General features: G+C 38.4%; 12 protein-coding genes across 22 annotated transcripts; 8 read left to right on the plus strand and 4 right to left on the minus strand.

Moving 5' to 3' along the window:
• Positions 1–37,885: 37,885 nt before the first annotated feature.
• On the plus strand, positions 37,886–80,727 carry erfl1 (Ets2 repressor factor like 1). 2 transcript variants are annotated; one of them, XM_067449647.1, is made up of 7 exons: positions 37,886–38,236; positions 48,862–49,015; positions 71,277–71,353; positions 72,997–73,231; positions 74,856–75,042; positions 77,314–77,443; positions 79,257–80,727. In XM_067449647.1, exons 3-7 carry the CDS (start codon positions 71,290–71,292, stop codon positions 80,081–80,083), a joined length of 1,443 nt encoding a protein of 480 aa, XP_067305748.1. In that variant the 5' UTR covers positions 37,886–38,236; positions 48,862–49,015; positions 71,277–71,289; the 3' UTR covers positions 80,084–80,727. The 2 variants fall into 2 exon arrangements, with proteins under 2 accessions (XP_067305748.1, XP_067305746.1); XM_067449645.1 differs by lacking the exon at positions 37,886–38,236 and adding an exon at positions 44,821–45,183.
• A 1,451-nt stretch (positions 80,728–82,178) lies between these two features.
• arhgef1 (Rho guanine nucleotide exchange factor (GEF) 1) lies at positions 82,179–129,273 on the plus strand. 7 transcript variants are annotated; one of them, XM_067448624.1, is made up of 33 exons: positions 82,179–82,477; positions 99,427–99,491; positions 101,463–101,549; positions 101,971–102,084; positions 102,772–102,870; positions 104,485–104,527; positions 104,647–104,752; positions 104,922–105,062; positions 108,136–108,165; positions 109,396–109,513; positions 109,624–109,678; positions 109,981–110,013; positions 110,567–110,743; positions 112,795–112,933; positions 113,971–113,982; positions 115,437–115,592; positions 115,787–115,977; positions 116,091–116,237; positions 116,353–116,435; positions 116,562–116,687; positions 116,791–116,905; positions 121,552–121,652; positions 121,860–121,934; positions 122,029–122,104; positions 122,181–122,348; positions 124,520–124,607; positions 124,752–124,865; positions 124,996–125,054; positions 125,148–125,294; positions 125,393–125,512; positions 125,816–125,988; positions 126,139–126,239; positions 126,489–129,273. In XM_067448624.1, the coding sequence occupies exons 2-32, from the start codon at positions 99,465–99,467 to the stop codon at positions 126,211–126,213; spliced, it is 3,195 nt and encodes a 1,064-aa protein (XP_067304725.1). In that variant the 5' UTR covers positions 82,179–82,477; positions 99,427–99,464; the 3' UTR covers positions 126,214–126,239; positions 126,489–129,273. The 7 variants fall into 7 exon arrangements, with proteins under 7 accessions (XP_067304725.1, XP_067304727.1, XP_067304728.1 ...); XM_067448626.1 differs by lacking the exon at positions 113,971–113,982 and having other exon boundaries at positions 82,180–82,477; XM_067448627.1 differs by lacking the exon at positions 109,981–110,013 and having other exon boundaries at positions 82,180–82,477.
• Positions 129,274–129,617: 344 nt separating this feature from the next.
• Positions 129,618–132,887, plus strand: cd79a (CD79a molecule, immunoglobulin-associated alpha). The gene is made up of 5 exons (XM_067449648.1): positions 129,618–129,752; positions 130,466–130,807; positions 132,166–132,281; positions 132,406–132,465; positions 132,542–132,887. The coding sequence occupies exons 1-5, from the start codon at positions 129,713–129,715 to the stop codon at positions 132,656–132,658; spliced, it is 675 nt and encodes a 224-aa protein (XP_067305749.1). The 5' UTR covers positions 129,618–129,712; the 3' UTR covers positions 132,659–132,887.
• A 351-nt stretch (positions 132,888–133,238) lies between these two features.
• On the plus strand, positions 133,239–175,802 carry lipeb (lipase, hormone-sensitive b). 3 transcript variants are annotated; one of them, XM_067448634.1, is made up of 14 exons: positions 133,295–133,397; positions 137,345–137,386; positions 156,483–156,724; positions 158,067–158,351; positions 161,306–161,396; positions 162,498–162,643; positions 163,784–163,969; positions 164,640–164,792; positions 166,921–167,065; positions 168,465–168,692; positions 169,337–169,477; positions 172,176–172,420; positions 173,859–174,119; positions 174,274–175,802. In XM_067448634.1, the coding sequence occupies exons 1-14, from the start codon at positions 133,310–133,312 to the stop codon at positions 174,679–174,681; spliced, it is 2,661 nt and encodes an 886-aa protein (XP_067304735.1). In that variant the 5' UTR covers positions 133,295–133,309; the 3' UTR covers positions 174,682–175,802. The 3 variants fall into 3 exon arrangements, with proteins under 3 accessions (XP_067304733.1, XP_067304735.1, XP_067304734.1); XM_067448633.1 differs by having other exon boundaries at positions 133,299–133,397; positions 137,352–137,386; XM_067448632.1 differs by lacking the exon at positions 137,345–137,386 and having other exon boundaries at positions 133,239–133,397.
• A 4,124-nt stretch (positions 175,803–179,926) lies between these two features.
• Positions 179,927–202,077, plus strand: tmem145 (transmembrane protein 145). Its single transcript, XM_067448642.1, has 15 exons — positions 179,927–180,323; positions 186,200–186,274; positions 186,565–186,642; positions 187,076–187,162; positions 187,463–187,564; positions 190,346–190,430; positions 191,335–191,406; positions 191,606–191,674; positions 191,904–191,984; positions 192,720–192,798; positions 193,073–193,166; positions 196,380–196,552; positions 198,173–198,293; positions 198,389–198,577; positions 201,563–202,077. Exons 1-15 carry the CDS (start codon positions 180,228–180,230, stop codon positions 201,794–201,796), a joined length of 1,635 nt encoding a protein of 544 aa, XP_067304743.1. The 5' UTR covers positions 179,927–180,227; the 3' UTR covers positions 201,797–202,077.
• Positions 202,078–204,274: 2,197 nt separating this feature from the next.
• mrpl17 (mitochondrial ribosomal protein L17) lies at positions 204,275–206,389 on the minus strand. The gene is made up of 3 exons (XM_067449649.1): positions 205,984–206,389; positions 204,847–204,915; positions 204,275–204,732 (listed from the first exon to the last, which is right to left on the minus strand). Exons 1-3 carry the CDS (start codon positions 206,155–206,157, stop codon positions 204,472–204,474), a joined length of 504 nt encoding a protein of 167 aa, XP_067305750.1. The 5' UTR covers positions 206,158–206,389; the 3' UTR covers positions 204,275–204,471.
• Positions 206,390–209,866: 3,477 nt separating this feature from the next.
• Positions 209,867–211,194, minus strand: LOC137083006 (trypsin-2-like). Its single transcript, XM_067448644.1, has 6 exons — positions 211,087–211,194; positions 210,853–211,003; positions 210,523–210,773; positions 210,287–210,423; positions 210,100–210,201; positions 209,867–210,013 (listed from the first exon to the last, which is right to left on the minus strand). Exons 1-6 carry the CDS (start codon positions 211,124–211,126, stop codon positions 209,966–209,968), a joined length of 729 nt encoding a protein of 242 aa, XP_067304745.1. The 5' UTR covers positions 211,127–211,194; the 3' UTR covers positions 209,867–209,965.
• A 9,298-nt stretch (positions 211,195–220,492) lies between these two features.
• Positions 220,493–221,825, minus strand: LOC137083005 (trypsin-2-like). The gene is made up of 6 exons (XM_067448643.1): positions 221,724–221,825; positions 221,490–221,640; positions 221,159–221,409; positions 220,923–221,059; positions 220,728–220,829; positions 220,493–220,639 (listed from the first exon to the last, which is right to left on the minus strand). The coding sequence occupies exons 1-6, from the start codon at positions 221,761–221,763 to the stop codon at positions 220,592–220,594; spliced, it is 729 nt and encodes a 242-aa protein (XP_067304744.1). The 5' UTR covers positions 221,764–221,825; the 3' UTR covers positions 220,493–220,591.
• A 17,101-nt stretch (positions 221,826–238,926) lies between these two features.
• Positions 238,927–242,480, plus strand: LOC137083706 (interferon-inducible GTPase 5). The gene is given in 3 exon segments (XM_067449650.1): positions 238,927–239,029; positions 239,453–241,057; positions 241,059–242,480. Coding segments are annotated over 2 exon segments (1,368 nt in total). The 5' UTR covers positions 238,927–239,029; positions 239,453–239,864; the 3' UTR covers positions 241,234–242,480.
• Positions 242,481–251,613: 9,133 nt separating this feature from the next.
• Positions 251,614–258,304, plus strand: LOC137083707 (interferon-gamma-inducible GTPase 10-like). Its single transcript, XM_067449651.1, has 3 exons — positions 251,614–251,682; positions 255,907–256,035; positions 256,194–258,304. Exons 2-3 carry the CDS (start codon positions 255,974–255,976, stop codon positions 257,662–257,664), a joined length of 1,533 nt encoding a protein of 510 aa, XP_067305752.1. The 5' UTR covers positions 251,614–251,682; positions 255,907–255,973; the 3' UTR covers positions 257,665–258,304.
• A 4,415-nt stretch (positions 258,305–262,719) lies between these two features.
• irge4 (immunity-related GTPase family, e4) lies at positions 262,720–268,601 on the plus strand. 2 transcript variants are annotated; one of them, XM_067449653.1, is made up of 3 exons: positions 262,720–262,853; positions 264,869–264,922; positions 267,665–268,601. In XM_067449653.1, exons 2-3 carry the CDS (start codon positions 264,877–264,879, stop codon positions 268,489–268,491), a joined length of 873 nt encoding a protein of 290 aa, XP_067305754.1. In that variant the 5' UTR covers positions 262,720–262,853; positions 264,869–264,876; the 3' UTR covers positions 268,492–268,601. The 2 variants fall into 2 exon arrangements, with proteins under 2 accessions (XP_067305754.1, XP_067305753.1); XM_067449652.1 differs by lacking the exon at positions 267,665–268,601 and having other exon boundaries at positions 264,869–267,148.
• Positions 268,602–270,481: 1,880 nt separating this feature from the next.
• On the minus strand, positions 270,482–276,678 carry irgq1 (immunity-related GTPase family, q1). Its single transcript, XM_067449654.1, has 3 exons — positions 276,480–276,678; positions 274,556–275,290; positions 270,482–273,246 (listed from the first exon to the last, which is right to left on the minus strand). The coding sequence occupies exons 1-3, from the start codon at positions 276,488–276,490 to the stop codon at positions 272,532–272,534; spliced, it is 1,461 nt and encodes a 486-aa protein (XP_067305755.1). The 5' UTR covers positions 276,491–276,678; the 3' UTR covers positions 270,482–272,531.
• Between the last annotated feature and the right edge of the window lie 11,526 nt (positions 276,679–288,204).

The raw sequence follows: 288,204 nt of genomic DNA on the forward strand, positions 1-288,204 counted from the left end.
ACAGCAGCGTGACTGGTGCACCGACACAGATAACAAAGATGTATTTAGGGCTAAATAATATTGAGTCTACCTTTGTTTAAAGCTGGAATCAATACTTCTTAAAGCATGTCCATTTTTCATTTAGCAAGCCTCTTGTCTGAGAGGAGGGTCAGGGAGATGTACCGAAGGAGTGCGTTTTAATTCTCTCTGTTGCTATAGTGTAATAATAATTGTCAGAACACGCATGGCTCCTAAAGATCGGGTGATAGGAAGGTTTGCCACGCACAAAATTAATAGATTTTGAAAATTGAGACAGATTATGTGACAGAATCTCCCCCCCTCACATGATTTTCTCGTCTTACAGGGTACGGAAAGAAATGACCATTGGAGACAAAGTAACATGGGTAAAATTTGGGTGTTTTTGAATATACTCCAAATACTGCTTTTGTATTTTACTGGCTATGTCAGTCACTCTATAGAAACTGTAATTTTTTATAAATTGCAACAAACGTTTCTGGTAGTAGTTCCTCCTTTGGGGCACCAGGGGGAAACAGATATCTGTCAGTGTTTGCTTTTGGGAATTAGGATGTGCTTTGGTGCCATCTGTCTCTCTCCTGTGCTTCTCTCACTCTTCTCATAGTGAGACAGCATGCTGGGTTACTTCACACAAACAAGTGAAAAAGCATAACGGCATCTACTGCGTAACATGTAATCCTGTTTGCGCGACTCCCTCATCTCTGTCAAATTATGATTATAAAATCAAACTTTTTCCACACAGAACGCATTTGTGTTCCACTGCGTTGCTTTTACATTGTCTTTGTAAGCATATGCTAGACGGACCTCTTTTGCTGTTGGGACTCACAGATTTTGCGAGACGGTTATAGCTGCTGGTCGGAGTAATAACTTTCGTCACATCCATTTTGAGGGCTCCCCAACGAGGTCTGCGGTTTAAAGACGCCGACTTTTCTCGCTTTTAAAAGCAAGACTGCTGTTTGAGTGAATGGCCTCTTAGTGGTTTTTTTTTAAATTATAAATGATTTACCCATGCACCAATATATATATTTTTAATTCACGTTTCCTCATAATCTTTAGGCGAAATACTGGTTTACTGATGTGAGGGTGGGACCTGTCACTCACATGAGACACCCCCTCCATATATGTCACAATAGGAAATAAAATACTATTTCTATTTCAAACTTCCATTTCATACCAACTTTAAGGCTTGAATACACTACACAATCTTAACGGCATCATACTTCACTTGCCCACTGAATGGTTACAGAAAAACTGAACATCATACACTAAATGAATGAGGTTACACACCTCATTCTTTGGTCTTTCGAATAATTCCATATACAAAAATCACACACAAGGAAACAGATTAAAAAGAGTGGTCTAAAATCAGCTCAATATTTAAAAAAAAATGTTTTAGGTCCTCCAACATAGTCTGAAGCTAAATAATCTGTGCCCATGTGCTGACTTTTGGCAGCTAGACAAATCATGGTGAAAATCTGTCATTTAGTTTATTCCAGCCTTTAGTTCTCTACTTTTCATGCTAACAAATGTGTTGACTTATTTTCTGAGATCATAGTTTGATCTTTAACCTCTCATATGTATGACCTGTGTTCCTTTGTAAAATGCTCCATCAACGGTCAGTGCTGAAACTCTAATGGCCTTATTTACAGGCTGTTTTCTGACTGACCATCTCTAGAATACTCTGAAATTGAATTACTTCAATGTCGAATTAAATAAGAGCCCTCTTGCACATTTTTTTTTCCTATCTCCAATTTTTTATATGTAATTCCAACAATCCAATTTTCTTCATATTTTCTCTCAATACTCTTGTCAATTTGCTGAAGGAACACATTGTGGGCTTTGGTGTGCTGGTGTCACAGTGTCGTCTCGCTGCAGTGGTTTTGGCGCTTGTTGGCCTCAGAGGTCAGTGTGTGGGAAGAGCCGCCGGCTTTCGGGGTCTTCAGGGGGCTTTAGGGCGGCTGCGTCTGTGTCCCATTGGGCTCAGCCAAGCCCAAATCCACTTCTCTCATTCATGAAAGGGTTACGACAGAGGTCAAATCACCACTTTCCACTCCCTGCGAATAAAACAAGCCGTACGTGAGGGATGGTTTATGTAGGCGTAGATGAAACTGTGTATTTTAGGTGGTGTTTTTTTTTTCGGTCATGGTACTTTCTTGGCACGTATTAAGTGCGCAAAATGTGCCTGAAAGCTCAGGCGCACAAAAGACTGAGAAATGATGCTGTGGGTTTTGCTTAGAGGAGGCTGGTTAGCACAGAAAACGAGTAAGGTCGGTGCTGTCAAACTCAAAATGAGGAGCTTCTCGTTTTCGATTAGCATCACTGCGCACATTTAATCTGTGTGGCTCCTAGCACTAGCTCTCCTTGTATCCCCAGATCTACAATCCACAACTGCTGCTTTCTTCTACTTCTCCCCAGTCCACCCTCTTGTCCTAACCTTTGGCTCTGGGTGTCTGTTTAGCACAGGGATAGAGATGTGGAGGGTGAGGGAGACTGACAGTGTGCGCTCCCCTACTCAGTAAATATGAACTGCACCCAACAGACAGCCTCATTTATCACAAGGGAAAGCGCGGGAGGGAAGGAAGGAGAGAGAGCGGGAAAAGGGATAACCGGCTGGGACGATGTGGCCTCAGCGAGCAGGAAGAGAGCGCGGGGATGAGAGACATGAGAGTAAGGAGGGGAAGACAAGAATAACACAACAACTCGAGCGAGTGCGGGAGGAGAAAGAAGACAAGCAGACGTGATAGTGGGATCAAAAGAATGTAGTTGGAAGAGAAGGGGTGTGGAGAAAAGATGCAGGCCTTTTGTGATACTGTGAGTGAAAGCGAGAGCAGAGACCTGACAGTGAGACCAGACGAAGTGCTTAAAATCAAAAAGCGTTTGTGATAATTCTGTAGGTCTGAGCAGATCGTAAGAGAATGGGGCAAAGTAAATGTAAGCGAGACGGAAAGCTTGGGGTTGGTGTAATGAATAAATCTCATTTTGATCTGCAGTGAATGAACTTATTAACGGATCACAACCTGTAATCTGGCAGTGAGTGTGGATCTTGACAACTCTGCTCCAGTTGATAAGGCTTTAATCCTCAGTGCTGAACACAGGTACTGACCACAGAGACCAAAGGTGACTGAGCTTAAGATGCTGACTTCAGAGTCATTATCGCCTGTGACACTACCTCTCGCTACCGTCCGCTATCTTAATAAAAGCACTAAAGGTAAAAGTACAAGGTAGTTTATGATCATTCCTCTGTGTGTTTTCGTATGAGTGTCAGCTGCGTACGGAAGTTTGCGCAATTTGTTTTTATAATTTATAGTTTAGCATTTGACAATTTCATGTTCTTAGTCACCCTGGTGTGCTAAAAAATATTAATGGATATACTTCTTTACTCTTAAACCAATGTGTTTTAGAGGAAAGCTTCTATTATTATTATTATTATTATTATTATTATAATTTGATTTACCCCCCACTTTTAATTATTTTACTTCAATGAAAGGTTACATTTTTGCTTTAAAAAAAGAAAGATCAAAAGAAACAATGCAGATTTATTTTTTTACAGCCATTTTTGATCACCTATCCATCCATGGTTACGTTTTATGCTATATAGCTAGATTATTAAATATTGCACAAGCATATGTATTTACTGTACTTAATATTGTAGTGATTTCAGCTTGAACAACATGCATATTTTTTTATGAAGGAACAAACTTCAGGTCTGTATTTAAATTGTTTAAAATAATTCTGTGATATTCTAAACCATTTCTTTGTGCATATGACATAATAATCACAGCCTATATCATAGTTAATATCTTTTTCAATAGCACCGTTTAAAAGGGTTGGAATACTTGTAATTGTGGGCTCCTGTAATGAACTAGGCCTGAGTAGACTAATATCCCATAATTGCACTAATAGCTGCTAACTCAAAGCCAATTGTCTGCCAATAAGAACCATGTACATTGCCCTTTAGTCTTCGTTATGGTCAGTATCTGACCTCTGCATTCCCTTAGACCGAAGGACAGATTGACCGATTGTATTCATATCTGTGTTTAGCTTTTTTCCCCATTTGCTCTCAAGACTAATTAAAAACACAGAGCGTTTATGCAATTCTGCAACAAATTGAACATTGTACAATTATTTAAAATACGTTATTATGCTGCTATATTCATGTTGTTAGACCAGTAGTTTATACGATATGCAATGGGGGTCTCTGCTCCATTTCTATCCACCAAGAAGTACTAGGCCTGAAAAAGGTTGAAGACTCTTGACTTAGATGGGATAAGAAATAGGAATGATACTGTAGGCTGTTCGTAGTTGCAGAGTTTCTGTTGACTTATGCCACTGCTTGCTACACATTGTCATGAGCTGAATGGCTTCAAGCAGGTCTATAAATTAAATCAAGGCCACGATAAGGAAATTGACAGAGAGAGTAGTGCCCCAATGAAAGCAATTGGATGCTCATAAAATGATCCCTGGTGGGCCCTCTATATCTTATTCCTCTTGTCATTCCTTCTTACCCCCTTTTTTTTCCCCTCCAACACCTCACTTAACTCTTATACTCTCTATCTTGTTACATTTCCCAGTGCTGTTCTTTTTGCTGTGTTAATTTCCCTCTTATTTTAAAACCTCTTTTTCCTTTTACTCTCTGTGTTGAATGGCTTTCCTCTCTTTTTCATGTTTCTTATCTTTCTCGCTTTTTCTCTCAAACTCTTTCTCTGCCTGAACCCCCACTCCATGGAGAGACAGGAGAGAGGAAAGATGATGTGTGACAGTTGCTATATTTCGATCTTCTGTCAGTGAGATTAATATTGACACAGTGTGTATCTTACCAGAGGCCTGTTGACTGTGTACGTTGTGTATTTATTCATTATTCTGGGTTGGGGCATTTTTCTCAAGAATCAGACAATAACTGATGTGTGGACTTGGATAGAGAGAGTATATTGGTGGCCTGTAACGAGTCGATATGGTCACATCTGGGTTTGTCTTAACCATCGTCTTTGTCTCCATGGGGTGGCTGCAAAGTCAAGCCTTGTTGTAGTTTCATGGGGTTTGAAACACCTCATGTTTCACTGACAAGCCCTTAGATACGGTCAAAGTTTGTCAGGGAAGATGTACCAGATAATTCAACATTTTGGCTACTTTGTGTGTTTAAATGATCCAGCTGTGAAGGGATTTGGTGTTTCTAGTTATAGGATCAACCGATTGATTTTTTTGCAGCGCAATTATATGTTGCATGTACTTTGGCTTTTGAAGAAAACTTGACCAAATGTCCCTTCATTTTTTTATTTTAATTTGTTTCTGACGTTTTTATTTTTAATGTAACTATTCATACATATTTGTTTTTAATGTAATTTTTACCAATTGGTCTGTAAGAGTTCAAAGAAATTGTAGCAAGGTTTTCTGGCGATAAACAAATAGAAACAAAATAGTAAAAGAAAGAGTACCAGAAGTGAAAGAGCCCAAGGGGGGAAACAGTTGTCGCTGAAGACTTTTATTGACTTTCCCCCCCTCTTCACTCGCACGTGACTGGAGCTCGCGCGGGGGCCAACAGATAAATTCACAGAGAGGGGCTGAGGAAGAGAGAGAAATGGGAAAATAAATTACTCTGGAAAGATATGACGATGGGCTACATGCGGCTTTAAATCTAAAAGGGAATTCGCGACACACTCCACCAATTTGTCACTGCGCTTTTTACCTTTCTCTCCATTTCTTTTGGCTACTTTTTCATTATTAGCCTATTTCTTCCATGTGTTTACATGTAGCCTACTATACGCGTTTTTCCTCTCTGATTTGTGTTATACTAATGAGTAATTACTTGTTATTTAAATTACTAATAGGCAACTCTAAATTAGACATCGAGGCTTTTAATTTGTAGCCTATATAGGTCCAAATAGCGCGTGCATAGTGCTCACGAATTGAAATCCCGTGCGACCGAGGACGTAACCATAGCAACCGTTTACCGCTCATTTTGCAAAAATACTTTATCTTTATTTTTACCTAAATGTGCAATTTTATATGCCTAAGTATTCCTTTTTGGAGTTTTGTAAATGTGTTCCAATATTTATTTATTTATTTGTATTATGTTTTGTCTTGTTTGATATGCCAGTTTAAGTTTCTGGGAAAATCCATATATCTATCACCCTATTCCAATTGTCTCGATCTCGGATTATGTGTAATACACCGTCATGCCCCACCCCCTATAATATCTATAACAGCCAAAGAGGAGAAGGGAATGAGATGCAACAAGGGAAAAAGAATGAGATGGACTAAAGTGAAGGATAGGCTGGAAAAGGGGGAGAGAAAGAATGGAAAGAGAAAAGAAAGAAAACCGGTCTTAAAGTATACCCCCCTCTTTTATTTAATTTAGACGCCAGGCGAAAATCGATCCTGCCATTCGATACGCAATCCGAATCAAGGCGAATTAAGCGGGCGGAAATTAACTCTGAAAATATTTTTGATGGAGTGGCTTGTAGTCTCTCGGCCAAATGGACTGCAAAGTGGAACAAATGACAGGGGCCTAGTGGTGGAGACAGCGGGCGCTCCATCTTCCATTAGGGCGTAATGGGATAGGTCCAGCCCCCTAGCTCGACTCGGCTGCATTAATCAAAACAGCCTCTATATGAAGATTTATGGTTCTCCCAGCGTCGCCGCTTCACTTCAGCGCCGCTGAAGCCGGAGCCAGTTCTTGTCTCTCTCTCTCTCTCTCTCTCTCTCTCTCTCTCTCTCTCTCTCTCTCTCTCTCTCTCTCTCTCTCTCTCTCTCTCTCTCTCTCTCTCTCTCTCTCTCTCTCTCTCTCTCTCTCTCTCTCTCTCTCTCTCTCTCTCTCTCTCTCTCTCTCTCTCTCTCTCTCTCTCTCTCTCTCTCTCTCTCTCTCTCTCTCTTCCCTCTCCCTCTCCCTCTCCCTCTCCCTCCCTGTCGCTCTGTTTTACGTGGTGTGTAGGTGTTAGAAAGACCCTTCTCCCTCCTTATCTCCTCCTTTTTTGTTAGACATACCCGTACTTAAACAGAAATGCGTTTCTCGCCTCGGTATTCGTATCGTGTCATCATCAGCGCGAGTATGCGCGGTGTAGGCTATTCCTCATCCCATTACAATGACGTGGGTCAAAATCCTGAATTCCAGTCTACGTTTCTAGACATTTTGAGAGCTATTTAGAATTGTGTCTAACATCCTTTTTCCGATTATCCCTTTATATACGCAGACTAGCATAAACATAAATAGACCTACAGACTTAAACTAAGACAAGTCTCTTAAAATTTCTACACAACGTATTATGAATTAGGCCTATATGCTTTCAAGGAGTCATTCAGTATAAAAATTCAGTATATCATAAATTAATTCTTCATGGTGAAGTTATTGATTTAAATCTGTTGTCTATTTATATATTTAAAAATATATATATTAGCCTATTGTTATTTACCTATTTACTGATTCTGTTTGTGCTGTGGAAGCTTCTGTCACCAGAACTAATTCCTTGGCAATAAAGCGCTTTCTGATTCTGATTTATAGGTTCTATAGATCAGCATGTAAGTATCTGGAGAGGAAAAGTTTGGCATTGGGCTGTAAAACATTTTTTGTATCTAACAGGAACCTTTATTTTCAAGAGAGCACTTGTGTGAGAGGTAGAAAGGAGTGGACTGACTTTTGACCAATAGGGAAATGCTTGGATCCGGTCATTTTTTTTAAACCACGTAGTTTGTTTCACTTTTTGTCTCCTCGCATCCTGCCCTTTTGGTCTTAGAAAGTCCCAGCTCAAGGTTTTGTTTGCTTCGATGTGGTCCAATCTCTTTCCCTCACCTAGCTCTGTTGTTCTCCCACATCTCTTTCTCATTCCACCCCCTACCAGCCCAAATTCTCATACTCCTGGAACCAAATGCACGTGAGACATCTCTATATCCCCATCTATCTCTCCTTTCCTCCTGCCCTGCCTCCTTTCCATTTCTTTGGCTTTGCTTTGCTTTCTTTTCCTGTGCACAGAGGGGAAGCCCGGCTGCCAGTTTTAGTCTGCCGAAGGGTTTATTCAAATTAGAAACGCTTCAATCTCCTTTTCCCCTTTTCTCTCTCTCATGCAAGCACTCACTCTCTCACCTGCTTTCCACGGCTCCCGTCATCCCTCAGAAGTCCCCAGAGCCCAGCTAGTTTAGGGGGACGATGCTTTGTGGAGAACTGGGAGATGAGGGGAAGGAGAGGTTAGGAGGAAATCAGGAGGGAGCAGCGCGGAGGGCGTTCGGATTTGTCTAGGGGGACCTGTTAGCCCTTTGGTTTCTTGTCTCTCTCATGTTTGCCACTGATTTAGAAGCTGTTATGAGTGTTTACATATTTCCTTTCAGCATGTATCCCCTTTGTCAGATTTTCTCAACTTGTGCACGGTTTAGTTTTCTTTTCTTTCCATTGTCTAGCTCCTTTCACTGTTGTATCCATCTTTATGCTCTTTTTTTGTTTCTCTTTGACAGGCTGTCAGTCAAAAAGATGAGGCTCAGAGGTCAGTCAACCCTGATGATCATCACTGTAAATCGTTATAAACTTTTTGTCTCTAGTATCCCGCTTGGTTCTCTTCTCTTCGCTCTTTTCATCTTTTATACTTCTCTTGTTATAAGCATAGAAATGTTTCATATTGTGGGGATCATACTTAAAAAAAAAATTTTTAGACCCACTTTTTTTTAGACTCACTTTTTTTTTTAAAGGAAAGCTAAGCCTGCATCATTGTAAAAGTGTTCATACAAGAAAGAAAGTCATACAGGTTTGGAAAGAATAAATGATGCCAATTAAACTACTAAATCCAAGAGCGCTTTCTGTTAAATAAGTATAACCAAGCTGCTACTAAAATCTGTTTTGATTCTTTAATACTGACAACCACCATAATAACACAGGCGGGTTATTATGGTGAGACCCACGTGACAAATCAAAGTTCATCATTAGTACTTTTAAACAACATAATATTTGACTTAAAACTCTAATGTAACATAACAAAAACTAAGAATTTTTTTTAATTAAATACCATCAAATAAATGTCTCACAGGGAAATAATGTCAATTTGTATTTTGCCACTAAACTATCCAATTTTTTTTTTACATGATAGCAGGTGTTGTCATTTGTGAATTTAGTGTGCCTAGCTTTCCGGTGTAATCTGCTTCCAGTTTTTAGAAAACAACTCGTTATGCTGCTTTATATTGCAAACTGGTATTTCTTATCATATTATTTTAATGTTTTTTTTTTTTCAAAATTGTAAACACACTTTTGTAGCACTAATGTGTTTACTGTAGCCTACTTTGTTATTCTAGTCATTTAATATAACAGCTAATTAATCGGATGTCTCGCATATTCACAGAAAATGGCTAAATATGAATATGACATGTTCATTTTACTTCCAAAAACTGCATTTAATACGATTTTACAGTAAAATAACATGAAATGTCCTGATCGAGCTATTACAGTTTTTAACTGTATATACTAAGAGAACCAACTAACAGAACCAAGCATTTTACTGTTAAAATTACATTTTTTTTGTTTGTTTTTCAATAAATGTACTTTTGCATCATTTGTATATTATACTACTAATGTGAATTATAGCAAAAGGTCTGAAATATAGCATCCCTAATAAAGGTTAAAGATATCCAAGTATATACACGAACAAAGCGAAATTAGACTAAATGTAATGGATTAGCATACTTATTAATAAGGCTTATTCAACTCTGGGAACATGTTGGACATGCTGCTTTGATTCCATTATATGACCAGTGGGAATGGATATTTTTGTACTGCTTAAAATAACTGAAAGATTAACCCCATTGAAGTCATTATACAAATGAGCCAAAGCCTCAGCTGGGCCCCTATAGGCCTGTCATATGCAAAGCAGGAGATCGTTTCTGTTTGTCATATTGAGACATGATATCACATTAATGCACACAGAGTAAGTGCTTCTAATCATCCAATTGCGTTTGCATATATAATTTAACTTTAAATGATGGATTCTGAAGCTGGTTTTTAAATGACATCCATGTTTGAAAATGTTCATATGACAATGCAACAAAACAAAAAAAGCATTATTATATTGACATTAAGACCTTGGTGCTTCATATAGTCTAGTATATGTGGTTCATTGTTTTCCAATGTAACATGGCATTTGTCATTTATAGCCCCTTAACCCCACAAGGATTAGCCTTTGCTAGTCTTTACATAATAGTTAATTGATAAAACAAGCCACAAATTCCACCCAGACACAGAACTTCAAAACTTAAAGCTGGCATTGATTTGCCTAGGCATCCTAATCACTCAGAATAGACTTCTATAGTCATTAGAGCACTTGTGGAGAATTGTAATTGTGATGTACATTGTAATTAAGAAGCATGAGACGGTCGTCTTAATCACAATTCAGGTTCAATGACATGTGGCCATGTAGTCATATAGTTTCCCCACACAAGGCTACAGTAGGCCACATTGTAGTCTATCAGAAGAACAAATTTGCAATAGGCTACATCAAATGCTAGGTAATAAAATAATATATTCATGTTAAATAGGCCTACAATAATGTTTGATGTGTGTTTTATTTGCCTAGAGTTTATTCCCCCACTCTGCTAAGTCAACGAACTTGGTTCTAATATTTTTCTCCATGTGAAATCAACGCCTTTTGCAGAAATAATTAAATAAATTTCTTAAAGAATTATACGTTGTCTTGAGCTGCTTGCTTTTGATTGATGTCTGTTTATGATTCGTTCCGCTTAGAAATTCCTACAACATTGCTTTCCTGATAATATATCAATTTATCAGGAGAGGTTTTATGTTAATTTCCGCCCTCCCCCATACAAATACCCATCATAGTCCAATACCATCTCGAGCTAATTAACCAAGTGTTAATTAAAATGCTGGAGAGTATGAACGCGAAGAATTGTTATGGAAACGTTGAAGTTAATCAAGCTTTCAAATTATTGATAACATCCTGAGAACGGTGATCGATCAGGAAGACATTAAGAGGCGAAATAAAGCAGATATTTGTGTGCGTGTGAGAGAAAGAGAGAGAGGAGCGCGTGCGAGAGTTTGTGTGAATGTCGCTGTATTTTATGCCTTGTGTGTTTTTGTCAGATCTAATTTTCTTACTCTGCCATCCATTTTTTGTAACCTATTAACGGAAAGTTTCTCATTGAGTGTTAAAATCACTTACATATTTTGTCTCTGACCTGCACCGACTGAAAGTGAACATAACGCTCGAGATGGAATCTGCTGCCTGCAATGGACAAATCACGCGCTAACAGCTATGCAAAGGCCACTCGGTTAAGTCTGTGGAAATTAATATTTCCTCGACCCCTGTAAATGCTCTCATTCAATCCAGCGTGAGGTAGTTTATAGTGCTTATACGTTTTCACCCATTTGTGTGTGTGTTGTAGTATGTCCTGTACTTACAGGCCCGCTTCATCATTCAGCCAGCGATAGGAGCAATTCACCCATAAAGTGGGGCTTTCGGCCATAAATAATATTCAAGTCGGTCTATTGTTAAGTGAAAAGTTGACTGGTGTTTGATATTTTTTTCTTTTTTCCTCCTTCTTCTTTTCCACGGCGACCTCGGGTTAGGACTCATACATCACGGGATGACAGCTATAGAAAGGCCCTAAATTAGCAACTAAATCGAATATTGATCAGCTATGTGCGGCCCTTCGCGTCGCGGTTCCTTGCCGTTTCTCCAGTGGAGAGAGTGAGAGGTAGCGGTGGAGGTGTACGGGAGGAGGGGGTAAAGCGGGGGTAAGTCTCCGCCGTTTCGTTCTTGTTTTTGTGTATTGACATTGTGCGAATTATACAATGATTCCAGGGGGATCAAAAATTAGAAGTACAATCTGCCTTCAAAACGGGTTTATCATTGTTTTGTGGTAGGCTATGTAGCTATCTCTAATCAGTTAATAAATCGGTTTTTATAATGCAAAATGTTGCTATAATTATCCAAAAAGTGCTTAAGTTCCATAGGCGTATACGGTTGCCTCTACCTCTTCATATAAAGAATTCCTGTTCATAGCGTCTTTTTACCACCAGGTGAAAAGAGGCGCTCTGGGTTAACTTTTATTCTAACTTTTGTGATCACTGAAATATTTGAATCTCCAGCTGAAGTGTCTATAAAGTTTCACATGAAAGTGTATATTTTTAAGCTGCCTTGGGGTTCAAGTTATTATTTGCACGCTCTGTACCTGTATTCGCTAAATCAGAAGCTTTTCATCTCCCTTGTACAAACTATACATCGTTACTCATATACCATAATTTTATTCAATGTATGCAAAAATAATTATGCACACCCAGTATCTCAATTAAGAGCAGCTTAATTTGCCTGCAGTTATTAATGACTGAATGACAGCGAGCGTAGCCGGTTCTCAGCACTCCCTTTCTTTTAGAATGCAAACTTTATATTATCCAATTATCTATTCATCCATGCAGACAAATCCACTCATCCATTTATCTGTCCGTTCACACATCGACATGGGCTTTCCTTTATCTCCATTTCATGTGAATGCTTCCCTAATATCTCTGTGAAATATGAAGTTCTTGCTCAGTGAATGCTGATTGGCAGTGTTTGTAAATGATCTTTGTATCCTATTGATGTTCTCGTGCTTGCTGTTAGGAGTGGGAGGTCCGTTAGTTAGCGTGTGCTGGACAGCGTTTGATGAAACGATCCAGAGATCTCTCGCGGGAAACCTCTGTGTCCGGGGCATGGCCGCCCAAACCCAAGGCCGCAGTGTAGGTGGTCAAGGTCATGCAGGGTCACTCAGATGAGCCCACTCATGCTCTTTTTTTTTTTTTTTTTTTACCAAAGGGCCGGATCATCATGGTTGCTGAGTCCAGATCAAAGTATCGAGTGTTGGCATCATGGAAGAACAAGCAGAGCACAGAACCGCGAAGTGCTGGAGATTACAACTGTCTAATTGAAATAGATGCTCCTAAAGCTGAGTGCTAAATGAGGCCTCAAATACTTCTGTTGTTCACTCGAGAGATGTGTCCGGGCCATACACTGTCCCGTGCATCATCTCCCAAATCAAATATTGACCTTTGACATCGGACGCATTTATTTAAAACTGTCAAAATGTGTCATTAATTTGAATATGCACATAAATCAGATAGAAAAAAACTTCAGAGGGTGTAAATGCTTTTCAGTGGCCCTGGCACAACCTGTACATTTTAGCACCACGGACAGCGCCCAGCACCCATTTCGCCTACAACATCTCACTTTTATTTTTCATAAAATATTTTGTCATTTGCGTTAATCTGACTTTTGGTGAAAATGCTCTGTTTACATTTTTTACAGCACTGTATGCTCTTTGCAGAGCACAAGCTTACATTCTACATGCACATGCACATTTTTGAATATTTCTCAAAAGGATTTTTATTTTTATTTTGCTATTCTGTTTCCATCAGAAAATGTATAGCGTGCTACTAGATGCCCTCGCTGCTCATCAGCGACGTTCTTGGCAAACACTTTTAGAAACTTGCTTGAGGACAATTCCGGCAGCCATCTGTTTCTGGCAGAGCTATGTGCACGGGGCAGGAAGCTGAATTCACAAATTTTTAGAGGGAAAGGTGTTTGTCAACCAGTAAGGTCGTTACCGTGGATGTGAACCACTTTATTTATTTTCATTCTCACTCCCACTTTTCTTGAGAGGGAACAGAAGGTAAGAAAAGACATGTTATTTTCCTGTTCCTTTTTTTCATTCCTGGCAAAGTGCCGTGATCCTTCCTTAAGCAATTCCGAGTCTTAACATGACACTTTTTTCTTTTTTTTTGTATCAATCTTTGAAACAAAATCCACCTTATTTTATTAACATGCCTTAGCACTATTTACTCTGTAATTATCTAGACTGGACATATTTACACCCCTTTCATTATTGCTAAAGTCATTAATGCAAAATCTTTCCATGCAAAATAAATTACTCTACATGGCAAATTCAAACACGATTTTATCTATTTGTCTAAAGAGAAGTGAATGCATTTTAATCATTCAGTGTGAGTTTGACAGGAAGAAATAATTTGGATGGATAGATCTACCATTTGTCATGCAGACATACCACCTCAAGTTGAGCAACTAAAGTCAGTTTTATCTATCTATCTATCTATCTATCTATCTATCTATCTATCTATCTATCTATCTATCTATCTATCTATCTATCTATCTATCTATCTATCTATCTGTATGTCTGTCTGTCTGTCTGTCTGTCTGTCTGTCTGTCTGTCTGTCTGTCTCTGTCCGTCCGTCTGTCCGTCTCAGTCTTCACATGTGTTCTAACATATTTTTAAAACATTTGTATGCAATAGAATAATTCTATGTCAATAATAGATTAATGAGTATCTCATTCATTTGTGTTTTCAAGGCCTTGTGGTGCAGGTGGAGATAAAGTTGAGTAAAGTGTGAAGAGGGATCTTGAGGGATACAAAGACGTTCACACACAGCATAATTTCAGCGGTGCCTGTCACAAAATAAGAAGTGAATCAGAGAGAATCACTGCAGAGTAAGTAAAGGAAACCAATACCCCATAGGGTGAAGTAATACAAACAGAGAGCCAGATTATAAGGAGGGGGATGAAGTGACTGAGAATGAGAGAGAGAGAGAAGGAGAAGGAAGAGATGAATGAAAGGTAATTGCATTAGAAAGAAAAGAAGGCCAGAAGGAAGGAAATGATTAGAGGAAAAGAGACTGATAGCCGATAGAGAGGGAGTGGGAGAGATGGACAGACAGAGAGAGAGAGAGGGGGGGGGTGTTCATTTACTCCTTTCATTCAATACACACTGACACTCCCTCAGTCTCAATACAAAGTGTGTGTCTCCTTTAAGCTCACTATCTAGGTAACTTGTCTCTATTAATTGTTGAACCATATGTTTGAGTCCTATATACTGCATGCATATAAACAGGTCCTTCTCAAACAATTAGCATATTGTGATAAAGTTCATTATTTTCCATAATGTAATGATAAAAATTAAACTTTCATATATTTCAGATTCATTGCACACCAACTGAATATTTCAGGTCTTTTATTGTTTTAATACTGATGATTTTGGCATACAGCTCAAGAAAACCCAAAAATCTAAAAAAAATTGCATATTTCATACGACCAATAAAAGAAAAGTGTTTTTAATACAAAAAAGGTCAACCTTCAAATAATTATGTTCAGTTATGCACTCAATACTTGGTCGGGAATCCTTTTGCAGAAATGACTGCTTTAATGCGACGTGGCATGGAGGCGATCAGCCTGTGGCACTGCTGAGGTGTTATGGAGGCCCAGGATGCTTCAATAGCGGCCTTAAGCTCATCCAGAGTGTTGGGTCTTGCGTCTCTCAACTTTCTCTTCACAATATCCCACAGATTCTCTATGGGGTTCAGGTCAGGAGAGTTGGCAGGCCAATATTAAGCACAGTAATACCATGGTCAGTAAACCATTTACCAGTGGTTTTGGCACTGTGAGCAGGTGCCAGGTCGTGCTGAAAAACGAAAGCTTTTCAGCAGATGGAAGCATGAAGTGCTCCAAAATCTCCTGATAGCTAGCTGCATTGACCCTTGATAAAACACAGTGGACCAACACCAGCAGCTGACATGGCACCCCAGACCATCACTGACTATGGGTACTTGACACTGGACTTCAGGCATTTTGGCATTTGCTTCTCCCCAGTCTTCCTCCAGACTCTGACACCTTGATTTCCGAATGACATGCAAAATTTGAGCAACAGTCCAGTGCTGCTTCTCTGTAGCCCAGGTCAGGCGCTTCTGCCGCTGTTTCTGGTTCAAAAGTGTCTTGACCTGGGGAATGCGGCACCTGTAGCCCATTTCCTGCACACGCCTGTGCACGGTGGCTCTGGATGTTTCTACTCCAGACTCAGTCCATTGCTTCTGCAGGTCCCCCAAGGTCTGGAATCGGTCCTTCTCCACAATCTTCCTCAGGGTCCGGTCACCTCTTCTCGTTGTGCAGCGTTTTTTTGCCACTCTTTTTCCTTCCCACAGACTTTCCACTGAGGTGCCTTGATACAGCACTCTGGGAACAGCCTATTCATTCAGAAATTTCTTTCTGTGTCTTACCTTCTCGCTTGAGGGTGTCAATGATGGCCTTCTAGACAGGGTCGGGTCGGCAGTCTTACCCATGATTGCGGTTTTGAGTAATGAACCAGGCTGGGAGTTTTTAAAAGCCTCAGGAATCTTTTGCAGGTGTTTAGAGTTAATTAGTTTATTCAGATGATTAGGTTAATAGCTCGTTTAGAGAACCTTTTCATGATATGCTAATTTTTTGAGATAGGAATTTTGGGTTTTCATGAGCTGTATGTATGTATATGTGTGTGTGTGTATGTGTATGTATATATATGTATATATATATATATATATATATATATATATATATATATAATATATATATATAGTGCTGTCAAATCAAAAAATTACAAAAGTAACTAGCAGTTTGTTTGTACAATGTGTTTATATATACTCTCAGACACGCATACACATATGTACAGGGATATTATATATATATATATATATAAACACAAACTTTTGATGCTATTAATCATGATTAATCGATTTGATTTAAAGTTTAGTGAAATTTTTGCTCATTCTTCTAGAAGGGCATGTGTGAGGTCAGGCAATGATGTTGGACGAGAAGGCCTGGCGTGCAGTCACCACTCTTAATTCATACCAAAGATGTTCTCTCAGGTTGAGGTCAGGTCTCTGTGCAGGCCAGTCAAGTTCCTCCACACCAAACTCGCTCATCTATGTCTTTATGGACTTTGCTTTGTGCACTGGTGTGCAGTCATGTTGGAACAGGAAGGGGCCACCCCCAAAGTGTTCCCACAAAGTTGGGAGAATGAAATTGTCCAAAATGTCTTGGTATGCTGAAGCATTAAGAGTTATTTTCACTGGAACTAAGGGGCCAAGCCAAACCCCCTGAAAAACAACCATATACCATAACCCCCCCTCCACCAAACATTACACTTGGCACAATGTAGTCAGGCAAGTACTTTTCTCCTGGCAACTGCCAAACCCAAACTAGTCCATCAGTTTGCCAGACAGAGAAGCATGATTCGTCACTCCAGAGAACACATATCCAATGCTTTAGAGTCTTTTGGCAGTGTGCTTTACGCCACAGCATCCGACACTTTGCATTGCACTTGGTGATGTAAGGCTTGGATGCAGTTGCTCGGCCATGGAAACCCATTCCATGAAGCTCTCTACGCACTGTTCTTGAACTTATCTGAAGGCCACACGAAGTTTGGAGGTCGGTTTCTATTGACTCTCCAGAAAGTTAGCAACTTCTGCGCACTGTGCGACTGACCCCACTCTGTGATTTTTACAACCAGCGAGTTGCTGTTGCTCCTAATTGCTTCCATTTAGTTATAAACACAATCTTTTATGTTAAGTTCTATTATTCGTGCTATTAATATAAATATTTTATGGTCACTTACAGTTGACCATAAAATATTTCGTAATGAGGAAATTTCACAAATGGTACCACACTTGAATTCACTGAACTCCTGAGAGCCACCCATTCTTTGTAACCCATTTTTTTAAAATTATATTTGTTATATATTGCCCAGTAAAACTAATTTGGTGCATTTATAAAATTATATACATTTATATCTAATAACACTCAAATTTCTTATTTGACTTGTTTATTCAGTGTTAACACGATCAATGTACAATGTGGAGGGAAAAAGAAAGAGGGAAATTTAACAGAAAATGTTCGACATATTGTGACATGAGTTGTGTTTCAAATAAACTACAGAACCAACTCTAAAGCAAAAAGAATAGTGTATAAATTATAACAAGCATGCATAAACATACTTAAAATAAATACTACATAAGTAGATAAAGGGACTAGAGTAGCAATAATAAACGTTAGAATAATACCATTTATAAATAATAATATTGATGAAGTTGATGCATATTTCTAAATAACACCATGTATATGAATCCCCCAAACCATGTTGTAAAAGCATGCGATGAAAATCTTAAGAAAGACTACTGGCCTCTGACTACCTCACCTCCATCTAAATTAGCATGTTAGGCAATTCCTTCATTTTGGCAACGGTTTAGTATGAAATAACAGTAATCACACCAAATGTGGAATGTCTTTTCTCTCTGTCTCTCTGCCTCCTCGTTCTCCCTTTGTCATTGACCTTTGGACTCTGTCTCTGTCTGCATATTGACTGTTGGACTGCGAGTCACTTGAGCTAGCTGTCAATACTTACCTGGTTTAGACACCCTGAGAGCTGCGGTCATCAAGCAGACACACTGAGAGTGGGGGGAAAAAGACATGCTGGATGAGAATGAAAAGTGAGAGAGGATTTTATGTGATTAATTTTATTATATTTTTAGAATAATTTTTAATCAAAGGATATAAATGGATCTAACCCAAGCAAGGTTTAATAATATTATGTTAGTTCACAGACATATTTGCACTGACCTTTGCAATGTGTGCTTATATACGTCACTTCTACGGCGCACGACTCTATCTGCGCCTGCTTTACAGTCCACTCCACCTTCTCCACGCTCTACCTCTCATTCCTTCTCTCCCTCTTTCCTTTTTACTCTTTTCATTTCCTTTAATCTCTCACTCCCTCCACTTTCTCCCTCCCTGTCACTTTGATTTCCCTATCCACTGGCCTGTGCTCTCTGTGTGCGTGTCTGTGCGAGTCAGTAAGTGAGAGCAGGAGAGACAGACTGTTAAAATATGTTTGTATTCACAAACGGCTGTTGTTGTGGCCTATACATACGGCAAAAAAGTATGCGCAACATACAACATGCAGAAATTGCAGGCTGCATCTCAGTAAACCTGAATGTGACTGATTTTATGAATTTCTTATTATTTGCTACCACATAATGTCACCTTTATAAACCAGATTCTCCATTTTCAGTCATGCTTTATCTAGTTCTCTTTTATATTAATATGAATGTAAGAATAACTGAGCGAGAGCCATGCATGTCTTGCTGAATGTGTGTATTTATATTAGAGTAGACAGTGTCTGCATGGGCCACAGAAATTCTGGGAGTAAGAAGGTCAGAGCATCAGCGTGCGGGTGTTGGGGTGTATGTGTGTGTGTGCGTGTGTGTATGCATTTGGATGGGGGGAGAGGCAAAGGGTCCCCCTCTTGTAGACAGTTTGACTGATGACATGCATTAAACAGTTAATCTGTCTGATTGAATGTTTGCTTCCTCCAAATTGAAACATTAAACAACAAGGCGAGAAGCGAGAGGGAGGGAGAGACCAAGAAGGAGAGCGGGATATGGCTTCATCTACTCCCCAAATCATGCAAAGAACAGACTGGAATATATAATATCATCCTGCGAGTGAGGGAGCGCAAGAGCGAGCGGAAGAGGGAGATTGGAAGGGACAGTGTGTGTGTGTGTGTGTGAGAGATGCAGGGAGGGACAGGGAATAAGTGAAAGGGAAAGTGGCTGGACAGGAACAAGCAATGAGAATGAAGGGATGGTGAAAGATGAGAAGGATGGTAGTGAAGATGAAGGAAAACTGGAAAAGGAGGGATTGATAGGAAAGCGTGTGTTGTTGTAACCAGAAGATATTAAAATAAAACTGAGACAGAGACAAAAAAACGTGACCTTTATAATTATTGAATATAATTATTGAAATCTGACCTTTAATTTTATTGTTTATGTAACCCAGAAGTCTCCCTTCTGTTCTTGTCATACCATTTAAATCTGTGAAAGGAGGTGATTGCTTCCCGATGAACCTCTTCAGATGTCAAAACTCAAACAAACTTAAGAGGAGTTACATTATTGTTAGAGTTCCATGTTTTGTCGAGTCGGTCTGTGGCTACATGAAGAAACAAAAAACTGAGGCAGACTAAACCCAGAAGAACTGTGGAAACGCTTTCAATATGTTTGAAGAAACCACTTGTACATTCAAAACTATGAGCAATTGTGCCTAGAACAAAAGCTGTTTTAAACACAAAGGTTGGTGACAAAATATTGATTTGATTTAGTTGATAGAAGTTAATTGATAAATAGAATCTAACTGCCTAAACTTTATCAGTACTGTAGCTTTGTAGGAAGATTTCTTCAAGCATCTAAGAGATGTTGCCAGATCTTCTGGATGTAGTCAGTTTTTCTAAATGTAATCAAAGACAGACTTAATAATGGTGAGATCAGATCTCAGTGTGGATCATACCGGCTGTTGTAAGACTCAACGTGCATAGAAAAATCTCACGCGATTATTACAACTAAATTGTAAATTTATTGAATTCGTCCCCCCTCACCATTTGCTTAGTGTAGGAGGACAAGACTAACCCTGAGCCCACCTCAGACTTAGAGCCAAACCAGCCCACTATCAAGCCCATTATGGATTATTAACCAGAGCCCACCAGAAAGCCAGAGCCCGAGGTAATGCCGGAAGTAATTTGTCTATATGGGAATCTGTGGAGTCTGATCAGGTGCGTGAGCCGGCACCAACATCCTTGCTTGAGGTTATTTTAGTAGAGTTTAATGGAATGGACTGGAGAAAAGCCAATGTACTCCCACCACAGTATATGATGAGCTGGCTTATGCATGTTCCCAAAATATCCAATCTCCACCGGTCCCATCCAGTCTCCTGTCTCCTATGTGGGCTATTGGTTCCGTCCAAGACTCCTTCGTCACTGATGATCTTGCCCAGTCTCAAGACTCCTTCGTCGCTTTGCTGCCTTAGTGTAAAAATCCCCTAGCTCCACCTCAGGCCTCCAAGCCCTGGACTTCACCATGAGCTGTTGACACATCGTCTCATAGCTCCCTTGGCTCCACCATGGTCTGTCATCCCTCAGGTTCGCCAGTCTCCCTTGTCCTTCCGGCTTTACCCTGGTCAGTCATCATCCTAGTTGTTCCACAGACTTCTACCCCTTTGGTAAGCCTTATCCCTCCACCCCTCTGGCTCCACTTAGCTGCTCCTCCCACCGGTTTCACCCTGGTCTATCAAGTCCTGGTCTCCATCTTAGTCCCACAAGCCACCACCCTGGCTACTCCCTCCATTGGTTCTGTTGTGGTCCTTTGTCTTGGCACTGCTGTGGGTTGCACTCCTTCCTCTTCATCTCATCCCTGGCTTCTCTCTTCCTCGTCTCCTCCATGGTGATCCTCCTCTGCCGGCCCCTTTAATTTTGTTTCTATTACTGGGTCTTCACCCACGTCATGAACACTCTCCCTCCATCCTCTTTTGGACAAGCGGTGTGAGGATGCACCTTCTCGGAGGGAGAACTTAATTTGGTTTTACCGTGTTTTCTGATCATGTTGTCGGAGTTCTCGTTTCTAGTTTGTTGCCATTGTTTCCGATTTAGTTGCGCACCTGGTTCTTGTTCTGTTAACTACAACTATATACAACAACACCATCCATTCTTTCTGTTCCTTGTTCTGTCAACAGTGTGAAGGTGGAGTGTGTATTTTGAGTTTTCTCATGTGTATACTCCATGTTCATAAAAGAATATTTCACTCTACGTGTGCATCTTGGATTGTGGATCAGACTACACAGAAATTTAGACTAAATTCTGTACAGAATTTTTGGTATGACCATTCTTCCCTTGTTTTAAAGTAGTTTTGCAGATTTTGTAATTTCACAAATTGCATTCAAAAAGTGAAACTTGTAGATTATAATCATTCATTACACAAAGACTGGTATATTTCAAATGTTTATTTTTCATATATTTATTTTTATGATTATAACTGACAACTAAGCAAAATCCCAAATTCAGTATCTTAGAAAATTTGAATATTTTAAAAAGGTTCAGTTTTGAAGACACCTGGTGCCACTCTCTAATCAACTCAAAACACCTGTAAAGGCCTTTAAATGGTCTCTCAGTCTAGTTCTGTAGGCTACACAATCGTGGGGAAGACTGCTGATTAGACAGAAGACGACCATGACACCTTGTACAAAGAGGGCAAGACACATAAGGTCATTTCAAAAGAGGCTGGTCGTTCACAGAGCTCTATGTCCAAGCACATTAATAGAGAGGCGAAGGGAAGGAAAAGGGATAATGCACCCTGGAGAGGATTGTGAAACAAAACCTATTCAAAAATGTGGGGGAGATTCACAAAGAGTGTACTGCAGCTGGAGTCAGTGCTTCAAGAACCACTACGCAGAGACGTATGCAAGAGATGGGTTTCCGCATTCCGCATTGTGTCAAGCCACTCTTGAACAGCAGACAGTGTCAGAAGCGTGTCGCCTGAAATAAAGACAAAAAGGACTACTGAGTGGTCCAAAGTTATGTTGTCTGATAAAAGTAAATTTTGCATTTCCTTTGAAAATCAGGGTAAAGCAACCAGTACCTGGTTTAAGGACCAGGGTATCCCTGTTCTTAATTGGCCAGCAAACTTGCCTGACCTTAAGATTTTCTATGGGGTATTGTGAAGAGGAAGATGCAATATGGTAGCCTGACAAGCCAGACCCACATCAAGATGTTTGGTCTGGAAACTCACCATAGACAGGGCTCAATCCGAGGGGCGGGATAAACGGTTGTCTTTTAAACTCCCTCTGCACACGATAGGATAGCGCTACACCAACCAGAGCAACGAAGGTGAAACAGAGCTTGTTGATAGATTAAACATTCGCCGTATCCGGTCGGCTAAACTCCGAACACATCTTCCCTTTTTAAGAATGACTTCAGTGCCGTTCTTTTCTCAGAGAAAAGCTTAACTCCAAGTCTTCCAGAATCGCAGTCAAAGCTGATTCGAAAGACCGCCGCCGTTCGCCAGTTTCTGTGTTTACTAGACAACAGAAGCACGCAAACGCAACTCGGCCGTCGTCATTATGGCCCCGCCCGCCGACACTATACACGATGTGATTGGCCCGTCCAGATTGAGAGGAATACAGCTCAGAAGGGTATTGAGACGACACTTGCGGGCAGATTAAATTTGCTGCCGCTAGGGTGCGTCTAGATTTCTAGGCTAGCAATATGCCAGACTCAACAATGCAGAAGAGCTGAAGGCCACTATCAGAGCAACCTGGGCTCTCACCTGAGCAGTGAGATGATCGACTCCATACCAAGCCGCATTGCTGCAGTAATTCAGGCAAAAGGAGCCCCAACTAAGTACTGAGTGCTGTACATGCTCATACTTTTCATGTTCAAACTTTTCAGTTGGCCAAGATTTTTAAAAATCCTTTCTTTGTATTGGTCTTTTTTGATTTTCTGAGATACTGAATAGGGGATTTTTCTTAGTTGTCAGTTATAATCATCAAAATTAAAAAGAAATAAACATTTGAAATATATCAGTCTATAGCAATGTCACATGAAGGATGTTTTTATCTTGAATAGCTCGGGTGCAAATGTGGTATTGATTTTATACAACAATTCAATAAATAAGAATTTAATATTGTGTTATATTTTAGACAATAATATTGTCTGCTTTTGCTCAATTTTGCCAGTACAAATATAAAGTAAGAGTGTGCACAGCGGTGTTTATTTTTTTAATGAATCTGCGTTCTGAGCGAATGAATCAGGTGAACCAATGATTCAATGACCCATTAATAAAGAGAGTCCTTTACTTCACTTTGAACAAACAGAATGAATGAAGGACTATATATAATATGTATAAATGTCTTAACTTGTGTGTGTAAAAACTGTTATGTTATTCATGTTGGACCAATTAACTCAAGAGACAGATGAACCAATGAAATCAAGATCTGGAATTCAGGTAGGATATGTTTTCCCCTAAACCTTGTGAGGAGTCTATATGTGACTTTTATATACAGTGTATGAATCCATTCTTCTGTAGGCTATGCATTTGGCCAAACAACAGCCTCTTTTTTTCCTTTTCCGCCATCAACTGATTTTTCTTTTTCTTATATTGTAGCTAGATAATTGCAGAATGCCACACAAGATGACGGATTGACGACCAGATGAGCCTATGGATGCTCTCACATCAACGAACACGAAAAAGCAGAGCGATCACAACATAAATAGACAGATTGCAGGATGGATGAATTGATAGATCTTTTAGAGAAGGTCAAACTTCTGTGCGCACACTCTCAAACCATCATGAAAAGAAGAGAAATTGATTGTCGCTCACAAAAGGGTTGAAATGACCAAGAAATTATTTTTCTGGGCAATGAACATTGTGAGTGAGTGGGAGAGAGGGAGAGAAAGGGGAAAAAAATGCCCCAGCCTCTTTGTATGAATTGTCTCAAAAGTAACTATAGTCATCTTCAAGTGTTGCCAGTGTTCTGGTCAAATGGCCACTCTACCAGTCCAGACCAACTGAGAGCAGTTTTGAGTTGCAGTACATCTACCTCATCTGAAGTTTGGCCTCGACCGTAGCCTTCACGTTTCGCCAAAGGAGATGGTCATGATGTCATCATTTCACCTGTCAAGAGTCTGTCGAGGCTGCCTTGGAGACAACTGGCACCCGTGGAACCCTACGCCCCATGGCACAAGCTTTCGATTGTGGATATCACAGTTCCTCGATTGATGGACGCCTCCGATCCACACTATATTACCCTGCTGGGGTGACAAAGAAGACATCTAACACTCACACCCCTTCCCACAGTGCAAATAAAGACATCTAGGGGGGGAAACGAATGCTTCTTTAATCATATGACGTCTGTGTGCACCAAGCCGTTCAAACGGCGCACCACTAATGGCCTGCTGATGAATAGACAAAGGGAACAACCATCCACAGTGAGCAGAACAAATAGGCCTCCAGCACAAATGGAGATGTAAGTGAACCCACTCACTCACGTTTGGATATGTAGATTGGGGTTCAGATGATCACACCCACAGACAGAGATGAATATACGGGCTCATGAGCGAATAAACACGTCGAGGTTTTCTGTGAGCTCACTGAGAGACCATTACCACGATTCCGTGTGCTAATCATAATTAATCACTTACTTATTAAGCATTAATTGCGCTGCACAAATGTATCCTTGTCCAGAAATGCCCCGTTATTGAAGCTGCCATGGGCCTAGACAAGACAGTATTAATTTATTCGTACTTATTAATTTCCCTAATTAAAACAACAAGACCTAGATATATAAGTGTATTCTTTGTGTAATAAATGAGGGTTTTTGAAAAGCAATGCAGAGTCAAGCGTGTCGCTGTTCAAACCGTAAATCATCTTCTCCAGGGTTGATTCATACTCTTCATCATTTCTAACCCAAAAGAACATGTTAAGAAGATTGCACCCAAGTCTTGTAATTACGCACATCCTTTAAAAAAAAAGCATAAATTAATTTAGATAAACGGTTTTACTTCTAATAGAACTTGCTGATCTCTTTCCACTAAAGCTTAATCATCTATCTAATAGGATCAGGATGCGTTACTGCTTTGCAGGCCTCTCTGAAACAAACAATGCCACTTTCAGGGAGTTTAGCACTCATTGGACCCCCCTCTAATAGTTTAATTTAGGTCCAAACTGTTGGCATGTTTCAGATATTTTAGTCTACTTCTCAGTTGTGGGATAACTTAATGAGTACCCCTTGTTTCCCCCGTCTCGCTCTCCTCCATGCATTTTTATCGGTTTCCTCATTTCTTTTTCTCCATTTCCAAAATGGTCCACCTGAGCGGGCTAAGCGAGGGCGGGGTGCCGTAATAGCGCTAATGCCCAGTAATACGGGCCAGATATTATAATCTAAGCGCTGTCACAACGCGTTAGCCGTCGCAGACTGACGTGTCAATGCTGCTGAACGCAGGTGATATGGCGGGGCAGGAAGCGCGGCCCGGTAATCGTCTAACACAGACACGTTTATTTTGAGTCTCGCTCCGTCTCTCTCTTCCTCCTTCTTTCCTCCTTCTCTCTCGCGCACCGTCTTCCTTTAGGTTTTGAGCGCGTGAAGGCTAACGACCCGTGCGCGCTCCTGCGGTCACGGCGCGGTGCGCGCTTCGTTGGTGATTTATGCGTGTGTGTAATTGAGTGTTAATAAAAGGTTGTCCGTAGCGCGTGTAATTGTGTGTTCAAGACTTTCTGTGTGCGAGCGTGGATGTAATTGGCTGTTATCGATGTTGCGCGCGCGTTTGTGTGGGTAAGTGTAACTTCAGGCTGGACGCGAGAGTATACATGCATTTTCTGCAGGTTTGTTCTCGTCTCGTGCTCATGTTCCATATAACAGACCGTAGACAGCGTACACTAGAGGGCATTCTACACGTGTATGGCTCAGTCTCTCTGTGCTGCCTATCTTTAGTCCTGAACACTGACCTGATTATTAACAATTTTGTTAACGGATTTTTGTTTTATTTTTATTTATTTTATTTAAGACTGAACATCTGCACTGCTGTTATTTGGCTGCAGGCATGAGGCCACAGGTAACCGTGCTAACTCAAAAGGCCTCGACTGCAGCATTATTGTGAGTGTGATATTGCTTTTGTACATCAGTTCTACAAAAAAAAAAAAAAGATTCTATCAGTTCAGTAACTATTATTATCTGCATTTTTTGAATGGTCAGTTATATATTTGTTCTCTGCAAACAAAATTACTTCCAAATGAAGCCAAAGTGTAAAGCAATGCACAGACTTAAGGGTTAGTTTACCCAAAAATGAAATTTATCTCATTAATGACTCACCCTAATGTCGTTCCTCACGTAAGACCTCTGTTCATCATCGGAACACAGTTTAAGATATTTTATATTTTAGTCCCAGAGCATATGCAGTCTATGCACACTATACTGTTCATGTCCAGAAAGGGAATAAAAACATCATCAAAGTAGTCCCTATGTGACATCAGTTGGCTGATTATAAGCTCTTGAAGCATCGAAAATACATTTTGGTCCAAAAATATCAAAAACTATGACTTTATTCAGCATTGTCGCCAATGTCACGTGATTTCAGCAGTTCAGATCGCGTCAAACCGGCAAACTGCTGAAATCATGTGACATTGGCGACCCGAATCATTGATCTTTTCACTGATTCATGAACCATTTGAATCTTTTTGGAGGAACACGGAAGAGAAGACAATGCTGAATAAAATCATAGTTTTTGATATTTTTGGACCAAAATGTATTTTCGATGCTTCTAAGATGTTCTAATCAACTAACTGATATCACATATGGACTACTTTGATGATATTTTTATTAGCTTTTTTTTTTGGACATGGACAGTAAAGTGTTCATAGACAGCATATGCTCAGGGACTAAAATATATAATATCTTAAACTGTGTTCCGATGATGAACAGAGGTCTTACATGAGGAACGACATTAGGGTGAGTCATTAATGACATAAATTTTATTTTTGGGTGAACTAACCCTTTGAAGTTAGTCTGCCAGTGGAGCGATGTGACACATATCCACTAAACTGCTTCTTTAATAATAAGTATTAATAATAATAAGTATTCTCCGGTCCACTCCGGGATTTCCATTTCCTGACATGAGAGAGAAAACTCAGAGTGATCCTGGACAAACTCTGCTCACCCCCCAAAAGGAAAAACTTCTGTTATCATTTATTCATCCCCATTTCACACACATATACTTAGTGTAACATTTTCAAACAAAACCCATATCAGATTGAATTGTTGCATTTTCTGAAGTCTGCAGTACGGATCTAAACATGAAACATGTTAAAAACAGCTGAACACACTACTGTACATTCTTATCAGTAGTGGAAAGCAGTGTAAAATGAGCCCCAATATGTAATAAACAAACATGCAAGGGGCTGTAAATACACAGTGAACGATGGGTGTATCCATGTGCAAAACTTACAGAGTCTGTGAGAGAGAGTGAAAAAGACCTCTCAACACAATGGGGGGTGTTTGTGGGATGCAGAGGTAAATGTGTGGCATTTATGTGTCAAGAGTTTATGGCATTGTACTAAAAAGAGAGTTTACAGAGAAAGATATGCTTTATTTATTTGGGGTTTCAAGTGTGATTTCACAATAGTATTTATCCTAAGTGTCATGAAATGTATGATAAAGTGCACATCTAAAGTAGAACAGAATAGAACGTACAGGTGCAGGATAGTTGTGAGTGTGTGTGTTAAAGAGTGTGCATGGTTTGGGGCCTGTTTAATTGATGTGGGCTGAGCATCGATCCCCCCCGCCTGGCCTAATGAAGGCCTGATTGGTTTGTGAGGGCTGGCTGGTTCTGCTCAGCTGCCCGGGCGGCCCGTACTAATCCACAGCACAGCGCATTAACACACACTCAATCCACCATCACTCTCTTTTGCCCCCTCCCCATCTTCCCTTCTTAAATTCTTTTCTTTCTGTCTTTCCATTCTCTTTCTCCCTCTATCTATCTTTTTGCCTCCATTATTTTTTAAAGTTTAACTTATGAAAATGTTACTTTATATATATATATATATATATATATATATATATATATATAAAATTAAGCTACATTTTTTAAATATCTTTTAAAGCACAACTTGGTATGTAATATCTTATTTGTCCAGTGCTATACTGTTTATTTATGGGAAGTTATATTCCCCCTCGCTGTTGATATCATAATTTGTTATTACACATAATGCTTTTTGTCAGGTACACATCTGTTCTCATAAATCTCACAGTGGATTCACACTGTTAAAGAAGGTGACAGCCCAGTTACAGAAGCTGGTGGCAGATCTTGGGGATTGGTAGCCGTGATATGGTTTCCACATCACAGTGACTCGCAAAATTTGTCAAAGCAATCTCCCTGGTGCTTTCCTCTCCAGAGGTGTCTCAGTTTTGCCACTTCACTGGTCAGTAAATTTTGATTCTCCAGCTTTTGCGATGGGTTTTTGCTTTTATCCAGCCTTTCCATTTGTATCAGTTCTTTATTTTTGACACTATCTTTCACCAGTTGTCACTTGTTGATAACAGGGCACATATTTGACCTTTCAAAATGTTATCAACCCTTAAAAATCCCCTCAATTGAAAATCAGAACTCAGAATTCTTAGAGAACGCTGATGCTTTTAAAGCCGACTATATGACCCTTGTCAGTTTGACTGTAACACTTGTTTTTTTATCTCTCAAAACACGTTATTTGTTCATTCGTTTACTCTAAATGTAAAGCTCATTTAGTTGCTTTGGTACATTTCTCGAATCAAACTCACAATTTGCAAAACGGTAAAGTGCATTTCTCAAAACAATTAGTACAAACAGCAAAACACCATGGATAAGCTGCAAAAGCCACTCTCTTACTCAAAATCCTTAGTTCATCTCTTAAAAGTAAATATCTGTGTCAATGAACATGACAGTGCCATCAGAATGACAAGTCCTTGTGTCAATGTGCACGGATAAGACAGTCAAATTGTTTAGTCATGTTGTCAATATAACGGTTTACTCTGAAGGGATGTTCTGATGGAAACTATGGCTAAAGTTTTGATGACAATTATTGTCAATTGTAAGTTACATCTTAGTGTATGTGTGAGTGTAATTGCAAGAGAATGCAAAATATTCTCTTACTGTTTGTACTGTATTTTATTGACAGAACATGTCATTGAGATACATGAAAAGACAGCACTGAATAGCACAAAAAAAAACCTAAAGAAGAAATGTGAACATAGGAAAAACTGTACATGCGGTGCTGTAGAAATATATGCAGGTCCTTCTAAAAAAATTAGCATATGTGATAAAAGTTCATTATTTTCCATAATGTAATGATAAAAATTTAACTTTCATATATTTTAGATTCATTGAACACCAACTGAAATATTTCAGGTCTTCTATTGTTTATCTAAAAAAAAAATTAGCATATTTCATCCGACCAATAAAAGAAAAGTGTTTTTGATACAAAAAAAGTCAACCTTCAAATAATTATGTTCAGTTAGCATATTTTTGCAAAATTATAGTGCACACATGAGGAGTTTATGTAATGGACAAAAATTGTAAAAGGGTCCAGACTAATATAAGTTGAAGTAATCGTTGTGTGAAGTCATGTATTCATTCTAACTATTGCAGTTGTAAGTGTTGAAATGTTATATTGTACACCAGCAATTCTGATAGGATTGTGGTTATTGAGTGCAAGAGATTTAACTGTTGGGCTATCTATCTATCTATCTATCTATCTATCTATCTATCTATCTATCTATCTATCTATCTATCTATCTATCTATCTATGTCGGTCGGTCGGTCGGTCGGTCGGTCGGTCGGTCGGTCGGTCGGTCGGTCGGTCGGTCGGTCGGTCGGTCTGTCTGTCTGTCTGTCTGTCTGTCTGTCTGTCTGTCTGTCTGTCTGTCTGTCTGTCTGTCTGTCTGTCTGTCTGTCTGTCTGTCTGTCTGTCTGTCTGTCTGTCTGTCTGTCTGTCTGTCTGTCTGTCTGTCTGTCTGTTGGCTCATCAAAACAATTAGCATACATTTTTTTATAGTTCTGACAACTTTGAGTGAATTCACGTTCAACCAACAAGCCAAATTGAGTTAGAGGTGTTATATTTTTGTCCTGCACCAATGAATCTGATCTATTTCAGTTCAAATCAACAACTATCATAGCACATACTAACATAACTTATTTAAACAATGAACAAGTCAAATATAACTTGTCACTGGCATTAGCGCTAGCATTGCTTACAGTAGTATAAAATGAATAAAATATAAGTATAATATGTTTTATTCTATAGCAATTCCTATTATTAACCTATATTATTATTATTATTCATAGCCTAAAATAAAATGTAATATAGTTAATGTGTTTAAATTCATGTCTACTCTTCAGCACAAAAACTCTGTCTGTCTTTCTGTCTGTCGATCATGTGTTCGGCACTCATTGAGCTTGTATCATTCAGACAGATAACGTGTTAGTGGTTGAGTATGTAGACTCGAATGTGTGTGTCATTGTGACTGAGTGACACTTTACTACAAAGGCATGCCACCCACGTATCCATCCGGCCTTGTAACTGTGAGTCCACAGCATATCAACCAAGCTCTGCAATGGCCACCTTTGTTATCTGTCACTCTCTGTCAGTTAACAGGCTGGCCAGAAATGCTCTAAATGCTGTACCTGGATCAGCTTTCCCGCTAGGGTTGTGATATTAACAGTGTTTCTCAGTCGCTTTGGTTCATTTCTCAGATCACAACTGAAATTTTCAAAACTACTTGTTAAACCTCCACATCATCTGGTCACTTGTGCAAATCATAAAAGCTATTTTTCATTGTTTTGAACAAATTGCAAATGCTATTGATTATGTACAATTGTATATGGTTTCCTATATTTTCAATCGCTTATGTCATGTTGATCAAAATGTATTATACTCGTATAATACTCAGAGGTGCATCTCATGAACCTTCATTTGGCGAGCATATAGCACAACACAGTTTTCTGATGATGGTAGAACAACAAGAGAAAAAAACAGGGTAAATACTTAGAAAGAAGAAGAATAAGCATCTATGGTTGAGGGGTATGGAGGCAGAACAGTGGAAGAGAAGAGTCCAATTCTGAAGAACTAAGAGCCACTAATGTCAATGTTCTCAGAGATGACCTTATGGTTGAAAGTTACAGCCAAATGTTGGGAGAACAACTGTGTTACAACGCTTAACAGGTCTGTAATCATCAGACAATGTTCACTATACTGTAATACTGTATAGTTACTGTAATGTAATATTACATTAGTCAACTTGCATTTTACATTATACAATAAATATACTTTATAGAGACACATACACATGTATTCAGTATTGTGTGTGTACACTCTAAAATATGCTGGGTAAAAAAACAACCCAAGTTGGGTTGAAAATGGACAAACCCAGCAATTGGGTAGTTTTATCCCAGTGGTTAGGTAATCCAAATTTACTGGGTAATTTAAATCAACTATTGTTTAAAAATTACTGTATTGCTGGCTTAAAATAAACCCAAAGCACTGGAAGTGTTGGAAATTAACATTTAACATTTAATTGAAAACTCAGGGTACTCTGAGTTCAGGCCAAATTCCGAGCTCGAAACCCTTCCCCAGACAACACGCCAAATAAGCATTTAAATATACTTTTTAAAAATGATATTTACATTTATATTTATGCATTTAGCAGACGGTTTTATCCAAAGCGACTTACAACTGAGGAGTAAAGGAAGCGACCTGTCATGAAGAGGCGAAGAAACGCAAAAAGTTCCCTAAATACAAAGATTTGGATATTACTCAGAGTAGCAAAAGCTAGAATAGGGAGGGAAAAGAGAAAACTAGAGGAGGAAGAGGAAGTTTTTTTTTATTTCTTTTTAATGTTAAGATTAAGTGCTCATGGAAGAGATGAGTTTTTACCTGTCTTTTGAATGAAGCGAGTGATTCTGCCATGTGTATGGAGGTCAAAAGATTGTTTCACCAACTGGGAACGGTGAATGAAAAAGTTCTGGAGAGGGATTTCATGCCTCTTTGTGATGGTGCCACCAGCCTCCGCTCATTAGCTGAGCGAAGGCTTCTGGTGGGGGTGTAGACTCATAGGAGCGATTCAAAGTATGGGGGTGCTGAGCTTGTGGTGGAACCATAAGCAAGAGATATGTAAATGTGAACTCATTAAAGTCTGTAAGAGTGAGAATTAGCCACAAGACTCACTTCAAGATCAACATGTGGAAACTCCATAGACTCTGATGTGGGATGTTCATAGAAGGCCTGGGAAACTTAAAGTTGGCATGAAAATAATGTATATGAGTTTCGGTATATGTGTCTCATTCTGAACGATTAATCCATTTTGTACTCTTTGTCAAAAATGTCATAATGAAGTCCTGCCCTACATTAATAAAAACTACAATACATACATTGAGTACAACTTCTATTTCATTCATCTTCTACTTTAAAGGATAGATCAAAATATTTTTTTTTAATTCTGAAAATACTGTTTAGTGAATCCTTTCTTCAGCACTATCTGTTATGCTTTTTTTTTTTTGGGGGGGGGGGGGGGGGTCACAAGCCTTATACAATCACCACACAATAACTGTGTGCCATTTTCTTTCTGTCAGTGATGACATGAAAAGCTCTCAGTCGTTTTTAATGTTGTTACAATGTCCAGTTTCCCCCTCAGACGGCACAATAGCAGCTTTAGCCTTAGCTCGGTTTTGGTTGTTCAACTGTTTAGCTTCTCATTGCTGTCAATGAATGAGCATATTTGTACATACGGTATAGATATAGACTCGACATCACCTCACCCGTGTTTATCATGGCAATATGCTGCAGTACAATGCTTAAAATAAGCGCTGATGTTCTGCTTAAACAACAAGGAAACAGTCACTGATCAGAGGTGAGGGTCATCACAGCTGTCAGTCACTGAGCAGTCAGGTTTGTCATCTTAGTCGGTACTTGTCTTCACAAAACTCTTTGCACACACACAAACACACTGACAGATACACACTCACACACATGGTGCTAAGTGGTGTGTGTTTACAGCTTGTTCATTTCCACTCTGCAACTGTTGGCTAAGGGAGTAGGGGCAAAAGAGGGAGAGAAAAAGAGGGTGATCGGAAGAGAGAGGGAGGGCTGGCGGGCAGTGTTTTTGTCCTGAAGAGAAATAGCCCTCTAGCTTGTAATTGGAGGCAGAGAACGAGAGAAAGAAGAGGGAGGGAGCGACAGCAGAAATTGCTTGGCTGGGGCTGTGTGGGATGATAGTGTTTTTGACAGGTAAATAAGGCTGTGATTGTCGACAGTTACACTGCACCTTTCTGACCCCCACACACACTGGCCTCCTCCATCTATATTTCACTCTGACACGCGTGCTGACTGCCCCTCTCTCTTTCTCCTTCTCTCTGCCCTCCTCTATTCCTTTCTGCCTTTTAATCCCTCAATCCTCTTTCTTGTTCTTCCTTTTCTTGTGTCTGTTTTTTTGTGTGTTCTCTATACACAAACCTAGCATACAGTAAATGAATGCTCTCACCTTAAATTTGGAACTGGCTCCCCAAACAAATTCACTTGGACATCATCACAAAAAGTGCAGAAATAGCTATTTTATTATAGGTCTAGAAACCACCTCATGAAAATATCAAATGCATGTCTATAACCAGAGCTTTATCAATCAAATTCTGCAAAACTCATCCTGTTATGTTTCTGGAGCTGTAATTGTATATATATAGATAGACAGACAGACAGACAGACAGACAGACAGACAGACAGACCGATAGATCGATAGATAGATAGATAGACAGACAGACAGACAGACAGACAGACAGACAGACAGACAGACAGATAGATAGATAGATAGATAGATAGATAGATAGATAGATAGATAGATAGATAGATAGATAGATAGATAGATAGATAGATAGATAGATAGATAGATAGATAGATAGATAGAGAGGACAAACATAGATAGATAGATAGATAGATAGATAGATAGATAGATAGATAGATAGACAGACAGACAGACAGACAGACAGACAGACAGACAGACAGACAGACAGATAGATAGATAGATAGATAGATAGATAGATAGATAGATAGATAGATAGATAGATAGATAGATAGATAGATAGATAGATAGATAGATAGATAGATAGATAGAGAGGAGATAGATAGATAGATAGATAGATAGATAGATAGATAGATAGATAGATAGATAGATAGATAGATAGATAGATAGATAGATAGATAGATAGATAGATAGATAGAGAGGACAAACATAGATAGATAGATAGATAGATAGATAGATAGATAGATAGATAGATAGATAGATAGATAGATAGATAGATAGATAGAGAGGACAAACATAGATAGAGAGGACAAAGATAGATAGATAGATAGATAGATAGATAGATAGATAGATAGATAGATAGATAGATAGATAGATAGATAGATAGATAGATAGATAGATAGATAGATAGAGAGGACAAACATAGATAGATAGATAGATAGATAGATAGATAGATAGATAGATAGATAGATAGATAGATAGATAGATAGATAGATAGATAGATAGATAGAGAGGACAAACATAGATAGAGAGGACAAAGATAGATAGATAGATAGATAGATAGATAGATAGATAGATAGATAGATAGATAGATAGATAGATAGATAGATAGATAGATAGATAGATAGATAGATAGATAGATAGATAGATAGATAGATAGATAGATTTTCTATCCTTTGCCATCCCTGGTATCTCTTCTTCCACCTTTCCCTTCTTCCATCCCTTCCCATCCTCTTTTATCAAGTCAACAACCGTCTCTCCCCCTCCCGCTCTGTTCTGCCCTCTCCTCCCTCCCTCTCTCTACCTCTCTCACTTCAATCTCAAGTGTTTTCAATTTTATTCTAGAGTGGAATTAACTACCCCCGATGTCAAATTGCCGACGAAATCGATAATAATATCTTTACAAAAGAGGATATTCCAGTCTCTCGCGTCGGCTTTTGAAAAATGGAAAATTTAGCCGAGATTGATTCATTAGTTGACACGTTATAGGACGGTATAAGTATTGATCGCGGCCTGTCATGTCCCATCTCGGCTAATCGAAGCTGAGGCGCTCTGTCGATGGGCGCATTTTTCATAATTCCAACGCCGGGGAGAGAGACTAGCCGACGGAGGCGACTGCAAGGCACTGAGAAAAGCAGAGAGTGTATGGGGCGAAGGGGGGCAAAAAGAAAGATAGACGGAGAAGAGATGGCTGTGGGGAAATAGGTAGGGGGCAAAGAGGGGAAGAACGAGAAATGGAGTGAAAAAGAGGTATGGGGTAAAAGGGAAAAAAACTAGAGCCGCGTAACGGCTTTTTTCAGCGTTTACGGAAACAGCCCCACAGCTGACAGGGTGAGCTGGGGGGGATTAGGGGGAAAGGGTATGTTAATAGTGCAGGTATTGGGGCGTAAATAATTAATGCATTAACTAATTAAATACAAAACGATGAGAAAACGAGATGGGATGGAGAACACGACAGGAAAGAGAGTGACGGCCACTCGGGCACCGCTCGCGAAGAATGGGTTTAATAGCTGGAGTTGAGGCTTGGAGGTGTGAAAATGGTAAGATCGGATGAGAAGGCTGATAGAACGAACGGTGGGGGGAAATAAATAGAAATCGAATGGTTTGAGTTTGGGAAAGAAGTTCTGAGGCGGAAAAAAATATATAAGGGAGAGCGAAAGGCAATGACGTTGATTGAGAAACTTTTGATAGTTGTTCGGCCTGAAAAGTTGTTTTAAGGGCGCCAGTCTCACCTCTTACGTGTTGGCTCACTCAGATTACCACAGATGGGCCATTTCAGATCCAATCACTGCAATGCGTTTGCTTTTAAGTTTTTTTCTCTCTCCCCCAGTTAGAAAGTAGGCCTAGGCTACAAATGTATTTTTGCAAGTTTTAAGACAACGATCTCTTAGGCTATCTAAGAGAACAAACTAGATTTCATCAATTTGACGTGATTAAAGGTCATTTTTCTAGATTTAAAAAGTTTTACACTAAGAAATGATTAACATTTATTAAATTCGGCTTTAAAATTAGCATGTAGCGTATTCTCAACTTAAAGAGACATAAAGTCACCTCATGGGGGCAACATTAGGCCTATCTTGGCAATCCCCCTGTTACCATTTCTTTTGCTAGCAGGACATATAAATCATGGTAAAAAAAAAAAAAGTTTTGTCTTTCATAATGCTATCCACACCGCTATCATACTGGCAGATGCAAACGAGTATGGATGCATATTTAGGTTTAAATCACACATTAAACAGATATTTAATGTTGGCTTGCACCTCTCATCGCATGTTGTCAAGGATCTTAGGTCATTTCTATGCTTATACCACCAGACAGAGAGGGGAAACCTTTCAATTGATCATGTATGTCCACTCTATCCTATTACAGTCCTCCATTATTCAATTAAGCTTGTGATCTGTGGCCAAACTCTGGAGTGGAGCAGATGTTAAATGTGGAATGAACTCCTTCATCAAAAGCAGGCCCACTAAACATTTAGATTTAATGTCGTTAACACTTTACACTGTTAGAGATGTTGGGGGTGCTAATATAACAGATGACATTTAATTCAACATTTATTAAACTGACAACCGTTTGGAAACAGTTCATGTAAATAAATTAAAAAACGACTGTGAGATAAATATTAATATTAGCCTAAGCAAAAATAATAAGTGGATGAGTTAAGGCAGATAGAAGGGATGGATTCGGATTCAAGAAAGAGATGGAGAAAGAAGAGAGTGTAGATGTGTGCGGTAGATGGAGAAATAGAGGGAGGGGTGAGCGGGGTCTTGGTACTTGGCAGTCTCTGAGTATCTCAGGTTCTCTCCGGCCGAGGAAAGCGGTCGATATTTAATTGTTATTGCTAGCATGGAACGTACGGAAGCGGTGCCTGTACGAAAATTTCTCATTTATTTGGTATTCTTGTTTTCTCTTTTTCACTCTCTCCCCCTCGCCCCCTTGTAGAGAGTTGGAGATGTAGTTTGCGGTGGTGTGTGTGTGTGTGTGTGTGTGGGGGGGGGGGGGGTGCAAAAGATTTGTGGTGCAAAAGAAAGTAGGCACAGGGGGTAAAAGCGGAAAAAAGACCTCCATTTAGCTTAGCAAGTTTAGTTTTCTTTGCCTACTGCAGCATCATATTCCAAGCAAGCAACACGTTTTTGACTTGAGCTCACCCCTCAGCCCAGTTCTCTTTCACCCCCACCTGTCCAAAATGAAAAATCAGTCATTTTCCATCAAACGTCCAACCAAATATTATCTACACTCTATATCGAGAGATCGAAACTTATTTGGGGCGACGGGATTCGCCGTATGTTTTCAAATTTCATTCCTCCATGAACTTTATTTTCTCCGACTTTGGACAAAATTATAACCCGATCGATCTTCTATCTGCCCACTGTCTACATATATTTTCTGCGGCGGTCTCCGTTTTTGCTCTCATTCGCCGGTCAATTTTCTGACCCTTTAGTGCGAGACCAGGTGCAGACTAGCGAACGCTCCCGAGCCGCGATTAGCTTAGCTTTAGGGGATATACCCCGTACTCTTTACCTCCTCCATCCCCCCTTGACCTATCTTCTTGGTCCTCTCTGACATGTCCCCCTCTCTCCTCCTCCGTTCACCGGCGCGCGCTCCACTTGCGACTCGTAGGCTGCACTAGCGCGCGACTCGTCATGTGCAGTTCAGTTTGAGCTCACTCTTTTCAACACATCCTGCACAGTTTGCAGGCGGGCTTGAGAGGGACTACAGAAACCTATGGGGTGGGCGTCATTTTATTTCAATACCAAATTCGTGATCCTAAAGGAAAGACTTTTTTTTTCTTTTCCTTTTCAGTTTTGTTTACATTTGTCTCGTGCTCACTCGTCGTGCTGTTGCTTTATCAGCATGGTCACAATATTTTTGCCTCACTGTGAACGGTAATTCGGAGATAAATAGGCTACCAACTTAATGTACAAGTTGATTTTCTGTGGTTTCCAGTCGCTGTTGTGGGTGCTAGATATTGCTATCCACGGGACCCCGGAAAACCAAGTGTTAAGTCCATGTGAATGCGCAGTGGCAGGTGAGTAAAGATCTCTACTTTTTTGACAGTAGACACTATGTCTAAGTGCAGATCCTGTTTCAAAACAAAGAATGTTCATTTACAGGAAAATAACTTGTCCGTAGTGAGTGACTGAGGGAGCTTGATTGGATGCTGCCACCTTGGGTGTCTGTGAATTTGCCCCTGTTGCAGACAGCATTTTACTTTTCATGACAATGATTAGAAAAACGTGTCACCTTACGCCGTGTGGTGTTTTATAGCTGCGGGCTGCGTAACGGCGCTATGGGAAAGGGTGAGAACGGAAGGGGAATTGAAAGGTGATGCGCGGTACGCCTGCTCAAGCGAAGCGATTGCTTTAGTGGTGATGAATCCTTGCGCGCTTATTGGTCGGTCCCATGCTTTGTTTTGAAGTTTGAAGTTTGTGTTGGATTCGTCTTAATTCACGTTTTAAGAGTAAAACTACATCATATACTTATTAAAACACTGCAAACTACTGCAATCTATAAAAAGATAGTATGTGGTGAAGATTTTGCACCTTCATTTCATATCCTTTATTTATGTATCTTGATACTTTGTGCTTTGGGTTGATATTGCATATCAGCATTAGCAGGTAAGCAATACACTTGAACCATGTAGGCTACTTGTATAGCGGCCAGAATGCTGTTTTTAAACACTTTTTCTCTCACTCTTGGATCACTTGGTCTGGTACAGGCCTTCAACAATGTGAAAAGTCAACAGAGTATATGGCCTTTTTTCTTCTTTCTGAATGGCAAGATAGGCATATCTTAAGAAGTAGAATATTAAAATTGCCTGTAAGGATGTCATTAAGTGTTTTGTAATGAATGAGATGTTGTTCTGTTTGCAGCTCTGGTTAGGCATGATGGGAAATGTAGTTTAAGTTCTTTAGGAGTTCAGCTCAGACACACAAGCATGTCTGCTAAGCTTATAAGCCAGAATTTATGGGGGGTATAACAGACTCATTACTGCTCCAGCGAGAATAAAACACTCATAACGCTTTACTTGAATATGCCCTTCTCCCCCATTCATTGCAGTGATGACAGCACACTGCTCTACAGTCAATGACCACATCATTCCTCATTCCCTTTATGGCTCTGAGACATTTATGGGCTTCCAGAGGTTTAAGACTTAACTCAAATCAGGATGGTTTTATTTAGCTGGGTGCTGTAAGTGATATCTGTGCAGTAGGCTTAACACTGTGATGCTCTGATTTGGCTCTTTAATTGATCTGATGGCAGATTACATTTATTTTCTAATAATGACTAAATCTTATCATACTGTGTTAGGTTTAACAGCTACAAAACTTTATATTCAATGTTAAAGTTCAGTAATAGCACAACACTTTCATTGCAGTCCACTCCACCTCCCTTCTTTTACTCCCACTTAACCCCATATTTCACAGCTGAACTGAAGCTAATTTAACCCAAGTTAGCCACACACAGCTCTATCCACTCGAGAAGCATGCCTAATTACCCTCAATTAAATCACTTAGCAAACGAGAAAATTACTTTGATATGAAATAGTGCACATGGAAGCGTGACGAGGACTCTGGTGGGCTGCTGGACCGGACAAATAAGCTGTGCTGAGTTATGAGGTCTGAAAGAAAGATTTGTACGTTTATAGGGGATGTAGTTGCCATGCCTCGGGACTATAAAATCAAACAAATTTCGAATAATGCAATGTTTGAAAGAGTGTTGTTTTGACATATAGCAAGATTGATTTTTCCCCCTATGATTTTGTTGTAGATTTTATTACCAGTCCAAACTTCCATCAAGTAATAGAAGATACAAAATGCAAAACTGAGAAAAAACTACTCCCAGTTAGTTTTGGGGCTGTTTTAACATGATTATTAACATGATTTATTAGTGAGCGATGATGAATATGGATTGATGTACAGTATTTAATATGGGTTATGCATTTCAGAGTTTTGGTGGAGCGAGTCAAATGACCTCTAGACTCTGCATAATTTGTATGATATATTCCTTATTACCAAGATCAGGCCATTGAACCTTGAGTGTCTTTCTCAACAAAATCTGTTACTTAAGAAAATGGTTAAAAGCTGTGAAGGAAAATAAAGTGTTTTTGAATGAGGTAATGAAGGTCTCTCTTTTCGCAAGAAGGTGAATGACTCGAAATGAAGGCGAAATATAAACCAATATGTTGCCAATATGTAAATAAAATAAAATAAATTTAACTACGCTAGATATTCTGTCTGCCCATTTGTTTTGGCATTTGTTTTAAAACACTGCCAAGTGTTTTAAAGGACATCAGTACACATTCAATTATAGTATCTTTTATCAGTTTGGAAGAAAAAAAATGTGAATGAAAAAGGGCGAGATGTTTTTTGTTGCACTTTGTGCTCACGTATTCACATAGTAAAATGTGTTTGCAAAAGGACATTTCCATTTGCATGCACTTTCCTCAGCTACTCCTGTGGAAAAACAAGGCCTGATTAACAAAACAACTATTTTTACTGTATACGAGTCGATGACATTATACGATCAAAATGCACACTAAAATGGGTGTAGTGAACATCGCAAAACAAATGTGATGTATTGACTTCTGATGCTTCATACACACAATCTGGTTGCACTAATCTTACTTTTTGGGATATTGCTATTTTACCAGTGCTAGAGCATCCATTGGAAACAATTATTATAATCACCACCAGCCTAATACTTTCATAGCCCTTATAAATGTCCAGTTTACCTCATGCTCTGTTGCTGGAGAGAGAGGCAGCCCAGAAAAGACGATGCAGTTAGAGATAATTGTAAACAGTAGTAGTAATAACACCAGGCCCAACAGTGATAACAATTAGATTTGATTTCATTTGAGGATGCCTCCACAGCTGCTACCCCTGCCCCCCATAGTCCTCCAACCCCTCGAACAGACCAGTCTGAACCCCAGCACCTAACAACAACCCCACCCCCAACCCATGGGGCCCGTCTCCCCCTCAGATTAAAGTGGGTGTGTTAATTCGGTGGTGTAGCGATCGAAGAGCTCTGGCAACAATGGGAAATGGGCTATTGATCAGACCTGCTCAGATTAAGACTGGGGACTGGAGCTCTTTCTTGCTCTCTTTCCCTCTCCTTTTCTCTTCGTTTTCCCATCCCTCTCTTCAGTTCTCCTATATACAGCCTGTCTTGTTCTTCCTCCTTTCTTTCCTTTTATTTCTGCCTCTCTTTCTATTTGTTGTTCCTTGCTCTATTCATTTGTGTCTAAAGATGTACAGAGGCCTCTCCGTTTCTCTGTCTACTGCAAATAAACTGTTTCTTTTATTTATTTTTTTAGGTGGTGGTGTGTGTGTGTGTGTGGGGGGGGTGACATCATAGTTATCGTTAGAAAATAATGACTATGAAATGTCTTTATTTAAATGTTCATTTAAAAGCAAATTATTTTAGCTGACATTTAAATTCTGAAAATCCCAAGAGAACAAAATTGCAGCACAATAAAGCAGCAGCACAATACGTCCTTTGCCAACACGATGTGGTTGTGAATCGGATCCGCATTGTAAAGTAATAAACTATACAGTAAGGAAGTCGACAGTAAATCCATATGGTGCAAAGTGAGCTTTAAAAATCTCTGCTCTACCTATACGAATAACCTCAATCACTGATAATGGGATAGGTCAGTCTTCCCCCTCCCACCTAATAGATGTACCATCAGTTGTCACCACAGTCACTGACATTAGAGCAAACCACGCACCTTGCATTCATAATGCCATCAGAGAGGACTGTAATACACAGAACATTAAGGTCTATTACATGTGTCTGGGGTCGTATGCGCATCCTCTCATTGAACATTTGGCAGATGCGACTTGCAGTTCATTCCAAGTAACCAGTTTGTTTGTTACCTGGGAATCAAATCCGCAAAGTTGGCATTGTTAGTGTGTGTGTGTGTGTGTGTGTGTGTGTGTGTGTGTGTGTGTGTGTGTGTGTGTGTGTGTGTGTGTGTGTGTGTGTGTGTGTGTGTTCGTGTTGGCCTTTGGCTTGACTTGCTCAGTTGAGGACACTCAAATTTAAATCTAAGTTTTCAACTAAATATCCAAATCAAATTAATTACTAAATTAACTGTATAAACTACTGATCTGCCCACATTGTCGCTATATGATAAATTGAAATAAGCTGATAACATCTCCAATTCTCCAAAACGACCGTACAGCCGAATCAAATTTTGTTGCAATATTTTCCTGTTTATCACTGTGAAGCTGCTTTAAAACAATCATCATTGTAAAAGCGCTATATAAATAAAGTTGACTTGACTTCATGTTTTTCTATATCAGTGGGGACCTCAACCTGAATGCACTCTGCATGAGTCATGGGGACTCGTGTCACTGTGGGGACCTAAATTGAGGTCCACATGAGGAAACATGCTTATTACTCACACAGAATCAGGTTTTGTTTTTTGAAAATGCAGAAAATTTGGTTTAATGAGTAGGTTTAGGGGTGGGGTTACTGTAAGGGGAGAGGATATACAGTTTGTACAGTATAAAAAACATCACGTCTAAGAGAGTCCCCACAAAGGTTAACCAGATCTGTGTGTGTGTGTGTGTGTTTGTGGGCATGTTTTTGTGACATATGAGGACACAAATGTGTATAATGACATAGGTATGACACAGGTATTACAAAGAGAGGGTGTAGTATGAGGACATTGGCCATGTCCCCACTTTTCAAAATGCTTTTAATTCATACAGGATGATTTTTTTTTTAGAAAGTTAAAATGCAGAACGTTTCCTGTGATGGGTAGGTTTAGGGGCAGGCCAGTGTAAGGGGATAGATATATGGTTTGTACAGTATAAAAACTATCCGCCTATGGAATGTCCCCATATGTAAAAAAAACAAACGTGTGTGTGTGTGTTTGTGTGTGTGTGTGTGTGTGTGTGTAAGAGAGAGAGAGAGAGAGAGAGAGAGAGAGAGAGAGAGAGAGAGAGAGAGAGAGAGAGAAAGAGAGAGAGAGAGAGAGAGAGAGAGAGAGAGAGAAAGAGAGAGAGAGAGAGAGAGAGAGAGAGAGAGAGAGAGAGAGAGAGAGAGAGAGAGAGAGAGAGAGAGAGAGAGAGAGAGAGAGATTTAGACTTTACTCCCCACAATACCAGAAATCTGTGACCTTATAAATTGTATCTTCTTTGAAAAGGCAAGTTTTCTGTAATGGGTATAGGTTAGGGGGTAGAATATGCAGTTTAAAGTATAAAAATCCTGGTAAAAAAGTATAAAAATCCACATAAAAGTTCCCATAAAACATGAAAACCCAACACACACACACACACACACACACACACACACACACACACACACACACACACACACACACACACACACACACACACACACACACGTCTGGTTCACTATCTTTATGGGGACTCTCCATAGACATAATGGTTTTTATACCGTACAAACTGTACATTCAATCCCCTACACTGCCCCTAAACATACCCATCACAGGAAACATTTTGCATTTTTACTTTCTCAAAAAAAGGTATGATTTATAAGCCTTTTGAAAAGTGGGGACCGCTGGCTGGTCCCCACAATGTAGGTGATCTCAGGCTTTACTATCCTTATGGGGCATGTAATATAAACAAGAACACACACACACACACACACACACACACACACACACACACAAACACACACACATTTCCTCTAACACAGGCTGCGCGTAATTACTATGAAATATTTTTTATAAGCAATATTTTATTTCTGAGCTTGAGACGGATTCACATGAGAATGGACCCGAGACCCTCTGTAGTCATTTTGTTCACAAGGGGGCGATAAAGAGGTGCATGATGGCATTGTATACACGTCAGTTTAATATTGTTTGAGTGTATAATTGGCAGTACCTTTGTTTACTTTAGCTACCCAATGAAACTTTCTTAGCTCATTCTCTTTACGCATTCGCTTTAAGTCTCATCATATGCCTCCTTCCACGCCCCAGTGGGTTCCATAGGTTTACCTAATGGATTATTACGTAGTCGATCAATTAAGTCATTTAAGTTTGTTAGGTGCAGTCAATGGCTTGGGAAAGACCGTGAAGACTTAAAGTGATGTTTACTTCTGTTCGAAATCCAGAATCTGAATCCATGCCAGTGAGATCAACTTCAGTTTTCCAGTGTTGAGATTTGTATCCATTTGATAGTTGAATTAGGCTAAGATCACGTCCTGAAAATGCTCTAAAATGTTAAGCAAACTTTAGCTGTCATTTCATGCACCTCCAGGCAAAGGTTTTAAGATGAAATAGCAGTGCAGGTTCACCAAATGTAGCGCCTCGACATGAATTGAGGAGTTGATGAAATAATCTTTTTTGCTGTTGTTGTTTTAAATAGGCTCCATGTTACGTACTAAGTAAATAACTCTCTTTTAATGGTGGTGATGGGAGTGGGGAGTGTGATAGTTTAGTGCATGTGGCTGAGAGTGTTAACCTGAAAGTTAGCCTGGGCATTGGACATTGAGTCCTGAAGCAAAACGGACACTATCTGGAGAATCGCGAAAGGAGCAATTGTGTATGCGAGCATGTTAGGAGAGTAAAAGGGATTTTCTGGCAAAAAGAATGAGAGAGAGAGAGAAAGAGAGCGAGAGAGAGGGAAGAAGGCAGGGTGGGGAGGGAGGACAACACACACACATACACACGCACTTCATATACGAGACAGAGGAGCGGAAACGGGTCGAATCCTACTTCAAATTCTCTTTCCTCTCGGCTTGTCGACCGGGGAAAACAAACCGACCCGAGGCACAGCGAATGGGGATTTACTAATTAACTACTTACCGAGAGATGCACACCTCCTCAGCGCCCTCCCTCCCTCTCATTCAGTTCCCTCGGTCGTGGTTATTAGTGTAGAGGTGCTTCCACGGATCCCGGCTCCGCGCGCCCCCGGATCACACACCAGGAGAGTGAAAGCGCACACGGGTTAGATAGTTTCTACCTTGGACGGTTGGAGAACACGATCAGGAAAGGCTGAGGTATGTCATCCGCACTGTGTTATAAAAAATATTTACGACGACGGGATGATTTCACAAGGTGGAATTAATTTAGGAACTTTTTTTGTTGAACTTTTTGGCATCAAAAATACTCATTTTATGGATGCAATTAAAAAAAAGTTTTTTTTAAAATGACTAGGCTATTGTAAGGCTTAATAAATATTTTAACTTAGGCTACGAAACGTCTCTTGATTATGCTATTTGTGTGTATTTAGCCCAAATATGTGTTTTCGTACAATCTTATAAAATGTTATTATGAGGAAAAAACTTGTCCTACAGTATGATAAACCATTTGAGCTTTGTGTAATTTTGAAAAGCGCTGACATTCGCGTGCACACTCGCAAACAGCCTTCGCGAGCCGTGCGGTCCGTGCCACGTCGGATTAGCTGTTAAGTGTCTCTATTTGTTAACGCTGTTCGTTGAGCCCTCACCTACACGCCACACTATCAATCAGTCAATTAAACAGTCACTCTCACGGCAACTAGAGACGTTTAATGTGGACTAAGCGCCGGGTGTGTGTGTATCCCTTCGATCTGCCAAATGACCAAGCTCAATTTACTCTCACAAGTGCATAACGTGCACTCATTCATCCATTCATTCATTCATCCTTGTCATGTTGGCCACTGGTCAAATGTGAGCGAGAGGACAACATTCACGTTCTACTCATATTTATTAAGATACTTTTTCCGTTTCTTAGTTGCCGGTTTTAATTTCTTATGTTTTGGGACATTTCAAAGGTTTGGAAAAGTAGGCCTATATTAGCCTAATTATATATTAAAATATAGCCTATATATAGGCCTATAGCCTATATTAATTGAAGAGTGATTCAGAATGAGTGTTATATTTGATTAACAGCCTAATATTTTGCGTTTAATGTTGAGTGTCCTGCGAAATGTATGTTTAGGCCTAACGTTGTAGTCTGGGACTTGGAAAACTTTTTTTTTTCTTTTTTTTTTTTCTTTTTTTTTGCATTTGCGCAAAATTTCATGTCACGATGGAACTGCTTCTGTAGAAAAACTTTAAAGAATTCTGTTTAATATGTAGGCTATCCGTTATCTTGAGTTCGAATAGACATAGTTGATCCATAATTCGGTTAGTTGCATCAAAATGTAGGCTATACCACGGCTGATCTTTGATGCATACGTTATCACAGAGTATTGCCTATATGTATCTCATCCATTATTACTTACATGATGTTTTTTTGATACGTTGTGTTTTTAAATCAATAAACAGATATTTAGCGTTAACAATTTCAGATGTAGGTACTGATCTATCCTAAGATATTTGTTTTAAAATCAACCGTAATATTTTGTTTGGATTTGGTAAATTATTCACTAAAACAGGCGTGCTCTAAAAACTCGGGTTTTGTCTCTTTTGCACTTACTTTATAGCTCTGACTCGGCTCATCTCTAAAGTTCGTTGGTGATCATTTGAAGCTGTTCCAGCACTGTACTTAACCTTGAGAGTGTTTAAGAAAAGCACAGAAATGAATATGACTGGTAAAATATTAACCTGTAAAAATGTTGATTGATGGTTCCAAGAATTGGGCTATAATTTTTTTAATCGTTGGTTTTGAAAATGTAAGTTTTGTTAGAACTAGCATAATTGTAAACATCGTTTTTTATATGCCTATGTTATTTTATTAAATGCAAATTGTTAAAACTAAGCTTTCGTTGATAACAATATTTAGCATTTTCTCTAATGATTTTAGAAATTTGTTAAATTTAAAGTTAACTTAAAATAGCCTAATAACTTTGAAAGTGCATGGCTATTATGGCAGAGTAATCTTTTAATTTTGATAGGCTGTGTCATTTTTGTGTGCATTTTTTGTGAACTTGAAATAATTATACCTACACGTAGGCCTAATAAGCAATAGCTTATACTACCTTATATACGGGACTTCGTATTGTAATAATAATAATAATAATAATAATAATAATAATAATAATAATAATAATAGGCTAGTAATAATAATAATAATAATAATAATAATAATAATAATAATAATAATAATAATAATAATAATATGCTACTATTAGGCTACTAATTAGGGCCTATTATTAGTCCGCAAAAATAAAGTGACGATTATAAAGACCCGACTGAGTATCACGGGGAATTTTCCACAGGAGTGATTTTGTTTGTCATTTGTAAATATCCCTAATTATGATTTTTGAGGCCGTACTCCTCCCTCAGTTCTTGAACATGTAGGGCCTATTGCGTCTTCCGAGTTCACTGCATTCTTTACGTGTTTTCACATTATTTGATTTCAATCAAAGTAATTAACCGCAAGATGTCAGTCCACGAATTTGGACAATATCCAGAACATCCATTAATTCAATCACTTGTCCGCCTGAGCCGTTCCTCTGCGTCTCCCTGCTGCGTCTATCTCTCTGTCAATATTTGTAGGAAATATTTCCGACATTAAATGGCATTTGGGGATATCTCTGCTCTCCACATCACTCAGTTACTCCCCCTCCCTCCACCCCTTTGCTTAGTCCGCGGTACCGAAACTGCTCACCTGGCCAACTTTGTTTGGAGTCATATGCTCCATTACATGAAAGAAGCCATAATGATAATAGGATACATTTAATAACGTGGCTGACATGACTGTGTTAATAGCAGGCATAATAATGATAATCATATAAAATAATTAGCTGCATACAATTAAGCTATTTTATAGTATTTTGCATTTTGTAAACATTTATAGGCTATAAAAATTTATATTTTATTACGCTGTAAAATATTTGTCCGTCATTTTTTATTTGTAAGCTTCACTCTTTGTAGAAAAGTCACGATTGAAACTTGTTTTTTTTTAAAAAAAGATTCTTTTGTTTGGAATTCAAATTCAACTAATTTTATAGGCTTCCATTTTTTACGTTATATCTTTTGATTCAACATGTTATAATTGCATTTTTAAAAAGGACATGAGCGCTGCTGTTAACGCGCTGATTCGCTGACTCAATGAGTTTTATCATTGTTTTTTAGCTATGTAAAGCGAATAATTTTTTTTCTTTTATTCTTGTCTAACTTTAAATTACTTATTTAAATTACATTAATTAATGTGTAATTTTTGCTTTTATAGACCTCTTTTAGCTGAATGCGGTTACTGCAACTGACTTCAGACCCTGTCGCTGTTTAGAATTAGACTAAGCTGTAGCCTAGCCTATGGGATAATTAAAATACAATTAATTCGGAAACTTGTGAGTGTGAGTAGGCTAATTCATGTAAATAGTTGGCCTAAATATAACATGTAATCACTTTTTAGCTACTTGTGTTCAAAATGTTACACTGCATATTACCCCACAGCTTTTTTTTTTTTTTTTATCCGGCATGTTCGATAATCTGTGATTTAAGGTGTAATGAAATGTAGGCTATACAAATAAAATAAAACATGCATAACAAAATTACACAGAAATCTTACTCCGTCGTAGACAGTTCTCGACGGGAAAGCTTTCTAACTCTTTGCTGTCACAGACCAGATGAAGTGATTAGCCTAATGTTAGGGTATGAGGTAACGCAGCTTAACAGCCTACTGCTCTTACTTTTACAATTTTAGCTACCCACAGGGACCTATGTTTGTTAAAGAAGAATATTGATCATTTATCAATAAAAGAAGAGTAAAAACTCTTTTTTTATCAATAATTTATTTTTCCGTTCCAGCGCATCAATAATACTGCACGGAACGGCACAATCTTTGCTCTTCGAATTGGATCAGATAAAGCCCAGAGATTCTCGGTCCATCCTACAGCCAGCAGCCACGGTGCCGGCTCCGGCCCTTAGGTTCCGTCTGAGGCGAGGCCACTTGGGAGTTCCGGTAAGATCATATCTGAAAACAAACACACGCGGGTCTTCATCATTTTGCATCCCGCACCTATTTGCTTTGTAAATATTGCTCGAGGGACGCGCTGTACAGCCAATTCTTCATTCATATTGACTCGCATCGCGAATTTGTTCTCAACAGGTTGCCAAACATAAGGCTTTGGTAAGCAAGCTTACTTCGAAGCATCTGTTATTCCGTTTAAGCACCGAATAATATTGTCACCTGAAGTGAAAATCATTTTTAAAAATAGTTTCAACTATGTAGCCTATCTCAAAATTTAAATGCTGAAATGGTTATGCAGCATTTTTAGATATTTAATATGCTTCATCTTGTGTTTGTAACTATTAACATATTGTAAAGACAAATATTATCCATCAATTCAGACACACATTTTGTGTTATTTGGTCAAACTTTTTTTAATCTTTTTTTTTTTTTAGTTTTTATAGCTACTTCAAAAAGCAAAGGCATTCTCTCCTTTTCTTCCAGTTCCAGCCTTGTCCATTCTCCCTCCCCACTGTGTTCTTTTCTCCTATCTCATCCACCTCCCATGCACTCCCATTGAAGCTACAAACTTGTACACAATAATAACACCAATATATATATATATATAAATATATATCCATCTAACTCTCTATCTGGCTTGTTGATGGTGTGGAGACTGCCTGGGAGCCTGAGAGTAAGGAAAGGTCAGTTAATCGATGGTGCCCAATTTGACAAATCCAAGTGAGTCTTATCATCCGCAGTATTTAGGGGCGATAGAGGGCCTCCGAGATAACTGTTTAATCCTGACGGCAACTGCAAGTGGAGAGGAGGAGATAGAAATGTCCGCGGGAGAGAAAGAGACAGTAGGCTTGAGAGAAAGTTACGGAGACTAATATAGACGAGAGGGTGTAGGTTAAATAAAAGAGTTCAGGCGTTAGACGTATTAGGCTTTTAGAACAGACAGAAGAGTGTAGAGAGAGAAAGAATGCCAAACGTTCACCTAAATAGGCCTATATTTTACCAGTGCATTCAATGAAAGCCTTGCATGGTTATTTAAAGAGATAATTCACCCTAAAATGAAAATTCTGTCTTCATTTACTCACCTTGTATCGTTCTAACCCTGCATGACTTTCGTTGTTCGGTGAAACACAAAAGGAGATGTAAAATGTTTTTGATCCATATAATGATAGTCACTGGGGTCCAAAGTTGTTTTGAATCCCTTTGACTTTTATTTTAAGGACAAAAAACATTGAAACATTCTTTAATATATCTTCTGTTGTGTTCTGCAGAAGAAAGTATAAAATGGGGTTGAAATGACAAATGCGTGAGAAACTTACAATTTAAAATAAACCTCACTTTAACAAAGAGAAAAAGAAAAAGTAGCCTTTTATGATTTTTGATATCAAGGACTGTTACAAACAAACCCTTAACACTTGTTGGCCACGAGAAGTGCTTAGTCAAGTACACAGCCTCGCACTCTTGTCCCCTCTCACCATCTCAATACCAGCTCAATGTAATTCGATTGAGATTAGTTGCACTGGCATGACAGCAGATCCCGTATTGCCAAAACACTTAGGAGGCAATGACAGTCTGCCATCGACATGTGCTAATACAAGACTCCTCGACTGGCCATGCATCACGACTACGGCGTATGCACACACACACAGCGGAGAGGTTTGAGTGTGTGTGCACTTATGAGTAAGTGAGCTCATAACTCGGACAGAGCTAGAGATGAAAGTTAAATATACGAATACATCAGCAACGAGCAGAAGAGAGACCGAGAGACAAATGGCATAACAGGATTGAGTTATAATGTGCAGAAGAAGCGGAAACCGTGCTTGGGAAAGACGGAGCAACAGACGGACAGGGAGACTGATGTTGACTGAGGGAAAGTGCGGGAGAGGGAGACGAAGAGTAAGTAGGTTGAGAGGATGGATGAGGACAGGAAAGGGAGAAGGCACAGCTGAGACACAGCAGCTTTACAAGAGCGGAGATTAAGGCAACATGTCCCCGGTCAGTCATTAATCCGGTTTAAAAGCAATTAAGCTAAGACTCTCTGAGAGAGAGAGAGACTGAGAAAGCGAGAGCGAGATAAAAAGAAAAAGAGAAAATGTGATTATTTTGGGTTTATTTGGCTCTTAAGCACATACAACCTGTGTAAGGAGTCAGGATTGAGACACAGAGCAACCTTGATTATTGTCCCCAACGCTTCAGTTTTCTGTCCGGCATCATCTCATTCCTCATTCTCAGTGTGCATCATTGTCATTGATGTTCCAGATGTGTATCACGGGCTGCAGGTCGACACAGGGCCTCACCACATGTGTAATGTTTCTGCGTCCATGGGGAGATTGTGGTACAGATAGCGCTACCACCTGACAGATACACAACAGAACATAAATCACACCTGGAAGCTCTTGCATGCACTCAGAGAGACAGTTTTATCACACAGTCTGTTCTACAAAGTAATTAACAACAATACAAGTAGGGAAAGGTCAAAGCAGAGAGATGCTGATGGAGAGTGAAATTCAGATTCAGAGTCCTGTGATTTAAAAAAAAAAGTCTTAAAATTGACCAATCATAGTTGGGGAAAACGATAGTTAAAGTTTTCAGTGATTTTGAGCCTCGTTTACATATGTCAGGATTGTGCAACATTCAGAATTGAATTGAGAATGCTTTTTCAATTCCAATTCAGTTGTTGGATTTGAGTTGAGGCAGCAAACAGGATACAGAATTGCCATTCCAGCGTAAGGAAGCAGAATTAAAATGAACTAATATTCAAAGAAACTTATAACTCATTTTGTACCCGAAAATCAAGTCTTATTAACGCAAACTTTAAATGTTGACTTAAAAAGGCCTCATTTGAAAGCTTTGAAAAAAGCTTGGAAGTTTGAATGGATGGAAAGATAGATAGATAGATAGACAGATAGATAGATAGATAGATAGATAGATAGATAGATAGATAGATAGATAGATAGATAGATAGATAGATAGATAGATAGATAGATAGATAGATAGATAGATAGATAGATAGATAGATAGATAGATAGATTGTAGTAGTGGAAACTGTGGCTAGCTTTAAGTTAATTCACTAAATGTTTTGATAGCATTAGGGTAGAATAGCACATGCAGAATAAGTACAGCAATATAGAACTTTTATCATATTGTATATCTGTTCTCAAACTAAGCTCATGATCCACTCGTCATAATGATGGTAACCTCCCCATAAAAAACCCCAACATAAAATAAAATCTTCTAAACTAACATAGAAAAACATGAAACTACTAAATATTAATCTTACACAAAAACATTATATAACACTTAATTTTAGCCTTTAGTTATCCTTTTGAGTGTTAATGCAAATCATGCTAGGAAATATAAATCCCAGCCCAGTTTCGTTTGAGTTTAATTTCGTGTAAATTAAAAGAAACAAGTTCATCAAACTCAAAACAATGCAACAATTCAGATTGCTTAAAATGTGTCAGTTGTGTGAACTCAAAAGAAGAAGAAAGTTCTAAATACTCATAAAAGCTCATTTGATTGAACTCATTTGTTAAAGTTGGCTTTACTCAAACCAATTAATTCTTTTTACATATAGATTAATGAAAGGGAGCCAGTTAAACAGTTCTGAATGTTTCCAACTGAATTTTTGGTTGCACCATAGTTTTATTTCATTGTTTTACTTCATGCACAACACAGATGTTGTACCAGAGTTACCAATATAACTTGCATCTGTGACCCAAGTATAACATTAAAAAGAAAGAGACAAAAAAAGAGAGATAGATCTTTAAAATGTGACGGAAGAAGTCCGTCACATTTTCCACTTTACTCGAAGTGAAAATACAAAAGTGTTGACATAGATTTTGTCGAGCGTTGTTCATTGTTGACCAGGATGGAGTGCTATCGACTGGCTCTTCCTGCTGAGGGATCGCTGTGCAGCCCCGAGGCCAACCCACAGTGGCATTTAATACACTGAACTGGTGACCATACTGCCACTCTGCTCACGGTGTGTCCATTTGTGTGTGTGTGTGTGTGTGTGTGTGGGTGTGTGTGTGTGTATGGTCTCAGATTTACTCAATCACACATCACTCAAGTTTAAATGCATTCAAAGTCTACATATGCAATTCTTCAAAAAGACGAACTGAAAATAGAGAAAAGCGACAAGAGGTTCTCTTTAAAGGGTCTCTTTTCAAATGAGAAAAAAAAACAAGGAACTGGGTTAGATTTCTCCAAAGTGTAAAGATATAAAAGGGGACAAAGAAGAAGAAGGGGGACAACATGAGAGAAAAAGATGCCACAAAGACAGCCTCTGGGTAGGATCTAATTTGCAAAAAGGGAGGAAGCACAGAAGAAGTTGTTCACTAGGGAGACAGAAAAAAAGGAAGACAAGGGAAAGACAGAGATACACAGATGGGAAGGAGAAAAGGGGAGGGGGGTAAAATTTCCATCAGGTTTTCAATTGGGGTGGATCAATAGTGTATTAGAGCTCACCTTGACCCCGCGTCTCCCCCCTCTCCTTACAGGCCAAGTCACTTGCACACACAGCAGGGGGCTGCAGAGGGACAGTGACTGCATTACTGCCTCCCTCACAGCAGCCGAAGTGGCAGAAAATGGCACAATAAAAAAGGGAGAGAGTGAACGAAAGACTGAGACTGGTGCCCGAGTGCTCTGGAAGGCAGAGCGGCCTACTGAGCGGTGGCTGAAATTATGAAACAAGCTGATTTACTAGATATTTCTGCATTTATCGGCCTTTACTGATTTCTAAATCTCAGTGTGCTTGTTCACACACAAATGCATACACGCGAGAACGCTGCAGACTGCGTGTGCGAAGAGACAGTGAACTTCAATCCACTTCGGAGGCGGAGGCAGGGGGCAGCGGGCACAAAGGGATGGGGGGAGAGGTTGAATGAAAAAAATTGATCTGGGAATTTAGCATTTAGACACAGTTTACAAAGCGATATGGAGGGAAGGCAAAAGAGCACAGGGGACCGGAGGGGCCAGACACTTAACTTTAGAATTGGTCAGCATCACCCAGGCGACTCGACTCCAAAATATGGAAATCTCCAGTGGAAAAGCTCCTTTATTTTTGAAGTTTTGTTATTTAATACTCATCTGTCTGTAGCACAAGTGAATGGCTTTCCTTTGCCTTTTCATGAACTGTTTTGACGATCAGGTGATCACTTTGAAATGTATGTTCCTTAGACGACACCACAAAGACATTATTAAGACTTCACGTCTGCTATCGTTTTGTCGAGACGCTGAGATTGTGCCGCTCAGATGAGAAGTTTTCTCCAGGCGTTTCCTCAACTATTGTTGGCTTCACACTGTTTCGCTCAGTCACACTTGCACACACAGCGACTAACAACAAAACAGAGGTGCGCATGCAGTGTCCCTACTGCTGAAGGGAAAAAAGAAAAAGAAAAAAGGGAGAGAGAAAAAGAAATCGATCGCCGGGGATAGCGGTGCGCGTCGGAGGATCGTATCTTGTCAAAATAATATATTACCCTCATCCCCGGCTGATCGATGCGGCGGATTAGGGACGGAGGGCTCGCTCTCCCCTCCTCTAGCTCTCCCTTTCTCTCCCTCTCTCTGCCTGCCGTTCCTTGCAGTTTAATATTTACCTCCGTGAAGGAACGGGCGCGACGGCGCTCACTCTTAATTGATTCCGACACTTGGGGCTCTGTGCTCGGGCTGCGGAAGAAGGCGGGAGGGGTGGCTGGAATGTAGAGAGTGTGAAAGGGAAGTGGTGAGGAACAAGCAAAAGAAATGAGGGTGAATAAAATAAGGCATAAAGGTACGAGTTGATTCTTATGCATTTAATATGCTTTTGAAGTTGGTATATCTAAATCATTTGTTGCTTATTATGTATTTCATATCAAGTGTTACACAGGTGAGAACTGGCCTACAGAAAATATGAAGAGATCTGAACATACAAGTTAGCCTACAAGATGGCAGATAAAACAGAATTTCCACTGACAAGAAGATAAGAAAAGAGAGAAAAGTAACAGGGATGCAGAACAAATAAAAGAAATGGCAGAGAGAAAAAGATAGACAATGATGAGAGAAAAATTAGCATCAAAAAGGTTGAAAAGAAAAGCAGCAAAATAATCTGCAGGCAATATATATATATATATATATATATATATATATATATATATATATATATATATATATATATATATATTAAGATGCATTTTAAGATTCTTTTTTAGTTTAAACTTTTGGGGTCAGTGATACATGTTTCTATTCAGTAAGGATGCATTAAATTGATCAAAATAGTTCGATTTAATGAATAATCCTGGGGGAAAAAATGATCCGTTTCCACAAAAATATTAAGCAGCACAACTGTTTTCAACATTGATAATAATAAGACATGTTTCTTGAGCCTATAATCACCAAATCAGAATATTAGTATGATTTTTGAAGGATTGTGTGACACTGAATACTGGAGAATATTTCACATTATTACCTTTTTTACTGTATTTTGATCAAATAAATGCAGTCTTGGTAAGCATTAGAGACTTCTTATTAAATCTTATCAACTCCAAACTTTTGAATGGGAGTAAATATATTTCATATTACATAAATGTCCAGTGACAGGAGAGATTAATGAGACGAAAGTAAAACAGAGGAACCTGTAGAACAAACAGAGGAAATGGCAGAGAGCAAAAACAGACACATTGAGATAAATAGAAAGAAGAATGAGCATCAATACGGATGATGACGATAAGAAGAAAAAAGAAACGTATGGCAAGAGAACAGGGGACAACCATAAAGAGAAAGCAAAAAACAGGGAGGAGGGGGAGAGAAGAAATTTGTGAAGTGACAGAGTAATATAAAGAGGGATAGACAGAAAGCAGGAACGATGAAGGGAGACGGAGAAAACAAGAGAGGCACCATATTTTCCGTTGAAGGAACTCAGCTGTCATCTTGTTCCGCCAGCACAGAGCGTAGCTATAAAATACAAGAACCAGGCAGGCCACACGCAATGACTTATGTGTATATCTAGGCTTTGTCAATATTTCTTTCTGGCTCCCCACTCTCTCTGTTTCTTTCTCTCTCTCACACACATTCTCATAGATGTTGTGGGTCTCACATTGCCCTAAACCTGTAGAAGCGAAATTCTGTTGTGATTTTTGACGCATGACAGTGACAGATATTTGGATTATAAAAATGTACACCAATCCAAGGATTTTTAAATGTAGGCTATATATCTTACAACATCTATTTTTTTCTGATATAGCATTAGAGGGACAATTCACCCAATAAAGAAAATGATGTCATTATTATTTATAATGTTGCTTTCTTCTGTGAAATACTAAAGAAGATATTTGGATAAATGTGTTACTGTTTTTTTCTCTGTGCAATGAAAGTCAATGGGGTTCAGTGTTGTTTTGGACCCCTTTGACTTCCATGACCAAAACTTTTATCAAAATATCTTCTTTTATGTTCCACAGATATTTTCCCTTCATTTTTGGGGAACTATCCATTCAATAATATAAATATATTCCTTGAAGATAATTTCTTTCACACCTAAGCAAGTTCAGGCCAAGGTCTCGGTGCACTCGCTATAGGTCAGGCCACACTAACATCACATGCAACTCAAGTTGTGTTGACGCTAACAGAACCTAAAGTCTAGCCAATACACAGCATCTCCTTCCGTGGGTTTATTGGTTTTGAAAACAGGGGGACGCCATTGTGAACTATTGTGAAACAAAGCAGATTGCAAACAGAAATGCCCTCGTACATCCATCTAGCTGACTTGTTGAGTTTCTTTTTCTCTTTGTCTTCGGTTTCCCTTCCATCTCTCTTTGAATATAGGCCTACGCACCTCCATTTGCTCTCTCCATTCATCTCCCTGCCTCTCCCCCTCCTTGTTCATCTCTCTCTGTATTTCCTCATCTCTGCTCTTTATTTACCGGCGCTGTGGCGCTGGCTGTGGCAGCTCAGGGAGCGGTAACAGAAGTGTCAGGTGTCATTATTCGTCTAATTCAGTAATCCGTCATCGCACACTCCCTGTGTGTATGACGTATTATACATGGACACAGCGGGTGTAGTAGGCGCTGTGGTGGAGATTCGATTTGACACGCGCAGAGGTGGGCTGTTTGGTTGAGGGGGAGGAGAGGGGGGGATACAAGAGTGGAAATAAGGTCCCGAGTTTGACTGAAGACAAAGGGTAGTAAGAGTTACTTGTGAAAGAGGTTGTGAGTGGGCCTATTGTTTAAAAATGTGTTTTTTTTATTTTATGACAGAATTTTAACTTAAAGGGATGGTTCACCCACACATGAAAATCCTGTCAGCATTTACTGTCACCCTCATGCCCTTCCAAATAAGGGGCGCATTTGCCATACTACAACATAACTTGCTGCTTAACTACCTAATACGATGCATCATTGGAGATATTAACTAGTTAGTCTAGTAGTTTCCCCAGCCCATAATGCATGGTTGCACCTCTGTCGTCTGAACCATGTCGGTTCAACACTTTAGTTAATGACTTCACATGCAGGTGGTTGAGTAACATCATTAATCCATTCAAGATCGCAATTAATGTCAGATTATTATACTCAAGCATGGCATATGAGGCCCACTTTACTTTTTTGTTCTAGTCTTTTTGTTTTATTTGATGTTTGATTGATCATGGGTTCCCTGTACGTCTTGCTCAGTGGTTACTTTATGTGCACATGCTCACTCTTCAAAACATAAATAGAAAATATATAGATTGAAATGTATCAATCAATCAATCAATCAACTTTATTTATTTAGCGCTTTTACAATGACGATTGTTTTAAAGCAGCTTCACAGTGTTAAACAGGACAATATTGCAACAAATTTGATTTGGCTTTACAGTCGTTCTGGAGAAAACAGTGATGCTTTCCTGTAGCTCAACCAGTAGAGTGTGGCCCTTACAATGCCAAGGTCATGGGTTCAATTCCCAGGGAAAGCAAGAATTGAGAATTGAGAAAAATGTAAAATGTGTACTTTAAAAAAAACGTAATGTAAGTTGCTTTGGATAAAAGTGTCTGCCAAATGCATAAATGTGAATAAATGTAAATGTTATCAGCTTATTTCAGTTTATCATATAGCGGCAAATGGGATGAAAGATATAGAATGTACTGATTGTTAGCTTGCTTATTGTGCCCAAGAGCATGTTCATATTAAGAAACTATCGTTCTAACTACAGGCCGAGAGCTCAATGGTGTGACGCTATTTGCGAATGTTCGTTGGAACTACTATGGTTTCGGTAATCGAAACCAAATCTTTGAACTATAGTAATGAAAGTCAATGGGACCCAAAACAACATAACTCCCAAAAAGAGTTAAAACATGTTGACAAAATGTTATTTTTTTAGTGCTCAGTGCTCCTGTAATCCCAAAACAATTCTTTAAACATGTTAAAACTAGGCGAATAAGACTCTCTTTCTGAAAGGATTTAGGATAGATTCCTGCTTTGTGGTTATTGCAATAATTTGCTATAATCAAATGTAAACATATAATTCACATTAAACAGGCTCAAGATAACAGAACTTAAAATCACACTCTCCATGTCTGTTCACACTCCCCATGTTTTGGTTTATGTTTAGTTTGCTTTATTGATCCTCAGATTTATAAAATGCTGGGTTGTTTCAATCCATGTTTGGGTCAAATATAGACGAACCTAACTTTTGGTTTAAATTAACCATTCTAGCTTCATTTAAACCAATGGTTGAGTTTGTCCATATTTTCTGCAAAAGTAGAAAAAGTTTTTTAATTAATATAAAAATAGTGCCTCCAAAATGTTTAAAAAAATTGTTTTACTTTCCTTATAACGCCACTTCAAAACTTACAACTCTTGGTTCCATGGAATACAAAAAGTTCATTTAAAATTTTGACATTTAAGTTTCAAGCCTGCTGTGTGAAGATCTAAAAAGCCCTTATACCAGAGTAAAAGTTATAGCAACTTATCAATTGATTAAGCCAAATGAAATCAACATTACAATTTTTCCAATATTATCTCATTTCATTAGAGCTGCAGCTGCTCACCAAGGCTTTTTAAATGTAAAATGGACACACTCCAACCCTGACAATCACTATGTAATGAGTCTTGGAATTTGCAGCAATGTTCTTTAAAACGAATGAAAACTACTGACCAATTGTTATAACTTTTACATCTACTCATGGTCTTAAGGACTTATGATCTTCACACTGTGAAACCTTTAAAGAATTCAGAATTCACTTTTTGTGATATCAGGAAAAACTAAATGTAAAACATATTAGGTGCGCTATTTTACACTTTTTAAACTTTTGCACAAACTACGGACAAACCTAATGGTTGGTTTCCTTAATTTAAATCAACGGTTGGGTTTGTCCATATTTGACCCAAACAAACAACTCTCTAAGTACAGTCCTGCTAAAATTTCCTCAGTGCAGGTGAAATATGTTCATAGGGACACATAAAACATTTGATGATTAAAAAAAAGTTTTCAGTCTTCCAATGATTTAGATGGCAAATAAGATGCTGTGATGTCTAAAGTCATGTTAAGAGCACCTTCTCCATCCTGGAGTCTCGTTAGAGGGTTAGTTGCAGTTAGTGGTGATTTATTTCCTTTGCCTCCTTTGCTTTATCATCAGCAAATTTAGGAAAAGTCACATCTGCCAGCTCCTTTTGGGATCCACAGATTTGTCATACACAAGCCTTCAAAATACCAGCTAACTCCAAGTGCAAGGTTACACAAGCAAAGATTTTGATCCTTGGTAAGACCTGACAAAAAGTAACATTGCAGAAGTTCTCTACACAAGTCATGGGAGGTTGCAGAGGTTGTCTACACAAGTCATGTGGATTTGTACCTTCAACCTCCTTGCCAATCATCTTAGGCTGTAATGATGTTTCATTAACTGCCGCTGGCCATGGTACCGAAAAGCATCATAAGCCTACAAGTAGACTACAAACTATTAGAGCCAGCTAGATGTCAGTGATGATTGTTGCTCACATAACAAGTTTCAATGAAAATGAAAACGAATGATCTCTAATTTGTAAACGCAAAATGCTCAATACGTGAACAGCCCATTACGTGCATCTTTGGGGAATCTTTTTCATTAACATTTATTAGTGACAAAATGGAGACTTAATACATATCTTTTTAACACATATTGTTTGCTGAGTCATTACACTATATATGGCATTTTATTCTTTTTAGTGTAAGACAACCTTTTGAACATATTGGAGTAAGTTTTGACCCATTCAACAGATTATAACCTAAAATGCACTACAATTGCAGTTAAGAGTGATCTATGTGCTGGATTGCAAAACAATCAGTTAACCATCACACTGATGTTCAATATCTTCCCAGAGTAAATGACATCATCTCAAAAGACACCAAAATTTTACCTACTTAATTATTCATTTTTCATTGAATTATTTCTTTAGGACTCTAATTTGCGAAATGTTCAGGAAACCATGCTGAATTCCCAATAAACATAAATAAGAGTTTATAATAAGCCTCAACATTGCACACATACTTCCTCTATGTTGGAAAGTGTTCTGTTAAGGAGATCTAAGGTTTTCAAAATATGCTCCTTATTATTTCTATCAGGGTTCGGTTTCCCAAGCCAGTGATATTAACAAATGAAGAAAAAAAATGCATCTGGAGCTGTATGTATAACACGTAAAAACGTCCGCGGTAAATGAAAGACAGTCACGGATAACTCATAAATCTATTACTTGCACAGAGCTTTTTCGTTTCTTCACAAGTCTATAAGAAAGAGAAATTGGGGGGGGGGGGGGTGGGGGGGGAGACAAAAGAACTGTCAGAACATAAACGACATTAATACATTTTGATTATTGGAGTCTTTGTACAAAATTATATTATAAAAAATTATACGAATAATAAAACTGTAATAAAGTCGCCTTGAAAAAGATAAATGCATATCACCTTCATGTGACCGACAGTGATGTCTTTTTTTAATTTACAAATATACTTTATTTATACTTATTTATAGTTATTCTTAATTAAGATACTTTTATCAGAATTATGTGACCCTTGAATATATTCTCTTGCGTTACGCGTGTCTTCTTCCTCTTCATTCTCTTCATTGTGGAAAAGTTCGGATCTGCTCCAGTCAGTCACAGATGTCACAATTGTCGAGCCTCTTATGATCATCTCGTTTAATCACGCTCACGTTGTGTATAGTAAAATGTATTGATCAATATGCAGTTCAACATGAACATTCCTGAAACTTACCAACAGGCATCATTTATTTTGTGTTCACTAAAACCTCGACAGATTACATGCGATTTTTATCTTTAGTAGCCTAGCCTATTTTCGTAACACTATTGAGATAAACTCCCTGAGATACAGTATCGGGTTTGTTCAGCCCATTTGACAGCTCCGGTAACAATTTACTTCAACATGCTATGGGAAAACCTGAACCTGAACTATAGTTCAGACCGCGTCCTAAATGACACACGCACGGCCACGCGCGTCTGATTGACCTTCTCATCAGAGACATGACTGCTAGAATTGCGTTGCAGTTACATCATGATTTATGTGCTGATTAATTTAAGGTGTTCAGGAGGAAAGAAATGTTCAGTATCAGCTTGACGCAACCGTGATAAACCAACAACAATAGCATAATAATAATAATAATAATAATAATAATAATAATAATAATAATAATAATAATAATAATGTGTTTGTGGGCGTGCTATGCAGAAACAACACCTGGAAGGATTAAAACCTGCCTATAAGATGCGCTTCCTTTATTGAGAGATTCAAGCTTGTCGGTAATGAGACGTGCCGAGAACTTCAAACAAACGGAAAAAAGAAATCCTAACGGATCCCTGATACAAGTGAGGGAGAGAACAAATCAATGTGTTTACTGCGTGCATCTGCCTTTTTTGCTGTTCAAAAAAGTGACTTCATAATCGACTTGACACATGCTACAAAAAAAACCTTAAGCCTAAAAAACGAATTATAAATTACTTCCAAACACTATTAGCCTTACACTAGGCTACTGCACATTAGAATAAAGAGTTGTGTGAATGAAAGTAGGATAAGGGCGATAGATAAAACCCGCAAAAGTGCAGAGACAGAAGTAGGACTCCGTAGCACACGGGGAGATTGATAGTGCGCGCTGAGTTCGGGGCAGGGCAGTCACTGTTTTAGCCCTCTGACTAATCCTACACTTTATCACCATAATGACGGAGAGCGCCAAAGAGGGAGGAGAGCACAAAGGAGAGAAGGGTTAAGTAGGTGTGTATTCACCCGAGTTATTAGCATATGCTTGAGGGGAGAGCGAGGAGAAAGGAGCGAGATGGAGAGGAATAGGCTAGGGAGGGAGAGACGTATACGAAGACGTAAAGGAAGGAGATGTGGGAAAAGCGTCGTGAATACGCGCGCGTCAAAGACAGGCGTGTAGGCCTGATGATGAAAGCTTGATTAAAGTAAACGAGCTACCTGAGCCCCGGACTAACCTATGTGACGCACACTGTCAAGAAGGGAAGAGACGGATGAGGGGGATGGAGGGAGGGAGAGAGAGCATAGAGTAAAGTTCAGAGTGAGAAGTTCAAAGTGACGTATCCTGAGTGATGTCGAAACGAGAGAAAGAACAGAGTTTATTTTTCTTTCTTTTTTATGTTTAAACTAATTGTTTAGCATTAGAACAGAAAATGTGTTAAACAGGACGATGCTCATGCTAAATAAAATCCTTTAATTTCATAGAGGCACATGCACAAGTTCGAAGTTAGCCTATACTGTAAGAATGCAAAGGAAAGGCCGTTGTTTTACACTGCTCTCTTGTTTTTGTACTTCTCTTATTAATTCAGTTAATCACGAGACCTTTTTATTTATTTATTTATTCTTGCTACCCTCTTCCCTTTTTCATCTCTCTCTCTCCAACGATTATCCTGCCGTCTAATTAGAAATCGATACTGTGAAGCCGGCGGGTATTTGCGATGTGTTTGTGAATGTTGAGAACAATTCCCTGGACAGAGGTAGATAGAATAGGAAGAAAAGAAAGCGCGCGCGGGCACTCACACATACACGCACACACCACCACTGCCGAACCGAGACACACTTACGGCTTCGAGCTATTCGTTTTTTAAAAAGCTGGAAAAGCACACACTAAACAAGAACAGAAAAGAAGAGCTTTCCTTTTCTGCGCAAGGGACCGAGGCATGGGATTTTTATGCAAATAAAGACGGGGCTTGACGGTGCATGTGCGGATAATGAGAAGTTGCGTCATAGAGGCTATACATGTCATCTGTACCAATTACTGCACACAGATAGACAAAAGGGACAGTGGAAATTATCTTTTAATAATCCATTACATTTAAAGAACTTTCTATAACTTGTTTGAACTTATGTCCTCGTAATTTTAGTCCCGTTTCCTTAGCCTAAATATGAGTAGACTATTTAATAATTAGCCTATGTAGGCTATATAATTGATTTAAGTGATTGTACAATTTAAGTGTATTATTTCGTTTTGTATATATTATAGTCATCATCAGTGATGGGGTCTTCTTCCCCTTCCAATGAGATGTGATCTGAAGTCTCTGCAATCCAGGAGACGGAGGCGACGGGTTAGCGCTATTATTGCGCTGGCAATCGAAGTTAAACGAATTACCAGCTCACGACGCCGATGTGGAGAAAAGAAACAGAGAAAAGAATAGGACCGCGCACATTTATTAGTTTAGCTCGCACCGAATCCGTTTTTCGCCAAGGTTTTCTCTTTATTTGCTCCCACCGTAATGTGTTTGTGTCTGTCCTTGCTTGTGATTGCTATGTCCCTTTTGTAAAATTGTTCTCTCTCTCTCTCTTTCTCCGTGGGGAAATGTCGATTTAGATACTATGTAGCACTTTTCACCCGAGTTGTTTGTTTAAAAGCAGAGCCAGCCATCCACTATTACATTATATTTCATCAACCTATCCGGTGGGGAAGGCTGATTTCTCTACATTTCTCGTGTTCAAGTTTGAATCCGTCCGTGTGCCTTTCCACTTGAGCCTCTCATTAAACGTCTCTCTCTCTCTCTCTCTCTCTCTCTCTCTCTCTCTCTCTCTCTCTCTCTCTCTCTCTCTCTCTCTCTCTCTCTCTCTCTCTCTCTCTCTCTCTCTCTCTCTCCCTCATTTATACGCGCCTTGCCCATGGCTATATGATCGCAAAAATGTGTTTACAAAACTCGCTCTAGCACAGATCAAACCGCTCCATCGAATCAAAGAGTTTGAAACAGAGACAGAGGGGCTGGAAAGAGCGGCTGGAGCACAGGGAATATGAGCAGGGGCCCGTTCGTCTGTAATCTTTAAATTCTCTATGTGTGAGCCTGTTTGTGTGCGTGTGTGTTGGTTTCTGTGTTTTCATATTTTTGAATATGAGGAGATCAGCAGGGGCTAAAAAGAGAGTGAATGTCCAGCTTGGACTTGCTTTGGCAAAAACAAACGAATCGTATAGGTATCGAAACAAACTTTGTATTTTATATATTCTGATTGCCATATTAACACACTAACTGCGTTCCAAAAAGTCAAATTGTTCCTTTAATTATGTTTTCCAACCTTAATTGTGTGTGTGTGTGTGTGTGTGTGTGTGTGTGTGTGTGTGTGTGTGTGTGTGTGTGTGTGTGTGTGTGTGTGTGTGTGTACACATGATTTTCTATCCCGGTGGGGAATTCATCCTGAATGCACAGACTTCTGGGGACGTGTCACCGTTTTGTGAAAATGCTGAAAAACACAGAAAGTTTTGTGTTAGATTTAGTGTAAGTTTGATAGAGTTTGTACAGTATATAGGCCTATATATATATATATATATATATATATATATATATATATATATATATATATATATATATATATATATATATATATATATATATCGTCAGGTTGATTTATATCAAATAATATTTGTAACTTGAATACCATTTGATTTATTTTACCACATAAAGCAGATTTTGTATATGAAATGTTGAAAAAACAATCCAACAGTTGTGCTGCAGAAGTAAGACATTCTTTTTGTAAAACTGAATATCATTCATGTACTAATATAGGCTAAACATGTTGATAGAAATAGCTGTTCAAGGAAGATGTGAGTCTGTCACAGATGACACTGTGGCCATATCAGACTGATTCTAAATTAGGTAGGCTATCATACATTTTCTGATGCATAGCAACACAATGATTAGATTAATCACAGATTTAGCATGGTGCCTGGGTGAAAAGTAAGCAGTTATTAGAGGACTGCAACAAGAAAGTTAGTAATTAGTAGTAGTTTGTCAAGCCAACATAAATTGAAGGTAAGGGGACAGACGAAATGTGTGTGTGTGTGTGTGTGTGTGTGTGTGTGTGACAGAGAGAGAGAGAGAGAGAGAGAGAGAGAGAGAGAGAGAGAGAGAGAGAGAGAGAGAGAGAGAGAGAGAATGAAGGGGTAACGAGGGATGAGGGGGCAGACAGACAGGCATGTGGAGCGATTATAGCAGGGTTTATGTATGAGCTATTGATTGAGTCGGTGGTGACTTCTTGAGTGGTTAATTCGGGAAGTGAGAGCGATAGAGAGAGTAACTCACTGACCAGAGGGAGGAGGGCTAAAGAGAGGGGGATAGCAAGTAGGAAGAAATGCGCAATAGTTGTAGCTTTCTGTCCTGTTGAGTAGGCTACGCGTATCTAAGATAGCCTATATGAAAGGCACATAAAAGAGCAGGATTCTGTTTTTTTTTCTTTTAGAGTGATTTAATGGAGAATCATCTGGTGTTCAAATGCACACTTACATTGCTGTGATCTCAAGACCTTGAGCAGTCTGCACTTCACTTCTTTACCACTTTCTCGTTCCCCAAATAAGTAGCTTTCCACGCATTTTAAATTAACATGAAGAAGAGCCAAAAAGTTCCCCGGTGCACCATTTAAACAATAATATGAATCAGAATGAATGTGTCTTGGATTTCCGCGTTTAATTGATTTTTAAAAAGTGCACAAAGGTAGGGCCTGTAACAAAACATGAAGATTTCAATTATGGCGCGAGTGAAACAAACTTGTGTAACTTCTAGGTCTTTTCTGGGGGAAAATAGTGAAGACTGAGAAATAATAATAATCACTAATAATAATCTAGCCTACTGTAAATGACTAGGTCCTTTTCAAATATTCGATTTTGTTTGGGAGTTTCATATAGCTAGGCTACATATAGACTGACTTGCAGTAAAAAACACGTCATATGCTGACATCAGTAAATTAGCCCATCTTTGTCTTGCTTATGCATGACAGCAGGGCGTAATAATACCTGCTCATTGAAGGAAAGTGAACAACCGTTGACTATATGTTATGATGTCACATCACAAGACGATGGCAGATGTAATAAAGTACGAGCGGCGCGCGTGTTTGTGTGAAGTTTAAGGTCCGCTCGCTCTCCCGCGCATTTTCCTCTTTCTCTTCCCTCTCGCGCAGGTTTTGATCTCTCAGCCGCGAGATCAAAGGCGCTCTCTGGCTATTAGTCAGCGAGAGCCATTGATCCCACATCGATCCACGCGAGACACAGCCGCCCCGTGAACACCGTACGAGGCTCCCCAAAGCTCTCCCGCGCGTCGGGAGGGAAAGCGAGCGAGGAGAGAAAAAGAGCTTTAAGGGGGGCGATGTGTGTGTATATTTCACTGGCGCGGGCAGAACCAAGCTCGAGCTTTTTCTTTGCCGCGGGACATGAAACAATGAGGCTCGAGCCGGTTTTAATAAAGCGCGCTTTCCCTCCTTTCAACTCTGGCGCGAGGCGGACGAGTCGGCAACGGAGAGCGATCGATAATTAATGACGATGAATAATTTAACCCTATCGATTGATACTTTTTCTCCGTCTTTTCCCCCTTCTTTTCCTTGTATCTTAAGTCCGATGCTCTATAAGAGATATCATATCGCACGCTCGCCCCTATCATCGCTCCTAAAGTTGAGCAAGTTCTGTTCCATTCCTCTCTTCTTCTTTTTTCCCACCAACTTTCCCCAGTTTTCTCATCCGCAAGTGCTAAAAGCACCGCCAATACTTCACTTTCACGGTCTCCTTACCGTATTATCACAATTATTGGGTTTCGTGTGTAAACTTTGCTAGTGTTGAGAAAGATGGTCGCAGGTGAGTGGTGAGTCTGACACGGGGGTGTTACGTCTCACCCACGTCATCTAACCCAGGGGTTTTCAAACTTTATGATGCCAAGGACCCCCAATGAGCCTTTTATGAGGGACCCCCTTCCTAAAATCCATCAGTTTTTTTATGTATGAAAAAATAATATTTAGTAAGCATGACATCATAAATACAACATATTGTTTCCAAACTTGAATCAGCTATACTTAATGTTGGATGTACAAACCTGAAGGATAACATTTTCAATCAAAATGATTTGTAAAAGCAACTTTCACAATAAATGTATGTAAACAGCTTATGTAGGCTACTGCATTAAGAACCCCAGTGAGCAAGATGGGGGCTATAGTAAGAAAAACACACTAGAAAAACACAAAGCAAACATATACAATTCTGGAAAGTACGGCAAGAAAGGGAAACGGGAAATGAAACAGGTAGAATGTTTGGTAGACTTTATCCATTTTGCTTTGTCTTTTTATTCTTTGAAATTTTCAGAACCTTCTGGAGGACCCCTGGGGGTCCCCGGACCCCAGTTTGAAAACTCCTGACCTAACCAACTAGTTACTGGGGTGAAATCACGCATGATCACCCTCCTGAGGTGACAGTAGAAACAGTGGGTAAAAAAAATATAAAGCATTCACAGGACAAAACGATTTGATGTAAGAAAGTGTAATTTCATATCCAGTTTGATTTGTGCTTAACAATGTTAAAAGACAGAACCATTTGAATCACATCTTTTTAACAACATGCTGCAAAATAGGGGAAAGAAGGCTGACATTTTCTTCCACAGCTGTGACAGTGACACCCCATCCCCTAATCCTATAGCACAATCTTAAATATCCAAATTTTGTGAGCCACCTGAAAATATTTCATTTCCATGTGTTTACATAGGAACTGTCAGTTTTGTCTCGTTGTGTGCACAATTTGTCAGATGCGTGCGTCCCATCTCGAGCTCTCCATCTTGACCATCTTTCCCCTTACCCCTCTCTTCCCCTGCTCTCCCTTTTTCCTTCTTCATAACAAACACACAAGCCAGTCCTTCTGTTCTTTGACCCTGAGGCTGTGCAGACTGTCAGAGCAGAGTCAAGAGAAATCGAGAGATCGAGAAAAAGTAAAAGAGGGAAAGAGGAAGGAACAGTGGGGGGAGAAAGAGAGAGCGAGGGGCGAGGGTGCTCACTAAGTCCCTTTTCTGTGGCAGCCCGAAACAGAAAGATGACACAGATGCGGAGGGTTCGTTTCATGTCCTGGGAGCAGAGAGGGACGAGACTCGTCACATTCCCTCATCTCTGTTTCAGAACCTTGCTGTCCATCTTTTTCACAACTAGAAACAATGTCTACCATCTGTTACTCAGTTCTTTCTCTTTCCCCTTACTTTTTAGTCCACTTCTGAACCTCATCTTTTTACCATTTTATTTTGTGGTCCACCCGCAACACGAAATTGTTTCCAGCAGGCCTGTTTTGTCGAAACATTAATGTGCAATCAGCAGAGCTTTTTCACAAAATGTAATTAGTCACAGGGGTAAACATGTTAAATCTGTAGGGCACGGCTATTCCATAATGAATGAGTAATCAATGCCTGTGTTTAAATGCAATAATCTTTATAAAAGCACACTTATTACTTCATACGTAGTGTTTTTGTGCTATAAGATTAGCACAAATCATTTTTCCATGGCATTAAGCTAGAATTATATGAATCCCTTCACCATTACAAAACATAGATTTACTTAATGATTAAAATTATTTAACATATGGACAAAATATTTAAATATTAAACCATGAAATCTGCTTTACATAAATATTAACAATAAATAATCCAAATGGACAAACTAAATGTATGTATGTATATATATATATATATATATATATATATATATATATATATATATATATATATATATATAATATATATATATATATATATATATATATATATATATTAATACAACCCAATACATGCCATGCATATACATATATATGAATATATGAATATTTTTTTAAGTAAAATGTATCACTTAAATAATTTCAAGTTATATAAATAAATCAAGTTAAATAACTTTTTCTAATCCATACAGGATGTATATTTATATATATTTGCATGTATATAATGTCTATAAAAACATATAAATAAAATAAATAAATAAAATAAAATATATGTATTATATTCATTTTCTTCCACTTGTATTTACTCTGATCATCATATTTTGTGTTCATATGCTCACAGATGATATAATTGTGAGTTTATGTTAGTTTGTGACTTTCATGAGATTATTTGTACCTGTCACAGAAGAGTTTGACTTCCCCAAGAGTGCATTTGAGCATGTTGTCTTGGGGAAAGGTGTAACTTTGTGTTGCCCTGTCCATGTGCATCTTTTTCCCCCTTTTTTTTCCCTGAGTTTTTTTGTTTGGTGTGTGTGGTTGTGCACTCCCTGAATCAGTGTCTTCATATCTAGGAGATTGTGAGAAGATGTATTCCCTTGGCTGCTAGTTATAATGTTTCTGGGGGTGATGGGGAGAACTTGAAAGCCCTGTGCTGCCCAAATCAAAACTAACAAGGAAATGATGGGGGCTCCTTTATCTCTTCACTGGCCTGGAGGGGAAGAGCAGGGCAAAAGAAAGAGATCGAGGGAAAGGGAGGGTGGGGGGGCGTCCTGGCTTCCTCTTTGATTTGTAAAAAATGCATTACCTCCGAAATCAAACGGAAAATTACTGAGCGGGAGCAAAACATACAGAGGAGAGAAAGAGAGAGGGAGAGTGCAGTTAGGTGCACAGGCAGGTACGGCTGGGTTTCCTTTGATCGGATAGGCTGGCTGATAGGCACTGAATACAGATTTCACAAATTAATTCATTTACAGGTGTGATCTGGACTGCAGTTGCACTGTGCTCAATTGGATTTAATAGTGTTAAAGTAATATCTATTTTTAAGTTCATAGCCTCATATAGGTCTGTCCACTATAAGACAAATCTTAATGAGCACAAAGTCTGAATCTAAATGTCTATGCCCTTCCAAAGCTATCGAAACAGGTAAGTAAAAATACAGATAAGTGAACTGATAGCTTTCTGTACTTAAGAAATAACAACAGATAAATTTTACAAAAAAAGAGTGAGATGAGAAGTAGAGGTTTCGAGTGTGGGGGAAAGCAAGTGGACAGTCCAAAGAGTAAAAGCAACAAAGGGTGTGTGTGCGTGTGTGTGTGTGTGTGTGTGTGTGTGTGTGTGTGTGTGTGTGTGTGTGTGTGTGTGTGTGTGTGTGTGTACTTGTGTGCGAGAGAGAAGTGCCTGGAGTTAGCAATAATAATTTATACAAACACACCTCAATAATTCACGTTCCATTTCAATGCTGGAGGGAAGATCCAAAATTCACAGAGCATAATTAAATAGAGTGAGAGAGGAGAGGGAGAGAGGGAGAGGCCAGCATTAAAGATACCCTTGTACCGGCTCCTTTTTCTTCCCGAGCTTTGTAAAACAACCTTTATGAAATTGTGATGGCTGAGGAGAGATTGAACTCCTCTAGCCATGTATACTGAATTGCTGCATGGAGAGATGGATCTTTACTGATGCTCCCAGTTGATCTGATAGCAGATGCAATCTTCAATGATTTTTGATATCCTGCTTTGAAGTTATTTGTATGAACACATGCTCACTGTGGTGTATTTATTTCCTTTTGCTGCAACGTGAACATTTGATGCTGGAAATGAAGTTCAACTGTAGTGTATAACGTGTGGAAACTGAAGAATGCTCAAATTATTCTTATGAAAGTTATCTTATCATGTCATATTCGTATTTTGATCATTATTACAAAACGCAATGCTTTAAAGTGCAAACAGGTACCTGTGAAAACCTATGAACTAATTGCTTGAGGGCCTCACACACTGTCATAGATGTTCAACATGAGATGGGGTCTTTTGAACGTTACTCTTTGTGAAAAAATGCTCAGTGATCTTCTGCATGGCTGAAGGTACAGCCTTCGGCAACCATATTTAAAGAAACCCTTCAAATAAAAAGGCATTGATTGATTTTAGAGGCCACTGGAATGGCATACCCTCTTGGTTTACAACAGCATGTTCTGACACACTGTGTAGTGGTTGAAGTCCACAAGAACGTGACACATATTTGTGGAGTCAAAGTGTTATGCTTTAGCCTTATGTTCTGTGATCTAACCTAAAATGGTTCACGCTCAGATTTTGTTGGTTTGTGTGTGAATGCAGGTGTAGTGGAGGTATGGACTGTAACTGTGTTAGTGACCTGCTGCTCACGCCACCCGTCCCAACCCTCTGGACACCAGGTGAGACACCGGAAGAGGATTTTTTCCCCCATCTAACTTAAATGTCTTTTTCTCCACCATGGTTTTGTATGACAGGGCATACAGAAACAAATGCATAGATGTTACATTGATCTTACAAGCAAGACAGATACATTTAAGCAAATTATCACATGAACCAGAGTTCCAACCAACAGAATAACATGATATGCTATTATACATAGTTTATATTTATCAACTTACATTTTAGACACAATATTTCCAGTTTCATTGGTCCGAATCATTCCAAACTAAGCCAAGGCAGAATCGACCGCTGCATCTCTTAACCCACAGTAGTTGTGTTTTGTTCCTGAATAAATCAGTGTTTTGAACAAATCGGTTAAGTAAATTATTCACTGACTCACTTTAATAGGCTGGGTCCGAAACCTTAGGCAGCTGACTTGTTGCTTCGCTGCCTTATCAGGCAATGACTTCAGGCAGTGTTTGTGCAGGTATATCAGTACACAGGATCAAAGATTCTCAGTGGACAGAATATGACACAATCTTTAGATTCGGACGTGCCTTGTTGCTTTCCTACCTCTGTATGTTACCAGTGGAGGCATCATTTTTCATTTTTCATTTTTCAGACGCAACCAAAGACAGTCATGTCTTTCATTCCTAAATTACATCTGTTGAATGAATGATTCTAATGGCACAATGATGTAACTTGCAAAAATTATCCATTAAAAATCCCAAATGCTAATGCATAGACTGAATTTGCATAAATAGTATTTGATACAAACAGTAAAAAGTTCCAGAATGCAAGCCTGACAAGCTAGACCCACATCAAGATGTTTGGTCTGGAAACTCACCATTGACAGCTCAATCTAAAGGGCAGGATAAACGGTTGTCTTTCAAACTCCCTCTGCACACGATAGGATAGCGATAGGGACACCAACCAGACCAACGTGAAGCGGAGCTCGTTGATAGATTAAACATTCGCTGTATCCGGTTGGCAAAACTCAGAACACATCTTCCCTTTATAAGAATGACTTCAGTGCCGTTCTTTGTTCTTTTCTCAGAGAAAAGCTTAACTACAAGTCCTTCAAAGCTGATTCAAAAGACCGCCGTTCGCCAGTTTCTGTGTTTACTAGTAGCATGGAAGCGCAACTCTGCCGTCATTATGTTAAGCCCCGCCCACCGACTCAATACACGATGTGATTGGCCCGACCAGAGTTTGGCGTTTACAGCTCAGAAGTGTATTGAGAGTTGCTAGACGACACTCGCGGCAGATTAGATTTGCTGCCATTAGGGTTTGTCTAGATTTCTAGGCTACCAGAATGCAGCTCAGCCAATCAAATTCAAAGACCAGAATTAACTGTTGTATAAATTCAATTTACATTTCCTGGTTTTCATCACAGGCTGTTGAAAACAGCCTAGATTATTATTGAAAGATAATCTACATGTACTCCCTTCATCAAAGTTTCAAACAAATCAATTTTGAAAAAAAGAGAGAAAGTTCTCTTACCTGCTTGTTTAAAACACAGGCTAACTACTCCCTAGGCTCAAAATACCCTATTGAACCACCCATCGCTTCATCAGTTATTTAGACAGGAATGCTCTTAGCAAGTAACAAAACCAACAGGCCTTATCCAAATCCTTTCACTTACTTGGCTCCCTCTCCTTAGGCATCGCCTTCCCAGACTGGGCCTATAAGCCAGAGTCAAGCCCAGGCTCCAGGCAGATCCAGCTGTGGCACTTCATCCTGGAGCTGCTGCAGAAGGAGGAATACCAGGGGGTGATTGCCTGGCAGGGAGACTATGGTGAATTTGTGATCAAAGACCCAGACGAGGTGGCAAGACTGTGGGGCATTCGGAAGTGCAAACCTCACATGAACTACGACAAGCTCAGTCGAGCACTTAGGTATGCACAGCATGTGTGTGTGTGTTTCATATTCAAAGGATTGTTTTCTGTGTTAATGCTTAATTGCTGCCTTTTATTGTTCTCTCATGCAATATGTATATTCTAGATGATGTGCTTTGTTGAGTACACAGTGTGTTTGGCTGTTTCTTTTGTGCATATGTGTTTTTATCTTGCATCTTATGGGGGGAAAAACATCATTTATTTTATCCTCACATAATATCCTGTATAATAGCCTTGGCAGCTCCATGCTTGATGCTTGATAGTATGTGGATATTTTAAGTGCTGCCTTCCCTCCAAAGAACATCAATACAGTCCAATTTGTGGAATCTTTGAACATCTAAATGGATTCTGGATGTTCTCCGGCGAGAGGCTCATATAAAGAATACTTGTCGATGGGGATTTTGAAATGAAGTCTAAAATTGATTTGTACCTTATACCAAACTTATATCAGATCTCTTTTTAAACTCCAAACTCCAACATCAAACTTTTAAGGTTTGAACTTTGACCCTGGTTGAAGCACTTTTGCTCTTATTCATGCACATACGCTTAGCCATTTCTCATCCCGCCTTTTGTATCGCTCTGCTCCCCTCCCACCCTCCCCCAGCCTCCCTTTAATAGATGCTGTCGCTAGCCGCTAATTGTTATGAATAGGCACAGGCCATAATTAGCCTCGTTGATTAGCCTTGCTTAATTGCTCAATTAAGGGGCACAATTGCCACATAAAATAAAAGCTTACAAATTATTGCGCCGGCAGATTGCATCACGGGAACTCGTGTAGGCTGCCGGACCGGGTAAAGTGAAGTCAAGCATAAAGTGTGCTGAGATTAAAGAGCCTCGCTCTCATGCACAGGTGAGCATCCTCAAGGCGTTCTGACACTCGTGATGAGCGCAAACGGGTGATGGTCAGGGGGAAAGACTCTGTATAGATCCATCTCTTATTTCCAAATGAGTGAAATGCCGTCGTGTGATGTTGAGGGAAATCTAAGCGGTCATCAATGTGCAGAACAGGCAGCTGACAAGGTTGGCATTTCCGAATGAAGGCCATGACCCTGGAAAATGTTTCAGTCGAGGTGAAGGCAGCCATTCCCCCTTAAAGGCATAGTTCACTTGAAAATTAAATCTATACCTTTAATTATTCAACCTAATGTCGTTCCAAACCTGTATGTCTTGAAAAACAAAACAATTTGGATCCTATGTACAAAAAACACTGAGACATTCTTCAAAACATATTTTTATATATAAAATATATATATTTACTGTCAAAAATGATTTTCATGATTTATCACAACTTTTTATCATTTGTCAGATCAACTTAATGTGGTTCAGATAGCATAATATTTTGAGTTTCTGTTTATTAAACGAATCTCCTTGTAATAACTTAAAATTTGAAGGCAACCAGGTAACTTAATTTTTGTAAGTTAAACCAACACATCTTTTTTACAGTGTACAGTTTTGGAACGACATGAGGTAAATTATGATAGAATTTGATTTTTTGGTCTGTTCTATCCCTGTTACTCATGCATTTATTCTTGTATGCACATATTCAATTGTGTTTTCTTCATTTTAAACATTACTGCTTGTGAAAGTGAGGGACAAACATTTTCTGTTGTTCTCCATCCTGCAGGTACTACTACAACAAACGCATTTTGCACAAAACTAAAGGCAAGCGATTCACCTACAAGTTCAACTTCAGTAAGGTGGTTCTGGTGAATTACCCGCTGCTGGACATGGCCAGCTCTCCGTTCCTGCTGGCCCAGAACCACTTCAATGGAGGAGCAGCCACTCCAGACTGCAGCCCTGTCACACCCGAGGTATGAGGGAATAAATGCATGGCATGTATTGGGTGCAGTGTGATTACAGAAGCGTAAAATCAACAGAACAAACAATCTCAATATAATGAGAGACAGGAATGAACCGCCAGGTATAACAGAAGAATGAAGTCAGACAAAAACCTCAAGGGCTGATGTGCTCTGTGATAATAACAGCTCTATTGCTCGTGTTTAATGATTGATGCTTTTTTTATCCATACTGTATAAGGCTTTCTGCATTAGCTGTGATGTGAGGGATCAGGTTATTGATTGTACAGAGTCAATCAGTATGTAGGTATCTTTTTTGTATTTATTATATGTATTTTCTGTAATTGCTCTAGTATTGGTGTTCAGCAATTATTTGTCTGTTAAACTTTAACTAAAATAGTTATCATCTGAATACCAGGGGCAAAGCAAACATTTATGTCCTTCTTGAATACAAAGAGTCCGAGAATAGGTTTTATTAATAAAGGTTTGGTCAAACGTCAAATTCACTTAAAATATGCTCCTCAAAAATATATGTGTTAAAAGAATAAACAGGTGGAACATTTGCAACACACGGTAACTTAATAATATTATTTTTATTAAAGGGTTAGTTCATCCAAAAATGAAGAATTCTCTCATTAATTACTTATGCTAATGTCGTTTAAAAACCGTAAGACCTCCGTTCATCTTCGGAACACAAATGAAGATATTTCTGTTGAAATCCGATGGCTCAGACAGACCTCCATTGACACGAATGTCATTTCCTCTCTCAAGACCCGTAAAGACACTAAAGACGTCGCTACAAAACCCATCTCACTACAGTGATTCTACAATCATTTTATGAAGCGATGAAAATAGTTTTTGTGCGCAAAAAAACAAAATTACGACTTACATAGTGATGGGCCGATTTCAAAACAAAGTTTCAAACGGTTATGAATCAGTGTATTGATTTATGATTTGGATCGTGCGTCTAATTGCTGAAATCCCGTGACATTGGTGATCCGAATCCTGATTCGATACCCTGATTCATAACAATTCGAAGCTTTGCTTTGAAATCGGCCATCACTATATAAGTTGTTATTTATAAAGCTATTCTCGTCGCTTCATAAAATTATTGTAGAATCACTTTAGTGAGATGGACTTTGTAGCGACGTCTTTAGTGCCTTTATGGGTCTTGAGAGAGGAAATGACATTGGTGTCAATGAAGGCCTGTCTGAGCCATCGGATTTCAACAAAAATATCTTCATTTGTGTTTCGAAGATGAACGGAGGTCTTACGGGTGCAAACGACATTAGGGTAAGTAATTAATGAGAGAATTTTAATTTTTGGGTGAACTAACCCTTTAATAACTTGATTTTACTTTAGCCTTACAAAGTATGTGTACCCAGGTCATTCTATGAGAAAGTTGTCTTGACTAGAGGTGACTGAAGGAGAAGAGAAGGATCTAGAGGTGAAGAAGAAAGTAGAGAGAATGTCACAGATGGCGTTAAGCAGCCTTAAAACAAAAGAAGACATTATCCCTTTCCTCTCATCCCAGTCTTGGAAGTGCACTCATCACTGCCATTGATTGAAAATGAAAGACATGTGAGAAATGAAAGAGAAGGTGGGGCTGTCAGATCAGTGCCGTGTAATTAATGCGGTTTGGTTAAGCAATCCAGATTACATAGCTTCGAAATGGAGTCCTGCCTTTCTCTCTGAGAAGAGAAGAATGACAGAAATTATTGATCACCTTCATGTCACTAATCATAAAAAAAGAGAAAATCTTTATGGCATTCATCTGCTAAGATTCTTGGAATGACTTCCAGGTTTTTTTGCTGAGCTTTATCCCCCCACCACCCTTTTCTAATCTGCTCCCAAAAGCCGTTCCACATTTTGGGAGGTAAAAACCCCGGGATCTCTTTGTGGCCTATACTCTGACTGATATCTTATGAAGTCTTTAAGACAAGACTTTTTTTTGTGCGTGTGCAAGATTTATAGACAGTGTTAAAGATGTCATGATAGTTTCACATTTCTTATCATTCTTTGAATGTAAATGTCGGTTTGTGCATTTATTTGCATCTTTTATGACTTAATCTGATTATAAAAATGTTTTGCAGCACACAAACATCCCAATAAAATGGTTAATAAAAGTTAAAAATGATTATTTATATTATCAATATTGTGCAATATACTGTATATTACACTATACTATATTATTTTAAAAAGCTAGCCTGTCATGTCATTTATTAAACATTCTTCTCAATGTCTAATGATCCTCATGCTGTCTTTTCACTGTCCAATCTTCCCCAGGCCCTTCAGTCTTTATTCCCTCGTTTGCCTGAGTCGGGTCGAGGGCCCTCTCTGTTTGAACGCAGTGCAGGGGCCCCAGGGCCTGATGGGGACAAGCTGAGACTGGACGCTTTTCCTTTCCTCGGCTCAGGTGAGACATAAATTAAACTAATTTATCAAAAGAAAAAGAGAACATTATACATTATTGTTAATTAGTGAAGGTTCTTAGTTTTTCAGAGCGGTGGAATGAAGTATATAACTTTGCTGAGTTCTGATATAAGTGATTATTTCACACACAAGTTCTTGACATTGTTTATTTCTATTTGCATTAATACTTGCACTTCTCTAGCACTTCCTCTGCGAGTGCTACTGTATCATGTACATATTGTTTCGTTTTTTTCTGATGTTCTGAATGTACACCGAAATATCTGTGTATCAGAATGTATTAAGGCATGAGTATGTCAATGCGACTCCCCACCCCAAAAGACCCAGCCAACCCCCACCCCTCCCTTCAACTTTGTTTGTCCTGAGGTCCTGTTCCACCCTCCTCCTCTTCTTACCCCTCTCTGCCTCCCATGTGTACCCCCTGTCCTAATCCCTTCCCAAGCAGGAAGGCCCTAATTGAGGGTGCAGGCTTCAGTTTGTGGCCTGTGGGCGCCCATTACTGTGTTTTCATAAGCAAGTGAGGCCTGCCTGACTGATTCAATATTCATGTGTCTGCCAGCTACTCCTGGCCTAACATACACACACACTCTCTAGCACTGTCAAATTAGCCCTGCATAGCAAATAACACAGAGAGAGCATGTGGAGAGAAAAAAGAGAGGGAGAGAAAATGAGGGAGGAAGGAAGGAAGGAAGAAAGAAAGAAAGAAAGAAAGAAAGAAAGAAAGAAAGAAAGAAAGAAAGAAAGAAAGAAAGAAAGAAAGAAAGAAAGAAAGAAAGAAAGAAAGAAAATACCATGAACATGGTAGAAAATGAAGAAAAAGTATTTGTAACGCCAGTGAAATTTTGGTGAAAAGCATGTAAAGTATTAGGAGTGTGAAATGAGTCATATCACATAGGATCTGTGAAAAAAATAACCTGGCTGACATCTGATTTCTATTTTATCTTACATCATCAAATATATATATTTTTAGGGTTAGGTTTTTTTTAATGTAATTATTATGTAATTGTTCAAATTACTGAGCTAGTCAAAGTGACAGTAAAGACATTTATAATATTACAAAGGAGGGCTCACTTTATATAAGGTGGCCTTAACTACTGTGTACTAACATTTCAGTTAATCATTTGTTACAATGCACTTATTGTGTACATACATGTTTTTGCATTGTACTTACATTAAAAAAATACCTGCATGTAATTACATCTGTAATTATTTCTGTAATTATACACTGTTGACACTTTCCTTACACCTAACCCTACACTTAAACCTACCCATACCACCACACCTGTCCCTAACCTTACCCGTATTCCACCTCAGTATCAGCAAAAGTGCTTTGTAATACAATATGAACACACAAAGTACATTGTACTTATTGTTTTTTTTATGTAAGTACATAGAAGTTAAGGCCACCTAATATAAAGTGGGACCACAAATGATTTCTATTTAAAATAAATGCTGTTCATTTGAATCATCTATTCGTTGAAGAATCCTGACAAAAAAATGCTTCAGTGTCCACAAAAACATATATTCACAACACAACAATTGTAACATTGATAATAATAAGACATTTTTTTGATATTCAAATCAACATATTAGAATGATTTTTGAAGGTGACATTGAAGACTAGAGTAATAGCTGATGAAATATTACTATGTGATATATATATATATATATAGCGCCTATAAAGTTTTTGAAATTTATGATGTCCGTCTAGTTTTCCCTCTGAGAAATAGTTGCCTCTAACATCTGAACTTAAACATTAACACTAGTTTCCGTTTCATGTTTTTCAATTTCTCCCACAGGGGCTCCTTGTTACTCCAAACCTCCATCCCTGTTGGGTCCTTACCCACGGAACCCCTCTTTTGACTACCCCTGGGGCTTCAACCCCTACCTCCCAGGGGCCTTTTCTCTGAACAACTGTCCCAAATTGCCCCCAGGCTCCCTCTACTCCTCACATTTCTACCCCAACCCACTCCAGTCCAGCTTATCTCAGCTACCGCACCCCTTCTCTTCACTCTTACCCCCCGGAGACACGACCGGGGCAGAACGCGGTCAAACGGGAGGAACTAACGGTCAGCCCCCCAGACTCTGCATCCCACCATACCCAGGGAGCTTGCCACTGGGCCGGACTGAGTTGGGGAACGGGGGTACGGGTGGAGGCGACCGGGAAAGAGGGGAGACCAACACTGGTGTCACAGGTGGAGGTCTTGGTTTAGGTTTAGGCCTAGGATTGGGTTTGGGTGGGCTCAGCGTGGGAAGCGGAGGAGGAGGCCGTCAAAGCCCTTCAGAGCGGAGAAAGGGTGTGAAGCAGGATCCAGAGTCTGACTCTGAGCTGGAGATAACAGACCTGAGCGACTGCAGCTCGGAGAATGAGAACGAACCAGACTTCTCTCTAGGGAAGGTGCCAAGGCTGGGTGGTCGCTCACACCTTCTAGAGACCAAATCCGGGGGTCTCGGGGGAGTCCTGCCCCCTCTCTCTTCTCTTCCTCCTCCTGTGTCTCCACATCCCCTCAAAAGTCTGGGACCCCTGACTCCTCCACCGTCATCCCTCCCTCCATCCCTCTCTCCCTCCCTCAGTATGGTTGACCGGCACAGGGAAACAGAGACAGTTAAACTTGCTCACAGTTAATATGTTCTGTTGTGTGATTTTTGATGTCTTGCAGGTTCTCTTTCTTTTTTTTCTGTCTGTGTATTTGTGAAATAATTCTGTATATTCCCATTTCATTTTTTCCCTTCCTTGGTTCCAGAGTCCTCCGATGCCGCTCATGCAGTTTAAAATATCAGTGCTTTCAATTTCTTCAATTTCTGTATCATACAATGAGATTTTCAATGCAATCTTGTCATTCTGAGAGTAGAGCAGTACACACACAAACACACACTAACAAAAAAAAAGATTAGAATGTTTAAATATCGAAATGATTCTCATTTTCTAATCTCAGTTAGGAAACAGAGATATTTTATAGCCAAGACAGCACAGTAATGGAATATGCACATCTTTTATCACCACTTTCTGAATTGCACTGCATTCTGGTCATGCTGAGATATGCAGTAAGTTTGTTCTGCTCTGTGTATGTCACAGACTTTTCCATAAGTTAATGCTAAGCTCTGCAATACAGTGTTCAGCTGAACAGTATAAAACAAGCAAAATGCAATAATGGCAACACTGATAGTAATTTTAAGGTGATTCAGTGTTGCAATAAAGCACTTTTGTTTTATTGTGCTGATTCAGAAAAATATATGGTCAAACATTGCCATCTTGTGGTTATATTTTCAAAGCCCTTCATGTTTTTTAAGACAAACTTTTATTTGTTTGTTTATTTATTTATTTATTTATTTATTTATTATTTTAACTTTCAGATTTCATGGTCAGTCGGTGTCTTTTTTAAACAACATTCAAAAACTTTATGAGCCTGAGAATGAGAGACAGAGTCAATGCTGCTCATGTCAGTGAATATTTAAAGTTTGTATCTATTTCATTGTATATATTTTATTATTGTGTACATTATGTTTAATTACTATTACTATATGGGATAGTTGTATTGGTGTCATTTTACTCTCTACGAGTGATATATGAGACAGGGAAATGGATAAGTATATGTGTAGTGACCCAAAGTTGACTAAGAAGGGGCAATTGTTTTTCACATTGCTCATAAGAGTTTAGACAGGGAGGTGTGCAAAAAAAAATTATAATTCTGCTCCCTCTAATTGTGCCCTGTGGAAATTTTCTCCAGATAGCTCAGAAAAGTAGATGACCCTACTGGACTGAGTTATGCCGCTAGTTTCATATTTCAATAATTCATTCACCCAGTGGTGATGTACTATAATTAATCAAGTGTGAATAATATTAGTTCCAGCATCTGCTCATTTCTTTAACCAATGTTCATTCTAATGTTTAAGTTTGATATATGAACATCCAATCTGAATGTAAAGACAATGTTTTGGAGCAGAATGACACACGTTGATGAATGGATTTACCATTTAAGACAAGGTGGGAAAAAATGGGCCTACCCAGAACATGTTTAATGCAAAGGCAAAACAAAAGCAAGGTTTTACAAAATATGTGCCAACAATATTTACGGATATATTGTTACAATTCTTTGTAAAGTTCTTATCTGATTCTAGATAAGAATTTGAAAGAGTTGTTACATGACAGTTGGTGCCTTGACTTGCCCGTACTAAAGGAGATTTCATCTGTACATAGAACTTTGTGTATTTGTGTGTACACATTGAAAAAAAAAAATACAATTTACCTAACAGTAAAGCTTTTTCTTTGTTTTATTGTGCAATTTAAAACAGAAAGGATGACTAGAACAAAAAATGAGTAAAGAGTAATATCTTCAAAAGCAATAAACAATATTCTTGAGATTCAATTGTAAGAGTGTGGATTTTTCTCTGGCGTTCAGGTCTATGTGATTTTTAGATCAAATGCATCTAGTTAAAAATAGGCTGGGGTAATCGTTCATTGGTCTGTCTGTGTTAAAAGTTTCCTTAGTTGGTCTACATCCTGTCAGGTATCAAACTCGCGGCATTTTTATTTATTTTAATTTGAGATTAATTATGATGAATAAACAACTAGTTAACTCTATAGGGCATATTTCCTGCATACAAAATATGAGTGCAGTATATTTAAAGAGTCCCGATATTCATACAAATGGAGGGGAACCGATTTAGTGTAACACTGAACGGAACCATCCGGGCATACATGAAAGATTTTTTGGACATCTTTCGGCCTCTGGTGGTCGCAAGTCACACAGGAAGTGGCAGTGGACGGCGAAAAGTTACGTTTCCAACGCAAAAACACATAGCTTTCTGTCGAGTGCACTTAGGGGTTATTGAACTTATTTAATGATCATATGCACATTAAGAAGAATGATTTAGTCCTGCTTTTATATCTGCTGTCAAACGTCACGCGTTTAAATTTGTCTCCACTTCCGCGTACAATGTTTTTTTCCAACGACATACGACAACTTTAGAACAGGAAGCCTTTCAGAGGCGCTTGACACTTCGTCTCACCTTTTTGAAGGTAAGTTTTAAGCTTAAACGTCTGGAAAACATGGTGTTTTGATTTTGGGACAGTTTATTATTTTTCTTGTGCGCAATGTTGGGATTTGTCATCAGAGGGAGCTTTCGCGTGCTTGATTACTAGCGCGATCCGATCCTGTCCGTTGCTCTGCAGCGAGAGGAATTTGTATTTGGCTACAATGTAACCTTTGCCATCATTCCTAATATTTCCGTCTAACGTTACCCGCGCCTCTATTTTTCAACAAACAAACAGCGACGATAACATTTCAATCTCTAGCTTATCCACGAGGTGCTCTGAAAGAGCAAATACAATTGATTCCGATATTAATTTGACGGCTAAACAGTTTTGCATCAAATGTCTCGACAAAATGTTTGCAGCACATGCCAGAGCAATGTCAACGTACAGTTTGCGCTGTTAATATTTCATCCTGATTAGCAATGGCATGTCGTTAGCGCTATGCTGCAATTCATTTAATACATTTATAATAAGCTGATTATATCAACTGTAGTTCGTAACGAGTAGACATAGCTAAGTCATGCAGGTGAAACGAGCCTGAATTGTTGTAGCCTGATACTGCATATCAGCACGGCTGTTATTCCGCACGATTATAATTGTCATATGGTTTTCATACAACAGTTTAATATACAGTTAGGCTACTATATATTTATTCTATGGAACAAAACAAAAAAACTTTTACGTATCAACAACTCAATGAACAACTGAAAGCCTGGTCTGGATCAGCATTCATAAGTGGATTTCCTCTCATTTCTCCAGGCCTTCTGTAATCACTGCGCTGTTGTTCCACCCCATGTTTTGTTTGCGACTGATAAGAGAAACCCAGTTGAAGCGAAAATAATGCTGCAATGACTTATAAAAACCTGCAAATCGCTGAAAGCAACCCCCCTCCCCGCCCCTCTTCTATTCGTGGGAGAAAACAGCAACTTCAACTTTTAGAAAACTTGCTCCTAGCTTTTCAACTTTACACTAGGCTACTCGCATTCTTCAGCCTTGTGCTGTTACATTAAATAACTACACTCTTGAAACACCACAATCTATCAGATTTGAGCCAGAAATTGCCTGCTGTATAATGCGTTTATAATTATCCCTGGCAGGCAGAAACAAATAGGGTTTGTTGTGAATTTTATTGATATACTTTAATAAACTGAGTACGAATTGTAGCCCTTGTACTTGTCCATACATAAAGTACCTTTAACTTCAGACTCAGTTTGTTTTTGCAGGCGTTTTATAAGCGAATGTCAAGGTAAATTGATGTTAGCCATTGTTTACATTTTATGTTTGGCTTCCAGGTAATTCGTTGTGTAGAAAACCACCGTAGTCCATTACATTTTTGGGCAAGGAGCACTTAAGAAGCGTCGTTAGTCTTGATGTAGTTCTTAGCTACGACCGTCTGACAGCTAGAGTGAACTGGGATTAGATTAGTTTAACCTTCATGGCGTGAGCCTTGTTCATATTTATTGGATGCATTTGAAGAGAAATTGCAGTCATCAGTTAACCTGCCTGTATTTCTCTGTCAGCTGATAGTACTTGGGTTTCATCCCACTGTTGTTTTATGTAAACATTATCATTGCTTGTTTTCTGGATGTTGTTGCTTCAGACTATATTCAGACTATTATTTGGACTAAAAGTGCACCACTGTATAATGTATAATCCTTTAAGAGTCTGTTCAGATTATTTTGTTACAGGACTAACACATTGAATGGCTAAACAAGTGTTGTTGCTGTGGTTACGTTACTGTAGTAGATCATAATGGAAAAACAGGAAGACAACATAGATGCTTAGAGCTTCAGGCTTTTTTGGCATGGATGGTACAACCCATCACAAAGAGATTCCTAATTACTGTAGTTCAGTGGAAAAGCTGGAATGATTATGTTGTCACGAAAGCCAGTTGGATTGGCTTTGTGCATGATCTGCAAGATTCAAACTAGTTTGTATTAAAAGTATCAAAGCAAGCATTCTAATCTAGAATATGTACAACCATCCTCTTGTGTAAGAGGTCACCATGATTTTGCCAAGACAGACATGTTCCTGGAACACCATTCCTGTCTGAAAATTTTGTCCTTACCATATCATGTTGCAAGTTCCTATAATTTATCCCTGAAATGAGGAGGAAATGATGAATAACACTGATGTAGAATAACCTAACCCTGGTTGTACGTCTAAACTAACATAAACTGTAAACTTGTCCCGCAAATCTGGTTGGTTGATTGGAATGTTGTTTCAGGATCAGCAAAAATGTTAATACCGAATCCACACTTACTGTGTGCAGTATTAATTATTCAAATACAATACTGTATAGGGTGTGTATTATTTTTACAAATATTTTTGCAAGTGTTGTTCACCTTGACTGCATTTATTTGCTCAAAAATGCAGTAAAAACTTAAATATTCTGACCATTTAAAATGTATGTTTTTTATTTTAATAGATTTTTAAAGGTAATTTATTTTTGTGATTGCAAATCTGAATTTTCAGCATCATCCACAGCCTCTCTTCAATGTCACATGACCCTTCAAGAATCATTCTAATATGCTGTTTAGCTGCTCCAGAATCTCTTCTTCTTCTTCTTCTTTTATTTTAGAAAATAATAGAAAGAACAGCATTTATTTGAAATGCAAACCTTTTGTAACAATGTAAAACTCCTCGGTTACATCTGCTCATTTCTTCCAAATGCATTCTTGCTGAATGAAAGTATTGATTGAAAAATAATAATAAAAAACATATTACTGACTCTGTATGGCATGAGAATATTCTACCATGCATCATGGTGCTACAGTTTTGAAAATACTGCGGCACTGCTAGTATTTCAAGACTCATCACATCACCACTGTAGCACCTGTACACCGTGCAGTAAGTTGGTGTGAAGTACTTTTCTCCCAGATTTGTCATTTGAATGGATAATAACTGTAACAATGTCTCAGTGCCCTTACCACTTCCTCTTCCTGTTCTGACATTGCTCGTCTCTCTCTCTCTCTCTCTCTCTCTCTCTCTCTCTCTCTCTCTCTCTCTCTCTCTCTCTGTGTGTGTGTGACTTTTATATAGAGAGGCAAGTACAATCTTGTCAAACTATCTTTCTTTTGAAGGAATGCAGACCATTTAATTTTGTTTCAGTTGTCTGTTTCTTGATAGTTTCTTGTTAATATTACTTTTAGACCTTCCTGTAAGACTTAAAGCACTTTTTTTCATTTGTATCTTTGTTCTATTGTATATATTTTCACATTTATTGTAATTAGTTTCTAAATCAATTACTGATTGTTTACTTGTCTTTTTACTTTTTATAAAAGTAATCTTTTTAATATTTGGCAAAGGATAATTTTGCCTTATGTCTTGTCTAGGCAAATTAACTGTATACAATTATTGTGATATAAAAGTCTCATATTGCACTATTTTGCTAAAAGTTTTGGGACATCTGCCTTTACATGCATATTAGGGCTGCACGATTTGGGGAAAATATATAATTGCGATTATTCTGGGTAAAATTGCGATTGCGAGTTAAAATGCGATTATTGTTATTATTATTTTTTACAAATGAAAAAAGTGTGTATACAACATTTTGTGTTTTTATATTAATGTGACTAATAATAATAATTATGATTATTATTACTGCTAAAAATATTTTTAAAAATAAGAAATATTACCATTACAATAACATTTTCATAATTACAAATAAAAGAGTGTGTCAGAATAAATATAACAATATAATACTAATTATTATTATTATTTTTGTAATATTTTACAGAAAACTTATTTTACAACAAAAAAAAAACTGCTGGGTTACCTATTAATATGCAGACAGCCTATGACTAAAAAACACTAGAAAGGTCTAAGCCTAAGAAGCTATTGTAAAAAAATAAAATAAAAGATGTGTATATATATATATCTTTCATATATATCTTTCAGACGGAGCGGCGTTACTCCTGATCACAGAGCCGCTCTTCGCTAACACACTGGGCATTTATTTATTTAATTAAAATCGCAGCCTTTGAGCTTTCATAATCGCACACAAGCCAAATCGCGATTGCAGTTCGATTTCGATTAATCGTGCAGCCCTAATGCATATAAACTTTAATAACATCCCATTAGTAATCTGTAGGGTTTAATATAAAGTTGGCCCAGAACAGCTTCAACTCTTCTGTGAAGGCTTTCCACAAGGTTTATGAGTGCACATTAAGATTTCCTATCACTAGAACTAAGGGGCCAGGCCCAACCCCGGAAAAACAACCCATTATCCCCCCTCCTCCAAACTTTACATTTGGCACAATGCAGTCAGTTAAGTACCATTCTTCCAGCAACCGCCAACCCCAGACCTGTCCATCCAATTCCCAGACAGAGAAGCATGATTCGTCACTACAGAGAACACGTCTTCACTGCTCTAGTGTCCAATGGCGGCATGCTTTACACCACAGCATCTGACGCTTTACATTGCACTTGATGTAAGGCTTGGATGCAGTTGCTCACTATAGAAACCCATTCCATGAAGCTCTCTATGCACTGTTCTTGAGCTAATCTGAATGGAGACCCATTCTTTCACAAATGTTTGTAGAAGCATCTTCATGCCTAGCTGGTTGATTTTATGTACATGTGGCCATGAAAGTGATTGGAACATCTGAATTCAATGATTTGGAGGGGTGTCCCAGTGCTTTTGGCAATATAGTGCATACACATCTTTTTCCGTGCTTGTAAAAACAACCTATTGTTGAGTAGTAAACTTCCTGAATGCACATAACGCAGTTTCATTTTTAATATTAAAAGATCTGTCTTGAAAAAATGATGGGACAAATTTTAGTAAGTTTGTGTATGCATGGATGCCTGTCCAGCAGGTGAGAAAACGTGAACACCAGGGAGTTTCTTGTCGCAGAAGGATAATAAGTTATTGAATGTAGCTTTAAATGATATAATTGGTTTTCTGGTGAATTGAGTTTGCAAATTTCTACTTAAAATGGACCATCAGAAGGCCAGTGCAAACAGCAGCAGTGTCTTCTGTTTGTGTGTTTATGCAGTGACAAAGCTCTCACAGTGTGCTGTGGATGTGTATACGTGTAATGTGATGTTTTTGGCATGCTTTGCTGAGGCAACAGAAACTGCTGGTGTTCTCTGACCCATGAACAAAGAACCCAATGTCTTGCCATGAGTAATAGTAGTTGCGTATGTCTGGGTGGGAGGTATGTTTGTGGAATCTGTCAGTGGATGTGTTCGCAGCGTGAATTGTGCTTGTATTTTATTAGGAAGCAAAGGTGTGTGCAGACACTTGAACCATATTCAGATGCAAAGGTGGGTAAAAAAGTTACTTGTTACATAAGTGGAGAAAATATAGCTTAAAATGTGTTAAAAGAAAGAGTGACAGAGAAGCATATTCTTAAAGAGAAGGTATAATTTAGGGTTATATGTCTTTTATATGAAAATTAAAACAACTAGGGCCGATTGAAACTAGGAAATCGATAAAGAAGAAAAAACAAAGGAGAGATTTAATATATTCTTCTGGGAAAATTTTGATACCAATTTCCAGAGATGTGCATGCCATACATTTTAAACGTGGTTGAGGGTAGAACGATTACTGCTGTGACTGGTATCCTTTATTTAATTTTTTTCCACAACCACTAAATTGCCTTGTCGTAAAGTAGTGCATATTTATAGATATGAATAATCATTTGAAGTGTATTGTTTGTTTTATACACACTGAAAATAGACTGTATTTGATGGAAATTCCAGAATTGTCAGGTCAATGTTTATATTGTTGTCAACGAATGGGATTCTAAATATAATTTTGACTTTTTAAAAACTAATTTTGAGAGTATTAATAGACAAGAATAAACCTGGTGTTCTCTATGGTTCCTGTTCTTTTCCGATAACAAAGCACTTGAATGCGACGATCATAATCACAACTTCATAGGTAGTAAAAACCTTTTGATAGCACAAGTGGAGGCAACATAACCCAACACAATAGGAACCACTAGTCATGTAAGTGTACGCTGATTGGCCACCAGCACCTGCCATTTTTAATAAAGTCGTGTACTACACACACAGATTATAGCTTATATACACCGATCAGGCATTATGACCCCTTCCTAATATTGTGTTGATCCTCTTTTTGCTGCCACAACAGCCCTGACCCCTTGAGACATGGACTCCACTAGACCCCTGATGGTGTGCTGTGGTGTCTGGCACCAAGATGTTACTAGCAGATCCTTTAAGTCCTGCAAGTAGCGAGGTAGGGCTTCCATGGATCAGACTTGTTTTTTTCAGTACGTCCACAGATTCTTGATTGGATTGAGATCTGGGGAATTTGGAAGTCAACACCTCCATCTCTCTCATCTCTCATCTCTCTCATCTCCATCTCATTTTTGGTTTGTGGCATTATCCTGCTGAAAGATGCAACTGCTACTAGGGAATACCATTTCCATGAAAGTGTAGGTCTGCAACAAGCTTAGGTAGGTGGTATGTGTCAAAGTAACATCCACATGGACGGCAGGACCCAAGATTTTCCAGCAGAACATTGCCCAAAGCATCATACTGCCTCCGCGGACATGCCTTCTTCCCATAGAACATCCTGGTGCCATGTCTTCCCCACTTCCCCCGGTGAAGGGGGACACACGCACCCAGCCATACATGTGATGTAACCGAAAATGGGATTCATTAGACCAGGGCACCTTTTTCCATTGGACAGGGGTCAGCATGGGCACCCTGACTGGTCTGTGGCTATGCAGCCCTATACAACAAACTGCATTGTGTATACATACTTCTTTTTATCAGAACCAGCATTAACTTCTTGAGCAATTTGAGCTACAGTAGCTTGTCTGTTTTATTGGACCATACTGGCCAGGCTTCACACCCCACTTGCCTCAATGAGTCTTGGTCCTTTCTTGGTCCACCTTTGATAGATACTGATGGACTGCAGACCTGGAACACACCACGAGAGCTGCAGTTTTGGAGATGCACTAACCAAGTCTTCGAGCGATTACACTTTGGGCCTTATCAAACTCGCTCAAATCCTTAAGCTTGTCCATATATTTTCAGAAAATTTTAATTTGCTGCCTAACCCACTGAAAAGTGCTGTGAGGAAGAGATGGTTAGCATTATTCACTTCATTTACATTTACATTTATGCATTTGGCAGACGCTTTTATCCAAAGTGACTTGCATTGAATTCAAGGTACACATTTTACATTATTGTCAGTTCTTGCTTTCCCTGGGAATCGAACCCATGACCTTGGTGTTGCTAGCGCCATGTTCTACTAGTTGAGCTACAGGAAAGCCAGTTCATCATAATGTCATGCCTGATTGGTGTATTTACTAAATAAACTAACTCTATGAACGTGATAGATGGCCCTATCAACCTCTACGATAAGAAGAAAATTTAACGGTGAGGGGACCAAGCTAAACATGATTATGCATTTCTTCTCAGCTAGCAACATTGGGCATCAACCACACAACAAACACTAATACGTTTTCATATATTGTCTACTTTCTTTGTGTAAAAGTTCTATCTCATAACGTATTAGACAGTTCAGAAGAACATAAAGTAATGAAGGTGGGGAATGGGAGTCTTGTGTTATCGGGCTCCTGATTTTCTCAGTGCCGTTAAAAAAAAAACGTTTTCCTCTGGTGTCAACAAGCGTGTCTTACATCGCACCAGGAGTGTGAATGCCACCAGGAAAATGCCCTTTGGGGAACAGTTTTTAGAGAAGCACCCTGGTGGCTAGTTTCTAGAACTATCCAGTTTGAAAGGAGCTATAGACAGCTGAAAAGAAAGAGAACAGGACTTTTGTGGATGTCTTTGACTGTTGAGCTGCAAATGCAGGGTTTCTTAAGATGCAGTGTCAAGTTAAAAGTTGTCAACTTTAAATAAAAATGTGTCTCAAGATCCCTGTGTTCTTTGGCATTCTGTCTGTCTTTGTCCATATGCTCAGTGTGTTCTGGCGCAGGGAGTTGCCTGTAGTGCACTTCAGGTGCATTCACACTGACAGTGAATTCAAATTGATCTGAACTGAAGTCATTCCTTCACAGAGGGGCAGACTGTAATCAGTTGGATTAAGCAATCGAGTAAAAAAAGCACATTTTTAAAGGTGTCATGAACTGGCTTTTGTAAAAATTAAATTATACTGTTGTCTGAGGTGAACTCGTTCACATGGTTTTTACATTCAAAAACATTGTAATGAAAATGTAATAGGCTATATTCTACCCTGATTTCTCTCATGGAACGTGCATTTTTATGGGCATGCCACACTGAAGAGTAGGGCTGTCAATGAATATTCTAAATTCAAATATATATTTTTTATGGTTTTTAAAAAACGAATTTCGAAGGTGAAAATTAATATTCAAATAAGAATAAAAAAGACGCCATGGTAGTAGAGGCGTGGCTGTCTGCTTTGTGAGTGAGCGTGCGCATGGGGGTTCAGGGACAGCCAGGTCACAGTAGTCGCACTGTCACTGCTGAAAGTTGACGCGTCTTGCATGGAAGATGATAGAAAGTGCAGAGCCCAACTCGACCGCAGCAGAGAAAGAAAATTTAACCCTCCAAAATCTAAAAAGCCATGTCTGTAAGTACTTTGGATTTTGGTCGGTAGCAGGTAAAAATTGTTGAGCTGCGAGATAAAGTTGTATGCAAGCTATGTAAGATACAGTTAGCATACCATGCCTTATTTTACTTAACGTTAAATAGAAACGTTACTGAAGTGTAGGCTACTGTACTGACTGAATAGATACTGCATTAATAAAGGATAAATGCACTGCCTCCACTGGTTTGATTATTGACCTTTTCATGTTAAGAAAAAGTTCCACGTTTAGCACAGCTCGCTCGGAGCGCTCAATATGCTGTAAAACTTCAATTAATATTAATAATATTTGTTTCAATCACTGAATGAAGCCTGCTATATCTGGGACAAGAGTCGCGAGTCTCGCTACCTTAAATTGCTTGCACAAAACGAATTGCCCTCAGGTTTCACAAACGCACACACACACACACGCCAAGTAAGTTACACACAGCATGATCAAAACTTCTGTGGTTTTTGTATTTTTAAATAAATAAAATATCAAAAACAAATATCAAGTCAAGAGAATTAACAGTGCATATCAAGAAAGGAATGTTATTTCACTATTTAAGATTTTACGAGCCCTGTCCCATACATGTTTGATCCTCAATCGCAATGAACCAACAACACAAATAAAGGCTTCTTCACGTACACACAATAGATGTCAAACGATCTGTAACAATGCAATACTTTCACATAATATTTTTTTTTTTAACTCACAATAGTGTTGCTTCATTCATTCATCCATGTAATCTCATCCTGTCTGCAAATCCAGTCTCTTGTTAACAAACAAATCCATGAGTAAATTAAGGAAAAAACGTGCAATGTCTTCCCCACATGAGCTGGATATTCATTAAAAATAAGTTCATCTATGCATTCATAATATTGGAATCCGAATGAAGCTTATGCTGTATGTTTATTGCTTGGAAGTTCGGTCCGGTTTAGCTCTATGAGGCACGAGTCAGTGGGTGGGGCTACAGAATCAGGCATTGTTCTTATTTTGTTAGGGTCGTGTTTCACCACACAATGCCATCAAGGTGTGGCATATTCTGAGATATTGCCTGGCCTGGGGTCAATAAAACCTTTTCTTTTATTAACAAGGAAGATTTCAGCTCTGAAACTTGAAAACTCTGAAACTAAAGCTCAAGGGAAAGTTGATTTCTCAATTCATCTGCCCTTTAATCTCACAAAAACATGATGGTAGTATTTAAAGCTTCAATTCCTGAATTTTGGTATTGGTCAGAGGGCATGATTGTGTAATAAAAAAAGTATCATTTTGTAATGTTTGTTTTTCAGAAACAACATGATTTGTTGCAGTTTCTTTACATATATAATGTGTGTGTGTGTGTGTGTGTGTGTGTGTGTGTGTGTATATATATACATATATATACATGTGTGTATATATATATATATATATATATATATACATATATCCACTAGTCAAATGTGTGTCAAATAAATAAAAAAGTGTATATATATATATATATATATATATATATATATATATATATATATATATATATATATATATATATATATATATATATTATATAAATTATATATATATATATATATATATATATATATATATATATATATATATATATATATATATATATATATATATATATATATATATTATAAATTATAAATAAATGTTCCATCACCACAACAGCACCACAGTTCCATCTCTTTGTGGTAATACATACTGCATTTCATCAGAAACTGCACCGTACAAAAAAAATGGAATCAGAGTCTGTGATCAAAGTGCTATTGGTCAAAAATCACAACAACAGACCATACTGCAGTACTTACTGGCAGTGATTTCACAGTAAATGTGCCATTTACTGCTATATTCAGCAGTTATTATCATCACTCAGCGACTCCGGAGCTGAAATTTATGATTCCACAGTATGGATTAGATAGATCTACTTAGATCTTGTCAGATCGCCGGCGCTAGATAGCAGCTACATGCTGGTTTGTTAAAGTCTGTGGTGTTGTCAGTTTCCGATGTACCTACCCCTAAATTTCACTACAAGCCAGTTAGGGATGGTATCTTTACATGTTGTTTGTTCTTCACATTGTCCAGCATTGAAAATACTAAAACAAATATCATATATTCTATATTTCGAATTTGTTTTTATATTGTAGTGCCCTTTTTTAATGTATGTATATCCACTAATAGTCTTCGTGATTAGTTTTAATTTACGATAATAGCCTTAATTGGAACTAGGTACGATTCAAAAGACTAAATTAATAGTTAAAATCCGTGGAATTATTCATTGCCATCCCTGTGTTGTATGTTTGATGCAAGGGCATATGCCAGAAAATGATGTGGTATTCCAGGATCCTCTTTCAGATGTTTGGCGGTGAGACGTGATGCAGGCGGGAATCGCTGAAGAGAAACGAGTTGCAGTCAGGTTGAGTCAGATCGCCCAGGGTGGAGTGATGAACTGACAGAATGATGGATGCAGTGACAGGACTGTGGAGGGGAAAGCAAGCAAGGCTGGCGGAGGGCAGGAAAATGATTTGATGTGGGGATGCCAGTGTTCAGATCTAGGAGTTGAGCTACAGAGTGATCACCTGTCTCCATTGAGACGACTTGTTTTGACCGAATTCTAGCATTTTCCTTTTTGTACTGGCACATTTTCAAGAAGTACAGATATAGTCATCTCTCAGACTTGACTTAAAATGGAGGTTAAATTTGGATGATCTTCCAGCTAAAAGGAACTCATAGTGTTTTTTAGGCGTATAGACTAAATGTGGTTGGCTCCGTAAGGAGGGTGGGTTGATTCCTGGCTGCCGATCACAGTGCTGGAGCTTCCTGCCGTTCCCTACCCCTCCAGCGCTCAGCGGTTGGACACAAACACAACATGATGTAAAGTTCCTGAATAACTGCTCCATTCAGAGATGTTCAACGTGAGAACATACATGGACACGTGTACACACTGAAACACAGATGCATACTCAGATGTTAACACACACACGCTGTATCCCGGGTCGGCATGCCAGTGGTGGAGCAAGTCTGTTGGGCAGCCGGAGAGACCAGGTTTGTGTGCAGTCAAAGGGCTCTGTGTTTGAAGCGGGCTGATTACTCCCTGGACTCGCAACCCACATTTGGAAACAGTTAGAGGGAGATTGCAAGCTGCCACAGCTTCTACCAATCAATGCTGTGGTGCAGTACTGGTTCACTCGCCCAGCAATTGTACATATTGGACAGTAGTGGCCTGCTTAGGCCTCAAACCCTAGCCTTAAAAGCTTGTAATTCTCATTCTGATTGTGACCTCTTAACAGTGTCATATGATGATAACTTTGGTAGTTGCAACATGTTTGTAAAACAATGTTTGTAATAAATAAAAGAAACCAAATACCATTTTAACTCTTTAACATTTGCTATTGACAAATTTTTATGGTTTTCTGTGTTTTTCCTGTTAAAATGTAAGAAGCATTATTATGCATCTTTTGAAAGAGTAGTGAATCTACTGATCAAAACCCAGGCGAAGAAGATGCAGAAACAAACGATAGCATATGTATTCGTATGCATATGTAAAATAACGTGAGCATCAACATTAAACTGCATATATATCAAAACAGCCTAATTTTACTGAATGAAATGTCGACCCAGGAAGTACTATAGGACTGTGAATGTTTTGATCATTGCTAAAAATCTGATCAAAGTGTAGTCTTTATCAAAAACATGATTTTCTCACCTTTTATTTTTGCTCACAATGTTGATTACTACAAAGGATGGAAGAAGCAAGAATGTTTTTTCTTGTGGTCTGTTCTTTTATTTTTAATATATTGCATGTTTAGATTTCCATGACACAACAGGGCTCGACATTAATTCTTGTCCGCTTGTCTGGGACAAGTGGATTTTTTGAAGGGGCAAGTGAAAGAATTTTTTCATGTTTAAATTCTAACATTTCTTATTTGTTTATTCAAAAATAGAAATAGCATAACATTATTTAATTCAGTTGTAATTTTTCACTGTAAATTATTTAATTTGATTGTTAACAGCCCGGTAGTATCTTATTTTAATTTAATGTGTAGATCAAATGTAAGAATATAATATAAAACCTAAAGCAGAGTCTATATTTAATTAGAGTAGGGGGGAAAATGCCTTTTATAAAATGCCTTTTATCTCACTGGTGAGACTATTGCTTCAGAATAAATTATATTTATATTTAAACACACATGCACAAACACAAAGAACATGCTTAATGTCGATTTTTGTGAAAATTAAAGCTGCAGCTTGTAACCTTTTTTGGTTAAAAATTATCCAAAATAAATTTAAACAAGTACACTACAAACCAGTTTTCAAAACTATCTCGCTTAGCCCCATTCACTATGGTAAGCTTGTAATAATGCGTTAATTACAGTTTTATGGATGATTTCCGCAGGAACTTCCAGCATGTCTTTGTGTCATTATGTCACGTCTGTATACATAAAGAAAGAGTCCGGTTAGTAGGAGTAACGCACGTGAGGAGCATATTCTTCAGTAGATCATTTATAGACTTTTCTCACAGCAGCTGAAGTAATTAAACTTATCATTTGAATGGCGGATGGTAATCCAGAGAGGGCCAAATGCCAATCATCAGTGACAACTGGAGATTAGCCCGTAGTTAATAGCAAAAGATTAGACTGTATGGAAATTAAAATCTACAGGTAATGCTAATAAACACTAAATACTCTTAGTCACGCAATGCTAATGCTGTTAACATTAACAATTTGAGAATAAAGTATTACAATAATAATAATTTGCATGGTTTAATGTTATATGAGCGATCGTTAATCACCGTTGGTAGCACAATTTATTGTAATGTTTTGTTCCCAAAAGTGGCAGACATGTTACTTGTTCAGATGACATTTTCCGGTAAAAATTCTTATTTAGGCTATACACCAAGACATAGAGTCTGTGATTCTGAAGTACAGTATCCACACCGGTGCAGTGACTGACCGCAAAGCTGCACAAACGCCTCAAAACATTAGATTAATCTGTGCTGAGGAGCCGCGCTAACTTGCGTACAGAGGATAACTTAACAAATAACAGCAATTGCAGGTTTCGAACAGAGATGGCAACACAGAGGCAAAATTTACGGACTGCAGCTTTAAAAGACAATTTATTTATTTATTTATTTTAAACGCTGGTGGGGAAAGTGTTAAATACCTTTTTTTAAACTATATTTTAAAATAGCATTGAAAATAGCATTGAAATTCTAAACTAGTCTGCAAGGGTCTGCTCAATAATGGCCCTGTCCCAAATGAAACCCTAAGCCCTCGCGACCTTCCTCTGAGTCCACTCTTTCGTGACGCAAGCTCGTCAAAAGTACGCCTCTGTTAGGGGTGGGCACTTTTGCCAATTGTTCATTTTGAGTACTGTTAAAAAAGTACAAAATGGAGGTTGAACGAAAACGGGAAGATGGAAAACAGTAGATCTAAAGGAGGGATGCAATCGGAAAATTCACAAGCTTGCCAAACTCATGCAACGGACTGAAAATGTGTTTTGCCTTTTATCACAAGGGAAACATTTACCAGGGAACAGTGTTTCTCATTCTTTTTCATGTGCTTTTAATACTATGGATGCCTCAAATATTACAGATGGCTTAAAAATGCAGTAGAAATAGATATGCTTGAAATATGTCCTGTTAAATGTCCAGGCTACTGTATTAAAGATCCAGGGATTGGCTTTTTGAGAAATTTAGTGAAATGGTCTTGATTACCTTTAAGTGTGTTCAGAACGCATGCCTCTGGGATGTTTCAGGCAACATTTATGTCTATTAGCAATGATGGGAAGTTGGGGCTATAGAAAAAAAAACAGGAGGGGATAAAAGTGCACAGCAGGGTAAATGGCAAGCTTTCCCCCCTCCCTTTTCCAGAATTAAAGGGGTTTCAAGCATTCCTGTTACTAAACTTGGTGATAGAGAGTTGAAGGTCATGTGTGAAAAGAGTGTATTATGATTTCCACAAAAATAATAAGCAGCACCACCATTTTTTAACATTGATAATATTAAGAAATGTGTCTTGAGAAGCAACAAAATGTTTCTGAAGGATCATGTGACACTGAAGAGTGAAGCTGAAAATGTAGCTTTGCCATAATAGGAATAAATTACATTTACATTTATATTTACCAAAGGAGAACAAATGAAAGCAGAAATAGTTTAAGGGAGGAGAGTGTGTGATGTTTATCAGGGGTTAACAGTAACACCTCTTCACACTGTTTATTCCTCTCTCGCTCTCTTGCTCTTCATGCTCACATGGTCAGTGAGGCCACATGCCTGTACGCCACCCTTCCTCTGCTCTATTGGAACGACTGAGAGAAGCTCAGAGATCTCTAATCTCCTGCAGTGTTGAAATACCACACAGTCCAGAGAGAGAGAGCGTAATCATTACATACTTTTGAGGAGATAGGGATAGACCTCATTAACCCAACCTGTAACAACCCACCCACTGTCTCCACGCACTTATTCTTGGTTAAACGGAGAAGACTATCTCTGGCCACCATGCAGATCTGTCTCTCTCTTTCTTGAAGAGATTCTGTGTTTAACGCTGGATGATTGATCTTGACAGCTCTTGAGATGATTTATTAAAAGCTGTGGGTGTTTTTAAATGTCTTTTGGGTTGTCATTTATCAAAATCACATTTTAGCATGTAATCCGAGTCATACAGAAAGTTCATGAATTTTGCAGTCCTGTCTCAGTAATGCTTGGGATGTCTAGAACAGTTATGACTTGTATGGTTTTTCTACCATTTTCTCTGTTACCAGTGCTCAGTGCTTCTTTCCTCTCTTATCCTCCATTATTTTTCTCACTTGACTTGTTTTTTGCTCAAATAAGGTTACAGATGTTTTTTTTCCCCCACTCCATTTTCACGTGTATGCATGAGTGACTTCATCTATTGTTTTTCTTGATATCTCTTCCTCTTTTTACTACGATTTATTATTTTGCTGATGTTACAAAAGATACTCTTTGTCTTGAATTAGTTATAAAATAGAGCCTGAAACAGCTTTTATCTTTTTATAATAATTCTCAGTGTCGACCTCAGGAGGTTATAGCTACATATTATGCGAGTTGTTTTAATTTGTATGTTACTTAATTTTTTTGAACTTTTCTAAATTAAAATTGTCTAAATAGTTTAAACACTTTTTTTTTTTATTAAAAAAAATTGCAATCGTTTTCTAGCAATTGACATGTTACGTCTAAATGAAATTAACATAATTCCTAATTAGATGAATTAGTTTACTGTTTATTTATTCTGTTTTGGGGTTTACAGATGTGTATTGCGCACTTACTGCTTTTTATGCTAGGTTAATTTTAAATATGATAGTTCATCTAACACTTGTAATAGTTCTCACCACAGATTAAAAGATATGTGTGCCTATAAATGCTTTAAAACAATAATGGGACACCTTTTGTGGAAAGTGCCATACATCTTTTCACCTTTCTCTTTCATGTGTCCTTGTCTCCTTGTCTTTTTCCTTTTGTGTTATGCACTCTGTTACTCTGAACATGACTTTTGCAGACAGGTTGACAAAAAATGGCTCTGATCGTTTCCTGAGGAAATTACACCCACTTCCTCCCTCTCTCTCTCTCTCTCTCTCTCTCTCTCTCTCTCTCTCTCTCTCTCTCTCTCTCTCTCTCTCTCTCTTGTCTCTTTATGCTTGCCTGCACTGTAGACGCAGCTTTTTGGAAAGCTTTGAAGATCTCAGAGACTTGGCTGATTAAGGCAGCTGATAAAACCTGAACACAAACACGGCTCCATTAGCAGTTATTTTAGGCCTTTGCTATCGCACTGCTTCAGTGCAGAGGCCAAGGCCATTGTCCCAACAGCGGCATACGGTTGTATGGTATGCAAAGACATCCCCCTGTTATCTGCTTTTTTTTTTTTTGTCTGAAAGTTGGTGCACTTTCTCTGCATAGCTCAATGCCGTATACAGTAGCCTAATGCCTGGGATTGATGCTTATTGAGATTAGATCATAAGAAGTCTTTGTTTTATATTGGAAATTGAAAGACAAACACATTAGCAAAGATACTGAGTAGCGAACAAAGTCCTTTTTAAAACCTTTCCTGCAGTAAAGAGCTCATATCTATTATTCTGAAGGCTGAGGATAAGACACACACAATAAATAAACTGAACTATGGATCTTTTGACCACAGAGAACTGAAGTCACTATTGTTCATTCAAAACCATCCTCATTGACAGACCGTATCTGGGTTTAGTTCTTCCACATTGGTCTATCTGTTATTGATTTATTGGCTGATCCTGATGTTGTTGTTCTCCATTCTGTATACTTGTATCAGATGGCCCAATCTGCCTTGCACATGGCAGTTTGTTTGTATGTGCTCCACTTTGTGTGGTATCGTTGACAAAGGTTCCATTCTAGCCTTTCATGAAGTATTGTCTTTGCAGGACCTCGGTTTACCAGTGTTGGTGCAAACTACGTCAGCATGGATTATGAAGACGCCCAAAACGGGGTAAAGCCAACTGAAACTGCTTCTGTTTGTTTGTTTCCGTTCGTTCTTGGTGTTCCTTTTAAGTGCCCTGCATCTGATTGAATTACAGAGATGGCATAATCAGTTTTCACCATAATTACCAGTTTCAGTGGTACCATGGAATCTGGAAAATGACACTTTATGTAGTGTTTTATATAGCACAAATATGAAATTACAATGAATATATTTATTTTTAATATAAAAATTGCAATTGAGTTATTTTTAAATGAATTGTTTAATGCAATTAACCATAATTTCATGTATTTTTGATTAAAAATATTTGAATAAATATTTTTCTTAAAATGCTTTAGTGCAATAAAAATATAAATGTACATATTAGGTTCTAATGTTTTTAGTTTTAATTTTTACATAACTGATTTACTAGGACAGGCCAGGTTCAGAAATATCTACATTGGCACATTTTTTCTTTTTATAAAATTGACTATAAACACAAGACTGTGCATTATTGCAAATTATTATCTGATCTATTACACTTTCTCTTTGACCTTAATGCCATTAACTAGATGGACTATGCATATCTTAAAAGGTATCAAGCCAAGGCACTTGGGTTTATGAAAAAACTAGAAGCCTTTATTTAATCATCGCTTAGGCATTGAAAACAAGCAAAAAAAACCACACTGACGCAGGGTGTCTATATTTGATCATTAGGAATATGCATCTCTGTTTGAATACTATTTAAACCATTTGTACATGAAATGCATATTAACAAAGGGAGAGAGAATTTATTTGTTTTATTAGAACAAATTCACATCAGGTTATGGACAAAGAACACACTAAAATACAAAGGCAAACACTGTCTGACATTACAGCTGCCGAGTCGCAAATGTTTCTGGATGCTTAATAAAATCAGGAATGTGCTGTAGTAGGTGGGGCGGCACAGCTGACTCTTCTCTGAGTGTCTTGTGCAATGACTTACACTCCTCCATATTCTCACCAGCCTGAGGGGGGTCTGACCTTTCAGTGGGGGTTTAGCAGAGTCTGGAAGTAAAATGGTAAAAGCCCTAAACGTAGCAGAAATATTGGACTTTCCCTCCCTTGTGAATCTTACTTCAGGTTACACTGTTACGGCAGTAGGGGGGAACAAATAATGGCTTTATGAGTGAGTCGTTGAATCATTCATTCAATCGGTTTGTTTAAAAACACTGATTCATTCAGGGAAAGTTCATCCAAAAATGTTAAAACGTCAACATTTTTGTTCCAAACCAGCACGACTTCCTTCCGATACAGGTCATTCAGGTTTAGAACGGCAAGAGGGTGAGTAAATGTCAATGACGACAGAATGTTCTTTTTTTTTTTTTGAGGAGCTATCCCTTTTAATGTTTAGTAAACACATGCACATTTTATCTGCGATTAAAGCATTTAGACTGAGAAACCATTTGCTCTATTTGTGCTTGTTGTATCACTGCTTTTTTGTTTGTACTGAAGTAGACACTGTTAGTTTTTTGAATGGGTGCAGTTGACTTGTACTTCTACTTTCCACTGAGTTATTATTGCACAACAACGACAGAGGAAATTTGTTCTTAGCAGCTTTTACAGTAAAGCACTGTTACATTTACAGCCATTGGCCAGATGCAATATTCCTCTGATTCAATTTAGTGTCTTATCAACAGGTAGAAATAAATATAAATACGATCTCCTGCCTTTTGTGAAAGAATGAGCTTTGTTTAGGTGGTGGAGTATGAATATTCACTCTCCTCCATGTTTAAATGTTCTCCTTGGCTCCCTGAGCTCCGGTTCAGAGCATGAATCTTTTAGTTTAGCCTCAAGTCAGAATATTTGTGGCAGTGTTTTCAATTCTTCTCCTTTAATTAGAAATGATCTCAAAATGGCAGTATATTGTTACATGCAGCATTAACATTTGTTAAGGGCTTTGTTTTTAGTCATTTTTATAGTGTAGAGGGAACTTTTAATCTCATCTTTCTCTCTCAACAGCGCGGGCCGTCAGGTGCTCAGAGTTCCAATCCAGCAATGAGTATAATTGGAGCAGAGGACGAAGACTTTGAGAATGATGAGCAACCTGTGAGTAATACATTAACTCAGAACTAGTAGGGAATGGGAATATGGTAACATTATGCTTACTTAATGATTATTTTAGTACACGTAAAGGTATTTGGAATATGCATTACATTGATTAATTGAATTGACAGAAAAGAAATGTATAATGTTAAATATAAATGCTACTTTTTTGACTTTCTGTTTACCAAAGAATAATTTATGATGGTTTTCTTAAGCACACATTAAGCAGCAGAACTGTTTTTAACATTGATAACCATATGAAATGTTTCTCAAGCAACAAATACGCATATTAGAATTATTTCAGAGGATCATGTGAGACCGTAATGATGCTGAAAATTTGTCTTTGCCATCACAGGAATGAATTCCATTTAAGAATATATTAGTTCATTTTAAATTCATTTTTAAAAAAAATTTTTCTTCTCAGATGGTGGATGATCAGTGTAGTCACTTTAACAGTATTGAACTGTTGAAGTCCAGGCCCACCCACCTGCTGGTCTTCGTTCATCATGTCATGTTACAGTTTGACTGTGCTCCTGTGGTGAGAAATTACAGAATATATGGCACTTTATTTTTGTCAGTCCGCATGCATGCACTCACTTTAGTGTGTGAGGCTCTGTGTGTTTCTTACATTAGCTCTGTTCAGCTATGAATGTTGTGCGTGTTTAGGGGGTGGGCTGTCATGTACTGGTATTCAGATAAAGCCCTTTTCATGTGATTTAAAGCATGAGTATTTCTTCCTTTGTTTGGCATGCAGCCAATGTGATCTACCCCAGGTACCGTTTCCCAAACCCAAAATCCTTTATCTCTTTCTTCATTTAACCTCAAAACTGGTCAGATAGGATATATCCCACAGATGATAATGTTCAGATGAAAAATCTAAATTAGTACCTATATTGTTTTCCTTGTGTGTACCTTTAATGTAATATTGAGTTGGACCAGTTATGTTTGCTTTCAAATCCAACAGGTACTATGTTGTGTTCATTAATTTTTAGATAGGTCTATTTGTCCCTGTCATTGCTCCTGATACTCTTCTCACTGCTCTAAAAGAGCCTCTGAAATTGAAATATTCAGTTGCCTCTCTATCCAGTCAATAAAGTCAACGTATAGGTTAACATAGCAGACTATCCCTCTATTTTTGGTGTCTAAATCTGTCAGTTTTGTTTTTTCTTTAACCCCCCCCCCCTCTCTATCTCTCTCTCTTTCTCTTTCTTTCCCCATGTCCTAGCTATGCTACCTTCATGCTGACCTCTTCAAGAACTTCAGTGCCAAAGACACAAAGAAGCACTTTGTGGAATTCTACAACACTTTCCTTGAAAAAGGAGCGGTATGTGAACAAGAAGAGCTCTAGACATTCAGCTGTCAAGTTTGTTTATATCTTTACAAGTTTTCCTCTTTGTTCTGACACAACTTTCAGTCCACCCCTCGTTTTATTGTCAACATTTTTTTTTTGTTAGACCCCCTAAAGGATTGTTGGGGATTTCTTTTTTTTAAAGTTGTACTTTATTTATTAGACAGATGATCTGCTGTCCGTCAGTCCTAGCTTTGAGCTTGTTGTCTTTTCAAGTGTTAGAAATTGTTTTTGTTCAGTGTGTTCTGAAATTAAAGGGTACATAACACACACAGTTACTGCCGTTCTCATGTTAATCTTGAGTACCTATAGAGTAGTATTGCATCCTTCATATCTATTTGGGGACAAGGTTATCTTTCCCTCACAACCAAAAACACACTTCCTTAGTGACATTGTTGATTTCGAGGGCTAAAAACAAAATGACAGCATTGCCGACGGCTTTCCTAACCCGAATGCTCATCCGGGAGAAGTGCCCATACAAGGAATTCCCTTTATGATGTCATACAAGGCCATACTCTCTGAAACTTGTTTGGATCCTGATGAAATTAGAAAAATTCTGAATGGTAGTTGACACAACCAATTAATAAATAAAATTATTTTATTTATCATTTTTTTCTTTAATAAAAAACAGTGTATAAATTTAAGAGTCATTTTTAAAAGGTCAAATGTTCAATTTAACCTTTTAATTATTATAAGGTCATAAAACAGTGTTAATAATAGTTCTTAAGTCATTCACAGCTGTTTAAAATAATTTTTGCCTCTTTAATTTGTATCATCATAGGGCTTTTAATATGTTTTAAACTGACTAAATCTTTGTCTATTTGGGCTGTATTGAGTTTACAGTGATGAGTTATATTTTTTTCAAGTAGATTTTTTTTGCAGTGAAATAAGTAAATGACTGTAGTGCTTTTTAATTTCATCATTGCTAGAAGTGAATTTTTTTATGGTTCTTTGACTATATTTTTTAATACCTCTAATATAGTCAGTAGAGATGGACAGTACATTAGTTCTTTCTTTTTCTGCCCCAATCCATCTCAGTTTAATCTTCATTTCATTGTAGGAATTTTTGAATTTGAGTTTTTGTCCTTTTCCCCCAGTCTGTCTGCATATCCCTTCTGTCCAGTGTAACATCTTTCTTAGTGTGTTCTTTATCCGTATTTTAGACATGTTCTCCTTTTCTGTCTCATCTTAGTGTTTGTCCGACTCCAACTTCCTGCTTTGGGTCATGGGAATGACCTCCCCTGATGTTTTACACTATGCACATTTCTTTGAGTTGACATCAAGGTTGTGGACCTGTGGCTTGAGCTGAAATAGAAAGTAGTCATCTGGTTATTTATATTGTTGTGACCTCTGGTGGTGCTGTGTTGAATTACATTCTACACTGGAGGACAAAAACATCAACTTTTAAATTGTATTATTATTAATGCAACTGATTTTCAGAATGTAATTTATTTCTAATTAATTTTGAATTATCCTTTTATTTTTTTATTTGTATAGGACTCATGATTGAGCTGGCCAATGTAACACATTCTTACTGTTGGATTTGGATTGGAAATAACTCATTCTCTTTTCATTCCTTCTCTCTTCCAGATTCTCAAAGTATCAGTGCCAAGTCACTTAGCATCTGAACTGGGTAAGGCCTTCACCAGTAAAAATGAAAGTTATTCTCTCTTCTTCTCTCACTGCACTTAATGCTGATTGTTTTATCGCTGTAGTTTCATTAAATCCATTTGCCCCTCGGTTCTCCTTCAGATCGCTTGCGTCCAGAAATTTGCAGCGAAGATCAACTGAAACGTTACATTAATGAAGTGCAGTTCACACAGAGTCCAGAGATACTCCGGCAGCTCGAAGACTTTAGGTGAGTCGGTGACCAGTGAGTGAATTTCAAAATGAAGGGAACCTGGAGTACTTTGCATTTGCAATGCACATTATATTTACATATTAGATAAAAGCAAAAAAAATGTCAGGATCTGGTAACAAGTATTTCTCTATCCCAGTATCATACTTGTCTTTCATTTCCTCATTAGGCAGAAGAGGATGATGGGAATGACTCCCAATGAGCGGGAACTAAGTGACGTGGAATCCCATCGCCCCACTGACCGCATCCCAATGGAGATGAAGGAGAAGGCTGTGGCTGAATCCATGCTGGAAAAGATGGTTGATGCCAAGTAAGAGCAGTCAAAAATAATAATCTTATTATCCCATATGTAATGATTAGTCTACGGGGTGTCTATTTTGTTTTTAACCCAGTTTTTACCGAAATTACCTAGGATCATTTGTCCCAGGAACTTTCCCGCCAGACCTGTTGCTGTCTGCATTTCAATCGTGGTCTAAAGTACCTTGGCGATTAGTCTGGTCATGTAGGACTGCATGTGACTTTCCTGTTCCTATGGATTTTGTCCTCCGCATATAAGCTTAATAAAGCCTGAACCTCGTCGTCGGTATTTCCGTCGTATTTCTGTAAATTCCATTGTTGATTCGAATAGCAAACAACTCTTGCTGCACGCACCGCAACAGACTTTTAAAAATGTTGTTTGAAATAAAATGCTGCAGGGGGTAAACCAAGCAAAATGCTGCATTAACTCCAACAATCATCCAGTTCACCGCCCAAGTCCCACTGCCAAAAGTTCCTAAACTACCTTACGGGTCCTCTGGTCTTGTCTGAAACGCAGAGCCAAACGCAGAGTCTGAAACCTTTACTTTTTGCTGCACTCTGTAGTGCCTAGCCTATAATCCAATCCTGATTTCTGACTGTATGCTGTGTGACTTTTGTGTTGCCCAGCTGAGTCAAAGAACATTTTTGCAGTGGGGAAGAGGATCATTTGCCACAAACACTGTGCCACAATCTATCTCTCTCTCTCTCTCTCTCTCTCTCTCTCTCTCTCTCTCTCTCTCTCTCTCTCTCTCTCTCTCAATTTGCTTAGACAGAATACAGCTATTGTCAAATCTCCATTCACAGCGGATCAGAACCCCAGTCTCTGTCAATATTCGCTCACCGGCTGCTAACTAATGCCTATTGAATGTCATACTGCACAGGATCTTCTTGCTGCTAGGCTGTTTGACCCCTCGCAGTGAATTCTACAATAGTCATATCAAAATTCATTCCACTCTCTCGTGTGCTTTATATGCAGTTCAATTAACTCAGAGGACCAGCTGACATATCCATTGAAGTTTTATTCTCAGATCTGAAACTGTTCTTTTGTTGTGGGTTACAGCCTTTCTTCGCTTAAACCGAATGCAGTTTAGTCACCTCTTGAAAATGTAAGGCAAAAGTTAAAGGGATGCTTACCGCTATGATTTTTTTTGCCTTCCATGGCATAGAAAAGTCTATATTTAGCACAATGATTAAGCGTAGTCTATATGATTTGTGCACTATATTCCTAGTCTTCCTAAGTAGGGATGCACAGTACATCAGTACAATATTGGTTATACAATACCAAAAAAAATTTTGTTGTTTGATTGTTTTTGGTATTGGTCAATATTGGATACCTGTTACCTATTTGTTATACTAAATTATAAAGTAAACCTACTGCACTCATCATCCCTTTTTGATCCCTGCCAAATAAAGCACTCAAGTTGCTTTGAGTGACCCCAGACTGACCCCAAACCTTTGAGCAGTAGTGTATATTTAATTCATAGATAAATTTTTGTTATTGTGTCTTGTAGTTAAAATGATGTTACAAACCTCAAGCACAAAAAACTGTTCTGTCTTTATTTTGCGTCAAGCATGTCTGAATATTAAAACTAGAGAGTAAGATGGTGTTTCAGTAACTGCTCAGGTAAGGATTCATCAAAATTATAGCCAACACTTGTGAATCTTTTTGGTTAGCTCATTAAAATAACTTGTCATCTGTCGAGTCGCTCTCTTGAGTGCAGCTAGACAGAAAGATGTGCTTTCCTGACATTATATTGCATATAATTTGGATGTCTATACCATAACATTCGATTCAGACTCCAGTCAACTCTGGTAAAAATGATTTTACTGCTCAATTGTGAATCCTTCAATATGGTAAGAATGCTCTGCCTAGTCACACCCTTTATTTCTGTTAAAAACATACACCATGTTACACCTGATTCTGCATCAAAAAAGAAAGAAAGAAACGATATAGTGGCAAACGGAGAGGAAGTGGTAGAGAGATGATGGAGTCAGAAGTGCCACGCTGGCAGGAAGTCTCTGCTTTCTGGCTCTCTGCCCGACAGAAAAATGGAAAGAGGGATGAGACTGGGGTCAAGTTTGAGGCCGGCAGAGGGAGGAAAACATGGCAAGGGACAAAAGCCAGTTTGCAATGAGACGGAATAGTTCATGTATACGAGATCCACCAGATTAAAGTGCTGCTGTAAAGAGATATAGAGGCTGTATTGAAAAAAATGCATGTAAAACGTCTCACTCATTCAGTGGCATTATTAGAGACATAATGTGTCCTCAGAGACTTCACACAGATTCTTTTTCCGTCCAGTCTCAGTATGGCTATTCAGTCTTCATATTCACTCACACAATCGTCCTCTGTTTGCTCAAACACTGTCTGCTTCCTCCCGCAGTTTTTTTTTGCTCCCTCATTCATTCTCCTCCGTCAGTACAACAGTAATGACCTCACTTACAGATGCTCTCATTGGCTGCACTTTTGATTTGAGAGGCGGATCAAGGTTTTTGATTGGCCAGGCGCTGGGGATTCCTTATCGCACTCCTCCTTCTATATTATCATAGGAAAACACAAGGATCTGATTTCAATGTTCTTGCATGCTTGTTGCATCAGCCAAAAACACAGTTAAATAGTACGTTCCATCGCCGGGACACTTACATTGCTTGTGGACATCGCCTCAGTGCCTTAGGAGAGTGCCGTTGTAGTGCTTGCAGTTTGAGAAGATAGCGTAGCTCAGACTTCTAGAAGTCTAGTTTTTGCAAAATTGTGTCAATCAAAATTTGCTTGGATTGCAATTTTTGATGCACAACCATTTTTTTAGATCTCTTTTTTTATTTTAGTTTTCTTTTAATTCCATTTGCCAGTGACAGAATATGCTCATTAGCTTGAATTGTGCAAACAATACAACAGTTACTGTCATTTTGGGTCAGGAAAAGTGCGAACACTTCAGATTCCACCGTCCTAAAACAGAGTTCAAAACCGGTCGAGAACGAGGAAGAAAAAATGTTACTTAACTTTAAACGGTGAGCCCTTTAGACCAGCATTGAGCTGCGTTTTTTCTTTGATATCCCTCTAATTGTTTCTGTTTCGCTTTTTGCAGCCCCTCAATTGTGGCCGACAAGGACAAAGGGTGAGTTGTCTTTTTCGTCTTTTTTTCCACATAGTAGTCATTTGCATGTTCTTATGTGTTAATTGCTGCATTGACTGGTTTGTAGTTTTGTCACTTTCTAACTATAACTATCATTTAGTCACTTTTATGAAGTTGTAAAAGTATATATATTTATTTTTCTGTAGTTGTAGTCCAATTTTTTACCCATTTTGCCAATTTGCTTTCAGAATATTTTCATGAAAGTATCAGTAAGCAGTATAGTTAGTTTTGTTAGTTTGATTTGATAAAAAAAAATGAAATTAATGTATTTAAAAAAAAAAAAAAACACAGCTGAAGTTAGATGGTGCATAATGTGTAATGAAAGAGGCTGTTTGTAGATATTTTCCTCCTACTGCATTTGTTAATTTTGTCATGCACAGATGTATGACTTCACCCATCTGTGTATGAGACAATGGACATGCACATGTGCACAGTCTCCTCCTCCAGACTTCTGTCCTCCCCTTATCAGCCCTCCTTCCCCTCCCTCTTCTCTTTCACCTCCTTCACTGGGGATTCTGCTGTTCTTTTTCGTGTGAAAGAAATGGCTTGATGCCAATTGAAGGTACCCCCCTCCCCCCAATTTCATAGTTCGCTATGGGGGTTTCATTAACAAGTCACTGATCACATGATTTCATTTGCGCTTTGTTAATATATGGCAACAGTCAGAGGTAAAATACCTCAATCTATATACAGTGGCTTACTGTAATGGTGTGACAATCATTATTTATTTTGTATAGTGAACTCTGAATGCCAAACATTCCCTACCATTTAAAGATTTGGGTTGTTTGATTTTTTAAAAATCATAAAGACAACTAAAGTCTAAAGACATTCATCATTTTCCAATTATATTTAAAATAAATGCTGCTCTTTTGAATGTTCTAATTAATAACGAATCCTGAAAAATGTATTGTGGTTTTCACAAAAATATTAAGCAGCACAACTGTTTTCAACATTGATGATAAGATTGATTTTTTTATTTTATTTTTTAGATCAAATCAGCAGCATATTAGATTGATTTCTGAAGTATCATGTGTCTGTAAAGACTCAGCTTTGCCACAAGAATAAACATCTGAGATGGTTTGAGTTCATTTACAAGAATACAAACATTTTGCGGACTACCCTCAAACATAAAGGACAACACGTTAAGCTGTAAAACGACTTTTTCAAAGGTCAGTACTCTCTATAACCCTTTCTGTTCTTTTCTTTCTTCAGTAACTCCATCTTTGGAGCGGTGGCCTTCTATATGAAGCACCTTGGCGTCAAGACCAGAGCACTTGACAACAAGAAGACTAAGTCGGGATGGCGTCCCTCTGTCCCTTCTGTGTTGAAGGTTTGATGACGTACTCCATTGTTTATTAACATATTATCAATTTCTCTGTTTTTCACTATATGGACTGTATTATCTTGTCTAACAGTGTTGTTTCTGTTTTTGTTGAACAGCCATGGGGAACTAACAAACCCAACAGAAACCCAGGAAGACAAGCTATAACCATACGTAAGTATTCAACAGAATCTCCTCATTCCCCTCCACTCAGAACATCTCGCTACTTACATCACACTCTCATTGACCAAACCTTTATTATTTCACTGCGCACATCGATTTCCATTCTGCCATTTACACTAATTACCCATAACATCTCAGACACCTGCTAAGATAATTCAAATCAATGTACACAAAAACAAGAAGGCACTTCTGTAGTTTATAGAATGAGAAACATTCTGCATTCATTCAAAGATAATAGATTGATTGGAGAATTTAAAGGAACTTGTTTGTGTTGCTATGTTTTCCTCTTGCAGATGAGGGTAAGCAAACTAGATTGGACTTTGAAGGTATTATGGTCTGTTCTCTTTGTGTAGATCCTCTCTTCTTGGATGGTACATTCCCTTGCTAATCAAATCTAATGCATGTTTGCATGTTTCACTTCAAACACATGGGTTTGTCTGTAGATTCCATTTCCTATTATCCATCCTATTAGTAAATCTGATATGGTTTTCTGGTTTAGATGACTTTGTTGTGATGGTAATGCTTGCTTACAAGACTTCATGATTTTACCATTACAATGTACCAAGGGTGACGTGTTCATCAATAGATTATACTTTGCACTGTTTTTGTGTGTGATGTTTGTCCGTGTTTGGTTTCACCTTTACTCTTTTTGGTGTTTTTGACCCTGGAACCCTGGAAACCTGTCTTCCCAATGAATGACTAACACTGTTGGATCAAACTCCAGATTGCCCCCTTCCCCTTCGTCTAGTTGTCATGTTTTCTTATTAGAACCACACAACGATCATGTCCATGTTTAATAATAGTTTATAATCACGCATGATTGATGTGCTGCTTTCATCTCTCTCTCTTTCTGTTCTCTCTTACCTTCTCTTGGTCTAGTAAAGACAATCAAACAAACTGTCCCACCTCATCGACCGTCCATAAGTGATGGCAACACCACTCCAGGGCGGAAAGCTGGTGTGGGTGGGTCAGGTAGCACCCATGGCTCAGAGAGCAGTGAAGAGATTATCATCAGCGTCAGCGTGACTCCTAGCCCCGACTCTCAAAGTGATATGGGTGAGGATCAGAAAATGTCTCGTACATGTTTTAGATTTAAGCACATTGGACATCTGAGAAATCAACTAACATGGTATGTTTGAGTCCTCTGAGAATATGAAGGTATATGAAAACATTTCATACAAATCTATACTGCCATCATATATATTCAGGGATGGAAGGGTATTAAAAGTGTGGCCGATTAAGGTAGGGCAGGCAATTGGGGAGAGACTAGCAGTGCTCGGAGTGCTCTCCAAAGCCACCCCGCCTTTAAAAGACATGAATGACTAAAGCAGATTAAACAAAGCGTCAAGGGTGTTAAATTGCCTAATACATCACAAATTACAGAGCTCTTACTTGTACCATCTGACTGCTGCAGGTCCATTTCGGCGTTGATAGTGTTGACATAGAAAGTCCACAGGGTAGAACCTCACAAGTTTCCATAATGGTTACGACATGCCGTAGCATTGCATTTGGACAAACTTCCACAGAAGATATATGTAAATTTTTTAATATTAGACCACTTCTATTATTTATTGCTATCAGGATGTGAAGAGAGTTTCAACCAGTATAACAAATAATGTTTATAAAACAAATGGACTACCCTACCTTTAATTATTTACATATTCGTAAAAAATGATGATTTAATGAACTTTAAATGTAAATGTGTTATTAAAGGCACTGTATGTAGAATTCAAAAACTCTTGTTATTAGCAACACCGTTGGCGGTTAAGTGAACTGTAGCCAGCAACTTAAAGCTTGTGCTCGCACTCATGCACATGTAACGTACAAGAGACTGAACATGATTCAGTGTATGATATACTCAAGTATGTGTGTGTGTGTGTATATATATATATATATATATATATATATGTGTGTGTGTGTGTGTGTGTGTATATATATATATATATATATATATGTATATATATATATATATATATATATATATATATATATATGTATGTATATATATGTATGTATATATATATATATATATATATATATATATATATATATATATATATATATATATATATATATATATATATATATATATATATATATATATATATATATATATATATATATATATATATATATATATATATACACACATATATATATATATATATATACACACACACGTTTTTTTCATCTTTCTCATTCAAAAGTTGGAGATTTGCTCCTTTGCTCCTATTTCCTCTCAAAAACGAAATAAACACACAGCTAAAATGATAGCGATGTGGATGTTATGTGTGCACCTACTCTGTTTTGGCATCATGTAAATAGATGTGGTTATTAAAATTAGTTATGATAGTTTGATTTTAAAAAATGTTTAAAATCAACTTAAAACGTAAGACTCTCCATCATTTTTCTACGCCCCATAACAATTTGCACAAACTGTAAACATTTAGGGAAAGTTTTCTCTATGAACGCAATGATAAGCATTTTCAAAAACTGGGTACAATGAGATGATATTTTAAAAGTACATTTTACTTTAAGTGTGGAAGCATTAAGAAATTACTAAAACAGACAATGAATAACCCCAAAGTTATTTCCACAGCAATTTTATGGACATATTAAATATCACTGTAGTAACATACATCTGTATTATGTAACATACATTGCTTTAATAAAAAATGTTAATTAACTTGAACATTGAGTGATATTTCAAAGTGATTTTTGTCATTTTAACAGGTAACAAATATTGTTACCTGCTTTAGAAACATTTCACAACACATAATATAATGGTGTTTTTGCCTGTAGTGAGTGACTTGCCTTAACCTCAGTTTCCTTTGTTACATGTTTCATTGGCTGGTATCGTTGTGTGTGCTTTATATATATTTAGCTTTTAATTGAATATACTTTTTTTTTAATTTCCAGCTCATTTTAGCGCTTCAACTTACCGTAGTTAAATGCAAATGCACCATTCACATTTCTTTGAAGTTGATGCCACAAAAAAAGTAATATCATATAGTACCAAACATGATGCATTGAGAAACCAATATGGACGTTAATACTATTGAATCCCTAGTGTTTCATGTGCAGAAATGATCTTTTTCCTTCTATAGGTGTCAATAACAGTCGGCCAGACCCCAAACCAATCTCAGAGGGGGGTGATGCATCTCCAATCAGCACTGGTGGGGGTCTCACTATCTGTGAGCCTCTCTCCATTGACATCCCTCCAGATGACAGTCAGGATGGTGGCAGGTAAGAAAGCTGGAAAAGAAATTAGGAGAGTATATAAAGACAACGCATAAAAAATGCAATGATGCAACTCCTACTCCTAAAAGTGCCTACTTTTATAACTTTGCAGAATTAGTTAATCTTACTTTTAATTTATAATTAAGGTAGAATGGTAGAACTCCCTGTCTGCTTTGTCCTGGGGAGCGTGCTGTGTCCCTCCTGTGCTGCTGCTCCTGCTGCCGCCCGCAATATACGCTACCCTCCTTGTGGACAACAAAGACCAAGACGATCCCTTACTGTGCATACCGCCTCCCTCCCTTTCTCCTATCCTAACACCCTTTTTCCCACTACTCATTTTTTTCCTCTGCATTTCGCTGCCTCATTTTTTTGTTTCTTGTCTGTTTATTCCTCATCCCACACAATGTACTGCTATGTGAGTCCTTTTTGTAAGCTTTCAGTTTTTGTAAGCTCGTCCCGCAGTCTTCCTTCGCAGCCGTCCAGCGCTGTGTCCTGCAATGTCGCGCAAAGGCACAAAGCTATCAAAATAAGCAGATTTTAATATTTGGGCAAATATTACAACCACCCAACTATTTGGAGAGTTATTTTTTTGGTTCTGTAGTTAGTAGGTTGGATTTTAGTAGGAAACATTTTGCTGGATTAACCTGTTTAGCAGAAACATTTTGCTGGATTAACCTGTTGTTATGCGGTATGGTACAATGGTGATAGTTACTTGAGGGAATTGAACCAGCAACCTTCAGGCCACCATATTTTAAACTTAACATAATGTAGCTGCTTTACTTATAGTATATGGCCTAAAACTAGCGTAACTGGATTAGCTGTGCATTTTTATTTTGCTCGTGCAACTGTCCTTCATGTGGAAGCATTGTTTGTTGCTGTTGTCCGTTGTTGTACACACTCTGTCTTGCTTTGTTGTTGGCCTTCAGATTCGGTTTGCTTTGTGGTTAGTTAGTTTATAGTTGGAAGTTTTGGTTTGGTGTATGTTGAGAAATGGTTTGTTGTAAGGTATGCTGTTAACTGTTCGTTGTCCTATGTTTTTACAGAAAGAAGTCAAGGTGGGTCTGCGCGAATGTCTCTGGGATTTTCTTCCGAGCCTAAAGCTGCTACTGATCCACACAGATTTGCTCTCTTACCAAACAGATGATATTATGGGTTATAATTCAGATTGTAGAAATTGTGTAAAATTAGTGGCATGTTTTGTGTGTGCTTTAGAGTCACAAACAGACTCACACAGACACCCACTGCATGGCTAAGTATCGTTTTACTCTGGTTTTTGGGCTGTAGGGATTCAGGGCAGAAGTATCTTCTTTTTTGGGAATGCTTTGCACGATTGGATAATTACCTTCCATTTAGGTGTTCAAATGCTCTGAGATGCTGTATATGATATATTTAGAAAGAGATGGAGAAGTTCTTCTCATGGGTTGGGAGTGAATGAATCTCCTTGATGAACTAGTTAATAACATGATATATAGTGGTTTTAACTTCATTTGTCTTCACATTTCCCTCTGTTTATTACTTCATTGTTGTTAAATATTCTATTTTCATCATCTGTGGTGTCTAACCTCACTGACATCTGTCTGTCCTTTCCACTCTCTTTTTTGTGTGTGTTTTTATTTCCCATGCACTAAAACATGTCTAAAACTTCATTACCACTTTCCTTTCCACTCTTCAACCTTTAAATTTCCTTTCTTATTCCCCCACCCTTTTCCTTTACTTTTGTTTATTTTTTAATCTTCCTTGTTCATTTCTGTACCTCTTCATTTCCCTTTTCCCTTTCTGTTCCTTTTCTTCCTCTTGCGTTACCTTTCTTTCCCCTTTTCCTTCACTTCCTTTTCCCTTTCCATTTCTTTTCCTCTGCATTCCCACCCTTTTCTTTCCTATATCTTCCTATTCTTTTCCCTATCCTTTCCTTTCCTTACCTGTTGTTTCCTTTCCTTTCCTTTCCTTTCCTTTCCTTTCCTTTCCTTTCCTTTCCTTTCCTTTCCTTTCCTTTCCTTTCCTTTCCTTTCCTTTCCTTTCCTTTCCTTTCCTTTCCTTTCCTTCCCTTCCCTTCCCTTCCCTTCCCTTCCCTTCCCTTCCCTTCCCTTCCCTTCCCTTCCCTTCCCTTCCCTTCCCTTCCCTTCCCTTCCCTTCCCTTCCCTTCCCTTCCCTTCCCTTCCCTTCCCTTCCCTTCCCTTCCCTTCCCTTCCCTTCCCTTCCCTTCCCTTCCCTTCCCTTCCCTTCCCTTCCCTTCCCTTCCCTTCCCTTCCCCTCCCCTCCCCTCCCCTCCCCTCCCCTCCCCTCCCCTCCCCTCCCCCTTCCCCTTCTTTCATTTCCTATTTTCTGTACCTGTCTTTTCCTTCCCCCTTCCTTCCTTCCTGTCTATTTCTTTGATTCTCTGCCCTTTTCAATTATTTTAATTTACTTTCAACCCCCCCCCCCCCGATTCCTTTTGATTATCTGCCTTTTCCTTTCCTTTTTCTTCTTTATCCTCTTTTTTTCTTCAACCCACCCTCTCTTGGGTGTTCAGGAATGTGCGTCGCAGCGAGAGCCTTTGTGTGGAGCGCCGTCACTCTCGGCGTGGTGGCTCTACCCGAGCCAAGCAGTCTCGCTCCCGAAGCGACGTGGACCTGCAGTCAACTTCCACTTCCCACCCCCTCTCACCCTCCCCACAGCATTCAGTCCCGTAAGGCAAAGACTAACTGTCACGCACTCAGAAATACTCATATACATACCGTCAACAGGAGACAGCAGCACAAGGGGCTTCTCAGTATCTCATAGAGTTCAGAGATTCTGATCATCACAACCTTAACTATTTTAATAATGCTTAATGCTGTATGCATCCCTTTTCACTTTGTTCCCTTCATTTGTCTCTCTCAGTGTGGAAGGTGGATTGTTGTCCGATGGCCCCTTCACTGGTCCTGCTTTTGGCCCCTTCCCTCAGCAGGAGGAAATTGAGCCCCGCCTCCTGGAACTCGAACAGGACCCGCCCAACTGGAGGGAGCTTGCTCCCCATGAGAGCCTGAAAAAACTCAGCAAGAAGGAAACCAAAAGACAAGAAGTCATCAATGGTAATAAAAGCAAGAACATTGACATAATTGAGAAAAAACATTTTCAAGTGCCTTATTGTTTTGTCTTGTGTAGCAAGATGCAATGATGAACATTTTCTTTTGGTGTCTCTCAGAGCTGTTTGCGACAGAGCATGCGCATGTTCGTATGCTGAGTGTATTACAGACCGTGTTTTCTCGTCCACTGGAGAGAGAAGAGATTATGAGCACAACTGAGCTGGCCACCATCTTCCCCAGCCTCGATGAGATCATAGAGATGCACTGTACGGAACTACCTCAAATGCATTAATACCCGAACTCGGCATGGTTATAAAATAATTTGACTGCCAGTCAAGTCTTGCATACAGAAATATAAATTAATTCTTTTTTTTTTTTTAGATGCTTTTTATGAGAACCTGAAAAAACTGAGGCAGGAAGATGATTACATTGTCAAAATCATAAGCACGCCGCTTCTCAATAGGGTAAGTGGCTTGGAGTGTGCTAAACGATTTTTCTTGTTCTTTATAAACACGGTCATTCAGCATTCTTCTTGAATGTTTAAATGTATATCAGCTGTTATACAAGTAGACATGTCTTTATCTCTGTAGTTCAGTGGATCAGAAGGAGAATGGTTTCAGAAGCTCACTGCACGCTTCTGTAGCTACCAGTCCTGGGCTCTAGAGCAGATAAAGAGCAGACAGAAGAAGGACCCCCGTTTTAATGCTTTCATATTGGTACGTTTACACTTAGAACACTGTTGTCCATGTTATTGCTAATAGTCTACATTCTATTCTATTCTAAAAATGTCTTTTTGTTAATGGATTTGTGTTTGTGTAGGATGCGGAGAGTAAGCCACAGTGCCGGAGGCTACAGCTAAAGGATATCATTCCTACAGAGATGCAAAGACTAACCAAGTACCCTCTTCTGCTGGCCAACATCGCCAAAGACACAGGTGTGTTTCAAATTTACTTTTTGATATTTCTCAAATATTTCTATTAAACCTTTTGTGCAAATAGTGCAACCTATTCAACGATGAACTCATCTGCCACAATATTGAATTCTCATAAATTTTGTCTTGGGACTTTTCTCAACAATTGATAGTATATTCAATTAATTATGCTTAAAAGGGATAGTTCACCTAAAAATAAAAAATACCCCATGATATAAACTACCCTATGTGTATATGACTTTATTCTTTGAGACAAATACTATTGAAGTTAAATAAAAAAATGTCCTGGCTAATCCAAAGCATTATAATTGCTTATGAAGAAAGTGTAATGCCTCTTGTAGTTTACGTCCAACGTCATGCCAGTTATGTTTTTTCCATAAGTTTATTACAGAAGGTGGTCTGGGCGAAAGCTAGATATTTTACTTTATAACTTCTTAAATAGGGATATTTTTCTTACACAAATGTATCACTTTGCTTCAGAAGGCCTTTAGTAACCCCCAAGAGCCCTGTGAATGATGGATGGGTGCACTTTTTTAGGGTTCAAACTTTGGGCTGACCAATGCTTCCAATGCTTGGATTAGCCAGGAAATGTTTTAATATAACTCCAAATCTGGTGTGTGAATCACAGGGACCTTTTAATTTGTGGATGAACTATATCTTTTTAAGGCCTGATATACTCACAGCAAATTTCTTTTTTGTTCTTCGCTAGGGTAAAATCAAGTTTGAAGTATGTGAGCAGCGATATACTGTTTTGATTATACACTGCTGAGAGGGGCGATTAGATGAATATTTAAATATAAGCTGTGCACTTTCCTCTCAAAAACAAAAATAATCACTCAACAAAATTTGGATTTTCTTTAATAAAGCATAAGAAAAGCATCCGATCACAACAACGTGTATATGCTTGCACAAGCTCTGCAATTTGGCACTCTATTAAAGTCACGTGTATTTATAGCACACTTTTTACAACTGATTGCTTAAAATCAAGCAGCTGTATTTATTACAGTATTAAACATGATAAACAGTGTCAGTGTCTCGTTTCATCAGAAGTACAACTACAATAAAGCAGGTCTCCAGTTTTTACTCGCGGACATCTGACCTCGATGGACTAAATTGGAGAAATGAACCAGAAAACAAGTGCGAAAGATTTGTGTGAAAGACAGGGTTCGTACGGGTGCTTGAAATCCTTGAAAGTGCTTGAATTTTGATGTTGTGTTTTCAAGGTTTGAAAAGTGCTTGAATTTTGGATAAGGTGCTTAAAAATGCTTGAAATTGTAACTATTTCTTTTACAACAAATACCTATCTGACTAAATAGTTCGTTTATTAAATGTAGAAATAAAATGTTGGAGAGCCTAAAATGAAACCTGCTGTGCTCGCGATCTGCCTGTCTATTTCCGTGTGACTCCGCCCCCATGTTGTCGTTTCATTGAACGTTGGCTGAAAGATGCTAAATACGAATTTTGGATCAAACTGGCACAAACCCCACGAAGTGTCTCCTGTAAAGTTTGCAAAAATACATGCAGCTTTTCACTATATGGGCGAGTCTGCTCTTTCGAGTCACATGAAAGGTAGGCTAAGTCATAGACTTTAAAGTAAGCTAACTAAAGTAGTTTAACGTTACTATAGCCTACACATTAGCGCCTATTTGTTTAACTTGCGCTATTAACTGCTAGCTAGGAATTCGCATTAGTGACAGAGTATATGTATAATGTGATAATGTAAGATTAGCATGTCCGTTATGGCATGTTCATTTGTGGAATAGGCAGTGAACGTAGCCACAAATTTAAACCTAAACATTAGCTCAGTGCATAAAAATAGTGTCAGATGATCATACAAGTAACCATGGGCGTAGATTACGGGGGGGACGTGTCCCCCTCACTTTTAATAAAATGTATTTTCGTCCCCCGCACTTTTACTGGGTCTCACCGATGCTAGTCGACCCGCTCCGAGCGGGATCCGAACCGGCGTTACCTGCGCGGGGGCGGGCAAGTTAACAGGGACGCTAAAAACAGCCTTCTCTAAACTCGGTTGATTGCGCGCTTCTTGAGGTCACGGTCAAATGTATTTACATAGAAACCAATGTGAATACATCAAGATTTAAATTCAGAGACAAAAAATAATCTATGCATGACCTGTCATTTTATTCGCATCTAAATATGAGGAGGCGCTCTCTCACGTCCAAAAGTGGATTCGTAATATCCAGTCACGCTGGAGCTGCAGCTGAAGGAAAACACTCGTTATGATGATGAAACGTGACGACGGCAATCAGACGATTGCGACAATATATGCTTTATGTGTGTTTTTCAAGCCATCTCAATGTAGGCTATTGATGACAATAAAGTATAGGCTATCATATGAATAATACAGCTTTTAATGTTTAGTATCTTCTGCTCACCAAGGCTGCATTTATGTAATCAAAAATAGTTCAAACAGTAATATTTTGAAATATTATTACAAATTAAAACAGCTTTTTTCCTATGTGAATATATAGTGATTTATTCCTGTGATCAAAGCTGAATTTATCATTACTCCAGTCTTCAGTGTCACATGATCCTTCACTAATCATTCTCATATGAGGATTTCATAATCAAGAAACATTTATGATTATTATCTGTGTTGAAAACAGATGTGCTGCTTAAAAATGTTGTGGAAACCATGATAGCCTACATGTTATTTTTCAGGATTCTTTAATGAATAGAAAGTTCAATGGACAGCATTTATTTGCATTCATTAAAAATTATCATCTTTTGTAATATTAAAAATATCACTTGTGATCAATTTAATGCATGTCTGATCAACAAAAGTATTAATTTCTCTCTTTTTTAATTTTACCACAAATGTTTAGATGGTTTCCACAAAAATTAAGCATCACCATGAGCAGCACAACTGATAATAATCCTAAATGTGTGTTGATCATCAGATCCTCATCTGAGAATGATTAGTGAAGGATCATGTGACACTGAAGACTGGAGTAATGATGATAAATTCAGCTTTGATCACAGGAATAAATCACACTTTACTATATATTCACACAGAGAACAGCTAGTTTACATTAGAATATATATATTTTTTTACATTGCATAAAGTCTATGGAGTCTTAATGCACAAGTGTGTGTAGGCTAGTATATAAACCAATTATAAAATTGGCACAAAAAATAGGAGAATAATATTATAGATATTAATTAGTGGTTATTGTTCAGCAGTGTATTTGATATCTTGCCCAATTAAAAGCAAGAGATGCAATAAATTATATTGGTCCAAAAAAAAAAAAATTCTGTCCCACTCACTTCTGAAAAGATGGCTTTGTAACAAGTAACTTAGTGCTGTCAAAAATATTGATATATTTTTCGATCGGTCTGAATTTTGCACGGGATTAGACACATAATTCTACAAATTCCTGCAGATTTTGCGCTCATATCTGAAGTGGGCACATACCGTTATAAAGCCGACCTCTGACATACATGTAAATAAAATAAAAAATAGCTCCTTTTCCCAGCTAATTAATGGTCAAATACACACAAAAAATGTTACACTGTTCATCTGGGTGTGTATTAACCTAAATACAGCCGTAAACGGTTCAGAAGAATGAGTAACAGGAACAGTGTTTTGATTCCACACTCGCGTCAGGTCTTAAAGGGGCAGCAGTTATTCAAACTACAAAAAGACAAAAGATCACCTGCTGCTCTTCACTGATCATATAAAGTGATCTCTTCAGAAGAAATACTTGATTGCCTAGACTTTTAATAGACATACACACACAAATTTTTTTAAATTAAAAATAGAAAAGGTCAATGAGGTACATGTGATTGACTGTCTACCTCAAAGACGAATGTTTTCATTTTTAAAATGTTCAATAAATGAATTGAAAGTTAAGTGAACCCGTCGAGTGATTTTGTTTAGGGTAATTGTTTTTACAATTACCCCAAAGGCAGGTCAGATAGTAAGCAAAATCTACTTAGACAGTGATACATTTAAAAGAAATAAAACTTGATTTGGTTAAATATCTGATCCTGCTGCTTTACGAAACACGATTTTGGCTGTTTATAGTATTATTATCTTTTTAATGTGATGATAAAGTGTACTAAATAATAATTTTGACAATGTATTGGTATGTAATTTACAGCAGTGTTAGGTCCTGGAAAAATCATTAAAATTGACCTTGAAAGTGCTTGAAAAGTGCTTGAATTTGACCTTTGAAAAGGTGTACGAACCCTGGAAAGAAGGCGGCGCATTCGTGCACACAAATATAATCGCCACAGATTACCAGGTGTTTACAAAGCCGTAGAAAACTTTTCCGGAAAGTTCTCTTTGGCAAGCTGTTTCAAACTCTCAAAACAGACTATAAACAAAGTTTATTTTGGCCTGATTTTGTTTGACATGACGTCACATCCGGTCATTCTTCGATTTCGCTTGAAGTATTTGGGGCTTTCATTTGATTGGTTAATCAGCATGTCATGTAATTACATCAGTTTGAGACTTTTGACTGAAACTATAAAGATTTTGTAAAATGATTGAATGCTTGAATGGAAATGAAAAAAAGGATTTTTAACTTTAGGAGCTGTCAACAGTCAGTACAACGGATGACAGTACTAACAATACTACTGCAATATATTAGAAGTTTATAGCCAATGTCCATTTTATTTTTCAGAGAATGAAGCAGAAAAAGAGAACATTATCCAAGCAGCTGAATCCTGCCGCAAGATCCTCAACCACGTCAATGAAGAAGTCAAACTCATGGAGAACCTGCTGGTTAGAACATTCAGTACAAGTTCCTAAAAAAAACAGGAATGTTTGGCATTATAGAGTCATTACTACATTCCAATATGTTGTGATGTATGTATTTTTTGTGATATAAAATTGCTCATACTGTACCGCCCACACACTATATGGATAGTTTATGCTTGATTCATAATTTTTCTTTTTTTCTCCTAAATATCCGCTTATCTTTCAACTCAGATTTTAAAAGACTACCAGCGCCGGCTGGACACCTCAGGATTGAAACCTAGTAATGAACTCTACAGTGAGTATAAGGTGAGAAATATCTTGATGTCTCGTGTATCCGTTACGTTATTAATGAAGGCACTCTCAGGCTGGTGTGATATCCATTCTCTTTTCTATTCATCAGAACATTGATCTGACCTGCAGAAAGATGCTGTTTGAAGGACCTCTGACATGGAGGGTGACCAAGGAGAAAGCGATCGGTAACCCAGCTACACATTCCCCAAATTAAGATTTTTCTGGGCCTGTTACTAATCCTATTTTTGTGTGTGTTTGCAGATGTGCACTGTGTGTTGCTGTCAGACCTGCTGGTCTTGCTTCAGAAGCAGGATGATAAGATGGTTTTGAAATGTCAGAGCAAAAGCAACATTGCTGCTCAAGAAGGCAAACTGATGCTGAGTCCAATCATCAAACTGGAGTCTGTTTTCCTCAGAGACGTGGCCACTGGTGAGTGAGAGCTTCAGTGAGGTAGCTTGTTGTTGTCTTTCTTTTTATTATTTTTTTTATTATTATTATTGGTTTTTAAGAAAATGTTTTATATAGTTGTTATGCCCCGTCTAGGGGTAAAGGACACAACATGAAAAGTGAAAAGACTTTAGACTGAAACTGTAAAGATTTTGTAAAATGATTGAATGCTTGAATGGCAATGAAAAATGTGTTTTAACTTTAGGAGCTGTCAAGGCCAAAAATATCAAACAGAAAGGCTAAACAGTATATTCATCTAAATAAACCTAATTAAGAAAAGAATATAAACTTCTCTGACTACCTAAGCATAAAAAATAAATAAAGTTCTTTCAAATAGTTGTAGTTATCACAAAATATCCAAACTAGTCAATCACACAAAGCCAAATCGTCCCAGTGGAGGCTAAATTTATAAATCTGACTCAATTTAATCATAATTTCGAATTTAGGTTAGAATGCCAATTGGTTATTTGGTCATTTATATTTAATAGTTAATCACACATTTAATTATTCCGTATAACCCTTTGTTGAAATTATACCCATTTATAACCTGAATAATTCCAGAGCAAGTCAGAATAAATCAAAGTGTAACAATTTATTAGCAGTCAGGTAAATATATAATGCCAATTACATAATCAATTCAAAATAATCCATACATGACATCAAATACTCTGAGATGTAAAGAGTGAGAGATGCATTCCTGACTTTCTGAATATTATGTAATGCTGGGTTTTCTTAAGACATCTAGCATTAAGGGCTGACCCGGTAACAGGATTGAGATTGAGCCCTGGTCTCTTTGCAACATACCCTCAGAGGGATACTTCACCGCTTTTTCATATTAAACTGTTATTCCCTTAACTAAAACGAGTTGATACATACCTCTCTCGTCATACCTCTCTCGTCTCACTTAATCGCTCTGACGTGTGGTGACGATCTGATAGCATTTAGCTTAGCCCACTAAGCCCAGTTCATTCACTATGGTACCAAACAGAGATCAAGTTAGAAGCGACCAAACACCTCCATGTTTTCCCTATTTAAATACAGTTGCACGAATAGTTGAACGACCTAGTATGAGGACATAAAATAAAACGTGGCGCTTTTCTAAGCGGATTAAAAAGGAGCACTATATTATATGGCAGAATAGCACTTCTGAGAGTACTTCGACTCGGCGCAGTAAAAAGTCTCGGCTGAAACATCCTCCCTCACATCTCCCCCTCCCCCCTATTGACAGAAATGAGAGAGGGAGGGGGAGATGTGAGGGAGGATTTTTCAGGCATGACTTTTTACTAGTCGAAGACGAGAGAGGTATGTATCAACTTGTTTTAGTTAAGGTAATAACATAGTTTAATATGAAAAATCGGTGACATATCCCTTTAAATACCAGACCAAGACAGAAACATCTTTCAAATGGAAAAATCTATGTTAACAGTGGGAATTTACATGTAATCACTGTCCCGTAGACCTGTATTGACAAAAGACCATATAGCCGAAAGCCACACCCACCTGTAATAAGCGAAATATCACTAAAACTTATCATCTTCCTGTTTACTACTGTGGTGATGAGATCTTTGTAGCAATCGAGACATTTCCAGTAATATCAAACACGTATATACTGTATAGTGAGGACTGACATAGAATAGAGTTGATTTTTGGTGTATTTCAGTGTATCTCAATATAAGAGGAAGCAGAAGTTTTTCAAGTTTCTTGTGAAAGGAAAGGCATATAAATTAGTGTCATATGACGACGATTAACTCAGGGTGATGTCGTCCCAGACGGAGACGCTAACTGTATGAATGAGTTCAGATGCTAATTTCCTTTTTTTTTCTCAGGGAGTATATTCCTTATAGTCTTACACAGGAATCAATCTTCCTGGACAGAATACACACTAAACAGTTCCCTCAAACAAAACGCAGAGATAGACTAGTCTAGAGGGTTTTAACAATAGTATTATGGAAATACAGGAAACATATCAAACAAATGAATAATAGAACAAGGGTTTACACACACAATGTCATTGAATATTGTTTACATTATACTACTCCATCCATTTCTCACAATATGTTAGTAATATATCCTTTTTAAGTCTCAAAACACAAGGCAATTTCATTCTGAAGAACACAAGTTTGATATGCAGTTACTTTCGTTCTTTCCATCAGACCAGAAGGCGCTCTATGTCATCTTCACCTGGGACAGCGGAGCACAGATCTATGAACTAGTGGCTCAGTCCGTAGGGGAGAGGAAAAAGTGAGGATGTGAACCATATAAGGCCACTCATATGGAACACTTGCATGAATAACAGACAAGCAGAATATATGAAAATGTGCTTTTGATAAATCTAAATCTCGAGCATGCAATTTGATTTGACACTCAGTCTGTTTAATGCTCAAGTTGGACAGAGGCGATCAAAGTTACGGTTGATGACCTGAAGAAGAGGGTTGGAAAGCTGGATAGAAGCAGAGGTGGCAGCACGCCCAGCAGCAGCATTGGACCTGCATATAATGCGTGAGTGTTTTTGTTTTTTTTTGGCAAATAGAAAGGCCCCATAAGAGAATACGACCATCCTTTAAGGGTTTGCATCCTACAAGCCTACTCTAAGCCAACTTGATTCATTCTGTCAATTTCTCTTCTCCAGCTTGCATCCTCCTCTTAGCCCCACTGAGAACGGAGGAGACCTGTTGAAAAATCGCAGTGGTGAGATTTCTGGCTCTTGGAAACGGATATGAAGCCTAAATTAAGTGATTTTACAGTGTTATTTTATTGTGACTGTGTTTTATTTTACCATAGCACAATTTAAAGATTACCCACATACTGATGAGAAGGGTAGAGAAACTGATCCTTCACTCATAGACTTCCTAGTGGCCAATGGCTTTGACCTGCTCACCCACAGCCACACCCCTCCAGAGAAGTCCGCTAATGGTGCTTTGGACGAAGGTCAGAATTTATGAAATTGTATACAATACTAACAGAATGCATTGAACCCTTACCATTTCATTCCATGCTAAATCTTCATGCTTGTATTCCTCTCTCAGTCATGTATTTGAAGAGGCTGTTGGTTGGCAGTATTAGTTTGTCAGATGACTCTCAGACTCTTGGGGAAAATGGAGGAACGGCGCCTGAAAGCCAGGAGGCAGATGGAGTTCTGTCATCAGGTACTGCACACATATTGATTTTAGGTTTTAACACTTAATCATCAAATTCAGCTGTGATCCAGCCTCACCAAACTCTTCAGAAATGTAATGAATCCTCATTTAGGTCTTTGATGAATGCTAGTAAAAAATGTTGCTCTATAAGATTGTGTGTGTGTATAATGTATATACATATCATTAATATCTCTATTTATTAAGTATATATACATATATTCATATAATAGTCATATTAGTTAACATGAGTTAATGCACTAACTAACAATTGGCAATACAGTTTTAAATTTCCAATGCCTTTTTCCCTCTCAGTGGAGGAATCCAGCACAGAAGGAAGAACTGAAGGGGAAGAGGATGGGTCAGGTGGAGGGAGTAAAGGAGAAGAGGAAAAAGGGATCAGCGCTCCTCTTGTGCTTTCTCATGAACGCATGGAGGAGGTGCAGAGGAGACTTCAGGCTCTCGAGGACCAACTGAAGAGACTGCAGGTGAGAAGGAGTCAATTGCATTTGTCAAACAGAACGGTCAGTTCTTCAGCTGTTGAAGAGGAGATAAGTAAAAGAGCTCCATCCGAGTTAGGGGAAGCTGAGAGAGGTGTCCTTACTAATATGTATCTCTGGTGTTGTGTTTTTTCTCAGGCTGTTGAGGAGGACCATTATAAGTTGCAAGAAGTTCTTGCTAAATATTCACTTCAGGGTGGCCATTTAAACTGAGAAACATCACAACCTGCTGTTACAAGGTACAACCACATACTAAAAACTGTATGTATATATATATATATATATATATATATATATATATATATATATATATATATATATATATATATATACTTGGAAATAACAGAATGGGAGTATATAAAAAAGATATATATATACGTGTGAGTGTGTATACATACATACATACTTCTTTTTTCAAATAACAGTCCCATTCTGTTATTTCTAAGTATAGCAACTCAATTCCTATCATCTGTCCTTTTTGTCCTCAGATCACTGTATGCGCTGGACTTGAAACTTGCTTTCGGGGGATTCGCTGATTGACTAATGCTGTCTGAATGTTCCTCCTCTATCTCATCTCTCTTTCTCAACTGTCCTTTCAGAAGATTGACAGCAGGCCTCCAGCAGTTTCCATGCCACTGAGCAAATGAAATGAAGTGGGTGTTGACAAATTATAGTGATCCTTTAGCATGAATGTCTATGTATGTTTTTCTGTTGAGAGGTGTGAGAGAGTCTTACCAAAAAAATGCCAAAGAATGTGCAACAACTAGAGAGATATCAGAGCGAAACGCTAAGTGGAAGCATTATAACATGCACACACACACGCAAAGATTAACCAGTCTAAGCATGTCAAAAGTAATTTAGTACCAAAAGACTATCTATATTCATAGAAAAGTATAGTTGCATCTTTGTGAATGCAGTCTGATGCATATGAAGCCTGCTGCTCGGACTGCAATTCAGTCGGGTTTCAGTCAGTTAATTCAAACAGATAATGTGCCATTTAAAAAATAAAAATTCTGTTTCAAGATAATGTTCGCTCATCCTTATATTTATTACCATACTACATTACATGCATTTTCAAAAATTACGCACATTTAAAATGGATGTATGTATGTTTTTATAACCTGTCTTTGTAACATGCATTGGTGAAACTAGTAAAATGTAGAGTAAAAGCATTTTTTTTTCTGTTCTGTTTTGTTTTGTTTTATGTGTCTTCTTACCAGAAGCTTACTCTATGAATGAGAAAAGAAATGCTAAGGAGGATAGATCCATACAGGGTTAAAGGAAGGGAAGTAGAGAGGAGGTTAGGGGAAGCTAGGCTTGCTTTAAGTTAAGTCTAAACCCCCTGCAGTGAAAACAGGCAAGGTTGAGAGATGCAAGATTTGACGTGGCAAGTTTTGATGATGAGAGATGTCATTAGGGTTTGAGGAAGTATGCAAATATTACGTAGAAGTTTGAACTTATGCATACAGACCAGCTTGTAGGTACATCCACACATTGGTGGCGTTATACAAATGCACGATAACTTTCTCTGACCCAGGTGTTGCAAATAGTACTGTGGTAATTCTACACAGATCCGGTGATATTTGTGAGCCTCTATGCAAATTTGTGAAGTGTGGCTGTAAAAGACTTCAATCATTTTGCGCATTTAAATTTGTTTTTTTTTGTTCTATATTACAGTTACAATTTGGATGCGATTGATATATAACTGGTTTGCATTTTTTTCTGCAATAACTTGTAATTATTTCTCAGTTATTTAATAAACAAGCAGGACCAAAGAGATGATAGCGGAACAAAGTTTAGATATGAAAACATATGACGTACTCAGTTGAAAGGTTGTCTTAACTGCTGGATCAACCCACAAAATGGTCAAGTGGATCGATGTGGCTTGTAAATGTGATGGTTTATAATACTATTTTAGACAGAAGGAATTAAAAGTGAGATCCGTCAGAACTGAACTGCTATATCATTTATTGAGCAGTATCCTGGAATTCATTATCAGTTCATGTTTTCAGCTTTAGGGACCAGCTTGTTCTCTCCTGCTCTCTTTATCTTATTAGGAAATCAGACCTCAGACGATCAGGCACTTTCAGGGGCTTAAACGTGTTATATCTCAGAGTTTGGTGACAGGAACACAATCAGTAGGTTTTCACTCCAGTACTGTAATTGTTTTCATGCGTTCATGATGCTACTCAACACCCCGACCAACTATCCCATTATTATTTTGCCTTATTTGTTACATAGTGTGATTTTATATTCACCTTTAAATTCTAATTGTGTTGTTTATTGTGACGTATGTAAGGCCTTGTTTCCTTTTCCCTCTCTTTCCTCAGCGGTTTACCTTTAACACAGTCAAAAGACTAGTAAGAACAGTAGGTCTTATACAAAAGTGGATTATCAGAACAACTCGCCAGAAGACTGGCTAGCAGTGTTGTTCCTGGTACATTTCAATCATACGTTTTTCTTCTTTTCTTTCCTTTTAGAAGTAGCTTAAAGTTTGGTGATGAAACTATCATGGTTCTACCCACTTGACTTTCCTACAGTCCTTTTGCACAATTGTTTTTATTTGCGATTGCTTGAATGGGTGGTTCAATCATTCTTTTAGATTCAATTGTTTTGATTTTTATTGCAAACTATGTAATTACAGTACTATGCATTTCCTGTTATAAATGAGGAACTGAGAGAGACGTAAAGTACACCCTTAACCAGACTACCTATAAAAGGCTTTCAATTTATGGCAGGAGCTAACATTTAAACTCAATTAAAAAGTCATTTTCAATCTAAAACTTTGCTATCCCTATGAACTCTTTATAATGCGCATGACCAGGTTTTGGGTGTGGTCATTTCTCTCTCTCTCATTCCTTGAGCCTTTCATATGTATCTGTCACATATACTTATATATATATAGTGATATATCTGTATGTTTACATCTATTTATAGGGTGCCTTGTGCAAGGTTCAGTGTTAAATGATTATCTGATATTTTGCTCCAAATCCCTTGTTCTTTAAAATGGTTGAGTGCTTTGTACTGAGTGCTCTTTGTTAGATCTTTTGAACCCTCTGTAATCTATGACAGTCTTTTATGTAATTCTATGTACAGGAGTCCACTTGATACAGGCATTCCATTGCTGTCTGTTTATATAATTCATTATGCAAGGACTATTCTGTGTATTTGGGCTTTGATTTTATATGTAAGTTACAAAAGAAAAATGTAGGTACGTTTTTTTTGATGATTTTCTTTTCCTTCTTATTTTTTAATAAATGATCAAAACAAGAATCTTTTGTCGTCCTCACTTTCAGAAGCATTCACTTGATATTAACAGATTATCTGTGTCAGTGTGTATACATTTTTTGTAGCCTGGTGGTGACTCTTGTCACTGTGGGGAGTCTAGGGACATAAATCGAGGTCCCCATGGGTACAAAAGTTATTTTGAAAATGTAAAAAATGCAGAAAGTTTAGTGTGATGGGTATGTTTAGGGGTAATGTAGGGGGATAGAAAATACAGTTTGTACAAACCATTACGTCTATGGTGAGTCGTGTGTGTGTGTGTGTGTGTGTGTGTGTGTGTGTGTGTGTGTGTGTGTGTGTGTGCCTCTATACCACAAACTGAAATAGAAGAATGGGTGGGTGTAGATGATACAGGAAAGGAAGACAAACACTCAAACAGTAAATTTACTTGCAAGCAGCAGCAGGTGTCTTTGGTTTATTGGAGAAAATGGGGTTCGGACTGGTCATTGTATTGTGTTTCTGGGCAGGTGGGTGTTTAACATACATCTTAAGTCTTTATGTAGTGTTGATTTTAATGTGAAATGTTAATATTTGTTCAGCATTTATCATGACTAGCTGGTTAGTAATCTGGGCTTTTTTTTTAGCAAAACAAATTTTAAATCTAAATGTATGGATTTTTAGAAAGCATACTATTTCAAAAATGATTATTAAACTTTTTATTTCAACAAAAAAACAAAGTATACAATTTCCATCTGCGTTCTGCTTCAGTGAAGCTGATTTCCTCTCAGAGCAGCTGTTGCAATTTGTATCGTATTGCTAGCAGTGTGTAGATTTTTTTTTCTTTTTTTTTTCAGTGTGACCTTCAATGTTAAGGGTCTAATTTAATTTTACACTGTATTGTGTAGCTTTTCACTTTATGAACTGAAGTCTTGTCTATACAGCGTTTTGTGGGTGGGAAGTGCACGGTTTAGCTAATAGATTTAAACATGCTGATATCATGTGGATTGAAGTGAATGCCCGTTGGGGGAGTAAAGCTGTAGCCCATAATAAGCTGCTTTGATATAAGAGGTTTTTAATCATGGCCGTAGGCCTATCTTAAAGAAACCCCCACTGTGGACAAGTCACTGACTGTTTTAAACTTTAATAGCCTACTTTGTTCTGCTGTCTTTCCACCCTAGATAAGAGCATATATTCACAACTACTATTATGTGGCTTTTTGGTTTGTTTGTTTTTTCATAAGCTGTTGCCAGTGCTAATGTAAAAGAGCCGAAATTGGAGGCGGATGAGCCGTTTCAGCGTATTGCCGTCGCCCATGAAGCTACACTCCGCTGCTGCTACCGTTGGATGAATATCCCCCACGTCACCTGGATCGTGAATGTTCACATTATTAATGGCACCTCACTGATCAGATTAGTAGACCAAAACGAGAATGTGACGCACAAGCAGTATGAAAAAGATGGGGTCAAATGCCATTCACTGGTTTTCAAGAGCGTCCAACTCAGTGATACCGGCCTTTACCAGTGTAAACTGAATTATAGCTCACTTCACATGTTCTCCCATGGTACCTTCCTTCAAGTGTACAGTGAGTCAGATCATTTATGTTTAAGTCTACTCAATGTTATTTTTTGTCATCATAGAAAACCTTTTAAGTAATATACAATGTAAGATGCTTTTAATGTTTTGAAAGAAGTCATATGCTTACCAAGATCCAATTTATTTGATCAAAACTATAGTAAATACAAATATATAAAAAAATATTTAATATTTTCTATTTAATATTAGCTACACAACCGTTTAAAAGTTTGGGTTTTAAAAAAGTTTTTAAAATATTTTTTATGTTTAAAAAAAAAGTATTTTGTGCTCATCAAGGCTGCATTTATTTGATCCAAAATACAGTGAAATCTAATATTGTGATACAGTATTTTAATTTAAAATAACATTTTTTATTTGAATATATTTTAAAATGTAATTTATTTCTGTGATGACAAAGTTGAATTTTTAGCATGATTAGGCTACTTCGGTGTCACATGATCCTTCAGAAATCATTTGAATATGCACATTTGAACACACACATTTAATTTGAATGAGATGATTTTCTTTATTTTTTGTGGAACAATGTAAAAGTGTATACTGTAATTTTTCAATTCATCCCAAATATGCTTACAAATGCTTTTTTAAATTTTGAACAATAATCTATACTGTAGGCTATATCAACATGCATTTTATTGTGCATTGTAATTTAATATTGTACATAATTTGTTGTAGGCCCACTATTTATTCTTCATTACATGGATGGGATATGAAAGTCATAAACTTAACAATGCAAGCACTCAAACTCTCTAAGAGGCTGCTTTGTGTAATAATCCCCATTCATTTAATTGGCTGAGTTAGGCAAATACAAGTAGCCCATTCAATTACATAAACCCAAATTCTACTCATTCATGCTAAGTTTGTGTTACTTAACTCCCCCTATGTTTACACAGCAAGATTTATTGTCAGTAGGATAAGGGATTAAGCCGGGATATCTTGGTGATCCTGGCTCAATTTATGCACTTTTTTTATTTTTATTTTTTATTTTTTCCCTTTGTTTTACCATGGGTAGTCACATTGAAACAGTCTCTTTTTCAAGTGAGCCCTAATATAGTTATATTTCATTATCATTATCATTCTTGGTGTGAGTTTGCCTTCAGGGTATGTTTACACGACAGCGGTGTACTAAAGTTTGCATACAGATGACAAGATCACCACGATATCCCGGCTTAATCCATTATCCTAATTTTGTGCAATAGGCCCCAGCTCTTTTGGATCCTGTTTTTCAGTCAATTGTTCCCTGAAATCTTCTCTGACAATGGTCCATGGTCAGTTCAACTAGCAATGATGTGCTTTTGTAATTCCTAAAAGAAATCTTGATGGGTTAAGTATTTGTATTTATTTTATAAGAACCTTTGGAGAAGACCTTGAACCTTAGTGAGAGTGTGAAGAACAGCATCATTACAGCAGAAGGGGTGTTGCTGCTGCTGGTTGTGCTGATCCCTGGCACTATGCTGCTCTGCAAGGTCAGATATGTTGATTTGACATATTAAATGTGTTCCATACACCATATGAAAACATATTTGCACCTCACACAACAGTAAACAGACAAATAAAGTGAGAAGTGTCCAACTTTTTTTTCCTCCGTAGTCAAAGGCGTTGAATGAACTGAGCAAGAAGAAAGGACGGGAGGAGGAGAATATCTACGAGGTATGTCAATTTCCACTATTCTTATTACTAACATGCAGCATAATTATGAAAGAGACCTTCACATATCTATCTATAGGGTCTAAACCTGGATGACTGCAACTCGGCTTACCATCAAATTCAACGCTCCAATCAGCAAGGCCCTTATCAGGATGTGGCCAGCTGTGGAGAAGACATTCAGTTGGAGAAGCCATAGCTGGATATGAAGAAACAGGGGAAGGGACCATTTAAAACATCATAGACAAACAAGGATAGGCTGAAATCTGTGTATTATTTGAGATAAGCTTAATTGGTCATTTCAGCATTTCACAAGCCTGCTGTCACCATGTCTGCACCTGTCTAATAGTTTGAAGATAAGCTTATTTGTGTCTTGCAGTGGTAAAATCGAATACATCTGCTAATGATTTGAATAAATTGTAGGCTATAAAACATCTTGCTTTGTGGATTTTGATTTATGTCAACATTTTAAGGGTGTCCTGAGGAAGATAGCCCATAATAATATAAACGTATAAATAATAAACTAACTATTATTATTATTATTATTATTTTTAAAAAGAACGGGACTCCACTGGCAACTCAAAGTGACATTTAAATATGCTAGTAATACAACAGACTAGGGATATGGATTTATTTATTTATTTATTTGACGTCACACATGTTGTAGGAACGTCACTCGGCTAAATATGGGCAGCTTGATGGGCGGTACTATGAAGTCAGAATTATGCGATAGGTGCTTTGAGTATACTCTGACGCGTTATTGGCTATAGATTTGATTGTGGGCGTGGTCGTCTGTAAGGTATGTCCAGACAGAACAGAGGTGGGAGGTAATGATTCGTGTTTGTGGAAGATGGCGTCGGCAAAGAAGTCTGGGAGCGGTGTTCTTGAAAAAGCAGTAAGCAGGAGGCGCTCGTCAAAGCACAAAGAAGTTCCAATAGGTATATTCTCTTTTAATAAACATAACCGCTTTTTTATTTTATTTTATTTGTAATGGGGCAGCTGTCGCTTGTACGGTAAATGACATCCGCGCTCCTGGTTAGATAGTTCCAGAAGTGTCAAAAAGAAGATTAAAACCCGGACGCTTATTGTTTACAGTAACGTTAATGCTGGACCAATGTACCACACCGTATGAGCACTGACATTTTCTTGCTAATATGTTTACAGGCATTTAAAGTCTCAAGCTGTAGCTCTAAACCAACAGGTTTTTATTGGGTATTTTGTGCAATACATCGGTTACGGTAACTATGACACTGTAAGTTAGCTAGTATAGTGTATGCATTGATGACATTTCCACGCAAACTAATTGCATTTAAACTTCATTACATTGACATAAACTGTGCTTTAACTGTTCTTAGACATGAGAGAATATACGTTTGAATGTCGTGTGTGTTTGCCTAAACATTCCTATAGCTAGTACATCAGGACATGCCTTTGTGATGCATGAATCATGAATGATCGAGAATATGTTTTTAAGCTGAATCAAAGTGAAGATGTGAGTGTAGTTTAGATGTTCTTAAACATGTTCTTCTGTGGAACACAAAAAGGTTCTGTTTTGGTGACTACTGACTTTCATTGTATTGACAAAATCACTGAACCATGTGTCAAAATATCTTCTTTTATGTCCCATAAAAAAAAAAAGTCATACAGGTTTGAAGTGACATGAGGGCTAGTATATGATGGCGGAGTTTAACCATTTTTGGGTGAACTTTCACTTTAAGATTGATTATGAAGCTATGCTTTAACCATCTGTTTTCAAAAAACACTGTGGACTTTTCATTGTGAAGATGCTTTGGCCAACTGTTATCAAAACCACTGTTGGCTTTTAAACAAGCCAACATAAACTGTGCTTTACAGTTTATGTTGGCTTTTATTTCACCACACTGTTGTTGAAATGGTTCAAAGAGTTCCCATGTTCTCTCTGTTACAACTACCAGAGCGTCACTGATTTGCAATTTAACATGCCACTCAGCCATTTTAACTGAACCCTTTGAGTTCTCAGATATGCAGAAGAGCCGTATGAAAATATTTGTAGTCTTGTACATTATATTGGCCATATCAGGCTGTTAACATTATGTATGTTAGGTAAATTGTTTTACTCACTGCTGTCATGTTTGGATGAGAGTGAGAGGAAACTCTTCACTGAGGTCAGGGCCAGTGCATTGTTTTTCTTTTCCTGTTGAGATGATTTGACCACATAATAGTTTTACAAAATAATCTGGGACAAAGGTCTGCTTGGATCCTTCCATTGTTTCTTACTGCCAGCAAACTGAGTAAAGCTCTTGATGCATGTAGAAAAGAAAAAAGAGAAGGATGGGAATAAGATCTGGTCTCTTTAACTAGTTCTTGTCTTAATTTCCCTACCACAAATATCCTTAGTAGAAATGTGTGGTCCTTGACCCATGAGGGTGGGAAATGCATGTTAACCGTAAAAGCCTTTTGTAGCTTATGCTAAAAATACGCTTGGTTTGTACCATAAAAAATCTGAAAAATTCAGATTTGCCAGAAACTAATCTCCAGGAATGTCCTTTTATAACCCGAATAGTGCAGACATTTTATGTTACATTTGAGTAATGTGACAAACTTGTTGTATGTGTATTGTATGTATTAAACCATAATTAAATTTACTCAGGAATATTATTAAAACTAATTTAATGATACAGACTAGTAAAACATTGCAATTATGGGAACAATGGCAATATGATCTCCCTTTTTGCCATTTTCATTTAGAGTAACACATCATGGTCATTCAGTGTGACTGATATATTTATGTAAAAATTAAACAATATACTTATTCTGAGCTGTAATTATTAAAATATATAAAACATGTGATCATACTAAATTTTATTATATTTTAAATGATTATCACTTCCTTTCCAAAACATCTTGCTGACAAATTGGTAAAACCTAATGTTATGAAGGATAGTTCACTGTTAAAAAAAAAGTGCATAAAGAGGTCACAATGTGTACATATGAAGGAACATTTTGAATTACACATTGCATTAGTTTGTGATTTAAGGGTTAACGTACATTTCCGTAAAAATACTGGATAATATACTGCCAGGAAGTTACCAGTACATTTTCAATTTTAATTTTTTTACCGTGATGGCAAAGTTTAAAGATTTAAAAATGACATTCGATTAGTATTTGATGGCTGCACTGTAAACCTTAAGTATTTTAATATGTCATCAAATGATGCCTGTTTTAAGTATGCCTAATAAGATTTTCAGATACATAAATAGTGTTACACTGAATGACATTTTAGTCATGTCATGAAGCGTCTTCTGTAACTCTTCTGTAGATATTATTTTTTTGAAAAAAATATAAAATTAACAGGACACATTCTAATGTACAGAAGAAAAAAACTAAATTCAAAGCTGTAATACACATTTATTTTTTTGATGCTTGAAACCCCGTTTAATTTTTGACCCATAAATATTTTTTTCTTAATTTAAAATTAATTGTGATAGCCTGACAAGCCAGACCCACATCAAGATGTTTGGTCTGGAAACTCACCATAGACAGGGCTCAATCTGTGGGGCGGAATAAACGGTTGTCTTTCAAACTCCCTCTGCACGCGATAGGGTAGCGCTACACCAACCAGAGCAACGAAGGTGAAACAGAGCTTGTTGATAGATTAAACATTCGCCGTATCCGGTCAGCAAAACTCAGAACACATGTTCCCTTTTTAATAATGACTTCAGTGCCGTTCTTTTCTCAGAGAAAAGCTTAACTCCAATTCTTCCAGAATCGCGGTTAAAGCTGATTCGAAAGACCGCCATTCGCCAGTTTCTGTGTTTACTAGAAGCACGCAAACGCAACTCGGCCGTCGTCATTATGGCCCCGCCCACCGACTCTATACACGATGTGATTGGTCCGGCAAGAGTTAGGGGAATACAGCTCAGAAGGGTATTGAGAGTTCCTAGACGACACTTGCGGACAGATTAAATTTGCTGCCGCTAGGGTGCGTCTAGATTTCTAGGCTAGAATTGTGATGTTTAAATAAGCATTATAATTATTATTATTTTTTTTAATTAAAATTATTTTTAAATATTATCATCCATGTGAAAAGTTTTCTCTATCAGCAAGTAGTTATTAGTTGTATTGTAATAATCTGTATTGATGATGGCAAGTCCCTATAGTTATTGAAGTAATCATGCCAACAGTGTAGTTTTTAGTTAATTCGAAATACATTTTATATAATGTGACATGCATATTTCTTATTACTGTTGTTAATATTACTAGTCTTGCCATATGACATCATACATACAACCATTGCCGAATGACAAATTAAGTATGTAAACCACAACTTTTGGTGTAACAATGACAAATGACAATGACTTGTTGTGTCTGTCTGGAGCTGGACCAGATTTGGACCATCAATTTAGAGTGAAGGTTACTGGCCAGTGGCCACCCCAGCTGATACAACCAAATAGAAACAAAGGTTACTTTGGGCAATTGTGGGTTTGCATAGGTAAAGTCTAGTTGGTCTTAGGACACCATTAGCCTGGATCCTTTTAAACAGCAAACACTGTGTGTGTGTAGCACATGTGTGCGTGTTACAGTGAGTAATTTGTTTTCATTGTACACTGGGTGAAAAGCCATCCTACCATAACAGAGGGATAGTTGATATGGGAGAAAATAACTAAGCTGTTCTCTCCAGGGAATGAGAGGAATGAGAATAAAGGAAGCAGGAGTTCACAGAAAAGAAGAGGGGATAAAATAGAAAGTGACAGAATGCCATGTTGTGATCTGAGGGACGAACAGGTGGGGGGGAGGGCGAGTGCGAGCATCCAATCGAAACACTCTATCTTACTGTCTTCCCCTTTTGTTTACCTCCCCCTTCCCATGTCTCTATTTCCCTGGATTCATGGCTGCTGGTATTGAGGGGACAGGACTCACAAGGACTCCAGCATGAGTTCAGAAGAGGGTAACATTCAGATTCTCCAGGGATCCGTCCCTGTGTGTTTGTGTGTGTGTTTATGCTCTGTTTTGCATGTTTCTAGGTTGTAGATTGTCTCACTTAAGCTCTGCTTCACCCCCTTGTATCCCTTACAATTGTCTTGTTGCTTCTTTGTTGTGGGTTGTGCTGTATGGTTTATGGCTAAATTGTATTCATGTATTTTAGCGCAGTGTCACTGAAAAAGCAGGTGTCCTTGCAGTTGCAGGTGTCCTTGCAGTAGTTTTGCTTAGTTAGGCCAGGCTTTGGCTGTAGATTTATACTATGTTTGGATGAATTGAGAAGATACCTATTTATGTAACCAGAATGATCACATTCAAAGTAGAACGCATTGGGCTGGTTTTCTGGCTGCAGATTTTTTTCTTCTCCCTTTTCTTTGTTCTTTAATTTATTGATCCATTGGGATTGTGGTACTAATTGGAATGAACAGTGTTGATAAACTTTTGTTTGTTACCTGACTTGAGTGTCTAGTTTTGAATGCTGCTTGTGTATGAAAAGTGAAGTGTACACATGATGGGTTGCAAAATTGCAAGAAAATCTTGACGTGTACTGATAACTTCGCTGAGATGTTATCACAACTGTTCAAGTAAGTTTCATTCATAATGTTTTTCCTTTAATCCGATATAAAGTGTCATACCATATAACGAGCCTATAAGCAAGGTTAATTGTAATATAGTTGGACATGACAGAAGAAAACAGAAACGTTTTGTGTCAGCTGTCAAAATACTCACCTTGCTCGTCTCTTTCGAGCGGACATTTCTCTGAACCCACTGCACGCATGCAAAACCTGAGGCAACTTGAAATCATTTTGTTTTCTATGTGGATATAGCTACACTTTTCAAAATAAGATATTAATTTTAAGGTTTATTAAACAATAAAATTATGGTAATTTAAACATAGCCTAGGTAAAAATATATAAGACAAAACAACTCCAAGTTGACTAGCAGCAGCCATTTCATTTAATCAACTAATATACTACATTTTGCTACACTAAATATAATACATTTAGCAAGAGATCTCTGCAGGCATTGCAGGATTTTTAAAAAGGAATGAATACTTTAATTAACTGATCATTTGACTTAAAAAATTGCCTTAAAATTAAATAAATTAACTTCATAATTGAGGAAAAATAAGTGTGGAATTGTCAAGTTCATATATGTTTTCAATTATGCATGAAGTTTATGACTTAATTCTAAGGCAATAGTTTTTCTGCACTTTTAAAGTCAGCTGATCATTTTTACAGTGTATGTTTATGATTGTGGCGAGGTGAACGAGTGAGATACATGGGAGGAGCGAGCGAGACCGGGGCGTGATTGCGAAAGAGCGTCACCTGCGAGGCACACCGGTCTCGAGTCCTCTCATGAGGGAGCTCGGAGGCATTTAAGGATGATTGACACCAGTCAAGGACTTTACGTTGAGTTTTGTTTATGCTTTGTTATGTGTGTGCGGGCAGTCGTCCGTGAGGGGCAGATTACTTTCGCAATCACGTCCCCAGTCTCACTCGCTCCTGCCATGTCTCTCGCTCGTTCACATCACCACAATGATGTTGCATAATTTATATTTAAAAAAATGTGTTTTTTTTTACATTTTCAACTTTGATAATAATAATAATACAAAATGTTTCTTGAGAAGCAAATCCTTTTAGAATGATTTCTGAAGGCTCATGTGACACAGAATACTGGAGTAATGATGCTAAAAAAAGAAGAGACTATACTTTTAAAATGTATTGCCGATCCCAAACGTTTTAATTGAAGCTATAAGTTAATTAGTCTAAATTTATTTTATTAGACATGTAATGTATTTATAGCTTTTCCAATGTAACTACTATCTAAATTGTCACTATTTTTTTTAAATTTTGAATAAAACTGTGTAGTGATGGTTATGAAATTCTACTCCTCATTTTGCCCTTAGACTTCCATTGTTAGGGTATTTGTAATAACTTCTATTTAACCCGCAACATTATGGAATTCGAGATTTGTCTGCTTTTTTCCTTCATAAATGGGTCAAAGAGCATTGAATTCTTAACTTTAGTATTTTCAGGTGTCAGTGTGTGTTTTGCTTTGGTAAACTAGTGCTGGGGAGTCTTTCATTGAGTAAAGGGATTGGGTGGTAGGTTCTCTTGTTGCACATGTTTCCATAATGAAAGATTTAGATAATCTGCTGGCATGAGGGTTATTTAGTCAGTGCCCTAGCTTCTGAACTGAAACCCATCACTGAAATTAACATCATTCCTCCAATTACAAGACTCAAACTAGTTTTACGATAGTTGTTGGTTTATTGTCTCTCAATGGAAGCAGTTTGAGCAGTGACACATTAACATTGGTTTCCAATGCAGATTAGGACACTAATCTCTCTGGATCTGGCTACAGCCTTTAGAATAAGGACAGGGTACAGAAATGGAGGAGAAGAGAGGACAATCCTTTTTGGATTGAGAGGAAGATGTACTGCTTGTTTTTGCCAATGAAGGGAAGAGATCACCACCAGTTTGAGAACACTTTGTCAGTTAAAAAAGGGAGAGTTTGAAAAGTCTCAAAAGAGAATGACTGGGCATGCAATGGGAGGGGATATATGGAGTAAAGGGCAGAAAGGAAAGAGCTAGGTCTGGTTTAAACCCATATGCGTAGCAGATAAGAGTTATGTTGTAATGTAGTGTAATGCAAGTAATAAAAATGTTGGCTAAACTCATTTTGCATTGACAAAGTAAGCACCTTGGAATCAGACATTTCAAAGGCCAAATCTTTTTTGTTCTTTAAAAAAAAAAAAAAATCTTTTAAATCTTTAAAAAAAAAATCAAACTTCCCCCACTGTACTACAGTTGTGGCACCATTTGGCCTACAGGCCCTCAACATCTCTTTGATTTTAGGAATCCCAAACGCCCCCACTGATAAGAGAGAGGGGGTGTAAAACAAATGTCTTTGTTCAATTTCAAATATCTTTGATTCTTACAGATGCTTATTTATGTTTTATTTTTTTAAGGAATTCATAAAAAGAAGTGCTGTCAAATTGGTTAACCTTGATTTATTGCATCTAAGAGTTTGTATTTACATAATATATGTCTGTGTGCTGTGTATAATTATTATGCATATATAAATACACACACGCATGTATATATTTAAGAATTTTTTTACACACACACACACATATATATATATATATATATATAGTCACAGGGTGAAGAATCACTCGACAAGAGGTACGTGAAATCAAAGCCCCAGAGGGTGGTTTTATTGAGGAGTGTGAGGTGCCTGGTGAAAGTGTGCTGCTCCGTGTTCAGGTGGCCCGTGCTTCCGGTGTGCTCGTCGTGCTCTCCGTTTCTGGGTGAATTGAAAGTGGGTGCCCAGACGTGCTCCAAAGTGGTTGGGCTGTCGGTCACTCGCTGCTTTCTGTGAAGAGATGAGACCGAGATTAGAACAGCGTTGCATTCGCTTCGAGCGCCCCATCTCAGTGCAACGTGTGCTCCTTAAGAGCATGCGGGCTGATGGGGAGCAGCTGTGACCGATCAGTCGGTGACGAGGATGTGCAGGTGTTCTTCTTTGGTTGCCAGGGCGACGCGGATTCCCCTGGGAGTGCTCGTCACATTCCCCCCCGCTAAGCGTTGTTCTGGTCCTGTGAAGACATGTAGAGAGTAGGGGTGAAATTCGGGGAGGGTGGGGAATGACCCCTGACAGACCTGCGTAAGCTGTCCAGAAGTCCTGGAGTGCTAGGAACCAGCGAGTCACCCTGGTGTCCTTGGCCCGGGCCATCCACTGTAGGGGCGCGTGGTCGGTTACCAGGGTGAACTTGCGGCCTAGGAGGTAGAACCGGAGCTCCAGGACTGCCCACCTGATGGCCAGGGCTTCTTTCTCCACGGCGGCGTACTTCCTCTCGGCCGGGGACAGCTTCCTGCTGATGTAAATGATCTTGCAGCCGGATCAGTCCTCGTCCGACCTGGAAACCCAGGTACTTGGCCTCAAAGAGGGCTAGGTGGCATTTTCGGGGGTTGGCGGTAAGTCCCGTGCAGGCCGAAGGGAAGGGTCCGGTACTGCCAATGGCCACTGGGGGTGGAGAAGGCGGTCTTCGGCTTGGCGGCCTTGGAGAGCGGTACCTGCCAATAGCCCTTGGTGAGGTCCAGAGTACTGATGTACCGGGCCCTTCCCAGGGGGTCCAGCAGTTCGTCCACTCGAGGCATCGGGTACCCGTCGAATTCAGAGACTTCGTTCAGGCGGCGGAAGTCGTTACAAAAGCGGAGGGTGCCATCTGGCTTTGGGACCATCACGATGGGGCTGGACCACGGACTCCGGGATGGTTCTATTACCCCCAACTTTAGCATTTGTTGGATCTCTTCCTCAATAGCCTGCCGACGAGCCTCCGGGACTCGGTAGGGCCGTTGCTTAACGATGACCCCTGGGGCCGTCCGGATGTGGTGTTGAAGCACGTTGGTCTGCCCGGGCTGAGAGGAGAACCCATCCTGGAACTGACTGACCAGGTGCTGCAGCTCCGTCTTCTGGGCAGCCGACAGGTGGGGGTTGACATCCACAACCACAGGCTCGGTGAGGCTTAGGGCAGCTACCTGGTCCCGGGTCCCCACCCATTTCTTCAGGAGGTTGATGTGGTAGAGTTGCTCTGCCTGCCGTCATCCCGGCTGTCTCAGGCGGTATGTGACTGGCCCAATCCTCTCCACCGCCGAGTAGGGTCCTTGCCAGGAGGCCAGAGATTTGCAGGCGGAGCTGGGGACCAGGACCATGACGCGGTCTCCCGGTTGAAACTCCCGTGGTTGTGCTGCCCGGTCGTAGAGACGTTGCTGCGCCTGTTGGGCCCTGGTGAGGTGTTCCCGGACTAACGGCATCACTCGGTCGAGTCGTTACCTCATTTGCCGGACATGTTCAACGATGGTCCGATGAGGGGCCGGCTGCTGCTCCCACGCTTCCCGGGCCACGTCCAAGAGGCCCCGAGGTTGACGGCCAAACAGGAGTTCGAAGCGAAGGGGGTGAAGCCAGTTGAGGCCTGGGGCACTTCGCGGATCCCGAAGAGCACGTAGGGGATCATGAGGTCCCAATCCCGCTTGTCCTCTGCAGCCACGCGCCGGAGCATTTGTTTGAGGGTCTGGTTAAATCTCTCTACGAGCCCATCGGTTTGTGGATGGTAGACGGTGGTCCTCAACTGCTTTACCCGCAGCAGCCAGCAGAAGTCTGCCATTAGCCGGGACAAGAAGGGGGTTCTCTGGTCAGTCAGGATCTCAGAAGGGAGGCCGACTCTGCTGGCCAGCAGAAACAGCTCCTGGGCGATGGACTTTGCGGTGGCCTTCCGTAGGGGAACTGCTTCTGGGTACCGGGTGGCATAGTCGACGATGACCAGGATGTGCTCGTGCCCTCGGGCAGACTTAGGCAACGGCCCCACGATGTCCATTCCAATCCGCTCGAAGGGCACCTCGATAATAGGCAGCGGGATGAGTGGGCTGGGGGGAGGAGTCCTGGGCGACATGGCCTGACAGGTCGGGCAGGCTTGGCAAAACCGCTTTACTTCGGCGTCCAGGCCCGGCCAATGGAAGCGATCGCGGATGCATTGAGCGGTATTGGCTGCCGCGAGGTGGCCTGCCATGGGGTGGGAATGGGCCAGTTCCAGGATGGTCTCTGTCTTGGCCCGAGGCACAACTAGTAATTTTTTCTCCTCCCCCCTTCACTGGGCGACACAATACAGCAGGCCATTCTCGACAACAAAATGTGGGAGAGGGTGGGGCCGGGGGAGGACGTCTTCTCCATCTACGACTCGCACCTGGCCCCAACAGTGCTTGGGTCGGTCGTCCTCACGCTGTTCCTTGGCGAAAGAGCCCCCTCCAGCAGCCTGTTGGTACACATCATAAAACAGATTAGTAGATTGGGAGGGGGCCTCACCTTCTCTCCCACTGTCGGAGACGAGCAGGGCCGGTTGGCGGCAGGGTCCAGACGGCCGCCTCGGTCTTCGACGGTTCCCCTTGGGGCTGGCAGGCTGCGTAGAGGCAGACAGTAGCTTCTCGAAGCCGCGCCAATCCCTTCCAAGCAGCACGGCCACCGGCAGGTCCTTCACCAGGCCTACTTCCACCGGCCAGGTGCTCTGGGGGGACGAAATGACCATCTCCTGGGCCGGTACTTGGCGAGTGTCTCCGTGCACACAGGTGATCGGTAGGAAATTCTTCGGGCCGCTTCGACGGGCACACAGACGCGACTGCATGAGGGTGACCGCGCTGCCTGAGTCCAACAGCGCCCGGAGCCGCTTCCCATCAACCTTCACCTCTGCTTCGGGGGCTCCCGCCGGCACTCGTTGATGGAGGATGCAGCCTGCCAGCCAGGCTCGCAGAGGCGATGGTGGATCTGCACTTGGCATGGGCTTGTCTCGTGGCGGGGGAACCGTCGGCCTGCTGATTGGTCGCGCGGTGCCTTCGAGCGGGCGTCGCTCCTGGACCACCCTCCGAGGAAATGGCGGCAGGCGGTCCCCGGCCCCGATGGAATGGACAGCATCCGCCAGCTCGATCGCCTCCACTAGTTCCCGGACGCCACGTGGGTTCCTCATACTGACGGGCTGTCGTTGGGCGCGAGGCAGGGCGCGCAGGAGGCGATCGACGACCACCCGTTCCGCTACCTGCGCTGCGGTGGGACCTCCTTCTAACAGCCAGTGCTGAGCGATGCGGCTGAGTTCGGCGGCCTGGGCACGGGCTGGCACCCGGGGCTTGTATTCCCACTCATGGAACTGTTGGGCAGCGCACACCGGAGAGAGGCCCAGCCTCGCCAGGATCTCTCGCTTAACGGTGACATAACTGTCGGCGCTCGTCAGGGGGAGCGAAAAGTAAGTTCTCTGTGCTTCACCGGTGAGGAGTGGGGCCAGCGCGCGTGCCCACTCATCCGCGGGCCATCCCTCTCTGTGGTCGGTGTTTTCGAAGACCTGAAGGAAGCCTTCTACATCGTCATCAGCTGTCATCTTGGGTAACAGGCGGATGACCTGCGCCCGAGGCTCTGGTAGCGGAACCCGCTGGGCCGTGGTCGCCCGGATGGCGGCGAGTTCATCCTCCGTCCGACCCAGGCGAGTGGCAAGATGTTCAGCTATTTGCTGCTGGCGGATGCTTACTTCAGCGAGGCGTTGTAAGATTTTTAGGCGTTGGAGCGGTGATCTTGTCGGTGATTCTTCACTGTCTTGCCTGCATTCTCCACCACTGTCACGGGGTGAAGAATCACTCGACAAGAGGTACGTGAAATCAAAGCCCCAGAGGGTGATTTTATTGAGGAGTGTGAGGTGCCTGGTGAAAGTGTGCTGCTCCGTGTTCAAGTGGCCCGTGCTACCGGTGTGCTCGTCGTGCTCTCCGTTTCTGGGTGAAGTGAAAGTGGGTGCCCAGACGTGCTCCAAAGTGGTTGGGCTGTCGGTCACTCGCTGCTTTCTGTGAAGAGATGAGACAGAGATTAGAACAGCGTTGCATTCGCTTCGAGCGCCCCGTCTCAGTGCAACGTGTGCTCCTTAAGAGCATGCGGGCTGATGGGGAGCAGCTGTGACCGATCAGCCGGTGACGAGGACGTGCAGGTGTTCTTCGTTGGTTGCAAGGGCGACGCTGATTCCTCTGGGAGTGCTCGTCACTATATATATATATATATATCTATATATATATATCTATATATATATCTATATATATATATATATATATATATATATATATATATATACAGTACACACACACACACACACATATATATGGGTCAATGAAGTGATGCCTACATTTAAAAACTGGTTTACATACATACATAGATACCATATATATGTAGTACCTCTCCCATGTATGTACTCACCTTATGATTTACAAAGTGTTTTGTAATCCTTCAAAAAATTGCAAAGCATTTTTTTTTCACAATATAAAAAACACACATTGTCTGATGATGTCCATTTTATGAAATATCTTGTGGTGCGACCAGTGTTTTCCATGTTAGATATATGTCCTCGATAGGCAGGTTTTGTACATTTATACTCAATCGATGGTTTATATATACAGGTCCTTCTCAAAAAACTAGCATATGTGATAAAAGTTTATTATTTTCCATAATGTAATGATAAAAATTAAACTTTCATATATTTTAGATTCATTGCACACCAACTGAAATATTTCAGGTCTTTTATTGTTTTAATACTGATGATTTTGGCATACAGCTCATGAAAACCTCAAAAAATTAAGTTATCATGAAAAGGTTCTCTAAACGAGCTATTAACCTAATCATCTGAATCAATTAATTAACTCTAAACACCTGCAAAAGATTCCTGAGGCTTTTAAAAACTCCCAGCCTGGTTCATTACTCAAAACCGCAATCATGGGTAAGACTGCCGACCCGACCCTGTCCAGAAGGCCATCATTGACACCCTAAAGCGAGAGGGTAAGACACAGAAAGAAATTTCTGAACGAATAGGCTGTTCCCAGAGTGCTGTATCAAGGCACCTCATTGGAAAGTCTGTGGGAAGGAAAAAGAGTGGCAAAAAAACGCTGCACAACGAGAAGAGGTGACCAGACCCTGAGGAAGATTGTGGAGAAGGACCGATTCCAGACCTTGGGGGACCTGCGGAAGCAGTGGAGTCTGGAGTAGAAACATCCAGAGGCACCGTGCACAGGCGTGTCCAGGAAATGGGCTACAGGTGCCGCATTCCCCAGGTCAAGCCACTTTGGGCTACAAAGAGTCCAAGGAACAAAGTACTTTTTTCGGATGAAAGCAAATTTTGCATGTCATTCGGAAATCAAGGTGCCAGAGTCTGGAGGAAGACTGGGGAAAAGGAAATGCCAAAATGCCTGAGGTCCAGTGTCAAGTACCCACAGTGATGGTCTGGGGTGCCATGTCAGCTGCTGGTGTTGGTCCACTGTGCTTTATCAAGGGTCAATGCAGCTAGCTATCAGGAGATTTTGGAGCACTTCATGCTTCCATCTGCTGAAAAGCTTTATGGAGATGAAGATTTCGTTTTTCAGCACGACCTGGCACCTGCTCACAGTGCCAAAACCACTGGTAAACGGTTTACTGACCATGGTATTACTGTGCTCAATTGGCCTGCCAACTCTCCTGACTTGAACCCCATAGAGAATCTGTGGGATATTGTGAAGAGAAAGTTGAGAGACGCAAGACCCAACACTCTGGATGAGCTTAAGGCCGCTATCGAAGCATCCCGGGCCTCCATAACACCTCAGCAGTGCCACAGGCTGATTGCCTCCATGCCACGCCGCATTGAAGCAGTCATTTCTGCAAAAGGATTCCCGACCAAGTATTGAGTGCATAACTGAACATAATTATTTGAAGGGTTGACTTTTTTTTTGTATTAAAAACACTTTTCTTTTATTGGTCAGATGAAATGTGCTAATTTTTTTAGATAGGAATTTTGGGTTTTTATGAGCTGTATGCCAAAATCATCAGTATTAAAACAATAAAAGACCTGAAATATTTCAGTTGGTGTGCAATGAATCTAAAATATATGAAAGTTTAATTTTTATCATTACATTATGGAAAATAATGAACTTTTATCACATATGCTATTTTTTTAGGAGGACCTGTGTGTGTGTGTGTGTTTGTATGTGTATGTATGTATGTATGTATGTATATGTGTGTGTATATATATATATATATATATATATATATATATATATATATATATATATATATATATATATATATATATATATACCATCAATTGAGTATAAAAGAACAAACTCAAATAAAGTACTTTACTAGGTTATTATTTGGAATACATTTATATCCAATTTGGGTAATTTACAAACATTTCAGACAGTTTATTTTTAATCTTTGAACATTATGAAACATTTTGAGCATTAATTTAATTTTTTTGTAATTATGCATTTATTAGTCATTTATAATTAATTAATTAAGTTATCACCTATTTACGTCTATTTATGCCACTTCCAAGCAAAGAAAAAGGGCTCGCCATAGACAGCGTGTTAACTCAAGAGCAAGAGCAGAGTATTTTGCCAGGAGAATAGGAAGGTGTGTTAAAAAAAAAAAAAAAAGAAGTGTAACGAAGTTCGTGGATGGAAGGAAGAGGATCGTGGATCGTGGATGGAACGTTTCACAAACATTTATTAACTCAAAATAAATAAACAAAATGAAAGTAAAACCACGGGCAGCCCCTCACGGACGACTGCCCGCAAACACACAAAATAAAACGTGGGCAGCCCCTCACGGACGACTGCCCACAAACACATAAACAAAACATAACATAAAATCCAGGCCTGGTCCTCTCTCGTCTTCCGCTGCCATCGTTCCTCCTTTTATGCTCCCGTCACATGGCCGCGAGACGAGACCGGTGTGCCACGCATCTGGCACTCGTTAACGTTAATCACCGGCCCGCTCTCGCGGTCCCTCGCCCCGCTGCTTGCCACACCACATACTCCCATCGCCCCTCGCAGGCCAGGGGGCACTCCCGAGACTGCGCTCTACTCCCCCCCGCCCCCTCCCGGGGGGGCTGATCAAGGCGGCCGCGGCACCTGGGGGTAAGGACAGAGAGGCGAGAGAAATGTAGACGGGAGCACGAGGAGCCCGCGGACGAGAGAGGGGAGAAAAAGAAAGAAAGAGAAAAAAAAATTCTGGTCCGGTTCCCAGACACACTGCCGTTCGGCCCTCCGCCCGCCGAGAGGCTCTTCCTCGCGGTGCTGTGCGATGTCACTGGACGCCTGGTGGGCAGCTCGATCTTCGAGCCCCCTGGCGGCCGGCGGTGACTCCTCCTTCTGAGGGACCCGGCAGCGAGCCCCGCGCTCCCTGCTCCTCCCCTCTCAGGCGGATGGCAGCAGGCTCCGGCTCACGGCAAGCGCGGCGACTCCTCCGCTCCCTCCCGGACGGCAGCCACCCCACCTCGACCCAGGGGCACGGCAGCGAGGTCTCTGTCCCACCTTCCTCGCTCCAGCACCATCGCCTCGGGCAGCCCTCGCGGTCCTCATTCATCCGCGCTGCCCGACCTCCTCAGCACCACGATCCCCCTCGGCAGCGAGGGCTCTTCGACAGCATGTCCCTCCTTCCCCCCGGGTTTTGGCACCAGTGTAACAAAGTTAGTAGCTGGGAAGGAAGGAGACGGGAACCGGCGAACGTTTCACAAACATTTATTAACTCAAAATAAATAAACAAAATGAAAGTAAACCCGCGGGCAGCCCCTCACGGACGACTGCCCGCAAACACACAAAATAAAACGTGGGCAGCCCCTCACGGATGACTGCCCACAAACACATAAACAAAACATAACATAAAATCCAGGCCTGGTCCTCTCTCGTCTTCCGCTGCCATCGTTCCTCCTTTTATGCTCCCGTCACATGGCCGCGAGACGAGACCGGTGTGCCACGCAGCTGGCACTCGTTAACATTAATCACCGGCCCGCTCTCGCGGTCCCTCGCCCCGCTGCTTGCCACACCACAAGCAGCATGATGATGGTCAAGTTTAATTAAATGTTTGTTCACAACAAGGCCACAGTTGTGACCCTGAACCTCTGCCTTTAAAGTTGTCCAAATGAAGTCCTTAAAAATGCATATTACTACTAATAATACATTTTTTATAGACTTGTGGTAGGAAATGTACAAAATATTTACTTGAACTTTCTTTATTTAATATCCAAAGGATTTTTGGCATTTAAGAAAAATCTATCATTTTGACCCATTGTTGGCTATTGCCAACATGAGACTTATGGTTTTGTGCTCCAGGGTCACAAATGTGTTATTACATGATTATACATGGTTCTGATAAAAATGAAATCAAAATTATTATTTTTCCATCATCTCCGTTGTCAAGTTAAATGAAATGTTGCACCTTTTTGCAATTTGATTTTTATATAAAAAAATATATATATAAAATGTTCCTTTGTTGATTAAAACAATTCTGTGAAATTAATGGAATATGGTTTAAATCTATTTTTTTGTATGAAATTAATTTTTTATTGTTCTCTTTAAATATATTTTAATATTCGAGATCATGTCATTTGGAGCACCACTCATCATGTGGTGCGACCAATAATAGCAATAACTGTATTAAATAAAATAAAATGTCCATGGCTGAAATAGGAATCACTGATACAGAATTCTTAAGTGAATGGTATTTTTAAAAGATTTTTTATCAGTTTTATGCAACTTTAAAGAAAAATTATTCTGTAAACTACATTTAAGAAGGAAACTCTGAAATTAAAAAACAAAAATGTGTCATATTTTGCAAAAACTCAAAAGAAATGCTAATACTTTGTTTATAAACACTTTAATTACAGAGAACTTGTAAAAAAAATGTTAAGCATGTTAATGAAATAAAATAAAGATAAATCATGGTTATGACATTTTTTTTAAGGCCACGGCCAATTCATCTAGATGAAAAAACAGTATAATGAAGTAATATAATTGCAATATAAATGCACTATATGCAATATAATTTTATTATTTTATTATGCAATTAAAAATGTTTATACGTCATTGACCCAAACTTTTATTTTGGATGTGATTTAATCGTGATTAATCGTTTTGACAGCACTAATAAAAAGCTGAAGGTTTGTTTAAGGTCCTGCTATTCCCTGCATTGCCTGCTGTTGTGAAGTTGCTTGTGATTCTCTCAGTTGTCAGGTCACTGAGTGCAACAGATTGACCTAGTCACCTGTCATAATCTTGTCACTGAGAGACCTTACTCACCTGCATTGTCTCTGTATCTGGCATGCCAGTCTTGATCAGATAAATGTGCATGAGTGTATGAATGACTGTATAGCTGGCTGATGGCCATCCGTCAACATTATTAAAGTATTATGTCCTGTGATCTTGTCCACAGCTTCTGCCCATTGTAGCTTGCTGCATGTACTGTAGAGAAAACAAGCAACAGTAGTTTTCTTAGCAGTCCACGTCTTTAAGATGAGTGTGTTGTATAATGTGTTCTGATAGATGCTATTGTTTGTGTAGTTGTGTGTGACAGTGGTAGCTATTAGCTAAGTATGTTTGCGTAGAGACTGGACTGTGAAAATATTTTTTAAAACAGTGTTTTTTATTATTATTTTACAGTACAAGCATTTTGACATCCCTAAAACAATACATGTACTTAAAAAATGCTTAAAAATTACAGTTGTTTTTATAGAATCTTTACTCCTATATTTTTTTTAGATTTTTTTTTATTGAGGTTTATACTTAAAACAGGATAATGCAATGCAGTTTAAAAGCTTAGTCAGTACATTTGATGTTTTTGCCATTTAAAATGATGTTTTGTAATTTTAATTTAAAAATAAATAAATATTATTTTATCATTATCAATGTTGAAAACTGTTGTGTGTGTATGTATGTATTAGGGCTGGACAATAATTCAATATCAATATATATCGCGATATAATTTTTTTCAATAACGGTGATATGATTTTTAAACACATTTCCGATATTTCGATATGACTGACGTTCAGGGCGCAGCCATCAACACGATTGGCTTCTTGCGTGATGACGTACACCACGGACACGCAGCCAGTGCTCAGCAGTAGTAGGCTGATAGACCCAACGAAGCACGTTTTAGCTACAAAGAGTTTCCCTGACCGCAACACAAATGTGACTGAACGAGCTTCCACAAGTAAGGAGAAATAAATAGTTGATAAGAGAAGAAAGACTAACTTTCTTTAGTGGCGTGGAAGTGGTTCGTCTATCTAAAGCACTATTCGCACGGGATTAGTATTATCTAGGGACCTCTGTGATTTAGAAATTACTCCCCCACATCTGAGTTTTGCGTGGCGCATTCGCACGGGATAAGCAAAGCCTGTGATTTTACTCGAATTTACTGACTTCTCCCGGATATGATGTTCGTTATAGATAGCTGTATGAAATCATAAACAGGCATCGATATCGTTTTGATTATTTTACAGTAGCTCAGACCAGCGGCAGGAATCAGATTTCATTTATCACGAGTAGGAAGCTGACAATATACGGCGGAAGATTCAGTTTCAAAACTAAATGTAAAAGCGCCTATTTAAACAAGATTGTCATTGTACTATACTGTTCTGTTATGTTTTTCATTCAGAACAGTATTGATGTTAATATTAAACACACCATTCAATCAGATTACTCTCAAATTGATACTCATTCTAAAGTGAAAGTATAATCCGTGTGGGCGCGGCTGCACGGGAATTAACGGTGCGCATTATGAATGCAGACTTTATTCTTCGTGAAAGATAAAGATAGAAATGCTCACAGGGAGAAAAAAAGCTTGCAAAAAGTATATACAATCCGCCTAATCCTGGCCAAATCACAGAGATGTCGATTCGCACAGGACTAATGTTATCACAGGACCTCGGTGTTCGGCGAAATATGGTAGGTAGGCTAATTTGCGGGGGAATTTTTACTTTACAAATTACAGACATGGCCGATTCGCACGGGATTAAGATCACAGACATTCTCTGCAATTATTACAAATCACCAGAGGTCCCCAGATAATACGAATCCCGTGCGAATGGGGCTGATATTAAACTTGTGCCGGAGAGGTGCCGACTAGGGGTGTAACAATACATCGACATAGATGCATCAATCTAATGTCTAACAATACGATGCCAAGCGTTACAAATAATCCATGTAGACTATTTATGTAAGAGGCAAGTGGCACATTTGTTTTAATACTTTCCACATTTGCACACAATGTCATGTATTAACACCAATGCGGTCATTCTTGTTTAAATTACCTTTCAATGCTTGTGAAAGACGGTCAGACATGGCTTCACGATAATGTATCATTTTCTCCTGTTTAAAGCCTTGCAAAAAGCAGCGTGCACTCATCTCAAACAGAGCACAAATAGGCCACTGAATTGAGTCTTATTAGGGGCCAAGCACCGAAGGTGCGGAGGCACCTATTGAAATCGTTAGTGTTCCTATTATTATTATTCTGCTTCTTCTTCTTCTTCTTCTTCTTCCGCCATAGGAGTCTCTGGCAGCCCATAGAACCGTATGGTAAAAAGTTGTGAAATTTGGCACACTCATAGAGGCCAGTCTGAGCTGTCACTATAGCAAATTTGGTGCCTCTAACTCAATCCCTCTAGCGCCACCACCTGTCCAAAGTTTCACTCATATTTATGCTTATAACTTTTGACCCCTAAGGGCTAGAAACAAAATTCTTTTTTCATCGGATTCCTTGGCTCAAGCCGATTCGATTTCACCCTATGATGTCATTTTCCGGTATGCAAATTTTCCCGCCATTTTGAATTTTCTGAAAAACCTACTTTTTCGAACTCCTCCTAGGCCGTTGCTCCGATTTTCACGAAAATTGAAACAGATCATCTTCAGAGCATGTTGACAAAAAGTTATGGAATTCAAGTTGATTCGTCCAATCGTTTTCAATAAACGCACAAACAAATTTTACGTGGAGGTTGCAAAAACACACTAAAGGCTATATCTCCGCAACGCTTTATCGTATTCAAACCAACCTTGGTACATGTCATCACAAGCATGACCTGAAGCAATATGCAGCGTTTCGGCGCAGCGCCACCTACCTGTCCGGAGATACGAAAAATGCCTATTTTGGCTTATAACTTCTGAACCGTTTATCCAAAAATCATAAAATTGGTCTCATTAGATTCAGGGCGTCATGCCGAGTCGACTGATATCCAATTTTACCATGTCGGCCATTTTGGATGTCGGCCATTTTGAATTATGTGCAAAAATGCTGTATTTTATGAACGCATGAACAGATTGTTATGAAACTTGGTATGGGTCATCACCACGATGCCCTGAAGTAGCCTGAGAAGTTTCGAAACAGCGCCACCTAGTGGAGAATTTTTTTTTTCAAACGCTTATAACTTTGGGTGTGGTTGACATATTTTGATGGGAGTGTGTTTTTTGGTCTCCTGAATCCTTGCCGACTCCAACGATACCAGACTTGCCAGGTTTCGGCATATGGTTTGCGCAGAGTTGTAATTTAGTGCTTAAAAAACATTTGCTGATATCTTCGAAACCGCTAGTCCGATCGAGACGAAACCAGCCTCAGAAGTTCGGAAACATAGGTCGATAGCTATACGCTAATGCCCAAATCTCAAAATATTGATAGTAAGGGGTAGTAAAATCCAATCAAAGTCAGGTGTCAGTCCTTTTTTACGTGTTTTTTCATATAAATGTCTATAACTCCAAAACAAAATGAGATATTTTCACCAAACTTGACACACATATGTATGGGCTCACTATGAGGACACATAAAAAAATTGGTGGGATTGTGCCTCTTGGTGGCGCTATAATAAAACAAAACAGGAAATTCCCATTGACTTCAATGCAGTATTATGGTTTAAAATGCTAATGCTATAATTTAAGAATGCATTAGCGTATCGTTACAAAACTCGGTATGTGTCTTCCGCTCCATGTCCTGAAGATACTCAAAAAGTTTCGGGGTAGCGCCACCTTGTGGTCAAAAGTTGTAATAAAATGTACAGAAATGCGAATAACTTTTGATTAAATTAACCCATTGTAATGAAACTGGTCATAATACAGTCAATGGCTCATGCCGAGAACATGGATACCAATTGTGCCATATTTTGCAAACCTATCTGTCCTCCGTCTTGTTATTTGTTAAAAACCTACTTTTTCAAACTCATCCTAGACCGTTTGTCCGATTTTCACCAAAATTGATCCGTATCGTCTTCAGACCATGCTGACAAATAGTTATGGATTTCGGATTGATAGACAAAACAGTTTTCATATACCACTGCAACAGAGTTGAGCCATGATGCAAAAATTACTCTTGAGGCTGTATCTCTGCAATGCTTTGACATATTGACACCAAACTTTGCATGTGTCATTGTCATCTCAATCTGACTAAACCACATCAGTTTCGTAACAGTGACACCTATTGGTCGAAAGTGATAAACCATTAAACCATTATTATTGACTGTATTTAAAATTTGACTGCTATTTTGCCTAAAATCAACTTAATAGGTCCTTAATGGCTCATTGTTGCAGTTGGCTTGAGACTTCCAGCCATGCTGGCATGTCTTGTCTTCTTCTTTGCGCTTGGCCCCGATAATGGCTGCTTGCAGCTATATTTTTATTTATTTTTTGTGCATCAGTAGATAAAGGTATAGTTTTGCATAAAAGGAGAATATAGCGCTATGAATCGTTCTTCACTGAAATTTAAAACTTAAAAGAAAATGCCCAATAAACTGCGTCTGCGAAGTGAGAGTCTTATGTTTATTTGATGGTGATTTCACATTTCTTGTTCGTATAAAGGCTAAATACAAATAAAAGGTGAACATTAATTTATTTGTACCGTTTTTATTTCTAAAATATTATATAGTTTTATAGGAGGAGGTTTCATAGACTTGGCAAATTAATTTGTCAGAAGTTTGTAGGTACAGAAATCCTTTGTGGCAGTTCTTGGTAGTTTTTCTAAAGCTTTTATATAGTTCATATCGATATCGAAATTATATCGTATCGACCAAAATTAAGAAATATATCGTGATATAAATTTTGGCCATATCGTCCAGCCCTAGTATGTATGTATGTATGTATGTATGTATGTATATATATATATTATATACGTGTGTGTGTGTAATATATATATATATATATATATATATATATATATATATATATATATATATATATATATATATATATATATATATATATATATATATAATTCTTTGATAAACAGATATTTCAAAAGATTTAGAAATGTATTTTACCATTGTTAAGGGTTAACAGCTTATAACCCAGGACCAGTAGTGAAGAAATGAAGACAGAGTCAGGATTGCAATTAATAAAAATAAAAATTTGCAATGCACAGTAAATTTCCACTCGAGTCAGTTAATCTGATGCACGTTTCCATAGACGTGTCACTTGTTGATGCTTTCACCCTGGATTTAGGCCCGTAGTGACCCTCCAGATCTGTAGCAGGCACCAGCTTGCCCAGAACAACAAGTCCACCCATCTCTTAGGGTGCCTATTGTACACCATTCTCAACACTGATTTGTAAGATAGAATATTGCGCACATACACAGATACACAGTCTCTCCAAGGTTGGAGCTGATTAAGCTCCAGTTCTAACTAGTTCTTACCAAAACATACTGATAACGTACTTTCTTTCAGTGAGAGGGACACACAATAGTACAGGCGATACTCATCTTGAGGCCTTAGTGTTTCAGTAAAAGGAAATATAAAAGGAATAAAACATAATAAATTAAATGAAAGACAAATCCATATTTCATCTCTGGAAGCCAGGCTAAGTTAGCAAACGCTGTTACTGCACTCCTGACATGTTAGGGGTGTGTGATACCTCCAAAATCCAAACACATGACCTTGTTGCCAGTGTTTAGTAACACATCACACATCCCTAGGCCAGACCCTCAGTCACTCCTCAGAGACCAAATATACACTTTAGAAAACAAGAAACTAAAAGCTAAATCATAACTGGATAGAATCATTATAATAATATAGGATACATATTGATTTTAAGTTTTGATTATGAAGTTAATTAGGATATATGTACTATATACAGGTATATTGAAGTGGCAGTGGATTTCAGAATTCCCCTTTCACCATACCAGCAATACAAATCAAATCTATGGAAGCTTGTTTCCAACTTGAATAAAACATTTAAAGATAATTAGACTTTTTATTTCGCAATTCTGACTTTATATCTCTCAATTATGACTTCAGGATTCAGAATTGCAATATATAAACTTGCAGTTGTGAAAAATCATTTAACATTTAACCTATATAATTTGACTGAATCCTTGCTAAATAAAAATATTAATTTCTTTAAAATAATATCCTTACTGATCCTAATCTTTCAACAGTAGTGTGTTCTAAAAACAACTCCTAATATTTTATGAAATTTTGTTTCTCACGCACATTTATCTTGTTTTAAGGATGTTTCGTTATTCTACTGGAAACGAGACAAAGTACTGATGAAGAAGAAAAATCTGTAGTGAAGTACTTCAGCTGAGGCATTTCCAGTTGATTGATCTATAAAATGTTTATAGCACTATTTATAACCACAGTCTACACAAATGCTTGGCTTTTGTCCTGAGCTTAATTGCTCTATATTGGCTTAAAAGTATTTCAGTATATGTGCCAATTTGAAGTAATTGTTGTGTCCTCAACCCATCCGATCCCCTTTAGTGATGGACACCAAGGCAGTTTTCACTGCCTTGTTTGATGTGTGTGAAGAAAATGCCGCCTTTTTCTCTGGGGCCACAAAAGGCCAAGCCGGGGATGCAGCTCAGCGCCTGGTGGACGCCATGACCACCATCCAAGAACATGCTCGGAGCCTGGAGCCTGTAATCTCTGGATTTGCTGCCATCTACCACCATTTTGACTTTGACCCTCATATCCCAGCCAATGGATATCGCTCCCTTGTTAAGGTGCTTTTCTGACTGTGTGTTTAATGATTTTAATGAGTTAGCTTGAGGGCAAGAGATGTCTTTCCAACCTGCCTCTTTCAGCAATTAGTCATCACAACTAACTGGTTTGCGTATTCTGCTTTTGTTAAGCTCATTTCTACCAGGGGCATGTTTCATTAGTCTTTCCACACTTGTCCTTTCTATGACTTTGTTTATCTGAATAAGCAGTTTTTACATTGCACTTCCTTTCTTCTGCATGATGCATTTGGGTATGTTTCCTAGCACCACTCTATTAGCTGTGGGCAACATAGCCTCAGAATTATATCGATATTTCAAGAATATTTGCAATAACGATATTTATGACGATATAGAAACATTAAAAAAAAGTATTTTCCAATAAGCTACTGTCATTAATGAGATATTTAATTAAAAGTGTAACTCTATTGTCATAAGAAGTCAAATGAAAGTAAATAGCCTTGGTACTATGGCGTTTTCACTGTAAATCTTAAGTAAAACTATAACATAACATTTTAGTTTAATAATAAGTAAAGTAGTTTATTCCATGGTCTGTCTAAATATTCGATTCTGATTGGCTGAAAGGAGTGCAATAAAATAATTTAATGCACAGGTAGTTCCAAGTCAGAAGCTCACACGCACACACGCGTCACTCGCATACAGAGATTGCGCTGCAGATTCAGAAGTACAGAAACGTATCAACGCCACCCCATGACTTTTAGCAATAAAATAGCTAAGCTACTCGATCACTACATTATATTTCTCAGCAATGGCAGGGTTACATCGCTATTTTCAAGTAATAAAAGCACTTTTTAAGAAATAATCAGGCGCAGCCACAAATCTCTCTATCGCACTCTGTCTATAAGTAATTAAAATAAATGCTATAATCCATTCATTCAAATTAACGTATTTCTTTATACACTTCTTTATCTCTGTGTCTGATTCAAAGGAGGCAGAATTCTGGATTTAACGAGACGTATCTGACGAAAATAACTGTCAATGTTACCCTTCCGGTCAAATATTGTGCTCCAAACATCATAACAGCTTTAAGTTGCCAATGTTTTGTCAGTTGTCAAGAGGGCTGACCTCTTGTAGCCAAGAATACTCCTTTTTAGGTACTTAATCGTCATCAGAGGCTGATGTGCTGCTCTTCGTATACTCTCAGACAAGTGTTGATGTGCGCGCAGGGGAAAGTTAATGCACCATACATTATAGCATCGCTATATTATTGTTATCACGATGTGACACTTTTTTATCATGTAAAAATGTATACCCGTATTATCGTGAACGGTATGATATGGCACACCCCTAACCTCCATTCATCTAACTCTGTCACCCTCTTCCTCAGGTGGTGCGCTGTTGCCTCCTCCACATCATCCACAAAGGGCGCTATATCACATCCAACAGACGAAGCATCTTTTTCCGTGCCAGCCACAATGCGGCAGAGATGGAAGCATACTGTAGCGCTCTGTGTCAACTCAGGGCGCTGCTCTATCTAGCTCAGAGACTGCTCCATGACAACAGTCACGGCAACCTCTTCTTCCAGGAGGAAAGTGGCCTCAGTCAGAGCTTCCTGAGAGAATACGCCTCCATGCACAAAGGCTGCTTCTACGGTCGCTGTGTTGGATTTCAGGTGTGTTTGTTCAAGAGCGCATGAGCCATGAGACCATACATGGTTTTTATAATAACAACAAAGTCATTAACGGCAATAATTACATTTCGTACATTTTACATATTAATGTTTACACACACACACACTGATCAGGCATAACATTATGAACAGCTTCCTAATATTGTGTTGGTCCCCCGTTTGCTGTTAAAACACCTCTGACATGTCGAGGCATGGACTCCACTAGTCCTCTGAAGGTGTGCTGTGGTATCTGCTAATGTTAGCAGAAGATCCTTTAAGTCCTGTAAGTTGTGAGGTACTTCACGTATCCGACTTGTTTGTTCAGTACATCCCACAGATGCTCAATTAGATTGAGAACTGGGGAATTTGGAGGCCAAGTCAACACCTCAAACTCATTGTTGTTCTCCTCAAACCATTCCTGAACAATTTTTGCTTTGTGGAAAGGCAAATTATCCTGCGGTCAGAGGCCACAACCACCAAGAAATACCATTTCCATGAAAGGGTGTACCTGGTCTGCAACAATGCTTAGGTAGGTGGTATGTGTCAAAGTAACATCCATATGGATGAAAAGACACAAGGTTTCGACAGTTCTGATGCTGATGTGCCCACTATTGGCACTTCCGGTGGACAGGGGTCAGCATGGGCACCCTTATTGGTCTGCGGCAATGCAGCCCCATACGCAACAAGCTGTGATGCACTGTGTATTCGGACACCTTTCTATCAGAACCAGCATTAACTTCTTGAGCAATTTGATCTACAGGAGCTCGTCTGTTTGTTTGGATCACATGGGCAAGCCTTTGCTTTCTGCAACATCAATGAGCCTTGGCCGCCCATGACTCTGTCACTGGTTCACCACAGTGCCTTCAGTTCCTTCCTTGGACCACTTTTGATAGAAACTGAGCACTGTAGACCGGTAACATCCCACGAGAGCTGCAGTTTTGGAGATGCTTTGACCCAGTTGTCTAAATATCACAATTTGGCCCTTGTCAAACTTTCTCAAATACTTACGCTTGCCCATTTTTCCTGCTTCTAACACATCAACTTTGAGGACAAAATGTTTACTTGTTGTCTAAATTATCCCACCCACTAACAGGTGCTGTGATGGAGATAATAAGTGTTATTCAATTCACCTGTCATATTATTATGCCTGATCGGTGTGTATATGTGTATATATATATATATATATATATATATATATATATATATATATATATATATATATATATATATATATATATATATATATATATATATATATATATATATATATATATATACACAATTTGAACATCTAGATATTTTTTGATATATTTATAATATGTGTATATATACACACGCGCATATAATATATAGACACACACACACACGTATTCAAAAGTTTGGATTTGGTAAATTTATTTATAAAATATATATATATATATATATATATATATATATATATATATATATATATATTATTTATAAAACTTTCACAGAATTAACAATAAACAAAAAGTTTAATACAATTACAGTTGTAATTTCTTTTTTATCTTGCCCCCCACAATAACCCTTTTCCGCCAAAATAATTAAACATACATAAAATATTAAAACAACAATAGCAATAGGAATAATAATAGCAACTATAAATAAATAAAGAAAAAAAAGATGAGGTAAATAATGTACTAATTTATAAATTACAAATATCTGATAGATTAGTAGGCCGTACATAATTATAAAACCAAACCACAAGGTTAATGTTATTTAAACCAGTCAGTTTTTTCAAAATTAATTACAATAATCAAATGGTGGGAGAGTTGTTATTTTCTAAAAATATGTGATCACGGGTGTTTTAAAAGTCACATATCCACATTGAAGCTTTAGGCAGGTTTGTTGACTTCCACTCACATCCTAACATTGTAATTAATAATTTGATACATTGCACTTATTGTGTACATGCATGTTTTTACATTGTACTTACATTTAAAAAAACACCTGCATGTAATTACGTCTGTAATTAATTTCTGTAATTACATTTGTAATTACACAGTTGGTTCTTCCCTTACACCTAACCCTACCCTTAAACTGACCCACACCACCACACCTCTCCCGAACTCTACCCGTATTACACCTCAATATCAGCAAAGGTGTTTTGCAATACAATTTGAACACAGTAAGTACATTGTATTTATTTTTTGATGTAAGTACATAGTACTTAAGGCCACCTAATATAAAGTGGGGCCTATTCTTCTTCTTGCTAACAAGGTGGCAAAAGCAGTAACGTTTTTGACCATATTTGTTAATGCTATTCCTTGTTCTGTTACTTTAAAAATAGCAACTTTAACATTGGGCTTTATATCTAGTTAAAGGCCTTATTTTGTGTTTTAAATATACATGTCCAATAGTCACTCAGCTTTTGACAAGCCCAAAACATAAAAACCTTGTCACCTTGCATTAATCACACAAATCATCAACATTAGGGTCAATTTTTGAAAGCGTACATAGTAGGCATAGTAGAGGACTTTAAATTGTATAAGACTAAGGCATGCACAAGAGGTTGATCTACTCTATTCAGAGCTTCATTCCAATTATGTCCTTTACCCACTAACCTCTAATTCTGTCAATGAAACTATTATTTGGGAAAATGACCATCTTCTATATTAATGCAATTTGACCTTTAAGAACAATAGGAGAAAAATATTCTGTAGTGAAATAGGTGGCAAGTCAGTGAAAGTTGAGCTCTGAGCTTGTATAAAATGGCGGACATGAAAGCAACAAAATAGGTTAGACTGTGACAGTTGAAATTTCTCTGGGTGTTCTTGAGCACCAAATCAGTATATTTGAGGGATTTTTGACAGATCATGTGACACCAATTGTAATAATATTTCACAATATTACAGTTTTTACAGTTTTTTTGCATATTTTTTTCTGCCATATGTTTTTATGTTTTAAGGTGAATATCTTGTTCTCTTTTATTTTAGTTTACTCCTGCCATCCGTCCATGCCTGCAGTCAATTGCTATTAGCCTGGTTGCCTTTGGAGACAACTACAAGAAGCATCAGTCGGGGATAGGTCAGTAGAGTGGTCACATTCAGCCTGGTCTGATTAAACCTTCCTTTATGTGCCTTCTGATTTGTGGGAACAGGTCACTATTTCACACTACTTTATTTTTGCAAGTGTCTGCACAGCAGGTTTTCCTCTTGTGCTAATTTAGGACACAAAAGTGCAGTTCTACACTGACCTGCAGAGGCATTCTAATATTGTTTTTGTGCTCAATGCTGCACCCTAGGGGAGGCAGGAGATATTGCACCATATGGTGAGTAGCTCTCACAGAGGGGCAGTATGGATAAGAGAAATTTGTTTCCTTCCCAAACCTGTCATCCATTCTGCTAGTAGATAACCCTTTTTTCCTCTAAAGAGATGATTAGTGCCTGTTTCTGCTAGGGCTGGGCATCTGTAAGCCCCTCCCGATTTTATAGGAAGAGAAAACCCTGAAATGTATATACTGAAATACGCTTGTCACAGCACATATCCTGTGCAGTGAAGCCCATGATTGCCCTTGTATTTCACTTCAAAACCTTGTATTTCGCTCAAGAAACTTAATGCAAGTTTATGTACTTGTTCAATGGTTTTTGATGTAATTGGTAGCAAGCACAATATGGCTCTCTAGTGCAGGGGTTCTCACTCTGGCCTTTGATAAACTCTGCAGCAAAGTAGATCTCTAACCTTGATCGAACTCACCTGTCTGTATCTTTCTAGTAATCATAAGGAGCTTGGTAAGTTTGTTTTGGTGTGGTTGATTCTGGTTGAAACTCTGCAGGAAGAAGGATCTTGAGGGCAAGAGTTAACAACCCCCACTCACACGTTCCATTGTGGATATGCGGGGGGAAAAAAAACGAAGCTCTAGATCAATTCTGAAGTTTAAAAGAGAATCGTAATGCATCTGAGAATTTCTTTTCCCTCCCTGTTAATAAATATTAAACTAATTGCTTGTGCATGTTTGTCAAGGTAAGATGATCGAGGTCACTGTGTGTGTTTCTCTTTGTTGGGAACCCAATTTTATTTATTTTTTCCTCTGTATTACTTATATTACATATTAGTATGGTGCCCTGGTGTGATATAGCAGTTATGTAGGCTTTCATCTAACTTTCTATTTGTCTGTGTTTCTCTCAGGTGTAGCAGCCAGTTCTTTCCTCACCTCTGGGAAGTATGCCATTGACCCTGAACTGAGAGGTCGGGAGTATGAACGCATCACTCAGAACCTGGATGTTCATTTTTGGAAGACATTCTGGAACGTTACAGAGACTGAAGTTTTATCAGTTAGTATTAACCATCTGTGTGTTTCAGTTGGGGCATCACAATTAAAGAAAATCGGTTTGAGATTTGACCTTGTATTATTAAACCACACACACACACACACACACACACACACACACACATACACACACACGTCGTGTTTCCATGTTTAATGGGGACTTTCCATAGGCGTAATGGATTTCATACTGTACAAACTGTACATCCTATCCCCCTACACTGCCCCTGCCCCAAAACCTACCCATCACAGGAAACATTCTGCATTTTTACTTTCTCAAAAAAACTCCTTCTGTGTGATTTATAAGATGTTTTCCTCATGGGGACCTAAAAATGTCCCCACAAGGACAAGGATTTCGGATATTGCCATCTTTGTGGGGACATTTTGTCCCCATAACGTAGGAATTACCAGGCCCCACCATCACACACACACACACACACACACACACACAAATAATTCAGTTTTATTATACCAGTATGATGATAAAAATTTTAATCCTCATAATATTAATGAGTAATAATTAAGTATTATTATATCAATCCATTCATACATTATATCACATATTAATCATATATCATATATTTATCATATTAAAGATACTTGAACTAGGGTTAAAAAAGTGAATTACATGTGTAAATTAACACTGGGAACCAGCTAAATGTGAAATAAAATTAAATAAGGCTCATTAAAAATGAGCTAAACTAAAGAGGACCTAAAAATCCACTTTCAAATGCAGGTCCAGTTTTTTTCTCTCTCGTTCTAAACTTTCTAAAGTTTAAATGCATTAAAAGGATACTTGACTGCCGATTGTGGGCAAAACATTTTAGCCTTGATATCTTATTTTATAATGTTGTTCAAATTGCATTGACAGTATTTGTCAAATATTCCCCTGAGTTATAAAACTCTACTGACATGTACTCCTTGCACCAGTATTTTTTTAATATACTCAACAATCTTTTCGACAGCTGATCAGATCAGATTATAACTTGTCTAAATTCTCATATTGCAAAGGTCAATTCACATAGTAGTGGAACAGAAATTAATCTGTGCTCTCTCTCTCTCTCTCTCTCTCTCTCTCTCTCTCTCTCTCTCTCTCTCTCTCTCTCTCTCTCTCTCTCTCTCTCTCTCTCTCTTTCCCTCTTTCAAGAGTCTGATGTCTATCACAGCCACAACAGTGAAGGTAAATCGGGCTATTTCTGTGCCCCCTGTGCCCTTTGACCTGCCGTTGGTGGCAGATCCCACCAAGACGGTGACCGTGTCTCCTCCAGCAGCTCATATCGGCCCGGGTCCTGTGCAGATGAGGTTGATCTCATATGAGCTGAGAGAAGGACAGGTACAACAGTTTAAACTGATGTCATTGACCATATTAATTAGTCCTGTGAATGATAATCATCTCTCATTTATGTATCTTCCCTCTCTTCTTTCTCCTCATTGAAGCTCAAGCACGAACTTTTCATTTGAATCATAATTTGAATTTCATAATTTGAGTCATTTTTTTCACTTTACATGCTCTTATCTTGTCAATAAATAAATAAATAACTATGCACAGATAGCAAGGAATGAATAAAATCACTGGCAGTCATATTGAGGTGTGCTAAGTGCTTCGCTAAATAAAGTGGTTGAGCTTTTATCCTTTTATCCTTTACTTAAAGCCCTATAATTCCTGATATACCTCTCAGTGTCATGGGAGGACTTGAATTGGTTGCAATATAGATGAGTAAGATGTAATGGTGTTTAAAAAAGCCTACTTGACTTTGCTTCATCTCCTTTGAACTCCTATTGATCCAGCTGAGTCGTAAACGTGTTTAAGAACCATGCGTCTGTAGTGTTTAATTACACATCTCTTGTCTAAATGAGAGTTTTCGACTGTGTGGGGCTTGGAGCTTCAAAGAGATTCTAATGAAGTATTATTCAAATCAGGAAGTTGTGATAACATTTTCATAGGTTGCTCTTTATTGTTTTGGTGCTTATAGTCCATTTTATTTTTTATTTTCTGTCTTCAGGACAGTGAGAAATTATTAGCACTGTGTCGCTCAGAGGGGGGCCCGGTATCTCTTTCTTTGGGCCTAAAGCCGAAGCGCAGCCCCCCTTCCCCATGGCTGTTGTTGCACTTCCACGGAGGAGGCTTTGTGGCACAGACTTCCAAATCACATGAGGTATCTCTTCGTCTCTTCTCACCCCTTTTTTTTATTGTATCTTAAATCATGCAGACCTGTTACTTTTAAGTCATGATTTCCACCTGAAAAGACTTAAATTAAAAATATGAAGCTGAATCATTTCCACCACAACATAAATAAATGCCATACATAAAATGTTAGCTGTGAAATTATCAGTAGCAAAATAAAAATGTAAAAGTGTTTTATTCCAAATTTTCATTTCTATTAATGCCATTTAATGCACAGAATGTAATTAAACAATCACCTTAAGATGGGGTGAAAATGATACTGTAGTGAGAATTTTCCTGTGATTTGTGCATGTTTACTGTTGGACATTTTAGTGGAAAATTCAATTGTCCCATAGTTAAAGAAATACCAAAATTCTATAGAATACAGATCATCTTTTACTGTTAGATTCATCCTAAGTGACTTAAAATGTTCTTGGCATATTTATTTGAATTTTGAATACTTCAAAAAATACTTTAGACACTGACTGCAGTCCCCCAGGATATCACTGTCTTATTATTTATTTAGTGCTTTTAATAGTGCCTCTACTTTTAACTATTATGCAGAGCAGCTTCTTGGCAAGCAGTATTAGATATTGGTCATTTGCATTTGATTGTACCCTGTGTCTTATGCAAAGTATAAGACTTCTGCTCTGTTAAAGTATTATATTATCACTGCACTCATGCAAAATTCACACACACAAACACACACACATTCAACAGCGGGAGCCTGCGTTCTCGACACAATGCATTAGCTGCTTGAACGAGCGCCACTCAACAATGGGCACGTTGATATGAGATGTAACTGGCAGTCAGAGCAACATGTTGTGACGCCTGTCAGCACGCATCATTTCTTTAAACTACAAAACAAAAGTGAGAACAAGGAAAAAAAGGCTGAAATATCTGAAAAGAAATATGCTCATTCCTTAAGTGTTTTCTCTTAATGCTTGGTAAGACACATTCAGATGGATATTCAGGGTGACAGAAGCTATTTGAAATGAACATTTAACCTAATTCAGGCTCTTTTCAGCAGTTGCATTCACATTGAAACCAAAGTCTTAAAGCTTGAAACTACATGAGGTCAGAATTCAGAGAGGAATTAGGGGCTTGAGCTTGGTAAGCAGTTCAGGATTTGAAAATGTGGATCTTTGCCGTCAGTTAGCAACATTAATTGACACAGAAGTGACATAAAGCCATAATATAAACAGTCATAACATTTCAAAACATACTTCTTGTTCGCTAATGAAGTACGCTATAATTACAATTTGAACATACTACATTTGACATGTTGGAATTATCATCAATTGCAGCTGTTGACGCTATTTCCTGCTATTTACGAATACGTAACAGTTCCTGTGGCCTCATTGGATACATACTTCAAAATCTTGGTGGGAAAGTAGGTAATCTGGGTATTTTTACATACTGTATGCCTGCCTACTGAATACTATATTGCACATTTGATTTATTGCTTTTCTCATACTATCTAGAAGGTAGGTAGCCATATTCAGCAGACTCAGGATGAGTATATTATTGAGGATTTGGACCCATTTATTCAGTTACGGTAAAACCTGTCATTTAAATGCTAAACAAAGTCAGCATGAATTTGAAATTGCAACAAAAATTATTTCCTATTGTAATGTATGTCTGAGTGAAATGAGAAAAATGTAGGGCAGGACTTGATTTAACCATTAGGAACTGATTGGATTGCAGAAAGTGAGAATTGCAAACTCTGAATGTAAGATTGCAGTCATTTGTGGAATGACTGGAGGTTGCTGGAGGGGAGGGAGTGAAAACTTATGGGTCAGCCCCTGTACCAGAGTACACGTCATCAAAGAACAGATGTGTTTCCAAGGGGGTAGCAAGTTAATGTTTTTTATTAAAAAGAACAAAAGGAAGAAATAACTAAGTGTGAAAATCCTGGTGTGAAATTTTCAACATTGCCTAAATTGTCTAATGTCTGTGATTTCAATTCTCTCTCTTTCTCTCTCTCTCTTTCTCTTTTCTCTTTTCTCTTTTCTCTCTCTTTCTTTCTTTCTTTCTTTCTTTCTTTCTTTCTTTCTTTCTTTCTTTCTTTCTTTCTTTCTTTCTTTCTTTCTTTCTTTCTTTCTTTTTTCTTTTTCTAGCCATATCTGAAGAGCTGGTCTCAAGACCTGAATGCCCCTGTCCTTTCAGTGGACTATTCTCTGGCCCCTGAGGCCCCATTTCCTCGGGCTTTAGAGGAATGTTTCTACGCCTACTGCTGGGCCATCAAGAATCACAACCTGCTAGGTGAGAAGAATAGCACTTTCTTTATACTTCCTTTATCATATGATATCGTCATTCATAGTTGTTTCTTAAAGTCATGAGGTTATGGAAGTAGTGAAATATACGTACATTCGAGTGTAACGTCTTGAAAAATAACAAATATTGGCCGTAGACTTGGTTCTAGCCATTGGGTCATTTTGGGATGTCGCATTGAAAAGTGGCAGGTGAACGTGTGCTTGCAGGAGAGGGGTTAGTTCATCCAAATTTTTTAATTCTGTCTTAATTACTCACCCTTATGTCATCATCTTCGGATTGAAATTGTTGAATAAAGTCGTTATTTATGTTTGTTTTCACACACAAAAAGTGTTCTTTTCATAAAAATAAGTTTGAACCACAGTAGTCACATGGACTATTTTAACAATGTCTTACTACCTTTCTGGGTAATTGAATTACTGAGGGGCCTGAGAGCTCTTGAATTTCATCAAAAATATCTTCATTTGTGTTCTGAAGATAAATGTCTTACGACATGAGGGTGAGGAATTAAAGACAGAATTTTAATTTTTGGGTGAACTATCCCTTTAAACAAAATACATGATTAGAGAAGTCCTCCACATGTCATTTGAGATCACCAGATCTAGCCGCTTTGTCATGTACGACCGCTGGTGGCACACATTAAGCATGATTTTGTCTTTTCAAGGTTGACATGGACCAATTGGAGGTGATTTTATTCACGACCAATAAAACGGCATTTAGCTTTTATGTGGTCCTTCAGCTTTAATGAGTGCAAAACCTGCACTCCAAGCCACATATAAATAAAATGAGTTTCCTACAGAATGTCAGAACACATTTTGTGGAGAAATATTTTATTCATTTAATTTTGTTAGTTTTATTACAACTTTAATGAAACACTGAATACAACATTTATAGTAATTGCATCATCCATCTACCAGACTGCTTTTTAAATTATTGTTTAATTTTTTTCGACATTGTATGATTCAGTCACTTGATTAGTCCTTAAGAAAACTGATTATGGTACAAGACAAGTGAAATTGGCTGACTTGATGATCTGTCATACTGTTGTACTATGATGTCAAGCTCCCAGAGGGAACAAAGATGCCTATTGAAACTCAGCTCACATGCGGTCTGACTACAGCAGCATAAACATATTCATCATTCAGCGTTCTCTCACCTCCACTATCTATCTCTGGATCATGACGCAGATCACGCACTTCTAATAATTCTCTTTTGGTGTGAAAACCACGGCACATCAGTAATAAAACGTGACCTAATTTGAGAATGATTGAGTGTGTTTGTCTTCCTGATTCCCTAAATCACTTTTTTTATTTGATCTATTGCTCATTACTTAGTTTTCTGCTTTGCACATCCTTTCTAATTTTCTTCTGTTGGCCCCTCTCTTCCTTAGGTTGGACAGGTGAGCGCGTGTGTTTGGCCGGTGACAGCGCAGGAGGAAACCTGTGTGTGACTGTGTCGATGCGGGCCGCTGCTCATGGCGTGCGCATGCCGGATGGCATCGTTGCTGCGTACCCCGCCACCCTGCTCACCATATACGCCTCACCATCCCGCCTGCTCACCCTCATAGACCCTCTTTTACCCCTCAGTGTGCTCTCACGCTGCCTCAGTGCTTACGCAGGTCAGTCTGGAACCGTAATAGATTTGATGACAAATAGTGCTGTGTTGTGATTTAGGTTATTAGCGAACTGGAATGATCAGGTCTGATGCATAATTTATCGCTGGTAAAAGTTTAGCATATTCACAATTTAGGGAGTGTAGGCAACTTAATGATGATGAATGATTTCAACAAGTAAAGTTAAGTGAAGCCACACACGTCAGGAATAGATTAATAGGTTTATATTTTGTTATAAATGATTTGATTAGTAGTGTTTTCAATCATAGTAAAGTCAAATCAATGGCCCACGGCTTGTATTGTCTTTCCCCTGCAGGTGAACTGTATCAATATTGCCTTTCTTCTGTAGTCTGGATATTTAAAGTGATACAGTATCTAAAATGCTTCTATTTTGATATTTTATTAAAATTTGTATTCATTTTACATATACTTTTTTTATTTTGATGTTTTTATTATTATTATAAATCCAAATTTAGTTAAGATATTTTTATTATTATTTAATATTGTATATAATATTTTTAATTTAATTTAAATGTGTTTGTTTCTTTATATATGGATAGACTGATTTGATTGATTGAATCCTACACATTTGATGATCCCTACTGCATGTTGTTTGCTTTTTCCCTTTTGTCCTTCTCTGCTGTGTGTAGGCACAGATCCACAGGTGGAGAAGCAGGTGGAGAAGGTGAGCACTTTGAGCATAGTGAGGAGAGATACTGCCTTGCTGCTCCGAGACTTCAAACAAGGGGCCTCTAACTGGATCCATTCTCTGCTGGATAGAGGGAGTGCAGGTACATGTATAGGGCTGAAATAGAGGGTATTCAGTACTCATTGTGAAGAGTGCATCTAAAACATTGTGCTGAGTGTGTCATTATCAATTTGTCATTTTATGATTATAATCCCTACACTCACTGATGATGATGCCTTCGTAAGAGTGCAGCTGGCTAATTATTTGATCTGTTTTAATTAGGTTTAAATTAAGGCACACACATGCCCCGTAGCACTCTGCTTTGCTTGACATAATTGGCTTCATAGTGATAATAGCCATTTGTTCAGAGCTATATGTGGTAGCTTCTGAACTCATTCTCCAGCTTGTGGTGCATGACCCACAGATGGTTTGGTGGAAAGCAGTCTTCTGAGTGTGTGCTGACTGAATGGTTCCGAATGGAGGCCCCGATTCAGTCTGTATCTGTCATCTAAGCGGGCTGTTAAAGCATACCTGGAAGGCTAATGCATGCATGATCCTACAACCCAATTTTATTTTTTGCCACAACTCCACAATTCCTTCCTCTTCTTTCTACCGTAGTATTAAAGGGTTAGTTCACCCTTAAAATGAAAATTCTGTAATTGAACACAAATTAAGATATTTTTGATGAAATTTTTCTGCAAAACTTTTTCGCAGAATTTTATTAAGTGATGAGAGTACTTTTTGTGCACAAAAATGAACAAAAATAAATTTATTCAACAATTTCATTCTAGCTTGTGCCAGTCTCCTACACATTGTATAAATAAAGCAACTCCCACGTCATCATTATGTGCATGCATCGTGTTGCTCACGTGAACAGAATCGGCTGCAGCATCTAAATTGCTGTCTATGGAGCGGCCTTGAGAGCTCTTGGATTTCATCAAAAATATCTTCATTTGTGTTCTGAAGATGAACGAAGGTCTCACAGGTTTGAAATAACCCTTTAATAACTCCTCAACCCTTTGGCCTCAGTGACCTTCCCCATGATATTCAAACAACAATAGCTTTCTCCCAAGGTTTATTTTTCTCCATCATGCACTGATGGAGTTTTGGTTCCTTGCCAATGTCTCCTTTGGCTTGGCTTGCTCAGTTGGGGACACTAAAATTTTGATCTAAGTTTTCAACTAAATATCCAAATAACATAAATTACTAAATTAACTGTATCAACTATATTACTGATCTGCCCACATTGTTGTATATGATAAATTGAAATAAACTGATAACATCACCAATTCTCCAGAAGGACTATACAGCAAAATAAAATCCTGTTTAAAGCTGTGAAGATGCTTTAAAACAATCATCATTGTAAAAGCGCTATATAAATAAAGTTCACTTGACTTGACTTCAGCCCTGCCTCCCATTCTTCAGTTGGTTGCTACCAATTACTATTTAAATTGTTTTAAAATTGTTATAATTGTATTAGAATTCTATACTATTTTGTATATGAGAATAAAAAATGAAACACTAAAATATTTTTTGAATGCTACAGATGAATTTAGGCATCACAATATTACAGTATACATTTTTTTTTTTTAAATATTTGCTGAAGATTACATTAAAGTGTTATAAAAGTGTTATTAGAGGACAGCAAAGGTTATATAAATAAGTGAGGCAAGCACAGTTAAATATTCAATATAATACTAAATTCATAAAATAAAACATCTCTAATATTGGCCAATAATAGATATGGAACTGACATTTTTCCATTTCTAATAAAATTGTCACAAATACTCTCTGACTGTATCTGCTTTTTTATTCTATTTATTGTGGTTTTGATTGCATAGTCGCACAGCTGGACTGAAAGGCTGACAGTAACCATCTCAGACAAGGCCCTTTGTAATGGCTTCACATATTGCGTTGTCAAATGTTCGTCGGTTTTTAAGTCAATGGTTAAATGGGCTACTATCAACCCCAGATCTCATATCATTTGAGTTCATTAGCTCACACAGAGAGAGAAAGAGTAGGGCTGTGCAGGATGTCAATGCAGTGTGGCTAAAAGGCATCATTAGTGTGGTGTCACACACAACACAAAGCATTCTAATTGCCTCATAATTTCCATGAATTCATTATTCACTATACCAGCATAGCTGAGAATAGTTTTTCACAAGATTATGACTATGGGCAATACAGCTGTGTTGTGACTGGTCAGTTGTGTGTCTTAATGTCTGTTTGTATGGTAGTTTGAGGGCCTTAATATTTTCCTGAATGTCTGTTTAATGCCACACACATGCACTTCACATCAAACAGTCACATGCCTTACCTCTCCCTGGCAACGGTTTCCTCGCCAACAGCCTCCACCAATGTCTGTGTAAAAGAGGGTCTTTGTAATCCCCCACCCCTGTTGCTTAAAATTCCTACTCTCTGCCCATTTGTAATCCTTTTACATATTTATTTACTTACTCTTTTGGCCGTTCTGTATATTTGCATTAAAAAATACATTCTGGAAGCATATCTGCACTCTAGAAGATTTCGATTAGAAATGTCCTCTTTTCCTGATTGCTTAGAACTTGTTTTGGGAATTCAGGATTACCTTTGCTTTGTTGCTTTTGTTTTTCCACCATCACATTTTGGGCCTGTTAATATCTAATGTAGATGTTATCTAATAAAATATTAAGCAGGAGTGCAACATCAGTCAATATATGTGACTTTAAAACATCCACATCACCAGGATGACCTTGAAATGACATTCATTGTCACTTACCTCTAAAAATGACTTAAATATCTCCCTTTTTTATTCTTTTCAGACTCCGTGAGAAAAAGCGTTTCAGAAGCATCTCTGACCTCTCCTCACACAGACCCTCCGGTGCCCGCCAAGACGTCCGACTACTCCCAGGGAAAAGGCTCTCTGAGGAGCCAGACATGCCAGGACTTGGGCACCCATGCTAACAGCAACGTACAGAAAAATGCCATCGAGACCGCCAACCACCTTAGCACCACCACAGCCAACCACAGCTCCATCCTTGACATCACTCTGACCCCTGAGAGCAAGGTACAGCTCCTCATCTTGTGCTTTAGAAGGTTTTAATCAAATTTCTGTTTTCGTCGTGTTCCTAAAGCTACCGTGGTGTCGAAGGTCTCTCTTTTACAGATTGCAACAGTGAGTCATATTAATCATCCTGCTGATTTGCATTCTACTAGGGTGCCAATCTCTGCTACACAGCATCCATCAGGCTGTTTTTCATGGCTTTATGAGTATGTGAAACATATGCCAATATTTGCGCTGATTAATTTGCACCAGAGTGAGAATGACCTGAGCCTTCAACAATTAAACAGTGATGCTTATATCATAGTCAAACATAACATTTAAATAACAGACAGTCCCATTGTTAGTAAGAATCTGGTATGTGTGCTGGAGTGCAGCACAGATGTTTGTACAGAGTATCAAATTGCCTTTGGTGGCAGAAAAACAGGAGTTTGTTATGCTGTAATTAGCATCAGAGTCAGAGCTGTGGCAGAACGCAGGCTGTCTAATGCACAGAATTAACTGGCCTCTTAACACTGCCTGGTTTTAATAGCTTGCAGTAAATTGTTGATCTGGTTATTTTAGTCTGGTACACTGTGTGCAAATAAATCGGATAGATTTTTTTTTGATTCTGCACAATTATTTCACTGTATTCTTCTCTGTCCGGCTCAGTGAAGTGAGAAAGGGTAGTGCTGAGAGTTTTGCAACTCTGAGAGAGTGCAAAGGGTTATGCTGCAATTATGTTATTTGGATTTTGCATGCCATTGTTCAAGTATGTGTTAAAATCCCACAGAGAATCCCATGATACGATGACGTCAGATGCGTGAATAATTGCTGGATTTGAAATGCTAATTTTTACTGCCTAGTTCAAATGAGTCTTCTCAACCTCTTCTCTCCTGACCTGAACCATCCCCATTCCTCTATGTTCCTTACAAATACCCACTACCCTATATAATAAATGAAATAAAAAAATATTCAAACATCATCAATATTGATGATAATAAGACATGTTTCTTGAGCACCAAATCAGCATATTAGAATGGCTTTTGAAGCACCATGTGACTGAAGATTGGAGTAATAATTCTAAAAATTCTGCTTTGCCATCACAAGAATAAATTACATTTTAAAATTCACTGAAATAGAAAACAGTTATTTTAAATTGTAGTATTTCACAATATGACTGTTTCTGTTTGTGTGCTCAAATAAATACAGCTTTGGTAAACACAAGAGAGTTCTTTAGTAAAATAATTTAAAAAAAAGTCTTACCAACCCCAAATTTTTAATATAGTTAAAAATAAATAAATATATGACCAGTGTGGCCCATAATGCTCATTATGCAGTAATATTTTAAATTAGAAAAGCTCAGGTAATTCAGATGTTTCACTTTGTTCATCTGCCAAGGGTGAACCTTGTTGCCTCATGTTCATATCGTATTGACCTCCATTTACCTCTACCTTTCTCCTAGCCTGAGGATGTGAGTTTCTTCCTTTGCAAAGAAGTGGATCCCTCTGTGTCAGAATCCTTTTCTGCTGTGGCCATTCCGCCCCCTGGTGGTGAGGAGGACTCTGAGGAACCCCGGGAGTTTCCTGACGGCTTTGAGCCTCTGCGTTCAGAGCAATTAGCAGAAATGAACGTGCAGAGTTCTCCCATTGTCAGAAACCCCTACATGTCCCCCCTTCTGGCTCCAGACAGCATGCTAAAGGGGCTACCTCCCATACACATAGTGGTAAGAGTGACTTTTTACATTTGATGAGTTTAAGATGATGTTTGTGTTAAGTACTTCATTTTAGGATAAGAAAATATTTAAAATGTTTTAGCTCCCCTCATAGGCACATGCCTATTGCCTATTTCTGAGACTTTTCTCCATCCCCCTTTTTCAGGCCTGTCATCTGGACCCTATGCTAGACGACTCTGTGATGTTTGCCAAAAGGCTGCGGGATGTGGGTCAGCCAGTGACCCTGTGCGTCGTGGATGACCTTCCTCATGGCTTCCTCAGCCTGTCACAGCTCTCGAGGGAGACTCGAGAAGCTGCTAACGTATGCATGGAGCGAATCAAGGATGTCTTCACCACAAAAGACCCTCCGCCAGAGATGCGCAAACACCGCAAATTGGAAAGGACCAATCAGAAGTCTTCTGCTACCAAAAAAGACCACATTCAACTTTCGCATGTGACCGTGCTGGAGGAGGGGGTATCTGTTGAGGGAGAGGGTTCTGTTATGGATGAGGAGGAACCTGCTGGTTTTTACCCTCCTCCCACTAATTCTGAATCTGAAAAGATTCCAGCCTAGATCTTGGACCGGTTTTGTTAAGAAGGAAACCAAAAGAGAGATGCATGTTATGTGAATAACATATTATGTGAATGAGGGTAAAGAGAGAAAAAAAATAAAGTAATTATCCGATTATTAAATGATAACATGTAAGAATTATATAAGACTTAAGTATTTAGTATTTATAGAGGAAAAAGATAAAAGGAATACACCTCTAGCTTTAGTATTCAAATATGATAGCGTACACATGCACTCCCTTTACACCTATTTTACCACTTTGCCTTTTGTTGCATTATACCAGCACAAAAACTAATATCCTGCCTTGTTATACAAAAACATCCCAGCACATAACGTCATTACTACAAATGGATGTATAAACACTCCTTATAGCACTAAATGTTCTTATACAATAATGAAATCTATCTACAAACTGTGATTCAATATTATACCTGTGTGTACCAGTTTATACTCAAATAGAATGCAATGCTGCTAGGCATCCTGGGGCTAAACTGACAAAAGCATTTATTAATGGTTGAATTTTTTTCTTTATAGTAGCTTTTGAAATATTTATGTCACTAAATTATAATATGGTGTTATTGTGTATGTCAATCACCCTTTATTAATTTACCTGCCTCTTGGCTCCTAGAGGACATCCTATGTGACTAGCATTTGAATGGGATTTCTAATGCAGCTTTGTCCTCATAGAGTTCAATGATTATTAAATGCAATTAATTGCGATCGAGTTTCCACAAGCATTCTGTGGAAAGAAAGCTCAAGTTACACAAAACAACACAGAATTTATGATATAGTGTTACTTGTGTTCTATGGTGCCCAGTGTTGCTGTATTAATGTGTTATAGTTTGCCACTATCATATATTATCTTCATAATGGCACAGAGAATTGTGTTTTTGTCTGTAAATGTTTACCCAAAATTGCTAGTTCACCCAAAAACAAAAATTCTGTCATCATTTTCTCACCCTCAAGTTGTTTCAAACCTGAATGACATTCTTGAAGAATGTTCCAACTATTTTTGATCAAACAATGAAAGCCACTGGGGTCCAAAACAAACCAACATGGGACCCTATTGACTTGACTTTAACGAGAGACAAAAACACTGAGAAACTTAAAAAAAAAAAAAAAAAAAAAATATATATATATATATATATATATATATATATATATATATATATATATATATATATATATATATATATATATATATATATATATATATATATACAGTCTTGTTCAAAATAATAGCAGTACAATGTGACTAACCAGAATAATCAAGGTTTTTAGTATATTTTTTATTGCTACGTGGCAAACAAGTTACCAGTAGGTTCAGTAGATTCTCAGAAAACAAACAAGACCCAGCATTCATGATATGCACGCTCTTAAGGCTGTGCAATTGGGCAATTAGTTGAAAGGGGTGTGTTCAAAAAAATAGCAGTGTCTACCTTTGACTGTACAAACTCAAAACTATTTTGTACAAACATTTTTTTTCTGGGATTTAGCAATCCTGTGAATCACTAAACTAATATTTAGTTGTATGACCACAGTTTTTTAAAACTGCTTGACATCTGTGTGGCATGGAGTCAACCAACTTGTGGCACCTCTCAGCTGTTATTCCACTCCATGATTCTTTAACAACATTCCACAATTCATTCACATTTCTTGGTTTTGCTTCAGAAACAGCATTTTTGATATCACCCCACAAGTTCTCAATTGGATTAAGGTCTGGAGATTGGGCTGGCCACTCCATAACATTAATAAATTAACAATTAAGACTTTGCCCGTTTACTAGTGTGTTTTGGGTCATTGTCTTGTTGAAACAACCGTTTCAAGGGCATGTGCTCTTCAGCATAGGGCAACATGACCTCTTCAAGTATTTTAACATATGCAAACTGATCCATGATCCCTGGTATGCGATAAATAGGCCCAACACCATAGTAGGAGAAACATGCCCATATCATGATGCTTGCACCTCCATGCTTCACTGTCTTCACTGTGTACTGTGGCTTGAATTCAGAGTTTGGGGGTCGTCTCACAAACTGCCTGTGGCCCTTGGACCCAAAAAGAACAATTTTACTCTCATCAGTCCACAAAATGTTCCTCCATTTCTCTTTAGGCCAGTTGATGTGTTCTTTGGCAAATTGTAACCTCTTCTGCACATGCCTTTTTTTTAACAGAGGGACTTTGCGGGGGATTCTTGAAAATAGATTAGCTTCACACAGACGTCTTTTAACTGTCACAGTACTTACAGGTAACTCCAGACTGTCTTTGATCATCCTGGAGGTGATCATTGGCTGAGCCTTTGCCATTCTGGTTATTCGTCTATCCATTTTGATGGTTGTCTTCCGTTTTCTTTCACGTCTCTCTGGTTTTGCTCTCCATTTTAAGGCATTGGAGATCATTTTAGCTGAACAGCCTATCATTTTTTGCACCTCTTTATAGGTTTTCCCCTCTCTAATCAACTTTTTAATCAAAGTACGCTGTTCTTCTGAACAATGTCTTGAACGACCCATTTTCCTCAGCTTTCAAATGCATGTTCAACAAGTGTTGGCTTCATCCTTAAATAGGGGCCACCTGATTCACACCTGTTTCTTCACAAAATTGATGACCTCAGTGATTGAATGCCACACTGCTATTTTTTTGAACACACCCCTTTCAACTAATTCAACTAATTGCCCAATTGCACAGCCTTAAGAGCGTGCATATCATGAATGCTGGGTCTCATTTGTTTTCTGAGAATCTACTGAACCTACTGGTAACTTGTTTGCCACGTAGCAATAAAAAATATACTAAAAACCTTGATTATTCTGGTTAGTCACATTGTACTGCTATTATTTTGAACAAGACTGTATATATATATATCCCATCAGGCAAAACACTGAAAGTCATGCAGGTTAGGAGAGTAAATAATGGCAGAATTAAAAAAAAAAACTCGGATGAATTACATCTTTAAGTCAAAGGTGGCGTCGAAATGACATATTTTGACTTAAGATTTGTTTATTATAATCACATTATAATCACATTATTTATCTGTTAGATTATATTACTTGTCAGAAAGTCAAGAATACATATACTGTTTTGAAAACTGGACAAAAACATGGGCTGTACCTCTTCATCACTGCCTTTTAGTCGGCAAGCTTCCATTAGTTTTTCCATCTCCCTCGTTCCTTCAGTCAGTTTGTTTCCCTCTTGTTCACAGTCGTGTCGCCTGTCCCCGTGCATGCTGACCCATTTTGAGCACACTTTTCAATTCTCACCCAGCCCATCCTAGAGGTATTTTAAGCAGATTCCCTTTACACCAAGCAACCTTGAGCCAATGAAATCTTTCAGCCTGCACATGTGTGATACATACCGCTGTGATGGCGTGTCTCTATTTGAATCAGGCCTCCTCTCTCTCTCTGGCACTAATTGACTCTATTGACTCAACGAAACAAAATCGCCAACATTGTGGCACTCCATTAAATGTATTAGTGCTGTATGGGAGGTTTAGACCTATGTGTGCAAAGCTCTGCAATGTGTCAGTGGCCTGACCTCCCGCAGTGTGTTTATATAGCGCAAATATCCTATTTAAAGTATTGTTGACCTTATTGAAACAACAATGAGGTATAATTCCATTTGCTGTCATTTTAAGATTCGCTCTGCTCAGCAGCACAGCACGACATGTCTTTTGGGACCGTATATATATTCTCGGCAAAGGCCTGGTCCTTATCGTGTGTCTATGATTGGATTAAGCCAGAACTGAAGTCAGGCTTTATCTGCTGAGAGAAAACAATGCTCCATCTACTGCTGATTGCAGCATTTGAGAGTCGGTTTCTAAGAGTGTCACGATATAAAAAGATTTGCTTGCTTGCTCTTTTCACCGTGTCAAAGCTGCTCCTTTCTGGTGACGGATTTGAAATGCCAAGGCTTGATTACTCTGCAGTTTTTGTTATGGTTCATATGTTATGCTTACTTATCTAGGTATTTTTGTCAGATGCTGCCTGTTTTGGTCAGCTTGCTTCTGTATGTGCATGTAAGTTGTGTTCAGAAAGTGTTTGTGTCCGTTCTGCATGGAAAAGCTTCTCAATGGCATTGTGCTTCTAGATTCTATTGTGTGTAGTCCCTTCATGAAACCATGACTAAAACAACCAGAACTGGGAGAGGAAAGATAAGACACTATGACGCCCTCTGGTTATCCGTTCCAGTCGAGTTGTCTCTGTAAGGCTTTTTTTTGGGGGGGTGGGGGTAGGACGATGTAACCTTGAATGCACTTGAGCATTTTCACCTCGTCTTTTGTGTCTGTGTGTGACTCTCAAACTGCCTCCCTCAAAGAGAGATTACTCATTCATCTCAAGGGTGTTATATAAAAAACATGTTAATTTAGCCCTCTGTTTAAATGACCATACCTGCACTTATTACTAAAGTGTAAGCAGCCAAAACAGTGCTGCATCATCTCCCCTCAGAGGCACCAGTCCACTGAGTCGTGTCATTGCGTTCTACATCTGTTCTCAAGAATTATAGTCAACCTGTCACTGACTAATAATCAGTAGGTTGTTTCATTGTGGATTTGTGCAAGTGGTTTTGAGCTCCTGTCCTCTTGAAGTCCACCAAAAGGTGATGTTGCTCACTTTAAGAGCAGGCTCTAATGACCACTGCAGTATCATCTGTGAGGGTGCTGATGTCTATTCTCTCATTTTCACGTCCGTCACTGAGTGAATCAAAATTCAATGAGTGACCGACCAAGTGATAACTGCACTGTCCCATGCAAAATTTCTCACGTTGAGTCAGACCTGATGTTTTCAGGACAATCTCAGCTAAAAAGCACTTTATAGTTCAGTGTATTGCAGCATCTGGGGTGGTGTGTGAGGGAGCTTTCAGGCGCCCTCACAGCCATTCAGGAACGGAGTTCTCTTCTTTGTGATTTAAATGATTCTGTATTCTTAATAATTATAACTTTCAATAATAATAACAACTATATTTATTATTATTATTCCTCATGTAAAGACACCATAAGTGCAAACCTGTGTATTTGGAATGTACTAGCCTATAAGCATAGATTACATTAATGTATAGAGAGACCATAATTATCTACTCTTAAGTTGTTGTGTTTTTTTGACAGAGTATTTTGAGACTTGTGAGGACTGTAGAAATGTTACAATGATAAATGAGAGTAGCTATTTTCAGCAGTAGCCTATGTATTTTCCCTGTGTTTATATTTTAATAAATATATTCTCTGCTTCTCTGTGTTTACCTTGTGACTGGAGAACGCAAAAAACATGGCTAATCATTGTGTAATGGAAGGGGGGTTAAAACGATACAAATGTGTCTATAAGGAATAGCCATTTGTGTAATGTAATGTCGCAATAAAATATCGGCAGCGCGCGTTTCACGCTTTCCTGGCAAAGCGCGTGAGATACAAGGCGCGCTCCCGGCGAAAATTCTGGGGTATACATGCTTTTGAGGCGAAGAACGAGGACGCGCGTCTGGCAGCCACAGTAGGCAGATATCCGCCAGCCTTCCTGCTCACACTATAGGAAGGAGCGCAGTTGGAGAAACGCTACGGTGGACAGGTGAAGATGGAGAAAGTGTTAGGACTCGCCGTGGTATCCAGTATGTTATGTGTCGGCTCGGTTTTGGGGAAATACGTCAGAGGTATCGTCAACACAAAAGAGGCGAGTAACGTTATAGTGTTTACATTTTATTACTATTGTGCTGGTAATGGTTTTGAGTTTTCCGGCGTTCTTCAGCTGCGTATCTCCTGATGGCTGTTATTAATGGGCTCGTATAGCAAGTGTACTGACGCCTCTGCATTCGCGCGCATCTGGAAGTCTCATGCTTTAATGTGCGCTGCCAAGACCATTACATCCGCCGCTACTGAGCCGATGAAAGCTTAATTCCTCCTTAAGGCACGTTAAAAACACATTTTAAAGATATTGCCGAAAACCAACTTGCACCCTCCCATCCGCTTTTACAGGTGTGTGTCTGTCGACCAAGATGCTCTGTGTAGGCTATTAGACTAGGTGTCATTACAGCATTATAACATTGTATTTATCACATGCTGGTGTCCATGTAAGTGATTTTAGGTTGCGTTTATAAAGGTGTGTGTGTGTGTGTGTGTGTGTGGGGGGGGGGGGGGGGGGGGGGTGATGTGCATTAATGTGCAAGATAGGCTACTGATACACATAATTCAAACAACTACTCCGCAAAAAAATCACGTGGATATAAGGCACAGCAGACAATTTGAGTCACTGGTGTTGAACTGTGTCCATATTTGCAATTTTCTTAATTTTATTAGCTAGCTATTGGGTAAATTATTTGATTGCAGTGTGCCTTGTGGGAAACACTGGCTATTGTTATTTGATGGACACAGTGCAAAAAGTAATTTTGGCCTGAAGCAAACAGTGAGACTGATTGTGCTGCAAAAAGTAATTGCAGCACTTATTTTATAACATGGATTTAATGAACAAAAATGAAGAAAATACAGATAAATGATGAAAAAGTTAAATTTATTTCATTTCAAAATCCTTAGTGCAGCCTATAAGAAAGAACTGCTTAAAATGATTTAAAAGCTTCCATGGATAGGCACCTACTTTTTATGCAGTGTAAATAACACGGAAAGTGAAATCATTAAATCATGATTAGGCTTTTGTTTCTTCCATTTAAATTGGGCATTTGCAGATGAGCTCTGCATGTCTTCTGTTTTCTGTGAGTAATGTAATGACAACCTGTTCCTGCCTGTATCCAAGTGCTGAACCCGTTCTGTTTTGGGTCTCTGTATAAGATGATTAAACAGTCCATTAATCTCACTTCTGTTTATTTCCTTACAAGGTCGTTCTTTTACACTGCCATGCACATACGCACACACACATTGAAGTTTTATCACGTTAAAGGTGTTTGCTGGTGTGAGGCGTTCGCCCCTTTAATCTAAACATAATTTGAGACAGAGGAAAAAACAGCATTGTCCTTTCTTTTTTTCTCCCCCTTAATCTTTAAAACATATTTCCAGCAAAGCGCCTTCCTCTGAATTGAATCTAGCCAGATGGTTGTGCAGGTAACTGCCTATGGGTAACTAACACTGCCACAGGCATAAAAGACTCTTTCTTGGGGCACTCAGGTCAACGTGTTGTGTGTGTTAGTGTATGTGTGTGTCAGCACATGTGAGTGTATTTATGTGTTGCTCCGTTGTGTAACTTAAGTAATGAATCATTTAAAAGCCCAGTGGACCTGGGGTGACATGACTAGTTGATTGGTAATTCATTCTTAATGAGGCTTAGCGAGCGGACCGAGATCCGGAAAGACTCTGACAGGTGAGGCCACCACTGATTCGGTGAAGTGACCGGATACTGCATCTGGGTATTGTGCTTGATTAATGTAGGGTCTGTGTGTCGTGTCTCTCATCCTCCCTTTGGCTGATTCAATGACTTTGTATTACAATGCAGTATCTGTGGGGGATGAGACGGATGGCTGGGATTAATAGTGACACTTTTTATGGCCTATTTTGCATCACAACACACACATTCTGTTTTGCAGCTAGCTATTATACAAGTTTAAGTTTGCGCTTACAAACACAATCATCTCTCTCCTCTTAAACACAAGTTAAGCTCAGTCAAAAGCTTTTGGCATTATGAATAAAAAGTTTGATCTCATCCCTTGTTTTCTTTTCTTTTTTAAAGGAAAAAAATCAAGGTTATAGTGCAGCACTTACAATAGAACTGAATGGGGCCAGTTTTGCAGGGTTTAAAAGCAGAAATGTGAAGTGATGTCTATATTTTATAAAAGCAGCCTACGCTGTAAAAAATTTTTAGTGACTTCAAATTCCTCCTTAATTCCTTTAATTGTCTCCAATTGAACATTTTTAGTGACTGATCACGTATATTTTTCAGTTGGCCAAATTAATTTTTTGTGAATTGGTGCAATTTAATTCGCAGACATTCAATTTGGCCAACTAAATTTTTTAGATGTGATCAGTCAAAATGTTCAATTGTAAACCTGCATTTTTACAGTGTACTTAAATTAATGGTTCTAATTGGAACTATAAAACTATTTAACTAATCAATTTTACAAATGTTTTATGAATGTCGGCTATTATTATGTAATAGCAATAACAATATTATTATACAACAATAGGAAACCTTTATTTCAGGGTGTCCAGGTAACATGTAGCTACTTTCTGTAGTAATAGTAAATTATGCATAATTACAAACCAAACCCTATAGTATGGTGTTAATTCATATTACTCGGTGCTTAAATGTATAATTTCAGTGAATTCATTAATATTATTATCCCTATTACATAGTCATAGCAACGTAATAGTAAAATTGGATATAGCTTCACATGGAAAAGTTTGGTAAGCAACGCACTTTGTGACTATAGTGGCTATTTTAACATTTACGTATTGGTCCCATTCACTCTAATATTTTTTTAATGTATTTTAATATAACGAGGAATGAGTCAACATCAACTTTACACCACAAATTCGTTCAGTTGAGCTTAACTTGTAATAAACCCTGAATTTTGCACCACTGCATAAGGAACGGGAGAGAACCAGAGGATTTTTCACACGCATGAAAGCTTCTGACTGTGCAATCACATAGGAAACGTAACAGATGGGAATGTGAACAAGGAAAGAAAGAAATACAATGTTGGGAAGTCCTTTGGTTTTAAACACCAGGATTAAAGGACGGTCAGTCTTGCTATAAGGGAGTTTAGACAGAATTAGGCCTCTACTGGTTTCTATAGTAGCTGCAAAGTGCAGTATGTGTCCGTTGCCATGACAATATTATTGAGATTTTGTTTCAGTGAAGGCTTTTTTTTTGAGTGGGTGTTTGTTTAACTGGCTGACTGGCCATAGGTGCTCTTTTACGTGTACTTCTGTTTTAGAGAGACAAGGTGGTCTTTCAGAAGCTCGGTCATGTGATGCCTGGCTCTTAATGGTTGTTTGGGCTCAGTTCTGGGTCAGAGAGTCTTAAGGCTGCTGTCTGTATTGTCAAGGAAACCTGTTGTTATAGAAACCACCAACTGCAGACACTGAAGGGGAAGTTAATATGGACAAGGGGCTGAAAGCTAGAGCGCACTTAGTGCCATTTTACACTTCACTGACTGCGTGTGTGTCTGTCAGCGTAAGTTCGAGAGAGTGTGTGAGATGAAGCCCAACGAAGTCTTGAACACTGCAGGAACTTCATTAACTTTTCAACTATTACCATATAATGTGATATGAAGGTCTTTAAACCGTTATCAGTGTATTAGATTAGACTTCTATTAGATAAGATTAAATTTGTGCATAAATGTGGTGTAAGGCTCAGGGCTTGGAAGCAGAAGATTGCTGGTTTTATTCCTCGAGCTGTGAGCCATCAGTGTTGTTGAGCAAGCCTCAGGGAAAATATCCTTCTAATAAATGTACTGTAAGGTGCTTTGTCTGCTAAATGATGTCATGTCTAGATGGTCTAGAGGCCGCTCTGTGGGTTTCACAAAGTTTGCATTTGCTGCTAGCTTGGGTAAGGTCGCTGCTGGACTCTAAATAAACAGTGCCTGAATGTAGGGCTGCTCGACTATAGCAAATATCATAATCATTATTATTTAATATGATTATTGGTGGTGGTGGTGGTGGGGGGGGGGGTATATCAATGTCTTATTTCATGATATGAGTAATGTCAAATGTCTGTCAAATTTCATAATTATCGATATCTCAGCAAACGCTAGTATGTTAATTAATGTAAGTAAAAAGTCCTCAAAACAGTTACAGAAGACAACAGTCAGCAATACAATAAGAGCAAAGAGACTAAATTACAAACAAAACCAACAAATAATAGGGTACAACGGGGCTAAAGGTACACCTTAAGACAAATTAGCTTTTCACTACTCCTATAATGTATATACAGAAATATATCTTTGTATTGAACATTTATGAAGCAACAGATTTTGTGTGAAAATAAATCATAAAAATGGTTAAAAAAATCTTAAAAATGTATGATGTGACGAGGGGGGCCTTTTACCCCACACATGGAGTCACCAGCATGGGGCAAAAGGCACACAGTATTGATACAAATACTTGCTAAAATAAAATGTTTTTTAATAATGTCTAAGTTAATACTTGTTCAAAACAATAACTTTAGCAAAGTTTGAACTATTTTCTGTTTATTTTAATGAATAAAATAATTCATTTTTGATCTATAAATATGCTGTCATTAAAATATGATAATATAGAAATATATCTAAAACAAAATATTTAAAAAAGCAAAGATTCTGAAAACATTGAAGGAGATCCCATAATAATTTAATATCGCATTTTTAAATCTGATGGTTTCATTATAAATATGGTGATTATCTCTAAGGACCCAACTTAATATATGATACTTACAATCTGAATGTAACCATGTCATGTCAACAAATGGAAATGTCAGCCAGCTGTTTATTATCATATTAATATGGTGCCTTTTGCCCCCACAGCAGGGGTGCCTTTTACCCAAAATACCATACTTTGACATATTCTTCCGTTATTGCAAAACTGTTGCTTTAATTACCTTGACAAACATTAACAAAAAACTGACAAACATTAACAAAACCTTTGTTTCAATAATTTTAGCGATTCTTATTTGCTACTTAAATCTACAACATTTTTAAAAACATCAAATATTAGACCAAATGAGTGCAGAATAAATTTTCCGCTGCTGCCCATAATCATGTCAAAGATCAGACAAGTTTCGATGTGCATCTTGAAAAGCAGATGTTTTGGAAAGTGCTGAGGCAAGTTTTTGTGCCATCTAATGTAATAGCCTACAACAGAAATTGAATAAAGTAATCAAATGTAAAATAACACTGCTGTACATTACATATAGAATAACCTTATTTAAAACTACAAAAATGATTCATTCAAGAGCAGTGATTTTATCTTTGTCTTTACTTGTTTTATTAACATTAATGACTGCAGCAGATTTATTGGGCTGCTGTCACTTTAAGAGCTTCATGGATCCAATATACTGTTACGCACACGTTTCAAACTCGATTTTTCAAATGTTTACATTCACTAGGGACAAACTGACTGTGTTTACAAGGATACTTACCAAAACGGCATTTCAACATGTTTGTGTGTAAGGCTGTTTCTTCGCTTATGCACGTTCCGCCTGTCTCGGAGCACACGCACAGGAGACCGCCTATTGAACAGTGTCTCATTTGCGGCATAATGCGCTTTTAATAACACTGTTTAATATCAAGCACTTCCTGCAGTTTAGCAACAGTAGACTACAGTTTACATCACTCACATATGTTAACTTTGGCTTAGGGAGGAACGAAAGCTTCACCGCTGTGAAGGAGAGGAAAGTACGCTGGAAGGAATACGGCAGTGGCACAATAATTGCATTACCTTAATTATCTTGTTTTCAAAACAAGATTTGCCCTGTTTATTTCAGCCGAAATAAAAATATGATTAATTGCACAGTCCTACCTGAATGTTGCTAGTAAATCCCCAAAATAAGGATTGAATAAAATGAGGGTTACCACCCAGACACGGCCGTTATGTTGCCCTATACTTACCCTTCCCTCTTCTCCACAGGACTGGGTTTTCCTTACAAGGTTTTGCTTCCTGACCGATTTTGGCCGGTTGAACTTTAAATTCCGATACCCCAAGGTAAGATTAAAGACCTATATTTCAGGACCGAAGATTTAAAAACAAGTACACTGTAAAAAAAAAACTTGTACAGAGTCTAACCATCAAATTATGTTGTCAGTCTGTGCCTCTCTTATTTCTGTATATGTCAGTCACTTAGATCCTTTTAAGTTTCTGGGTGGCATAGAGAGTCCAAGTATTAATCCCCCCCCCCTCTCTCTCTCCCTCTCCCTCTCTCCCCCCCTCTCTCTGTCTATCTATCCATCTATCCTGTCTTCCCCTCTCTCTCTATGTCTGTTGCTCACTGAAAGTCCCGATGCTGTCAGAACATATTGCTCTACTTTGATGAAAGCTCTCAGTGGCCATCTGTGTACAAGAGGCCGGACAAGGTGAGACACACTGACAGACTTTGTGTTTGTGTGTGTGAAAATATTGAATGTACTGACAGACCGCATGTGTGTGCGTGAACAAACTGAGAGCATGAGCATGAATGTGTCCGTTACACATCAGAAGTAGAAAGTATATGAGAATTAAAGGAGAAATGTCAGCAGAACTCTGCGGATTAGGAGTCCAAATCCAGTCTCCAAGAAGACACGAGTGTTAGTGCGTGTGCGTATTTAAATACAGCACATTTGCTCTCTCCCTGTGGTAGGATCTGCATTGCGGGACTCTATGAAAAAGTGCTCGTAGGAAGCCCCTGCTCTTCATCACACTCCAGTCATAATCTGCTACTTAGTACTTCAGCTTTTGATATTGTTACAGGGTGCCTGAAACCCCACAGAGTGCATGTTTATTAATGGAGGGTTTATGTGCTCTATACAGGATTGCTACCTGAAAGAGTCAGTGCTGCGGCCTGAAAATAACCAGGTCATCAACCTGACCACCCACTACACCTGGTCTGGCTGTATGGTAAGAAACAAGCTAATTTTACATAGTCTGTGTGCACACTGCACAACCAAACACTATTGCAAAAAAATGTTTTTCAAGGGTTTTCCAAACACGCTGCCTGTCTGCCAGTGGTCGAGCCAACTTAAACAAACATGATGCATGTATATTGATTTGTGTCTTAAATTCAGTGTGTCTCCCCATATTAAACTTGGATAGGAGAAAGAAGGAAATTATAGAGAAAACAGAGAATATGCTGTACAATTATGTAGTGAAGAGCTGGTTATTTTTGTAACCTTTTGTCTTTGTATCTGCCTCTATCAGGTGGAAGGTGAAGGTAATGAAGAGATGCTGAGTTGTGTAGGAGGTCGAAGCTTTCGTTCTGTCAGAGAGAGATGGTGGTACATTGCGCTCAGCAAGTGTGGGGTGAGTGCTGATCCGGTAAACAATATGTAGCGGCTAGGAATGTGCCTGAAGCGGAATACCTTATTCACAAAGGCATGATTAATGACTTCACAATGAATAACTAATTCTTCTGAATAACATGTTAGACTAATTATGCAACAAGGGCAAAGCAATATTTTTAATGAAGATATCAAAAAACATAATGGTTAGTCTGTGAAGCCAGGATGACTAAAGTGGTATCTTGTGAAAAATGACAGTGGCGTGAAATTGTCTCGAACACGAATGGCCATGTTGCGTTCTCCTTTTACAGTTTATCTGAACATTAAAATAAGATACCATATTATACATATTTTTTACCTTTGAAAAATATTAAAAGTATCAGTATATAAAAAAGATTTTTATTTAGTTTTATCATTTAACATTTATTTATTTTACACAAAGGTTTTAATCAAAAGGGAATGAATCATTTTATGAATTATGCAAGGCATATTTGCAAAATTTAGTAGAATTATTTCTAAAGTTTTGATGCACTTCAAGTTGAATCCTGTCCTTATTTGATTCTATCTGAATACAGAACCAGATCATTTTAACATTGTAACAGATACATACAGGATGCTACTACTAAAATATTTGCTTAAAATACACAATATACTTTTGATACAACTACAAAATATTATTTTTCTACAGGTAACGTTTTTATTATGATTTAAGAATTTACTGAATTTACTTTGGATTTTATAATCCAAATGCACTGCTTCCATAGATGGCATGCAAGAAACATAGCAAGTGTTTATTTAAACTGTTTTTAAGGAATGTGATTAAATGGATTTATTGATGGATAAAGAGGCTTTGGCTTTGTTTACACCTGGTATTAAGATGCATTTTGTTCGATCAGATCACAAGTGGATGATGCTAAATACTGGTGTAAATGGTTTAAAATGGTTTGAGTTCGCCCACTTACAGAGCTAGTCGAATACGCAAGTTTGGTTTGAAGATGAAAAGCGTACCAAGCGTAGTGTTCTCTTACCACTCCTGATTTCTAACACGCACTCACAGCTTTCGTGGTGACTATCATAGCTCTCAGTATGTTTTACCGCTGTCTCCTTTCGCATTCTTTTTAAATATCATGAGCTTATTTCGTCCATTAGATTAGAAAGATCTGAAAAATCCCATACATTTACCTGTCCATAAACACTACCCTCAAAGATAGCAGGACAGAAGTGGTTGAAAGTGGACAAAAGAGACGAATAAAAACATTAGGTGTAAACAGGAATGTGTCTCCCTCATCTACTTTTGATCCGATCGACCAAAACACAGGACTCAGTGCTGAACTGGACCCTCTATAGGAGGCAGTGAGTTATTCTTGTTGTAGTTGTTTAAAGGGGTGATGAATTGAGAAAGCAACAGTAATATAAAAATAATAATATAAAGTAATATAAGAATATATAATAATATATAAAATAATATAATAATATCCTGTAAGTTTCAGAGCTGAAAACTTCCTTGTTAGTCAAAGAAAAGCTTTTATAGACACCAGGCCCAGAAAATGATCGTGTGCACATTTTGACGTCATTGCGTGAAGAAACGCCTCTACAGAATAATAAGCACATGTAATTCAGTAGCCCTGCCCACCAACTCATCAGATCACTAGCCAGCAGCAATAAATATGCTGAAGAAGATAGCAAGATATTGTGGATGAACACAGTCACTGCATAAGCTTCCTTCGGATCATAATATTAGGAATGAGTGAAACTTCATTTACCTTTAATAAAATAAATGGCGGGGAATAATATTCTATAATACTAATAATAAAATAGTGAAATAATATTCCTTTCTTGTTTTGGGCACGCACGTGCGTGAGTGCGTGTGTGTGTGTGTGCGCGCACGGTTCACGCTTATAACGACCGATCGGGTGGGCCATGTAATACAAAAATAATATGCCAATCTATCGCAAAAGGAGAGAAATCTCAAAACCAGTCTAGAAAATAGCCTATTACTTATTAGTTATGATGTTATGAATGTAAAAAACACACAAACGTCATTAGTTGACCTCAGACAACAGTATAAAAAAAGCCAGTTCATGACACCTTTAAAGTGATGCACATGTAGTGCTGAAGAAGTACATGATGTGAAGGATTTTAGCCAGATAAATGGGGCAAAATGTAAAGGGCTGTTTCATGGATGGAGGCAGGCTGATGGACACAGTGCTAAATCCTGTTGGACTGAAGTAAAGCACTATCTCTGAGTGAGCAGTGAGCTCTCAGCTCTGTCCCTAAGGGATCTTCTCTGTGTCTGCTGCCAATTTCTCTTCTCATCTCCCTCATACTTCCCTTCTCATTGGCCAGCAATATAACACTGTACCTCGTAACTTCTGTTAGAGTTTTTGATTACTCACTTACTGTAATTCTTTCATGCTCATTCACTTTGTATATAACAGTCTTTTCTCTGTCCCTCTCTAGCTCTGTATATTTGTCCCGCTCTGTCTTATCTCTCCATGTCACTCTGGCCACATTGATTTGGTGATAGGGCAAGCTTCATATGCACCTCACATTTTTGGAGTGAGGGAAAGGGAATTGGTTTTTCCTGCCAAGTGAAATCAGAGTATTTTTTCTTTTATTAAGCCAGGACGAAATCCTCTCAACAGCTAGAAACTGTGCTGCTTTGAAGTCTTTCATAGCCCAAAGATCTATTTGTGCACTCAGTGGTCTCTGCTGCTCCCCACTCACTTTTTTTCTCAGTTTCACACCTCTTGCGTTTCCCTTCTCTGAATACCCTTTTTTTCTCTTTTGCCATAAAACACAGGGAGATGGGCTACAGCTGGAATATGAAATGACATTAACCAATGGACAGTCCTTCTGGACCCAGCATTTCTCTGCAGATGAATTCGGTAAGACAACAGAAAAGAGAGGAATTTATTTTGTATTATTTGAAAGATTGGCAAAATATTACTATATATATATGACTTAGGGTTATATGACTTATCGTCTTTCCAAACCAGTGTCATTTTTCTTTTATAATGAAAGTGAAAGGTGTTTCAAGCTCTAAAAATGAAAAAAAAAAAACACCATGTTTTATCCCATACAATTTTGCACTATAATCCATGGACCAGATTTTAAAATTTACTTGTGCAAATCCTCTTTTGGTATCAAAATCTACTGTCAGGATTTACTAAAGACACGCTGTGAAAAATTTGCGCTGAAAAGGTGTGGTCAGAGTTATTTTTGCAGCTGATCTCATTGCATATGCATTTTTAGGAGTTTCCCTTTAAGACACAAAATTTATGGGAGGAGAGTATTAAATGAATCATTCAAGGTGATTTTCTAAGATTTGCGCTTGTCAATTTACTGGTGTTTGCACCATTATTTACAGCCCAGAGAAAGCATGTATTAAACCAGGTGAAAACCGGTAGATTGCATTGGTCATAGAAAATGATCCGGCTGAGATTGTTTTTTTATTTTTCGAGTTTAGATCACAAAACTTTCTACTCATGTCAGCACTTTTTTGGAATTGCACACTCGCGCTAATTTGCCCTGTTTAGTAAATCTGGCCCCATGTCTTCTGAAGTGATTATATACATCTTTGTGCATATATTTTGTTGGAAAAGAGCAGTATTTACATTATGCTAAACCTCTCCTTTTGTGTCCATTGAAAAAGCAAGTAATATGGGTTTGGAACGAGAGTGATTAATGATGAATTGTGAACTCTCTCCCAAGAATTCATCATTAAGTAACTTAGACATTTATCATGTTTACACTGTGGCTAAATACTATTCCTGTTTTGTTCTGTTTCAGGCATCCTGGAGACAGACATCACGTTCTTGGTTATATTCGCTACTGTGTTTACACTGTCTTGTTATTTTGCTTGTGAGTTTCCATGTCCTGGAGGTATAAAAGATCTCAAATGCATAATTTGCAAGTCTCATTATTTAGTGTAAAATGAAAGGCTATTCTTAGCCATAATCCAGATAAACAAACATACAGATGGTTCTGCTCTTTTCGTAGTCCCTCTTTGTTATTTTTTTTTTTACCTCTGAATCTCTCTCCCTCTGTGTAATCCTTTAAGATAATTTAAAGGGAAGACAGCTGCTCCATACGACCTATAAGATGTTTATGACTGCAGCTGGAGTGGAGGGTGAGAAAGGCCTCTGAACACACTCATATAGATAAACACTAGCACACACTTTTATGACACTGGGCTTTGCAACACTGGATGCATAACAATATCTCTTGTGTCATCCCTTATTCCTTTCATCCTTATCTCCTCACTTCCTCTGCGCTCTCACTGCTGCTACTTTGACTTATCTCTCTCTCTTTCTTATCTCTGGCATCCTTTCTATCTCTTTCTGATTCCTTCTTCTCAGTTTTAAGCCTGCTCTTCTTTTGCATTTACTGGGGCCTCTATGCCAGGGATGGCGTCGGGAATGGCAGCCTCAAGATATTAGGTGAGGAAACCATGCTCATCATGGCAAATTATACCATGGTCAGTCTGAATAATCCATTCTGATTGGCTGGAAGCTGTGCAATAAAAACATTTAATGCGCAAGTCAAATCCCCATTCTATAATAATGTGCAGTTTTATTATTGGTAAATGATTGCATAAAGTTCCATCCATACAGATAAAATTGTGTGCTTAATGACCCCCCCCCCCCCCCCCCCAAAAAAAAAAAAAAACAACTACAGTCGCATAAAGTTTTTTCTTTTCTTTCTTGATTAACATTTATTAGACTGATTTCATTGGTGATTCCAAATATGAAATTTAATCATAAGCTTGGTGAACAGTTTAAAGAGAATTTGATGTTTCCCCGTTCAAAGACATAGGAGCTGCACTTACATGCCCAAGGTGGCCACTGACTGAAATGACTTATCTTAAAGGGACTTTGCTTATAGTCAGTAGAATAGTCAGTTATAGTCAGTTACTTATAGATAATAGAATGTCTAAAGTGTTTTAAGGAACATGGTTTTGTAAAAAAATATTTGAACACACTGTGGCAGAATCAGTGACCAATCAGAGTGAAATATTCCAAATAAATACTGTGCTAAACAATATTACATATATACTTGGTTTTAGATTCACACATTTGTGTGCGTGTGACTGGATTCATTCTTAAAAGCTGACCTGATTCGTAACCTACTTGTGGTCACTGTGTAACACTTTGTGGCTCTCTCCCTCTCACCAGGGAAATTACTCTTTTCTGTGAGCTTCCTGATTTTCTTGCTCATGCTGATCCTCTTGGGAAAGGGATTCACAGTCACCAGGTAGGAGGCCTTACTTCTGACATAATGTGGGTAATGACTTACAAGGCTAATCATGCAAATGTGACCCAGATGTCAAGACAATTTTGTATCCATATTCCCATACTTTCAGAGCATGTACTGAATTAAGTAATGAATGTACTTCTTAACTGTTGATGGGGATGTTCTTTAGGTATGCAGGTGATGATACTACATCTACCAGTTGGTCTTTTGACCCATGTTTTCAAAGAAAATGACATAAAGTAGTGATGATGTTTCTCTTTCTTTTGCTTCCCAGGGCAAGAATAAGTCACAGTGGCTCTGTGAAACTGTCCATTTATATGACGGTGTACACCATCACATACATCATTCTCTTCATATATGAAGCAGAGGTAAGATCTGCTTGGATTTATCCTTTTCTTTTATCATATGCTCAGGGTGGGAAATATGCTGGATATTCATAAGAAAGAGTACGCTACCGTATAACAGTTTTGGGTCAGTACATTCTATTACATTTTTTAAGAAATGCATTAAATTGACCAAAGGTGAGAAAAACATTCCAATGTAAAAAAAGATGTATATTTCAAACAAATGATACAAAGGGTACAGTGCTGTCACTGGGTCAGTACCTTGAAGTACAAAAGTGAACCCCTTACCCCAAATGGTACATATTTTTACCTTTAAAGGGATACTTCACTGCCTTTTCATATTAAACTATGTTATTCCCTTAACTTAAAGGGGGGGTGAAACACTCAGTTTCAGTCAATCTCATGTCAATCTTGAGTACCTATAGAGTAGTATTGCATCCTTCATATCTCCGAAAAGTCTTTAGTTTTATCATATTTATAAAAGAAATATAGGCTGTACCGAGTCTTTCCGGAAAAAAACGAGCGGCTGAAGGCGGATCATGTGGGCGGAGCTAAAGAATGACGATCGCGAACAAAGCGGTGACGTCCTCAATCGTGGAGAAACCCATCGCTATCTCAGCTAATACAGATATGATCCAGAATCAAATCTGAGGCAGAAATAAATTGAACAGGAGAAACGGCAACATCAGGACGTCCGTCTCTGTGGTATGTTCTGTATTTAGTGGCCTCTCCACATTTCTGTGTCTTTACTCGCAGTGTATGAGGACATGATTCGGTTTATGGACTATTGTATGTGACTAGACCTTAGAAGTAGCAAGCAAAACGGTTTTGCAGGTCAGAATACTGTAACATCATACAGAACATCAATGGAGTAACCGTTAGCGCATTTGAATGACGTAGCACGCGATCGTGTCGTTTACTGATGTTTACTCATACGACGATAGCCAACAGCAGAGACATTTGAAGCAGTTTAACTCACCGGCTGCTTCCAAAGCAGGACTGAACCTTTATCGCTGGGACCGCTCCGTCAAAAACACACTTCTTTGGTATGATTTTGGTGAAGTCCTGTGACAGCAGTGGCGTGTAAATCCACTTTGAGACGCGACTGAAACGATGTTGTGAAGCTTCCCGTCATTTCTGCGTTCAAATCGGTTCAAATGCAGCGCTGCCTTCCCGGAATGCTGTGCTGAAGTATTGAAGTCGCTCGACGTCACCCATAGGAATAAAGTGGAGTGTGGCGCGTCATAAGTGTTCACGGACGACTGGATCTGCATCTGAGAGACTGTTTACGGCGTGCATTTCCTCTCTCTCGCTCTAGTCACGCGCGCGCGCACCCTACCGGGAGAAGAGCCCGTACGGCTCATACAAGGACCTTCCGCTCTATTAACGTCAAGTAGACCCATACTCGAAAAAAACTCTCCGAAACTTGTGAGAAACCGGAAGGAGTATTTTTAACACAGAAATACTCAATCAAACGTCCAACATTAGTTTTTGAAACTTTGTCTATGTTTAGGATGGGAATCCAAGTCTTTAACAGTGTAAAAAGCTCAGTATGCATGAAACAGCATTTCACCCCCCCCTTTAAACGATTTGATACACACCTCTCTCGTCTCAGTATGTGCTCTTAATCTCTCTGACAGGCAGTGACGATCTGATAGCATTTAGCTTAGCCCACTAAGCCCAGTTCATTCACTATGGAACCAAACAGAGATCAAGTTAGAAGTACCAAACACCTCCACGTTTCCCCTATTTAAATACAGTTACACGAATAGTTGAACGATCAAGTATGATGACAAAATAAAACATGGCGCGTTTCTAATCGGATTAAAAAGGAGAACTATAATGTATGGCGGATTAGCACTTCTGAGAGTACTTCGGCTCGGCGCAGTAAAAAGTCCCAGCCGAAACATCTTCCCTCACATCTCCCTATTGACAGAAATGAGCGAGTGAGGGGGAGATGTGAGGCCGGGACTTTTTACTGCGCCGAGCCGAAGTACTCTCAAGTGCTAATCCGCCATACATTATAGTTCTCCTTTTTAATCCGATTAGAGAAGTACCACGTTTTATTTTGTCACCATACTTGATCATTCAACTATTCGTGTAACTGTATTTAAATAGGGAAAAGATGGAGGTGTTTGGTACTTCTAACTTGATCTCTGTTTGGTTCCATAGTGAATGAACTGGGCTTAGTGGGCTAAGCTAAATGCTATCAGATCGTCACTGCCTGTCAGAGAGATTAAGTGCACGCACTGAGACGAGAGAGGTATGTATCAACTTGTTTTAGTTAAGGGAATAACATAGTTTAATATGAAAAAGCGGTGAAGTATTCCTTTAAGGTGCACTAGTTCTTTAAAGTTCTTTGTAAGTACTTTGACAGTATATTCTTTCTATTAATCAAAGAATCCTGAAAAAAGTCTTTTTTTTTTTAAAAACAAAAAAAATATTAAGCATCACAACTGTTTTCAACAATGATAATAATAAGAAATGTTTCCTGAGCAGTGAATCAGCATATAAGAATGATGTCTAAAGACCAAAGTAATATTCAGCTTTTTTTAAGTGTGTTTTTATTGTATTTTAAATTTTGCATTACATTTTTTAAATATAATTTGATAAAATTACTATTTAATCAAAATGCCTCATATGATTGGGGGAAAAATTTGTAAAGCAATTTTTTTAAATTTTAAATATGAATATATTATATAAATGTATATAAAATATTGAGGTTTATCAAGATATGTTTTGTAGTTACAGCCAAATAACATACTATAATTAACCATACCAGAAAATGTCTATTAATCTATTGTGTAAAACTCACTATCTTTGAGCATTATCAAATACAGTTTCTCATGCTGCACCCGAGAGCTAATCTGCTCTTATACATAATGTAAAGCTGTGAGATGAAGTTACTCAGCACGAGCATGTCGTTCTGCTGTAGCGTGGTGTAATGGAACCCGGCAGATAGACAGATAAATAGAGTGAGGGAAAGACAGGTAAAGAGAATGACCCAGATAAGCTCTTGCAGTATCATGAAAGAGCTCCTGTTGCATCCTGTGTCAGTGTCACCCTTTGCTCTAATGCAGCTTTAGATGTGTGGATTTGAGGAATGTTCCGCCAGTTTCCACTTATGCAGCCTAACAGATTGTGCCATGGTCGGATTTAAAACCGTCAGTCATACAGATTGGATGCCAAGGGGCGATGATTTCCCAGTTCCCACTCCCACTGTGTGTGTGTTTGTAGTTCTTTGATCCAGGCGAGGTGCTGTATGCTTATGACAGCCCTGCAGGATACGGTCTAATGGGTCTGCAGCTGCTTGCATACGTATGGTTCTGCTATGCTGTACTGGTCTCCCTCAAACACTACCCTGAAAAACAACCCTTCTACATCCCCTTCTTCACTACGTACACTCTGTGGTGAGTTCTGCAGTAAAGATACCGTAAACTGCAATAAAATTTAGTGTATGCAGATATACCAGAAGAGCTGTTTGTAACAATGTTTCCTCTTGCCCATTAATGTCATTGAGTAAATTAAGCCACTAAAAAACAAAATTGACATTAATGGGCAAGAGGAAACATACATTGTTACAAACATACCATATTGTTTAACCCCGTTTCCATTGCAACATCCAATGGCTCTAAAAACACTTCCATTTTTACATGATTGGTTAAAATCAGCAAAAAAATAAAAATGTACCCTCTATCATTTTTAAATGCATGTTATTGATATTTTTGTGAATGATTCCATCTGTGCATGTTTTATTTATTAGTGTATATTTATGACTTCAGACAATCAGAATGTTGTCAATTCGATCTTCAGGTGAAATGACAGACTTCTCATGAAGTCATATTTGCCAACTTCTTCATTCATCTAGTTGCTTCAACTCTGTCCCTTTCTTACAATAACTGGAAGTTTGTATTCATATCTGCCTCCATCCAATCAACAACTGATGGATAGAATCAAGTTCCACCAAACATTTTTTGGACATTTTCTGTTTCACTCAGATATACGTCACAATATGGATATTTGCGACTTAATAGTGCCATAAACATACTTTATTATATAGTATGTTTACATTACATGAAATACAGTTGAATCACTTAACTATCCAATTATCCAATTTTCTGTTTGTTTGTCTTGTTAATATATATATATATATATATATATATATATATATATATATATATATATATATATATATATATATATATATATATATATATATATATATATATATATATATATATATATATATATATATTTGTTTGTGTACTGTGTTCGATTAACTGAGAATTCTTACAGCTCTTGCAGGTTGTTGCCCTTGTTTGTTTTGTTGCTTCTATTGCTCTCCCCTTTTTGTAAGTCGTTTTGGATAAAAGCGTCTGCTAAATGATTAAATGTAAATGTTGATGACAGTCGAAAACATCAGCCTGAGCAAATACAACAACTTTTTTGATGGTTTGATGTCTTTTTGGATGTGAATTGTTCCAGTGCAAATATTCTTAGTTGTGCCTCAAAATGCATACTATACAGTATGAATTTTATAAGGTTATTTTGTTATCCAACATTAGAGTCTGATGGCCTCTCCCCTTCTGCTATGTAAGGAAAGCTGTGACAGCTTTTTCCACACTTCATTTTCGGGTTAAGAGCATCATTTGGGTATTTAAAGTGCACTTTGTATTTTTTGAATTTTCAGTATAAATGCACTACTCACTTTATTAAAACAGCATATAATAGTGCACAAGAACACACATTGTGTGCATCTTTTGTTTGATTGTAGCAATGCTACACATTATCAACATTTGCAGAAATGTATATACAAGTATGCATTTTCATTAGACAAGGCTGAAACTGTGAATCACAGTGAAATTGTAGCACATCAGCATTTGCAGAAATGTATGCATATTCATGAGAAACTGTTTATCTCTACTTTGACTCAAAGATCTTGTGGGTTATAGTTCTCTGCAGACTTTGTAAAGCTGTAAAAAAGACTGACAGTATAAAGCTGCTGATATCAATTCCTTTTTCACCCATAGGTTTTTTGCTGTGCCAGTCATGGCTCTAATTGCCAACTTTGGCATCTCTCGCTGGGCCAGGGAAAAGATTGTTAACGGCATCCAACTTGGCATCCATCTCTATGCCCATATCGTCTTCCTGGTAGGATTTTTTCCTGTTGTGTATTGCTTACTTAATTTATTTAAACGAATGATTTGATTAACACAACCTGGATGTAACTAATTCTGTCATTCTAGGCCATCACACGTCCGTCAGCAGCCAATAAGAACTTTCCCTACCATGTGCGGACATCACAGATAGGAATCCTTCTCTCCAGTCCTAAAGGCATGGTGGGCACAGAAAGCTTCCCTCATCATGCTTATGGGAATAGCTCCTTCCTGGGAGACTCTCAGCCAAACTTCACAGAGCTCTTCTCCATCCACTCAGTGAGTTTCAGATGCTGTAGATGGGAATGAAAAATCTTATTCAACTATGATTTGAATATAAATTAACCCTTTTTTGATTATAATATATTCAGGCTGGAAAGCTTTTCAAATGATTGAGCCACACTCTTAAAGGGGGATTTATTTATTATTTAAATATGTTTCTTGAGGATTATACGATTACAAAACAAATTACTCTGAATAAACATATCATTCACTGACACGATCTGGAACGCCATTAAAAGAAACCATCCACTTAGCTTCTGAAGTCTCCATAGAGACACAAAGCTGTTTAAACTGGACACATCAAAGTGAATGTTTCAGTCTTCCATTTGTCCTGTTGCCGACAGACAAGCATGAAACGGAATGCACATCTGTATTCTTTATCTAGTGTAGACAGCGTCAGTGATTATAATGGGTTATTTTGCTTTTGACGCAACGCAACGCTCACAACCAGTGTATGCAAATATCAGCAGTGTAAAGCAATTGAATGCCAGTGGGTGGGGCCTATATTTGCTTGTGTGACATCACAAATCCCACAATATTTGAATGAGCTGTTTCTGGAGCATTTGGAGCTTTTTTCTAATGAGGACATGTTAAACTATGAAACTTACTTGATGTTTTAATGGTACAAAGACCTCTTACCCTCCTATAACACACCCGGCAAAATGCAGCGCGAGCCGCGACGCAAGTGTTTTTTTGCTAATTTCAGCCCAACGTGGTTATCATTTTTCACATCCTGCACTGCGCTGTTTCAAAAGCAAATGCATTTGTGCCCATTTGTGCGCCCATGGGCGTTCTGGTCTGAAAACAAGGTGTGTTCAGTCGCATTTTTGGCATGTTGCTATTTTGATGCATATAAAATGCATTGCACAATATTTTTTTGTTAGGTGTGTCCACAACAGAGTGGAGTGTGTGAGTGGAGTGGAGCGGCAGCAATTTCCCCTCCGCGCTCTAAACATTCAATTATCACTCCGCTCCAGGTTCACCATTTCCCACTCCTCGCTCCACTCCTTGCTCACTGTAATCAGAAACACTCTGCAATATCACAAACATTCGGTTTATAACATACATTAAATCAAAAAACAAAACAAAAACAATAGGAGATAGTTTCAGTGTTGTTTATGGCAAACATTTGGCTTTACCAAGATTAAAAGTTAAACATTGCTGCTTTTGCAGTGCAAATTTTGTTTGGAAAGATGAAAATGTTTTTTTTTTATCTATGGTTATTTTATCTATGGGTCTCATTACAGATTTCTGCAAATTTAAATACCGATACGGATAAGTGGAAGCAGATGCACTGCAAGATTACATTTGTTTGAATGCATTAGAGAGAGCGTTTGTGTGTGTGAATAAGTGCTACCTGTTTAAAATGTTCAGTACATATTCAGTATGTAGAAGGTACAAAAAAATTCCTTGAACTATAACATCCTGCTCTTGTCCATTGCCATCATCATAAACCTATAAATTCTTTCTGATTTGAGTGATCCATCTGAATCAAGCTAGTTAAATGTGTTTAATGTGTGAGTAAAAATACTGTTATATTATAGGCAGAGGTGGTAAAAGTACTCAAAAGTTATACTCGAGTGAAAGTATATATACCTAAATAAAAAATGACTCCAGTAAAAGTAGAAAGTCCTCCATTCAAACATCACTTGAGTGAAAGTACAAAAGTATCAGATTTAAACGTACTCAAGTACCGAAAGTAAAAAGTAAATATTCAAATTAACTGTAAATATCAATAATTAAGCAGATAAATTATTTTGGGACTGATATGCAATGCTTTAATTGAACAAATTATAAGAAAGTAATGCATGGCTTTGAATACATGAATTTACATTATTACTTAATGTAATATGTTATTAGGGAATTAATTATGTCATATTTAATTAATAGCAATTCAAATATTACTTAATCTATTAATCATAGAGAATGTTCATTAGTTGCTGATGCAGTAATCATTAATAAATGGTTTAGTTCTTCATTAGTAATACATTAACTCTAGATTATCTGTGCATTAGTTAGGCATGAATTAATGCATATTAGTACACCTGTATTGTAAAGTGTTACCGATGTTTTCATAGTAAATTGTATGCCGCAAAATAAAAACGTTTGGGAAACACTGAGCTAACGTTAGTGTGGCAAACCTGACTTGTCAGCTTTTCCAAGTCTATACCCGACTGGATCATCCATGACCATGATCGACCAGACCGGTTTGGAAAGCAAGTGTAATAAATACTTAAAAGTAGATGCAAATAAAATATACTCAAGTAAAGTACAGATCCCCGAAAAAAATACTTAAGTAAAGTATCAAAGCATTTTTACTTGATTACTTACCACCCCTGATTATAGGCCGTTGGCATGAATTGTACTCGTGATGGAGTGATGGTAGTGAAGTGCTCTCGGAGCGCATGAAAACATTGACGCTCCGACGCCATTCAAAATCCCCTCACTCCGCTCCCAATCCACTCCGCTCACATACTCTCAACTCGCGTACACTTTGCTTATTACACACACAGGGATACGCAGCAGCACACAAACATTTTTAAATATTAAAAATAAAAGGATTCCTCTATGGAGTGTTCAGTGACAGTCTTTCCGCTCACAAATTCTGCCATGTAAATAGCGAATCCACCATGGTGCAAGCCTGGCTTTTAAAGGGAATGGGAGATGAGACTCTGATTGGTAAATGTTACCCATTACTCATTAAGAGAATAGGGACATCCCTTTTAGACCATGCGCCCACCATTTTTCCTATCGTATAACTAGAAAAAGTGGATTTGGACCATGTGCACTTGCACCATGATCTTTAGACCATTCGTTCAGATAGTTAAAATAACTTTTTTCCACTATAAAGAACCTTTTGTGGAATGGAAATGTTCCATGGGTGTTAAAGGTTCTTCTTGGAAACATAGATACCAATTAAAGTCCCTTAATTTTTAAGACTGTTCAATTGTTATTTCTTACATGTCATGTTTCTCTATTGAGGACCCTGTGAAGACGATAGAAGAGACGGTGGCTCGGAAGGGACAGGAAGTGCAAAGGAACAGCGAGCACAAGATCATCACCACAACGGCAGACCTGTCGTCTACATTCTCCCCTCTTCCTCCTCCCATACCACCACGCAGCTCTGCACACTCTCCCCCTCCTCCTAGATTAACGTCTCACTTCACCGAGTATTTTAGTATGCAAGGGGCCACGGGGATGGGTTCCAATGCCTAGAGCGGGCCGTAGAGGAACGGGCCATGCGGAAACAACTTTCAAACATCTACGAGGTGGAAAAGAGTTCAATATTTCAATAGATTAGGTTAAGGCAAGCGTGAAAAAGCAAAGCCATTTTCAAAAAAGTTACCAAACATCCATATCTTTGAATTTGTAAAGAGAAACACAAGCTGCAAAACGGAGAGAGAGAGAGAGAGAGAGAGAGAGAGAGAGAGAGAGAGAGAGAGAGAGAGAGAGAGAGAGAGAGAGAGAGAGAGAGAGAGAGAGAGAGAGAGAGAGAGGCATAACCTGCTCACACTGCTCCTAAAAAATAAGAAGCAATAAATATTTCAGTGAGTTGAGAGAGTCACTGGAGAGAGATAATATACAGGCAGTGCAATAGAGTGACAGTAGAAGACGGAGAATCTAGAGTATAGATATTTCAAGCTTAATGTGACAGTAGGATAGCGATGTGTACAGTAACAGTACAGTGAGCTCTTGACAATTTTTTTTTAATGCTTTGTTCATTTCAAGTGGTGCCGTTAATATTTGTATTACTTGCCATTTTAATGCAACAGAACCAAGTATTCATCTCCCGCACTCATTTGTTTTTTAAATGTTTTTATTTTATTGACAAATTTTGTCTGTAAATTGGAGATAATTTAGGGTTTATATATTTTTATTCACATTGAATACAGCTAGACTTTGCAAACTGATGTTAAACTGCAATGGCAAGTTAACTGTGGAACAACTAGGCAGTATTTGTATACCATGCATGTTTGTGCTTTGTCTACATTCTGATATATTCAATGTAATTTTGAGTGTTTTTACAACTAGCAGTCTTAATTTTGTATGCAGTACACACTGTTTATAGCTACAGTATGTAGAGAATATTTAACTTAAGCGGACGATGAATGATGACATCCTCATCTTCGTCCTGGTCTGTATTGCCTATTCCATAATATCAGTTTAATTCAGATAATACAGTGCAGGGGTTTGTGGAGTTCAGATTCAAGTTCAGCAAACTTTGTTATACAGTTGTACATGTATTAACACGCAGCGATTATGAAGCAGATACTCTTATTCTGTCTGTGAAGTGACAGAAGAATCATTCAGTCCACTGGTTTGTTTACTTGAGCATCTGATGAAAATATGGCTCTACTCTTACAGAAACACTTTGTATTGGCTGCATGGAGCACTTTACTGTTTTTAAACACATTTCGTTACCATCAGAGACCCTTGAAAATGCAATAGAGTGAATGACAAATGTACAGGTAAAATGGGAAGGTTTTATCTGTAATATGTCCATTATCACTGCTGTATTTGTTTTAGTTAAAAAAAAAAAAAAAAGATTAAAAAAAAAGCTGTGGGTCATATTTATGTTATATATATATGAACATATCGTATATAATCTCTATCTGAAATTGACCTGTTTTAAATCTAATCCTATAAGTTATGTACATAATGACATATTTATATTCAAAATTGTTTTTTAAAGAGAAGAACCATACTTGAAGAATCATTAAAGACAGGTTCTTGTGGTTTAAGATTTGTTTTGTATTAACAGATGTGTTAGGGCCTGAAACGCTTGATTTGTCAGGAAGCCATCAGAAAAGATTATTCTAAAAGGCTTTGCCATGATTTTTTCCATCTCTTCAGTGAGTGTGCACACCTAGCAGAGAGGAGCGAGCACACTTTTTGAATGTATGATAATAGCACATCACATTCAGGAGCACAGAAAGATTCAGTTAAGCACATTTCTGTTGCACTGTTCATACTGAATGCATTTTAATAGTGTCAAATGACTTGGCAGTGCATACCCTTTTTGCCAAATTAAAATGATCTGTTTTACTACAATGGCTTGTTTGTTCTATTTTGCAGTTGGATTAGCATTGAATAAAGGCAGCTAATTGTAACCATGCTACTCTAAAGTACAAACTCCTTAAACTATTGTCATGGGACTGAAAATCTGTTTATAACCATGTAGTCTCATCCCTTCATTCATTAAAGTGAATCCTAGATTTTCTAATATTTTTAATCAAAACGTGTCCCTTTTTAATTCTGAGCTTGTTGACCCATGTTGGGATGCAAAGAGGGGGAAAAAAACGAGAAAATAAAAGCAGGGCGTTGCACCCAAACAAAGATGAGTGCTTTTAAACATGAATAGATTTATCCAAAATAATATATTGGTACAAACTTCCATCCTGTATTTTTAATATGTATGTATATATATATATATATATATATATATATATATATATATATATATATATATATATATATATATATATATATATATATATATATATATATATATAGAAATGGCTATGTTAAATATTTATAAACCCAGATAGTTGACATGTTCTGTAAAATACTATACAAAATTATTATAGGTCTTTTGCATTAACAGAGATATGGAATATATATATATATTCTTTAATTTACTTGTCACACAACATGACCATTTAGAATTTATTAATGAAGACAAAACTGAAATGCTAACTGAAAATGTTTTTTTTAATCATCTGTTTGAGACAGGACCCTAGACATCTTATACAATCATACATGCTGAATTTACAATATTAATTAAAACATGTAAGGCATTAACCATATGCACAAAATTAAGAACAAAAAAAAGTGTATTTAATGTATACTGGTTTATTACATGAAATATAATATACAAATGCAATGCAAGATTATAAGTCCTTTTTCTCAGTGACCATTTGAGCTTTTTCTTCTCGGTATCCTTTTAGAAGTTGGTTTACCAAGTTCAGTTCACTGACACGTTTCACGGGGAACAGGGGAGGGAAAGGGTTGCCTTTGTACTCCAGGACAGCCATGGCTGCGCGGTCCAGATTCTCTCTGTTAGGAATACGGGCCATGCGCGTATATCCACCGGTCTGATTCTCAAACCTCACCGATAGAACTTTGAAGAGTTTGGGGATCAAGTCTTTTTCCTGAATGGAGAAATATAAAAATGTAAAAAATACAAAAATCAATGTAGATGTGCTTTACACTTGATTGTTAGAAACAATGTTAGAAGAACTTTTAAGCAATGAATGAAAACGTACCGTTAACCAGAAGTCAGCCATTTTCATAGATTTTTCATTAGTATCTCCCTTTTTAGCATAATCAATCAACTAAAAAAAAACAGAAATGTTATAAGTTTTAAAAACAAAATCATTCACAACAATCATTTTAAAAGATAGATTAAAACCGATTTAATGTTTTAATTGTGTTGAACCCGCAAAACTCTTTAAAAGGATTGTTCACCCCCAAAGATTCTGTCATCACTTACCCTCAAGTTGTTCCAAACCTGTATGAACTGAACACAGATGATATTTTGAAGAATGTGGGTAACCAAACAACTTATGAGACCTGTTTTTTTCCAAAATACTATGGAAGTTATCAAATTTTAGTAAAACATATTTTTCAAAAAAGGAAATCCATGCAGGATTTGAACCTGAGGGTGAGTAAATTATGACAAAACTTCCATTTTTGGATGAAATATCCCTTTATCCCTTTCATTTTCCCCTAATTTTTTAAAGAGTTAAATCTACCAGAATTGCACTATTTTGGACAATTTAGCTTAACCTTAATATCATAATAGTTTTATCAATATTTCATAATTGTTCCTTAAATGCCTTGCAACAACAGAAAAAAGTTCATAGTTGAACGGCAACCAGAGCAGAAGAGTGACTTTGAGAATGTAGAAAGTCTACATACAAAACAACCAGAGAATTTACTGTGTACAGTTACAGTAAAAAAAATGTTGGCATCCATTGCTTCAAAACAGATGAGCTCACCTGTTGCCCTTTTATGCAAAAGCTGTTTGCTAATTGTAAAACTGTGACTGGTGTTTGCCCATGTCATGAGTCAGTGTGCATATTTGAATGGCAGTGTGTTCCTTGTGAAAACAAGGGATTGTCTGCATGAAAATTGTGCCAAATGCAGATAATTGTGTGTAGTGTTTTGAAAAAGTGTCTTTTAGATCTGCAATTTGAGTGTAATGCAGGAATTGGTTCAGAGGGGTGGTGGAGGAGTTACATGTTGTGGTCATTATGTCACAAGCACTAGTATTTGTGTGTAAACAATTGTAAAAAATAAATTAAAAAAAAATAACTAGCCAAATACAGTTAATGTCACTCAATGAAGAATATAAAGCAAGCGGTACAGAAAACCTCTAGCCTACTTCTAACATTACTTGCCTTTTCAGCGTAAAAGCGAACTTCATCGGCTCGGGCTCTCGTTGTCTCTATTCTCTCGTGTCGAACCAGACCAGTGAGTATATTCCGAAGCATGTTGATTCTGGACTCAGTTCCGAGTCCCATCCGACGAGCCACTCGGCCATGGGAAATCAGAGCCCGCAGGGTGAGTCGCATTGCAAGAAGCGATGAAGGACACTAACTCACTCCAGGAAATAAATCCCCTTGGCTACACCTTGTAAAATCTATTGCAAAAATAAATGAAACTCAAATCAGCACTGCTGTGACCAGCGACTGCTTCCACTGTATATAAACAAGCGTATCTATTTGATCCAGACAAGTATAAGGTTGTGCGTTCACATGACAGCACAGCCGCAATACATGTGTGATGGTACGTCTGTCTAAAGCATCCGGAATCAAAAACTATACTTGAGTAAGGTTCCGCATGAATGTATTGACAAAAGCATTACATCAAGCACTAGATGAGATTTTACCCCTAAAAAGCTTTATGTCAGTTTTCCCTATCATTTTTAAGTAGATCTGAGTTAAATATTGATTAAATTTTATAATTTATGCAGAAAAGTTAAAAGTTCTCCCCCGTCTGTGCTTTGGAGTGTCTGATCAGCGATAGATACATATAATATATAAAATACAATTATATAGACTAGAATAATTTATAGAAATATATATTTATAAATAGCTTTAGAGTAGGAGTTTCAGTTTCTTGCTGCACTGTAGCTGATTTACATCAAATCCAGTGAAGCATGCATGAACCAGAAGCACAAAAAAGAGTTATTTTGTTTGTGTGTGTGTGTGTGTGTGTGTGTGTGTGTGTGTGGGGGGGGGGGGGGGGGGGGTATATTTGGCACGCAATAAAATGTATACCGAAATAGTAAATTGTCTTCAGCCATCATTTGTAGAAAATATGATTTATATATATTTTAAAATGTTATACAATTTTTCAGCTCATAGACAGGAGATGAAAATTATCTATTGTTGCTTAAAGTGGCACATTTATATTAATATTTATATTAATATAACACTTGGTAATGTGTGTTGTTCTTGATGCATAAATAAAAATAGTTTATGTTTGTTTTTTCTATGCATTAAAATAAAAATATATACAAACACGTAACATATATATTAAATATTTAAAACTTAACAAAAATGTATGAATATAATACATAAATTGCAGATTTGCTTTAAAGCCGCACTTGGCTACTTTTGCTCTCGGGGTCCCGCTACAGTTTGGAAAAAATAAAGTCCTCAACTACTGTCGTAAGATCTCTCATCCTACAACAGGGGATTCCATCGCGCGTGCATTTGTTGACATGACAACCCTGATAGCCCTGAACTAGTGATGCGTGGCTCGTCAGTCTTTCACATTGATGTTGGGTGACTTTATGCCTCTCCCGGTGAAAAAAATTCAAGCAGCTCGGATTTGTTTGATGTCTTTTGACCAGCCATCTCCCTCTTGATCACATTCCAGAGGTTTTCAATGGGGTTCAGGTCTGGAGATTGGACTGGCCATGACAGGGTCTTGATCTGGTGGTCCTCCACACCTTGATTGACCTGGTTGTGTGGCATTGAGCATTGTCCTGCTGGGAAAATCAGTCCTCAGAGTTGGGGAACATTGTTAGAGCAGAAGGAAGCACGTTTTCTTACAGGATAACCTTGTACGTTTGATTCATGCGTCCTTCACAAAGACAAATCTGCCCTATTCCAGCCTTCCTGAAGCACCCCCAGATCCTCCACCAACTTTAACAGTGGGTGCGAGACACATTGGCTTGTAGGCCTCTCCAGGCCTCCGTCTAACCATTAGACGACCAGGTGTTGGACAAAGCTTAAAATTTGACTCACTCTTAGAGGACACTTTACTCCAGTCCTCTACAGTCCAATCCATATGGTCTCTCAGCCTGGCTCTTCTTTGCTTCTCATTGATGAAGGGCTTTTTTCTAGCTTGGCATGACTTCAGCCCTGCCCCTAGGAGCCTGTTTTAATCTGTCCTCGCCATGCACTTCACTCCAGCTGCTTTTTGCCATTCTTTTTGTAGGTCACTTGATGTCATCCTACAGTTGTTGAGTGACATTCGAATGAGTCGGCGGTCATTCGGGTCAGGTGGAGAGTTGTTTTCGCCCTCTGCCGGTCTGTAGCTTTGTTGTCCCCAATGTCTGCTGCTTGACCTTGTTCTTATGAACCGCTGTCTTTGAAATTTTAAAGATGGAAGCAACCCGACACTCACTGTAACTCTCTGCCAATAAGCCCAGAATTGAACCCTTCTTATCCTCACTCAAAACTTTCCTTTTCAACTTTTTTGCCATGGTCAATAGTTATTTTTTGATTCCAATTACTTTTGAGGTACTACTAGCACTGTTTTTGCCATCCAGCTGGTCCTACTGCAAGAGGATAGTGATGACCACAGAAGTGTTTTGTTATACTTTTCCTTATTAAATAAGATTTGGTTCAGGTGATCACCTAATCAGCACCTCATTCAGCTCATTCAGTAGAACAGACATTGGAATGGAATGAGATGCTGATTTATGAAAATAATGCAGTGGTCATTTTTTTTCCAGAGCTGTATAATCATGTAACACTGGCCAAATTTAATACTTGCATTAATCTGTGAAGCCACTGTAAACGGTCTCGTTATATATAAGGCTAATTGTTACAATGCTAGCTTACTTAGTTGTAAATAACAAAGCCTGACAGTGTAATGGCTAAATACCCGTTATATTCAACTACATACGTTAAATCCATTGATTCCACCATGTTTCTCACTGACACGCCCCAAACTTGTACAGATTACAATATAAGTATAAGTTTAAAGAAAATCCAGAACTTCAATGTGAAGTTCATGAGCGTTCAACTCGTAAATACGATCTTTACGACATGACTTGAATGGACCATCACATGCCGTCCAATTCGTCATGTGACAGCAAGCTACCATGACGAATGTCCTCATTCCTATTTCCTAATAGCCTACTTAAACATTTAAGGCAGCAACTGTATTATACAGAACGGTTAGCAAATACAGAACGGTTAGCAAATCTACAATACACTTTTGTGCAATTACCATTTAAAACTAGCCTAAATTGTTATCTAGTTGGATACAATTGAACTGAAAGAAAATGACAGTCTCAGTTATTGAGAAAGATGTGAAATATTAGCCTAACTAAATTTAGTTACACAACACAATCACTGCTAACATGTGGTAACATTATGGGAACATTAGACTTAGGAATGTTCTCTAAACCATCTGTAGCAAGCAATAACATTTAACAAATATTGAACAAACTAAAATGTTTAAGAAAAACATAGGCGATGAATGAAGTGTTTTTGTTTTGATAACATTATTAAAGACCAGGGGCCGTAGGCCTATTCACACTTCTCTTAAATGTCAGTAAAAGGCTAAGGAATAGAGAAAAGACTTAAAGCGACAGTTCACCCAAAATGAAAATGTATAATTATCGGCTTCCCCAAGGGCATCCAAGATGTAGGTTTGTTTGTTTCTTCAGTAGAACACAAATGGAAAATTTTAACTCCAACCGTTTTTCGTATAATTCGAATTAGACCCCATTGACATGCATTAAAAATCATCATTATTTTTAAGAATTTCTCCTAAATCGTCAAGTTAGAAGCTACTTTCAGCCTTAAGATGTTTTGTGAATACGGCCCCTGATGACTTTGAACTAACATTCTATTAATATTACTGAACGTTTTTTTTTATGTGTGTGTGTGTGTATATATATAGGCATATACCTTTGAGAAAACATTACCAGAATGTTAGCCAATCCTCTGAATAGAGCATATTTAAATCTAAGCCTCTTACAGCAATATGTTCAGTATTTATTCACAAATACGAATGAAGCACTTGGAGAAAGCAAGATATGTTTTAATGCTTTTATTTTCACACAGGTTTTTATCTCCAAAATAAAGAAAAAATGATGGATTGCACATTTGGAGGCTGTATGACTTTGGATCAGCTTTAGTTGTTTCTCATGGTGTCGGCGATCCATTGGCTGAACACGCAGACCTTGAAGAAATAAGAATTTATAGAAGCCATGTTATTGCTTTATATAATACCAAACATATTGTTTTGTAACTAACAACAACTATTACCTTGCCATAGACACCAGGATGATTCTTCTCAGCACAGCCATAACCCCAGGACACAATACCCTGCAGCTCACCGTTGCAGACCACAGGGCCACCAGAGTCACCCTGAAAAAGGAGAAAGATAACCACTGGTTGTTATTAATACAGTCTCAGGTAGTATTTGGATGAAATTTCTTGTCTTATCCTTTACCTGGCAAGAGTCCTTTCCTCCCTCCAGGTATCCAGCACAGAACATGGTGTTGGTGATCATGCCAGGGTAGGAGTTGTTACAGTCACTGTCGGACAAGATGGGGACCTCCAGACACTGAAGCTTGTTGGAATCGGCAGCTGCGAAGAAATGAATAAAACAGCAAAAGTGAGGGAGTCAACTCAAGTGCTCTAAACATCAAGTGTGAAGGACGTGACATCATGAACTCAGTCACTCACTGGAACTCATGGTGTTTCCCCAGCCAGTGACTCTGCACATGGTGCCAGCGGCGGCACAGCCGTTGGGCAGGGACACAGGCTGCACATACTGATTGAGGGTAGCGGGCTTGCTAAGCTTGATCAGCATGATGTCACTGTCAATGTTCCAGGAGTCATAGTTGGGGTGGCGGATGACCTTTTCAGAGGAGATGAACTGCTCAGAGCCCTCAGTAACTGCAATATTGTGCTCGCCCAAACGGACCTCCACACGTCTGAAAGAGAAAAAAACTGTTCAGAACTGAGGAAGCCGATGGTCCAGAACATGAGCTACTCTATGAAGATGCCACTTACGACTTGTAGCAGTGAGCAGCAGACACAACCCAATCCTGGCTGACCAGAGAGCCACCGCAAAAGTGGTAGCCAGAGTTCAGAGACACCTGCCAGGGCTGGGAATAGGGTGTGCACTCATATCCCCCAACAATCTTATCATCCTCCAGAGCAACTACATGCAATGAGAGTAACATCAGCATATTGACATGTAAAATGTAGGAAATTCATAATTGCTATCATTGAATCTCTACTCACAGGCGGCTCCAAGGAGCACCAGGAACACCAAAGACCTCATGACTGCTGATTGAACCAGTTCGATGATAGTTTCGCTCCTAAAACGCTGTATTTATAAGACTGTCAGCCTATTGATCCACGCCCAGTGGTCTGCCATTGACCAATCAGCTCCAAAAGACCTATCTGAAGTCTGATAAGTAATTCACTATCATTATGTTTCCATGAAGAAATACAGTATTACAACTTAATTACTTGAATGTTAGAACACTCTATGTAAGGGGCTGCATTGGAACTCTAATATCACCCAGTATACACTCAGTATAAAAAATGCTGTGTTGTTTTAACCTTGTTTGGGTTATTTAAGGCTTTAAAGCTGGAGGCTTGCTCCAAACGACTTTTCGTTGCGGTGTACTTGAACATTTGTAATGACAAATAAACTTCTTAATACAATAAAATCCATAAAAATCTCAAACAATAAAAATCTTAAACCAACAATTGTGTTTGTCCATATATGACCCAAACCCATATTTGACCCAAATATTGTTTTGTATGCGTATATTTTCAAAGGTAAAATATGTTTTATTATTTTCCAAAATATAAAGCCAAACTCTCCTTAACTTAACTGTGAAAAACTACCTAATACATAAGTATTAACATTCTGAAAAAAAAATATATTTTAAACAAAGTGCTGACAGCGTGAAGATAAAAGAACAGTTTTGGATTGAAGCAGGGAGATCCAGCAGCTGTGCTGTTTAATATGTAAGCTGTTGACTTTGTAACCTTGACACCAAGCATCTAAGTTTTCAACAGCTGTCCATCTTCTCACCCAGGTATTACATCTGCAGCTATTTGTCCCTGATCATTTCACAATTTAGTTGTAAAACAGGATATTGTTATTAGAAATATTTCAGATGAACTTTTAATAGCCCTGTAGTAATATCCATCTAACAAGCATGCAATTATATTTGTGGCCATTTTTTTTACTTGTGGAATTTTATTTTAGTCATTTGACTTCTGTCATTGGTTTCATAGTTAGTTTGTTTATAAAATAATGAATGTTATTATCATAACATATATATATATATATATATATATATATATATATATATATATATATATATATATATATATATATATATACACACACACACACACACCTGAACAAAATCTTAAGACCAGGGGATGCATTGCAAGTTTTACACATTTTGCACTTGTGGATTATAACCGGGTTGTAAGTGCTGCTTCAAAATGCCAAAAAATGAGCAAGAGACAAAAAATAGAGAGTAGGCAGTTTATTGAAAACTGCATTTAACTGCATGAACTGCCGTTCATCAGCTGATCAAAAGTTTAAGACCATAGCCCAAAAATATATGCACAAGTACTAAAAGTGTCACAAAAAAAAACTCAGTAGTGAGTAGCCCCACCGTTCTTGTTGATCACTTCAAAAACTCGTTTCGGCATGCTTGATGTGACTGTTTCCAGGAGGCTGGTGGGAACGTTGCTCCATGTGGTGAAGATGGCTTTACGAAGGGCATCCACGGTCTGGAACTGACGTCCATTTTTGTAAACTTCCCTTGCCATCCATCCCCAAATGTTCTCGATGAGATTTAGATCAGGGGAACACGCAGGATGGTCCAAAAGAGCAACGTTCTTCTCCTAGAAGAAGTCCTTTGTCAGGCGGGCTTTGTGAATTGCAGCGTTGTCCTGTTGAAAGACCCAGTCATTACCGCACTGACGGGGGCCCTCGGTCAAGAGATCCACATAGACAGTCACCGTTTGACGCCCCTGCACAACCTGAAGCTCCATTTTCCCATGGAAGGAAAAAGCACCCCAGATTATGACGGAGCCTCCTCCACTGTGCCGCGTAGAAATCTCAGGTGGGATCTCCTTGTTATGCCAGTAACGTTGGAAGTCATCAGGACCGTCGAGGTAAAAAAAAATTCTCGTCAGAGAATAAAACTTTCTTCCACTTTTCAATGTCCAATGTTTGATGCTCTCTTGCAAATTCTAAATGGGCAAGTTTGTGTCGTGGGAGGAGACGTGGCCTTTGAAGACGTTTTTTGTTCTTGAAGCCCTTCTCTAGCAGATGACGTCTTATGGTTATTGGGCAGCAGTCAGCATCAGTAAGGGCCTTAATTTGTGTTGAGGATCAACCTGTGTCTTCACGGACAACCTGTCGGATCCTGCGGCTCAGTGCAGGTGAAATTTTTTTGGGTCTACCACTTGACTTTTTTGTCCCATAACTCTCAAGATTTTTTAAGAAATGTAAAATGACTGTCTTACTGCGTCCAACCTCAGCAGCGATGGGACGTTGCGAAAGGCCTTGCTTGTGCAGCTCAACAATCCTGCCACGTTCAAAGAGAGAAAGCCTTTTTGCCTTTGCCATCAGGAGATCTTGACAGTTTGACTGCTTGAAGGACAATGACATGAGAGCCATATTTATGTGCAGATTTGACCTTTTTATGGCTATGGTCTTACACTTTTTTGATCAGCTGATGAAAGGCCTGTTTGAGTTTAAATGCAGTTTTCAATAAATTGCCTACTCTCTATTTTTTGTCTCTTGCTCCTGTTTCTTCTTTTGGCATTTTGAAGCAGCACTTACAACCCGGTTATGATCCACAAGTGCAAAATGTGTAAAACTTGCAATGCATCCCCTGATTTTGTTCAGGAATGACACTCAATAGCCATAGGAATATATATATAAATATATATATATATATATATATATATATATATATATATATATATATATATATATATATATACTTATGGCTATTGAGTGACATTCAAATGAGTCAGCGGTCATTCCGGTCAGTGGAGAGTTGTTTTCGCCCTCTGTCGGTCTATCCGCTTGTTAAGTCGTGACGTAAGGAACTCCGTTTCTGGGTCCAAGCCTCAACTCGTTTCACTTGAGAATGCCATTGACGCCCGTTTATGAGCGCTATTTATTCATATTAAACATCAAACGTTTAAAAAAGTTTAACATTTTAATTACTTACAGTCTACACAACAGTCTCTGTGCTCACAGCATCACATACATTAATATTTTAACAATTTAAAAAAGATGAATCACTGTCTGGCCATCTTGAATTTTGGTATGGAGAAAAAGGTTATGATTATAGCTTTTTTTGTAGTATTACACCACATTGTGTGTGTATATTAGCACCGTTTGTAGTTTTTCTTGTGGTATAAGATAGAGCGTTTGGACCCGGAAGCGCTGCCGCGTGACGTCAGCCTTAACAACCGGATAGCTTTGTTCTCCCCAATGTCTGCTGCTTGACCTTGTTCTTATGAACCGCTGTCTTTGAAATTTTAAGGATGGAAGCAACCTGACTATCCTCACTCAAAACTTTCCTTTGCAACTTTTTTGCCATGGTCAATAGTTATTTTATGATTCCAATTACTTTTGAGGTGCTTCTAGCACTGTTTTTGCCATTCTGCTGGTCCAACTGTAAGTTTTTTATACTTTTCCTTATTAATTAAGATTTGGTTCAGGTGATCACCTAATTAGCACCTGTGTTGGAATTCAACAGACATTGGAATGGCTTTCATACTTGTAGAGATGCTGATTTAAGATAAAATTGCAGTTGTCTCAGTTTTTTCCAGAGCTGTATAGTCGGGAGACACTCTGTCAGAACTCAGTGCTCTGCCCTATTAAAGGTTAAGGGTAGGGGGCACTACACAATTGTAATATGTTCATTGTAAAAAAATTAAAATATTTTATTTACGACTTGAAAGCACATGAATGCCACCACTAAGTCGTAAATTCTAATGGGAAGTTCAGGATTTTTCGCTATGTCCCCAATAGACCCTTTTACAGCACACACAATCAAATAGTTGCGCTTGCATTTTGGCAACGGAAGTGGTGTTGTTCCCTAGTGGTTCTAACATGTTAGCAACTCCAAAAGTTTATCAAAACGGTTTCCCAGCATCAAAATATCTGGCTGTTTGCATTTGCACTAATCGATATTCCACCAATGGGCTTAAGTTTTATAGGATTCCGACAGGATCACGGCCATTTCAGAAGAACCGGCGGCACCTGTGGCTGCAGGCGATTAAATGTGTTGATTGGAACGAGGACATAATAAAAAATGCTCACATAAAAAATGTACATTTGTAAAACATATTTTCTGTACTTGAAACGTAATGCTTTATAATAAACCTCCCAACATTGGCTGCCACTGGTGTGTATAATGTATGCATCGATGAATGCATTAATAGATTAGTTAATGTGTTTGGTGATGGGAGCTTTAGACATGCAGGCCAGGTGTGATTAGGCTGAACCGCAAGCAGATGGGCAATTGCTGCAGACAAAGGGAAATTGAAAATGCATAGAATGAAATGTATGACTTCTAATGACTTAAAACTTATGAACACTGATTTTGTAGGCACTGATACTACAAACCAGGTAACTGACAATGTCAGGGTGTGTAAAAAGTGGTAGCGTCATTCTGTGGCTGGCAGGTTGATGTTGTTGATGTTGAGCAGTTTCGCTAAATAACACTGTGTGCCCGTGTTATTTAGTCTCTCCCGATATAGCACCTTTTGTCCTTTCACTTCCTTATTCTCCATTTCTTCGCAAGAAACTGCATTGTATCTCAAAATGCAAATAAATCTTAAGCTGCTTGGTCTCACCGTCTAAATGACTATGGCAACGAATAGTGTAGCTTCCTAATATGGCGGCACCGTCCCGAAAATGCAACGCCGAGTGAAAACATTTTGACTTAACTCCTCATTCTCAATATGGAACGCTACTTTGATGTCATAAATGCTCTGAAATGTTCTTTCAAAACTTATTTAAACAGTTACATTTTACATGGTATAAATATTTCAACCTTTAAATGTATGACTTCCACAGCTAATTTGATTATAGCTTGAACATTTAATTATTTTTTTTACAATGTGATTCTGTATTATACAGAACGGTTAGCAAATCTACCTACGCGTGCTGTGTGTTCAGCTCCTTGTCCACTCTCTTCAGAAAGTAGAAGAAGAAAAAACATGCATACTTAAATACGCTCATTTAAACCATTACTTCCCAAATATTTTAATATCAATGGAATTCTAGTCAGAATAAAATGTATTGTTTTTGGTCAATTTTGACAGCTGTTTGGGGGAATATTGTATGAGGCCAAACTCTTTCTACTTTGCTGTAGGCCTATACTGAAATACTGTAGGCCTATACTGAAATACTGTAGGCCTATACTGAAATACTGTAGGCCTATACTGAAATACTGTAGGCCTATACTGAAATACTGTATGCCTATACTGAAATACTGTAGGCCTATACTGAGATACTGTAGGCCTATACTGAGATACTGTAGGCCTATACTGAAATACTGTAGGCCTATACTGAAATACTGTAGGCCTATACTGAAATACTGTAGGCCTATACTGAAATACTGTAGGCCTATACTGAAATACTGTAGGCCTATACTGAAATACTGTAGGCCTATACTGAGATACTGTAGGCCTATACTGAAATACTGTAGGCCTATACTGAAATACTGTAGGCCTATACTGAAATACTGTAGGCCTATACTGAGATACTGTAGGCCTATACTGAGATACTGTAGGCCTATACTGAAATACTGTAGGCCTATACTGAGATACTGTATGCCTATACTGAGATACTGTAGGCCTATACTGAAATACTGTAGGCCTATACTGAGATACTGTAGGCCTATACTGAAATACTGTAGGCCTATACTGAGATACTGTAGGCCTATACTGAAATACTGTAGGCCTATACTGAAATACTGTAGGCCTATACTGAGATACTGTAGGCCTATACTGAAATACTGTAGGCCTATACTGAAATACTGTAGGCCTATACTGAAATACTGTAGGCCTATACTGAGATACTGTATGCCTATACTGAGATACTGTAGGCCTATACTGAAATACTGTAGGCCTATACTGAGATACTGTAGGCCTATACTGAAATACTGTAGGCCTATACTGAGATACTGTAGGCCTATACTGAGATACTGTAGGCCTATACTGAAATACTGTAGGCCTATACTGAAATACTGTAGGCCTATACTGAGATACTGTAGGCCTATACTGAAATACTGTAGGCCTATACTGAAATACTGTAGGCCTATACTGAAATACTGTAGGCCTATACTGAGATACTGTAGGCCTATACTGAAATACTGTAGGCCTATACTGAAATACTGTAGGCCTATACTGAAATACTGTAGGCCTATACTGAAATACTGTAGGCCTATACTGAAATACTGTATGCCTATACTGAAATACTGTAGGCCTATACTGAGATACTGTAGGCCTATACTGAGATACTGTAGGCCTATACTGAAATACTGTAGGCCTATACTGAAATACTGTAGGCCTATACTGAAATACTGTAGGCCTATACTGAGATACTGTAGGCCTATACTGAAATACTGTAGGCCTATACTGAAATACTGTAGGCCTATACTGAAATACTGTAGGCCTATACTGAGATACTGTAGGCCTATACTGAGATACTGTAGGCCTATACTGAAATACTGTAGGCCTATACTGAGATACTGTATGCCTATACTGAGATACTGTAGGCCTATACTGAAATACTGTAGGCCTATACTGAGATACTGTAGGCCTATACTGAAATACTGTAGGCCTATACTGAGATACTGTAGGCCTATACTGAAATACTGTAGGCCTATACTGAAATACTGTAGGCCTATACTGAGATACTGTAGGCCTATACTGAAATACTGTAGGCCTATACTGAAATACTGTAGGCCTATACTGAAATACTGTAGGCCTATACTGAGATACTGTAGGCCTATACTGAAATACTGTAGGCCTATACTGAGATACTGTAGGCCTATACTGAAATACTGTAGGCCTATACTGAAATACTGTAGGCCTATACTGAAATACTGTAGGCCTATACTGAAATACTGTAGGCCTATACTGAGATACTGTAGGCCTATACTGAAATACTGTATGCCTATACTGAAATACTGTAGGCCTATACTGAAATACTGTAGGCCTATACTGAAATACTGTAGGCCTATACTGAGATACTGTAGGCCTATACTGAAATACTGTAGGCCTATACTGAAATACTGTAGGCCTATACTGAGATACTGTAGGCCTATACTGAAATACTGTAGGCCTATACTGAGATACTGTAGGCCTATACTGAAATACTGTATGCCTATACTGAAATACTGTAGGCCTATACTGAGATACTGTAGGCCTATACTGAAATACTGTAGGCCTATACTGAAATACTGTATGCCTATACTGAAATACTGTAGGCCTATACTGAGATACTGTAGGCCTATACTGAGATACTGTAGGCCTATACTGAAATACTGTAGGCCTATACTGAGATACTGTAGGCCTATACTGAAATACTGTAGGCCTATACTGAAATACTGTAGGCCTATACTGAAATACTGTAGGCCTATACTGAAATACTGTAGGCCTATACTGAAATACTGTATGCCTATACTGAGATACTGTAGGCCTATACTGAAATACTGTAGGCCTATACTGAAATACTGTAGGCCTATACTGAAATACTGTAGGCCTATACTGAAATACTGTAGGCCTATACTGAAATACTGTAGGCCTATACTGAAATACTGTATGCCTATACTGAGATACTGTAGGCCTATACTGAAATACTGTAGGCCTATACTGAGATACTGTAGGCCTATACTGAAATACTGTAGGCCTATACTGAGATACTGTAGGCCTATACTGAAATACTGTATGCCTATACTGAAATACTGTATGCCTATACTCTGACTCCTCATTAACTCTCAACACAACATGAGCCGGAACCCACAAAAACTCTACCTTTAAACTATTTTGCTTTATTGAATATAATTCTTAAAGTATCGCTATTACCATATCTGGTCTCATTTCCGACTTCAACTCCTTCAGGCTTATTAGACTGAACTAGAATCTAACCATATTATAGCCTTGGATATTTTAACTTCTCTTATTGCCATAATTATTGCAATCATTTCGCCAGTATATGCTGACAAATAGTCTGATATCCTGTTGTTCTTGTACACTTTTACCTTTTGAATGGTGAATGCAGAACCCGCATGACCAGTTTTTGGATTTGGATTTTGGATCTGTGAAAATGTGCATATATTCCCCATATCTTGACCCCATATACTCCTTACATTATACACTTTTGTGAGAGAAAGAAGCATGTCCAACTTCTTTCAGTCTCATTTCTCCTACTAATTTCAAGAAGCCTTTCAAGAAGACAAAACATATCAGCTTTCTAGCGCTGGAGAGAACTCAAGGAGCGAAGGCCTGCAATCGGACGCCAAGGTTGCTTTATTTCTTCTCGATAGGCGAGCAACATTGGATTTGTTTTGTTTCACAGAACTAATATATTCGGGCTTTGGCTTGATTATGTTGTGTGTCATGTTCGCTTGTTTGTCCATTTGCAATCGTATCATCGTTCACTTCAGCGTTGATAAAGACCCATTCATTTGCACACCATTTATGCCAGGAGTGTCTAAACCTCCTCACTATTTAGGTGTCAGCTCACAAAATGTGTCCGACAAGTAGATACTATTCTCCTAATGTATGTTTGTTTCCTCTTTGCATTATCTAGCCTATATAACCATCTAATCTGGTCATCATTGTAATATGTTCATTAGTTGGACTGTCGTGCTCATGCCATCGAGTTGTTCATGAGAAATGTTTTGTTTTTGTGATGGAAGGGATGACTTTTTCATTGAACGTTCGACCTTGATTAACACACAGATTCCGCCATAGTCGCCCATGTTACGTATATGTGGGGCGGAGCTACCAAAAAAGTACTTGTTTTGGTGATTTGAAATATGGTTACCAGAAAGCACTTACCCCAACTTTAACTAATAAGGGTAACTATGAAATTAAACAAGTGGCGGGAAAACTAAGAAAAGGAACGTGATGACTGAAAACCAAAACAAACAGAACATGAATGTAACAGTAGGCTACTAAGATTACACATTTTGTTTGTAAAATGTGTAATCTTAGTTTTGCAGTGAGAGTCATCCCTGCTCTCCCTATATAATCTGGTAATATTTGTCTCAAGAGAGTAGGCACAGAAAAAGGTTAAATATGAAAAACATTGATGATTTATGTTGATGCTAACAATCACTGTATTATAAATAATCATCCCAGCTGGCAAAAATACGTTCTCAAGATGTTTTGCTAGTGTTCTTATGAAGTAATTAATGGGATTGTTTGCAAATTATTTCTGAATGCTCTCAGAATGTTCAAAACATGTTTTTTTTTTTTTTTTTTTGGTTATGTGGGAACATTATTTATGAATGTACTCTAAACCATTTGTAATGTAATTGTTTGCTGAGAGCATATTTAAATCTAAGCCTCTTACAGCAATATGTTCAGTATTTATTCACAAATACGAATGAAGCACTTGGAGAAAGCAAGATATGTTTTAATGCTTTTATTTTCACACAGGTATTTATCTCCAAAATAAAGAAAAAATGATGGATTGCGCATTTGGAGGCTGTATGACTTTGGATCAGCTTTAGTTGTTTCTCATGGTGTCGGCGATCCATTGGCTGAACACGCAGACCTTGAAGAAATAAGAATTTATAGAAGCCATGTTATTCCTTTATATAATACCAAACATATTGTTTTGTAACTAACAACAAATATATTACCTTGCCATAGACACCAGGATGATTCTTCTCAGCACAGCCATAACCCCAGGACACAATACCCTGCAGCTCACCGTTGCAGACCACAGGGCCACCAGAGTCACCCTGAAAAAGGAGAAAGATAACCATTGGTTGTTATTAAGACTGCTATTAAGTCTCAGGTAGTATTTGGGTGACATTTCTTGTCTTATCCTCTACCTGGCAAGAGTCCTTTCCTCCCTCCAGGTATCCAGCACAGAACATGGTGTTGGTGATCATGCCAGGGTAGGAGTTGTTACAGTCTCTGTCGGACAAGATGGGGACCTCCAGACACTGAAGCTTGTTGGAATCGGCAGCTGCGAAGAAATGAATAAAACAGCAAAGGTGAGGGAGTCAACTCAAGTGCTCTAAACATCAAGTGTGAAGGACGTGACATCATGAACTCAGTCACTCACTGGAACTCATGGTGTTTCCCCAGCCAGTGACTCTGCACATGGTGCCAGCGGCGGCACAGCCGTTGGGCAGGGACACAGGCTGCACATACTGATTGAGGGTAGCGGGCTTGCTAAGCTTGATCAGCATGATGTCACTGTCAATGATCCAGGAGTCATAGTTGGGGTGGCGGATGACCTTTTCAGAGGAGATGAACTGCTCAGAGCCCTCAGTAACTGCAATATTGTGCTCGCCCAAACGGACCTCCACACGTCTGAAAGAGAAAAAAAACTGTTCAGAACTGAGGAAGCCGATGGTCCGGAACATGAGCTACTCTATGAAGATGCCACTTACGACTTGTAGCAGTGAGCAGCAGACACAACCCAATCCTGGCTGACCAGAGAGCCACCGCAAAAGTGGTAGCCAGAGTTCAGAGACACCTGCCAGGGCTGGGAATAGGGCGTGCACTCATATCCCCCAACAATCTTATCATCCTCCAGAGCAACTACATGCAATGAGAGTAACATCAGCATATTGACATGTAAAATGTAGGAAATTCATAATTGCTATCATTGAAACTCTACTCACAGGCGGCTCCAAGGAGCACCAGGAACACCAAAGATCTCATGACTGCTGATTGAACCAGTTCGATGATAGTTTCGCTCCTAAATCGCTGTATTTATGAGACTGTCAGCCTATTGATCCACGCCCAGTGGTCTGCCATTGACCAATCAGCTCCAAAAGACCTATCTGAAGTCTGATAAGTAATTCACTATCATTATGTTTCCATGAAGAAATACAGTATTACACTATATTTTAGGGGCTGCATTGGGACACAGTGTATCACCCAGTATACCCCCCTAAACATGCCGGGTTGTTTCAACACATATTTGGGTCAAATATGGACAAACATAACTTTTTAAACCAACAATTGTGTTTCCCTTATTTGACCAAAACAGAGGGTTTTTTTTAGTGTATAGATAATGTAAATTAACAACAAGTTTGTTTTAATGCGTACATAGAAGTATTCAAATTCTGAGAAATAAAATTATATTTTAAACAAAGTGCTGACAGCGTGTAGATAAGAGAATAATTTTGGATTGAAGCAGGGAGATCCAGCAGCTGTGTAATATGTAAGCTGTTGACTTTGTAATTTTGATAGAAGGCTTCTAAGTTTTCAACAACTGTCCATCTTCTCACCCAGGTATTACATCTGTATTTGTCCCATTTCATAGGATATTGTTTTTAGAAATATTTCTCATGAACTTCTAATTGTCCTGTAGTAAATATCCAACTAACAATCATGCAATTATATTTGTGGCTGCTTGTGACATTTTTCATTTACTCATTTGACTCCTGTCATTGATTTCATAGTTAGTTTGGTAAACAAAATAATGAATGTTATTGGTACCTATCATAACCTATATGTTTAAAAAAATGCAATTAATATTTGTGCTTCATGCAATTTGCTTTTCACGCTAATCTTATTAACTTCAGATTGTATTATCTCTGCAGTATAGAATGTATAACACAATAGATATTACTGTGAAATTACACTACATCAAAAATGACATTACATTTTTTGGAATGACTATTAAAAGTTAAAGGTAAAAAAAGTTAAAAGTTTGCAATATCTAACTTATAAAGTAATTCATCAATAAAAAGGAAAATAATTAATTAAAAAGGAAAAACAATAAATATATAAATAAATAGACATACATTTTAGGTTTTGCATCTGACTGAAATCACATTTATTTTATCATGCTTAATAGACTTAATAGAGAATTGAAGTTTTAGGATATACATAATCATCCTGCATGGGATTTTTCTTCTTTCAATTTGGTAAACTAGGCTATTCAGATGACTCTAAAGGTTCTTGTGAAACACTTGATCTTGGGGTAATTTCAGATTTTGTCTTGCAGTTATAGCATGTCTGTTAAATTTAAAGGCAACTGCACTGCACTGTAAAAAAATCCAATTTATGTTTTGTATGACAAATTCTGCTTTTAAGTTTATTCAACTATTTAACACACATTAGTTTGTACAACATGAGATGATAAATAACACATCTTTAATATTTTCTTTGTCTTAAAAGAGTCTGCGTTTGTGATATATGTCCTTATTTCATGCAAAACGCTAGTTCGCTCTGTCTGGATGTGTTTTTAAATCTGCTCTAAGTTTGAGTTTTTTGTCACCTCTCACACATGCGCACTTCAATAAGCCGACAGAAAGCAGGTTAATATGTTTGCATGCAGCGTGAAATCGAGGTAAGAGGTAAAAAACTACCTGTCCCGAACGGTTTATGCTTACGCCATTTATGACCATACTCTGATAAAAGAAAACGTGTTACCGCGTTTAGATAATCATGTTCATTGTCGGCTTATTAGGCATAATCGGTATAGTATTTTTATATGTAATATTGTAGTGTTTACTATAAATTATTTATTTGTGCACTTCTAGCCTGACAAGCCAGACCCACATCAAGATGTTTGGTCTGGAAACTCACCATTGACAGGGCTCAATCCGAGGGGCGGGATAAACGGTTGTCTTTCAAACTCCCTCTGCACGCGATAGGATAGCGCTGCAACCAACCAGAGCAGCGAAGGAGAAACAGAGCTTGTTGATTGATTAAACATTCGCCGTATCCGGTCGGCAAAACTCCGAACACATCTTCCCTTTTTAAGAATGACTTCAGTGCCGTTCTTTGTTCTTTTCTCAGAGAAAAGCTTAACTCCAAGTCTTCCAGAATCGCGGTCAAAGCTGATTCGAAAGACCGCCATTCACCAGTTTCTGCGTTTACTAGAAGCACGCAAGCGCAACTCGGCCGTCGTCATTATGGCCCCGCCCACCGACTCTATACACGATGTGATTGGCCCGGCAAGAGTTAGGCGAATACAGCTCAGAAGTGTATTGAGAGTTGCTAGACGACACTCGCGGGCAGATTAGATTTGCTGCCGCTAGGATGCGTCTAGATTTCTAGGCTAGTGCACTTCATTAATTAAATTTTTATTTTATTTACCCTTATAATCTTAATTAATTACGTTATCCTCCCCTCCCCCTCGAAACAACTTCTCTCCCGGTCATGTGCTATTGCACAAGGGCGGGGCTAACTCTGTCTCGTTTCTGCACTGCCTCTCAGACACTGGTTTCTGAGGGCATTCAAATCTGACTCCATTTTGTTAGCAACGCCCAACTTCCAACGATCCAATCAGTTCCCGAGTGACAAAATCAAGCCTTGCTCTACATTTTTTCTAATTTCAGAGTCCGTTTCACTTGGATATATGTCACAATAAGGAGAAAAAACGATCTCAACTTCCGTTTCATGCCGACTTTAAAGGGGTACTTCAGCGCTGGGAAGATGAATCTGTATTTAAACTGGGTCATCAATGCAGTAGAAATGTGAAATTATTTTTGAATTTGGTGTCTTCTAGACTGAGAAAAGACAGAAAATGTATTTTGTCCCATGGGGATGAAAGACTACAATTCCCAGAATGCTTCGCTGCCCTGTGAGGCCATTCCCAACACCACCAACTTCATTACTGTGACTGAGTTAGAGAAGACACTACAATTAAAAACTGAACGTGTCTGTTCAATATAATGAGTGAGTCACCGCGCGAGTGTCACAGCCCTGAGCACTAACTGCAGGAGTGCAACTAACTAACTGCGACTACATTCGCGGCATACATTCACAACGCGAGTTCAGTCTGGCACGCATTTCAGATCATGCCTTTGCAAGCTTAACTTTCATAGAAATGAATTTGAGAAATTAAAAGACTTACATTGCTCACCATAGCTCCGTTTAAATTATCCTGTCTGCAAGCTGAGCTCTCCCTGCCAGCTGAGTGTATCTCCCATCCCCCATGCGCGGATTCAAAACATGCGGAAATAGCTCCCTCTGCTGGCTGTAGTCTTTAGCCTCTGGGCAAACATTCCTCCTATGATGCAAAAATCGTCATTTTGCATCATAGGAGGAATTTTTCCAGAAATAAAACGCATAAATCTCTTGTCTCAGGGAGATATGAGGGGGGAAAGCACAATAATTTGAATATTCTCCAGGGTTTCTACTGATACAAAGCCATATGCTAATCGCTGAAGTAACCCTTTAAGAACTTGCATGTAAACCCACCCAGTGATGCCAGTAACATGTAACATGTTAGTCTAATCTGAGTTAATTCCATTAACGACTAATCTAATGCGTTACTATTTCCAAACCAGTAATCAGATTAAAGTAATTTATCCAAGTCACTGTGAGTTACTATTTTAGTAATTTTCCTTAGTAAAAAAATAACGTTTTTATTTGAGCAGTTTATCAAAATTCTCAGCTGAGTCCGACCTGTTTTTTTGTTTTTTTTACATTGTTCCAGCCATTAAAATAGTTCACTTTTCTTTTTAATGTCAAAGTAATTATATTTTGTTTCATTTATTTATTTAGTTAATTTAGAAAAATGTTTAGAGCAATTTTTTGTTTATTTTTTTTTAATGACGACCAAGCGGCCAGTGGCCGACAGTGAGTTACCTGCATGTTTAATTTAGCCTCTCAAATCAACTCATGTATTGTCTTGCCTATAATAAAATCCATAGATATAACACTTCAAGCATCACAATGTTAGTTAATTTAGCGGACTAATACTACCACAGTAAAATGCATTTTTGACGAGCTGAGGCAGGCGATACAGCTCGCAACGGCGCTCACAAACGAAACGAGCTAAACAATCTAAACTAATTTTTTTTTAAAAAGAACATGCAGGTTGTCTTATACCTTACATCTCCGCAAAATGAATATAAATTCGATCTACAATTCCCACAGTATATGCTCACATCAACGAAAGCAAAAGATTCAAAATGCATTTTATTCAGCAGTTGATTTCAAATTCAAAGACCGCAATATGAGAAAGAGCGACCTAAGCACTGGTAAGATTATCATCTCATTCATTTTTATTGAAGATCATTGTGTTTTTGAGCATCTAAGGCTTAGTTTAAGTTTAATTTATGACCATTTGCGTTGGCTTGCTTTACTCATTTGCAGTGATGCGTGTTGCAGTAGCACCATCATATCTATCGGACTAACATATAGCCCATAATAACACGCTCTCACACATTTATTTTTTAACCGTTTGCCAGGAGTACAATTTACACATGTGGTTTAAACAACCAGATACATTTACACTTGTCCAGTTTCGTCTAAAATGCTTTCATACACCTTCTGAATTGGTTTGTTTGAGTGATCTGAATTAAATAGGCTAGGGCTACGTCTCCAAAGAATATCGGAAGGCATTAGGCCTACTCCTGGTCATTTCGCAATCAGATACCTGGTCAGAGAAAACGAATGAAGGAAGCAGTTGTAAAGCTGAGGAAAGAAACGTGCGCTGCTGCAGGCGTGGACTCTATAACCCTGTGCGAGCCATGTCAGTCGCGTAAGCTATTATGGTCTCGTGTTGTTTCCACCAGCGCAGCGCATCTCATTGTTCCTTTTAATTAATACAAAAAAATATAAAACGAAGGAAAACAAATACAAAAACAAATAAACAATCTTAATGCTTCATAATTGATAACAGTCTGACTCAAAGCATTTACTTATTGGAGCTGATGGTGTTTCCTGCTAATGGTGCCAGCAGGGGCGCGTACTGCAGGGCAGAGCAATAGGCTGCATACTGATGTAGTCATCATAACTGAGGTGGCTAATGACATATTCAGAGTCAATGGATTGCTCAGAACCTGCATTCAGTAATGTTGTGCTTACCCAAACAAAAATCAAACAGAGGAATACAAAGAAACGTTGGTTATGAATAGATTTAATAAATTGCCAGAGCTGCACTCAATTTTTTTTTTAATGAAAAAAATACTATGTAGCTTTTTTAATGTGCTGAACTATTATCAGGTATTGCTCTATTGGTCCTAGTTTGTGTGTGAAATTATAGTTTAATTAAAAATAAAATACATCAAAATTTACTTGAGACTGAATTTGTTATTTACTACATTACAAAAAATATTGAAATCTAAACCTCATCTTAGATTCTTATGTCAAAGTTAAAAATTGTATGCATTGTTGCTGAACAATACCTTAACAACAGGCTTATATACATAACAGTTAGTCATTTTTTGTAGAATTAGCTATATATAGTTTTTAAAACTACATAAATATAAACTATATTCAGTTTAATGATTATCCAAATAACTATACAAATATAAAAGACTTTAGACCACCAAACATGTGGAGCCAAATATGTACTATGCTGGGAAACACCCAGATGCTGTTTTTAGGTCAGAGGAAAAATCCAAGGACAGAGTAAAAGACAAAATATCTATATTTATATTACTGTACAGTATTTATCTCTGTATACATGGATTTGTATTGGGAAGCAAATTCAGTATATTCAGTGCTTTTAATATTAAACCAAATACACCAAAAATGCAGTATAGGCCTACACAGTCTTTTCTTGTCATTCTCTATAGTATCCAGGGACATTCTTACAAATTTGAACATTTAGGTTAATGTTCACATTTTACTTTCTCAAAAGTGCTCTTACCTCTTAGAGAAGCACACTGACAAAGAGCAAATATTCCTCAATCTCTAGTCTTAAATCATAAAATCTCAGATCATAAATCATCATCTTTTTAAACATAGCCAATATATTAATTTGCTCTTTAACTGATTGTGTTGTAAAGTGATATGCAGGCCTATAGTTTCATGTTACTCAGATGAACATATGTTATGCATTACCTTACAATAGTGCTTAATATGGATGTTAGTTAACTTGCAGTTGCAATCAAAATGATTCAACCCCCTTGACCTGAGACTTTTGCTCCCAAGAACAAAAGAAAACAATTCAACAAAAGCATCAGAAAACTATTATATATAAAGTTTATAAATTCACATTTGAGTGATTCTGAGAACGTAGTTAATTTGGCTCTAAATATTCATGTTCAAATTAATCAACCCCCAAAAGTCACATTTTGTGCATAATATTTTATTCTTTATAACCTCCAATAAATGCTTCCAGTAGATAATAATTTGTTACATTTATATAACACTTTTCTAGGCACTCAAAGCACTTTCCATATAAAAGGGGTGAATCTCCTCAACCACCACCACAATGCAAAATCCACCTGGCAGCCATATTGCACCAGAACGCTCACCACACACCAGCTGATTGGTGGAGAGGAGACAGGTTGATGACGTCAATCAGTTTATATGGGGATGATTAGGAGGGCATGATGGACAGGGGCCAATGGGCAAATTTGGCCAGGATGTCGGAGTTACACACCTAATCTTTATCGAAGGACATTCCTGGGATTTTTATTACCACAGAGTCAGGACCTCGGTTTAACGTCTCATCTGAAGGATGGAACCATGCTTAGAAGCTTCTGTCACCTCTCTTCTGCAATCTCGGCCCATTCCTCACTTGAAAAAGCTTTCAGATCACTGATAAGCTTTGGTTTTTACTGTACCACTTCTTAGTCTACCCAAAATTTTCAACACGATTTAAATCTGAAAACTGTACAGGTCACTGAATAACATTCTACTGTTCCCTGAACCTGGATTTATACTCAGGGATGGCTGTCCTTCAGTAAAGTCCATTGATCATAAAACTTTAGTCTCTGAGCCAAAGGCATCTCCATCTTTGTCAAAATGGCTTGATACTTCAGATAATTCATGATGTCCTTAATACTGTCAATATTTTCCCTTTCAGCAACAGCAAAGCACCCCATAACAATACAGGACCATCTTCGACCTTGGACATGGTGTTCTTCTGCTAATAAGCTTCGTAATTGGGTTCACTTCTGTCATATCACTCCATAAAACAATCTTCCAGAACTCCACAGGTCCCAATTTTAGCATATTCCATCCATCCATTCATCAATCATCTTCCGCTTATCCAGGTCGTGGGGCCAACAGTCTAATCGGAGACACTCAGATTTCCCTCTCCCTAGACACTTCCTCCAGCTCTCCCGTGGGAACTTCAAGGAGTTGCCAGGCCAGCCCAGAGATATAATCCCTCCAGCGTGTCCTAGGTCTTCCCCGGGGCCTCCTCCTAGTGGGATGTGCTCAGAAGACCTCCCCGAGATAGGCGTCCAGAAGGCATCGGAAATAGATGCCCGAGCCACCTCAGCTGGCTCCTCTCTCTCGATGTGGAGGAGCAACGGCTCTACTCTGAGCTCATCCTGAGTGATCGAGCTCTTAGGAAGCTCTTAGAGAGCGAACCTGTGGAGAAAGATAATTTTGGCTTCCTGTATCCGGGATCTGGTCCTTTCGGTCATGACCCACAACTCATGACCATAGGTGAGAGTAGGAACATAGATTGACCGGTAAATCGTAAGTTTCGCCTTACAGGGTAAAAGCAGAAAAAAGGTAAAAAATCAAAATGATCAAAGTGTAATACACCATTGCCTTCCAGTGCAAACATGGACGGATGGGGGAGACAACCCGGAAGAGACAGAGTCTGCCTCTGAACCAGCAGAGGAGCCAGGGTCACCCGAAGGAAGTGAGAGTGGTCCAGAAGTGCCAGGGGGTCAGAGGTTAACAGGCCAGTATGGAACCGCCCAATTAAATGACCCTACGTTCATTAACGCTTTAAAGAACGTGAGAGTAGTGGATGGGGTAGATATCAGTGGTGTCCCAATAGCCTACCCGTATTTTGCAATCAAGAAAGGATTGCTCTACCAAATAAAGAAAGAAGGGGAGGTGACGATAAAGGAGTCGCAGAGTGCATGGTCAAGCCCTATAGTGATGGTCCCCAAGCCAGATGGTACTGTAAGGTTCTGCAATGACTTTAGGAAATTAAATGAGATATCAAAGGTTGATGCATACCCTATGCCCCACGTTGATGAGTTGATTGACAGGCTAGGTAAAGCCCGCTTCATTACAACATTAGACCTAACAAAAGGCTACTGGCAAGTTCCCTTGGCTCCGGATTCCAAAGAGAAGACTGCTTTTGCAACCCTAGAGGGGCTATACCATTATACGCATTTACTCTTTGGCCTTCACGGGGCACCAGCCACATTCCAAAGGCTCATGAACCGTGTTCTTCAACCCCATCAGCAGTATGCCGCTGCTTATTTAGATGATGTGGTTATCCATAGTTCAGACTGGGAAAGCCATCTTGGATTGGTACAGAAGGTACTGGATTCCCTTAGAGAGGCAGGCTTGACTGCAAACCCCAAAAAATGTAAGATTGCCTACAGCGAAACAGAGTATCTAGGCTACACAATAGGCAGGGGCTCAGTACAACCTCAAGAAGCCAAAGTTGGGGCAATTAAAAACTGGCCTAGACCACAAACCAAGAAACAAGTAAAGTCCTTCCTAGGCCTGGCCAATTACTACAGGAGGTTTGTGCCCAACTTCTCCAGTCTGGTTGCACCCATTACAGAACTAACATCTAACAGACACTCCAGAATGGTAAGATGGAGCAAAGAGGCAGAGGAGGCCTTCTCCAAATTAAAGATGATGCTGTGTTCCAGACCAATCTTGAAATCCCCAGACTTCACAAAAGAATTCATGGTGCAGACCGATGCCTCTGAGGTGGGTCTAGGAGCAGTCCTGTCTCAAACACAAAGGTGAGGAACATCCTGTACTTTACATCAGTAGGAAACTGGCGAAGCACAAGAAAAATTATGCCACCATTGAGAAGGAGTGTCTGGCTGTTAAATGGGCACTAGAGACACTCAAGTACTACTTATTGGGGAGGAAATTTGTATTAATGACAGACCATCAACCGCTGCAATGGATGGCCCGGAATAAAGAGAGCAATAGCAGAATAACTAGATGGTTTCTAAGTCTGCAAGCATTTAACTTCTGTTGTCCACAGGCCAGGACTGTACCATGGAAATGCTGATGCCCTCTCACGCAAAGATGTCCTCACAATGGCCTGCCAACCAAGGGCCTCAGAGCAATGGAGGGGGGTATGTGGCATCATAAGAGGGCGTGTGGTAGAAGACAGATACATTGCTCTAAGATGGCTGGAGCAAGAGGGCGTCTTGTAAAAACTACCCTTCCCAGGGTACCCCACGTGGACACGAGGGGGCAAGATGGCGGCCTGTTAAGGACTACAAAACCCAGGCTGCCTGAGAGAACAGGTGCAGCTAATGAGAGGGATCGGGAGCCACAGAAGGATTAAGTTGTCTTGTCGTGAACAGATGTTGAACTTGACTTCTCTTTTTGTTTGATCATTAAAAAATTGCACGCCTGCATACTAAAGAAACTGTTGAAGTGGTGTTTGTCCAGGGAACCTGCATAATGCTAAGATCCTGAACCTGTCACATGCCTGTCCTGTCTTGTGTGCACTTGTGGGTTTTGTTATGTTGAGCATGTGCTCGTGTCCCTGTCAGTTCCCTCCCCCTTGTTATCCGATTATTGGTTAATTTGCCCCACCTGTTCTCCCTCATTATCTGCCTTGTTTGTTCCCTTTATCATCTCCTTGTGTTTGTCAGTCTGTGTTGGATCCTTGTGTAATGTCTGCGTCTTCCGTCCTCCCCGTGATTCTGTTGGTTTGTTTAAGTTTGTATTTATATTATTCTATTATGTGTTTTTCCCCCTCGTGGGTTGTTGTTTTGAGTTTATGTTTTATTTTATAATAAATGATCATTTTCTGCACTTGAGTCCTCGCACCAGTTTTACTTCGTGTTTAGACGTGACAGAAGGATCCAACCATAGAGGACTCAGCAAGAGGATTGTTTATTTTTGTTGTTTACTCTTTGAACTATGGAGCTAACCAGGCACGTACAGGTGATGCGGCAGGTGAACTCTAAATACATCCGCCAACAGGGGGCGGGTGTAAGAGAGTTCGCCTGCAAATTCCTTATTGAGGTGCATCACCTGTACCTCAATGAGACAGAGAAGGCAGAGGTGTTTAACCTCTGCCTGGACATGCCTCTCAGCCCCATGGAGGTTGAGAGAATGGGAACCCCGGACTTTTGGGAGTTTGTGGAACAGCTGGACTCCAGTCCCTCTAGGACCAGGGGCTGGATAGCTCCGGTGGTTCCTGTTCCAGTGGCCCCAGTTCCAGTGGCCCAAGCTCCGGTGGTCTCTAAAAGGAGGAGGAGAAGGAAGGCTCCCTCCGTGCCTGTTCTTGTGGTCCCAGCTCCAGTGGTCCCTGTGCCGGTGGTCCCAGTGCCGGCGGATCGCATGCCGATGGTCCCAGTACGGGCGGATCGTGTTCCGGTGGTCCCGATTCCGGTGGATCGTGTTCCGGTGGTCCCTGTGCCGGTGGACCGTGTTCCGGTGGTCCCTGTGCCGGTTGTCCCTGTGCCGGTGGATCGTGTTCCGGTGGTCCCTGTGCCGGTGGATTGTGTTCCGGTGGTCCCTGTGCCGGTGGATCGTGTTCCGGTGGTCCCAGTTCCGGTGGTCCCTGTGCCGGTGGATCGTGTTCCGGTGGTCCTTGTGCCGGTGGATCGTGTTCCGGTGGTCCCTGTGCCGGTGGATCGTGTTCCGGTGGTCCCTGTGCCGGTGGATCGTGTTCCGGTGGTCCCTGTGCCGGTGGACTCCGTTCCGGTGGTCCCGAGTCCGGAAACGGCCTGGAGGGCTGTGATGGGATGCTTTGTGGTGGCAGTCCTGCATGCGTGGAAGGAGCACAGGGCTTTATCCGAAGCCCCGGAGGCAGTTCCGGTGGTCCCAGTTCCGGTGGATCGTGTGCCGGTGGTCTCAGTTCCGGTGGATCGTGTTCCGGTGGTCCCTGTGCCGGTGGATCGTGTTCCGGTGGTCCCAGTTCCGGCAGATCATGTTCCGGTGGTCCCAATGCCAGCAGATCGTATTCGGGTGGTCCCAGTGCCGGTGGATACTGCTGGACTGGAGAAGTTTCCCCAACGCCCTGCCTGCGCCGCTGAGGCGCCCTGCTCTCCCTGCGCCGCTGAGGCGCCCTGCTCTCCCTGCGCCGCTGAGGCGCCCTGCTCTCCCTGCGCCCCTGAGCAGTCCTGCTCTCCCTGCGCCGCTGAGGCGCCCTGCTCTCCGTGCGCCGCTGAGGCGCCCTGCTCTCCGTGCGCCGCTGAGGCGTCCTGCTCTCCGTGCGCCGCTGAGGCGTCCTGCTCTCACCGCGCCGCTGAGGCGTCCTGCTCTCACCGCGCCGCTGAGGCGTCCTGCTCTCACCGCGCCACTAAAGCGTGCTGCTCTCACCGCGCCTCCCTGGCGCCCCCTGCACTCACCGCGCCTCTCTGGCGCCCTGCTCTCACCGCGCCTCCCTGGCGCCCTGCTCTACCCGCACTGCCCTGGCTGCCTGAACTCTATGGGCCGCCCCGGCCGCTTGAACTTGGTGGGCCTCCCGAACTCGGTGGGCCGCCCTGGCCATTCGAACTTTGTGGGCCACCATGGCCTCCTGAACTTTTTGTTTTCCTCGTTCCTCCCTTGTTTACCCCTCCCTTGTCTGTACCTTCTTTGTCTGTCCCTCCCGTGCCCCCCTGGTCTGTCCCTCCCGTGCCCCCCTGGTCTGTCCCTCCCGTGCCCCCTGGTCTGTCCCTCCCGTCCCTCCTTGGTCTGTCCCTCCCGTCCCTCCTTGGTCTGTCCCTCCCGTCCCTCCCTGGTCTGTCCCTCCCGTGCCCCCCTGGTCTGTCCCTCCCGTGCCCCCCTGGTCTGTCCCTCCCGTGCCCCCCTGGTCTGTCCCTCCCGTCCCTCCTTGGTCTGTCCCTCCCGTCCCTCCTTGGTCTGTCCCTCCCGTCCCTCCCTGGTCTGTCCCTCCCGTCCCTCCCTGGTCTGTCCCTCCCGTCCCTCCCTGGTCTGTCCCTCCCGTCCCGCCCGGGTCTGTCCCTCCCGTCCCTAGTGGAGCGTCTGGTAGCCGCTCCTTAAGGAGGGGGTAATGTCACATGCCTGTCCTGTCTTGTGTGCACTTGTGGGTTTTGTTATGTTGAGCATGTGCTCGTGTCCCTGTCAGTTCCCTCCCCCTTGTTATCCGATTATTGGTTAATTTGCCCCACCTGTTCTCCCTCATTATCTGCCTTGTTTGTTCCCTTTATCATCTCCTTGTGTTTGTCAGTCTGTGTTGGATCCTTGTGTAATGTCTGCGTCTTCCGTCCTCCCCGTGATTCTGTTGGTTTGTTTAAGTTTGTATTTATATTATTCTATTATGTGTTTTTCCCCCTCGTGGGTTGTTGTTTTGAGTTTATGTTTTATTTTATAATAAATGATCATTTTCTGCACTTGAGTCCTCGCACCAGTTTTACTTCGTGTTTAGACGTGACAGAACCTCTCATGGTGCCACAGTATCTTTAGAAGAGCGTACATTTGCAAATTATTACCATTATATTTCTCATTGATTGCAACTGTATGTAAAATAAGTTGTTCAAAAATAGCTTACATATTTCTGTTTTGTTCAGTGTACATTACACAGTATGGTATGCAGAAGGGGATATTCCATTAGCCGTCTGTCAGAGAAAGCCTTTGGCAAGCAGATTATTTGCAATTTCTTGGAACAAGTTTTCCTGTATGAGTCCAGTTAGTTCAGATGACTTTGAAACATAAATTCATACTTCTACAGCAGTTTTGGCCAATGGAATTCACACACACAGTTGCAGTACAATGTACATGCTGCAGGTGTCAGTAAGTCTCATCTTGAAATGTATTAAATATGTGCTCAGAGAGTTAGTTCTCTTCAAAAGGATAGTTTCCTGATATTTTCTTACCCCCATCTCATCCAAGATGTTCTTGTCTTGTCTCTTCAGTCGAAAAGAAATTAAGTTTTTTGAGGAAAATTGCAAATCAAGGTCCAAATCAATGAAGTTTCAAAGGGCTTCAGAGGCTCTGCGTAATCCCAGTAGAGAGAAAGGGTCTTATCTAGCGAAACAATGTCATAAAAATAAATTAAAATCGTTCTAACCTAAATTTCTTACTGCTCTGCGACATGCTAGTGATTGCACAATTACATCAAAAACGTCACTCTAGACGTAGGCATGAACATCTTGGATGAGATGGGGGTGAGAAAAATATCAGGAAACTTTCCTTTTGAAGTGAACTAACCCTTTATTTCTGAAATGGTGAATTCTGCATTCCAAAACAAAAATTTGTATTTTTGTATCTGCAGTCTGTTCAAAATCTCTTCGGACCTTATTTAATTTGTTAGCACATATTAAAATGTCTTAGGGTGAATAATTAATCTGTGCAAGTTAATACACAGAAAAAAATAGTTTGCCGTGGTAATCTTGAATCAAAATCTGAAAAATTACTTGCAGTCTGGAAATGGGGTTCCTTCTCAGATGATGTCAGTCTGACGGCTTGCGTTTTAAAATGCTTCCTACTCCCCTCCAACCGTTAGTCTGCTACAAGCAAGAGATGGAGAGGAGGAGCCCTGAGGTTAAACCCTGCCTTCTATTCAATATTCCGTTTCACTTAAAAACACGTCACAGCACTGAAGAAAACTCGCTCGCCTCACTGGACTCACTGGGACTTTAAGACAGTTGGTTCTTTAAAATGGATGGTTGTGGCTGCATGGATTTTTTTTTGCCTAGAAATATTGCTATCAATTTAATAAAAAACAAAAATCTAACAAAACTTCCAAATAATAGTTTTAGTCTTGATTCTGGCCTGCCATATATTTTATAGCCTTTATGTTCGCATGAACTATAATGACATCACATTTATAATCTGTAGGGCTTAATATAGAGTTGGGCCACCCTTTTCAACTATAACAGCTTTGACTCTTCTAGGAAGGCTTTCCACAAAGTTTTGAAAGTCATCTTCTAGAATCCTCCTAGAAGTGCATTTGTGAGGTAAGGCACTCATGTCTTTGCTCTAATTCATCCCAAAGGTGTTCTATTGGGTTGAGGTCAGAACTCAAGGCCAGTCAAGTTCCTCCACACCAAACTTGCTCATCCATTTGTTTATGGACCTTGCTTTGTGTACTGGTGCACCTTAAAACAGGAAGGGCCCATCCATCCCTAAACTCTTCCCACAAAGTTGGGAGAATGAAATTGTCCAAAATGTTGAAGCATTAAGTTTTTTCGCTGGACCTAAGAACAACCCCACACTATAATCCCCCTCTACCAAACATTACAATTGGAACAGACCAGTCAGGCAAGTACTGTTCTCCTGGCAATCGCCAAACCTAGACTCGTCTATCGGATTGCAAGACAGAGATGCATTATTTGTCACTCCAGAGAACACATCTCCAATGCTTCAGAGTCCAGTGGCAGCGTGCTTTACACCACTGCTCCTGACTCTTTGCATACCACTTGGTGATGTAAGGTTTGGATGCAGCTGCTTGACTATGGAAACACATTCCATGAAGCTCTTTGCGCTGTTCTTGAGTTAATCTGAAGGCCATACAAAGTTTGGAGGTCTGTTTCTATGAACTCTGCAAAAAGTTGGCGACTTCTGCGCACTGTTCACCTTAGCATGTGCTAACCCATGTCTGTGATTTTGCTTGGCCAACAACTTCATGGCTGAGTTGTTGTTGTTCTCAATTGCTTCCACTCTGTTATAATACCTCTAACAGTTGACCGTAGAATATTTAGTAGTAAGGACATTTCACGATTGGACTTATTCCACAGGTGGCAACCTATGACGATACCACGCTTGAATTCACTGAACTCCTGAGAGCGAACCATTCTTTCACATATGTTTGTAGAAGCGTCTGCATGCCTAGGTGCTTGATTTTTTTATACACCTTTGGCTATGGAAATGATTGGAACACCTGAATTCAATGATTTGGAGAGGTGTCCCAATACTTTTGGGAATTTTTTATTAATGGTCATATATTAATTCATATGGCCCCAAAAATTCAGCATCCTGCAGAATGCAGTGCTCAACCCACAAGATGGGGAATTGGGTCTGAAAACAATAAGCACAGTATGTACAAATAAACAGTGCTGTAATTGGGTTCACTTCAAAACTTCCCCTCTGAGGTTTTCATTTCTGAGACTGGTCGGTTCAGATATTTGTGAAAAGCACATCTCATACTTTTACAGTTGTTTTAGCAAAGACAACAGCATACCATCAATCTCTGATCTAATTATAGAACTGTAAACTTTCCATTGTGTCATGAGATTAGATATAGTACTGTATTGATTAAACTTTAATTATTGGCATTATTTAATTATTAGTTTTTGTATCTTTTATTATGTAATTATTGCTAATTGAGTTAAAGGAATAGTTCATCTAAAAATAAAAATGTGCTGTTAATTTACTCACCCTCAGGCCATCCAAAATGTAGGTGACTTTTTCTTTACTAGAACAGTAAAGAAGATTTTTAGTTGAAACCATAATCCTTCTCTGTGATTCATATAATGGGAGCCAATGGGTGCCATCACTTTGAGATTCAAAAAAACATGCAGACAAAACAAAATTAATACCTGTGGCTCCTGATGATACATTGAGGTCTTAAGAAGCGAAAAACTGTCTGTATATGCATGAAACTGTACATTATTTACAACATTGTTACCTCTAATCCAGAGCCTTGCAAAATGGTCCTGAACGCGCCCACAGCAGTCTGTAACACAAACTTCCTGTTCCATAAGGACGTATGTGCGGAAGCGACAAGTGACAAGTGAGAAGATACAATAGAACAGTGCAGGCATGACACCACTTTGCAGGCCGTTTTAGCACTTTTGGTTCTATCGTCCTGAAGTCAATGGGTTTTTTTTTTTTGACTGGGGTTTTGGTTAAATGGCTGAAATAAGGTCTGTGGTGAATACAAGCTCAATAAACTTTCAAGTTTTACTCTAAGACATAAAATACATCAGTATTACCCCACTCATAATTTTTTGAAGCTGTTACATGTCTTGAAAAAGGTTATTTAGAGTAAATAGGACTAGGTCAAGGAGATTAAATGTCATCAGGCCGTACAGGCTCAGTCCGGTGTGATGCTAACTGCCAGATGGCTGGCCTACAAAGTTACATCATACCTGTACCACTCTGTTTGTTTGTTTTGTACAGAGAGGGAGCAGTACGAACCTCTAAAGTTGTTTAAAAGTACTGATTATCCCAATGGCTGATGCTTTTATTCCAAAGTTTCAGGGATGCAACTGAAACTTTTTATCTAGTCATTGTCCATTATATATAAGAATTTTTTTTTTTTTTTTTTTTTTTTACAGTGGGATTACAGTACAGTACACATGCAGTTTTCAGATGCATATAAGGGGAATCACAGGCACCTCAGGGTCCAAATTCCACGACTTCTGTTTTCCCTTCACTGAACTTTAACAAAATGTAAGGCCATCCAGACAAGACAGTCCAACTGTCATTTCATGACTTGAAACTTCAGCCAACGCTTCACAAACGCTGCTGATGGATTTTCATGTTAAAACAAAATTCATTTGAAAACATGCCTGGCTGAAAATGCTGTAAGCTGCTTTGTGTTCTATATATATATATATATATATATATATATATATATATATATATATATATATATATATATATATATATATATATATATATGTGTGTATGTGATTTGCCATTCTTCATGACAAGCTTCAAAATTGATCTGCTTCCAGTAAAACACTTCCTGCTAAACAGCATTCATATGGAAATGTGAATGTTTGAAATTGCTATGTATTTTATTTAGAAACAGCAAGACAGAATCTAGATATTTTGCAAAGTAAATATAAGAAAACTGATGTAAATGAGAACAGCAAATGCACAGGAAAGGTCCATTTAAATATCATTCACATATATTTTAAAATAGATACACGACTTCTTTTGCAAGTGCATTTCAACAATTTTGCTTTACAAATATAGTTTAAGTTTTACATATTTAAAATAATTTTCTTCATATCAACAGCATGTCATTTAACTCATATTTAATGAAGGACATGTAATAGATTTCTTATAAAGTAGTTCTATCTTAGCTTCAGTCTTCAGATGTTTTCTGAACCACACCCTGAACACACCTTACTGGCTTATTTTTTCATAAAAGATCACATTACTTTAAGACATACAGAGGTACAGAAATTGTAACCATCTCTGCACAGATGAGGTAAGTTTATCTGACGAGTGCTGGGGAAAAATGTATTGTGATTAATCTCATCCAAAATGTGTGTACTGCATAATACATTTTACTTCATTATTTACTTAATTGTTATTACTGTGTATGTATAATTTGTAATATACGTTTCACTCACTCTTAAGCTGTTCAAAACCTCTATGATTTTTTTGTTCTGCTGAACACAAAAGAAGATATTTTGAACAATGTGGGTAACCAAACAGTTGACAGTATTTCAAAAGATAGTGTCTACAAATATATATATATATATATATATATATATATATATATATATATATATATATATATATATATATATATATATATATATATATATATGTCACTATTGTTGCAAAACCAACAGTATGAAAGTTTGTTTATGGCAGAAAAAACTTGAATGTTTGCTCTTATTTACAGTTGTCCTGCTTTTTCAGACTCATCATATCAGATGAAGTCAATGTCTTTATGGACCCTACCCAAAATCTACTGCTGACTGAATCCTTTCACGTGGACATTGTGTTGAGAGAGCAACAAATAAAAACAAAGTCCCTAGAAGTCATCCAATCAAAAATCTGTAAAACTCTGGAAAAACAACCATCCAAACAATGAACTTTTTCAGTAAAGGGCTATGTTGAATCGAAACGTAATGGTCTGAAGAAAAGGCTGAGGGGGAAAAAAGGTGAATGATAAAGAAAACCAAGCAGAGAAAGACATAATAAATATAACAAATGAAACAACTGTAGATAAATCACAAGCTACAGACATTCACAAAACAAAACAGCCTGAAGGCGTCAAAACAGATAATTTAAAAGACCAGCATAATGCTATAATGGAAAAAGTAATTTTGACACAAAAACCTAGTAAAAATGAGGAAGTTATGAAGATACAGAAGCAAGAACTTCTCTTTGGAGCAGTGTGTCCAGATGCCAAGAACTCACAAGATGACAAAGATAATGAGTCTCAGTGTAAATCAAAAGAAAATCTGTGTTTAAAATCAGAAAGCACTGAGAATAGAGAAAGTATAAAAACAACATCTAACGAGCAAGAAATTGAGCATTTATATGAAGTTCCTGATGATATACTGACTTCTGCTGAATACATTCATGAAGCTGAACGAGTAAAAGAGCAACGCAATCATTTGGAGAACGTCACACTTCATATTGCTGTTGCAGGATCAACAGGAGCAGGAAAATCCACCTTTATCAATGCAATGAGAGGTCTTCAACCCGATGATGTCAATGCAGCTCCCACGGGAGTGACTGAGACGACAATGACACCAACGATGTACACACATCCTACAATGCCCAATATAAAACTCTGGGATCTGCCAGGGACTGGAAGTCCCAAATTCAAAGCTAAAAAATATCTAAAGGAGGTCAAACTTGAGACCTTTGACTTTTTCATCATCATCTCCTCGGAAAGATTCAAAGAAAACGACATCATGCTGGCTGAAGCAATTAAAGAGAGAAAGAAGTTGTTTTACTTTCTCCGCTCAAAGGTTGACAATGACATTCAAGCAGAATCTCAAAAGAAAGACTTTGATGAGCAGACAGTGCTCTCTCAAATTCGTGAGGACTGCCATAGAAACCTTAAGGATAACCCACATGTTTTCCTGATTTCCTCCTTTGGATTGCACAAATATGATTTTCAGACCCTCATCGACACATTAGAGAAGCATCTACCAGATCACAAGAGAGATGCCTTGGTTTTGTCCTTACCAATATACTCCTCCAAGATTCTGGAGAAGAAAATCAAAACATTTAAGAACCAAACCTGGTCAGCAGCCGTTGCGTCCGGTTCCATTGCTGTGGCTCCCGTGCCTGGTCTTTCTATTGCTTGTGATGCTGCCATTATGCTGGGTTTCTTCACCAAGTGCTACTATGCATTCGGTTTGGATGATGAATCAATAGATAAGTTGTCGGTGAGGGTCAACAATCCATCCCTGAAATATATAAGAAGTTCACCTCTAGTGGTCGCTATTGGACAAAAGAAACTCAGTAATAAAGAGCTGTCAGCACTGCGCGAGTAAGGACTCAGCTGTTAAATTTGCATGGAGTATGGTTCCCGTTGTAGGCAGTAGAAGAACAGCAGCAATGTCTTTTACTGCAACACTGAACCTTCTGCGAGCAGGACTTCAAGATCTCGCTGATACAGCCAGAGAAGTGCTGAAAGCTGCAGGTCTGACTGATGCCTATTAAAATAGATCACAGCCAAAAAGTCATGAAACTGCTGTGGTCATTGATCATTTTGGTCAAGTCTACTTGCCATATTGCCATTAATAAGAATCAACTCTTTTTTTAAAACATTTATATAAATTAAATCTACATTTTACTTGGACATTAAACCTATGAAGATCAAGGACAAAAAGTAAACCATTCAAAGATGTGATAAATACATAAAGTGTAAATATCAATAACACAGAGCAAATTCACCCAGCCGCTGTCTGTGGAAATTATAGAGTGGTTCGGGGTTGTGGGTGACCGACTGAAGGTATTAGATCAGAGAGTGGCACAGACCAATGAACTGAACCGTTACATCTCAGCTTGGACTGTGGAGACACAGAAAAGAGTGGACACCATCGTAGGACAGACTGGTGAACTTCTACGGATTATGACCGGTCTGGGTATGAAATTGGACGAAATGTCCAAGTCACTCCACGAATTGGACGTGCGCCAGGAACGCGGAGGATCAGTGACTGATTGATTGATTATGATCCGGACAAATTACCGAAGATTAACTAAATGCATTAAGATTGCTTCATTTCACCCTTCACCCCCCACCTTCTCCCTTTCTCTCGGTTGGGAGGTCAGCTTGACAGCTGGGTCTGCTATCGTTCCCCGTGCACTGCCTTATCCCCCCTCAAGGGCAAGCCACAGAACTGAACTGTAAAAATCTTAAGTTATGGCTGACATTCTCACAACACAAACTCTCACAGACTCTTACTCGCACCATACACACCCACCCCGATCCCATCCCCCCTCCATCCGTCTGCCTCCTTCCCTCCCTTTTCCTCCCTTACCCAATCCAAACAAAAAATCCCATCACATGACCACGTGTGCTGTGTTATGTTATGTTGTGTTTCTTGTATGTACGTATGCTATGCTTTGAAAAATCTGCATTTTTTCTTCGGAGAGCGTGTGGCAGCGCCGTAACTGGCTGCAGCCCGGAGGCTTACTCCAAACGATATTTCGTTGCTGTGTACTTGTACATTTGTATAAACATCCATTCCATTCCATATATTATCTCGATATTGTTATTTATGTGTTTTATTTTTTGTATACCTCTGTGAAAATGTGTGACACATTGGTGCCTGTTTTCTATCCTGTATACTTTTTCCTTGTGTGCTCCATTTCTTGTTGCTATTCGTCCGCACACAACAGGTTTGTACCACCTGGAGTCAATTCCCTGCACGTCAGTGCTAGCTGCTCTGATCGGTTCTCTTAAGGAGGCTTGGAGTTTAAGGCCATGTCCACACTAATGCTCTGTCCCAAATGGCACACTTCATGTGCACTTTCAGTCTTGTGAACTTACAATGGCTGCTGCGTGCGCGTGTCCGTTAAGTCCACAAGACCGCAGGATGTCCCATTCGTCATTTAAGCTTAAAGGGGTAATGAATTGAGAAATCAACTTTCCCTTGAGCTTTTGATATATAAAAGGTCATGATAATATAAGACTAGTTTTAGAGCTAAAAACTCTTAGTCAAAGAAAAGCTTTTATAGACACCAGGCCCAGAAAGCAATCGTGAGGTTCATTCTTACTTCATAGCTCTATGAAACACACCTCTACAGAACATGTAATTCAGTAGCCCCGCCCACCGACTCATGGAGCTGTTCGGTCAATCGCAAGCCAGCAGCAATAAACATGTGGAGGAAGATAGCAAGATATTGTGGAAGAACAGTCACTGCATAAGCTTCCTTCGGATCATAATATTAGGAATTTGTGATACTTTTTATGAAGTTCCAGCTCACGTGGGGAAGAACGTTTGTGTGTTCGCTTCATTTCACTGCGGAATCGTTTGTAAACAAGTCTCAGACACAATGTTGTGCCTTCTATATTAGATTCGACAGGAATGGTGCAACACACTTATGCGAGTAAAACGTCTTTTTTATATGTAATAGTACTAGTCCCGGGGCAGTACCAGACTAAAACATACGCCTGTCAGCAGAAATTCTTTCTTGATCTGTGTGCGCACGTGTGTGTGTGTGTGTGTGTGTGTGTGTGTGTGTGTGTGTGTGTGTGTGTGTGTGTGTGTGTGTGTGTGTGTGTGTGTGTGTGTGTGTGTGTGTGTGTGTGTGTGTGTGAGCGAGCGGTTCACGCTTATATCGACCAATCGTGCGGGTGTGGGCCATGTAATACAATCGTGGGTGGATGAGAAATAAATAATTGTGTTTGTTTGATAAAGACAAGTTGCAGTTGCCGCTTTCAAAATAATCTCTCCCTCATGTGAACTGACAGGGGCTAGATATGACAGTGGAGCTGAAGCTCATTAAATATGTAAATCTTATCCAATCCTAGCCATGGGCGTTTACTTCCAAGTCTCCAGCGCGGTACGCCCATCAAAACCCATCGTTAGACAGCGTAGACAGCCTCAAAACCAGTGTAGAAAATAGCTTATAACTTATTAGTTATGTTTTTGAATGTAAAAAACCACACAAACATCATTAGTTGACCTCAGACAACAGTGTAAAATAAAAAAGCCAGTTCATGACACCTTTAAAGAAGGGTGCTTGTGAGTGCCCCCATTTGTGGCTGCTGTGCACCCTCAATGTGCACTTCAGCTGAGCCCGCAAGTTCGCGAGCTATGCAGAGGACTTTACCCAGCAGTCTTCCTCTGAGTCCACACTTTCACAACATAATGCCGCTTTGACTGCCGGTAAAAAGTTCACTGCGTAACTTGCACCAGTGCGGGCTCAGCTGAAGTGCACATTGAGTGTGCATATCGACCTCGAAGGGGGTACTCGCAAGCTCCCTTCTGAGATCTAAAATGACAAATGGAACACCCTGCGGTCTCGTGGACTTAAAGGACATGCACACGCAGCGGCTATTGTAAGTCCACAAGACCGAAAGTGTACATGAAGTGTGCCATTTGGAAGATGGAGGGATATGAAAATGATGACACGTTTAGTCATGTGACACATATTGTAGCCTACCAAAAGATATTCAAAAGATATTATACCGCTATTGTTCCAGTTATGTGCCATTTACGTTCACATAGTTGCTAAAATATGTTACTTTACACACTTCGTATCACAGTCCTGCAAAAACAAGAAGAGTGGTGTTTTAGACCAAACATAATGGCTGACTAACTGTGCATATTTTGATGAATAAAATGATCCCGCTAGAGGAATTGTTAAATTCATGTCTGTATCAAACCAAGACCAAAAGGATCAAAAAGAGCCGCAGATGCCGGTGAGATATTTGGTATGCTAAATATCTAGACCTGTCAGCGATTCATAAACCTGCTGTGTGAAAAATGTTCTGACTGAAAATCACATCAGCGATGACCTACAGCCAATGAGAGAGCGAGATACAGTGCAGTGGGAGGTTCGGGGAGGAGTTAGAGACCAGAATTACAGCATTTTAATAGATATTAACATTTCTATCAAACAGACACAAAGCCCAATTTGCTTGTCCAGCTGCAGCAGCACATTACACAATTATTTATTTACCTTAAATTCTCTTTGCAGAACACAGTCCTTGCTCCAGCTGTGTCTCCCCAACAATTTCCCCCTCCATAATCTTTGTTTTATTTTTCTCTTTTTCGCGGCAAATCAGCACAGACTATTTGAATAGTTAACTTTCTGCAGTTTATACTGTGTGCTCTCGCATTGTTTACTCGTCACATCGCACGTGTGTTTGGTTGGGAATGTTGGGAAACGTAATTTGCGCACCGGAGAGAGGGAGTTGTCTGCGATTGTTCCTCTTGTACAGTCATGCAGTGTGAACCCTCTGTCGCCGATCCATCGTGCAGTGTGAACACAGCAGTGACTGAATGATACCCCAGATAGTCATGCAGTGTGAAAAGAGCAGTCATCCGACGAGTTTAAAAAACTTTGCAGTCTGAACTAGGCATTACACACTACTCCGAGCAGCTAAAATAAGAGGCTACAGCCCCATCTTTGATCTTGCTAAAGACGTACCTGAAGGTAGCATACCATCGGTATTGTATCACAGGAAATGTTGTAGCATCTTCACTATGAAGAAACTGCTAGACAGCATCCTTGCAAAAGAAAATTCTTCTGAAAGATCTCTCACAGAAGAAAATCCACTTGACTAGGTCCACCGGCATCAAGGGTGTATGAGGCCAAATTTATATTTTGTGACAAATGTAGCAAGTTTTTGAAATGACAAAAGAGAGCCTGACAAAATGCACAGAGTTGAGTACAATCAGGAGAGCAGCTGTCATGAAAGGTTACAACAGAAGGGACATGGATGGACACCTGTTGACAAACTATGCTTAGTTTAAGTTAGTTGTAAGCACAGGTAGGAATCAGTGTTGGGGAAGCTACTCTGAAACTGTAGCTTTACAAGCTACAAGCTACTTGTAAGTTAAAGTAGTTGTTACATTCAAGCTACCATTTTGAAAAAGTAGCTAGCTACACTTCAAGTTACGATTAAAAAGTAGCTAGCTACATTGAAACTACTTTTTTTTACAATGACAAATAACTTTGAATAATTAATGAATAATGTTATATTATTTGGGGTTTCAAGCAATATAATGCAATGTAATTGATTTCAAAGAGTATAGTGTGACTTCAGTTTGATTGGGACACTTTCCCCCCAGTCATTTCAAAGGCAAAAACTGTCAGAATCATTTGAATAATTGATACAATAAACACAATAATCTAATATAGCCTATATCTCAAACTGACTGTCAAAGTGCAACATGGCTATAAATTTTACATTAGTGCAAGAATAAAATCTATGCAACTTAAATTAAATATTCAGGAGTCAAGATTAGGTTTACCACCATCAAACAAACCAAATTTGGGACAATGTGAGAAATGTTAGCAACACTAAAACAAAACCTGAAACTGTTATATAATGTCTAAGTTAATAAAAAAAAAATTGTATTCTGCCTTCAGCTGATAAAAATATTTTGTTCTTTAGTCCCTACCAGAAAACACCATTACATCACAATGTAACTTTATTTTACATATAATGTAAATTCAACATCACTGAGCCCAAAGGCAGCAGGCATCATGCAGATAAACTATTTTTGAAAGAGTTCTGACCAAGTCCAACTAAAACCCAACAAACAAATAAAATATAAATCAACATGGAATTAGTTAATTGACAGTCTTATATATTCATTTATATTATATTATTAACAATATAACCAATTTACCGAATTATCCAGTAGTTTTCTGAACAGATGCATTTATTAAAGATAATTAAAAACTAATAGACTGATGGAAATGTGGGACATTTTCTCAATATGCGACGTGCGGGACAAGGGGTGAAAATGCTGTAGCCTACGGTACACGCAAAGCGGGACGGATGGTCACCCTAAGGATTAGTCTGAAATGCAGGTTAAACTCACAGCACATGCAGTGATGGAGCGCAGCATTATAAACAGAACCGCTGTGAGATGAGGTGCTCGCGTGAACGGTGCAGGCGCTTTGCTTGCATATTTATTTACATTTTGAATGGTTTCGTTTAAAAGTGGACATTTCAAGCTTTCTACAGCCTACACATGATATATCTCATGTCTGTGAGGCAAGTAGCCTGCTGAGTTTTGGTTTATTTACAATGTTTTACCGCTGAGCAGCTCATATGAGTGAAGTACGTCTGCAAGCTGAGCTTCCACACACCGCTCATTCTCGTTGGTCGTCAGATTCAGAACCCAAAAACAGAATGTAGCTTTTGGTTGCGCTACTCCGCTACTGGCTGTATAATGTAGTTAGCTACTGGAAAAGCTACACTGTTTTAAAAGTAACTGAGCTACTGAAAAATGTAGTTAAGCTAGTAGCGTCGCTACTTGTAGCTCGCTACTTGTAACACTGGTAGGAATACCTGCTAGGCATTTCTGCCTGGCGTACCTCCAACGGTACCATTTGGGCTGGCTGCAGAGTTGACAGGTGGGAGCCACCCTTAGTTGATGTTTCATTCCTTTAACTCTGGAACATCTCTGGGACATCTCATACCACTCCCTGCAGCCAGTCTTAGGACAATCCCTACCAATCTCCCTGACACCTTTTCCTTTTTCTGGAGCTAGAAGCTCCCTTGCCCTGCAGTCTCTGCTAGCTCTTTTAGTTTCTTTGACAACCTGGCACCTCTGGACACCTAGGGACTTCCTCTATTGCATAGAGGTTCCAGTGAAGCGTGCCACCTATAGGTATGCAGACTTCTTTTTCCTCTCAAAAGCACACTCTAGGTCGTCCTTCCATGGCACAGTTAGTACAACCAACCATAATAACCGTTCTTTTGATGGTAGACCAGAGAACAATGTATGGCTGGAGGGAGGTTATGGTGATCTGCTGTTGGAACTTCAGTTGGTAATCAAGATCAGCTCTCAGTTCCCAGTTGCCTCCATGTGACAGCAAGGACCCTTGCCTCACAAACTGGATCAGCCCACGAGTTGCTGCTGGGCTGGCCCTGTTGGCTTCTAATCTGCATGATTTGATGACTTCATATAATTTTCACAGGACCTGGTTGTGACGCTAACCATAACATCCTTGGGTCAGTGCCATTTTGCAGCTGGATAGGATGTGCTGTAAGCTGGGGTTTTGATAGCCAAAAAGCTGGCATTGGCTCACGGTTTTGATTTTGTAGCCATTTTCTTCCTCCCTCACAACTTTGAAGATCACCAGGTTTTTTTCTCTCTACCTTTGGGTCTTTGGACCCCACCTTAGGTGGTGTTCCCCAACCAAAGCTTGCCCTGCCATATTGCACCAATCTAACAACCTTCTGATGATTTAGGCAGGTAATGTTTTGGTGTACTGACTGTGATGCTTTCCATTTCCTACCTGTCTACTCTTGGGCCTTGATGTTTTGCACTGCCGGATCCGGTGAGTCGTTCAGCTGGAATACCAGCCTTACCTTCTCCAGCTTGTAGCCCAATCAGATTGATTTCATTGGGAGCCTCAACGTGATTCTTCCAAACAGGGCTACATTTTACAGACATTGCAAAGGCCCAGCCACTTCCAGATATAGTTATTGCCTTTGAGTCCATCTTCTGGACTGCTGATATGCCGATGTCACACAGTTTGAGGGGCCACGACAAGCGATGGTACAAGGTAAACAAGGTAAAGTGTTCATGGATCTGCAAGCTTCCCAACTGTTCCAGTCTTTCCAATAAATTAAAGAGCACAGAAATATGCAAGTTGCAAGCTACAAACCTGTAGCAATCAGAGGGAGGAGGATACTAATGTCATGAAACTGGTTGAATATGATGATGATGATGATGATGATGATGATGATGATGATGATGATGATGATAAATAAACAGAAACAGTTTGCAATGACCAAATAAGTTCATGAACAAGGTAGAATTATTTTTGTTTTTCTTTGTATGACATGTTCTGTTCAAATAGTTGCAAGATTATTTAATTCTTTGACTCAGTTAGTGCTATTGAAGCTGATTTCTGAGACAAAGCTACCACTAACAAAAGGTTATCATGTTGTAATATCATCTAGAGATATGGAATAAAACAAAAAATCAAACTAGAATTTGCCACCTTGGGTGGTACCAATTAGTAAAAACTGTGGCCTGGGCTCATGGACTATGTGTGATATTTCTGTCATGAGACGTAGTGGTGAACAAATATGGAATCTGTTTATATCTTACATTTTATCATTAAAGCTTTTTTTTGCATTTGTCAAAAGATATTATTTGTCTTAATATTAAATAATTATTAATTAATAAAACATTCATTTTGTATAGGCCCTATATATTTTTTTAAATAAAAACTGTATTGTTTTAGGCTGTTTCCAGAAACTACTGTCTTTTTATGTATTCATTGATATTAATCATGATCAATAGGCTATGTTTTAAAATATTGATCATTAAACATCATGACATTTATATTATATGAACAGAAAAGTGACTTTATTTAAAAGTATTGTTGTTAAATATTGAAGACATCGATCCGGTTGATTCTCACTCACTAAAACACATTTCAGACTGTGATTTCAAAATCCATGTGAAAACAGATTATATTTGACAAAATATAATTACATATATGGAAAGCGCAACTATGACTGTTTAAGCCCCGCCCTCACTTCCGGTTCTGTGGCTGGGGTTCTGAAACTGCTGTGCTATGGGGCTGTAGCTGCATACTATTGGTCAAAACACATCACAGCATTCAGAATACTGATACTCATCTTTAGTGAGTGGTCTGATTTAAACAAGGTGTTAACATTGCACTACGTAACCAAAAGCAATGGAGCAAATAAATAACTTAAGGTACTCGTGAAATCAAAATCAATCTTATTTACTTTCTTAGCACACATTACAGGTCTTAGGGTGAACAATTAATCCATGCAAGTTAATACACAAGAAAAAGGGTTTGCCGTGGTAATCTTTAATCAAAATCTGAAAAATAACTTCCAGTCTGGAATGGCGTTCCCTTTCTGAAGGCAGTTTGACGGCTTGGGTTTGAATATCCTTAACCACTCCCCTCCAACCCTCTCCAACCATTGCGCCGCTGCACCCATGGTACGGCAGCAAAGTTCCCTGATTATTACGCAGGAATAAGAGAATAGTTCCTAGCCATATCGTCTACTCTAGAAAATCCCAACGTTTCATTTTCCGACAGTCTTAGTACACAATGTAACTACGGAATAGTAAAGTTTTAAATAGGAAAAATAATGAAACTCTTTGGTCATTTTTGAATGAGATGCTAAAGGTCAATGAATTCTGGTAAGCTATGCCTAAAGTGCTGAATAGATTCGAAAAACTCAACTGTTTAACAATGGGAGTTGGAAAATGAGCCTGTTTTCAAAAAAAGTGGAGTATTCCTTTAAGTAAATAGTTTTTACTTTAGGGACTGCACAGAAGAGAGATACCAAGGAGGAAACAAAATCCCCAAGGCAGACAGAAAAATTTCCATCAGACAGATAAGATATCTAAACCAGAGCACCTTTAATGCCAACACAATTCTCCAAACGAGAAAATCAAGATGTGTTTGTCAAATGCAGCTCTAGGAACATGATAACAGCATAGTCAGTGGCTATGGTGACGGGTCATTAAAACACGCTGTTTCTTTCCTATGAAGGTATTTAAAACCAGATTGAAAGATTTCTTGAAAACCATATAGATCTAAAGAAGATTGCAACTGTATAAATACAACTTTCTCCAATTCTTGGAAAGGACTGAAAGTTTTGCGCTGTCTAAAATGAGCAAGAACAGAGATATCCAAATTTTATGCCAGCAATTGTATGTTTCAAATTCCGAAGGCACGACCTGAGAGACCACTTCTTTTAATAATGTTTTTTATTATTGGGTCCAATCGTTTCAAAAACTTTTTTGTTATTTTTTTTTAAAATTAGGAACAATGTCTATGTAATAGGCAGATAGTTTCATTTTACCAATACTATTTCTTAAAGAAGAAAGGGACAGGCTCAAACTGGTTAAAAACAGCAGAGCACAGGAAGGGAGATGTGTGGTCTAACAGGGAGGTCAACAACAAAAACATTTTCACACATTTCAAAAGAAAACTCCAGACAAGTTGATTGAGGGGTGTTTATAGTAGCATTAATACAAAAAAAATACACAAGGTTTGTGAGAATAGTTAAAAATAATATCTGTTTTTTTTCTGTCAAATTTGCTTGGACGCTTGGACGAAATGCATCATCATGAAAAGCATGAAAGCTGTGATTCAAAATCACGGTTGTTTCACCAAATATTCATTTCTGAACTCTTCCTAAATAAAAAAACAACAACAAAAAAAACAGAATTAATCTTATCTCTTTATTCTTTTTATAATTGTTTTAGTTTACCTTTGTTCTTATCTTTGGTTATTGTTATTTTATATGTTCATCTGAGTTAAATATGATGATTGAAAACTGTGTTTGATGGAAATAGTTTGACAATAAGGTTTGAGTATGTGTAAATCTGTGAAGGGTTTGATGAGTGAAAATGGGTTTAACAAGAAGGTTCCTAAGTAAAAATCAGGGAATAGTGATTAAAATGGATGTTATGAACGTGTTTGAGAAAGAAATGAAGGAGAGGTGTTCTAATAAAGATGGTACATGTATGTAGGCTGTAAACTGAAGAATGTTTTATTTTTATATCAGACCATTATTGTGGATCCGACCATTTTATTTTATTTGATCTTATTTTTATTATTATAATTTTTTTTATTATTATTATTATCTTAACAACTGTTTTAACTATGCTTGTTTTTAATTTTTGATTAATCCATATGGTATTCTTTTTTCTCATGCATTTGTTACCACTGTTTTAATTAATTTCTATGTAAAGCACTTTGAATTGCCATTGGGTAGGAAATGTGCTATATTATTTGTATAGCACATTTCCTTGCCTTGCCTTGCCAAAAAAACAAAACAAAAGTAACCCACACACCCACACCGTAACAAGATCTTGATAAAGGACACACCCGGAAATAATTCAACTGATCCTGAACTCAAGGCAGCTCATTCTGCATATTTGGCTTTGAAATGATGCCGTTTCCTTGCTAAAGGTAAGATCAGTTTGTATAGCATGATATATCAATACATTCACATTCACATAAACATAATTATGTAAAAAATAATAATAAAATAAAACAAAATAGTTATTGTTTGTCTTAAGACTTACAGGGCTTATTCCATACTTTCTTTTGTAATACTACTACTACACTGTAAAAAATTTCCCTGTAAAATAACAGTAAAGAGCTGGCAGCAGAGACGCCAGCAGTATACCGTTATTTTTACGGTATTCATATGTAAAATTATTTTACGGTAGTAGTCTGTAAACTAGAAAAACGGTATATTTCTGTATTTTTATAATTTACAGTAAAGAGCTGGCAGCAGAGACGCCAGCAGTATACCGTTATTTTTACGGTATTCATATGTAAAATTATTTTACGGTAGTAGTCTGTAAACTAGAAAAACTGTATATTTCTGTATTTTTATAATTTACAGTAAAGAGCTGGCAGCAGAGACGCCAGCAGTATACCGTTATTTTTACGGTATTCATATGTAAAATGACTTTACAGTAGTAGTCTGTAAACCAGAAATGCTGTATATGTCTGTAGTCACACAGTTAAATTATTTCACAGTCTAATACAGTAAACTGTGAGAATTAAAGTAACAACCTAAACAATATATTTTCAATATATAAATATATATTATAATTTTCAAATAATCACAGAAATATGTTGCATTTTTTAAATAAGTTTTTTTATTTTTTACTGTATTAGAAACACAATAAATTTAGCAGTTTCCTAAAATATCAGTCTTCGTTGCAATCAATATTAATTGCAATTAACTTCAGTATTCTCAGGGCTATAGGCAATTGCTTAAGATATGCATTATTGTGAATATTATGGAAAATAAGCAATAACTTCAAAATCAAATACCTTTATTCCAAAGAGCAATGTCAATTTTAGCATGAATACAAAAAAATGGAAAAAAATAACATAAAACAAAATCCTTTTGGGCATTTCTACGAGATTTCTAGTAGCAAAAAGAGCCTAGTAGTATCTGTTTTAGACTATGGCAATAAACTTGAAGAGTTAGTTCACCCAGCCCATGATTTACTAACCTTCAAGTCAGTATATATGACATTCTTCTTTTAGATTCTTCTTTTTATTTCAAAATGCTTACACTACGTCTGACGTGCGCAACTGGTGTGCAATGTCAGACATAGCGCAAGCGTTTTGAACTGCGAGAGGCGCTACACTTTTTTCATAAGCTGAATAATAACGGTGATTAGCCTGAAGCTAGATAATTTACTTTATAAAATTTTAAATATGGATATTTTTCTGACACAAACGCAATAATTCACTTCAGAAGGCCCTTTTTAATCCGCCGGAGCCGTGTGGAGCAGTTATATGATGTATATGTGCACTTTTATGGACTTAAAAAAACAGAACAACAATGCCGTTATAAAGCTTGGAAGAGCTAGGACATTTATTAATGTAACTCTGACTGTATTCGTCTGAAAGAATAATGTCATATACACATAGGATGACTTGAGGGTAGGAAATCATGGGCTCATTTTCATTTTTGTGTGAACTAACCCTTTAAACAGAGACTGCCCCTAACCCTTACCAAACATGAAGGGAAAAACCTAGTTAATTAAAACCTAGTTTAATTTAACATATAAGTTTGAAGACCTACAAAGTACAGTACAACATTTTGAAAGTAGGCATCAATAATATGCATCAATTAAAACATTTTAGGGTTTATTTCATTTCAGGTTACTCTTTAAATTGTCCTGTGAGGTAGGCTTGTATTTTTACCGCTTAAAATAGTCATTTGAGGTAGCTTGTGTATTTACATCTTAGTTTATATGGATCCAGGAGAGATGTCCATCACTTTGGTAGCCGCTGTTCCTCTCTGCAGTATTATTCCAGTGTTGTCACTGTCAAACAACAACAAACAATCATAATAATAAATAAACTGTAAAATCACGAACGTACAGTATACACTCCAAGCTAATGCTTACAAAAGTTAATAATACCAGTTCTCTTGTGGTTTAATGTGGTAATGCCAGACTGTCAAAACAAAGAGAGCGAGATTAAAGAGCTCACCGATTTATATCAAAGTTCCATTGAAAGTCAAGGAGATTCTTCAGTAGCATGGCGACATGTCTCAAAAGACTTCTTCTGGACGATCATACCGTTCTTCTTGGAGACAACCTTGCCCCTTTTGGCCTTCGTCCCTTTCTCTGGATTTATACCAACAAAGCACCTGAAATCAAAATAGTCTAAGATCAGAGTGTTGCAACAACATGCTTTCAGTTAAATGCAATGAATTGTTTTGTTTTTTGTCTTTCTTCATTGCACAAATAGAGTGGACTTGAATGACATATAAAAGTGACATCAAATTAAATTATATTAAAATCTAGTCAACTTTATTTCTATAGCACTTTTTACAATGCAGATTATTTCAAAGCAGTTACACAGTGTTAAACATGAAAATAATGCAACAGAATTTGATTCGGCTGTACAGCCACTCTGGAGAAAAAAAGTGATGTAATCAGCTCATTTCAAATATCATATAGTGACAATGTGGGCAGATCAGTAATTTAGTTTATAATAGTTAATTTAGTTTAGTAATTACATTTATTTGGATATTTAGTTAAAAAAATTATATACATACATATATATTTTTAATTATTACAATTTAGTATATAAAGCCTGTATAGTCAAGCAAAATACCATGTGTGTGGCTTGAAATGTAAGGTACTAATACCATTTTATGCAGAAAAAAATACAAACAAATTAATTTAATTGTATATATCCATATAATGATGACAAGTAATGAAGAGTTTTTACCTCTAAATGAATTCCAGAGTGCAGGGTCCCTCATCTTGAAACTGAAGGTTGAATGTAGTTCCAAATACAGCAGCAAGCCCCATTGCAAATGTTGGTGTGATGCCCTAAGAGATTACACGGTCCTCAGAGATGATTATCCAACCTTTAACTGGGACTTGCCCAGTTGCACCTGAAACTTCAAAGCATACATATTACCTTGTGTAAATGATATACAATGTGTCTATCGATGAATCTAAATGAAATATACTAGGCAGTATCAGACTAGGACTTGCAGGAAGACTAAATTGTCTCAATGTCAGCTGAAGTAGCAGACACCTGTAGGGAACAAATACATTATTCTTTCCATGGTAAGATTTTTAAGAAGAAAAATTATAAAAGGTCAATAATTAGTTAACACTAGGTGAGAGCAACCTACAGGCAAAAGAGGTAGGCTAAGTACCTACAGTCAAACTGCTAAATAGATTTGGCAATCAAAAAATTATGGGTAGCAATTTTATTTTTGACAGGTATTGGGGGAGTTCTACTGCAAATGTTACCAAATTTAAACAAAAAAACACCCAAAAGTAATATTGTTTTGGCTATTCAAATCTGAGCCTCACTGTTAAATGAAATGTTCAAATACCAAGCAAGATAAGCTCCTGAGCATCAGTTTGATATCAAAAATTATTTGCGAAATGAAAAAAAATTCAATTACCGTTTATTTTGTAGATGCAAGACCCGATAGAGGTTGATGAAGAACACTCGATGATATGCAGCACGTCCTCTAAACTGTGTGTCCTCTTCTGGAAAATCTCCTATCCAAATAATGTTTCCTGAAGTCTCCCCAAGAGTTAATGGCAAATTATTTCTAGGTTTCATTAAAGAAAATTGTCCAAAAGCAGTAGCCTCGATTTGTTGTATCAAACTTCTGAACGTACTCCAAACTCCACAGTCAACACTCAGTTTCCAAAAAATACTGTCGTGTACTGTAATTTAAAACATTAGCATACTGTTTAGGGCCTCTTTCCTGTTCCTCCAAATTAAGCAGCCCACAATGCATTGCTAACTACAGTATTAAACTGTTTAACAAGAAAACGGCATTTTAGTGTTGAAATTTGGCTGTAAATTTACAGCAATTGCTTACAGTGTACTACTACTACTAATAATAATAATAATAATAATAATAATAATAATAATAATAATAATAATAATAATAATAATAACAACAACAATTTGTTTTGGAAGAAATAAAATCATGCATATTTTGAATCACTATTTTGTACATGAATATGGCTTATTGTTGAAAAGACATTTTAATTTATTGTATGCTTAAATTGAATTTGTTGTCAAATTGTTCTTATACAGAGAGTATCTAAAACTATCTTATTTATGTTTTTTATGCAAGTAATGAGCGAAGGCAACATATTGTGCCATGTCTTTCAGATCAATTATGAAATGATCACATCAGAGACAGGATTGCACGTATGATTTTAATTAGCAGTCTCAAAGTATGTTCCATTGGACGATACTGAAGCTTCCAGAGGCTGAGCAGAAAATTCTGGACTCACAGCGGTGGGTTAAACTGTCATCTGCAGTTGATTTCCGCAATTCCAGATACTTGATATTTTATCTTATTTTTTTAATTGTGCAACATCATAAGCTATTGTACTTAACACTATTAACGTATTATTAATCAAATATTATTAAATTAATCCATTATTACTTTATAGATATACCATGTCAGATTTGGTAAATCCTTACAATGATGATGATCACTCCAGCCAGTCATCTGGGTCATCTTCAAATACATCTCATTCGTTCAGCAAAGAAGAGATTAAAGACAAAAGAGCTCATTTGCCCCATACTAGCTGTCCAACACCCAGTTCAAGAAAAAAGCTGTTAAAAGTGAAAAAAGCTGAGAAAGATGAACAAACTAAATGTTTTGATGAACTTAAAGAAAAGGACATCAAAAAGTCTGAGGAAGAGGATGTGGTTTCTAGAGAGTATGTAAACATATTGTCTGATGTCACAGCAAACGAAGAAGGAGAAGAAGATTCAGAATCTCTTGGTGCCGAATTACTGGAAATAATTGACTCTCCAATTGCAGAAAAAACTAACAAACTGAAAAGTAAACTGAAGGAATTGGAGAACGTTACACTTAACATTGCTATAACCGGGATGACAGGGGCAGGAAAGTCTTCCTTTGTCAATGCCCTGAGAGGACTCGGTAATGATGATGGGAGAGCAGCTCCCACAGGAACAACTGAGACAACCATGAAGCCAAACATGTACCCACATCCCTTCATGCCAAATGTGAAAATCTGGGATCTGCCTGGAATTGGTAGTCCTAAATTTAGAGCGAAGAAGTACCTGAAAGATGTCAAGTTCAACACGTATGACTTCTTTCTCATAGTGACCTCTGAAAGGTTTAAGGAGAATGACATAGAGCTGGCCACAGCAATTCAGAAGAGCAATAAGCTATTTTATTTCATTCGCACAAAAATTGACAATGACATTCGTGCTGAATCACACAAAAGAAACTTTGATGAGCAGACGTTGCTCAAAAACATTCAAGAGGATTGTCAATTGAACCTGCAGAAAGTCGGAATATCTAAAATATTCCTAATATCTTCATTTCAATTGGAAAAATATGACTTTCAGAAGCTGATCAACACCCTCGAGGAGGAACTACCTGAGAACAAAAGATTTGCTCTAATTCAGTCTCTGCCTGTTTATTCTCTTGAAGCCCTGGCAAAGAAGAAAAAGTACTTCAAGAAAATGATTTGGCTGAACGCCTTTGCGGCCGGGGTCGGGGCTTTGCCTCCCCTCCCGGGGTTGTCAGTGGCCTGCGATTATGGCATCATGAAGAATTTCTTTAAACAAGTCTTCACCAGCTATGGCTTATCAAATCAAGCCCTAGAGGTGCTATCAGAACGAGTGAACAAACCTGTGGAGCATCTGAAATCTGCTATGACATCCCGCTTCAAAGATGGAGTCACTGATGATATTCTAAAAGATATGCTGTCTAAACCAGCAATTGCTATAGCCAAGACGCTGGGGACCATAATGGCTCTGCTGCCATTAGGAGCTATACCGGCGGGAGGGACGGCTGTCACCACTGTGCACTACCTTCTTAACAAGGGACTGAATGAGATGACAGTAGATATCAAAAATATTCTTGATGCATCACAACTTACCTGATATACATGGAAACAAATGAGCCACAGATCAGGCTCTGAATTATATATCAATTAACAGAAATTATATAGATCTGATGTTACAAAAAATGTGTGTCTTGTAGATTTGAAAATGAATAGATAAACGTAAAATCACTAATTATTTGCTTCTTTGTATTTATGATTACAAATAAAAATTCTTGGAAATGTAATTTAGAGCAATCGAAAATAACTTTTATTTCCAATGTAAATGTAATTTTCATTTGTGTCTATAATCGATAGCTATACCCTGTGTGTCCTGAACTTTGTGCAAGCAATAAAATACATTGTATTATTTTCACTGTGTGTAATTTAGTTAATTAGAAGACTTCTCTCATTGGTTTTGTAATCGTGTCAAATAACTAACTTTAAAAAATATAAAACACAATCCTGTTTAAAGAGTAATAATTTAAGACAACACTTTCCAATAGTTCCCTAACAATTGTAGCAACTAATGTTATAATTTGTCCTGAAAGGGTCAACTAATTCCATAGACATATTGACTTTTATACTGTATATTCTGTCCCCAACCCTTATAATGGTTGATGTATTATAGGCCTACTTGCACAGCTCATGCTTTGTGGTCTGTACTCACCTGTCTTGGATCCTGTTCAATAAAGCTTTGTGTTGTTATTCATCCATATCCCTCTCTTAAGTCTATCGCTAACTTTCTGCATTTTTATATTAAAAAAAACAACAACAAAAAACAGGAATACCTACAAAAACATGTATAAGAACACCTATATAGGATATATATGTGAACTGGACTGGTAAACATAAGAAATTAAATAGCCATCATACAGTTAATTTGCCTGCTGACTTGTAAACTTGGGATGCAAGGCTGCTACGAACATATGTAGAAGAATATTTAAAGAAAGTATTCACATGATTCATTCTTATTTGAGTGTATATTATATATATATATATATATATATATATATATATCAATATATATCAAGACCTGTACAACAACACTAAACATACATATTATTTTGAATTGCATTACAAGAGAGTCTTTTGAATATTGCACACAATCACAATGTGCATTTTGAAATATTTCATTGTAGATAAAGAGAACACATTGCTAGAAGAAATGTGTAGACTTTAACAACAGTGCCGGTCCAGATCCAGGCCACATCTGATGTGTATTCCATTCATACCAGATGTGGGACGGATCTGGGCAGACTATGTTGCTGTCTGGGCTATTCTTTTTGTCCATTTTTAAGGCTAGTCATTAATCACAATCTAATTATTGTGTTAATAATAAGAAAAGTTACATAAAGGATTCTCAGGCAAAACAAACGACTTTTTCGCTTCCGGATGTTGAAGGTAAAGAAACAACATCACAATTATTCCAAGACCATCAATATGAAGCCAAATATATAATAAATGTACAGGTTTGTACTTAAAACATATAAAAAATGTAATTGTATATTAAGACATTCATTATGACATCTGCATAGGTTGGTCTTATGTCTCACACAGGACAAAGAGGATTAAGTAATGTTGAAACAAAAAATTTTGTTTAGGAAAAAATATTTTCTTTGCTTAAGAAGCACAAGCCATAAGGAGAAACAAACTTTGAGAATACAATACAACACATAAATTGTTTTTCTCTCACTGCCGGTTGTATTCTGTATAACTGTGTATGTGACAAATAAAACTCTTGAACTTGAACTTGAACTTTGTGCACTGACAAGCAGGGATTTTTTGTTTGTTTTTTGTGAGAAATGTGATACATGTCATTAGTGGCAAAAAGGATACATGTCAAACAGGACTTTGAGATCAGTCAGATTTATATAAAAGCATGCATGACTTAGCCATATTCATAATTTATGTATTCTACCAGAATGTGCATTTTTTTTTGTGGTTTTAAGTATAAATTGACATTTTATTTACAAGCAACATATTAATTTATGCATGTGACTTGCCATTCTACATGACAAACATCACAACTTCATGATCTGCATCCTGTAAAACACTTCCTGCTTAACAGCATTCATATGCAAATGTGCATGTCTGGAATTTTTATGTGTTTTAGTAAGAGATACCAAATGTAGATTCATTTGAAAAATTAAAACCAGATGAAAGATAGCATGGACAGGAAATAGGTCTATTTAAATCACATATATTTTAAAATAGATAAACTGACATACATAACTTCTTCTGAAATGGCATTCACCAACACTTTTTTTGTGCAAATTTAGTTTTAGTTTAGTTTTTCTTAATCATTTTTCTAATTCTTATTTTCTGGGGTAATTAACAACATGCAACTGAACTCATATTTAATCAAGTAGGTTATATGTAATAATACTTATGCTTATAAGTATTTAGCTTCAGTCCTCAGATGTTTTCTGAACCACACCCTAAACCCACTGGTTACTTTTTCATAAACAGCTCACATCACTTTAACACATTCAGAGGAACTAAAATTATAACCATCTCTGCACAAATAAGGTGAGATTATCTTATTTTAAATGCAAATATAGAAAGGTGTATTGCTTTTTGTTTATTTAAAATATAACACAATATTAGTTAGCAAATCTAAAGAATTAGAAAGATATGCAAAACAACACAGAATGTTGATGTGAAGGAACATGATAGGTGTTTATTTATTTTAATGCTATTTTATTGTACAGAAGATGAAGTGTAATTGAATAATTTTTTTCGTTATAAAATATAAAATATAACTTTTAAAAAATGTTAAATGATGTGGATGCAAATATATAGTCTATAAATAAAAGAGTAGTAGGTTGCCTTGGGAGGAAAAAATTTCAGTTCATCCGAAAAATACTGACTTCCATCTCGGTAACCCCCTGCCATTACACACTTTCGCGAGTGGAATAAATAATGGCTGACTAAAAATTACCATTGTCTTCGGCAACTGTATTTTTTGGCTTTTGTATGATACTGGATCTACTCCACTAGATGTCAGTGCAACAATAAAAGAAAATGCTCAGTGAAAAAAAAAATACCCTAAAGGGATAGTTCAACCAAAAATTTCTATCATCATTTACTCACTAAACCTGTATGAATTCCTTTGTTCTGCTGAACACAAAAGAAGATATTTTTAAGAATTTGAGTACCCAAACAGTTTGACTTCCATAGTATATTTCCCATGCTATTTTTCATTACTGCAAAGCCAACAGTAGGTTACACTACAAATGTATCACTCACTGCAAACTCTGCCTTTATGGCAGAAAAAAAAATTGTTAAGTTTGCTGTTATTTACAATTGCTTTGCTTTTTCAGGCTCATCACGTCAGATGAAGTCAATGTCTTAATAGACCATTTTCTTCAAAATCTACACAAATCCTGATCAACAGTAGCCGATGGGCACACTTGAATCCTTTTATGGGGACATTGTGTTAAGAGAGAGAGACAGAGAAACACAGAGTCACTGGGAATCGTAAAATCAGTAAAACTATGGAACAACAAGAAAGTATTTGTTCAGTAAAAGACATTGTTGAATCAAAACGGTGTGAAGGAAAGAAAAAGGCTGAGTGAAAAAGAAGAATTATAAAGAAAAAAAGCAGGCAGAGAAAAATGTGACAAATATAACAAATTAAACAACTGTAAAATCAGAAGATGGAGTGTCTAATGTTGACATGATACAGAAGGAAAAATGTCTTGAGGAGCAAAATTAGCAAACCAAGGCTGGGGACCCACATGAAGTGACCACAGAACAACAAGCTCAGATCTTTAGCTCAGATGGCAGATGAGGAATCTATGATTAAAGTGTGTAGAAAAGCTACAGACATTCACAAAACAAAACAGCCTGAAGGTGTCAAAAAAGACCATTTAAAAGACCAGCATGATGCTATAATAGAAAAAGTAATTTTGACACAGAAACCTAGCAAGACTAACCTCAGTGAACCACTGAAGAAAGTGGACGCTAAAGAGCAAAATAAGGAGGTTATGAGAAACAAGAACTTCTCTTAGGAGCAGTGTGTCCAGGTGCCAAGAACTCACAAGATGACAGATAATGTGTCTCAGTGTAAAGCAAAAGAAAATCTGAGTATAAAACAACAAGCAAGAAATTGAGCATTTATATTAAGTTCCTGATGATATACTGACTTTTGCTGAATATTTTCTATTGGTGGGGGCATCACATCCTAATGGAATATGTCCCACACACGAAAAAAAATAATAAAAAAATCTGTAGTGGTTTAAATGGTAAAAGCCAACGGTTCCTATTGGTATTTTAATAGAAACCATTAGAATTTCTGTGATGGTTTCCAACTTTTTAAAGCTGGTCTGATCTTCTGTCCTTGTTCTAAAGAAATAATTACACACACATCATGATAATGTTTTATTATCAAGGTGAACACATGAAATTCATCAGTATCTGTAAAATTCACCTAGATAAATGAGTTTCAAAGCACTAACACTGTTTCAGCTTTGATCGCCTCAGTAAACACGTAATAAACGGGGCGTTAACATACTTGCATTTTCTGGTTGTCAGCTTTGTTGCATTACATTTACTTCACCAGGAGATGGTGCTGCAATTTCTATCTGAATGAAGCTTCGGGTAATGAACCATTTTCGACACAATTGTATCAGAAAGCAATAATGTTTCGAAACGCTTCATTTGGCCATCACTACTTTACTGCATTGACAATCAAAGGACCCAAAATCATTGACTCACGCAGTTTGTCTTTGCAATTTATTCTTTACCTGTCGTTTTACCAATTGCTTGGTTTGCTTGCCTTGTCGCGACGGGCCTGGGTGCGTGGTGGACCAAATCACTTTGAGGCAAGAGAGGGGGGACTCAAAATCTAACTCTACAATTACTCTACAATTTACAATTAAAACGCAATTATACATTTTATTTTTTGCGTTTTGTTTTAACTGTTTTACTACTTACACGATTATGTTAAGTATATATCTTCATATTATTTACAATACAAAATGTGTTTTTAATTATATTTTTAAGAAGGGACAACCCTCAGATGTGACCCCCCCCACCACCACCTACATTAGACACATCTAAAATGACTTGTAGCACAGAGTAGCAGTTCTTGTAAATTGAAACTGTAAAGGAAACAGCTCATAATTGGGCGCCCGTTTTCATTTTTTATATTGATATTCAGTTTCAGAACTTTTACAGCGTTTTCTTAAGCCTCTCCTTTAACTGAAGACAGTGTGTCACTACTGCTAGAACCAAAACGTTAAAGTAAGTAGGCTATAATTGTTTTATTTTGGTGACTTTCATTGTGGAATTAGGCTAATCTTTACACATTACGCTGCTGAAGCTAATTGTCAATTTTGTCTGTTCTCATAATTTCTATTTTATGAATAATGGTTAATTTCTTACCATGACAGGGCAGAAGAGCTCACAGGGAAATAAAAAGTTAAAAGCTCTCCACAGAAAAGGTTAAAGGGGTGGTTGATCAGTTTTTTTTCAAAGGCTTGGTTGTGTTTTGTGGGGTGCAGTCTAACATGTGTTCATGCTTAGTTAAAAATAAAAACAAAACAAAAAACATTCTTTTTCACATAATTTAGCTTTATTCTACACCACTGTCACTTCTTAGAAAAACAGCCAGATAGCTTCTGGTTCTATAAAGCGTCTCCCACAATGGGCTCAGATTGGTTACCTGGGCTAATGTTTTGTGATCATAGACTGTAAACAAATATGGACATAATGTTCGAGAAGTAAACTATAAGTTTCTGAAGAGAGTTTTTGAAGCATAAAGTCAGCCGTAGCCATCTTATCACAGCGTGTAATCCCGAATAACTGAAAATGGGCGAAGAGGTGGGACGTGGCTGGTGCTGAGGTGATGTGATGACTAACAGACAGCAGACAAACTGCAATCTACCTATCACTCAAAGTGGCGACGCCCTTAAAGGGTTAGTTCACCCAAAAATTAAATTTATGCCATTAATGACTCACCCTAATGTTGTTCCACACCCATAAGACCTACATTCATCTTCAGAACACAGTTTAAGATATTTTATATTTAGTCCGAGAGCGTATCCAAGTGTAGGCACACTATACTGTCCATGTCCAGAAAGGGAATAAAAACATCATCAAAGTAGTCCAAATGTGACATCACTTGGTTAATTAGAATCTCTTGAAGCATCGAAAATACATTTTGGTCCAAAAATAACAAAAACGACAACTTTATTCAGGATTGTCTTCTCTTCCGCATTTGTTTTCAAACCTCAAATAAAGAGTCAAATGGTCATGAATCAGCGTATTGATTCATGATTTGGATCGCGTGTCAAACTGCCATACTGCTAAAATCACGTGACATTGGTAATCTGAATCATGAATCAATACGCTGATTCGCCTTTACTTGGCAAAACGCACTCTCTCGGACACAATAGCAGCTGATAGTATTAGTACTGAAGGAGCTTTAATGTGCTAGACGTCGTATCCTATAGGTAGATGTGATCAGCTGACGCTATTCTTGATTTTGTGATTTTGTGTGGGTGCCTTTATTCCCACTCTTTAAACTCTCAAATAAAACAATTTCGCTTTTTTTCCACTTCCTTGATGGTCTTGATGGGCGCATCTCAATCATCTCACTAGTTCAGTAGTCAGGGCACTGATCAGGGAATCAGCCCTGATTAGTGGATTAGTGAGATGATTGAGACGCGCCCGATCTCCACATCGGAGAAGTTTCGCTTCTTTGCCGTCTTCCGTGTCTCCATGGTGTAAAAACGAGGGCGTGGGGGAGGTGGAGACTTGAATATATAGGGACGTGTTATTCTAATGACGATCATTTTCAGCCGCAGCATTTATCAAGGGCAGGTTTTGCGTACACCTGGATTGCAGAGGTGCGCACAGCTTCATAAATCAGGCGGTGAGAGGAGTGTAAGCATAATCTTACACCAACATATACGCCCGTTTCTACCGAAGATTGATAAATGAGGGCCATTATCTCCTTGAGGGTCGTAACTTTGCAGATGTTGTTTATGTTGAAACAGCAACATTACACATTAACTAACTAAAGTTAAAAAAGTGAAATCATTATCAACCGTCCCTTTAATATGCTACTGCAGATATCATATTTGTTTTTTTTTACTGAAACTGCCCAAAACATAAAATGCATCTGATTACATTATTTATTCAAATATTTTTTATAAATACATATAATGATTATTGTAATAATAGGAATTAATAGCATTTATGCTTCAAGAAGTAATGTTGATGTGCATATACTTCTATGTACTTGATTTTTACAGTTTAAAACATGGAACCTCAAGACCCTGCTGTTGTTGAGGCAGTAAAGGCATCAGGTGAGTCCACCCTGGAAAAGGCAACAGCAAAAGCTAAAGAAACATTTGACCAGCTGTTAAATGTCTCACTTAACATCGCCGTGACTGGAAAGACAGGATCTGGGAAATCCTCCTTTGTAAATGCACTTAGAGGTGTAAGTGAAGATGAGGATGGAGCAGCACCTACTGGCGTCACAGAAACTACAATGGAGGTCACCATGTATGAGCATCCTACAATGCCAAATGTGAAGATCTGGGACCTGCCTGGAATAGGAAGTCCAAACTTCAAAGCAGCTAAATACCTTAAAGATGTAAAATTTAAGAACTATGATTTCTTCATTGTCCTTAACTCAGAAAGGTTCATGGAGAATGACATCATGTTGGCTAAAGAAATAAAAAAACAGAAGAAAAGCTTTTACTTTGTTCGTTCCAAGATTGACAATGACATCAGAGCAGAGGAAAATAAAAAAGGATTTGATGAGCAGAAGGTTCTTTCCATAATAAGAGAGGACTGTCAAAAAAACTTGAAAGAATTGGGAGACCCCAAAGTTTTCTTGATATCGTCTTTTAAAATGGACAAATATGATATTGAAATGCTTCAAAACACTCTCGAAGCAGAGCTTCCTGACCATAAGAGATTTGCTCTTCTACAAGCCTGGCCAGTGTGCTCTGCAACATCTCTTGAGAAGAAGATCAAGATGTTTGAAGGCATGATCTGGGCTGCATCTCTTGCCTCTGCTGGTATAGCAGTGATCCCTGTGCCAGGACTCTCAGTAGCATGTGATGCAGGCATGGTGTTACTTTTCCTCACAAGATGCTACTATGCATTTGGTTTGGATGATGGATCACTGTCAAGGCTTTCGGAAAGACTAAACAAACCCTTGCCGGAACATCTGGCCAAATCAAAGTTTGCTTCTGCCATTCGTGAAAAAACAATGGCCAGGATACAAGTCTCTGTTTCACTTGTAACACTTTCTACCATTGAATATTTTGCAAGCCTTCTTCCAGTTGTGGGCAGTGCTGCTGCTGCAGGAATATCATTTGGTACTACTTATTACCTCTTGAGAGAAGGATTGAATGAATTGGCCAATATTGCACGAGAAATCAGGAAAGAGGCGGAGCTGGATACACTATGCAGTAACTCGCAGATGTCCTGAACATTTGTTTCCTTAAGACTGTGTTACAGGTTAACCGAGCCCTGCTTATGAACCAGGACCAGTAGTGATGAAATAAAGACAAAGAGTCAGAATTGCAATTAATTAAAAAACAAAACTGACTTAAGAATACTTTGCAGTTTCAAAAGCAGAAGCCAGCTTCAAGTCTCACAAGGAGTTCGTAGGCCACGCACCCGCTCTCACTGTCTTGTTGCCTCACTGTCTCGCCCTATCGTACATACAATTGTCCCAACAGTTATACCGTTTTCAAGGTCTTTCCCACGTCATTCTGATTGGTTCAGATAAAATGCAATGTAAGCAACTTTCAGATAGGAGCACATTTCGCCAAACTAGGGAGTCAAGTTGTCGCCCCATAACCAGAATTACATCACAGTGACCTCATAGGCCACCGAAAAGCATCTTCAAGTCTGGCGTTTTCTGCAGAAATGTCCCTCTCCAACATTAGGACTGCACAGATTTGGTACACACACACACACACAAACTCCAGAGAATACTGGTTTCATCCAAGGTTGAGAACATCTTAACTAATTATAAACAAAACTTTTCTCCAAAGCATGCTGAAAACATTTGTTTTCTTTCAGTGAGAGGTACAGACAATAGTACAGGCAATATTCATCTTGAGTCTTTAGTATTTCAGTAAAAGGAAATATAAAAGGAATAAAATAGAATAAATTAAATGTAAGACAAATCCATATTTCATCTCTGAAAGCCGTGCTAAGTGAGCAAACCTTGTAACTGCACTCCTGACATGTTAGGGGTGTGTGATACCTCAAAAATCCAAACACATGATGTTTAGTGACACATCACTAGGCCAGACCCTCAGTCACTCCTCAGAGACCAAATACACACTTTAGAAAACAAGAAACATAAAGCAAAATCATAACTGGAAAGAATCATTATAATAATATAGGAAGATAAATATTGATTAAAGCTTTGATTATGCATTTAATTAGGATATAAATATATACAGGTATATTGAAGCAGCAGTGGATTTCAGAATCCCCCTTTCAACTGTATGGTTTACGTTGATTTTATTGGTTAATTTAATTTATGGGGAATTTAAATCTTTCTGCTTTTGTCATGGAGTTAATGGCCATATTATGTTTGTTATGCATATGGATGATTTTACTGTCAGTAATGTTTCATGTTGAGTATTAAACAAAATGGGGATGTATTTAAATAGTTCACAATTTGTGATAATTTTCTCTGAAATCTGGACACATTTTCAGTCTCACATAATAATGTATTTGTTATTGCATAATCAAATACAATATAATTGCATCTCATACAATAAAAAATAACAATATGTTTATATGCATTTTGTGATAATTGTTTGCATGTAGTTTAACTGTACATACAATGTTTTAATATTTTCAAATTATTTTCAACATTTTCCTAAAGAGTTATATATGGAAGCCTTTTCTGTCCACTTCAGAGTAAAAAATAAAATAAGGAATAAAAACACATTGTGATATACGCAATCTCAGTTAGGAGAAATAAAGACACATTGTGAAAAATAAAGCTGCAATTACGAATTTATTATAGAAGAGTTATACCTTCTATACTATTTTGTTTGTGTGTTTAACAGTAGGCATAATGGCAGAAAAATCTTCTTCTGACATGGATTTGTCTGGAGCTTTGCAGAGACTGGGAGAAAATTACCCCAATGCAGCTGTTGCAAAGGCTAAAGAACAACTGGACATTCTTGACAGTGTGACTCTGAATATTGCTGTAACTGGGGAAACAGGAGCAGGAAAATCTGCATTCATTAATTCATTTCGAGGTCTGGGTGACGAAGATGATAATTCTGCACCAACTGGAATAACTGAAACCACAAAGCAAATGACCATGTACACCCATCCCACGAAACCAAACATCAGACTGTGGGACCTGCCAGGGACTGGTATGCCAAAATTCAAGGCTAACAAATTCCTCAAAGACGTTAAATTTGAGACATACGATTTATTTATCATAATTTCCTCAGAGAGGTTCAAGGAAAATGATGTCTTTTTGGCAAAGGAGATTCAAAAAAAGAAAAAAAGTTTTTATTTTGTCCGGACCAAGATTGATAACGACATTCGCTCAGTGGCACAGAAAAGAAATTTCAATGAGCAGCAGGTACTTTGCACAATTAGAGAGGACTGCATCAGAAATCTGAAAGAAGTAGGAAACCCCAAGGTGTTTCTGATATCCTCTTATGACTTGGGAAAATATGAATTCCAAAAGCTGGTAGATACTCTAGAGTTCGACCTTTCAGAACACAAGCGTTTTGCTCTGGTTCAGTCTTTGCCTGTGTGTTCTCTGGCAATGCTGGAGAAGAAGAAAGAGGCTATGGAGAAGCTTATTTGGCTTGCAGCATTGGCTTCAGGTTTGGGTGCCTTTGTCCCTGCCCCTGTGGTATCGCTAAACCATTGACAAGACTGTATTGACGAGCTATCTTGTAGGTTTTCATTACTCTTTGGGTTTGAATGAGAAATCACTCATCCGACTTTCAGAAAGAATAAATAAGCCTGTCGCACAGCTGCAATCAGTTATAAGATCTCCTGTAACATTAGCAGTGGTAAACACTCTGGGGATTAGGCCTCGCAGATCAATGACAAATCCAGTGAAAAGCTTAGATGATATCCTAGATGTTAAATTTATTGTAACCAGTTTTCTGAATGCAACTGAGGCCTACAAAATGACATACACCGTCTTGAGTGAAGCTCTAAATGAAATGATAAATGACATGAGACGGGTTCTCCAAGCGGCATGTTTGGATGAATAAGATCAAGCTGGTATAGCAAAGAGATGTCTACCAAAACTGTTTTTAATCAGAACATCAAATCTTAGTTTATTAGCCACAAGTTTACACCAGGGAATTTGCATTGGAGAGTTAAGGAAAATGGAAATAGAATACTGAATATTGTCCAGTAATTTTCTTTATCAAGGTGAATGTTAAAGGGAACGAATATAGAATAATATGTATTTTAACAACACAATTGGTTAAATGTAGGAACATGTGGGAATTGGGTGCTTTGTGCAAGAAATGATCTGTCTAATCTTTTTATTGTGCAATTTTGTAAATGAGGACTATTAACTTCATTGAATGTTTAACTTGTTTTACAGTGTAGAATGGCTTTATGCCAGGGGTCAGGATCTCGCTACAGTACCTTCTACTAAACATTGAACAATTTCTGTATAGAAAAAGTGTTTTATTTAGTAAGTTTGTTTTTTGCATATTGCTAATGAAATTACACTAACTGAAATGATAATAAAAGACACAGTGGCTTTTGACTTGTGACATGTGTTGAGGTGGGGATTTGCATTTGTTATCCAAAATGTGTGTGGTTTACTATAAAAAGGCAGAAAATATGAAATAATAATGATAAAAATAAAAATAGTTTTTTATATTAACAAATGTGTTGTGATTGTCATCCATTAGCATTTATGTTCCATGGTGCTACACTGTTAAAAGTGAACATGAGCTTTAAGAAGGTATTCTGATTCTGTCAATAAAATCTAATTTTGTTTTTTTTAAACCTGTTTTATGTAACAAAAAAAAAGGGAATGCTGTTTTAACATAATTGAGTTACATTGATCATACAATTTCCAATAAAGCATTTCGGACACATTCAACACATGTACACCTGCTCCTTGCTGATCTGCAAATTTTGCTTCAATGATACATTTTTATTTGGGGTTATTATACACAGTATGTTGCATCATATTCAACATACTGTGTATAATACTCGCCAATGGACAGAGCTACTCTTCAGCACAATGGTAACCACAACTTTCAATAACAGAAACTCCTAAATGTAAACTCCTACCATGAACAATAAACCAACGTCATTCCCTTTACTGTAAAACACATAAAATAACACTTAATCCACAAATGTATTCCTAATGCAGTCCCTTGCAGAGCATGCTGGCAACTGCATTTTTCAAAAGCATTGTGAGCTATGTTGATTGTAGAGACCATTGGTGGAAAAGACTATACGATCTTAGGCTTACAATGTTTTTGGTAAATGCAGCCTTAGATCAGTGTTTAGTTATGTTGGACATTTAGAGTTGTTTCTGCTGTGGTTACCCTTGTGGTGAATAGAAGCCTTTGTGCTTAGGCTGTGGGCGTTCTATGCTAACGTCAGCACTGACTCCAGTCTTTTCTTTGTGGTTCATACATTATGCATAATGATAAACAATAATATCTACTGACAGTTATGCTTCAGTATAATGTTTCTTTCTTTTTTTTTTTTTAGGTTGGTTGAATTCAGTTATCTTTAAATAATTTATTTAATTTCTACAAAAGCAGGTACTAGATAGCACTATGTTACCACATGAAGTACATTTTCTAAGTTGAACTGAGTTAACTCAAAGGTGTTGGGTTGGTTTGTGAAGAAAAACAACCTTTGTTCACAGATTTATTTTTGGGCATGTTATCAACTATGACACATTTATAACTTATAACACCTATTGAAAAAGTAAGGTGTGACTACGGCTGTCACAGTAAAAGATTAGTACAATTGTTATCATTGATACCTGGCCATGGAGTCATGAACTATTTGTCTGTGCTATTACCCATAACAACATGAAACATATACAAGCTGATCCAAAAAGGGCACGTAGCATGATCCTTACTAGCATCTATTAACACACAGTTTCACTCAAATCTAAACATCACATTATTGTATAGTATATCTAACCAGTCCATTTTGTTTGCACAGGGCCGTAACCACCATAGACATTGAGTGGGACAAGTCCCCCTGAATAATTCGAAATGGCCAAATTGTATTGAATTATGACATTTTGAATTTAAAATATGTTATAATTTTTTATATGATCCATGTCATTCATCATGTGATGAAACAAACATTTTACATCTTTGATAAATTAGACAAACAAATAAGAGCAAATTTTTGCATATTTTAAAATAAAATATTATTGTAATACAATGTTCAATGTCATGATTACAGCCTTGGATTTGCACAAGAGAAGTGTGGTGCATTTTTCATGAACCTTTTATTAAAGAAATAGTAATAAGTCTCATTTCTGCATTAAAGAAAAACGCCAACTTTTTGGGACTTAAGCTTATTCACCATATCCCCCAGAGTTAGAAAAATCATACATACCATTCTTATCTCTGTAACTGTCTGACACACCACTGCTAGCCTAGCTTAGCACAAAAACTGGAGGTAAACGGCTCCATCTAGTCTACTGCCCAATAAGGGACAAAATAATGCCAATATTTTCCTATACATGTTGTGATGTGTATTGTTATATTGTATACTAAGGCCAACGAAAAATGAAAAGTTGCAATTTTACATATATGCACATATATGAATATAATTTTACATATATTACATATAGGCTAGGAACTATTTTCTCATTCCTGCGTAATGATCAAAGAACTTTGCTGCCATACCATGAAAATGCTGGCGTTATTTTGTCAATTATTGAGCAGTAGGCTTGATGGAGCCATTTACCTACAGTCTTTGTGCTAAGCTAAGCTAGCGGTGAGAGCGTCAGAGATTCGTCAAATTGTTTTCGATAAACATGCAAACTAAATTGTACGTAGCGGTTGTAAAATCACACTAAAGGCTTTATCTCCGCAATGCTTTATCGTATTCAAAACAAACTTGCTACATGCCATCCACAAGCATGACCTAAGGCAACATGCAGCGTTTTGGCGCAGTGCCACCTACTGGTCTGGAGATACGAAAAATAGCTATTTTGGCTTATAACTTCTGAACCGTTTATCCAAAAATCATAATTGGTCTTGTTAGATTCGGGGGGGGGGAGAGAATGCCGAGTTGATTGATATCAAATTTTACCATGTTGGCTATTTTGGCTGTTGGACATTTTGAATTGTGCTGAAATACTGTATTTTATGAATGCATGAACAGATCGTTTCGAAACTTGGTATGAGTCATCACCACGATGCCTTGAAGTAGTCTGGGAAGTTTTGAAGATTTTTTTTTCAAACGCTTACAGCAGCGTGGTAATTAAATGCTTATAAAACATTGATATCTTTGAAACCGCTAGTCCGATCAAGACAAAACCAGCAAGACAAAAATCTGAAACATAGGTCGATAGCTAAAAGTTAAAGCCCAAATCTCAAAATATTGATAGTAAGGAGTAGTAAAATCCAATCAAAGTAATGTGTCAGTCATTTTTTATGCATTTTTTAACTCCAAAACTAAATGAGATATTTTCACCAAAATTCACACACACATATATTGGCTCACTCTGAGGACACAAAAAAATGGTATGATTGTGCCTCTTGGTGGCGCTATAATTAAACTAAACATGTAAATGACTCTATACAACTCAATGTATTAACGTGGGGTTTCAAATTTTTTGCTTAAAAATTGTCTCCAAATGTCTTTACTCATTTTTGCAGTTGGTCTGCTGTTAGCTTCCTTGTTTGCTTTTGTTGCGCTTGGCCCTGGTAATGGCTGCTTGCAGCTTTATTTTTATTTATGTTCCTTAACTATTCTTGCTATATAATATGCAAAAGCACTTGTCCTGACAGTGTTAAGGTCACTAGATAATGCACTTTCCAGGCCTACAAAGTCAAATGCACTTCTGTCTAGGCTGTTGATGAGGAAAATCTGTTGTTCAGACAGTTTTGACATCTGAAGCTCTTGTGTATATTGTGCCCGTAGCCCATCCAGAATCTCAGTCTCATTACAGCACAAATCTGTTTGGGTCTGTAGATGACAGTCTATTTTGGTTTGGACCAAGAGGTAATGCTTCCTTAGTTCTTCAACTGCTTTGGCTAGTTTTATATGCCGTGCTTTCTGCCAGTCTGATACAAGGATGATATAGAAGTCATAACAATTCAGGCCTTGTTTCATCGCATTCATTGAGTAATCCATGACTGCCTCTATGCCCGATACATCCCAGAAACGGACATCTGGGTTTCCAGGACTCATTGCTGGGTTGCTGATGGATGCTGTTGCTGCACCACACGTCTCATTCTCAAGCCTGGTTAAAGCATTTACTAGAGTGGATGTTCCAGATCCTGTCTCACCCAAAACTGCAACATCTAGCTGAAAGTGACTCAGGGCCTCTAGTACAACACTGACTTTTGTGGCTCCAAAGCCTGTGCGCTTGTACATATTTTGCAATGTTGTGATGTCGTCCACTTGAAGTTTCTCAGTCTGTTGGATGTGGTGCGTAGCATTCCTATAGTAATAAAGTAAGTAATAAAGGAAATTAATGATTGGGTGATGTGACATTCATTCATTCCTCCCTATTAATTTATTCAGAAATACATTAAAAATGTCAGTCAAATGCATTCAATAAACTTCAATAAACCATCTATGATGAGGATGTTTTTAAATTCTGAATTACAATACTATGCTGTTATCCATGCCAGGTCAGTATTGACAATGTCACTTTGTAGATAAATACTACACGCCTATAGACTGAACACATACGCATGCGAATGACATCATTTTCACAAATTTGCACTTCCATTGTTTCAAGAAAAGTATAACGTTTTCATTTTCAAAAACTTGCACTTACAAAAGTTTGCTTTTTCAGGCCGACAAAACACACTTGAATGGCCAAAACACATACAAAGTTTTATGTTTTTATTTTAAAACGATGTTGCTTAAACAGCCCCTCAATTGTGATACTTGATTTCAGGTATAAAACCAAAAATATCAGCTGATACCAATGTCCTGATATAATAATGGGAAGAAAGGCTTATTAAATAAGTTAATAAATTAAATACATTTTTAATTTTTAATTCTTGAAAAAGAAAACTTGATGGTGGCACTATAATTTAAGGTGACATCGATACTCGTTACTAGATATAAGTAAATTATGCATAAATACAAGTATCTAACCCTAAACCAAACCCAACTCCACCGAAACTGTTTTGTACTTATCTGATTAAGTAAGTACAATGTAACTACGTCAATAAATTGTAACCAAACTTTTCTGACAAATAAAAATAATTTGGTCCAACTGTTTAAACAGAACAGGAAATTATTTTGTAGAGAGGAACCCACCAGAACCTTACTGTGCCAAGGTCAACAAGCCATTAAAATATCAAATAAATTGATGATGACTTTCTATTACAAGGTTAGTTCAGGTTGTGCAACTTTAAAAAAAAAATACATTCTTATGTTATATATTACAGTATATCTATTTAAGTATTGGAATTTTCCAATGTCACAACAAATTATATGTTAAAAATGTAATGATGTTTATGAGTTAAAAATGAATGAATTCATGATACTTGTAAAAAAAAAAATGTTTGAATCTTTTGGAGAACGATGCAGATGTGTAGCCTACCTTTATTAAAGGTTTAAGGGAGATGTTAGTACTTTTTACTTTATTAAAAATTACATATATTTGAAAATAAAAAATTATTTAAGGTAGCCTACAAGAACATTGTATTAATAACATTACTCTCTTTCAAACTATTACAATCACCAAGACAAAGTACTCCTGTTTTGAACAAGTATTTAGTTACAGTACTAACCTTGCTTTTATCCAACCTCCGTGAAACATCTGGTCCAGAAAACTTGAAAAAACTTTTGCTCTTAACTGACAAATCTCATCAGTAAAAGTATTCGTGAGCTTCTCCATCTCATAATTGTGTGTGTCATGGGCTGAAACTAGGAACACCTGGGGGTTCAGTTTCTTCTCCTTCAGATACTTCTCACAGTCTTGTCTCAGTTGATCTAATAAATGTTTTTCAGAAAATTTGCTTTTCTTTCTTTGGGATCGCATGTCATTATCAGCTTTTGTTCTAATAACATAAAATGGCTTTTTTCGTCGCCCAATTTCGTCAATTAACAGCAAGTTGTTTTCTCTGACTCTCTCTGATAACACAACCATAAACATGTCATATAGATCAAAGTTCATTGTCTTTACATAACTCTTGGATGTAAAGGAAGGTGTGCCCATCCCTGGAAGATCCCACAGTCTGACATGTGGGAGATTTGGATGCTGATACATAGTTGCTTGCTTTGTGGTTTCAATAGCTCCAGTTGGAGCCGCCCCGATGTCATCAGGATTCAGTCCAAGGAACACATTAATGAGAGAAGACTTTCCTGCACCAGACTCTCCAGTCACAGCGATATCGATCTTAAAATGGCCAAAAACCTCCAAAAGTGAAATAAGCAGATGGGGAATGTCCTCAAGGCTTTCAGAAGCAAACAAGTCCTTGATTTTCTTGAAATTATCTTCTTGAAGTTTTTCTGGCATGTAAAATCTATAGAAAACATGATAATTTGTCAACATTTTATGCTGTAGGCTACATTTTTTAAAAACCACATTATTCCATCATCGCACATGTGTAGTGTTTGGCATTTGTTTGGTATTTGTGAGGTAGGCCTATCAATCTGAGAAAGTCGAAATGCTGGTCTGTTCCAGTGAAGACAGTAGCCTATCACTGATTATAATTATTGTCTTCTAATTGCATCGAAAAAGTTATTTATAAACTAGCCTATTAAAAACACATAGCCTATCTCTCTTTTCGCTGCGTCTCGGGTTTTTAAAAGCAAAATGTGTGCGCGGGTCTTGTCAATATACTCAGGATTTTTGGAATAATGTGAAGGCTTTCATTGCTGATAATCTTTTAAAAACATTTTCTTTATCTTATAAACAGGTGATTTTTGGTTATTACATTAAAGAACACCCTTTAAAGGATGTAAACTTTATTATAAATTTTATTTTATTTTTAAGTAAATTTCACATTCATAGATGCAAGTTTACAAAAGGTAAACCTCATTTTATAGTCTTTGAAAAATAAATTAAAATGTATATAGATGTGACGTCAAAATCTAAAAATAGTAAAGCAGTTAAAACGATTAATATATGCTCCTCCTTGACCATTTTCACAGAAAGGGAAAGTATTTAGTGGTGCTTACATGCAGAATATATTCTCAATCTTATCATTGAATTATAATAAAAATGCAATGATATGTATAATATGCATATGTAAGCTAATGATTATGTACCCTCTCTTTTTAATTTTGTCTTATATTATGTTTTTTTTTTAATGTTTTTTTCTATGTTGAGGCATGTGAAATGTGTCTTGTTATACAATGATATGGACCTTTGTACATGCTTTTTGTTGACAATAAAGCTTTTTTTTTTTTTTTTTTTTTTTTTTTTTTTTAAATGTGTGCACGTGTTTAATTGCTGAAAAGATAACTTTCTCTTCCGCTTTTGAATTTGGAAAATTCTGGTCAACTACACGGTTGTGTATAGCCAAACCAAGAAAAATAACATCGCATCATATTGTTGTCATGTTTTTAAAGAGACTGATCTCCTGTCTGGGAAATGCAGTCGAAAGACACTATTAACACAGCAACTTTGACATACACATTCAATTTCAACACTTATTAATGACAGTTTTTCGGCAATTGGTAAACTCAATGTTGTGAAGTAACACTTACCCATTATCCATTGTCGTGCTGTCGATTATCCAGTTTCAGTTTCCTCGAATGATCCCAGTGAAATCGAAAGTAATTAGGCTATATGAGCAAAAGTATTAACAAAAACAACAAGCTGTCTTATTTATCAGGCTTTCTTGACAATTTACTTTCAGAACCGCGGATCTTATAAAAGGACTGTCTTCAAGCCGAATTATCAAATCTAAACTTAATAACTAAGGGCACTAAGGGCAGTAGGAGGAGGGAACGAACGACGAAATGAAAAGCTAACTGCATGACACATAGACTGCTATTTAAATTACGGTTTAAATATTAAAATAACTCAATCGATATTTAATATTTTTTGTAACGTTATGTTTATTTGGTGCTGCAAGCAAGTCGTGATTCTATGGACGTGCTAGCAATATCAGATTTTGTACCTATTTTAAAACGTTAATGCTGTTTTGAGTCATAATTTGGAAAAGTAGGCCTACAAATAGCAACATCTAATTAACAAACAAATCCTGCTATGTCAAAAACCTCCAAATGAAAGCTGATGGAGAATTTTCTCAGGGCTTTCAGAAGCACACACCCTTTTTGTTGAAGTTATAATAATATTGTTAAAATTCATATTCCACGGTAACAAATAATATGAAACTCATGTTAATTGAATGAAGGAAAATGGAAGAATGCATTCAGATTCAGGTGAACCCTGGCTAGGTAAACCCTTCTGAACCAACCAAACTTAGTATTTGAACACAAATGGAGTTCTGTCTCAATCCAGCAGAAGGCAGCAGAGACAATTTATAGGCTAGATCATTAAAGGGATAGTTAACACAAAAATACAAATTCTGTCATTAAAGGGGTAGTTCACCAAAAAAAGAAAATTTTATCTTTATCTGCGCACCCTCTGGGCATCCAATATGTAGGTGTGTTTGTTTCTTCAGTAGCACACAAATGAATAATGCTCGTATAATGCATGTCTAGCCTGGATGCCAGCCGAACTCAGCCTTGCCCACAAAATTTTAGGTTGGGCAGTTCGGTCTGGCCTTGCTCCATAGAGGAGTAATTATCCCCGAACAGAAACTGTTCGGACCAATGAAATCATCAGTGAGGGTTTTAGACGATGATGGATAGATGATCAACAGTAACATAATCATCCACGTCACCAAAGGGGCTTGGATTATAATTTTTTGAATCTTAAATGGAGAGCTTGTTTCTATATGCATTCACCTTCACAATTTCTTTCAGAAATGATGATGGGTAAGTACTCTGTGTATCATTAAATTATGTTATTTATTTACAACACCGCACCAGCAAAGATCGTCTATTCCAGCCTGATACCAGCGCACGTGCAGACAGGGTTGCCATGTTTTTACAACAAAACCCGCCAACTACTAGCCCTAAACAATAGCTTCTCAGGGGGTTCTCCGGGGGGGAAATGCTATTTGGGGGGTAAAATGTGTGTTATTTTGGCAAGGTTGCCTGGTAAATTCGCACTCATGGGTCTATACATCACATAATAGTCGCTTCAACCCGCGGACATAGAAAACAACCCGCAGAAGAAAAAAAACGCGGACTTGGCAACACAGTGCAGTTGAGCTTGACATTTGACAATGCATCACTCGTTGCTCTGATTGGTTGTAGGCAGTGGCGTATAGCACCAAATTTTGGGCCCTGGGTACAAACCATCTTGCTGGGCCCCCATACCATGTATGTGTATGTATAGAAAACGGACTTCCCTGCCTCGGGCCCTGGTTACTCATTACCCTTTATCCCCCCAGTCCCACGCCCCTGGTTGTAGGTCTATCCAATTGAGGTCTTTCCTGGTTCGGTTGAAACACGCCCCATAATCACAGCCCAATGGAGCAGTTTCAGACTCATATTCTGACTAGAATTGAGTATGACCACGTCAGGCTAATGCATGTCAATGGGAGAGTAAAAAACACATAGGGTGCATCTCAATCAGCTCCCTAGTTCAGTAGTCAGGGCACTCAGGGAGTCAGCCCATTGACTTGTGTCCTGATCAGTGCTTTGACTACTCTACTAGGGAGCTGTTTGAGACGCACCCCTATAAATACGGATCTATATTAAACCCTGTGGCTCGTGGCAACACATTGATGTCATAAGACACGAAACGATCAAGAAACCGAACTGTATTTATGTTATTTTATACCTTATATCAGACGAATCTCATCTAGTATTCCCCAGTGCCAGACCATCCCCAAGGTCTTTTTTTATTAACATAATTTTAGAGGTGAACTGTCCCGTTAAGGACATGCGGTTCACTAGGCTGCTGCTGTCAATTGAAGACCTGCTCACATCTCATATTTAGACACACGCGATTTTACTTTCACTTTAGACATAAGTTAACCGACTGTGTTTATATGTTATGTTATACCTTGTGTGTGCTTGACAGTATTAGCGCAGTAAGACTGTCCAGTAATCACGTGTGTTTGACAGACGTTTAATGTAGGGCTTCTCACATACCAGTCGCTTCAACCCACGGACATAGAGAACAACCCGCGGGGAAAAAATGCGGACTTGGCAACACAGTGCAGTTGAGCTCTGTTGACATTTGACAATGCGTCGCTTCGTTGCTCTGATTAGTTGTAGGTCTATCTAGGGCTGCACGATTTGGGGAAAATATATAATTGCGATTATTCTGGGTAAAATTGCGATTGCGATTTAAAATGCGATTATTATATCTTTTTTACAAATGAAAAGTTTGTGTGTATATAACATTTTGTGTTTATATATTCATGTGACTAATAATAATCAGTATGATTATTATTACTGCTAAAATATTTTTACAAATAAGAAATATTACTATTACAATAACATTTTCATAATTAAAATAAAAAAATAGAGTAGGCCTATGTCAGAATAAATATAAAAATATAATAATACTAATGCTAATTATTTTTTTTATTTTTTGTGGCAAGGGGGGCGTGGTTCAGCGAGGTCTGCAGCGGGAGAGAGAGCCGCGGGACGAGCGGTAAGTGAGTGGGTTGGAAAAGGATTAATAACACCTGTCTCTCGTTCCAGTAATGAGCGCGGAGAGGGTATAAGACATCGGTGGAACCGGAGACCAGGGAGAGAGAGACTCGGACGGTTGATGCCAGAGACACTTGCTGCGTCCCAATTCGCCTACTTATACTACGTCCTAAAAGTATATAGTCTTTTTGTGAAGAAAAAGTATATACTTTTGAGGGTGTAGCAGAAAAGTATGCAAGCTTCGGGACATACTACTTCGCCATCTTTAACGGACTCTGTCGCTTAGTTACGTGCATCCAGTCACCGTTTATCTGCCCTGTCAATCATCGTCAGATTCGTCACAGTTCAAATCCTTCACATTCAGTTTAATCTCCTACCGTATCTGAGAGACATGTAGCCGCTCGTTGATCTGCCATTTGTGGGTCTTTAATGCAGAGACTCTCCTCATGTGTTTGCAGTTTAAATATATTGATGCATTTAAAAGTTAATGGCCAAACGTGTCATTACAAAAGTTCACAATGCTGCTGCATGTGAAATATAATGTGGACAACACTGAATAAATATATTTTTGTCAAGTTAAATATTGATAGTTGGTCACTCAAACCCCTTTATCTAAACTTCTCTACTTAACCGTCGAACTCGCACATCCTTCATGTTTGTAGTTTATTAACGCTTTTTATCCGCGTTTGTAGTTCAAATCGAATCCTCGTCCAACTCGCAATGGGTTGTGGGCAATATCAGCCGTAAGAGTGCCCATCGATCCATACTGTGAATTCGGACCGGAAATAGTAAACCATCCGGGAATCTTTGGAATACTCTTTTCAACATACTACGATTTGGGACATACTAATTCTATTTTCGAATACTATTTAGGATGGATAGTATGCGAATTGGGACGCAGGGACTGACACGGAGAAACCGGAAGCCGGAAGTGCCGACCCGGAAGTGATTATTGTTGTTTTGAGTTTGGAAGGAAAGCACCATAGACAGTAAAAGAAATGGACGGAGCGTTCCCATTGACTTCTACGGCGTTCAGTGAAGTCAACCTAGGGGCACTCACTTCCTGATGGCTGAGCGAACTGCGCAGGCTCAGACTGAGCTTGACGACGTAGATGTGACGTGAGCCTCCTGTCTGACAGCTGTAGGTCTTCTAGTAGTTGTGGAAAGGGAAATCTGAATCACGTTGTTTAAATATTTTCTCCCGTTGCTTTTGGCTCACTATGGGCTTCTCCCCATTCTTCCCCCTTGACTTTATCAGACTTTATGTCTCCACGTCCCCCCGACTGTCTCATAGACAGTAAAAGATTGCCTGTGAGCGTCTCCTCAGGTCTATACGGTAATTTCTCAACTGTGCAACACAGTCGCGTTGGTTATGACGCAATCGTTAGCCTATTTTTACAAAAACAGCTTCTACGGGGCGATAGTGTAAGATACAAGGTAACGGAGCCTTTTATGCATTGTCGTGTTTCTTTAGAAATAAACAATGGACAAATGGAGTCTTTAAACGTCTCAGATGTAAAGTTATTCACTGTCAAAGTGACTCAAAAATGAATGGGAGTCAATGGGATGCTAACAGCAGGTGATGGCTTGGTTAGCAATGGCAGCCCCTAGGGGTGGAACGCTTTCCGAGCGCTAGATTACCCCCTTGGAAAGCACACGCAGAGTGTGCAGTTGGTTATTAAGATACAAATAAAAGAGAAAGCATCAACCGTCCAGCCGACCCCCGTGTCCTCTTCCTTCCTCACACACACGAACTTTGTTACATTTTTATTTTTGTAATATTTTACAGAAATTATTTTACAAAAAAAACTGCTGGTTTACCTATTAATATGCAGACAGCCTATGACTAAAAAACATTAGAAAGGTCTAAGCCTAAGGAGTTATTGTAAAAAAAAATATTATTATATAAAAATATTATTATAAAAATCTGTGTTTGTTTATCTGTGATATCAATTTCTTAAAGTCTATGTCTTTAATATGAAATATAAACCTCTTGTGCATCTACTGTGGGGGAAAAAAACTCCTGTACATTGAAGAAAAATATGGATTGTCCTATAAATTTATAATTTTTTATGTTTATTAAACAGCACTAGGTAACTTTTCAACCTTCATAATATATTTTCAAGACTCTTGTGATGATGCATCGACTTACAATAGGTTGAACTATTGTAAGTCGTCTGCCATAGCCTGACGGTGTCTGTAACGTTTTTAATCGTACTTTTAAACTTCGGGTTTCGGGTAGTAACCCGAGAAAAAAAATAACTACAAAATTCGACTGCTTTACAGCATATACGTCACTTCCACCAACACCCACACTTCCTTAAATTCGGACGTGCGAGCCCAACTTTGTTCGTCGGATAATATAGTCATGTCCGAAGCAGCAGAGACAAATAAGAAAGAAAAGGTTTTGTTGGAGGAAAGCAATAAGAGGAAACGAAAAAGTGATGGGATTAAAGGCAGGACGAGGATCAACATTGGACCAGTGTTTGCTCGTTGGCGTGAGGCGTGCCCAACCGATGCTGTCATGCTTGTTACGGTGAGCTACCACTCAAACATTGAACTGAAGTATCATATAGATTCTGTAAAACGGTAACCAATAGACTACTATAATGACACTGGCTTGTAAACGTGAGCATCGCGATCATTTGGCATTTGAAAAAAATAAAACCCATGAAATTATATTCATATGACATGCTGAAACATGCCACTGACTGTACCTGGGATGAAGACATTTCACACGCGACGGCAGATGAACACCTGCATGTGAACTCCTCCTGCAGTGTTCAGGGGAACTGTTAGTGCTGCACCAACCCGCGGGGACGCTTTTATGAAGTTATTTGGTCTGCCCTGCACCACTGTATATATTTTTACAACCCGCACCGCACCCGCGACCATTAAATAGACATACGGGGTCGGCGGGTTATGAGACGACCCGCGCATCACTAGTTCAGGGCTATCAGGCTTGTCATGTCAACAAATGCACGCACGATGGCATCCCATGTTGTAGGATGACAGAGCTTACGACAGTAGTTGAGGACTTTTTTTTTCCCAACTGTAGGGGGACCCCGAGAGCAAAAGTTGCCAAGTGCTGCTTTAAGTTTTAAAATGTATTAAGTATTATTTTCTTATTATTTATTACCTAAAGTTTTTAATTTATACTGAGGGCCAGAGGGCGCCCTCGAGCGTAAAAGCTACATTTGCCTCAGAGAAGTAATGACGTTAATTTTCAGGAAAACCCTTATGTAAACAGAAGATAGAAACGCTTTGATTAAACATGACGACTATAAACATGACTGCAGCAAAATATGGTGTATTTGAGTTCTTCAAGCCGTCAAGGGTATTTTCATAATAATAAAGTATATTATAATGCAGTGCTGATTGACATAGACTTCCTCACTGTATAGAGTACTATAAATTAAATAAAGCATCGCCTACCTCACTCTGATTAGAAGCCACATCAGCTCACACACTCGACTGACAATATGAAGTGAGGTAAAACATGTTATTAAACATTGTCTTTTGTTGAACAGGTTTATGAACGCTTTTTTTTTATTTTTTTATTTAAGAAACAGGGACAGCGTGCAATAAACATTAACCTCAAAGGGAGAGATGCATAGTACCAGGTTTTAGCTCAAGAGCTAATTTTCACCCGTAGTCCCTTCACTAGTTTGTGAAGATGTTTGACTCCTGTTGCTTTTTTAAACGCACGTTATAAGCGACTCAAACTCGCAGTCTTTCAGACGTAGCAGCATTACTCCTGATCACAGAGCCGCTCTTCGCTAACACACAGGGCATTTATTTATTTCATTTAAAATAGCTGCCTTTGAGCTTTCATAATCGCACACAAGCCAAATCGCGATTGCGGTTCGATTTCGGTTAATCGTGCAGCCCTATAGGTCTATCCAATTGAGGTCTTTCCTGGTTCGGTTGAAACACGCCCCATAATCACAGCACAATGGAGCAGTATCAGACTCGTATTCGCGCGTGAACCGTGAATGCCGTACCAAACGGTTCAATATTATATTGAGTATTGTGACATCCCTAATATATATATATACCCGTAATTCCTCAAATAAAGACCGGGGCCTTTATTTACCTGAACTGCGGATGGGAACCGGCTTTTATTTGGAGCAGGCTTTTATTAGGGGCAGGCCTGTATTTCTAATTCCATCTGTTTAACATATAATTGCTTTACGTAAACCGTTTTCAATTTAAAGTAATCGTTCCAGTGGACAAATATCATTGATTTATTTAAGAAACATTTGCAAAAATATCACCATAAAACAACATAATACGCATTTTTGTAACTCCGTGCGCAGCTCCGCATCCGAAGATGAACAAGTTCTCTGCGAATCTAGCCGAGCATCACGTCTCATCACACCGGCCCCCAGTTTGCACATTAGGTGCTTATATTTACTGAATAAGCCTACAAAAGCAGAAATAAGGATTGACAGCTGAGATCGACGTCTTCTCTGAGTGAAGTCGTCACTGAGGCACTAACAGACTTTTTTTCTGGATTTTTGGGAGCAGATTGGAGCTTTAGCTTTAATTTCTACACTTCCATAACTGTTTATTTCACACCAACATAATTAATTGTTCTGCATGTGCGAGCGTGTGAGCGGGCTTTTGATATCGCAGCTGTACTTCCTGCTCTACTTCCTGCTGTCTACTGCGCAACTCCGAAATCGCTACTGCGCAGACTCGGTCCCAAAATGTCAGCTCTGTGCAGGCCACCTGAAAGCTTCAAATCTGGCAAGCGGAAATGGATGAGGTCGAGTCGTCCATATTTTTTTACGGTCTATGGTCTGAACATGTCTCCCATGTGAGCTGGAACTCATTAAAAATAAAGTTTAACCACACATTCCTTATATTAGTATCAGAAGGAAGCTTAAGCAGCGACTGTGTTCTTCCACAACCAGAAATAGAGCAATATCTTAATCTTCCTCTATGTATTGTTGTTGACTATAGCTGCTAGCACGAGCCCTCCATGCGTCGATGGGTGGGGCTCCTCATGTGCTCATTATTCTGTAGAGGCGGTGTTTTGCGCACTGACGTCAGTAGAAGCACGGGACTGTTTGCTGAGCCTGGTGTCTATAAAAGCTTTTCTTTGACTAACAAGGAAGTTTTCAACTTTGAAACTTACAGGATATTCTTATATTACCATGACCTTTTATATATCAAAAGCTCAAGGAAAAGTTGAATCCTCAATTCATCACCTCTTTAAGATTTTTCTGAAGAGACTATTGCTTTAAATGGTGAACAGATTTAAAGGGTTACTTCAGCGATTCGCATATGGCTTTGTATCAGTAGAAACCCTGGAGAATATTCAAATTATTGTGCTTTCCCCCCTCATATCTCCTTGAGACAAGAGATTTATGCATTTTATTTCTGGAAAAATTCCTCCTATGATGCAAAATGACGATTTTTGCATCATAGGAGGAATGTTTGCCCAGAGGCTAAAGACTACAGCCAGCAGAGGGAGCTATTTCCGCATGTTTTGAATCTGCGCATGGGGGATGGAGATCACACTCAGCTGGCAGGGAGAGCTCAGCTTGCAGACAGGATCATTTAAACGGAGCTATGGTGAGCAATGTAAGTCTTTTAACTTCTCAAATTCATTTCTATGAAAGTTAAGCTTGCAAAGGCATGAACTGAAACACGTGCCAGACTGAACTCGCGTTGTGAATGTATGCCGCGAGTGTAGTCGCGATTACCTCAGCTCTCATCACTCCTGCAGTTAGTGCTCAGTGCTGTGAGACTCGCGCGGTGACTCACTCATTATATTGAACAGACACGTTCAGTTTTTAATTGAAGTGTCTTCTCTAACTCAGTCACAGTAATGAAGTTGGTGGTGTTGGGAATGGCCTCACAGGGCAGCGAAGCATTCTGGGAATTGTAGTCTTTCATCCCCATGGGACAAAAATACATTTTCTGTCTTTTCTCAGTCTAGAAGACACCAAATTCAAAAATAATTTCACATTTCTACTGCATTGATGACCCAGTTTAAATGCAGATTCATTTTCCCAGCGCTGAAGTACCCCTTTAATTTAGTCTTTTATTCCCGTATAAACTTTGATCAGCGAACATAATAGAAGCTCAACCAAACCTGCTTGATGTGCGAGAACAAACCTCATTTGGTTCCTGCGGAAGCTCAAACGTGCTGCGTAACATATTGTTTCTCGCACATCATGCTTGAGGGTCTATTTACCATCATAGCAGTTGTTGTCTTCACCTGCAGCCGATGGAAAGGACTTGGGCAGAAATCATGTTCTTGGATGAGCGAATGTGGGCTGAGAACCATGGGAGCAGCAAATGCTAATGAGAGAGACCTGCACGAAACACTGGTCTTGAGACCATTGGAGCTTTTATCATGTGGGGTAACATGCATGGGTTTCACTTGGTTAAAACAATCATACTACATAGATTTGAGTGTGTTGAAAGTTTTGTTATAAGTTATATAATCACAAACACTTGTTGACACATTGCAGATCAGTATTAGGAATATTATATTGATAAAAGCTGGATGACTAATGACTGTTTCTAAATTATGTACAATTCATTTTAAAATGTATTATGGAGAAAACTCTAATCGTAATAAGACTAATCGTGTTGTGCTGTATAACAATGGTTAGTTTTCTGTCTCTGAATGTATCCAAACATTTGCTCACCTGTCTAATAAAACACTATATATTAAAGGATCTTGGTTTTTTCCATGGTTACTACAAAAGTAAAACTTGAAATCGAGATTTGCCCAGATATGACTTCTTGACAGGCGACACAATGACACGGTCGGTCGGTATTACAATAAAATTACTGATTTCTCTGGATCATTATTGGAAACGTTTAGAATAATGCAAAGTCAACAAAATGTATAATTTTGTATATTTCCACGCAAAAATCGTACATATTGTGTATTTAAAGGTGCCCTAGAATGAAAAATTGAATAAACCTTGCCATAGTTAAATAACAAGAGTTCAGTTCATGAACATCACATACAATTAGACTCAAACACCATTGCCTCCTCCTTCATATGTAAATCATGTTTGTGAAAAACACCATGTAAAAACATAATATTTTCACCATAACGCCAACTGTGAGGCAATTGCTAAGATCCTTAATATGTATGCCCCCAACATTTGCATGTCAGCCCATGTTCATTTTCAGGCGGAACTGCGCAGTGCGCAGCCGTCAGGAGTTTAGCAGATAAACAAGGGTCACGCGAGGATAACGAAAAAGGCAAATCATCATGGACACAAATGTCATGTTCCAGGCTGTGCAGGGGACGTGAGGACATTTCATAGCCCTTCCATAGATTAACAATGTCAACAGTCATGGTTGATGTTCATTTAAAATTGGATACCGCAACAAAGTAATTCAAAGTTGTTTGTTTGCTTGGGCCATTTTACCATGGAGATTTTACCTGGGGCAAAATCAAGCAGGTTTCGCTCAGCGTCTGATACTGACGAAAGGGCCTATTTCAACTGTATTCCTTCAAGCAGTAAGTAGTGATTTTATCTGATGTCCTTGTGCTATTTATCTGAGTGATACTTATTGACTGTCGAACCCATTTCGAATTAAATTGAAAGTTTCTTAGTAAGACAATATTATGATAATATCCTCTGTTTTGTCTAGATCTAACGCAAGATGCTAGTATTGGAAACTCCGTTAACGTTAGCTAACGTTAACGTAAGTAACGTTAGCTCACATAAGTTTGTAAAATGACAAAGGATAATATTATTTCCTGCAAGTGTTGTCATAAAATACAACAGTAAATACGTGATCCTTTTTGACAGACTGAAATCTAAATTAGCCTATATTTCATCATTAAAGGGTTAGTTCACCCAAAAATAAAATTTATTTCATTAATGACTCACCCTAATGTCGTTCCACACCCGTAAGACCTCTGTTCATCCTCGGAACACAGTTTAAGATATTTTAGATTTAGTCCGAGGCCTTTTAGTCGTTTGAATGTAAGTGCCCACTTGCTGCCCACGTCCAGAAGGTAATGAAAGTATCATCAAAGTAATGTTAGTCCATATGTGACATCAGTTGGTTAGTTAGACTCTTTTGAAGCATCGACAATACATTTTGGTCCAAAATTAACAAAAAATGCGACTTTATTCAGCATTGTCTTCTCTTCCGCGTTTGTTTTCAAACCTCAAATAAAGAATCAAAGGGTCGCGAATCAGCGGATTGATTCGTGATTCATATCGCCAATATCACGTGATGTCAGCAGTTTGCCAGTTTGACGCGATACGAAATCTTGTATCATGACCGATGATTCTTAATATTTTTTGTTATTTTTGGTCCAAAATGTGTTGTCGACGCTTCAAAAGAGTCTAACTAACCAACTGATGTCACATATGGACTACTTTGATGATGTTTTCATTACCTTCTGGACGTGGGCAGCAAGTGGGCATATAAGTTACTTAAATTCAAAGGACAGAAAGGCATCAGAACTTGGATCTAAAATATCTTAAACTGTGTTCCGAGGATGAACAGAGGTCTTACGGGTGTGGAACGACATTGGGGTGAGTCATTAATGAAAGAAATTTCATTTTTGGGTGAGCTAACGTTAACCCTTTAACGTTAATACATAACTCAGAAGCTAACTACGTTTATTAACGTTACTAACGTTAACGTTACCTTTTTCACCATCTAAGTTGAAACGATAGTCATTTGACAAGGCTACTAGTCAATTTGTTAAATAAATATACATTTTTGAAAAATGAAGTATGATTATTTTACTGCG

The sequence above is a fragment of the Pseudorasbora parva genome, chromosome 7 (genome assembly GCF_024679245.1).
Source record: "Pseudorasbora parva isolate DD20220531a chromosome 7, ASM2467924v1, whole genome shotgun sequence".
NCBI lineage: Eukaryota > Metazoa > Chordata > Actinopteri > Cypriniformes > Gobionidae > Pseudorasbora > Pseudorasbora parva.

Coding starts and splice junctions, on each gene's coding strand:
- LOC137083707 (XM_067449651.1), top strand. CDS start 255,974: ATGTTCCATTGGACGATACTGAAGCTTCCAGAGGCTGAGCAGAAAATT. Junction 256,036..256,193: donor AAAATTCTGGACTCACAGCG/GTGGGTTAAACT, acceptor ATTACTTTATAG/ATATACCATGTCAGATTTGG.
- erfl1 (XM_067449647.1), top strand. CDS start 71,290: ATGGACTGTAACTGTGTTAGTGACCTGCTGCTCACGCCACCCGTCCCA. Junction 73,232..74,855: donor AAGCTCAGTCGAGCACTTAG/GTATGCACAGCA, acceptor TCCATCCTGCAG/GTACTACTACAACAAACGCA. Junction 77,444..79,256: donor TTTTCCTTTCCTCGGCTCAG/GTGAGACATAAA, acceptor TTTCTCCCACAG/GGGCTCCTTGTTACTCCAAA.
- irgq1 (XM_067449654.1), bottom strand. Junction 273,247..274,555: donor GGAGGTTGGATAAAAGCAAG/GTTAGTACTGTA, acceptor TTATTACTATAG/GAATGCTACGCACCACATCC.
- lipeb (XM_067448634.1), top strand. CDS start 133,310: ATGGCGTCGGCAAAGAAGTCTGGGAGCGGTGTTCTTGAAAAAGCAGTA. Junction 133,398..137,344: donor GCACAAAGAAGTTCCAATAG/GTATATTCTCTT, acceptor GCTGGTATTGAG/GGGACAGGACTCACAAGGAC. Junction 161,397..162,497: donor GAAGCATCAGTCGGGGATAG/GTCAGTAGAGTG, acceptor TGTTTCTCTCAG/GTGTAGCAGCCAGTTCTTTC.
- tmem145 (XM_067448642.1), top strand. CDS start 180,228: ATGGAGAAAGTGTTAGGACTCGCCGTGGTATCCAGTATGTTATGTGTC. Junction 186,643..187,075: donor TGTACAAGAGGCCGGACAAG/GTGAGACACACT, acceptor TGCTCTATACAG/GATTGCTACCTGAAAGAGTC. Junction 191,985..192,719: donor TGGCAGCCTCAAGATATTAG/GTGAGGAAACCA, acceptor CCCTCTCACCAG/GGAAATTACTCTTTTCTGTG.
- irge4 (XM_067449652.1), top strand. CDS start 264,877: ATGGAACCTCAAGACCCTGCTGTTGTTGAGGCAGTAAAGGCATCAGGT.
- LOC137083005 (XM_067448643.1), bottom strand. CDS start 221,763: ATGAGATCTTTGGTGTTCCTGGTGCTCCTTGGAGCCGCCT. Junction 221,060..221,158: donor GGGAAACACCATGAGTTCCA/GTGAGTGACTGA, acceptor ATTTCTTCGCAG/CTGCCGATTCCAACAAGCTT. Junction 220,830..220,922: donor GAGGAAAGGACTCTTGCCAG/GTAGAGGATAAG, acceptor CTCCTTTTTCAG/GGTGACTCTGGTGGCCCTGT.
- cd79a (XM_067449648.1), top strand. CDS start 129,713: ATGGGGTTCGGACTGGTCATTGTATTGTGTTTCTGGGCAG. Junction 130,808..132,165: donor TACCTTCCTTCAAGTGTACA/GTGAGTCAGATC, acceptor TTATTTTATAAG/AACCTTTGGAGAAGACCTTG. Junction 132,282..132,405: donor GCACTATGCTGCTCTGCAAG/GTCAGATATGTT, acceptor TTTCCTCCGTAG/TCAAAGGCGTTGAATGAACT.
- LOC137083006 (XM_067448644.1), bottom strand. CDS start 211,126: ATGAGGTCTTTGGTGTTCCTGGTGCTCCTTGGAGCCGCCT. Junction 210,202..210,286: donor GAGGAAAGGACTCTTGCCAG/GTAAAGGATAAG, acceptor CTCCTTTTTCAG/GGTGACTCTGGTGGCCCTGT. Junction 210,014..210,099: donor ATCCTGGTGTCTATGGCAAG/GTAATAGTTGTT, acceptor TATTTCTTCAAG/GTCTGCGTGTTCAGCCAATG.
- arhgef1 (XM_067448624.1), top strand. CDS start 99,465: ATGGATTATGAAGACGCCCAAAACGGG. Junction 99,492..101,462: donor ATGAAGACGCCCAAAACGGG/GTAAAGCCAACT, acceptor CTCTCTCAACAG/CGCGGGCCGTCAGGTGCTCA. Junction 104,528..104,646: donor TCACTTAGCATCTGAACTGG/GTAAGGCCTTCA, acceptor GTTCTCCTTCAG/ATCGCTTGCGTCCAGAAATT.
- mrpl17 (XM_067449649.1), bottom strand. CDS start 206,157: ATGCGACTCACCCTGCGGGCTCTGATTTCCCATGGCCGAGTGGCTCGT. Junction 204,916..205,983: donor TTCGCTTTTACGCTGAAAAG/GCAAGTAATGTT, acceptor GTTTTTTTTTAG/TTGATTGATTATGCTAAAAA. Junction 204,733..204,846: donor TGGCTGACTTCTGGTTAACG/GTACGTTTTCAT, acceptor TTCTCCATTCAG/GAAAAAGACTTGATCCCCAA.